General features: G+C 44.8%; 4 protein-coding genes across 5 annotated transcripts; 2 read left to right on the forward strand and 2 right to left on the reverse strand.

Moving 5' to 3' along the window:
- Nucleotides 1-283: 283 nt before the first annotated feature.
- Nucleotides 284-24,277, forward strand: FADS1 (fatty acid desaturase 1). Its single transcript, XM_040410717.1, has 12 exons — nt 284-753; nt 4,816-4,926; nt 5,012-5,209; nt 12,189-12,290; nt 14,138-14,266; nt 15,599-15,659; nt 15,743-15,819; nt 16,693-16,790; nt 17,997-18,093; nt 22,452-22,531; nt 22,621-22,746; nt 24,076-24,277. Exons 1-12 carry the CDS (start codon nt 496-498, stop codon nt 24,125-24,127), a joined length of 1,389 nt encoding a protein of 462 aa, XP_040266651.1. The 5' UTR covers nt 284-495; the 3' UTR covers nt 24,128-24,277.
- A 9,186-nt stretch (nt 24,278-33,463) lies between these two features.
- FEN1 (flap structure-specific endonuclease 1) lies at nt 33,464-38,000 on the reverse strand. Its single transcript, XM_040410342.1, has 2 exons — nt 37,890-38,000; nt 33,464-34,766 (listed from the first exon to the last, which is right to left on the reverse strand). The coding sequence occupies exon 2, from the start codon at nt 34,724-34,726 to the stop codon at nt 33,578-33,580; it is 1,149 nt and encodes a 382-aa protein (XP_040266276.1). The 5' UTR covers nt 34,727-34,766; nt 37,890-38,000; the 3' UTR covers nt 33,464-33,577.
- Nucleotides 38,001-38,131: 131 nt separating this feature from the next.
- Nucleotides 38,132-49,826, forward strand: TMEM258 (transmembrane protein 258). The gene is made up of 4 exons (XM_040409393.1): nt 38,132-38,249; nt 43,538-43,647; nt 44,565-44,699; nt 49,641-49,826. The coding sequence occupies exons 1-3, from the start codon at nt 38,247-38,249 to the stop codon at nt 44,689-44,691; spliced, it is 240 nt and encodes a 79-aa protein (XP_040265327.1). The 5' UTR covers nt 38,132-38,246; the 3' UTR covers nt 44,692-44,699; nt 49,641-49,826.
- A 1,026-nt stretch (nt 49,827-50,852) lies between these two features.
- On the reverse strand, nt 50,853-213,548 carry MYRF (myelin regulatory factor). Of its 2 annotated transcripts, none has more exons than XM_040409392.1 (26): nt 213,097-213,548; nt 119,250-119,334; nt 112,495-112,818; nt 104,205-104,266; nt 99,974-100,253; nt 97,449-97,543; nt 93,418-93,541; nt 91,744-91,939; nt 90,255-90,331; nt 90,058-90,168; nt 81,550-81,640; nt 81,111-81,311; nt 78,352-78,460; nt 78,102-78,211; nt 75,776-75,921; nt 75,585-75,657; nt 74,006-74,094; nt 73,422-73,490; nt 71,410-71,483; nt 71,169-71,321; nt 62,848-63,075; nt 60,037-60,124; nt 57,960-58,034; nt 57,770-57,872; nt 55,094-55,198; nt 50,853-51,079 (listed from the first exon to the last, which is right to left on the reverse strand). In XM_040409392.1, exons 1-26 carry the CDS (start codon nt 213,140-213,142, stop codon nt 50,996-50,998), a joined length of 3,198 nt encoding a protein of 1,065 aa, XP_040265326.1. In that variant the 5' UTR covers nt 213,143-213,548; the 3' UTR covers nt 50,853-50,995. The 2 variants fall into 2 exon arrangements, with proteins under 2 accessions (XP_040265326.1, XP_040265325.1); XM_040409391.1 differs by having other exon boundaries at nt 90,058-90,201.
- Nucleotides 213,549-271,198: the final 57,650 nt, after the last annotated feature.

A 271,198-nucleotide genomic window follows, 5' to 3' on the forward strand; every position in this document is an offset into this window, starting at 1 on the left:
GTTTTATACATAACGGGTTTTTCATCAATAAGGGGAAGGGGGGGCTTTTCAAGCGCCTTCTCCAACACTGATTGGTGGATGCAGTATCATCGTCACTCCCTATCCAGCCAATCGTAGAGAGCGGGAGGGTGTTAGGAAAAAGAGGGAGTTTGATAGGCTAATACGGGAACCAATAGAGGGAGTTTGATAGGCTAATACGGGAACCAATAGGCGCCGAGGTGGGTGTGTCATGCCGCCGCAGTCCAAGAACTGCTGGTGCTGAAGCTCAGAGCGTTATAGCCGGGCACTGGGTCGGAGGAGTCGGTGTACAGGCAGCTGTAGGGACAGGCGGTGGCGCGTATACCGGGGTAATTACGGTATATATAGAGGGACTGGGGATTTATAGGGAGGGGAACATCTGTCCAAGCAGTGCGGACAATGGGGATGGAATGACGCGTATGGGGGTCTTGGAGGGTCGGTGTTAGTGACTTGTAGACAGTGCAGTATAGACTATGAATGAGCAGAGTGAATGCACCTGTAGTTAGGTCCGATCATCACACAGTCAGGAGGTGCATAGAGGTAGCCATGGCAGATAAAGGGACAGGTTCCTGCGGAGAGCTGCCATACTTTACATGGGAGGATGTCCAGAAGCGCTGCACACGCGAGGAGCGATGGCTGGTGATAAAGCGGAAGGTGTACGACATTACAAGGTTCTGTTACAAACACCCCGGCGGATCCAGAGTCATCAGCCACTACGCCGGCCAGGACGCCACGGTGAGTGCTGCCGTACCCGGTGCCTACATCCTGTCAGGTCTGACAACCGCTTAACCGTCCTTGGGTCCGCCACAGAATAAAAGGTTTAGGCAGGGGGCGCAGAGGTAGGAATCACACCTGGGCCCTGGCGTCTGAGGGGACCCTAAAAGCCCCTCCGCCGCATAAGGAGACACCAATGGATGGTGGGGGCCCAGCTACAGACTGTACATTGCAGTCCAGGAGATTGAAGCTACGCCCCTGAGGATGCCAGCAGAGATCGGGGGTAGACAGGGCTGCGCCCATACACGTGAGGCGGTTGGATCCTGTTCACACTGACCAGAAAAAGTATTTCTCACCTATCCATGGTATGTTCGCTGGGGCTCCTGCACCGGGACCCTCACTGCTCGTGAGAACGGGGGCCCCAAACTAGCCCTTCTAGAGGAGTGTGGAGGAATGGTCACATGTCCAACCACCTGCTCCATTCAGAACGTATAGGACTGGCGGTCCCAGCGGTCGGGCCTCAGCGATCATACATTTATCATCTGTCCTATCCATCTATCTATCTGTCTGTCTATCCATCTATCTATCCATCTATCTGTCTGTCTGTCTATCTATCTGTCTGTCTCGCTATTATTCATCTGTACATATGATGTAAATGCGATATTTCACTATCTCATGGCTGGTAGCAGATGAATGGTGTGCACTTAGATCAGAATGTCTGCAGATGTAATGGTTGAGGTGGTGATTGTACCTCTTATTACTGGAGCCGCACGTCTTTTGGGTTGTGTCCGTGCACAATGTATGGACATGAGGTCAGGACGCTGGGCCTGCCGGTAACAATGTGCTGACATCAGTCTTATCCCATCCCCCCCTGACGCCACTTTCCCGGCAAACCCAGTGTTTGCTCATTTTTAAATGCCACTTGCAACATATTCTGTCTACGTCGCCCTCGACATGTTACCAAAAAGTGGGCTTGACTAGCGGGCCCGGCGCATTTATCTTCATTTATGCCAGTTTTCAGAAATTTCTGTTTAGAAACAGCGCCTCCTCATAAATTAGGCGCATCCTCTGGCAGCAAAGGGGAGATCATAGATCGGATTGCCCCCCCCAGTGTGTGCCCCTGGCAACAGACCCACTTGCGCTGTGTAGTGCACTCGCCTGCGCGGTCTCTGTGTTGTCTGTGCCTTGTGAGTACCCTGCATATCACAATGAATCATCCATACCTCCGTGAAAATCGCAGCATGCTCTATATTCAGCGTTTTTCACGCAACGCAGGCCCCATAGAAATGAATGGGGCTGCGCGAAAATCGCAAGCAAGTGCGGATGTGGTGCAATTTTCACGCATGGTTGCTAAGTGATAATGTAAGTAAATATGGATGAGCAACCCCGGACCCCATTAAAGTCAATTCACGGTATTATTTTCGCTTATAACACGGTTATAAGGTAAAATAATGGCATTCTTAATACAGAATGCTAAGTATAATGTCCATTGAGGGGTTAAAAAATAAAAAAATTAACTCACCTCATCCACTTGATCGCGCAGCCGGTATCGTCTTCTTCCTGCAGGACCTGCAAAAGGACCTTCGCTCTGACGTCACCACGTGGTGAGCGCGATGACGCCATCGAAGGTCCTTTTGCAGGTCCCGCAGGAAGAAGAAAGAAGACGATCCTGGCTGCGCGATCAAGTGGATGAGGTGAGTTTACTTTTTTTATTTTTTAACCCCTCAATGGACAGTTTACTAAGCATTCTGTATTCAGAATGCTATTATTTTACCTTATAACCATGTTAGAAGGGAAAATAATAAAATCTACAGAACACCGATCCCAAGCCCGAACTTCAGTGAAGAAGTCCGAGTTCGGGTCTGGGTACCACAGTCAGTTTTTTTATCACGCGCGTGCAAAACGCATTGCACTCGCGCGGAAAAAACTGACTGAAATTGCGCAGGTTTGCCGCACCCGGACAAAATCCGTGACGCCCGTGTGAAAGAGGCCTTAATATAATATCTTTCAGAAGAATGCTTGGTACTAGAAGGTTTCCTCAGGCCTGTCGTTCTTCCGCTTCCTCCTGCCCCCAGCCCTCACGCCGCGCAGATTGTGCGTACACTGGGGTTTTACAATCTGTCAGGTGCTATCCTCCTCACAACACCGGTTGTAATACTCATTCACAGGATTGGTGCAGCCCTGTGGTCCCACCATGTGCCCGGCCCACTCCCTCCCTCCACTCACATATCCTCTGTATCCCCCAGAGGTGGGGCCTGTGGCGGCTGAGAGCACGGCATCCTGCACAGATTAACCCCCCGTGTGCCTGAGGAGAAGAGAACCAGACGAGAAATACCTTCTCTATTATTACTAAGCTCATCATATTGTATATATTCCTCGTTTCCAATCATGGCGTAAGGATATTTCCTCCTAAAGGCTCATGCGTGCTGCAGTATTATAGCCCTAGGATCTATGGAGCGGTATCACAGTACCCATAGAAATCCGTGGTGCCCTGCTGCACCTATCAGGAACAAAAAAGATGGTCATCAAGGTGCTTCTAAAGGAGACTTTGCCTTTAATATGTAGAAATACACAAGGGCAGGCGCTGCAGCTACTACCACCCATAGGACCCTCTGCCACGTAGGAAGACACCAGTATTATAAATGGCACATGATAGGTGGGGGTCTTATTTCAGATTTAAAGGATAACCGTCACATTTTCACTCAAAATTCACTTTTCATATATGTTGTTGCTGCTGTGGTAATAATCCCTAATCACTAATTATTGTGTTCACGTAACACTTGTTTAATAAGATTCCGTCCATAGCAACCGCTCCTCACAAGACTTCTTTCTGACTATCTTCTCAAGATGGCCGCCGATGCCCTTACCCTGAGGCTGAGACCTCCCTCCCTAACTACCCAGAATTAATTTTGCTCATCTCGGGAACGCGCAGCCTCGTCCCAACCAATCGGCTTTCTCCAGACTTAAACACGCGCTCTTCCTCCTGAGTAGTTGATCGCGAATTTTTATCGCAAATTTTTATTGCGAATATCGCCACTATCTCGGTCCGACAGGAGCGCGCACGCAGCGTTCTGGACTGCCCACTACTACATCCTCCGTCTTCTGTATGTAGAAGATAGGAGACGGAGGACACCTAGGAACCCTGTTTTAGCCGCACCACTGAAATGCCTGGGGGAGGAAAGAACATGCTGCAATTACCAAGTAATTCAATACCTATACAAAAGTATTAACTACGGAACTAAGGTAAACTTCGTCAGACCAACCCAATTACATAAAAAAAAAAAAAAAAAAGACAGTTATCCTTTAAGCTATAAATGTGCATTGTGGCCCCAAGAGGGGACGTCACCTGGTGTACATGAGCAAGACAAGTGCAGGGGGTGAATTGCAGCACAACTAGGCAGATTTATTATTCAGGACTGTAGGAAAGTGGAGTGACAACCCCTGTAGTCCTACAGTAGCTGCCCCCAGTAGGTCTCGAGTGGGAGACCTCCATCTATGATGTTCATACGCAGGGATTGTTGTTATAGTAGTGTTAATAGGGTCTGGCGTAAAGGGGCCCGTGAACGCTCATTCAGCCGTCAACTCTTCTTCCCTACCCACCCATACACATGCATGCAGTTGGGAAAGAAGAGTAAGCAGCTGCAGATACCTCTGGTGGTCTGGCTTAGAAGGGTGCTGGAATTTAACATGCAGGATGCTTCTTTCCTCTGACATCACCAGTCGGGAGAGAGTTGGTACACCCCCATACACGTACGGGTAGTTCATGGTTCCTGCCAAAATGGGCGGGTTCAGATGGCTTTAGTGGTATGTATATGGACACCTTTACTCTGGAGTTTCTATTAGTTAGACCTCATGCCCATGACCGTAAAAACCGCGCATCCGCAAAATACCGATACAGTCCCATGTGCAGTCCGCATTTTATTTTGCGGATCAGTTCTAACCTTTTGTGGAATAGACATACAAATGCCTGCATCTGTATGTCCGTTCCGCAAAAAGATAGAAGATGTTCCATACCTGTCTGCAAAATGTGACCCATTTAAAGGGGTTTTCCGCCGATCTTACTGTTGCACTGTCTATACGCAGGATCCATTCACTGCATTCCACATAGATAAGGAGCTGGTGCAGAAGCACATGAAATGTCTTTTGATCGGAGAGCTGGCGCCTGGACAGCCATCTGTGGAGCCCAGCAAGAATGTAAGTTTTCCATGTGACAGAGGGTCTGCACCCTGTCATTTGTCCGTCTTTGCCCATAATTGCTGGTTTCTTCTCTCTTTCATAGGCCATTATGGTGGAAGATTTCCGTGCCCTGCGTTCCACGGTGGAGCAGATGGGTCTCCTCAAACCCAATAAATTATTTTTCCTTGGTGTGCTCCTGCACATCCTGCTGATAGATGCACTGGCCTGGATGACTCTTCATTATTTCGGGACCTCTCTTATTCCGTTTCTCATCACAGCTTTACTTCTCGGCACCGTCCAGGTAGGTGAACTGCAAGAAAGAGGCTGATACTAGTGTGTACTACTCGAAGTACATGTCTGTATGGTGGGAATACCCCTGTGGTGGGAATACCCCTTCCCATCTTAGTCAGATATCTCTATATCTAAATGGCCACCTTGGACACTCGCCCTAATATTGAATGATTAGGACATCTATCGTATTAAAGATAAATTCTATATCTGTAAATGTCTTAAAGGGATATATCCGTATATGATCACTGGGGGTCCGACACCGGGCACTGCCACAGTCCAGTTGGTTCAAGAGGCTGAGCGCTGTACATTATATAGTGACAGTGCTTGGTATCCCCTGTTTGATGGAGTGGTGGTAAAGCATGCACCCTTCCACTCAATTCATTCTCTGCGGCAGTGGTTCTCGACCTTTTCTCGTCAAGTACCCCCTATTGACAAGAAGTCCAAACCGAGTACCCCAAGGAAGCGAACAGTGATAAATGTTAACTAAATGAGACCATTGTCACATTGCTGTTATAGGCCCTCTTCTATACCTCTGTCAGAAGTCCCTTCAGATTTGACAGAAAGAAGCGGAGCATAGAGCACTCTTCCAGTCAAAATGACAGACACCGCATTAGGACCCATGATAGATAACGATTACATTCTGCACTACCAAACATACAGGAGACTACAGCACTACATACCTCTTACATCCAGTGGCGTGTCCTCTGATATAGATGTTCTCTTTCCTCATCTTCTCCATTCAGACCAGACCGCCATGATGACTTTTTTCAGTCATCTCTTGTCTCTACAGAGTTTGCCACACAGACATCAGGTTCCTACTTTTCCTTCATTCTCCCCATCTTCTGAACACTCAATTCTGTCACTCCCAATACTGTTCCTGGTGTGTTCCCTAATACTATACTGCAGAAACAGACTGTCCCCCTGAAAATACTAGTACCAGACAGTGCCTCATTCAATAATAAATGACACCCACTGCCCTAAAAAATAATTGTGGCCTGCAAATAGTGACTATGACAGTAATAGTGCCGTAAACGGTGTCTCCGAAAAATAATTGTGCTAAGCTGATACTGTGCCCGGGTGACCTCCACAGTAATAGTGCTCCCAAAAGTCCCACAGATGGTAATAACTCTCTCTCAGATTGCTATCACTAGTAATAGTGCCACAAATAGCAATAATGTCCCCCATAGTGCCCATAGTAGTAATCATGTTCCCCATAGTCCCCCAGTAATAAAGCCCACCATAATGCCTCCTTTAGTAATAATGCACCCACAGTGCCCCCAGAAATAATAATGCTCACCTATAGTGCCTCCAGTATTACTAATGCCCCTATAGTGCCCCCAGTAGTAATAAAACCCACCACAGTGCCCTTTGGTAGTTATAAAGCCCACTATAATGCTCCCAGTAGAATTAAAGCTCCCAGTGTGCCCCAGTAGTAAATATGTCCCCTTATAGTGCCCCAATAGTATTAAAGGGGTTTTACCATCACACACATTGGGGGCATATCGCTAGGATATGCCCCCATTGTTTGATTGGTGCGGGTCCCACCTCTGGGACCCGCACCTACAATGAGAACAGAGCAGGTAAATGAACAGAGGGCGCACTGCGCATTCATTTCTATGGGGCCGCCGAAAATAGCAGAGCGCTGGCTCGGGCTATTTCCGTCTGCCCCATAGAAATAAATGGGAGCAGGGGCAGCGTGTGCCCGGTGTGCTCCTATTCACTTCTATGGGAGCAGCGCTTGGTGGTGGACAGACCCGGGAAATCTGGGGTCCTCCAGCCACAGCTCTCCCCGCTCCGTTCTTGTTGTAGGTGCGGATCCCAGAGGTGGGACCCGCACCTATCAGACAATGTGATGGGAATACCCCTTTAATGCCCCTAAAGAGCCCCCCAGTAGTAAGAAACCCACCATAGGACGGTGATACAGTGGAATGTCCAGAGGCCCTAGCAACCAGCAATGAAACATTTCTGGTTGCTAGGGAAGTCCCATGTACCCCCTCACCCTGCGGCACGCACCCCTTGGGGCACTAGTACCGCAGGTTGTGAACCGCTGCTCTCCGGGACTGCTGGAGAAGACAAAGCGCTGCACCTATTGTAAGAAGGACAAGGAATCATCGTGGATGATAGGTACGTGTCACCAAGGTTCCTGGCCTCGGTGGAGTAAGAGTCGTTTTTTTTTGTGTCAGCAGCAGTTGCTTTTTGGCACCTTGATACTTAGTATGGCTGTACTAGCTAATCCGGGACGGCTCTTACTGGGAGTAGTCAAAGTGCTGAGTGGGTGACTACTCCCCATGTTCCAGGCCGCGTTTTGCCAGGCATAAAAACCAGCCAGCACTGCCAGGTGAGAAGGATTACCTCCATCTGACAGTGGAGCTCATTAGGTCTGTGTGCTGTGATCTGAGGGCTGTGTTGGGATCCGCGGCTTGAGCCAGGCTGTGAGGGTGAACAGGCCGCCTAACGCCTGCCTGTGGACTTGACAAAGCAGAACTTCCAACAGGGTGTGAAGTAACACCCAGGAGAAAAGGTGACTGTTTTGAATATGAACTTTTCATGTGTTTGAACGATCACCAAGCAACTTGCGTTTTTGTTTTTGCTTTCACGTGTGAATAAACACTGATGTTTTGAACCAAGAACTGTGTACTTTGCCTCTGTGCTGCACCCGCTAATCCTAACTACCAGAGCGAATCTCCACATTTGGTGGAGGATGCGGGCAAGCGCAGTGAGACTGGCGTGAACGTCAATATATTTTTTTGGTTTGCATTTTTGGGCACGGTTGTATGTCGTACATCAAACCAGCTGTATTACAACCCATACCCCATGACAAAATGGAGGCTGTTGTGAAGTCCCTCGTGGAAGCTAATCTACAGCAGCGAGAGACCAACCTGCACCAATGGGAGGCTACAACACGTGATAGCTTTTCAGATAGCAGGAGCAACCCCAAGCGTCCACGATGCCAGGAAAGCAGTCCGTGCAGCGATCCCTAAGATGACACCCGCAGACGACATCGAATCCTACCTGACGATGTACGAGAAAGTGGCCACCAGGGAAAAGCTTCCCCAAGACCAGTGGACTGAGGTCATCGCTCCTTTCCTGGCATCAGAGTCCCAGTGCGTATATATCGACTTGCCGGACGATCAAGCGGCCGTCTACCCATGTGTAAAGGGTGAGATTTTGGCAAGACTGGTGGTAAATGTGTTGGTCCGGGCCCAGCGGGTACATCAGTGGGGGTTTAAGCCGCTGAGTCCATGAGACCCCAGTATTATGACTTACTCCACCTTTTGCAAAAATGGCTACAGCCTGATGTGCTGAGTCCCACGGCTATGCTGGATAGACTATTGGCTGACATATTCTGGAAGGCGCTGCCACCCCCTCTCCAGCTCTGGATCGGCCAGGTGTCTCCTGGAAATGCCCTGGAAATGGTGGACCTGGTGGAGCACTACGAGGCTACTAAGAATCTTAAGGGGCGTTCTTTCAGGAGAGGGGCAGGTAAACCCCAGGCCCAACGGTATGAGCCGTGAAACCCACCTGGGAGGTTCCCACTATGGGCCGGACCCAGGTAATCTGCTGGCGGTGTCAGGAACCTGGCCATATAAGGGCTGAGTGTCCTCATCGGGTTGAGCCCATGGACACTAATTGTGGTTACCGTCAGTCACTGTATGCTATGAAACTGTGCCACAGGTACCCCGGAGGCTCTAGACCACTTGTGCCAGGTAGAAGTGGGACACACTGAAGCTGAGGCGCTGCTGGACTAGTAAGGGCTACCCTACTGCGGTCCGCTGAGTATACTGGCCGGAAAGTTGGGGTGATGTACATTCACAGAGACTTAAAAGACTACCCCACAGCGCTGGTGACTCTAACCACGGTAGCCGGCAGGTGGACCCACGAAGTGGCAGTCGCCGCAAACCTGCACTACAAACTCATAATAGAAACATGGAATGTATCGGCAGATAAGAACCATTTGGCCCATCTAGTCTGCCCAATATACTGAATACTATGGATAGCCCCTGGCCCTATCTTATATGAAGGATGGCCTTATGCCTATCCCATGCATGCTTAAACTCCTTCACTGTATTTGCAGCTACCACTTCTGCAGGAAGGCTATTCCATGCATCCACTACTCTCTCAGTAAAGTAATACTTCCTGATATTACTTTTGAACCTTTGCCCCTCTAATTTAAAACTGTGTCCTCTTGTAGCAGTTTTTCTTCTTTTAAATATTTTCTCCCCTTTTACCTTGTTGATTCCCTTTATGTATTTAAAAGTTTCTATCATATCCCCTCGGTCTCGTCTTTCTTCCAAGCTCTACATATTATGGTCCTTTAATCTTTCCTGGTAAGTTTTATCCTGCAATCCATGTACTAGTTTAGTAGCTCTTCTCTGAACTCTCTCTAGAGTATCAATATCCTTCTGGAGATATGGTCTCCAGTACTGCGCACAATACTCCAAATGAGGTCTCACTAGTGCTCTGTAGAGCGGCATGAGCACCTCCCTCTTTCTACTGGTAATGCCTCTCCCTATACACCCAAGCATTCTGCTAGTATTTCCTGCTGCTCTATGACATTGTCTGCCTACCTTTAAGTCTTCTGAAATAATGACCCCTAAATCCCTTTCCTCAGATACTGAGGTTAGGACTGTATCACTGATTTTATATTCTGCTCTTGGGTTTTTACGCCCCAGGTGCATTATCTTGCACTTATCAACATTAAATTTTAGTTGCCAGATTTTTGACCATTCCTCTAGTTTTCCTAAATCCTTTTCCATTTGGTGTATCCCTCCAGGAACATCAACCCTGTTACAAATCTTTGTCATCAGTAAAAAGACACACCTTACCATCGAGGCCTTCTGCAATTTCGCTGATAAAGATATTAAACAATATGGGAGGGAGAGACTTTCCCGGTTTTCCGGCCCTATGGCCGGTTGTGAGAGTGACTGGTACCCCTGAGTCAGGGGTGAGCCCAGGAGATTGGCCTTGTTCAGGAGGATGGCCAGAACCCTGGGAACCTGAGGCCGAAGGGCCAACAGTAGGGGTGACTGCCACCTTGGTGGAAGAGGAGGAGACAACCCTGCGTAGGGTAATGGTGGGAGACGTGGGGGAATTGCCACCGGGACCTGAGTTGGCAGACCTCAACATCTCCGGGGAGAATTTCGGTACAGCCCAAAGCTGAGACCCAACCCTATCCCGGGCTTGGGAGAATGTGGTAATAGTTGATGGGGTCGATGTTTCCCCGTTTTGTGTTCAACCAGAATATGCTCTATCGGGTAAACCAGCTGCGGGGTGAACCCATTGAACAGTTGGTGGTGCCTCGGGCTTATCGAAAACTCGTGTTAGAGTTAGCCCTCTTCGGGGGTCATCTGGGACTGCAGAAAACACAGGACCGGATACTACAACGGTTTTACTGGCCCAGTGTGTTTCGAGAGGTGGATGACTTTTGTAAGTCTTGCCCAACCTGCCAAACAACTAGCCCCCAGCACCTGTTACGCACTCCCTTAGTGCCTCTCCCGATTATCGAGACTCCATTTGAAAGAATCGCTATGGATCTCGTAGGCCCAGTACCGAAGTCCGCTAGAGGGCACCGACATATCTTGGTATTCCTAGACTACGCCACTCGGTACCCGGTAGCAGTGCCACTGCGACATAAATTGGCCAAACTCATACAGTAGCAAAGGAGTTAATGGAGATTTTCTCCAGAGTGGGGCTACTTAAAGAGGTTCTGACTGACCAGGGGACCCCTTTTATGTCCAAGGTCATGCGGGAACTCTGTAAGTTGCTGAACATCAAGCAGATATGGACGTCCGTCTATCACCCACAAACTGAAGGCCTAGTAGAAAGGTTTAATAAAACGTTAAAACCCATGTTAAAACGAGTAGTGTCTAAGGATGGGAAGGACTGGGACCTCCTTTTGCCCTATCTTATGTTTGCAGTGTGAGAAGTGCCCCAGTCCTCTACTGGGTTCTCGCCCTTCGAATACATGAGAGAAATGCCCGAGTCACCAGGTGGTTCCTGTCCTTACAAAACCTTAAGTTCTCCGTAGACCACAGGGCAGGCTGGTTGCAGGGAAATGTGGATGCCCTGTCCCGAGTATACTGTATGGCATGTGTTGACCCCCTCAGGGTTGAACAAAGGGGGGAGTTATGTAAGAAGGTACAAGAAATCATCATGGATGATAGGTACGTGTCACCGAGGTTTCTGGCCTCGGTGGAGTAAGAGCCGTTTTTTATATGTCAGCAGCAGTTGCTGTTTGACACCTTGATACTTTTAGTATGGCTGTAATAGCTGATCCGGGACGGCTCTTACTGAGAGTAGTTAAAGTGCTGGGTGGGTGACGACTCCCCATGAACTTGTACTTTGCCTCTGTGCTGCACCCGCTAATCCTAACTATCAGAGCGAATGCCCACACTATACAGAATTAATGGAGTGGCTGCATGTGTGACTGTTGCTTCATTTAAATAGGGGACCTCCATTCTCGTGATCAGTGGTAAACTCAGCGATCAAACACCCATCGCTCCATTAAAGGGATTATCCCATGAATAATGTAAAAAATTAAAATCAGATATCATATAGTACATGGCAACCTCTTTCTAACAAAACTACAACCAGCCCTGTACATGGATCCAGAGATCTCCTCATTCATTGCTCTGCTAGATTTATATCAAAATGGCAGCTCAGGGGGCGTGTCTTTTCTGCTGAAGCTCAGGGGGGCGTGTCTCAGCTCTCCCTATCACAGCTCAGGAGTCAGCTGAAGGATGAAACTGAGCATGTGCGGCCATCTCAGTGAGCAGGACAAAGAAATAAGAAAAAGAACAAACAGGAGGTGGCGCTATACAGATACATTTTCTTGAATAACTCAGTGGCTATGCAAAATATTTAATTACAAGCAATTACAAAAGTATTCAGATCCAGGGGCTGGTTTTAGAACTGTAGAATATTTTTTGTGGGACAACCGCTTTAAAGTCTTCCATGAAGTCACCATATATTCTTGTTTTTTGTCTTAGGCACAAGCAGGGTGGTTGCAGCATGACTTTGGCCACTTATCAGTTTTTAGTAAATCAAAATGGAATCACCTGCTTCATAAATTTGTGATTGGACAATTAAAGGTAAGAACTAGCTAAATCCAAGCTACAACGTTGTGAAGATCTGACTTTTTATTCTTTATTATGACAATCTATAGGAGGTGTCAGCAACCTTCGGCACTCCGGCTGCTATGAAACTACAACTCCCAGCATGCACAGTTGCACAGCTGTTCTTGTAACTCCTGTTTAAGTGAATGAAGCATTCTGGGAGTTGTAGTTTCAGAACATCTGGAGTGCTGAAGGTTGCTGATCCCTGATCTGTAGGATGAATGTTTTTTCTATAACTTTCTTAGTCATCTTGCTCAAGGGTGTTGTACTAGGTTACCATACAACTTGATGCTGGTAAATAGCCATAATACACCCTGTTGGGGTCTGTATGTGAACAGGGGTTGGCAATGAGAGATTTCACAGGATTTCAGCGGTTTAAAAAGTCCAACACGGCTTATTTTTTTGTCCAAAACAAGATAATGGCATCCAAGTTATATGTTCACTTGTATCACTCCACGGCAAAATAAACCAAAAACAGCCACATAAAGTGCTTGTCCGCCTGGACGCTAACTAAACAGAATCGTCACCTCACCTAGGTATTTGGTAAAAACATGATCAGGCTCTACTCAGCCAGCAGGTCATGCAGCTTCCAGTCACCGACTCTGAATTAGCATTTCACGCAGTAATTAGCTCAGCAGCCACCCCTGGGTTTGCCTCGGGCTAGGCAGTGATGGCTAATCTCCGACACTCCAGTTGTGGTGTCTCCCAGCGTGCTCCATTCATTTCTATTGAGTTCTGAGAACCGCCAAGCAAGTGTGCATCTTGGGAGTTGTAGTTTTACCACAGCTGGAGCGCCGGAGGTTAGCCATCACAGGGCTAGGGGAACGTGGTATACTGGAGTGGGGGAGGGAATAGCTGGCCCCTCTACCAATACTTACCCACAATCCATAAAAATATAGGATCATTAAATAAAAGTTGTCCTGAATTCTTTTACTTCACCCATCTGAGCATTCCGGGTGAGATATACCCCTCCCTCCAGTACTTTACCAGCCATCATGTTACAACCCATAAACATAAACCATTATGCTCAGAATGGAAAAAGAGTCCTATCTACACACCTGACAATCCAAATGATAAAGCTGGCAATACACCTTAGATAAATGTCAGCTGAACCCACCAATTTTGCTGGCTCCAGCTGACTATCTAACGTGTATGGGTGCCCAATTACTCTTCCTGACGACATATGAGGGATTGAGCTATTGGTGTCTGCCAGCGTATTTCTTCCCTCTACTCATTTAGGGTACATGCATGTTTGGCCAGCCTGAGTTTCCACATCTATGGAAGAGTCAGGGGAGATAGCTGTCAGCCAAATGAGCATCTGTCTTCAGTAGGGTGTAGATAAAGATGGAGTATTAGCTTCAATAAGGGATGAGGTTACGGCTACTGCAGATGGAAGTCTTTGAGGAGGAGGAGGGAGCAACTGCAGAGAGGGAAGCAGAAACACAGAGACACTGCTGCTGGCTCTCGTAAGGGTTTACTGTCTCACCCCAGTGCTGGATTCATGGCAACACTGCTCATTACTGCTGTATGTTCTCCCTGCTGCTACTGCTTCTGTAATCACAATGGATCAATTATCACTAGATATGGTTGTTGTGTGTACCAACAAGGATGACCGTTTCCCTTGAGCTATCTGTTGTATGTAGGAATAATAACGGGATGATCAAAGTTTTCGTATCTTATGATGAGCATTATATCTATATATGGTCCTGTGAATCGTCATCTCTATATCGTCTTCTGGGAGTTGTTATATAGCCTCCTGCAAATTACTATCTGCTGTCCTCTTGGGATTACTTTATTTACGTGCCATCTGTTTGCACACTCAGGGTGCTCCTGCCAGCTGGTGGAATCACTTGCACTTCCAGCATCATGCCAAACCCAACTGCTTCCGCAAGGACCCTGACATTAACATGCACCCTCTTTTCTTTGCACTGGGCAAAAAGCTGTCAGTGGAGGTAAGTGCATGTTTTATGGTCATTTATGACAGATGTCACAGATAACAATACCCCCAGTAACGTCGGTGCACAGGAATTATGGGGCATATTTATTCAGACCGGCGTTTTAGACACCGCTCTTAATAAAGGTCCATAGCTGGGGGTGGCTCCGCCGAAGTTATGAAGAGGCGCAGGAGCTGTCTAACATTTAGACGATTTTCCACGCCCAAAACAGGCATGCCAAATGATGAATGAGACGGGCCTGCCCATGCCAAGCCCACAGTTTTAGACCTGGTGTGAGCAGGGAGAAGTCGGAAGATAGCGGTGCGCCGCCGTCTGCGCCTGAAATACGCCTAATTTATCCGTATTTCAGATTAGTAAATGATATTCCCATGCAGAGAGAGATTTTTGTAAGGGCCCATTCACACGACCGTATATTTGAGTCCGCATCCGTTCTGCAATTATATGGAACAGATACAGACCCATTCATTTCAGTGGGGCCGCAAAAGATGCGGACAACACACCGTATGCTGTCCGCATCCGAACTTGTGTTCCGTGGCCCTGCAAAAAAGATAGAACATGTCCTATCAAGAATAGGCATTTCTGTCTTAGGGCCGGCAGTTCTGTAACATGCAGAATGCACACGTCCGGTATCCGTGTTTTGCGGATCCGCAATTTGCTGAACGCAAAACCCATACGGTCGTCTAAAATGAGCCGTTATGCAATTCAGTGTTTAATGTGCCAAACAAGTGTCCATAAACACAAAATGCGAATGAAATAATCCAGCATGCTGTATGCAGTGTAAAAAAGAATTGGGGAGATATCGCTACCCACAGCACCTCGATTATTTTGGAGTGCACGATCCTTTCTTTATATGTACAGTGCTGTCACAGTATAGAAATGATGGACGCAGTGATGTCATAGGGCAGGAATAAAATAAACTGCAATGTCAGAAAACAGGGCAAATGCACACAGTGATGCGAAAGTGCTAGGATCAGGCACACTGTGATGTCACCGTTCAGAGAAAAGGCAAACAGTAATGTCACAGTGATGTTACGATATCAGCATACTGTAAAGCAGGGATGCTCAACCTGCGGCCCTTCAGCTGTTGTAAAACTACAACTCCCACCATGCCTTGCTGTAGGCTGATAGCTGTAGGCTGTCCGGGAATGCTGGAAGTTGTCGTTTTGCAACAGCTGGAGGACCGCAGGTTGAGCATGCCTGCTGTAAAGCAATGGCGGAAAAAAGTTCTCCATCTCTTCCTAAGGAACAGCAAGTAGGAAATGTTATATGTCAGTAGCCCAGATTTTCCTTTAATTGACCCATAATCGCCTTGTCTGTCATTTTCTCCAGCTTGGAATTAAAAAGAAGAAACACATGCCATATAATCACCAGCACAAGTACTTCTTCCTGAGTAAGTATCTAACCCTGCAGAACAGATGACGTCGTCCTTGTCCTGACCTTGCCCGGGTTCATTTCCATCTGTTTCCTCTGTAGTTGGCCCTCCAGCTCTTCTCCCGCTCTATTTCCAGTGGTACATCTTCTACTTTGCTGTACAACGCAGGCAGTGGTGGGTGAGTAGGTTTCCATTGTGGCTAGTAGGTCATCATGTATAAGCCACCTTCAGACGTATCTAGGGTGTCTTAAAGGGTCCATGTGCTCTATTAGGGGCCGTGTTCACATGTCCATGAGAAAGTCAGTCAGTGTTTCAGCCGTGAAGCTGGGGATTAAGACTAGCGTATAAATCGCCAGTCTTAAAGGGAACCTGTCACCGGGATTTTGGGTATAGAGCTGAGGACATGGGCTGCTAGATGGCCGCTAGCACATCCGCAATACCCAGTCCCCATAGCTCTGTGTGCTTTTATTGTGTAAAAAAACCCGATTTGAGACATATGCAAATTACCCTGAGATGAGTCCTGTCCCCGACTCATCTCACGTACAGGACTCATCTCAGGTTAATTTGCATATGTATTAAATTGTTTTTTTTTACACAATAAAAGCACACAGAGCTATGGGGACTGGATATTGCGGATGTGCTAGCGGCCATCTAGCAACCCATGTCCTCAGCTCTATACACAAAATCCCGGTGACAGGTTCCCTTTAAGACTGGCGATTTATACGCTGGTCTTAATCTCCATGCGCTGGCCGCGGATGCGCCAAAGTTATGTAAAAGCTCAGGCCGCTACATAACTTAGGCGCTTGGTGCCGCCGGCCACGCGGCATGCTTTAAACTACGCCAGCTCCCTTGTGGCGCGTATTTATTAATAAATGACCGCCTAAGTCTTTTGTTTGTGAAAATGGCACAACCAATTTCCACAAGACAGGTATCATTCTGATCAGCAGGGTCAACCTTACCAGGCAATATGACCTGCATAATAGGGTTGGTCCTGCTGCGAGGTGCTTTTTAAGGATCATTGAGAACTTCGCTGTTTCAATTTTCTCCACAGGATCTGGCCTGGATGATTTCATTCTACGTGAGATTTGGTTGGACATATATACCTCTGATTGGGATTGGTGGCACCATCAGTCTATTCATGTTAGTCAGGTAAGTGCACGCTGCCATATCCATACTATTTTTTTTTCACAGAAGCTGGTCCCTAGGTTCCTCTCTATTCTTTTCGTACCTCTGCCATACATAGCTATGACCTAAGACTCCAGATTTTAGTTAGTTCTGATGACTGGCATCAACTTTGAGTTTGGACAGAGTCTTTCTGTGTTGGCTGTGCCTTAAAGGGCTTGTCTGAGTTATTCCAAAATGTTCCCCATACTAGAAAATAAAATATCCTATACCCACTTGTTTCTTCCCTGCCGTTCTGGCTGCAGCGATGATGTAGAGGTATATGGCACGTGACTGCTGCAGCCAATCACTGTCCTCAGTGGTCTTATACCATATAACGCTGATGCCTGTGATTGTATACATGGCTGCAGCGATGAGGTATATAACACGTGACTGCTGCAGCCAATCACTGGCCTCACTGGTCTCATGCCATATACCGCTTAGGCCCGTGATTGTATACATGGCTGCAGTGGTGATGTAGAGGTATATGGTATGTGACTACTGCAGCCAATCACTGGCCTCAGTGGTCTCATGCCATATACCGCAGAGGCCCGTGATTGTATACATGGCTGCAGTGGTGATGTAGAGGTATATGGTATGTGACTACTGCAGCCAATCACTGGCCTCAGTGGTCTTATGCCATATACCGCTGAGGCCCGTGATTGTATACATGGCTGCAGAGGTGATGTAGAAGCATATGGTATGTGACTGCTGCAGCCAATTAGTGCCCTCAGTGGTCTCATGCCATATACCGCTGATGCTCGTGATTGTATAGATGGCTGCAGCGATGAGGTATATGACACGTGACTGCTACAGCCAATCACTGGCCTCAGTGGTCTTATACCATATACGACTGAGGCCCGTGATTGTATACATGGCTGCAGTGGTGATATAGAGATATACAGCACATAACCACTGCAGCCGAGCACCGGGCGGGGAAAAGTAAGTATATGATGATTTTTATTTTATTTTATAGCATTCACTGGCATGGGATACATTTTGAAATTACTCAAACAACCCCTTTAAAGATTATGAGGGCACATCCTTGCATTCCCTAGATGTCCCAGCTCTTATGATGTGCTGTCATATTACTAATGTAGCTGAATCCAGAGCAGCACCAGGTCTATGTCAAGTTCCAGAAGAAATTGAAGAATGCGCTCATGTGACCCTTCTTGTCATCTCACTTTGGTTTAGATTCCTGGAGAGTAACTGGTTTGTTTGGGTGACACAAATGAACCATATTCCAATGCACATAGACTATGATGATAACAAAGAATGGCTGTCTGGGCAGGTAAGCATTCTTATGTACTTCCTACCACTCGTTATATGCACTCACTGACCAAAAACTTAACGCACCCGAATAGAAATTTTGGATTGCTGCAAAACTCGACATGCAGTTTTGTCTCAGACAGATATGTACAGTATATAATTACAGGCCTGATTATACACAGGATCTTGCCACATGAAAGAAAAAAAAGTGCCTCCCCCACTATAAAAAAGTGCTTTCAGGGGCCACTTTTGAGTAGTGTACTGCTTGAGATCATGTGCCTTTACCACACACTCTAAGGATTTTTTTCCAGTTGACAGAGAGCGGGCGGTGTGTGTCATTGGACTGAGAGAAGCAGGATGGTCGTTACAACTCATTGACGTAGCTGACAGACCACCAGCAGAGAGGATCACTTGAGCTTCCAACAAGCATGAGCAGCTCCCACAGTTTCATTGTCCATCCAGACCCAGGTGGCCCCTTTATTACACAGCCCAGTACATGTCCTGCCATTGACAGCCAGCCACCCTCACCATCGTTTGTAGTGGTGTTGTGAACTAGAAACCTGGACTCCTACGGACTGGAACCGTATAGTCTTTAGCGACTAATCCAGGTTCAGGTTTGGGATCCAATGGTCGGTTTTGAGTATAGAGGCCTTTTGGTGCTTCAACCTTGCTTTTTCCGGATACAGTGATGCCTGGCAGGCTTTTCCCCCGCCGGAAACCAGAATAATTTCCTCTAAAATTATATATCAATCTGCTCAGCTCCTCCTCCTCCATAACGTGCTGCAGACTAACTCACAATTTAATCATGACGGGTTCCCTTTAAGAGGTGTCACAGTTGCAGGATCAACCATGTCCTTTCCGCATCCGTATGTCTGTTACACAAAAGGTAGAACATGTTCTATTCTTGGCCACAAAATGTGGACCGCAGACCCATTGAATTGAATAGGGCTGCAAGAAAAACGGACGCAACACAAACGACACATGGAAGTCTTCCGTATTTTGCAGATCCGCATTGTGTGGTCCACAAAATGCAAACAGTCGTGTGCACGAGGCCTAACAAAGCTTTAACCAGCCATGTACCTCACATGGGTCCAAAGATCTCACCATTCATTGTAGCCATGTACCTCACATGGGTCCAGAGATATCACCATTCATTGTAGCCATGTACCTCACATGGTTCCAGAGATCTCACCATTCATTGTAGCCATGTACCTCACATGGGTCCAGAGATCTCACCACTCATTGTAGCCATGTACCTCACATGGGTCCAGAGATCTCACCATTCATTGAAGCCATGTACCTCACATCGGTCCAGAGATCTCACCATTCATTGTAGCCATGTACCTCACATGAGTCCAGAGATCTCACCATTCATTGACGCTATGTACCTCACATGGGTCCAGAGATCTCGCCATTCATTGTAGACATGTACCTCACATGGGTCAATAGATCTCACCATTTATTGTAGCCATGTACCTCACATGAGTCCAGAGATCTCACCATTCATTGAAGCCATGTACCTCACATCGGTCCAGAGATCTCACCATTCGATGTAGCCATGTACCTCACATCGGTCCAGAGATCTCACCATTCATTGTAGACATGTACCTCACATGGGTCAATAGATCTCACCATTCATTGTAGCCATGTACCTCACAAGGGTCCAGAGATCTCACCATTCATTGTAGCCATGTACCTCACATGGGTCCAGAGATCTCACCATTCGATGTAGCCATGTACCTCACATGGGTCCAGAGATCTCACCATTCATTGTAGCCATGTACCTCACATGGGTCCAGAGATCTCACCACTTATTTTAGCCATGTACCTCACATGGGTCCAGAAATCTCACCATTCATTGTAGCCATGTACCTCACATGAGTCCAGAGATCTCACCACTTATTGTAGCCATGTACCTTACATGGGTCCAGAGATCTCACCATTCATTGTAGCCATGTACCTCACGAGGGTCCAGAGATCTCACCACTTATTGTAGCCATGTACCTCACATGGGTCCAGAGATCTCACCATTCATTGAAGCCATGTACCTCACATCGGTCCAGAGATCTCACCATTCGATGTAGCCATGTACCTCACATGGGTCCAGAGATCTCACCACTTATTGTAGCCATGTACCTCACATGGGTCAATAGATCTCACCATTCATTGTAGCCATGTACCTCACATGAGTCCAGAGATCTCACCATTCATGGTAGCCATGTACCTTACATCGGTCCAGAGATCTCACCATTCATTGTAGCCATGTACCTCACATGAGTCCAGAGATCTCACCATTCATTAAAGCCATGTACCTCACATCGGTCCAGAGATCTCACCATTCATTGTAGCCATGTACCTCACATCGGTCCAGAGATCTCACCATTCATTGTAGCCATGTACCTCACATGGGTCCAGAGATCTCACCATTCATTGTAGCCATGTACCTCACATGGGTCCAGAGATCTCACCACTTATTGTAGCCATGTACCTCACATGGGTCCAGAGATCTCACCATTCATTGTAGCCATGTACCTCACATGGGTCCAGAGATCTCACCATTCATTGTAGCCATGTACCTCACATGGGTCCAGAGATCTCACCACTTATTGTAGCCATGTACCTTACATGGGTCCAGAGATCTCACCATTCATTGTAGCCATGTACCTCACGAGGGTCCAGAGATCTCACCATTCATTGCAGCCATGTACCTCACATGGGTCCAGAGATCTCACCATTCATTGTAGCCATGTACCTCACATGGGTCCAGAGATCTCACCACTTATTGTAGCCATGTACCTCACGAGGGTCCAGAGATCTCACCATTCATTGCAGCCATGTACCTCACATGAGTCCAGAGATCTCACCATTCATTGTAGACATGTACCCCACATGGGTCCAGAGATCTCACCACTTATTGTAGCCATGTACCTCACATGGGTCCAGAGATCTCACCATTCATTGAAGCCATGTACCTCACATGGGTCCAGAGATCTCACCATTCATTGTAGACATGTACCTCACATGGGTCAATAGATCTCACCATTCATTGTAGCCATGTACCTCACGAGGGTCCAGAGATTTCACCATTCATTGTAGCCATGTACCTCACATGAGTCCAGAGATCTCACCATTCATTGAAGCCATGTACCTCACATGGGTCCAGAGATCTCACCATTCATTGTAGCCATGTACCTCACATGGGTCCAGAGATCTCACCATTCATTGTAGCCATGTACCTCACGAGGGTCCAGAGATCTCACCATTCATTGTAGCCATGTACCTCACATGGGTCCAGAGATCTCACTATTCATTGTAGGACATGTACCTCACATGGGTCCAGAGATCTCACCATTCATTGTAGCCATGTACCTCACATGAGTCCAGAGATCTCACCATTCATGGTAGCCATGTACCTTACATCGGTCCAGAGATCTCACCATTCATGGTAGCCATGTACCTTACATCGGTCCAGAGATCTCACCATTCATGGTAGCCATGTACCTTACATGGGTCCAGAGATCTCACCATTCATTGTAGCCATGTACCTCACATGGTTCCAGAGATCTCACCATTCATTGTAGCCATGTACCTCACATGGGTCCAGAGATCTCATCACTCATTGTAGCCATGTACCTCACATGGGTCCAGAGATCTCACCATTCATTGAAGCCATGTACCTCACATGAGTCCAGAGATCTCACCATTCATTGTAGACATGTACCTCACATGGGTCCAGAGATCTCACCATTCATTGTAGCAATGTACCTCACATAGGTCCAGAGATCTCACCATTCATTGTAGCCATGTACCTTACATGGGTCCAGAGATCTCACCATTCATTGTAGCCATGTACCTCACGAGGGTGGGTCCAGAGATCTCACCACTTATTGTAGCCATGTACCTCACATGGGTCCAGAGATCTCACCATTCATTGCTCCAAAGTAAAGAGAATATCTCACAACTGAAGCATTTTTGTAATAGAAAGTAAATTACAAAAGTATCTTGTTTTTCATGCTGAATTATATCCCAATAACATTTAGTAGTGGCACAACCCTTTCAAGACAGCTTCTGCTAGGGCATAGGAACATCATAGAGGAGGGACCCAAGAGCAGAGGTTCACTGAGGCTGCTGTGTAATACCTCATGTCTCCTGCAGCGGCCGCTAGCAGCTTTCAGGTGATAGCAGACGGTCAGGTATGTCAGACCCACGACAATCAAGTGATCGCCAGTGTTCCCTCCTTTAGAGGTGGTATTATACAGATAAGGAGCCCCCTTTTAACATTTTTATAGTGGAAGGGAAGTGACTCAAAGGAACACAAAGGACTACGTCTTATAACTGCATGATGTTTGATGATTATATACTCCTTTCTGTCTCACACAGCTGCAAGCCACTTGTAACGTAGACCAGTCTTTCTTTAATGATTGGTTTAGCGGACATCTAAATTTTCAGATCGAGCATCAGTGAGTAAACCACTCGGGGTACTGGAAATAAGCTAATATGTAAATCATTTATAGCTTGATATTTCACCATGTTCATTTTCTGTCTCCAGTTTATTCCCCACAATGCCACGACACAACTACTCAAAAGTCGCTCCTTTAGTCCGCTCACTCTGCAAGAAGTACGGTGTGGATTACCAGTCCAAACCTCTGTTTACTGCATTTGCTGACATAGTCCAGTAAGTTACTTTATTCAGGTTCCTACCACTGTCATTTCTTAACCCTGAGATTTCTTATACACAGTCGAGTCCCAGTATTATGACCATCAGCTATTCGGAGTAACCACCGTGTGCAGCACGGACAGCAGCTAGGTGGGCCGGGAGCGACTTAATAAGGTCCTGGTAGGTTGTCACAGGTATCTGGAGCCATGCTGACTGCAGTGCATGTGGGGGGATCCATAGAGCGAACATGACGGTGGTCCCCTAGATGCTCAATTTGGTTCATGTCTGGGAAATTAGGGGGCCAGGGATGGGGCGTGGGGGAGGATCCAGAGAGCAAACACGACGATACAGGTGGTCCCACAGATGGTCCATTGGGTTCATGGCAGGGGAATTAGGGGGCCAGGGTAGTACTTGGAAGTCTTGGTCATGCTCTTCCAACCAACGTCGGACATTTCTAGCCGTGTGAGATGTTTTGAAGATCCCATCCTCCCCAGGGAAGACAAGCAGCATTTATGGGTGTATGTGATCTGCTGGGATGGATTCATACCCAAATCGGTTCAGCGTACCTTCCACATGGATGAGTAGGCCCATAGAATGCTACAAAAACATTCCCCCAGGCCATAATACCTCCACCATCAGCTTGCGTTCTTCCAGCAATGGTTGCAGGGTGTCTGTTCTCTGATGTTTCTCGTCTGGCAAGCCAAAGTCCATCTGTTCGATGAAGCAGAAAACAGACAACCCTTTCCAATCAGTGGAGGTCCAATTCCAATACCACCACGAAAATTTAAGCCTTTTCTGCCAATGCAACTTTGTTAGCAGAGGTGCAGTGACCATCCGTCTGCTCTGGAGCCCCATACGCAGTAGGGTTTTTTGTTTTAGACCAGGGATGCCCAAACTGCTGCTGCCCCCCAGCTGTTGCAAAACTACAACTCTCAGCATGCTTGGACAGTCTACACCTATCAGGACATGCTGGGAGTTGTAGTTTGGCAACAGCTGGAGGGCTGCAGGTTGAGCATCCCTTTTTTAGACACACATCTGGTAGCCCTTGATTCATTTTGGCAGTGAGCTGCTCCACTGTAGTGTCCTTCCACCCTCGGGCACCTTCGTAGCTGATGTTCCCCTCTCACATCAGTGGCAGTTTCCACGTCTCTTGTTCACAATGCTGCCATTTGTCCACTCACAATACACTTCCACCACAGCAGTGCAAGGAGAGATCACACCACACGAGACTTCCTTCTTCAGCTATGCACTGCCGACGTCAAGAGTAGGAAGCGGTCATAGTAACGCGACTCGACGGTATATATTCCTTAATATATATAGAACATTTAGAGTCTTTGTTTTCTGCAGCTCCCTGAAAGAGTCTGGTGAACTCTGGTTGGATGCGTACCTCCACAAGTAAGAAGAGCGCCGTCTGCCTGATCCTGCAGGATCTACTACTACTATGAGAGCTAAAGTAGAATGGAGGTTGGATACTGCTGCCGTTGTCGTTCTGAACATTCCTCCAGTATCTGATCTGCAGTGTGACAGAAGCCCTTCAGGACTGAAGATGGATAAAAAAGTTCATGAAAACCATGACAATTGATTCTGCCGTAGACACTAACAATTTTGTATCCTGCATTTGTTTCACTTGGGCTCCATAAAGTTAAGAGTGGAAGCAGTGTGTTTTATAACGTGTGTGGTGGAAGTGGAGCTAAACGCAGTCTTACTAGAAATCCCCTAAAGATTAGGACGGCGGCATCCCTCTACGTCTACAGTACCTCGGAGGTTTCATGTTAAGATTCTTTTTTTCTTCTGGTTTGGTATGGATGACAAACTCCCTCACAAAATATATTATGGAAATATTCTTTGTTCAAAGCATAGTTTCTAGGGGAGAATGTCGCGCTGTATGATGAAGGTGCTAGAGGAGGTAGACAGACGGCCTACAGGTCTGTGATGCCTGCAGGAAGTCTCAGCAACACATGGACGTGGTGACGAGGAACCAAACTGTGCTCTTCAGAGAAGTATTAGGCTAAATGCACACGATCAGGATTGCGTGCAAATTTTCTGCGTGGACTTGGGTGCGGAAAATCCACACCATAGGTCTCGTATATTGTATTCTACAAGAATTTGAAATTCTCATGCACACGATCATGCAGATTTTTTCAGTGCGGATTTTAAAGTCCGCAGCATGTCAATTTATTTGATTTTTCCTGACCAGATTTTCACCATTCACGTCAATGGGGAGAGGAAAATCCGCACCTATTGACCGCACAGATTTCCCTGCGAACACCTGCGGATTTCAGTTCCGCACCTAAATCCTGACCATGTGCATTTACCCATAAGGGTGCCTTCACCAGCTGCGGATTTTATTGCAGAAATTTCCCGACTGAAAATGACTTCCGTTCGAATGGGGCTGAAAGTGCATGGATTTCCGCACAGCGCCATTCAGGGGAATGCAACTGATTTTCAATCACGTAAATTTCTGCAGCAAAATCTGCACCCTGTACAGGTGCCCCATACTATAGCAAAGTTTGCAGTGGATCTTAAAAGTGGGGGTGGGGTGACCAAGAACTAGTAAGAAGTCTTATAAGTGGCTATCAAACGCCAGTGATGGTGTTGAGCGAATCGCGCTTCGGATCATAGATCCGAAGTTGATTCATTCTAACACTTTGCTGTCTGAGACCCGTCTCCATACAGCATTAGGCTACATGCACACGAACGTTGTTTGTTTCCGTGTCCGTTCCGTTTTTTGTTTTTTTTTTGCGGATAGGATGCGGACCCATTCATTTCAATGGGTCCGCAAAAAACACAGACAGCACACCGTGTGCTGTCCCCATCAGTATGTCCGTTCCGTTGCCTCGCAAAAAAAATAGTTTGCGGACAAGGATAGGCATTATTACAATGTATACGCAAAAAAAAAAAAAAACTGATCCTTAAAAAAAACAAATGCCATATGGAACATCATCCGTTTTTTTGCAGACCGCAAAATACATACAGTCGTGTGCATGTAGCCTTAAAATGTATTGCCCCCGTGGAGGCAAAATTAGTTTCACCCAAAGTCGCACAAGACTTCGGTATTAATTTCTACCTCTTTAAAAACATTTCAAATTAGCAATCCGAAGTCGGGTTTGGGACTGAGGTACCGGCCGCTACCAAACCTGACTTTGGATTCCAAATTTTAAATGTTTTTAAAGATGCAGAAATAAATACTGAATTCATTCACTGAAGTCTCGCACGACTTCGGGTGAAACTAATTTTGCCTCCACAGAGGCAATACATTTTAATGCTGTGCGGAGACAGGCACAGCATTAAAGCAAAGTGTTAGAATGAATCAAATTCGGATATATATGATACGAAGCTCGATTCGCTCAAGCCTAACCGGTGACTTAACAGAAAAGGGTTCTACAAGTATATAATTCATGTAGTTAGAGGGTTCATGTGTAGACACTCTCCCATGTGGGTATGCAGATTGAAACCAGGCAGCGTGAGCCTGAGGTTTGCTTGTGTCTAACCAGGGGGGCTTAAGGTGCCGTACGCATAAGTAAGTTATCCGGCAGCCGATAGCTTTTTCAGCGCTGTTAGGGTAAGTTCACACAAGTGTCTGAGACTTCTGAAGGGATATAAACTGGATTTAGTAAAACTCCATTTACATGCTACAGAAACAAGCCCATTTATATCAGCTGCGTGTGAATATTTGTATAGTGATGTCACCATTGTCCACATATCAGTGCAGCAGTCTGCGATTAGCCGGACAGTATATGACATGTCACCCTACAGGAGTGTAAACAGATGGGACCCAAACGGCGATAGTAAGGGAACAAAACGGTGAAGAATTCCAAAGGGCAGTAAATTAGGTATGTTTTAGATTTTTTACTCATGGGGGGGGGGGGGGGGGGGGGAGAGAAAAAACTTTTCACTGTAGTGTTATGATACTGACATCTGGTGGCTTAGTTTTGTATTGCATCCTGCTCGATTAGCTGCTAAAAAAAAGTTATAGCAGCTTAGGCTACTTTCACACTTGCGTTCGGGGCTCCGCTTGTGAGTTCCGTTTGAAGGCTCTCACAAGCGGCCCCGAACGGATCCGTCCAGCCCTAATGCATTCTGAATGGATGCGGATCCGCTCAGAATGCATCAGTCTGGCTCCGTTTGGCCTCTGTTCCGCTCAGCAGGCGGACACCTGAACGCAGCTTGCAGCGTTCAGGTGTCCGCCTGGCCGTGCGGAGGCAAACGGATCCGTCCAGAATTACAATGTAAGTCAATGGGGACGGATCCGTTTGAAGTTGACACAGTATGGCTCAATTTTCAAACGGATCCGTCTCCCATTGACTTTCAATGTAAAGTCAAAACGGATCCGTTTGCATTATCATGAACAAAAAAAAAAAAAAAAATTTTTTTTTTGTTCATGGTAATGCAAACGGATCCGTTCTGAACGGATCTAAGCGTTTGCATTATAGGTGCGGATCCGACCTAAACGCAGGTGTGAAAGTAGCCTTAGAGAACATTAGTTTTAAGAAAACATAGGATTTCATTAACATGCCGATGCCCCGCCATCAGGGCCATTTCCAGACCATTCTAAAAATAATCAGGTCAGTGCTCCAATGCAAAATCTGTACCGAGGCCCTGTACCATCACCAATCATTTCTAGTACCTGACTCCCAATTATGTGACAGAGGGACCGAGGCCACCAGAGCCAGCATGGTTACTCCCTGTGCTGGTAACCTGAGGGGCACAATGACTCCGACTGAGATGAATAGAAATTAGGTGACCCTCAAAAACCCTGGGTGTTAGGCAGCGTGTCGATAGCAACGTGCCTGTCAGACATTTCTCTCCAACTTAAAACGGAGCCGCCACTAGGTTGTGTCCGGTTTTGCAGATCAGCTCCATCTGAAATGCTGTGGATTTGCAGCAGACAACAGCAAAGTGAATTAGACTTTAGAATCCGCAGTAACAGATCTTTAGCGAAATATTTTAGTCGTTTACAAGAGAAAACCACCGCCAAATGCCTTCTAATAAAAACGTGATCCCGCTAGTCCCATTGTATTAGTGAGATTTTTAAGCTTTAGCAGGACTCGGTGCACATTTTACAGTTTTATACCAATAAAGTCTTGTGCCGCGGCTCTTTTGTATTGTGAACATTGATGAGAAGTCAGGTGTGATAACTTTGTACACATATAGATTGCTGGGTGATTCTAAAGTTTGTATTCTTAGACGTGTTCCCGCTGCCACATGGAAGTAATAAAAGTCGCTACATTACTTAACGTGTCCGTATGCAACGCGTTTCTAGTTTTTTTTTTGTTCCACTAGGATTTTGATAAGTCTTGTCAATGTTATTTCATTATCCGTTGAGCCTGCCTTCCCAATGCAGAATGGGATTTAGCTCTGTTGAGCGCTGTCATGTTAGGCTCTGTTCACATTTGCGTTAGGTGCAATGGACACCTGCCCAACTGAATTGTTGCACCAAGCTTTCCATTGCCTGCAGTGCTATTTCTCCCACACAAAAAACAACAGCAATCTGTCATGGATGCTCCTAAAGAGCTACCCCTGCAAATGTGACCATCTGGACCTTGCTGCTTCCATTCTGACCATAAGAAGCATCAATGCGGTATTCTACCCGAGCATAAAGCACAATAGGCGACACACAATGATTCGCTGTGGGAAGTACAGTAGGTGTAGGTTTACGTTGAGAGATCAGATATAGATACAAGGCTGCTCTGAAGCTGGCCATATACGCCCAGCTTGTTCAGCTCTCTCTCAAGAGCTCCCCCATACACATGCATGCTTAGATGAGCATGCATGTGGTCTGAATGGGGAGAAGGGAATAAGCCCGTTTTCATACAATGGTAATTTGAGAATCTAGCTGGGCTGAGCTACAAGGTATAGGTAAGAGGCTAAGCCAAGCCACCCAGTGCAGAACTACCAGCTTCACCTACTATTCACTTCATACAGGTTAGGAACAAACCAGGGGACTCCTCAACCAAGGGGGGGGGGGGGGGCTGGCACAACTTAAATGGGTAAGAAGGGAGGAACCCACGATCGAACTCAGGTTGACTGAGCACCCACCAGCCTTGTCGGTTCTATGGACCACTAGGAGATGTCTGCCAGAAGGTGCTAGCCAGGCTACCCAGTAACTAGAAGGAGAGGGGGGGTGCAGCAATGCCAAACCACAGGAGCCATGAGGCGGCATGCCAAAGAACATGCTTGAGAAAGGAGCAGTGACTCCAGAACCATTGCAGATTGAGTGCACTGTGCTCCACCAATACTCTTCCTGAGCTCAACCCTAAACCACTGTTGTCGTGGATTCAATATCACTGGATCTATGCTTTTGGACACGTGAAGAAATGTTTTTAGATCTCTGGATTGTGGAATTTTGCATATGTTAAGTACAATAACCAATCTAAATGATATTTCCATAAGGGAGGTTCCTTTGTGCATTTTTACATGGAACGCCAGGCACCATGCAGCATTTAACCAAGAGCTAAACTCAACCTAAAATAAATACCAACAACTAGTCCTGAGAGTAACAGGTGAGAGCAATACCTCCTAAACCACAAATTAGTGGAGCAGGTTTAGAAATATACATACTACCCATGATAAATAACCTAAGTCAGACATAACTAAGAAAGGTTGCTAGGCTTGTGTAATATTTAAAGGGCTTCTGTCACCCCACTAAACTTTTTTTTTTTTTTGGGGTACTTATAATTCCTATACTGCGATATATCTATACATTATGTTATTAATCATTTTCGTTCTGTAGATAAGGCAAAAAACATACTTTTATAATATGCTAATTACCTGTCTACCAGCAAGTAGGGCGTCTACTTGCTGGTAGCAGCCGCAAAAAACGGCAGAACGAAAATGATTAATAACATAATGTATAGATATATCGCAGTATAGGGATAAGTACCCCCCCCAAAAAAAAAAAAAAGGTTTAGTGGGGTGACAGAAGCCCTTTAAGTCTGCCACTGTCACGACCGCTACCCCAGCAGCAGTCGTGTCGCACCAGACGGAGGGGAACCCTTATCTACGGATAGGAATCGTATGGCCACCCCTGACTAAACCTAAGCTGGCACATGTCTGCCCTGATACCCTAGACGGGGTGTGAACCCGTGCGGCGAGCAGGATGCCTAAACCCTCAGTCACCCTAAAGCCTAGAGTGGGGAAAGGCCGATGGGAGCACTAGTCACCATCACTCATGTCTAGGAGAACAGCAGGGGAAGACAGAAACAAACAAACTATATCAGAGATAGACTTATCCAGTCACGAGCAGAGAAGGCGATCCCAATCACGACCGTCCACGCCGGACAAGAGCTCCACAGCAACACCATCAAACGATCTCCTTCAGAGGTCAGAATAGAACTGGAAGTAAGGACTATATCTGGCAATGACTGCAAGTGAAAGTGAAACTAATATAGTAGCTGGGAGTGGCAGACAGGACTCACCTGAGAAGGATGCCTACAAACTCCCAGTCAGGACAAAAAGGTTCACAAGGCAAAACCCAGATGACATACCCTGAACCACGGAGCAAACTCACAAGCTATCGCGAGTAGCAAGTCGCTGCGACCTTCTCCTCCCAGACCTGTCTGGGTCAGTCACAGTCATGACAGCCACCTTGTCAAATTGACTGCAGCGTGAAAATTTATCTCCTGAGCCACTCAATTAGGGTTCATACACAGACAGATCCCTAATTAATTCATACAAAGCAAACAGGTTGCTTGCCTAGAAAAACTATTAGCTCTGCATTTGAGAAAACCAGATTGCTGGCTATTTCTTAATAAAAATAGACACAGATCGTATATATCAACAAAGAGAGGAGTTCTCACAAAAGAATAGAATTCTTGAGGTAATCAGGCTGGCTAATTACATGCATGGTTACATTAACCTGAAAGATTTCCTGCATGGTTTGCTTACCAATTTTAGTATACAGTCAGGTCCATAAATATTTGGACATCGACACAATTCTAACATTTTTAGCTCTATACACCACCACAATGGATTTGAAATGAAACAAACAAGATGTGCTTTACCTGCAGACTGTCAGCTATAATTTGAGGTTACCCACTTCATCAGGGGAAAGCTAGTCTCTTTACTTGGTGAGAGGAGATGACTGGAGCCCAAAACCCAGCTTAGGAATACAGTTCTCAGTATCCAGACTGAGCCCAAACCCAGCTTAGGGATATGGCCATCAGTATCCAGGAACAGCTACATGCAGCTGTCAAATAAAGGTAACCGTGGGGTCTGGAAATTAGGCTAGTGGACTTCACCTTGAGAGGTATTAGCCCAGTCAGGTTGTCAACCTGTAGCCTTGAATCCTCGATTGCCTGATCCACAGAAAGAGTCCTCTCTGCATCTCTCCGCCGTAGGGACAGGAAGCACACTGCAAGGTGGAGGGGTCCTTTTAACCTCCGTTTCCTGTCCCAAGAAGGTCAGGATGGAAGAAGTGGAAATAAAAGCTACATTTTAGAGGATATTTAGTGCCTTCTTGCACACAGAGAGAGAGAAGCCCCCTCAACTCCATAACTATCAGTGTTCTTCATTTCCAGTACTTTATAAAGCCTTTCTCTTCAACATTCAGCTGATTGTGCTAGAGCTCTCCAGTTTCCTTTACGGAGTGTAAGTTACCATTGTGCCCAATAGGGTACAGATCCAGTTCCTACAAGCATGCTCCTAACGTCATACTTGCCATTCCTCTCCTACACAATAAATCCGTGCCCAGGCTGCTGCAATCACAGGATTTTATTAGTTAGCAAGACAGCCAAATATCTAGTAATTCTCTGGGCAAGACCGAGTACAGTATCTCAGTCTGCTCCTGACATCAACAGGGAGGAGTAATTCACGTCTCCTTCTGCTCTCTCCCATACTTACATGAATAAAGTATACAACCTGCAAGTTAACAAGGCTACCAATCATGATGAAGCACTCATTTTAATAAAGGATTACTCATTCAAATTTACACACTGGGAGGGCATACCCTTAAGGTCCTTATGTGGATTACTGGTGGTACCCGTTAATAAACGGAGGCTGAACCATTGGTGCAGTGTTTTAACACATGTACAGGGCTTAGGGTACTTTCACACTTGCGTTTTTCTTTTCCGGCACAGAGTTCCGTCCTAGGGGCTCAATACCGGAAAAGAACTGATCAGTTTTATCCCCATGCATTCTGAATGCAGAGCAATCCGTTCAGGATGTCTTCAGTTCAGGACGCAGATAATACCGCAGCATGCTACGGTTTTATCTCCGGCCCAAAAAACTGAAGAAGACTTACCTGAATGCCAGATCCGGATTTTTTTCCCCCACAGGAATGTATTATCCGGCATTCAAAATTCGCTTACATGCGCAGACCGGAAAAAAAAGTGAAAAAAATAAATGCCTGATCCGTTTTTCCAGATGACACCGGCATTTCAATGCATTTTTCTGACTGATCAGTATCCTGATCAGTCTTAGGGCTCTTTCACACTTGCGTTCTTGTCTTCCGTCGTCGGGGCTCTATGCCGGAAGAATCCTGATCAGGATTATCCTAATGCATTCTGAATGGAGAGAAATCCGTTCAGGATGCATCAGGATGTCTTCAGTTCCGGAACGGAACGTTTTTTGGCCGGAGAAAATACCGCAGCATGCTGCGCTTTTTGCTCCGGCCAAAAATCCGGAACACTTGCCGCAAGGCCGGATCCGGAATTAATGCCCATTGAAAGGCATTGATCCGGATCCGGCCTTAAGCTAAACGTCGTTTCGGCGCATTGCCGGAGCCGACATTTAGCTTTTTCAGAGTGGTTACCATGGCTGCCGGGACGCTAAAGTCCTGGCAGCCATGGTAAAGTGTAGCGGGGAGCGGGGGAGCAGTATACTTACCGTCCGTGCGGCTCCCCGGGCGCTCCAGAGTGACGTCAGGGCGCCCCAAGCGCATGGATCATGTGATCACATGGATCACGTCATCCATGCGCATGGGGCGCTCTGACGTCATTCTGGAGCGCCCCGGGAGCCGCACGGACTGTAAGTATACCGCTCCCCCGCTCCCCGCTCCCACTATGGCAACCAGGACTTTAATAGCGTCCTGGGTGCCATAGTAACACTGAACGCATTTGGAAGACGGTTCCGTCTTCAAATGCTTTCAGTACACTTGCGTTTTTCCGGATCCGGCGTGTAATTCCGGCAAGTGGAGTGCACGCCGGATCCGGACAACGCAAGTGTGAAAGAGGCCTTACAAATGCCATCAGTTGGCATACGTTTCGCCGGACTGAACTGCTTGCCGGATCACTCTGCCGCAAGTGTGAAAGTAGCCTTATCAGTCTATGAAGAAGCAAACCTGGAACAGAATATTCTTGAGGGTTATCCCATTATTAATGTAAAAAAATGAAAATCAGACATTACACAGTACATGACAATCTCCTAACAAAGCCAGAACCAGCCCTGTACCTCGGATACAGAGATCTCCCCATACATTGCTCTACTAGATTTATTTCAAGCTGCCGACTCAGGGAGTGTTCCCTTTCTCAGGGGGTCATGTTCTGTCTGCTGCGGCTGAAGGATGGAGCTTAGCATGTACGTCCGTCTCAGTGAGATGGACAAAGAAACCACAAGAGCAAACAGCAGGTGGCGCTATACAGATAGACGATATTGAATAACTCAGTGGCTATGCTAAATGTTTATTTACATGCACTTACAAAAGTATTCAGGTTCAGGAGCTAGTTTGAAAAATGCACAATATTTTTCATGGGACGGCCTATAAAACTGACCGGTGCCATCAGAAATGCTAAAAACCTCAAACATATTTTTCTCTTTATTTTTACGGACAGAACATACAAAGGCATTTACACACATATTACTACTTAAGAAACGGTCCCACTCCGCTCTGTAATCAGTCCACATGCGCTCATCACTTGCCCTTCTTAAACTTCCTAGATGGTGTGCTTGCGGTTTTTGCCTTTTTCTTGGCAGATCCTTTAGCGTCATTTTCCTTCCTTTTAGTTGAACTAATGGATCCAGTCACCTTAAAGAAGTCATCTAGTCGGCCCTGTGTACTGCCATGACGGTTCTTAGTCAGCTTCTTGGCTCCATTGCGTATACGGTCTTCACTGAACTGCTTTTCTCCACACATAAAGGCCACCAGAGCCTCCTCCTCTGGATCGGTCCACTTCAGCTCCACACCATTTACATCAATCACCTCAGGCTCTAAGAAGAGCTGGCGAGCCTCTTTGTGCAGCCAATTTTCAGGCACGGGGTATTTCTTTAGGTCAATGTTATCCATGATCTCCTCTATACTTTTATGCTGCCGGATGAGATCGATAGCCCTTTTTGGACCAATACCACGAATGGTCTCACAGTAGTCACTGCCCAGCAGTATACAGAGGTCAATAAACTGGTCTTGGGTCATACCTACGTCCTCGAGAATCCGGTTCAGATGAAACTCCTGGATCGGCAGCTTTTTGGCCTCACTAGTGGTGAGGTGACGCAGAAGCAGAGGAGTACCAAAGGTCAAGGCATCCATATCTTCAGTGGCTGCAGCGTACACTTTTCCAGCTTTCACCAAAGCAGCACACGTGGCCTCGGCCTCACAAGGCGCATCTACGTGGGGGATTCCCATTAACGAAAGCAGTTTTTTGCACTCGTCGTTGTGTTGCTTTGTCACCTTCACAAGCCTCTTATTGAATTTCTCAATGTTCTCCACTTCACCCGCTTCTTGGGCGGCCTCCAGCTGTTTCTCGGCTTCTGCCCTCCTTTCACTCCGCTTCGCCAGTTCACCCGACTTCAGCTGCGGTGGCTTCCCATCAAATACGTAAACGGGCTTGATGCCGTGCTCCACCATACGTATAGTGCGATAGAACATACCCATTAGGTGACTGGTGGTTTCACCGTCCTCGTTCTGAAGCATGTTACCATCCTGCCGCACGGCTATAAGAAACTGGTAGATGCACATGGACGCGTCCACCGCCACTTTACGTCCAAAGTAACTCTTTATGTCGTTCTCTTTTATGGCTCCGGGAGCCACGTCGGCGATCAGTTTAGCCAGGCCTTGAATTCCCATTGCAGAGTAGTGAAGAAGTGAAAGTCAGTAAAACGTCAATCTGAAAAACAGAGACATAAATATAGTAATATATCGGAGGAATACAGAGCAGTACACATCACATGCAATTATTATTCACTATATTACTTTTTTATTGTATTATGCATAGGGGTGCACCGAAATGAAAATTGTGGTCCGAAACCGAAAATTCAGGATGCCCTTGACCGAAAACCGAAACCGCCTTTTTGCCCAAATACTTTTAAAATACTTTTTTTTTTAATGATTTTATTAATAATTCTTTTTCATGAATGAAATTCATCTGTGGGTGGCGCGGTTATGGAGGGGGGGGATATGTGGGTGGCGCTGTTATGGAGAGGGGGATATGTGCACTGTTATGGGCATAACAGTGCACAGATCCCTTTCCCCATAACAGTGCACAGATCCCTTTCCCCATAACAGTGCACAGATCCCTTTCCCCATAACAGTGCACAGATCCCTTTCCCCATAACAGTGCACAGATCCCTTTCCCCATAACAGTGCACAGATCCCTTTCCCCATAACAGTGCACAGATCCCTTTCCCCATAACAGTGCACAGATCCCTTTCCCCATAACAGTGCACAGATCCCTTTCCCCATAACAGTGCACAGATCCCTTTCCCCATAACAGTGCACAGATCCCTTTCCCCATAACAGTGCACAGATCCCTTTCCCCATAACAGTGCACAGATCCCTTTCCCCATAACAGTGCACAGATCCCTTTCCCCATAACAGTGCACAGATCCCTTTCCCCATAACAGTGCACAGATCCCTTTCCCCATAACAGTGCACAGATCCCTTTCCCCATAACAGTGCACAGATCCCTTTCCCCATAACAGTGCACAGATCCCTTTCCCCATAACAGTGCACAGATCCCTTTCCCCATAACAGTGCACAGATCCCTTTCCCCATAACAGTGCACAGATCCCTTTCCCCATAACAGTGCACAGATCCCTTTCCCCATAACCGTGCACAGATCCCTTTCCCCATAACCGTGCACAGATCCCTTTCCCCATAACCGTGCACAGATCCCTTTCCCCATAACCGTGCACAGATCCCTTTCCCCATAACCGTGCACAGATCCCTTTCCCCATAACAGTGCACAGATCCCTTTCCCCATAACCGTGCACAGATCCCTTTCCCCATAACAGTGCACAGATCCCTTTCCCCATAACAGTGCACAGATCCCTTTCCCCATAACAGTGCACAGATCCCTTTCCCCATAACAGTGCACAGATCCCCCCCTCCCCATAGCAGTGCCATAGACCGATCCCCCTACCCATAACAGCCCCGGCCCTGCTGCTCACAGCAGACTAATCACTCACTGCATCTTTATTTTACCTTACAATCGTGACGCTCCAGTAACAACTCTGCAGGCAGAGAGGAGGGCGGCGTAACGTCACTTACTCACGTGACGCACCTGCTCCGCCCACTTTATGAATGAAGGAGGCGGAGCAGGCGCGTCACGTGAGTAAGTGACGTTACGCCGCCCTCCGCTCTGCCTGCAGAGTTGTTACTGGAGCGTCACGATTGTAAGGTAAAATAAAGATGCAGTGACTTAAAGTAAACCGCCCACCCGCGGGTGACATCCCACAAATCCCAAACCCCATATTTTCTGCCGATATGTACCAATATCGGCCGAAATGGATTAGGCCCATTTTCGGCCGCCGGAATTTCGGTGCACCCCTAATATAAATCATAAAAGTTAGGTTCCAAATTAATGTAGAATAGGGTCTCTGGTAGTCACCTCCACAGCAGGACCCCCACCTACTCCCCAGCAGTTATAGAAAGGCTCTGTATGCTCACACGGCTACAGCAAGGTTTTGTCTAGATAGCTGGTTAAAGGGAACCTGTCACCGGGATTGTGTGTATAGAGCTGAGGACATGGGCTGCTAAATGGCCGCTAGCACATCCGCAATACCCAGCCCCCATAGCTCTGTGTGCTTTTATGGTGTCAAAAAAACAATTTGATACATATGCAAATTAACCTGAGATGAGTCCTGTCCCTGACTCATCTCACATACAGGACTCATCTCAGGTTAATTTGCATATGTATCAAATTGTTTTTTTGACACCATAAAAGCACACAGAGCTATGGGGACTGGGTATTGCGGATGTGCTAGCGGCCATCTAGCAACCCATGTCCTCAGCTCTATACACAAAATCCTGGTGACAGGTTCCCTTTAAAACGGAAAAATAAAATAAAATTGTAGCTCTGGGAAGACAGGGAGAGGGAAAATGCAAAAATCCTTGCAAGGTCCTCTAAGGGTTAACTTAAAGGACCTTGCAAGGATTTTTGCATTTTCACTCTCCCTGTCCTCCCAGAGCTACATTTTTTTTTATATTTTTCCGTTCACTCAGCCTTATGAGGGCTTATTTGTTGCAGGACCTAATGGCACTATTTTATATTGCATAGGATGGCGCAGGGAGCTGGAATTGAAAAAAATATATAAAAATTTGCCACAGTTTTGTGTTTTGTTTTTTTACAGTGTTTCCTATGCGGTAAGATTGACCTGTTGCCTTCAATCTCCGGGTCTTTAGATTTACGACACCGCACTTGTATCGTTTTTGTTGCTTTTTAATACCGAAATAATCCCATATTCTGGGGGTGAGCAGTTGGCTGTTTCTTCAGCAATCTCATGGATTTCTGCAGGTCCAAACCATGGGACAGTGGCAGGAGTTTCTGTAAGGACCTGCCACGTGTCTGTGTAGCCAGTAAGTGCTTCTTGTAGGGAGATGTGGAGTCTTCTCACACAGTTGGACCAGAATATGGATATTCAGATGCGGCCTATCCCTATGCTGGACCAACCCGAGCCGCCATCATAAATCCCATCCAGTCTGGCTGTGTGCGCCGCCCTAGGTTATCCCCTGAGACAACAGCCGTGCTGGGAGAAGCAGACAGCCTGCATTGTAGAACATGGGCTTGTCACGTGTCAGATGTAGCAGAGTTCGGTGGTTCCTACCAATGAAGGCCTCACACAACTGATTCTAGGCGGCGGTCACACACTGGCTACAAGCAGGTAATGTGCGCTACCTGAGGACAACACAGGCTCCCTGAGGCCTCGTCAATACACAACCTATTACACATGAAAATACTGTGAGGTAACCAGGCAGCCATTAGTCCCCTCACAGCTGCGCTCGCACTTACCGGCCTCCTCCAGGTTTTCGCGGGTTACTCTGTGACATCAAATTCCCGCCGTTCTGACGCTCGCCCACCAGCACTTGGGGGTGACGAGCGCTCTGATTGGTGGACCCGAGCAAAGCCGCGTTCTAATTGGTTAGTAGAACGCCCACACTTGTGGGTGACATAGTGTGGTTGGCAAGATGACAGTACACGCCTCTCAGTGTTTGGCGGCTCGCGGCAGGGGCCAGCGCGATTGGTTTATCATGCCACGTGTTCTTATACTGACGTGTTTCCGCTCCCAGCATTCCCTGCTGTGCCCTCTGACCCCGTTTGGACTCTGAGAGACGTGGCGGAACCGGGAGCGCTGTCACCACCGAAGCAATGGTGAGAATGTGCCTCTAACGGCAGTAGTGTCGGTCTACCGGGAATCACTGTGTGTCTGTACTCGGGCTGGTACGTCTTGTGTCCGCCAGGAGTTCAGACCCTTATAATGTATGGGACCTGCCTAATCCTTGTACACTGAAGGGTTATGTAGTTTTATCATGTACTCTGCTTGCAGTCAGTGAATGGAATCGTCCTTTATTTTAGATCTAGTTCTGCTCACGCAGCCGCGGTTTGTTACAGGGTGTCAGTGCAGGCAGAACACAGACTGCTGACTGCCTAAACTGATCCATTGTAACAAGATCCAGCTGTGTGAGTGGCAGGATCGTTCATTGCCCAGTACTGCTCCCCTCGGGCTTCACTTGCACAGAACCATATTTTGCATCAGCATTTTTTGCGGATTGCACACGGACCCCGTTCATTTCTATGGATCTGCAGAAAAAACGGACAGCGCGCGGCTATGTCATCCATTTGCTGTCCGCATCCGTATGTCTGTCCCGGAATTATAGATCATGTCCAGTTCTGGTCCGTTATGCAGACAGGGATGGTCCTTTCAAGTGACAGGGACCGCGGTTTGCAGACCGCAGATACTGTTGTGAATGAGCCACATCCTTATGGCGGTCTCCAGTCCGCATTACTAGAAAGTGCTATTCTTGTCTGTAACACAGATAGAATAGGGCATGTTCTATCATTTACGGATGCGGACAACACGTGGATGACATCTGTGCTCTGTCCGTTTTTTTGTTTTTGCAGACCCATAGAAATGAATGGGTCCGCGTGCTATCCGCAAAAAAATGTGATTCGTGCACAGGAACAAAATAGGATCGCCTAAAGCAAATTTTTATTTCACACAAGTGAGTTTTGCGTCCGGATGCGTTCCATTTGGCGAAAGGTCAGCATCCTGGCTTCACTCTGACCCCCTTCATTTCCATGGGTATAGGCACACAGTCATTGTCTTTCACTGACCATCCACCCACTCAAGGAAATAAAATCGCAGCATGTTCTATCTTCATCCGTTTTTCACGTGGGACTGGTGCTCTCAAGCCATTGAAAAAAAAAAAAAAACCTGAAGCGCACGGATGACATCTGGATGCAATACGGTTTTCGCAGAAGGTTGCTTGGAGATGCTGAGTAGTGTTCAGCTTTTATTCCTGCACGTGAAAAACGGATGAGATCTGGACGAAAAAACTGAAGCACTGAATGCAGTTCCAGACAAAACTGATTCAACTTGCATGAAAAACTGTTAGGCCTCTTTCACACGGGCGTTGCGGGGAAAGGTGCGGGTGCGTTGCGGGAACATGCGCGATTTTTCCACGCGAGTGCAAAACATTGTAATGCGTTTTGCACTCGCATGAGAAAAATCGCGCATGTTTGGTACCCAAACTCGAACTTCTTCACAGAAGTTCGGGCTTGGGTTAGGTGCTGGGTAGATTGTATTGTTTTCCCTTATAACATAGTTATAAGGGGAAATAATAGCATTCTGAATACAGAATGCATAGTACAATAGCGCTGGAGGGGGTTAAAAATTTTTTTTTTAACTCACCTTAATCCACTTGATCGTGCAGCCCGGCTTCTCTTCTGTCTCCTTCTTTGCTGATTGTAGGAACAGGACCTGTGGTGACGTCACTCCGGTCATCACATGATCCATCACCATGGTAAAAGATCATGTGATGACCGGAGTGACATCACCACAGGTCCTTTTCCTGCACACAGCTAAGATGAAGACAGAAGAGATGCCGGGCTGCGCGATCAAGTGGATTAAGGTGAGTTAAATTATTTTTTATTTATTTTTAACCCCTCCAGCGCTATTGTACTATGCATTCTGTATTCAGAATGCTATTATTTTCCCTTATAACCATGTTATAAGGGAAAATAATAATGATCGTGTCCCGATCGTCTCCTAGCAACCGTGCGTGAAAATCGCACCGCATCTGCACTTGCTTGCGATTTTCACGCAACCCCATTCATTTCTATGGGGCCTGCGTTAAGTGAAAAACGCACAAAGAGGAGCATGCTGCGATTTTCACGCAACGCACAAGTGATGCGTGAAAATCACAGCTCGTGTGCACAGCCCCATAGAAATTAACGGGTCGGTATTCAGTGCGGGTGCAATGGGTTCAACTCACGCATCGCATCCGCGCGGAATACTCGCCCGTGTGAAAGGGGCCTTAGTTTTTTTCTTTACTGACCCTGACTCATTCCATATCGCTGGTGAAAGAGGCCTAAGGGCTAACCAAGGGGAATTCCAGCAGCCAGATTAGTCCTAACATGATGATTGCTGGAGGTCCGACCTCCTGGATGCTGAGGGCAGAGGAACTGGTCTTTTATTCAGCTTAGGGTCCATTCACACGTCCGTAGTGTATTGCGGATCCACAATACACCCAGCCGCCACCCCCATAGAACTGCCTATTGCAGACAAGAATAGGACATGTTCTATGTTTTGCGGAGCCGCTGCCCGGAAATTTGGATGCGGACAGCACACTGTGTGCTGTCCGCATCTTTTCTGTCCCCATAGAGAATGAATGGGTCCGCAACTGTTCTGCAAAATTGCGGAACAGATGCGGACCCATTTGCGGACGTGTGAATGGAGCCTTATTCACCGCACAGTGGCTCCTCTGACACAAGGATCTGCAGCACAACCGCATGATTAGTACCAAGGCTTAGGGTACTTTCACACTAGCGTTTTTCTTTTCCGGAAAAAAAACTAATCAGTTTTATCCTAATGCATCATGGAGAGAAATCTGTTCAGGATGTCTTCAGTTCAGTCACTGAACGGCGTTTTGGACGGAGGAAATACCGCAGCATGCTTCAGTATTATCTCCATCCAAAATTTCGGATCAGTTGCCGGCATTCATTTACATTTAAATCAATAATGGCCGATTATTGATTCCGCTACCACGGACCACAACGGAATTCGGAATCCATATCGGGATTCTCCGCTAACCGGAAGCCGAACTTTAGACGCCGAACTTAAAACAGAAGTTCGCTCAACACTACTGTTGACCTATTCAGAGGATAGGTCATCGGTATTTAAGCCTCAGAAAACCTCTTTAAAGCAACATACTATTGAGGGAAAAATGTAATTTTTTATGGTTCAGTGTTAAAGTGTACGAAACACCTGCGGGGTAAAAACCATCACCACTCCCCTAGATTAAATCCTTGGGATGTGGTTTCCAAAATTCTGTAATTTCTCGGATGTTTGGACTGTCCTGGCTCAGCAGGGGCATTTCAAATGTGACATAGAATCCAAAAACCATTCCAGCAAAATCTATACTTCAAAAGCAAAATGGCGCTCCTTCCCTTCTGAGCCCTGCTATTTGCCCAAACAGCACTTCATCACCACGTATGGGGCATTGCTGTACAAAGTATGTGCTGCCTTTTCTCCTTGTGCCTCTTATGAAGATGAAACATTTGGAGCGAAAACAATGTACTACTGGAAGAAATGTAGTTTTTCATCTTCACGCCCAATAAATTCTATGACTCGCTTGTGGGGTGAACATGTTTGCTACACCCCTGGATGACTTTTTTGAGGGGTGTAGTATCCAAAATGAAGTCTTTGGTTAGTTGTTTCTTTTTGTTTTTGGCACCTCAGAAGATCTCAATCTCCATCACGTTCTCCTCATTTCTGAGGCCTGTGTTTGGATCCGTTACAATTCTAATCAGAATGAAAAAATACTGGCCCAGATTTACTAATCCTATAGATCAGGAATGCCCAACCTGCGGCCCTTCAGCTGTTGCAAAACTACAACTCCCAGCATGCCTGGACAGCCTACAGCTATTAGGGCATGCTGGGAGTTGTAGTTTTGCAACGGCTGGAGGGCCGCAGGTTGAGCATCCCTACTATAGATGGTGTATGCTTAGACTGGCTTTTTAGACTTACACCAGATTTATCACAGGGGCTCCGGCTGGAGGATAGATGTGGTCCTGGTCCAGGAATAGGCACCTTTCTCTGACTCTATACCAATTATTGGTTGGCAGAATTGCAGAAAAAAGTGCATCCTAGCCCCTATCCCTTTCTGTGAAGCACCACTTACCTTCCACTAAGCCCCTCCCCCTTTTTTTCAAGCATGTCGTTAACAAAGCGTAGAAACCCTAGAAGCGCTATTTTCCTCCACTTTTTTTTTTTCAGATTTGTGTTGCAGATACATTAGTAAATCTGGGCCATTGATTTTTGTTTCTTAGTCATAGGGCTATTCCGTTTTTTTTTTTAAAATTGATGAACTATCCTCAGGAAGAGATTTCGACGCTAGAGCGAGAGCTACGTTCTCCTTAAAGGGGTATTCCCATCATAATGATCACTGTTAAATCTGTTAATGATTTGACAGTGATAATTTTTGTAAATATAATTGATTAACCCATTCCCACCGTTTACGAGAAAATTCATCCCCACTTATCCCCGTCAATCTGATATTGATGACCTGTGCTGTGGATAGATTATCAATATCACAAAACCAGACAACCCCCTTAACACCAGAAATAATGGAATATATATATTTTAGATTATATTAAAGCGTTTTTTAATGCGTTTTGCATGCACGTGAGAAACATCGGTTTGGTACCCGAACCCGGACTTCTTCGGTGTTGTGTAGATTTTATTATTTTCCCTTATAACATGGTTATAAGGGAAAATAATAGTATTCTTAATACAGATTGCTTAGTAAAATAGGGATGGAGGGGTTAAAAAAAAAATGCCCACGTGAAAGAGGCCATACAGATTATACTTACCCCGATCCTGGGCACCTGCGCTCGTCCTGCTCCCTGCACAGCCGCCGCCGCTGTATCTCTCGGCACGCGGATCAAGACATCCGGTGACGGGAGGCAGGGGGAGCTTGGTCGGGCTGGCGGCGGGGGTGCTGGTCGTAGCAGCTAATAGGCCGCGAGAGGGACGAGCATGCTAAGTATAATCTGTATGAGAGGCCCGGGCATTGGGGGTGATGTTATATAGTTTGGGTAACCCCTTTAAAAAAATAAAATATCAGGTTCAAACATTGTTCTCAAATATCCAGCCTTAGTAGTGAGGGCACAAATCGGGTGCCGCCAGGTCCTCCTCACTGTTACCAGGATGGTAAAGATGTCTCACACCTAATGGGAGAACTCGTGAAAACGCACTGGAAAGTTTGCTAGAAGAACGATTGAAACAGTAATTTTACCAGTTGCAGGTCGTCCCCACTGGGTGGTCACACGGGTAAGACACCTGTTGGTATTTCAGCACTGGACAGGGAATGATTGTGATGATTTGTACCGTTTGTGTTCCCTCTGGTCTCATCACTGACCTTTCTTTTTATCCGCAGGAGCTAGAAGCAATGAGCAGATATACCAGCCCGGTCAATCCGGCTGTGTTTCCGCACCTCACAGTTGTACTCCTGGCAATCGGCATGTTTTTCACAGCTTGGTTCTTCGTGTATCCTTTTTAATGGTAACAGAAATGGTCGTACACGATGATGGGCAGTGTTCTTATATTAGAAAGGGAAGCCAACCGCCTAGGCTCAGGGCCGGAAAATGGCCTTATACACACGGCATTGAGTAAAGTATTGTTATATTGCTATGAAATGTAATTTAAACATTTTTCTTTTACCTTTTTTTTATTTTTATTTTTTTTAATTTAATTTTGGTTTTTTTTATGCAGTGCTACCTGGAAACTTTCAGTAAGATGTTGACAAATTTTTTCTTTTTCTTATGTGCTCAGTGTGTTTTCCCCTCTTTACGCACTCGTACGCCTCAAACGTCCATTGTGTAGGGTTCCACCTCTTGGGAGAATCCTCCTAATAGGATCCCAGAGATGTGAACCCTTGGTTGTAGTGATGAGTGAATCAGTTCATTCTTCGTAATCAGTTGTTCACCTGCGAGGGGCTGTGTCCCCTACGGACGAAGCTCCCCCACTTGATTGACAGGGCGGCTGAACATCTCCCGGCCCTGATATTCTCGCGCCTCTGCCCCTGTACCATAGCATCAACTGTGCATGCGCTGCTACACTTCTGGTTCGTGGCACATGAGCAGTCACTCCTCCAGAAGCAGAGCCTTGGCTCAGCTGCGAGATTTATCCATTCCTGTCAATCATGATCAGCGGGGACAGCCCCTCCCAGGTGAAAAACTCATTATGATTAATGAGTCGATTCGCTCATCTCTACTTGGTTGTTACGTTTTTTTTTTTTTGTTGTTTTTTTTAGCGGGGGGGGGGGGGGGGGGGGGGGGGGTGGGGAGAATAGCTCTCCAGTGCAGCATAATCCTCTTGACTCGGGAATCCAGTGCCAATTGTATTTGCACAGTATAATCTTCACAGATTGCCCAGTTCTGTTCTTCCTTAATGCACCCTTAAAGCTATGAGGTGACGTCCACAAAATACACAAGGGACATATACAAGGAGCTCCTTATTTCATTGGTGGCCTCGCTCTTCATGGGTTTCGGGGTATTGTTTCTTCTCTTGTGGGTCGGGATCTATGTGTGACCATGGTGGTAAGTAGACAACAGTGACACCGATATTATTGCTAATCATTTGGATAAAATCGTAGTAATTGCCTGTACCCTTGTAATGATGACATCACTGCTCAGTAGGGTGACATCATAATTACGCATTGGTGGACCAGGCTGTCTCTAAGATGCTCTCACGTTAGAAGTGCAGCTAATTGTGGCCATTTAAAGGAACATTAAACACAGAAAATGCCCCCCCCCCCCCCCCCCCCCCCCCAAAAAAAAGTGCCAGTGTGTGGCTGTCTCCTGTAGTCCTATAGAGAATAAGTGAAGCCACTTCATTCAGAGGGGAGTGGGGCACCCGTTCTCGGTATCAGGGTTGGTCCCTTTTGGGTGGAGTTGGCCATCCCCTGTCCTGTGGATTGAGGATAACTTTTAAACTTGATACAAACCCCTATGTTCTCTGCAGGATTTTTACAAGACTGTGCCAGGGCCCTGCAGACTGACAGTGAGGGCAACTTCCTTGTGTACTTTTAGGATTCATTTCTAGGTTTACTGTTCCTTTAAATGTTCTCCGTAGCGTATCGCCTCTTGTAACGATCATTCACAATGTTTCACCCACCCACGACTGGCACATTGTGTTTGCACTGTTAAGCTGCCTGAGCAATGTATTCAATAAATACCTTCCTTTCTTGCATTCGTATCCTCTTAGAGGAGGAGAGGTGGCAGATCAGCGGTGGCTTTAACCCACGGTCATTTCTCAAAATTTCCCTGTGCTTTGCCCCAAATTTGCAAAATCAGTTTGGATTCCAGGTGGATTTGGCTGCCCAATTTCCCACAGGTTGCACCCATTGCATTTTGAAAAAACGGCAACACTTTTGCAAGATAGAGTATACTGTGGGTTTGAAAACCACTAGTCATGGCCTGAAATCCACACAGAGCGGCCCACGTTTTCTAAGGCTACTTTCACACTAGCGTTTTTTCTGGATCCGGCAGAGTTCAGTAAAAACGCTTCTGTTAAAGATAATACAACCGTCTGCATCCGTTATGAACGGATCCGGCTGTATTATCTTTAACATTGCCAAGACGGATCCGTCATAAACTCCATTGAAAGTCAATGGGGGACGGTTCAGTTTTCGGTTGTGTCAGAGAAAACGGATCTGTCCCCATTGACTTGCATTGTGGGTCATGCTCCGCATGCTGCGGTTTGCTCTCCGGTATGAGAACGGAACAGAATGCATTTTGGAGCATTCCGTTCTGTTCAGTTACGTTTTATCCCCATTGACAATGAATGAGGACAAAACGGAACCGTTTTTTTTCCAGTATTGAGCCCCTATGACGGAACGCAATACCGGAATATGTTGCCTAAAGTGATTGTGCCTTGAGCTTGTCATAAAATGTTTAGTTGAAGGGTTTCCCGCTAGTACAATAATGATGACCTATCCTCAGGATAGGTCATCAATACCAATTAATGGCACTCCCACCGATAAGCTATAACGTGATGTCATGTTCATTGGTCCCATGAACTGCAATACCAAGCACAGCCACTGTACGGCGCTGTGCTTTGTAAGCTGTGAGGAGGCCACGGCACTCAGTGAAGCACCACTGCCTCTTCAGACAGCTGATCGGCGGTGGTCCAACTCCCAGCACACCCACCGATCTGAGACTGATCCTGACGATAGGCCATCAACACTGTTCTCCCGAAAAAACCCTTGTATGTGTAAGCTATTTTTGGGTATATACCACTGGATTTATGAAAACTAGTGTTAGGCCTCTTTCACACTTGCGTTGTCCGGATCCGGCGTGCACTCCACTTGCCGGAATTACACTCCGGATCCGGAAAAACGCAAGTGTACTGAAAGCATTTGAAGACAGATCAGTCTTCAAAATGCTTTCAGTGTTACTATGGCACCCAGCACGCTATTAAAGTCCTGGTTGCCATAGTAGGAGCGGGGAGCGGGGGAGCGGTATACTTACAGTCCGTGCGGCTCCCGGGGCGCTCCAGAGTGACGTCAGAGCGCCCCATGCGCATGGATGACGTGTCCAATGCGATCACATGATCCATGCGCTTGGGGCGCCCTGACGTCACTCTGGAGCGCCCTGGGAGCCGCACGGACGGTAAGTATACTGCTCCCCCGCTCCCCACTACACTTTACCATGGCTGCCAGGACTTTAGCGTCCTTGCAGCCATGGTAACCACTCTGAAAAAGCTAAATGTCGGCTCCGGCAATGCGCCGAAACGACGTTTAGCTTAAGGCCGGATCCGATCAATGCCTTCAATGGGCATTAATTCCGGATCCGGCCTTGCGGCAAGTGTTCCGGATTTTTGGCCGGAGCAAAAAGCGCAGCATGCTGCGGTATTTTCTCCGGCCAAAAAACGTTCCGTTCCGGAACTGAAGACATCCTGATGCATCCTGAACGGATTACTCTCCATTCAGAATGCATTGGGATAATCCTGATCAGGATTCTTCTGGCATAGAGCCCCGACGACGGAACTCTATGCCGGAAGACAATAACGCAGGTGTGAAAGAGCCCTAATACTGGATCATACATAGTTGTTGTGTTTTTTTTTTTTGCCAAACCCAGGAGAAGATCTAAAGGCAGGAAAAGAATAATGGACGGATATTTGTTCTCTCAGTTGTCTTCAATCCCACATTTGGCTCATAAAACTGCATATGATATTCAAGCCTCGAAAAAGTGGAGGCATTGCTTATAGATGCGTTGTCTGCTTTGGACAGAGGGTTCCTTATTAAAGGGGTTGTCCACTTTCTGGCCACTTGTGACCATTGTATAGGTGAGATGACTACATAGCCTTTGTTGATATTCTTGCAATATTTCATAAGCCATTTCTCCTTGTTAAGCAAGTCATCAGTGATGGTCAGCTCACAGTGTTCACCAGCGACCACATGCAGGCTGCCATCTTGACTCACCCGTCCGGCGATGCACAGGTAAGCCCTTACCTGTGCCGGGAGCCGGTCTGAAATCAAATGCGGTCACCGGGAGCAGGCAGTTTCGGGGGCCTTCATCGGGCTGTTCTCTGAACTGCCTGCTCTCGGTGACCGCATTTGATTTCAGACCGGCTCCCGGCACAGGTAAGGGCTTACCTGTGCATCGCCTGACGGGTGAGTCAAGATGGCAGCCCGCATGTGGTCGCTGGTGAAAAATGCGAACTGACCATCACTGCAAGTCATCTGCACTTGAAATCATGAAATATAGAAAATGGTGCAGAATATCAACAAAGGATATATTAGTAAGTGTCATAACCATCTTACATACACATTGGTCAACAGTAACCAGAATGTCGCCAATCTCATCACAGGGTGCCCTACATAGTAACATGGTTTGTAAGGCTGAAAAAAGTAATATGTCCATCTAGAAGCCATTTTCCTTATTTTAGGGAGAAAAATTCCTTCCCGACTCCAATCAGGCAATCAGAATAACTCCCTGGATCAACGACCCCTCTCTAGTAGCTATAGCCTGTAATATTATTACACTCCAGAAATACATCCAGGTCCCTCTTGAATTCCTTTATTGTACTCACCATCACCACCTCCTCAGGCAGAGAGTTCCATAGTCTCACTGCTCTTACCGTAAAGAATCCTCTTCTGTGTTTGTGTACAAACCTTCTTTCCTCCAGACGCAGAGGATGTCCCCTCGTCACAGTCACAGTCCTGGGGATAAATAGATGATGGGAGAGATCTCTGTACTGACCCCTGATATATTTATACATAGTAATTAGATCTCCCCTCAGTCGTCTTTTTTTCTAAAGTGAATAACCCTAATGTTGATAATCTTTCAGGGTACTGTAGCCCACCTATTCCAGTTATTACTTTAGTTGCCCTCCTCTGGACCCTCTCCAGCTCTGTTATGTCTGCCTTGTTCACAGGAGCCCAGAACTGTACACAGTCCTCCATGTCTGGTCTGACTAATGATTTGTAAAGTGGTAGGACTATGTTCTTATCACGGGCATCTATGCCCCTTCTGATGCAACCCATTATCTTATTGGCCTTGGCAGCAGCTGCCTGACACTGGTTTCTGCAGCTTAGTTTGCTGTTCACTAAAATTCCTAGATCCTTTTCCATGTCAGTGTTACCGAGTGTTTTACCATTTAGTATGTACGGGTGACTTGCATTATTCCTTCCCATGTGCATAACCTTACATTTGTCAGTGTTAAACCTCATCTGCCTCCAGTCTATCCAGATCCCTCTGTAGCAGTATACTGTCCTCTTCAGTGTTAATTACTTTACACAGTTTAGTGTCATCTACAAAAATCGATACTTTACTGTGCAAGATCATTAATAAATATATTGAAGAGAATAGGGCCCAATACTGACCCCTGAGGTACCCCACTAGTGACAGTGACCCAATCTAAGTGTGTACCGTTAAGGCTACTTTCACACTGGCGTTTTGGTTTCCGTTTGTGAGATCCGTTCAGGGCTCTCGCACGCGGTCCAAAACGGATCCGTTTTGCCCTTAAGACATTCTGAATGGAAAAGGATCCGCTCAGAATGCATCAGTTTGCCTCCGTTCCGTCTCCATTCCGCTTTAGAGGCGGACACCAAAACGCTGCTTGCAGCGTTTTAGTGTCCGTCTGCCGAAACTGAGCCAAACGTTCTGACACACAATGTAAGTCATTGGGGACGGATCCGTTTTCACTGACACAATCTGGCACAATAGAAAACGGATCCGTCCTCCATTTAACTTTCAATGGTGTTCAAGACGGATCCATCTTAGCTATGTTGAAGATAATACAAATGGATCCGTTCTGAACGGATGAATGCGGTTGTATTATCTGAACGGATCCGTCTGTGCAGATCCATGACTGATCCGCACAAAACACGAGTGTGAAAGTAGCCTAAAAGATATGCAGGGTGGTCCTCTTTCCCCTCGCTCCCCATTCTGGCCAATAGATGGGTTCTAAACCAGCACGGCCCCCCACACTTTCTAAGAATTCAAAATTCAACTTTTTTTTTTTTTTTTTTGCAGGTTCTGGAGGAATAGATGTTTTTCCCCTTTTTATTTTTTATTTTTCCATCGCTCTGTCTTGGGACCAGTACTGGCCGTGGGTGGCGGCGTCCGCCCAGTCGTTGCACTGTCATTTCTGCAGTGGAGATTTTGTCTTCTCACGGTGACGCGCTCCCCAGTTACAATAAAACACTTTATTATTACATATGAACGCATCTGCCTCTTAATTTCTACAGTCACACAACACCAGTCGGAGTACAAAGCATTATCCATATATTTATATTGTGGCATTTATACGTAGACAGGAGATTTTTTTTTTTTTTAGACCCCTAGAATAGGGCAGAGGAGTGGGGAGAACAGTGCTGTCATAGGAAGAGACATATAAATACAAATCAGACATTAAAAAAAATAATATTAAAAATGCTTTGAGCTCATAGGCAAAGAGATCCCATTTTACCCCTTCCAGTACTTTCAGTGGGTACGTTGCCGTGTAATGAAAGGGTTAAAATGCTACCATGTGATTAGTGTCTTAATTTTTGTAAAGGGGGGGGAAAAAAAGTATTTACAGGATTTTAATATTAAGAGCAGAAAACTTTTTTTTTTTCCTTTTTGGGTTTAGGGGGGGGGGGTGTCCAGTTTCTAGGTCCTTTTTTTTTATTTTTAAAGTCACGGATCCATCTCTTTGGAGAGCATACACACGCTGGGTGCTCATAAAGTCTTTGGTGTGCTGCCTCACCCTCAGGCGTTATTGGTTGCCCCTTTTTAAAGGGCAAGATTTTGGTCCTCAAATGCCATGTTCAGATTAAGTGCACTTCTGTGGTTAGGGAATTAAATACAAAAACGCAAACGAGGAAAAAAAAAAAAAGCTTCACATAAAATACAATAAAACACAAAACCTGTTCCAGTATTCAGTAACTTTGCAGTGGCTTCTGCAGCCCTCGGCCCCGTGGCGGCTTCTAACAGTTCAGAATTCTCCGACACCGAGGACTGCAGGACTGATGACGCCGTCCCGGCAACTCTGCTTCAGCATTGGGATGGTCAAGAAGAGGTGGAAGGGTTGTAACAGAATGATAACATTAAAGATACAGAAAATCGTTAGGATGGAGAAGAATCTGCACCATCTTCATCCATGAGAGAAAGCCCATGTTTCTTGCTTGGGGATAATTCCCTGTGTCTCCAGTGTGAATGTCTTCTGATTTCCAGTTGGTCCCAATAGGATCCAGTGTTGCACATCCAGTGACGGGTGGGATTACCCCGTGGCTGCCTGCAGTCTGGGGAGAGGATGGGGGGCAAGGGAGGACACACGAACTGTGTCTGGATCAAAGAGGGAGGGGGGGGGGGGTCGAATTGGGGTTTTTCCAGCTGATTGATGAGTATCAATTGCAGAGTCGGTAAAAATGGAAATAATAGTCTGTAACTTCTGAAGAATCCACAGCAATGTCATAACAGCCTGACGCACCCTAGGAGAGAAAGAGACGATCAGTCAAGGAGCGATCTGCAGACACACGTCTTGAAAGAATTCTTAAACAGCCATTAAATACAATCTGCAGGGGTGAGGGGAGTTCTTCTAATAACCATCATCAATGTTGTTGATGCTTTCAGAAGCCCCTAACCCCATAATACTACATGAAGGGCTCTTCCAATTATTATGTGGTACTAAATGGAAGCTATTAAGATAAATGTAATACCTGGAAGGCTCAGGTCTGCCTGAACAGAACAGCTCAGGGCCCCCAGTCTAGGGACCCCTCTCTCTGATGTCCAAATGCCCTGACGGGGCATATGGACAAGGGTTGTTGTCCTCATGAGACAATCTCTTTAACACGGCATGTCGTTTTTAGGTACAGCGTTCTGCATTAATAAATGTCTCAAAGGGGTTAGACATACCTCCCAGAGTGGGGCTCAGTATAGGACGGTCCCGGCCTGCCTCTTCCTCTCACTGCCGCGCCGAAATCAACACGTTACCAGTTGTGACGTAAAGATGTTTTTTTTTTCCCCAGAGTGGCAGGGAGAGGAAAGGCGCCTCTGGAGCGCCAGACATCAAAACAAGCAGGGGTGACCAGGTAAGTATGATCTCCTCCGTGGGTCAGCCACTCTAGGAGGTCTGTCTTGCCCTTTAATATATCTGTATCAGTCATCACAGACATTAAAGGGGTTTTCCAGGACTGTAATAATGAGAACCTATCCTTATAAGGGTCAGGGATGGCCAACCTGAGGCTCTCCAGCTGTTGCAAAACTACAACTCCCAGACTGCCTAACCAGGGCATGGTGGGAGTTGTAGTTTCACAACAGCTGGAGAGCCGCAGGTTGGCCATCCCTGCCCTAGGTAATTTCAGATCAAACTCCTTACACCCCCACCTAGCAGCTGAATGGGTTGCCGTGCTCCGGAACAGCACAGATCCCTGCACTGGGTAGTGGGAGGAACTGGTTCTGCAGAACTGTTCCCATTCACGGCTGCCCATGTAAACAGCTAATGGGTGGAGGTGCTGGGAGTTGGACCCCCACTAATCTGAAATTGAGGTCTTGCTCTAAGGGTCTATTCACACGTCCGCATCTGTTCTGCAATTTTGCTGAACAGGTGTGGACCCATTCATCTTCAATGGGGCTGGAATGTGCTGTCTGCATCTGCATTTGCAGATCCGCACTTCCGTTCCGCAAAAAAATAGAACATGTCCTATTCTTGTCCACAATTGCGGACAAGAAAAGGCATTTTCTATGAGGGTGCCGACGATGTGCGGTCCGCACATCGCCGGTGTCCGTGTTTTGCGGATCCACAAAACACATACAGACGTGTGAAAAGACTCTAAAGGATAGGTCATCAGTATTAGGCCTAGTTCACACGAACGTATGGCTTTTATAGTTTTTTGCGGTCCGTTTTTCACGGATCCGTTGTTCAGTTTTTTGTTTCCGTTTCTGTTCCGTTTTTCTGTATGGCATATACAGTAATTATATAGATAAAATTGGGCTGGGCATAACATTTTTAATAGATGGTTCTGCAAAAAAACGAAACGGAAGACATACGGATGCATTTCCGTATGTGTTCCGTTTTTTTTGCGGACCCATTGACTTGAATAGAGCCACGGAACGTGATTTGCGGGCAATAATAGGACATGTTCTATCTTTCAACGGAACGGAAACTGAATGCATACGGAGTACATTCCGTTTTTTTTTTCAGAACCATTAAAATGAATGGTTCCGTATACGGACCATATATACGGAACACAAAAAAACGGGCTGTACACTCGCAAAAAAAATGTTCGTGTGAACTAGGCCTTACAGTTCTGGAAAGTGCCTTAAAATGATTGGATTTTATCTGCCTGCTGCCACCACTAGAGGGAGATAAAAAGCTTACTGCATACAGTTAATGTATACAATTTATATAAGTAGTATATGCAGTAAGCTCCCCATAATAGCAGCTTTGAGAATAAAAGGGTTGTGTTAAGTTATCCCCTATCCACAGGACCCCCAACTGATTTAGAGAATGGGGGTCCTGATGGAGAGCAGACCAATCGTGTGCCCTACCGCTCTATTCATTCTCTATGTTTCTTCTGGAGATAGCAGAGTATAGTGCTCGGCTATTTCTGGGCAGCCCCATAGGGAGTGAACAGCGCGGTAGGCACCTGCTTGGCCTGCCTGCTCATCAGGACAGGCACATGGCATAGGAGCCATGATGGCTAACCTCCAGCTGTGATGAAACTGTGACTCCCAGCATGCTCGAGAACAGCCAAGCAAGTGTATATCTTGGGAGTTATACACTGCGTGCAGAATTATTAGGCAAATGAGTATTTTGACCACATTATCCTCTTTATGCATGTTGTCTTACTCCAAGCTGTATAGGCTCGAAAGCCTACTACCAATTAAGCATATTAGGTGATGTGCATCTCTGTAATGAGAAGGGGTGTGGTCTAATGACATCAACACCCTATATTAGGTGTGCATAATTATTAGGCAACTTCCTTTCCTTTGGCAAAATGGGTCAAAAGAAGGACTTGACAGGCTCAGAAAAGTCAAAAATAGTGAGATATCTTGCAGAGGGATGCAGCACTCTTAAAATTGCAAAGCTTCTGAAGCGTGATCATCGAACAATCAAGCGTTTCATTCAAAATAGTCAACAGGGTCGCAAGAAGCGTGTGGAAAAACCAAGGCACAAAATAACTGCCCATGAACTGAGAAAAGTCAAGCGTGCAGCTGCCAAGATGCCACTTGCCACCAGTTTGGCCATATTTCAGAGCTGCAACATCACTGGAGTGCCCAAAAGCACAAGGTGTGCAATACTCAGAGACATGGCCAAGGTAAGAAAGGCTGAAAGACGACCACCACTGAACAAGACACACAAGCTGAAACGTCAAGACTGGGCCAAGAAATATCTCAAGACTGATTTTTCTAAGGTTTTATGGACTGATGAAATGAGAGTGAGTCTTGATGGGCCAGATGGATGGGCCCGTGGCTGGATTGGTAAAGGGCAGAGAGCTCCAGTCCGACTCAGACGCCAGCAAGGTGGAGGTGGAGTACTGGTTTGGGCTGGTATCATCAAAGATGAGCTTGTGGGGCCTTTTCGGGTTGAGGATGGAGTCAAGCTCAACTCCCAGTCCTACTGCCAGTTTCTGGAGGACACCTTCTTCAAGCAGTGGTACAGGAAGAAGTCTGCATCCTTCAAGAAAAACATGATTTTCATGCAGGACAATGCTCCATCACACGCGTCCAAGTACTCCACAGCGTGGCTGGCAAGAAAGGGTATAAAAAAAGAAAATCTAATGACATGGCCTCCTTGTTCACCCGATCTGAACCCCATTGAGAACCTGTGGTCCATCATCAAATGTTAGATTTACAAGGAGGGAAAACAGTACACCTCTCTGAACAGTGTCTGGGAGGCTGTGGTTGCTGCTGCACGCAATGTTGATGGTGAACAGATCAAAACACTGACAGAATCCATGGATGGCAGGCTTTTGAGTGTCCTTGCAAAGAAAGGTGGCTATATTGGTCACTGATTTGTTTTTGTTTTGTTTTTGAATGTCAGAAATGTATATTTGTGAATGTTGAGATGTTATATTGGTTTCACTGGTAAAAATAAATAATTGAAATGGGTATATATTTGTTTTTTGTTAAGTTGCCTAATAATTATGCACAGTAATAGTCACCTGCACACACAGATATCCCCCTAAAATAGCTAAAACTAAAAACTACTTCCAAAAATATTCAGCTTTGATATTAATGAGTTTTTTCGGTTCATTACGAACATGGTTGTTGTTCAATAATAAAATTAATCCTCAAAAATACAACTTGCCTAATAATTCTGCACTCCCTGTAGTCTTACCATAGCTGGCGTGCTGGAGGTTAGACATCACAGGGATAGGGGATAACGTTATTACTTGGCACGGCCACTTTAAGAATGTAGGTTATTTTATGTATCATATGAAAACCTGAACAAACTATGGGAATTATTAATGCCCACTGATTCGGGGCAGTGGATTGCTCACCAGAGGAGACACTCGCAGGTGGAATGAGAAATCCTGGGTGGGAAGCAGCTGTAGAGACCACAAGTGATATATTGATGGGGCTGGGGTGGCACAGACTCCTGAGACCTGGTGTAGAGAGACCATTAGTAAGAAATTATAATACACACTAGACGTGACGTGTAGATGTTGGTTTTGATACAAAGTTTATCATCTCCTTTAGTATATTGCTACTTTATTACATTCAATGATAAAACATATTTCCCTTCAAATTAGTTGAGTCTTTTTTGCAGAAAAAAACATTTTTAATTCACTCTATAATTTCTATACAATGCATCTTCCCGGGTTCTTCTGTGACCCGTCCAGAGGAACCCAGAAAGATGAAATTGACCAAATTGAAAGAGGTTTTCACGCAGTGGACAGTTATCACCTATCTCCATGACTGATCGCTAGGAGGCCCACCATTTACTAGAACAGGGGCCCCAAGCCCCCTCGTCACTGTACTGCCACAGCAAGAAGGAGAATGAATGGAGTGGCGTTAACAGACAAAGGCTTTAAATGGAGCGGCATCGCACATTCTCGACCACCGAGCATGTGCGATCCCCTTTTTGCAAGACGAGGGATAACTATTAGGTGGGGGTTCTACCACTGAGACCCCACTGATCACGGTGCCCCTCAGAATCCCCACGAAATGATAATAGCGGCAGGTCGAGCATGCCCACTGCCTTTCCATTCACCTCTATGGGAGTTCCAGAGACGGGCGAGTACAACACTCTTCTATATCCCATAGAGATAAACGGAGTGGCAGTTCGCATGTCTGACCTGTTGCTCAGGGTGCTCCGAAAGGGTACAGGGTCTCCAATCTCGTGACTGTTGGCGCACCAGTGGTAGGACCTCCACAAATCGAATTGTTACAAGTTACCTTAGAGAAAAGATAACTATCGGTCCTTTTACAAGGACCGATATTTCAGGCAATTATTGGGAAAGAACGTAACGTTCCCAATAATTGCCTGATCATTTACTTGCAGCAATCATCTCCGCTGTATGAGTAGAAGCGATCTTTTGCCCACATAGAAGACCATTGGTACTGAGTAGCAGATCCCTGTTTCTACAGGCCAATCTGCTGCACAGAAAAAAATATTTTTGGTGCCAACTGAAAGACACAATCACCCAGGGAATGAGTTAGTTCATCGGGTGCTCGCCGTTCTCTTTTACACGAGCTAATTATCAGGAACGTGAGTTTCTACAAACACTCATCCCCCATTATTGGCCTGATTATCGGTGTAAAAAAAACATTACTCTGGTTGTGCAGTGAGAAGGAACCAGAGGCTTGGGAACCCTGTTCTAGGGATGACTGTGACCCCCAGTGATCAGAGGATAAATATCTATTGTGGGAAAACCCCTTTAACCCCCCCCCCCCCCCCCCTTCCTACTTTTTTCTCCTTCTTTATCCTTCTATGTAATCTCAGCAATGGCACCACTACTGCTCCGCACTAATGAATTCTTCACTCTTTTTCACCATTCTGCAGCAATCTGTCTATCCATCATTTTCGGATTAACTTTTTTGTGCTGTTAGTAGAGACTAGAATAAATGTACCGCATGGATCTAAGTTATTTTTTTTTTTATCTATAGCGTCTCACTGATGGTTCTGGAAGTGTGAGATTAATAGGTTGTGTCCTATCTGCCAGACTGAACAGAACAGCGTTCCTGGATGCTTGCTGCCCACACTCTTCATGCTTTACATTCATATTGGGGGTCATCGATAATGGGGATCTGATCTGAGGTCTGCTTGGGGGTCATTCACATTGGGAGTCTGAATGGGGGGTCTTATTCACATTGGGTGTCAGCGTTCACCTCGTGCTGCCAATACACCAGCCGTGCTGACATAAGGTTTTTGACCAACAACCTAAAAACCTCCGACTTGATAAAGGGGTCAGAAGTACCCCGAAACGTGTTGTCTACCAATAAACCTGAAAAATACAAATCATCCAGTTCTGATAGTGCGCCTCCTACTGTCCATACGTTCGACCGAAACAGTCAAGCGTCCTTTCTTCTTGTTCCCACTGTCTAACCCGAGTGGTGGGGTGGCTCCCACCCAAGGGATTTGGAGAGATCTGGGCTGCACCAACTGTGAACCGTCTACAAACAACCGTCACTGGGGTTGCACCCAATTAGGTGCAACCACAAAAGGTGAGCAATCAAAACCTTTTTTTTGTGGATTTTCCACTTATTGAACATACTCACGCTATGAGCGCCTTTCTCTACCCTCTGGCCATCATTTGCTTATTCACATTGGGGCTGTGATCTGAGGTCTGATTGGGGGTCTTATGAACACTAGTGGTCTAAGCTGAAGTCTGATTGGGGGTCTTATTAACACTTGGGGTCTTAGATGATGAGGTCTGATTAACATTGGGGGTCTGATTGGGGCTCTAAGCTGAGGTCTGATAAAAAAAATATTTTTTTCTTATTTTCCTCCTCTAAAACCTAGGTGCGTCTTATAGGGCGAAAAATACGGTATATAGGTTTAGCTGCATTTTTCCTAGTACCTGAAAGTAGCCCTCTGAGGGGTTCCCGAGAGATTCATTGCACAGTGTTGCAATGGACACAGTCTCCCTTTTAACGATCCTGCATTTGCCCCCCCAGGGTTTCAACATAGATCAGTACAACAGGGAAAAGGCAAATAAACCACTTGCACCTACCATAGAGCAGTTCTGATATTCGGAAGAACTTCTGGTTACAGACGTCTGACAGTTTTTTCCGGCTGTTGTTTCGCACAAATTCACCGACACAGGAGTGGAGGAGCTAGACAGGTAGACATTGGATTAGCGCATCATAAAAAAGCGTAATGACAGAAGGCAGCCATTCTGAGGATGGGTTTGGGGCACTCACTTGAACTCCAGGGTAATCGGGCCTGTTAACGAGCTGTACTTTTTCAGTGGGAGTAAATACGTGTAATTCCCTGCACTGTGAAGATAGAAAAATGTATTACACATGATTTCTCTGAGTTCTAATGAAACAACCTATGGTTTTCTGTGCCATAAATGACCATTCGGGTGAATTCACGTGTCTCATTCATCAGAATGGCAACTACAGAAATCCATGTTCTTGACACCACAAGAGCCCCATTCAGATGAATGGGACTGATTTTAAGTTGCAAATCTGCCAAATATGAATATATTCTTAGATCCCAAGCCCTGGAAAAATAATGAGTGTTTGTAGTTGGGTCCAAATTGATGGAAGGCAGGGCCAGCAATACCGTATTGTGGCACATTATACCGCCCCAACAGAGCCAAATATCACAATCCTTCACAAAATACATCCGCCAAAACTTCCACTGGCAGGCCGTGAGGAGGGCTCAGACGGCCCCCTGAGCATCGGCCCAGAAGAAAATTTCCCTGTAAGGTCTATGGCCAATCCACGCCTGCCCCAAGCACAGGACTGTATCCATTTTGCAATACATAAATCATGGATCCGCAAAACATGGATAGCGTGTGTAACGCATTTGCCTGTTCCGTATGTTTATCTGTATGTTAAAAATGTCTTTTGTTGTCACACAAAGAACATGTCCTATTCTTGTCTTGTCTTTTTTGCAGGATGGACATACGGATGCAGACAGCACACTGTGTACTGTCAGCAATTTTTTGTGGCCTCAGTGAAATGAATGGGTCCGCATCCAATCCACAAAAAATGTGGATCAGACGCAGGCCAAAAATACGGTCATGTGAATGAGGCCTTAGGGTGAGACCAGTGTCCACTTGGCAATTGACCACACTGTCTGATCTCATTTGGAGGGTACGGCCCATGGTGTAGCCATCCTGTGGTTGGCACACGGCCACTGTGTGGCTATGTACTGTGTGGTCATGCAAGCCATAGGCCCCTTTCACACGGGCGAGAATTTTGTGCGTGAGGTGAACGCATTGCACCCGCACTGAATCAGGACCCATTCACTTCAATTGGGCTGTGCACATGAGCGGTGCTTTTCACGCATCACTTGTGCGTTGCGTGAAAATCGCAGCATGCATAGAAGTGAATGGGGCTGCGTGAAAATCGCAAGCAAGTGCGGATGCGGTGCGATTTTCACGCACGGTTGCTAGGTGACGATCGGGATGGGGACCCGATCTGTATTATTTACCCTTATAACATGGTTATAAGGGAAAATAATAGCATTCTTAATACAGAATGCATAGTAAATCAGGGATGGAGGGGATAAAAAAATAAAATAAAAATTAAACTCACCTCATCCACTTGTTCGCGCAGCCCGGCTTGTCTTCTTTCTTCTTCTTTGATGACCTGAGAGGAAAAGGACCTTTGGTGACGTCACTGCGCTCATCACATGGTCCTTTTCCTCCCAGGTCTTCAAAGAAGAAGAAAGAAGACAAGCTGGGCTGCGCGAACAAGTGGATGAGGTGAGTTTAATTATTATTTTTATTTCTTTAACCCCTCCATCCCTAATTTACTTAGCATTCTGTATTAATACTAGGGAAAATAATAAAATGTACACAGCACCAATCCCAAACCCGAACTTCTGTGAAGAAGTCCGGGTTCAGGTCTGGGTACCAAACATGCCGATTTTTTTCATGCGCGTGCAAAACGCATTAAAACGCTTTGCACTCGCGCGGAAAAATCGCGCATGTTCCCAAAACGTACCCGCATCTTTTCCCCGCAACGCACGTGTAAAAGAGGCCATAGGGCGTTCATATTAACTGATTAGAACAGAAGTGTTTTTTCAGTGTTCACTGTTAAATGTCGTGCGTTAACCCCCAAAATCATGCGGCCATTATCAAGGAGCAAAGAATAAACAATTCAGATCTAATCAGTTAATATGATCCCGCTGCCGATTGCATGGCTACGTGGTGCTCCGCTGCAGGGTGGCCACATCCCAACGGCAGCACGGCCACGTCATGTGGCCATTCCCATAGAGATGATTCTTCACTAAAGCTACACAAGAGATATAAATATGAATCACCTGCAGGTGTCTTGGGAGGCGCATAACTGATCTGTAATGAGGGTGTCAGTCTCTAGGAGCCGAATGGAAGAAACAGAAGCACGAGATCCTGCAAAAGAGGTTACATTATCTGAATCATAACTAAGAAAGGTGGAGGAATGGAATGTCATACATAATGTACACATGTCTGAAGAACCCCGATGGCTAAGAGGAAGGGGTAGAATTTATCAAGCCCTCCACTCCAGAATTCTAGATTCAAAAAGTTGCAAAATAGGGTTTTCAAATGGCTGCAAAATTTGTCCTAGTCTTACACCAGGTGATGTAAAAAGTGGAGTAACATTTCAAGACCAAAATAGTAAGGTGTACCTAACCTTTCAACAAATTTTGCATCATCAATAGTACAGAGTGTGTTCATGAGGAATAACACTATTTCTTGCCATTGTATCACTTGTTTCTGGCATTTTTTTTTAGCAGTTTTCCTCTGTGTTTGCAGTTCTTCAGACATTGTGGGTGAAAATGAGCTTCCCTCTTCTGCACACAGAAAGTAGAGGAGAATCTCCTTCCTACCCATCTTACACTCAGAAGCAGCCCCAGAATCATGGAGGACATTATAAAGATGTACTGACCTGTATGATTGTAAAAAAAAAAAAAGCACTTAGGAAAAGTATATCGCAGCCCATGTAGCTGTACCAGTACTGTATGCTTGTCTGTGTGCGTCTCATTTAGGCTAGTTTTACATCTGCGGCATGGATCCCGGCAGGATGTTCTGGCAGATCTGGCACTAAGGCCTATTTCACACGGGCGTCATGTTTTTTGCCCGGATAAGATGCGGGTGCATTGCAGGAAAATGCGCGATTTTTCCGCGTGAGTGCAAAACATTGTAATGCGTTTTGCACGCGCGTGAGAAAAATCTGCATGTTTGGTACCCAAACCTGAACTTCTTCACAGAAGTTCGGGTTTGGGTTAGGTGTTCTGTAGATTTTATTATTTTCCCTTATAACATGGTTATAAGGGAAAATAATAGCATTCTTAATACAGAATGCAAAGTACAATAAGGCTGGAGGGGTTAAAAAAAAATTAACTCACCTTAATCCACTTGATCGCACAGCCCGGCTTCTCTTCTGTCTTCTTCTTTGCTGTGCACAGGAATAGGACCTTTGATGACGTCACTGTGCTCATCACATGGTCCAATCACATGGTTCATCACCACGGTGAGGGACCATGTGATTGGATCATGTGATGTGATGTCACCACAGGTCCTTAGCCGGCAGCTCAACATTACAGAAGAAGACAGAGATCCGCAACTAAGCGATCAAGTGGACTCGGTGAGTTAATTTTTTTTTTATTTTTAAACCCTCCATCACTAATTTTACTTTGCATTCTGTATTCAAAGCCCGATCGTCTCCTAGCAACCATGCGTGAAAATCGCACCGCATCCGCACTTGCTTGCGGATGCTTGCGATTTTCACGCGGCCCCATTCACTTCTATGGGGCCTGTGTTGCGCGGAAAACGCAGAATATAGAGCATGCTGCGATTTTCACGCAACGCACAAGTGATGCGTGAAAATCAACGCTCGTGTGCACAGCCCCATAGAAATGAATGGGTCAGGATTCAGTGCGGGTGCAATGCGTTCAACTCACGCATCGCACCCGCGCGGAATACTCGCCCGCGTGAAAGGGGCCTAAGGCTACTTTCACATCTGCAACACTGTGAAATGGCCACAATCCAGAAAATATAGATTGCAGTGCCACAGCTGTGAAAGTAGTCTTCGTCCCTCCTCCGTTCCTCTTCACTCCTTCTCCTCCATAGACTTGCATTGACATGTATAATATGATCCTTCTGTGTAGATGCTCCTGTCGTTTAAGAAGCAATTAGCAAAGGAAGGGGGGGGAATAAATAGCTTATAACATGAGAACAAGACATTTCCCACTGATGAGACTTTTGTGGTCGCTTATACTATTGATTTATGCAAAGTTGTGTTAAAAGTTGTGTCTTTAATGGCAATAAGCTACAATACTCAACACAGCCCATGGACAGAAGTGGCACTGTTTCTGGAAAAAAAAGCAGACCCTTTTAGCTAGTCCTGGGCCATGAAGGCCAAAAAGCTGAACAGGGCCGGTACAAGGCAGGGGCCGAAGGAGCGGGTGCCCTGGGCGCTACCATTTGCGGACAGGAGGGGGGCGCAGGTGAAGTGCCAGCAGTGTACAGCTTCACTGTACCACATTAGCCAAGCGCCACTTGCTGTGCTTGCTGTGCTGAGTGCGCTCCTGCACCCGCCTACACCGTCCACACCAGCCATGTCAGCGCTGCTCCTTCTCTCCCCCTATGAATTTTGTGCCGACTGCGCTCCTGGCTCGGGCTCCCTTTCCTCCTCTGCGTTTCCTCGCCCCCCCCCCCCCCCCCCCCATGGAGGATTCATTTGGTTGATACCACCGGCGTGCGCCGTGTGACGTCACGCGGCTCACGCCGGAGGCGAGGTGTGAGGTGAGAGAGGGAGGACTTGCGCAGCCTACAGGGAGCTGTGTCGGCGCGTGAAGAACAAGCCACGAGGAGCCTGCCTTCACTAGCTGCTACTCACACACAGACTGTAAAAAGTAAGAAAATAATGTAATACAAATAACAAACTAATTTTTTTATTAAAAAAATTATGGTCATCTCAGTCCAATCCCCCCCCGGGGGGGGGGGGATTGGACTGAGATGATCATTCGCCCTGGGCACCAAATGGCCTTGTCCCAGCCCTGAAGCTGAACTCCATCCAACTAGAACGTGCACATGACTGTATGGATATTTTACACATTTCTGTAAATGGTAAATCTTTTGGTATAACTTACCATTCCCATAGGTCACATCAGAGACCGTGGTTGATATTGTTTCTTCCTCCTTCACGCTTCTCCTGTTACGTACGTCCTGCCCTGGTAGACTGTTGGGGCTGTGTTTGGTTTTTCCCTGGGTATATTGAGGTGGAGGGCTGACAGGACGTGCTGGTGCTTGGAGATGGTTCCGACTCTTGTCCAGGAATCTTGATTTAGCTTTTCTGACAGTTGTAGCTGAAGCGTTGTCTGTGGTGGTGGTGATGTGTATATTAATCAATCAAGTAGACAATTAGGTAGAAAAAAAATGAGGATAGGGAAACCGTAACTAATTAGGGCGAGATTAGTTATCACTGTGGATGATGGAAAGGGACATGCAAAACGGGGCCTTAGTTTCAGTTTTCTATTGAGCGTCATTGTTGTTTCCCCTGTTGTGTTAGATATTCCTTTTCTGCCACATTAATATATGCATTATGCCTGTACTGTACATCACTGTGTGCATTACACCTGTGCATCATTTTAATGTGGTGAGGTCAGTGTCCATAGTGACATTTTTGCAATATTCCTGTGCTATGATAATACTGTACACATTATTCCTGCACTATGACATCACAGTGCACTTTTTTCATGTACTATGACATCACTGTGCACATTTTTCATGTACTATGACATCACTGTGCACATTTTTCATGTACTATGACATCACTGTGCACATTTTTTATGTACTATGACATCACTGTGCACATTTTTCATGTACTATGACATCACTGTGCACATTTTTTATGTACTATGACATCACTGTGCACATTTTTCATGTACTATGACATCAATGTGCACATTATTCGTGTACTGTGACAACACAGTGCACATTATTCGTGTACTATGACATCACTGTGCACATTATTCATGTACTTGGAACACATTGCTAGAAGAGCAGTAAAAAAACTGAGCGCTGCACCAAGGAACCTCCAATAAAACATTTAAAAAAAAATAAAGTTTTTATTGGAAGGTCCTTCACGCAGCGCACAGTTTTTTTTACTGTTGTTCCAACAACTTGTTCCACCTGTATCTTCCAGCGTCCCTGAAGGTCCAATCGGCATACAAGCGCAGCAGTATGGCATGTCTCCCTTCACCCTAGAGTTGTGCCTAGCCTGCACAACTCCATTTGGTAAGGTACAATTTTACATTACACCTAAGTAATCGATTCTAAGGGTATTCTAAGGCACCCCCTTCTATCTTCTTTGTTTATTTTTTGTGTACTGTGACCTCTCTGTGCACATAGTTTCCCACTATTGTGACATTAATGTTCACATCATCCAACTAGTGTGACATCACAGTGCAAAGTATATCACTACTGTGACATCACTATGCACATTATCCCACTATTGTGACATCCCTGCACACATTATCCCAGTATTGTGACATCACTGCGCACATAATCCCTGTACTATGCCATAACTGTGTGCATTATCCCTCTATTGTGACATCACTGTGCACATTATACCACTATTGTGACATCACTGTGCACATTATCCTACTATTGTGACATCACTGTATGCAGTATCCCACTAGTGTGACATCACTGTGCACATTATCCCTAATGTTACATTGGAATCCTGTGCTGTACCTACTGTGACACAGTGAGGGGTTTTGTCTGGGAAGGCAGGTATTTTCCTCCCAACATGTGTGGCTGGGCTGTAGTGATAGACGAACATCGGCTGGGACGATTCGCGATTGCGCAAACGCGATCAAATGTTCGCGAACCGCAAGTTCGTGGCGGGCCCCATTCACTTTAATGGCAGGCGAACCTGAAAAACCTTCAGGTCATATTTTCAGCCAACAAATACTTACAAGAAGTGCACAAATCGTCCCACAACATGGACAGTGACATACCAGAGGGGGGTCAATGGCAAAAATTTCCCCAAAAAATATGTATTTTAATCAGGGGCCATTTTTATGCGCCTTAAAGGGAAATTCTCAGAAATGTGCTCTGCTGGAGCCTAGAAAAAAATTATTTTAGGCCACGGGAGTACAGGCCCTAAAAATTAGGCATTCACCGGACAGAAAACATCAAGTGATTATGTGGCTGGAGGTATATTAGATTGGATATCAATTTTACTGCAGGCCAGTACAAATAGATGTCAAATACATATGTTTAAAAGAACAAAAAATATAAAATTGGATTAAAAACATGGCTAACGAAAGCCCCCTTCTTGAAAACCCCCCAAATGATAATAGTTGAAATTCAATAGCACATGGTCGTCAACAGGTGTTGAATTCCTCCGAGGTCCCAAACATTAGGCATTTACCGGACAGAAAAGAACAAGTAATTATGTGGCTGGAGGTATATTAGAAGGTCATTCAATATCAATTTTACTGCAGGCCAGTGTAGTACAGGCCCCAAACGTTAGGCATTCACCAGACAGAAAAGAACAATTGATAATGTAGCTGGAGATACATTAGGCGGTCACTGTATAACAATTTTACTGTTGGCCAGTTAGATTACAGGCCCCAAAAATTATGCATTCACCGTACATAAATGATCAAGTAATTGTGTGGCTGGAGGTATATTAGACGGTCATTAGATATCAATTTTACTGCATACACGTACAAATACGTGTACAGTAAACATACATATGTTTAAAAGAACAAAAATATAAAATTGGATTAAAAACATGGCTAAAGAAATCCCCCCTCTTGAAAAAAAAAACAAATGATAATAGTTGAAATTCGATAACACGTGGTCGTCACAGGTGTTGAATTCCTCCGAGGTCGCAAACATTAGGCATTCACCGGACAGAAAAGGCCTTTTATGCCTCTGTATTTACCTAAGACAGGGACCATTATTTGTTCTGGGTGGTGGCAGATATTTGTGGGCTGTCATGAGGAAATTCAATTAAATGTGGTCGTCACAGGTGTTGAATTCCTCCGAGATCCATGCCTCATTCATTTTTAGAAATGTGAGGTAGTCCACACTGTCATGAGCTAGGCGAGTGCGCTTATCAGTCAAGCCTGCACACCCAGTAGTCAAGTGGTTCCTCGCTTCTCAGAGCGTCCACATCGGCCATTAACCCGATGTAGTCGGACACCTGTCGGTCTAGGCGTTCCCTGAGGCTGGATCCGGAGGGCAGATGTCGATGGGTTGGCTGCAAGAATGATCTCTTATCCGAAGTAACAAACACATCTTCAAACCGCGCTCTTCTTGCATGCGCTGTAGAATTGGTACCCGCAACTGTTTCTCTGTGGATGGAAATTCCTCTGCCAGCGCCCGCAACAGCAGAATGCATTATCTCTCAGAAGGTTCACCCAGTGGGCAGTAAAAGTTATGTACCTTCCCTGCCCGTGTTTGCTAGACCACGTGTCTGTGGTCAGATGTATCTTGGCACCGACACTATGTGCCAGAGATATATTAACTTGGCGCTGAACGTGGACATATAGTTCAGGGATGACCTTCTGGGAGAAATAGCATCTTCCGGGGACCTTCCATTGTGGTGTGCCAATGGCCACAAATTTTATAAAGGTCTCCGAGTCAACCAATTTATATAGCAGTAGTTGGCGGGCTAGCAGTTCCAACAAGCCAGCAGTCAGCCGTTGGGCAAGAGGATTATCCGGCGCCATCATTTTTTTATCCTCGAACATTTGGGCCACGAAGCCTGCCTTGTGCCAGATGAACGCGACGACGGCACGGTGGAAGGTGGAGCGGAGGACAAATGGGAGGAGAAGGAGAAGAGGCAGGACGTGGAGCGCCAGGAGTGTGGCTTTGTGGGTTCTGACGGCATTTCTCCCACTGGGCTCGGTCATGGGAGGCCAGGTGCCTTCTAAAGGCGGTCGTCCTTAGGTAAGTGTTGGGCTTACGACTTACGCGTTGACAGCACAGGCTGCAGATGGCAACACTATTATCAGCAGCTGACACGTTAAAAAAAAGCCCACACTGCGGAGCCATGTGCCAGCATCCTGGGAGCGCAAGTGTAACACCCCAGAGTTGTGTTACTACACTCCTCTACTCCACTACTGCCCTTTAAGAGCTTTTATACTGTCATCTGATATAATTTGTATTCTGTCTCCACAAATGTGCATTTAAAACCATGTTAAATGTAATTGTTTCCTGTCATTTTCCTTGTATACCAGCAGGTGGCAGCATCATTGGTAGAGATAGTCCTAATGTTATGGCCATTCAGAGTGGAACAATCCTGTTCTATTCTGCCCCCCTGCTGAAGAGAAGTGGAGGTTTCCGGCTTCCTGCAGCAAGGGAGGAAAAAATCATTTAGAACCAGTTCTAGTTTCCTTGCATAGTTCTGAGACTTGATCAAATTCCCAGTCAGAAAAGAAAGCAGAACGTTACAGACAACCTCCAGTTCCAGGAAGAAAGCATCCCCTGAGAATATATCTGTGAGTCAAGTCCAGAGACCTAGGAGAAGCCATTCCTCCTCAGCTAGTCTGTCCCCACAAAGCAGAAGGTACAGTTCAAAGCAGAAGCATTTATCCCTGCCAATTATTACCAAAACCTGCTGGGACCAAAGACCAAAGCTGTATACTGTTTGGATACAAGTTATTTTCAGTAAAGAAAAGTTTGAACTTCATCTAAAGGTCTGGACATCATTTCTGCTGCAAAATTCCTCTATTACTCCTCCTATCACTAAATTTTAATTTATTGCAAGTGAGCCAGGAGCCAGGAGTCCAGCCGTACCCAGGGAGGAGACACTGTTGACACAATTATCACCACCCTATAGAGATATTATAAGCCATTACCCCACTCTGGCATTCCTAATCTGGGACGTGCTTTATAACACCTTGGGAGGACCCTGTGATAGTACCCTGCGCACGCTGCAATTGGCGTCACGACAAATACAGAACATTAAACAACCCGTACCTGGCCACTGCACAAGATGTGACCGTGCATGGTGGATGGCTCGCTCCAGATACATTTGCAGTCTGCTTTTTGTCTCCTGTGCACGGCAGAGTTCTGCCTGCTTTTCCTCCCTATCTGTTGCTCCGTCTCTCCCTCTAAACTCCCCTCCTCTTCCTCTCTTGTGGGCACCCACGTGATGTCCATCGACACGTCATCATCGTCACCTTCACCACCACTGACATTAGAGATCTCGGAGTAGGCAGCAACAGTGGGGACCACCCTTTTTGGGCTGATCAGGGTGCTGTCGTCAGACCGCTGGGTGGCGGCCGTTGCTACCTCTTCCTCATTCGATGCCAAGAATGTCTGCGCATCGGTAAGGTCTGGGAATTAATGGGAAAATAATTCCTCTGACTCGAGTGGAGGGGCTATGGCGGTGGTGGTGTCTTTGGGGGTGCACACACCAGAGAGTGAGGAGGGTGCAGATACAGAGGATGAGGAGGGTGCAGAAGCAGAAGGCTGAGTGAGCCACTCAACCAACTCTGGTGTGCGTCCTTTGGCGTAATCGCACGCACCTTCTCCAACTTCCCACTTAGGCTCCGGCCTGGTGCACCTGCCCGATCCCTACCACCCCTGAATGGCCTGCCTCTTCCTCTGCCTGTCATTTTTAAAATGACCCTCTGCCAAAGTCCCTATAGAAGAGCAGTATTTGTGGAAGCAGGTATATAGAACCCCTTAATCCGTTTTTTGGGGGGGCAACTAGTATATCACACCAGTTGTAATTAGTTGTTCCAATGGCATTTGTATGTCTGTATAGCTGCGGTATCTCAGCAGAACCGCACACAAATGCTGCACAATACAAATGCACTATATGGAAATGATATTCTAGGTACCGTATATCACACCCCTGCCTGAATCAGATTTTTGGGGGGGCAACTGGTATATCACATTAGTTGCAATTAGTTGTTCCAATATTGTTTGTCCCTCTGTATAGCTGCGGTATCTCAGCAGAACCACACACAAATGCTGCACAATACAAATGCACTATATAAAAATTATATTATAGGTGTTTCACACCCCTGCCTCAATCAGATTTTTTGGGGGGCAACTGGTATATCACATTAGTTGAAATTAGCTGTTCCAATAGCGTTTGTCCCTCTGTATAGCTGCAGTATCAAAGAAGAACCGCACACAACTGCTGCACAATACAAATGCACTATAATAAACTTTCTATGTTAGAAAGTATATTATAAGTATATCGCACCCCTCAGTATGTCACACCTATCGATAGCACACCTATACCAGTCCTTAAAAGGACTTTTATGGCCCTCTTAGCTAGCGTTTGGTGTATCTATACTCTCTAACAGTCTGTCCCTACTCCACACAGCAACCTCTCCCTACACTGGCAAAAAACTGAATGTAAAATGGCGGCCAGATCGGGTTTATTTATAGGATAGGGGGTGTGTTCATGTGCTGAAATGTCTTAATTGGCTGTCCTGTTCCACCTGATGGATGTGTGATGGGTCAAAGTTCTGCACAATGCAAAGAATATGGCGCCGGCGGATATCGCCATATGTTCGCCTGTTAAGCGAACAGTGAACGAGCAAATTTCGCCGCGAAACGAACGCCAGGCGAACTGCAAGGCCATCTCTACTGGGTTGGTTTCCAGCCAGGTAAGGTCAAATACAGGACCGGAGTTTAAGTGCCGGTCCGGGTTTTGGCAGCACCTGGCTGTCCTTAAATAGGCAGCTGGGCTCAGCAGCTGAGTCTCTGTGTTGGGATCTGAGGTTTTGTGCCGGACTGGAGGTCTGAGACCCATGTGCAGGGGGAACAGGCCCCCTAAAGCCTGCTGTGGACTACTGGAGGCAGAACTGCCAACAAGGTGACTTGCGCAATATGAACTTTCCATTGTGTGTGAATTAACACCAAAGACTGCAAAGTGAAATGTTGTTCTGTGCAAACTGAACTTTCCATTTGTGTGTGAATGAACACCAAAGACTGCAAAGTGACATGTTGTTTTGTGCAACTGCCGCAAGTGTGAATAAACACTGAAGGGCTAAGAACTTGTATTTTGCCTCTGTACTGCGTCCTCTTACCCTATCTACCAGAGCGAAACCCCACAATTGGTGGAGGATGCGTGCAAGCGCAGTGAAGCTGGCGTGAAGGCCGAAATATTTTAGGTTTTTTTCTGGGCACGGTTGTATGTCTCACATCAAACCAGTGAGATTACAACCGTGTCCCTCGACAAAATGGAAGCTGTCGTGAAAGCCCTCGTGGAGGCTGACTTGCAGCAGCGGGAGGCTAATAAGCAGCAGCAAGAAACAAACCAGCTGCTGTTACAACATGTGATAGCTTTACAGGCGGCAGGAGCATCCCAGAGCATCCACGATGCCCGGAAAGTGGTCCGTGCGGCGATCCCCAAGATGACCCCCTCGGATGACGTCGAAACCTATCTGGCGGTGTTCGAAAAGGTGGCCGTGAGGGAGGAGCTACCCCGAGATCAATGGGCTGAGATCGTCGCTCCGTTCCTTGCATCTGGACCCCAGCAGGTGTATTTCGACTTGCCGGACGATCAAGCGTCCGATTACCCGACAGTAAAGGGTGAGATTCTGGCAAGACTGGGGTTGAATGTGTTAGTCCGGGCCCAGCGGGTGGGAGTTTAACCCAGCTGAACCCGCGCGACCTCAGTATTATGATCTATTACACCTGTTGCAAAAATGGCTGCAGCCTGACATGCTGAGTTCCACTGCTATGCTGGACCGTCTGTTAGCTGATATGTTCTGGAGGGCTTTGCCATACCCTCTCCAGCACTGGATCGGCCAGGTCTCTCCTGGTAATGCCCTTGAGATGGTGGACCTGGTGGAACACTATGAGGCTACTAGGAATCTACAAGGGGGTTCTTTTGGGAGGGGGGCAGTCAAACCCCGGAAATCTCCACCCCAGACCCGGTGACTTGTGCCAACAAAACCCACCCGAGATGTACCCCCTACGGACCCGGGTCGTGCCAGGAGCCAGGCCACGTTAAGGGCTGACTGTCCCCGTCGGGGTGGGCCCATGGACACTAACTATGGCTACCGCCATTCATTCAATGCCAGGAAACTTGTGCCAGGTGGAAGTGGAAAAGACTGCAAAGTGACGTGTTGTTTTGTACAACTGCCGCAAGTGTGAATAAACACTGAAGTTTGAGTTAAGAACTTGTATTTTGCCTCTGTAATGCGTCCGCTTACCCTATCTACCAGAGCGAATCCCCACACATGTGACATCATGAGTATTATCTATTTGTTGTGACATCATATGTGCATTATCCTTTATGAAAAGACACACAACTAATAATTTTGATGTTCTGAACAGTTTTGCTATGGGGCCCCATAGTGGTTGCACCCCACAGCTATAAAAGTACAGCATGACTGTTTACAGGGTCTATATGAAGTGACACGGGGTTGCCCTTGTAATCAGCAGGGAGTGTAGTTCTTAATCTTTTACCATGAATTCTCACCTGTTATTGAAGTTTCTACACGAGAAGCTGTCTTCTCTAATGTAACTGCCGGAGAAGTGAAGGAGCTTTGAGGAGTAGAGCAACAGAAAGCACTGCATGGAGGATTCAAGCACAGGTCTATTACAATGGAAGGATTTGGGTTATGCAACCAATCTGTAGAAGCAGAGACACGTAGATGTTAGTCGTATAATACGGATGGAATAGCGGCATGTAAAACCATATTTGAGACCAAAGGGTTCACCTGTGCCCTCTGTGGTCTGTAGTGGAGGAGTTGTGGAGCTCCTCAACTGTGTGGTATCAAAGTTCTGACTTGACCTAAAGAAGAAAAAACGTGGGAGAGAAATGTAAGCCGGGTGAATGGCACCTGATGGCAGAAAATATGATGGTTGGCAAAGGCTTGCAAGCGAGAGACGTACCGTGTGCAAAGAGAAAAAGGAAGAGTGAGACGAATCTGCCTGAAGAAAGTCAGAGTGCAGGCACCAGATGAAGAGAGAGAACTGCCAGCAACAGAGAGCAAGCAAAGGAGACAGTAGACATAAGAAGTCAATGCTAGACAAGATCCAACAGCTCAGCCTCAAGGTGCTCAGTCACAAAACTAGCAGCTACAGGCCTTTTTTCTATCAACTTTTTATTTTTATGGCGGGAGCTTTCTGGACCTACATGTCCACAGGGCTCCATTCGTCAGACAGAGGCCAGAGAGCGTCTTTTTGGTTTCCATCTGGCTGGTATACTGCAAAGAAAAGGTATGGACTAGCCTGTACTAAGCTATTCCATATTGCGGAGTACAGTAAAAAATATGTATAAATTAAGGGTCCATTCAGACATCCGTAAGTGTTTTGCGGTCCTCAAATTGCGGATCTGCAAAATACGGATACCAGCCGTGTGCATTCCGCATTTTGCGAACCTATGATAGAAGTTACTATTCTTGTACGTGGACAAGAATAGAACATGCTCTATCTTTTTTGCGGGGCCGCGGAACGAAACTACGGATGCGGACAGCTCGCGGTGTACTGTCTGCATCTTTTGAAATGAATGGGTCCATACCCGTTCCGCAAAACTGCGGAACGGATGCAGAGCCAAAATTACGGATGTGTGAATGGATCCTAAACATATACTTAAATGTATACGTTAAATGGAGACAAAAAACATAATATGAACAGGGCCTTAAAGGGGTTGTATCACTTCCGTAAATGGCATTTATTATGTAGAGAAAGTTAATGCAAGGCACTTACTAATGTATTGTTATTGTCCATATTGCTTCCTTTGCTGGCTTGATTCATTTTTCCAATACATTATACACTTGCTCGTTTTCAGAGGTTATGACCACCCTGCAATCCAGCAGTGGTGGACATGCTTGCACACTATAGGAAAAGGGGCCGGCCTCTCTGGTGGCAGGGACCGTGGGAGCTCACAGGCATGCATGCACAGCCGCTTCCGTCCCAGATACCTCATACCTGCTCTGCAGCGGTGGTCATAATCCCTGGAAACGAGCAGTGTATAATGTGATGGAAAAATGAATCCAGCCAGCAAAGGAGGCAATATGGAGAATCACAATACATTAGTAAACTGCCTTGTATTATGTCACAGCCAGTTCTGTGAGAAGGTCTGGCAGACGTTCTTCTCTACCTCTTGCATGAGGTTCTTTGTTTTGGTTTCACTTTGTCATCTCCTTTCCTTCTCCCAGCTGTCACCTATTTACACTAATTGTCTCCCTTTATATTCCCTCCCATACTGCCTCACTTTGCGGTTTATACTTCTTCCTGGATGAGTTGTTCACTGTTGGAGGCTGCTACTGCTGATTCCTCAGGTAAGTCCTTTTCCTTTATTTGTGTTTCCTTGGTGGCTTGATTCTAGGTGACCCTGACTCCGTCCGTATTAAGTGCAGGGAGCCGGTGGTCGTGTCCCCTCACTATTATAGGGTTTTCAGGTGTCACATAGTATAAGGTACGTGGGCATGCAATCGTTTACCATAAAGACCTTTGCATGGGCATAGCAGTCAGGGAGAGCTCTAAGGGTTTTATAGGGCTCACCCATATGCTCCTTAGTTTGTGATCAAGCCAGTCGGATGTTTATTTATAAGTTCCAGCTTTCTGCAACACCATCCGTGACATATTAACTTTCTCTACATGATAAATGCCATTTGCTGAAATGAGACAACCCCTTTAAGGGTTGATGAATTGGGGGCTTGGGTGCTGTAGATCAAAATGTTCCTAACTGAGCTCATTCTAAGGGAGACATGAACATTGTATTTACCCATCCATGTCTAGTAGATCATCTTCACTGCGCAAATTCAACACGTAAAGAGTCGTCATGGAGATAACACTGCAATGGATGAAAGAGTTGATTAATGAATTACAATTCACTAAGCGATTATTGATGCCAATAATTTTAGCACTGAGTGTAATTTTTAGCATTGTGTACTGAGATTTCCTTTTTGTCCCCACTCAGGGTCTCACAACACGATGAAACCTGGGCACTAAACCTCAACATTGCAATGTACTCAAGTGCACGGTATACAAACAGCGGTTATCATTAATCATGAAATGTTCTAAAGTAGTGATAATGGAGGTAAAGTAGATATTTTTAACCATATAGTGTCCGCAGAGTGCACTTTTCCTCTTCGGTGTTCTCATACTAGTTTGGCTGCAGACTCACTTTCCATGGTGGAAGAAAAAGGGAGCTCCCACCCAGCAGTAGTGCCTTGACAGGGCAAACTGAAGTCTGAGTGGCTGAACTACACAAGATTTCATCTAATTTTTTATATTACTGTGTTCTTGTCACATTAGTATGATACATTTTCTATAACGTTACACTGGTAAGTTTTCTGTACAACATACCTGAAAGCCATGATAATTACTAGAGCAATGATGGTTGCTTGAAGGAAACGTTGACTGACACAGCTCTGGTCAGATGGAGATGGAGTCGTCTTCAAAAACAAATATAATTAGATTCTTATGATATAACTCAAGATCAACACCAAAGGAAACTTAACAAGATGATACACTAATGGATATAACATCTGTAGCTGGAGCTTTACCCCTGCCAAGGGCCTACACCAATAGGTGCAAAAGGGTTCTATTCGACCATGGTGGAGGATCCCCCTCCATGGGCAGGCGTTTGGGTGACACAACCCCTTTATCATTTCAGGCCCCTGTCATCTTCTCTATGTAGTAGTTCACACCGTACCTCATCTCTAATAGGCTTTTAATGGAGGAGGCCGAGAACCTCACCTGATGGACTCCTTCACCACTAAGTCTGCAACCCTGGTAGTTATACCCCTCATCAGTTGTACAGTGTCCTAAACTTTATAGTGAAAATCTTTTATTACGGGATCTTCAAAAGGAAAACATTTGGACATTTTACGATGTTATGATATATTTTTGCACTTTACAGCAATATTTGAAAAGACTGTATGCAACTTTTGGTATCCTTTTGCAGGGGTTATCCCATGATTTAATCTATAGTATACGTCAAGCTCTCTCTAACCAAGCTAGAACCACCTTCAGAGATCTCCCCATTCATTGCTCCAGTTTTATTTCAAATCTCTCTCTATCCGAGCTCAGGGTGTGTGTCCATTCTCAGGAGGCATGTCCCTTCTGCAGCAGCTCTCAACCTGTAAATGTCACAGCCTCTAATAGTAAATGTGGCTGGTAGTAGTTGAAGGATGGACCTGACCTTGTACGGCCACCTCAGTGAGGTGGACAGAGAAATAAGGAACAAGCAAGTGGTGCTATACAGATAGATTTTATTGACTAACTCTGTGGCTATACTAAATGGCATTTGTGGGACAACCCCTTCAATATTTTATAGTTGTATCATATTAACATTTCCCCTGTAGCCTGGATTTTCTGACCTAAGTTGCCTTTCTTTTTTTCCCAAGAAAATATTGAAGAGCCCCCTTCACAGTGTTTTACCCAGTGATCTCCATAGACCTTAAAGAGCATCTGTCAGCAGATTTGTACCTATGACACTGGCTGACCTGTTACATGTGCACTTGGCAGCTGAAGACATCTGTGTTGGTCCCATGTTCCTATGTGCCCGCATTGCTGAGAAAAATGATGTTTTAATATATGCAAATGAACCTCTAGGAGCAACGGGGGCGTTACCATTACACCTAGAGGCTCTGCTCTCTGCTCATAGAAGCTCATTTGCATATATATTAAAACATCATTTTTCTCAGCAATGCGGGCACATATGAACATGGGACCAACACAGATGTCTTCAGCTGCCAAGTGCACATGTAACAGGTCAGCCAGTGTCATAGGGACAAATCTGCTGACAGATGTCCTTTAATAAAGCCTAAAGCTTTGTCTGCTTGGATTTCATGTATTTGTGTAAATGCTTTTGAAAATGTACATCTACTTCTTGAATAATTAATTGCCAAAAAACACATATATATGTTGTATATGCACCTACCTTGCCAATGACTTTGGAAGGACGTTGCTTATAAGGGATACTCCCTGCACGACTGAATTGACTTCCAGTCTGACTAAAGGGTTAAAATGGAAAATATTTGCAAATTAAATAAATAATAGTGTGTCATTTATAGAAACTGGCAAGGAAATCCTTAAAGAATACTGGGGGAAAAAAATCTAAGAAATCTTAACCTGTTGCTGCTTTTCATGCTGTCGAGCCTCCTGAATTTGGCCAGCTTCCGACTCCACCTTTCCAGTTCATCGATCCGAGTCTCTAAGTTGTCTGTCAGCTTGCAGAGCTCTTTCACCGCCCCGACATTCTCCATAAATATCCTTTCCTGTTATTTGAAAAAAAAATTAAGAATGTCTTTTTACTTAAGGAGACATTAAAGGGGTATTCCCATCTGAGACAATGGGGGCATATCGCTTTATCGAGAATGGAGCGGGGAAAGTGGTGGCTGGAGGACCTTTTATCAAGATTTAGCCCCCAAAGTACCACCAAGCTGTTATCCGTTATAGTAATAGGTTTAGGCCTCATGCACACGTCTGTCTCCGTTTTGTGGACCACAGATTTGCTGGCCGTGTGCATGCCACTATCTTTTTTCAAACTTCTGTAAAAATGTCCTATCCTCGTCTGCAAAATGGACAAGGATAGGACATGTTGTATCTTTTTTGTGGGGCCGCGGAACGGACATACAGATGTGGACAGCGCATGGCGTGCTGTCCGCGTCTTTTGCAGCCCCATTGCAATGAATGGGTCCACATCCAAGCCGTAAAAAATGCAGATCGGATGCGGACTGAAAATACGGTCGTGTGCATGAGGCCTTACAGTGATGATTTTCTATCTTCTGGCTGTATCTGCATAAGGAAGATGAAAAACTTTGATGCACGTAGATGCCAATAAAGAGCCATGGGGAGGAGCTGAGACCATCACTAGTACAAAGTTGACAAGGAAACCCAAAAATAGACTGATATCGGAGCTGCTATCCAAATGGAGTCCAGATACTTTTATACACTGACAATAAGTGGATTAACCCTGCCCTCAAAGTATCTTGATTCTATTGGGATAGCACCTCGGATATCAGTCTATTTTTGTGTTCTCCTCGTCGATTTTGTACTCTGGACCTCCTCTCTGGCTGGACTACAAGGTAGCAGCTTCCCACCCATAGTTTTTCCGGCCTTTTGGAATGTTGTTTAGTAATAACTGAGTGTCTCAAAAGTTAAAATATAACTTTTATTTAGGTAAATTTCTAAAATTAATTGGGTAAGGTAATAACTAAAAACGCAAGATGGGATTGAATAGCCAGGTCTCCTTCTTTTGCTTCAGGCGGGGGTCAATATAACTGACGGCTCTCATAAATCATTCCAGCCTATAGCTGCTTTCCCTATCAGTCCCTAGTCTCAGGTTAGGGAAACCTAGCATGGCTGTATGTCGGAGCACTCGCCCTGAAAAGAGCGACCCCCAGCCTCAGGATACCTCGGGCCTGGTCTAAATCACAATCCTCACTTTCTCTTTGCTAAAGTATTTCTTGCTGGATTGCTTCTGCTAGATTGCTTCTACACGTTTCGCCTATCATATAGGACTCCTCAGGAAGCGATGTGTCTAGTCCCAGCATAATGGAATGTTGTGCCCTTACCACAACTAGATAAGGTGAGTGCTACCATCTCATAGGTTTTCACCCATTATATGAGGTATTGCTCTATGCGTGCTTTTTGGGTATTTTCCACTAGACACTAATTGAAGACATCATTAGCACCAAGTCAGGACCTGTTTTTATCACTGAACACTACTGTTTGCCATTGATGGCTGAGTTCTCAAGAGGGCTGGAGAGCACCTACTGCCATCAAGCCGTGTCATGGTGTCATGGTGTTGGGTGCCATTAGCTACCATGGACGTTCCTGTCTGGTATTTGTGAAGGGAACATTGATCATGCTTTGGTATGTCCAGGACATTGTAGAACCAATGCCTATTTTTATTCAGTTAGGAAATGTGGTGTTCCAACAAGATAACACTCGCCCACCTACTGCCCACACTAAACAATGTGCTCTTCAGGGTATCCAGCAGCTCCCCTGATCAGCTTGATCTCCATATCTCTGCTCTTTTAAGAATATCTGGGACTGGATGGAACGATAGATCTCCCAAGCACAGCAGCCAACAACCACCTTGGCTGAACTATGGGTCCAAGTTGAAAGAGCTTGCAATGACCACAGGAGGACATCCAGCATCTGTATGACCATCACTATGCCAGAGTGGGAGCCTGTATCACAACAAGGGGAGATGCCACCCAGTATTAATGTGACCCTGCCTCATCATGTACCCTGCTGCAGAACCCAAATAAAAGGTCTATCACCTTGGTTGTGTGATCATTGACCAAGCACCACTAACAGTTTATACCTTGTCAGTCACAGCTCAACCACATTACGTTTTCCAGCGTTCTTTTGTAGTTTTGAATATATCCAGTAACATAAATTCTGAAGAACTCAAATATTTTGCTCTTTCCTAAATTTAAGACCATACCTTATTTACAACTAAGAAATTCTCTATAGTTTCTCCGTTGGAGCACACCACATCCCCAGTCTCTTTTACTGCTTCGGGAAGAATCTCCTGAACTTCCTGAGCAATGACTCCTACAAGAAAAATAATATTAAGCCAAAATAACATTCATGGCATTCAACTGAGAATGAGATAACACAGGGAGACTGTTTAATTTATTAAATACTTTCTTCATTCATTCATTCATAGTTCCACATATGTCTATTTAACATACCTGTTTCTGCGGTGTCGTCCAGGCCTACCGTGCTGGCAAACTCAGGCTTGTAATGATACTGAACAAGGCGCATCTGAGAGATCCGTTTCAACTGCTCGGTGGTGTCAACCTGAGATAAGAGACACATTATATCAGAGGAATTATACCAGAGTGGTGAAAAAGTCTATGCATTTAGTGGTCTAAAAACCTTACATCTAAATACGCAAGTAGGATTCTTTCATAGCAATGCATCTGTTAGACTGGGAGAAAATCTTTGACTTTGCGTACATAAGTGAGATATCTGCCAATCCCAACGCTGGCAGTAGATAAGGGGCTTCAACTACACCCATTTCAATCAGAATTATTTAGAGTATGTCCACAGGAGACAAATATGCTGCGCATGTGCTGCTGCGGGTTTGTGAACGTCATATCCTGCAGCGTTTTACAGTACCAGCATAACGGATGAGATTTTAAGAAACATCATCCACATACTGCAAAAAAGAATCTATGGTATTTCACTTTATCACGTGGATTTCCATTGCAGATTGCACTCTTTGCAAGGCAGAGGGTGAAATACACGGCAAGTTTGCAGACAATTCTGCAATAAATCCAAAATCCATGTGGCTGTACCCTAAGGCTCAAGTAGACTATATGACCAAAAGTATGTGGACAACTGACAACCCATAACATAGGCATTTATATTGAGTTGGGCCCCTTTTGTGGATATAAGAGGCTCCATCTTCTGGAAAGGCTTTCCACAAAACTGTGTCCATTCAGCTAAAAGAGCATTTGTGATGTCAGACAATGATGCTGGATGAGAAGGTCTGGCTCGGGAAGATGTCACTCATGTGTGCAGGCCACTCAAGCTGCTGCACATGAAACTTGTTTTAAGCTTGTGAGCAGCTACTTGTCTGTGGGAAAACATTTCATAAGGTTTCAACACGCATTTCTTGTGCTGGTGTCACTTCCAGAAGCAGTTTACAAATGTATTTGCCACCCTCTAGAATGGTTGCCATACCTTTATGTTGCACAATATGTTATGCAACATGCACATTGTATGTTTGCGACTGGGGATAATTGGGACTCTGTAAAAGGTAGTGGTTTAATGGTTACAAGGACCCATGAAGGCACAGAGCAATTCCCATACTAAGTGACTGTGCAGCTGTATTTTCATGTAACATACACATTTCATATATTTCTGCTGACTAAGGAGTTAATAGGCTGTATCAACATCCACCACTAGATGGGGCTGTTGTCACCCTGTGTATATAGATAGGAGGGGTTAGAACACATCAGTCAGTGAAGTGGATAGACAGAGTCTAGACATTGATGAGTGAGAGAACCTCCACACAAACCGAGCACCCCTCAACCAGTACGCTGTGCCGCCTGACTTCATTACACAGTATTGACAGTAAAGCCAGTCCTAGCTTAGGTACCAGCCAGGGAAAGGCAAAATAAAAAGAACTTGATATACTTGAAAAGCATTCCAGTGTTATGGAAAGGTGCGAGTGGAAGCCCTGCGGAGATAATTAGTCTGAAAGGACTTTATAGGCTCTGTAGAAACATTGTTTAAAACTGTAAAGGCTTCTGGCCCTGGAAAAGCTTACAAAAGGCAGAATCCAGATATGCCCACCATATTGCAAAGCATAGTTTAACATTGAGGTCTGCCATGTCGTTGAATCGTACAAGGAAAAGTGTTGCACCCTATTTCTGGATTCCTATGCTTAACAGGGTTTCAAAGCTGAACCCAGACATATCGACATTTCCAGCCAGGCAGCCAGATCCGGTGTTGTACTGGGCTCTCCATGGGTAAAGCTAGGGTGAGGCTTCCGCATAGCAGTGAGCCTGTGACGTCACCGACACTAGTGGGCAGGCTTTAGCGCTGCCCTAGCCTGTAAAACGGCTAGGGTAGTGCTAAATCTTGCTCATTAGTGCCGGTAACGTCACCGGCAACACTGCTAGGCGGAAGCCTCCACCTAGCAGAGAATGTAAACTAACAGACCTTGCCCTGCATAGTACAGCGCAGGGGGCAAGGGAGTGCATGCAAGGGAGAGATGCTCATATCAGAGGACCTGCCTGGGTAAAAATGGGGATATGTCCGGGTTTAGCTCTGAACCCAAACAACCCCTTTACGTGTGAGACTCAGAAGTGCAGTGTAAGGAATATTTGCTTTAAAGAAACCTCTTGACCTATTAACTACTACCTGAATTTCAGTCTTTAGTAAAAAATTGTTCTACTGCAAAGTTGCCTCATCATTGCCTCCTCTGCTTCAGGGGATCCTGTTATGAACATCACACAATTCTTCACCATCGAGGGCAGCCAAACCATCATCAGGCAGGAGACGCCAAGACCAGGGTGTGCCCAGAAGGGAACAAAGGTGTCCCCTTCCCATCACTGCATGGCCCAGGAGAGCATTAGAGTGAGTACTGACTACAATCACAATACTAACTACTATCACTCCTGTCCTCGCTTCTGCTCTCCTCTCCTAGGATTGATGCAACTGCTGCAAGTTGAGTATGGGAAAAGCAGGCTGCTTCAGGGACTCATAGAGGCAAGGTAGGACAGGCTGAGAGCCTACAGTCACTTTAGTGCATGCAAACGAGACCTCTGGAGGAGATCAAGATCCACAACCCTGGTTTAATGATCACTTCAGAAGGTTGTGCCATTGTTCAATAAAAATACAAGTTCATTTGCAATGTCGTTGTCATTATAGGGAGCCCCTCTTACAAATGCAGCAGAATGTCCTCAGCTCTAAGTTCCACTATTCCTTAACGACTCACCTCCTCAATGTCCTCCTTGGCTCTGATGTCAGAAGGATGCAAAAGTGAGCCCATGATCTTGACATTCCCATGAACCACCAAAGCTTCATCTGGCCGCTCTGTGTTGATGCCAATACGTCCATGGTGGAAAACAGTGTCTGGAAGTTGACCACGTTGCCAAAGCACTTCACTGTCGCTCTCAAACTGGCCAGGATTTGAGGCCTGTGAAGAAAGGGAAGCAGAAACCTAACATTGTAAAATTGCCCATCCTATCATCTGAAGAGGACTGGGCATTTATCAGAACCACTCAATAGATTATATCTTCTTAGGCATGGGCTTCAGATTGTGACAGATGCTGGATTATAATTTACCGTAATACTATTTAAGTCTATCACTTGCTTTCAGATTACTAGACACCAGATTAAAGGAATTTTATAGTTTCTTATTCCAGTATACTTACCCGGACAATGATGCGTTCAGATCCCTGCGCTGCAACAAGGTATGTCTGATTCTGTGCCTGAACTTGGAGCGCCACCACTAGGAGAAAATACCTGCAAAAAGCACAAAAATGGAGCAAATGAATGTGATGAGGTGGGTGGTCAAGTCAAGGAACAGGTCGGAGACAATATAATGGCAGGAGGTGATATGCAGGGGTTAACGGATGGCCCTGTATAAAATTGTCTTTTTTCTACTTTCATAGAGAGGCATACAGAAATGTTTTTGCTGTACATCTGACGGACAAAAAAGTGGCAAGCTCCTTCAGATGCTGTATTATAATAGTGTACTCTGCTGAAAACATTTCTTCTATGTAAGAATATCTCCCTAAGGCCTCATGCACACAACAGTATTTTTTTGCGGTCCGCAAAAAGCTGTTCCGTGATCCCTTTTCCGTTTTTGTTTCCTTGTGTCTTCCTTGATTTTTGGAGGACCACCAGACATGAAAAGTGAAAAAAAAAAATTGAAGTCAAGTTTTCCTTGCAAATGATAGGAAAAAAGCGGACGCAGATGACAATCTTGTGTGCCTCCGTGTTTTTTCACGGACCCATTGACTTGAATGGGTCCGCGAACCGTTGTCCGTGGAAAAAATAGGACAGGTCATATTTTTTTGATGGACTGGAAACACGGATTACGGACGCGGATTTCAAACGGTGCATTATCCGAGTTTTCAACGGACCCATTGAAAGTCAATGGGTCCGCAGAAAATCACGGAAAACGGAACAACGGACACGGAACACAACAACAGTCGTGTGCATGAGGCCTAATACAGCGCAGTATGGAAACACCATAAACTGGAACACAGTGTGCTTATGGTAGAGAAACCACCGGGAGTCCATGTACCGCCATATATGCTGTGTGCAAATGTTATTGCTATATTTATTCAGAGGTTTGATATTTAACCCATGTCCACACAGCTTCCACGATACAGCAGTACGAAATGATTAAATGCTCACAAAGTTCTCTATGGACTTTACCCATATAGATGGATGGATGCATCTGAAACATCCCCTTCAAACATTGTTTGCATTGCACTATATATGCTGTTCGGCTCGAGCATCGCTATGCTCGGCACATAGGAGTGCTCAGCCGAATACTGCGGGTGCTCGAGTATAATTTAATACAATGAAGGTCAACGGGAGACACGAGCATCAAACCAGGCACCCCCTGCTCTGAAGAAGAGAGGGTGTCTGGTTCACAAAAAAAGGTTAGAAATTGATGGAAACCCCATCAAAATGGTTTGGAACCAGCATTAAGAGGATGGCTGGATTTGTCTTGGACTCCTATTATCTGCAACATACAATAGACAATCACACAAAGGCTATATGCCAAAAGCCAGGTATATGCAAGCCATCAATCTATCCAGGAGACAGATACAGTCAGCATACCTTACAATGGCAGCCTTGTGCACTATGAGACATTCCAAACCAGCTCTCATCTGACTGAGAACCAGTAAGCCTTAAAGTTACTTCAGATCTGTTTGATGGCTTGGGTGGACCTGCACACCTAGATCAATATCATTAGGGAGACAAAACGTTTTCTGATTGTCCTAACATAATATTCAATCACCTTTCTATACAGTTTTGTCATGTAAAAACTCATTTGCAAAAACATGGGCATATGGGAAAGACATGCAAATGAGCAGAATCTGCCTTGTTTTTCAGCTGAAAAACCATTTGCATGGAAAATTTGCGATCTACACTACTCATGAACAGCGCCATCTATTGGTTTCACTAATAGTCTTGTCATAAGACTTTTTCTATTTTATATATATATATATATATATATATATATATATATATAATGTCGCTGTTCGATTACAACACTTCCCTGGGCTGCCCGGCATTACTACTCCTGAGCCCTTCTTCTGTCTGTATATGCAATAGCCATGTCATCTGATGCCTTTTTTTACAGGTCCTCCAAGTAGTGTGCATTTCCTCTTATGCATTTGTTATTGTTCATATGATAACCTGGTTCACCAGCAGGTGGCAGCAAACTTGGCAGTGCTAGGTAGCAAAGTCTGGAATCCTTTTTCCAGCTCTCTGACTCTCCTCTAAGGAGAGAGAACTAGCTAGTTAGAACCAGTTAGTTAGTTCCTGTACTCCATGCTGTAAGGAGAAAAGCAAGCGCTCGTCCCTGTGGGACTGAGCTATCCCTAAAAGCCAAGCTAAGTAAGCTTCAAGCCAGAAAGAAGTTCCTAGGATTACAGTAAAGAGACTACAAAGAGTAAGAAGTTGTAGCATAAAGCAAGCTAAAGGAAAGGATTTATATTTTATATTTCTGACATAGCAGAGCTGAGACAGTACAGATTCAGCAGAGAGAAATTTGTTGCAGAAGTTGTTGCCTGCCATTTTCATGCTAAAATTTGCTGAGAATCAGGACCAAGCCTGGAAACTGTTTACCGTTTATTCAAGTTAAGCTGCATTTAAACTTCATACCAAGTCTGGACTTAATCTCTTCACCAACCCAGTTAATCACCCCTTTTTCTGCTAAGGACGACCACGCCTGGGGTTCCAGGATATCCAGGTAGGAGCACTGTGACAAGTGCAAAAGCCACACCTAAGGACACTATAGGCAACCCTTATACCACTATGGCATTCCTACACCTGGGTTCCACCATCACCTTCTACATAGGGGGACTTAGTCTCCCATTGCTGAAATGCAACTGGCGTCACGAAAAACGCTTTCACTTTAAGGGACCTCTGGTAGTACCCCGTCCGCTGCAGATACCATACAGAACCTGTATGTCTCCATGCCCAACCGTATCTCATCCTGTATCAAAGCTAGAGGCCGTATCTCAACCTGTATCAAAGCTAGAGGCCGTATCTCAACCTGTATCAAAGCTAGAGGCTGTATCTTATCTTGTATCCAAACTAGAGACCGTATCTCATCTTGTATCCAAGCTAGAGAGACCATATCTCATCTTGTATCCAGGCTAAAGCCCATATCTCATCTTGTTTTAAGGCTAGAGGCGTCCAACAGGGTCATAGAGCTTCCTTTCAACTTAATCTCTTACATATATCATTATTACACTTACGCATAGAAAGCTTCATTCCAATTCCAACAACTTCTTCTTTTTTTCTTACTATATATATATATATATATATATATATATATATATAGATAGATAGATAGATATAGATATAGTGACACAGTGAACAGTATGGTCTGGGAGGATAGATATTTTCCTCCCCATGTGTGCTGCTGTGCTTGACCCCGGACTGGATTTTAAGTGCCGGCCCAGGTTTTGACAACACCTAGCTGTCCTTAAAAGACAGCTGGGCTCAGCAGCAAAGGGTCTCTGTTTTGGCATCTGAGGCATGGTGCCGTGCTAAAGGGCTGAGTGCCGCACGCTGGGAAACAGGCCCTCTAAAGCCTGCTGTGGACCGCTGGGGATAAAACTGCCAACAAGCTGATATTTTTGTTCTGTGGACTTTGCATTGTGTGAACTAACACCAAGACTGTACAGAGTTATTTTACTTTTGCCTTATGTGTGAATAAACACTGAAGTTTTGCTTTACAAACTTGTTTTCACTTCTGTACTGCATCTGCTTACCCTGCCTACCAGAGCAAATCCCCACAATTGGTGGAGGATGCGTGCACACGCAGTGAGGCTGGCGTTAACGACGAAATATTTTCGTTTTCGCGTACGGCTGGATGTCCTGGATTAAACCAGCTAAATTCAAACCTGTGTCATGTGACAAAATGGAGGCTGTAATGAAAGCTCTCGTGGAGGCTAACCAACACCAGCAAGAAACAAACCAGCTGCTGTTACAACACGTGATGGCTTTACAGACGGCAGGAGCGTCCCAGAGAGTCCATGATGTCCGGAAAGTGGTCCGTGCGGCGATCCCCAAGATAACACCATCAGATGACGTCGAAACTTATCTGGCCATGTATGAGAAGGTGGCCACAAGGGAGAATCTACCCCGAGATCAGTGGGCTGAGGTCGTCCCTCCGTTCCTGACATCCGATTCCCAGCGGGTGTATTTGGGCTTGCCGGATGATCAAGCGGCCGACTACCAGAAAGTCAAGGGTAAGATTCTGGCAAGACTGGTGGTGAATGTGTTGGTCCGGGCCCAGCGGGTGCATCAGTGGGGGTTCAACTTGCTTCACCTCTTGCAAAAGTGGCTACAGCCTGATGTGGTGAGCCCCACTGCTATGCTGGACCGTCTGTTAGCTGATATGTTCTGGAGGACTTTACCACCCCCTCTCCAGCACTGGATCCGCCAGGTGTCTCCTGGCAATGGCCTTGAGATGGTGGACCTGGTGGAACGCTATGAGGCTACCAGGAATCTAAAGGGGGGTTCTTTCGGGAGAGGGCCAGTCATACCCCAGAAATCTCCACCCTAGGCCCGGAGGTTTGAGCCTATAAAACCCGCTCAGGATGTAGCCACTGTGGACCTGGCTCCGATAGTCTGCTGGCGGTGTCAGGAGCCTGGCCATGTAAGGGCTGACTGTCCCCATCGGGTTGAGCCCATGGACACTAACTATGGCTACTGTCAGTCGCTATATGCCAGGAAGCTGTGTGCAACAGGTACCCCAGGGACTCTAGATCACGTGCCAGGTGGAAGTGGGAGACACTCCAGCAGAGGCCCTGCTGGACTCAGGCAGTCTGGTGACCCTAGTAAGGGCTCCCATGGTACGGTCCGCTGAGTATACTGGCCGGAAAGTCGGGGTAATGTGCATTCATGGGGACTTGAAAGACTATCCCAGCACCCTGGTGTCTCTAACCACAGGGGCCGGTAGTTGCCACAAACTTACACTACAAACTTATAATCGGGAGAGACTTCCTGGGTTTCCTGGCACTGTGGCCTGCTACGAGATTGACTGTTGCCCATGAGACAGGAGTAAACCCAGCAGAGTGGCCTTTCTCCGGAGGGAGACCAGAACCCTGGGAACCTGAGGCCGAAGGGCCAGCAGTAGGGGTGACCGCCACTTCGGTGGAAGAGGGGGAGACAACCCCACTGAGTGTAATGGTGGGAGATGTGGAGGACTTGCCGCCGGGGCCTGAGCTGGCAGACCTCAATGTCTCCGGGGATAATTTTGGTACTGCACAACACCGGGACCCAACCTTATCCCGAGCCTGGGAAAATGTATTAATAATAGATGGTGAACCACATCAACCGGGAACCGAGTCTATGTTCCCCAATTTTGTGGTTCAACAGGAGATTCTGTAACAGGTAAATCAACGACGGGGTGAACATATTGAACAGTCGTGTTGGAGTTAGTCCACCAACATGTTCTTGGGGGACACCTGGGCCAGCAGAAAGCGCAGGACCAAATTCTACAGCGGTTTTACTGGCCCAGTGTGTTCAGAGAGGTAGAAGAGTATTGCAAGTCTTGCCCAACCTGCCAGATAACCAGCCCCCAGCCACATTTCCGTTGTCCCCTGGTCCCTCTTCCGATTATTGAGGTTCCATTCGAGCGGATCGCTATGGATCTCATAGGCCCAGTACCGAAGTCCGCTAGAGGGCACCAACACATCTTGGTAGTCCTGGACTATGCCACTCGGTAGCCGGAGGCGGTGCCGCTGCGACATACCTCCGCCAAACTCATAGCCAAAGAGTTAATGGAGATGTTTTCCCAAGTGAGCCTACCTAAAGAGATTCTGACCGAGCAGGGGACCCCTTTTATGTCAAAAGTCATGAGGGAACTCAGTAAACTACTACAGATAAAACAGTTACGGACGTCCGTCTATCACCCGCAATTGGACGGCCTGATAGAGAGGTTTAATCAAACCTTGAAATACATGTTAAAGCGGGTGGTGTCTAAGGATGGGAGGGACTGGGACCTTCTTCTGCCCTATCTCATGTTCGCAGTGCGAGAGGTGCGCCAGGCCTCTACTGGGTTCTCGCCCTTCGAACTGCTGTATGGCCGACATCCGCGTGGTCTGTTGGACATAGCCAAAGAGGCGTGGGAACAACAACCCACACCCTATGAAAGTGTGATTGAGTACTGTATGTCACTCAGATGAAAGAGCGGATGGAGACAGTGTTGCCGCTGGTTAAGGAACATATGGAGGCAGCTCAGCGAGCCCAGAGTAGAGTCTATAATTGCCAGGCTCGGGTTCGGAATTTTAACCCGGGTGATCGGGTTTTGGTTCTGGTACCGACCCTGGACAGTAAGTTCCTGGCCAGGTGGTAGGGGCCCTACAAGGTACTTGAGAAAGCTGGAGAGGTAAATTACAAGGTACACCAGCCAGGCTCGGGTTCGGAATTTTAACCCGGGTGATCGGGTTTTGGTTCTGGTACCGACCCTGGACAGTAAGTTCCTGGCCAGGTGGTAGGGGCCCTACAAGGTACTTGAGAAAGCTGGAGAGGTAAATTACAAGGTACACCAGCCAGGGAGACGAAAGCCGGAGCAGGTTTACCATGTTAATTTACTTAAAACCTTGGCAAGATAGGGAGACCTGTACTGAAGACAGCCCGCGGCCGGGTTTTCTAGCGGAAGAGGTTCCGGCCCCTCTGTCTGATGCAAGGGAAGCGGTTACCACAGTAGAAATTGCTGACAGCCTCTCCTCTAAACAGACTCAGGAGGCCAGGGAGTTGATTAGTCGGAACACGTATGTGTTCTCGGACCTCCCTGGACGCACTTCCGCAATCCGGCATGACATTGTCACTGAACCTCAGGCAAAAGTCTGGTTAAAGCCATACCGGGTACCCGAGGCTCGGCGACAAGCCATCTCAGAGGAAGTGCAGCTAATGCTGCGGCTAGACGTCATCGAGGAGTCAAAAAGAGAATGGGCCAGTCCTATAGTCTTAATACCCAAGCCGGACGGGACGTTACGGTTTTGTAACGATTTTCGTAAGCTGAACGAAATATCGAAATTCGATGCGTATGCCATGCCCCGGGTGGATGAGCTAATCGAGAAGTTAGGACAAGCACTGTATTTTTCTGTTTTGGACCTCACGAAAGGGTACTGGCAGGTGCCCTTAACAGAGGCTGCCAAAGAGAAAACTGCCTTCATCACGCCTGAGGAGCTGTATCAATATAAGGTCTTACCCTTTGGTCTGCATGGTGCCCCCGCCACTTTTAAGCGTCTAATGGATATTGTGTTTCTTCCACATCGGCGGTACGCCTCGGCTTACCTGGATGATATTGACATACACAGTACCGACTGGGAAAGTTACCTGCCCAAAGTACAGGCCGTAGTGGACTCCCTTCAGAAGGCTGGACTAACAGCTAACCCAAAGAAATGTGCGATAGGGTTAGAGGAGACTAAATACCTTGGGTATGTCATTGGGCGTGGAGTGATCAAACCCCAAGTAAAGAAAATAGAGGCGATACGGAATTGGCCCTGACCTGTTACTACTAGGCAAGTAAAGTCGTTCCTGGGGATGGTGGGCTATTACATGAGGTTCATCCCCCACTTTGCTACGAAAGCAGCGCCAATGACTGGACTCTTGAAGGGACATAAGTCAGTGATGGTTCGCTGGGATGATCAGGCGGAAGAGGCGTTCTTTGAAGTCGGCGTTGTGTGGGTCCCTGGTTTTGGCGACCCCTAACTTTAAGCGGCAATTTATAGTACAGACGAATGCCTCCGAAGTAGGCCTCGGTGCTGTACTGTCCCAGGAAGTCAACAGGGAGGAGCATCCCGTTGTCTTCCTCAGCCGTAAGCTCACCCCAGCCGAGACCAGGTACAGTATAGTCGAGAGAGAGTGCCTGGCTATCAAGTGGGCACTAGAATCTCTCTGCTATTATTTGTTGGGGAGAAAATTCCGCTTGGTGACCGACCACTCCCCTCTCAAGTGGATGAGCCAGGCCAAGGACAGAAATGCCCGGGTCACCCGATGGTTCCTTTCCCTACAGAACCTTAAATTTGCAGTGGAACACAGGGCAGGCCGGTTACAGGGAAACGCGGATGCCCTATCCCGAGTACATTTTTCTCGGGCGAATATTCACCCCCTCAGGGTTGAACAAAGGGGGGGGGGATGTGACACAGTGAAGGGTATGGTCTGGGAGGACAGGTATTTTTCCTCCCCGTGTGTGTTGCTGGGCTAATTTGCAGCCAGGTGAGGTGAAACACCGGACTGGATTTTAAGTGCCGATCCGGGTTTTGACAACACCTAGCTGTCCTTAAAAGACAGCTGGGCTCAGCAGCAAAGGGTCTCTGTTTTGGAATCTGAGACATGGTGCCGTGCTAAAGGGCTGAGAGCCGCACGCTGGGAAACAGGCCCCCTAAAGCCTGCTGTGGACCGCTGAGGATAAAACGGGCAAAAAGGTGATATTTTTGTTCTGTGGACTTAGCATTGTGTGAACTAACACCAAGACTGTACAGAGTCATTTAACTTTTGCTTTATGTGTGAAAAAACACTGAAGTTTTGCTTTACAAACTTGTTTTCGCCTCTGTACTGCGTCCGCTTACCCTGCCTACCAGAGCAAATCCCCACAATATATATATATATATTTTCATACCACCATATTATCATATGATCGACTAAAGTCTGTGTGTCCAGACCGCTGTACTCACCTCTGATCTGGATTGGGTTTTCCTTTCTTTCTCATGTTGTTTGCTGTAGTTTCACTAAAATGGAGCCTCCCAACTGTGACTTTAGTGACCTGTTCTGGTGGAAGAGACATCCTGAGACGGCCAGAGAGAAAGAGAGGTAGAGTACTATTACATATCGCACATATTGCATTTTTATTATTGAGCTGCCATTTACTTACGTTACTGGATGAAAGGGGCGTTTGCTGCGATCGGACTGTGACTGCTCAATACTGATGCTTTGATTGATGGCCTCCAGCTGAAAAGGTGCAAGCATAAGGAAGGACGGGTTTGAATTGTATAAGCTAATATGGATTCCTCAAATTATATAAAATTTATATATTTAATTAGATTTTAGATATTATCTTCGTCGGTCTACCTACCAAAATAACACACATGGCCAAATGATCATGATATTAAAGAATCAGAGTCGATAACTTTATCCTCTCATGTCTGTGATCTCTGGTATGCTAGGACTATACAGCATATTTAATATAACAACAAAAAATAAATGGGCAAATAACAATACAACTTTCCCGAACTAGGCCAAAAAATAAAAAACACCAAAAATCAACAGCCGGGAATACAGTAAAACAATGAATCTTTATTACATAATTACAATAAAAGCACATGATTAAAACATAATATCTGTGGTGGTGCCAGAAATACATAAGGCACACAGCCAAAACAGGGAATCCCTATGGACGGCACATGTTTACTACCATAAAGAGATAAGACCCATCCTGGTCACTTATATATATATATATATATATATATATACATATAAGACAGAAATTGGACTGCACTCCAGAGGACTTTTCAATAAGTCAATGTGTTTTATTCACCCATCAAGTGGCACAGAGCGACGTTTCGGCTCATACATGAGCCTTTCTCAAGCTTGAGAAAGGCTCATGTATGAGCCGAAACGTCGCTCTGTGCCACTTGATGGGTGAATAAAACACATTGACTCATTGAAAAGTCCTCTGGAGTGCAGTCCAATTTCTGTCTTATACAAGTGGGTGAGCACCTATTGCCATACTTGCGCCTTGCACCCTCCTTTTTTCCTCTTGGATGGTGCTGCTGGTGGTTTTTTCTTTTTATATATATATATATATATATATATATATATATATATATATATATATATAAAATGTAGAGAAATAAGTAATAAAGTGCAAGTGCAAGCAAAAAACATATACAATTCAGTGACTAAGGGCTAAGTACAAAATGCCCAGAAGACAATCGGACAAGTAAATCATAAATGTACCATACTAACCAAAAGGGACCCTGCGCGCCGACGCGCGTTTCGCTCAAAGCTTCATTACGGGCCCCTGATGACCCCCTGAAAGAGCCAGGACCCAGCAGCGGGGAGCAGGTCTGACCAGTAATGGGGTTTGTCAAGAGATGGCCAACCACTTTAACTTTGCAGCACAAGCTATTCAGAATAGATCTTGCCATATTATGTCATATGACGATCATAATGTGGGGCCCCAACATTCCCGGCCCTTCCCTACAGCTAAAAAGAGAGATACTGCGAACAACATATGTTTCTTTGGAGGACTCACTGTGATTATGTATTCATGTCAATTGCTGCCATGTAATACTACCTCATTATCCCAACATTGTAATTTACAATTAATGTAATAAGTGAGATCTTTGCTCGATTCTCACCTTCACACCATTTAGTTTTAAGTAGAAGCACTCAATAGGTAGGATGCCCTCTGGGGTTTTGACATATTTAGGCTCTCCGATCATGCCGATGTAGACCGTCACTTGAAAATGGTTCTTCTTCTGGCACACAAAAGCATCATCTCCCACTGAGAAGTTAAATCCTTTGTCTGCGTCGACCTTGTAAGTAGGCATTGGGCTGCATGAAACAAGATCATTCAAGGGTCAAATATCATGAGTCTCAATACCATCCCATTAAATTCAAACTGAATGTACACTGAGTGGCCACTTTATTAGAGACACCTGCCCTTTCATGGAAATTAGACTCATGAATCCGGAGTGCGATATAAAAGTGAAGACATTTTTCTGTGGATCAGTTTCAGGGTGAATCCACATTAGAATGGGAAAATCGTGCAATCTGAGCAACTTCGAATGACGCATGGTCATCGGTGCTAAACTAGTTAGTAGTGTTGAGTGAAGCCGGTTCAGACTGTTCTGTCTGTACTGGATACGTTCCTAAACTTTGTTCACAATATGCGCTCCGTATGGCATTACAATGTATGGGCTCCGCTGAGGCAATCTAATTATCACCACCAGTAATGTGAGACTTGTTTAGTCTCGTGCCTGTGCGGTTAGAGTTAATTGACTTAGTGTCCATTCAGAAGTCCGTAGTGTTTTGCGGTCCGCGAGTTGCGGACTGCAAAACACTGACACCGCACATGGCCGGCACTATATAGAGGACTCCTATTCTTATCCGCAGCTGTGGACAAGAATAGGACATGCTCTATTTTTTTGCACAGCCGCGGACCGGAAGTTCGGGGCCGCCGACCAGAAATGTGGATGCGGACAGCACACTGTGTGCTGTCCTCATCTTTTCCGGCCGCGTTGAAAATGAACGGATCCGGACCATTCATACGGACATGTGAATGGACCCTTACTAGGATGGAAGATTAGTGCGGCCATTTTACCACCCATCCCCTTTTCACATTAACAAACACACGGAGACCTCATTTTGGTGTAAAAGGCCATAGCGGCCCATTTAGTAACAGATTTCCCATAATAACATTTTCTTTACATAACTTGCATATATCTGAACAATGTTCCATCTTCATAACCACCTGATCATGAGGGATCCTGGAAGGCAACCCCATATTTTTTATCCTCCAGTTGAAGTTTCACCTTACCCTTGGCCGGACTCACTGACCCAAGGGCACCAAACATAAACATCATGCCCCAAACAGGAGCCCCATCCTTCAACTCACCAAACCTCCTAAGATGCACGCCCCAAAGAGTCATGCAACTATTCCAAATCATTTAGTCATGTTACTGGTTCCAGGAAAATAATAATGAATTTTCTTGCTCCCCTGGCCTTCACAGTCCCCCCCTCTCCCCCCAGACCTAAATCCTATAGGGGATCCCTGGGTAGAATGGGCTGTTCATAGCATGTCAGTACTTCTGTCTAATCTGTTGCAACAGTTCTGGACCAATATTCCTACAGAACTATTTCAACACCTAGTGGAATCTATACCAGGATGAACTGCTGCAGTCCTGAAGGCCAAAGGAGGTCCAACGCGCTACTAGATGGGTGTCTCTAATAAGGTAGCCATTCTATGAATACTCCAGCCAATCAGTCCAGATATTGCTCTGCTTACATTATATCGTATGACTTTTACTTACAGTTCCTTGTAGTTGCTGTCATACAAGGTGACCCACTTATTCTGTAGGTGCGGCTGCCATTTTATAGACTGATAATTCGGGTCCAGGTAGGAGCCATTCAGACTGTCATTATCTTGCATAAGACCTGTAGTCAAAATCGGAAAAAGTCAATTAAACTATGAGGATAACTGTTGTACCCATAAGCCAACCCCAAAGACCACCCTTGTCATTGAATGTTATGTAATTACTGTGGTAGTAACATGTACCTCTTTAGCATGCTTGCCAACTTTTGACAAAGGATTTCAAAGACGGGAGCGGGCACCTGTGCACGGTGCCAAATTTTTTCTTATGCCCCATCTATTTATATGAGACACGCTCCCAACCTGTGGCATTTACACAACTCATACCTATTCGACATAACCCATAATGAATACACACCATACAGCAAATAGAGATATAGATCCCAGCATATCAAAGCCCCCCTGTATACAGATTCCAGGCCAGATGAGCCCTGTACCCTCACCCCAGGCTAGGCTTTCCCTGTACACAGACTCCATATACATCATGCATACTAGATGGGCAGTTGTGGCAGACATATGTGAAACACCTGTAGAATATAGACTTGAAGTACTGAAGTACTTCCCATGACAGGAGCAGCACAATCATGTTGGCCAGTGGTGGCCACGGTTCATTTGTTATGGATGACTACAGGGTGCATTGCTCCTTTAACTGGGTCCATTTGATGTTATAGATGGACTGGCCAGGGAACTTGTTCCTGGCAGCCTGTGTAACGCCCCAGTGGTGCATTACCACCTTTTACACCTCTCCACTATCTCCTATGGTTGATTTAATGTCATCATGTATATTTATTTTATAGGTTCAAACACTGTGCATTTCCTATTTTGCAACTATTATGTGTAAGTGTTATGTGCCTGGTTCACCAGCAGATGGCGGCATCTATGGCAGAGCTGTTTTGCCTCGAATGGAGCCCTTCTTTCCATTCTAGCCCTATCTAGAGAGGAAGGAGTTTTAGTTAGTGAAGGTCAGTTTAGAGTACCCAGTTTGGGGAAGGAAGCAGGCTCTCGTCCTTGCTGGACAGGCCCTGCCAAAATCAGAATAGAGTACCCCCTGCAAGGGGAAGGCTGTGTCTCAGCCAGCAGAGCACCTTCAGCTATGATGGATTAAGAGGCCACACCAAAGAGCCTCCAAAGCCAGGAAGAGAGTCCCTTGGACAAAGACAAAGCTACAGACCAGACCACAGAAAGTTAAGTACAGCAGAAAGGAAAAGATTCCATTTAATTCTGTTAGCACAGCAGAGCCAGAGAGCAACAGATGGAGCAGGGCGTGTTTGCCTGTCAGTTTTAAAGCAAAAGCCTGCTGGTGACCAAGGCAAAGTTGGAAGATTGTTTCCTGATTAACGTTTATGCAAGTAAAGCTGTTATCAACTTCAACACAAGGTCTGGACTCAATTTATTTCATCCGCTTCATCAACGATCCCTTGCTCTGCTTCGCAGGACAATGCCTGGGGTTCCAGCGTATCCAGGTAGGAGCACCGTGACACGTGCACAAGTACAAATAAAGGGACATGTAGCCCACCCTACAGCACTCCGGCATTCCTACACTGGGTACCACCACCTACAATATTACTAAAGGGGGCCCTGTGCCCTTGTTGCTTCATTGCAACTGGCGTCACGACAAAACCATTGACTTTATTTTCCCTCTTAAAGGGATCCCCATGGACATTGGCCCCCGTGCGCTGCACCTGCTCTTGCTCAGCTTGCCAGAGCTCCAGCAAGTGATTGCTCCGAGGCTTGGGTCCCTACAGCCACGTTCTGCCAGGCGCTGTTACCCCCAAAGCTGTTTAAGGGCATCTGTCAGCAGATTTGTCCCTATGACACTGGCTGACCTGTTACATGTGCACTTGGCAGCTGAAGACATCTGTGTTGGTCCCATGTTCATATGTGCCCGCATTGCTGAGAAAAATGAAGTTTTAATATATGCAAATGAGTCTCTAGGAGCAATGGGGGCATTGCCCTTACACCTAGAGGCTCTGCTCTCGCTGCAACTACCACCCCTATCCAGGCAGTTTAAATGTGATCATGCCTGTCCCTGACTTCTCCTAAAGTCAATCAAAGTGCAGGGAGTACAGCAGTTGCAGAGAGAGCAGAGCCTCTAGGTGTAATGGCAACGCCCCCGTTGCTCCTAAAGGCTCGTTTGCACATAATAAAACATCATTTTTCTCAGCAATGCGGGCACATATGAACATGGGACCAACACAGATGTCTTCAGCTGCCAAGTGCACATGTAACAGGTCAGCCAGTGTCATAGGTACAAATCTGCATTGCTCTTCTTGGATTCTGTAAGATATCTCCCCTTTTGGAGTCTCCGGGGCAAATAAGTGTCAATAGTCCTTAATTTGCAGGAACTGTCCCTAATTTTCAGAGACAGTCCCTGCAAATTTGGGCTGTCCTGTTCCAAAAAGGGCGTGGCTTGTGTAAGCCCCACCCATAAGCGAGCAGGCCTGTCCAGTTTGAGGGCATTCCTGGGGTAGGGGTCTACTTGTCCCTAATTTACCAATCGCAATGTTGGTAATTATGCGGACGTTCCAGGAGAGTTGGCAAGTATGCTCTTTTAGTGAGCGCTATCTATGTTAGTTGTCCATGTATTAGTCTATTTATGAAACTAAATATGGGCGCTGTTTGCAAAAAATATATTGTATAGTGCTAAAAATGGGGCAGAATTATGTAAAACTGTCTAACGTAAAAATTCTTATTGTTGCCCATAGCAACCAATTAGCGTGCAGCTTTTATTTCTTAAACTGTTCTGGTAAGATGAAAGCTGCACTGTGATTGGTTGCTATGGGTAACAAAGACTGGATTTTCTTTTAGACAGTTTTAATAAAGCTAACCCATTTGGTCAGCACAAAATAGACAAATCTCCTATAACAAACCTTGAATTAAAAAAAAAAAACAGAGGGGGAGATTGATCAAAACTGGTGGAATGGAAAACTGGCCTAGTTGCCCATAGCAACCAATCAGATTCTACCTTTCATTTTCCAAAGGAGCTCTGAAAAATGAAAGGTTGAATCTGATTGGTTGCTATGGGCAACTAACCCAATTTTCCTGTCTGGGTAATCATTAGTTTGTATTTCACAGGTAGTAAGCAATGAATGCATTTACACATGTTCACAAACAGTCCCATTTATGGAAACTGTCTAAAAGAAGAGTTGTCTTTGTTGCCCATCGCAACCAATCACAGAGCACCTTTCATTTTTCAAGAGCAGAAAACAAAATGAAAGCAGTGCAGTAATTGGTTGCTATGGGCAACAGTCAGTTTTCCTTTTGGACAGTTTTATAAACCTCCCTATCACAAAGGGAGAGATTTATCAAAACTGATGTAAAGGAAAAGTGTCTGAGTCGCCCATAGCAACAAATCAAATTAAGGATACATTCACGCAACCGTGTTTTGCGGTGTGCAAATTGCATATCCGCCAAACACGGATACCGGACCTCATTTTGCGGACCGCACATGGCCGGCGCTATATAGAAAATGCCTATTCTTGTCCGTGATTGCGGACAAGAATAGGACACGCTCTATATTTTTGTGGGGCCGCGGAACAGGATTACGGATGCAGACAGCACAGGGTGTGCTGTCTGCATCTTTTGCAGCCCTATTGAAATGAATGGGTCTGCACCTGTTCCGCTAAATTGTGGAACGGACGCAGACCCATTCATACGGTCGTGCGAATGGACCCTAATCCTTTTATTTTCCAAAAGAGCTCTAAAAAAATGAAAGGTGGAATCTGATTGGTTGCAATGGGCGACTAAATGAGTTTTCCTTTACACCCGTTTTGATAAATCTCCCCCACTGTGCTTTCTGTCCCTCAGTAATCATATGGTCATGGCCGCAGTCAGTGCCCTGGTGAGGCCTATGTGTATGTATGCTCCACCATGCCCTCAGCCAGTAGCTATGTTGAGGTGCATTGCCAGTGGACCTTCTTTTCATGTGCCTGCTCTACGCGTATATGTGGGTCTATGTCAGTGTGTCAGTACCCGTCTCCTGTTTCACCATGCCTCCACTGGGTACTTGATCCCTCAGATTAGGAGAATCTGAGTGTTTCCTCTTCTTTGCAGGGTGCGCGGGGAGCCTGCAATAAAGAAAGAAAAAAAAAAAATCAGATCTTTGACTCTTAATGAGACTTAGAATTAAAATATATGTCAACATTTTCTTATCTGTGGAGTTATTATGATGGTGTCACACACAGGTCCTTCCTTTATATTTCCCATACAACTAAAAAAAACTGGCTCAAAAACCTGTGCTTGACATCACATTAGGCCTCTTGCACACAAACGTTTTTTTTTCCCCGTTTTTGCGGATTCCGTATGCAGAACCATTCATTTCAATGGTTCTGCAAAAAAAACTGAATGTACTCCGTACGCATTCCGTTTCTGTATTTCTGTTCCGCTGAAAGATAGAACTTGTCCTAATATTGCCCGCAAATAGCGATCCGTGGCTCCATTCAAGTCAATGGGTCCTCCAAAAATACGGAATGCGTAAGTTTTTTGCGGATCCATGCCCACTTTGCCCATGTGTATACTGTTAAAATACATTACTGTACATTAAAAATTGAATGTTTCCATTTGCGATCCGCAAACAATGGATCGCATACGGAAACCATACAGAGATTTTTTTCGCAAATACGGAACGGAAACAAAAAACGGAGCAACGGATCCGTGAAAAATGGACCGCAAAATACAGAAAAAGCCATACGGTCGTGTGCAAGAGGCCTTAGGGTGGGTTCACACTAGCGCTAGGGAGTCCGTTATGGCTTTCCGTTATAACATGGTTATAACAGAAAATAACAGAATCCATAAGACTGAAGGACGGATCCGTTCTTCTGCCCATAGACTTGTATTATGACGGAATGCAAAACAGAAGCCTTTAAAAAGCATTCCGTTTGCTTTCCGTCCTAATAGAAGTCTATGCAATTCAAAACGGATCCGTCTGGGTCCCGTTCCCGTTATGCACTTTGTTTTCCGTCTTGCATAACGGGACCCAGACGGATCCATTATGCTTTCCCATAGACTTCTATTAGGATGGAAAACAAACGGAATGCCTTTTAAAGGCTTCCGCTTTGCATTCTGTCTGGGCATTCCGTTATTTTCCGTTATAACCATGTTATAATGAAAAGCCATAACGGAATCCCTAACGCTGGTGTGAACCCACCTTCGGGGTAAAGCCCTGTTCACATTAGCATCTTAACGCTCGTTACTTATGGGGCTTTCCAACCTAAAAGCCAACAATCCCAATGGTCCTAAACAGTGCCCCTTTTAAAAACAAAGCACCTGTACGCAGTCCCGCCATGCCAATGCCTTTGCCCTGTTCCTAGCCATTTCCAGTCCCCACAGGACCAGGCAGTTCCTTGGGCAGTTTTTTGAGCCTTCCTTTATATTTCTCAATATCTTTCAACCCACTTCTGGCTTTGGCTCAAAACACTGCATCAAAAACTGCCACAATAAGCTGTGTGTGACATCACCCTTAGAAACAAGACCCTGTTTACATTAGTATCCTCACACCCCTTATTAAAGAGTTTTTTCAGCCCAAAAGCTGTCAACCCCAATGGTCCTAAACTGTGCCCCCCGTGGTTTCACTATGCCTGTGATAAAACCACTTCCTGGTCCTGCAAGGACTGGAAGCAGCCGGGAATGGAGCAGGATCGTGGGCTCGGCAGGACCTGAGAAAGGTTAGTTTAGGACCATTGGAGTTGTCAGCTCCTAGGCCGGATAACCTTTTTAACAAAGTCATAGCAGCTTTCATAAAGGTCCATTTCAAAAGCGACCCATGAAAGCTGAGGCACCTACAGACTATAGGATCGGTCAGATTTCTGTTAGCGTGGTGTCACACAGTTTTCTACAGTAGTTTTTGGTGCAGTTTTTTGAGCCGACTCCTCACTCCTTCTCCTCCAGGCCTGGGCTGCTCTGCTGGGCTTCCTCCAGTTTGACATCTCTGCAGCCAATCACTTGCCTGGGCAGTTAGTGGCACAGCTTACATCATGACAAATGGTCACAGGACGCAAGGGGATCCAGTCTTGGCTGCGGCTATGTCAAACAGGATGCTGACATAGAGGGAGACCAGCAGAGCACCGCTGACCGGGAGAAGAACGAGTCGGGAGCCAGCGCCGGGAATCAGATAAGTTAACTTCCCTTTACAAGTCCAGTAAAGTGAGGGGGTTTGCCAAAACCCCCCTCATTCTTGAACAACCCCTTTAAAGCAAGAATAATGCAGCATTTATTCTTTCCATCAAAAAGCAACAGAAATCTAATGGAATGGAGTCCAACACTAATGTGAATAGAGTCTAAATGTACAATAAAAAAAAGCCCCCTTTTCACATTTTTAGCACTAAAAAAAGTCTTAAATGGGTTCCCCTTTCTACGACATTAATGACATTTTTTTAAGGGGTTGAGTTGTATAAAAGTCAGTCTCCTCAATAAGAATTGTCATCATGCGATTCATTACAAGGTTGAACGTCAGAGGTGAAGGCACCATAACCATATCCTATGACTCTAGTGGTACCTACTCTGATCCATGTTGCTGCTGGAGAAGCTGGTGAAGCATCTGAGATTGCTGTGCGTGATGGAGGACTGTGGGAGGCATACCAGGTCCAAGTGGCGGGTACGGGGGCATCAAGGACTCCACTTTCAGGTACAAATCCCGTTGCATGTTAGGGTAGTGCTGCTGGTGTGCAGGATGTGGCGGAGGTGGGCCTTGAAGGTGAGACGGTGGTGGGTGCTCCAGGCGAGAAGGTGGGGTGATGTGACAAATATTTTCTGGGGTCATAGTGCGAAGCAGGTGAGGATCTATAGAATATGCAAAAATATATTGGTACAAATTAAACATGGCAGCTAGTCAAACAACCAGCATTAACACTTTACTAAAGGTATGGTCATCCACTATAGCAACTCATGCAAGAATGTGAATGTGGTCTACAAAGGGGGAGAAGAAGACATTTGCTGTGCTGGGAGATAACTAGAAGTAAGAGGCGCACAGCATTGGCGCTCCAGTGAAATACAGAATATAAGGGGTTAACAAGTGAAATGCTCTAGGTGATTACTCTAGGTATATCGTTATATTATTATTATTATTTATTATTAAAGCGCCATTCATTCCATAGCGCTGTACATATATATGGGATAGCCTCCCTCTACCACCTCCATATGTCCATTAGGGCGTAGGGAACATGGCAGTGCCAAGAGCCAACATCTTATCTTTACTGGAAATGATCATTACCCAGTTTAGAAGTCAAAAAAAATTCTGAGATAAAAAGTCAGATTTTTTTTTACTTTTGATCTCAGAATTTAAGTTAATAAGTGGGAAAACGGATGTATGTTTTGTATATTAGATTTAAGGAGAAATCTTGCTGGGGACCTGTTAAATGAGGACCGGGCCAATTATCGGGAACTAACATTCATACAAATGCTTATTCCCAGTAATTGGCCCATGTAAAGATGCCACCAGTCACCTAATAAATGAGCAAAAATGCTTGTTTGTTGGGTTATTGCATCTCTTGTTCATCACCAAAAATTCTCCTTTGTTGGCAGCACATCGCCCTGTGTAAACCAGAGACGTGCTGATGACAATATGCAAAGTGAATGGGGGATGAATGACTGTAATAACAATCAATTGTACCCCTTTTACTTTGTATCGGGCCATCGACTATCACTTGTTATAGGCCCAATAGATAGACAGACAGATATTAGATAGATGGAATAAAAAAGAAAGAAAGAAAAAAATATTTTTTTTGCGTTTTCGTTTTGCGCTCCCTGCTTTCCCAGAGCCATAACTTTTTTATTGACCTGTTCACATAGCCATATGAGGGCTTGTTTTTTGCGGGACAAGTTGTACTTTCCAACGCCACCATTCAATATTGCATATGATGTAGTGGGAAGCGGGAAAAAATTCCACTACAGTTTTACCTTTATTTATTTTTTACAACATTCGATGTGCGTTAAAACTGACCAGTTACTTTTATTCTACAGGTCAGTACGAATCTGGCGATACCTTATATGTATAGTTTTTCTTGCATATTGATAGGGATAAAAAAAAAATGTAAATGTGGGGGGGGGGAATCAGTTTTATTTTTTTGTCGCCATATTTTGACCCCTATAACTTTTTTGTAATTATGTGTACGGAGCTGTATGGGGGCTAATTATTTGCGGGGCGATCTGAACTTTTCATCGATTCCATTCTGGGGTGTGTTACTGTGTATGACTTTTTGATCACTTTTTATTACATTTTTTTGTAGGAAATGAAGCGACCAAAAACGGAGAATCGGCCATTTGGCTGCTTTTTTCCGTTTTGCCATATGGGGAATATATTTTTATACTATGAGTGTTTTCGCACATCGCAACACACATGATGTGTTTTTTTTTTTGTTCTTTTATTTTGGGAAAAGGGGGGTGATTAGAATTTTTATGTTTATTTAATTTTTAATTTTTTTTATAGTTCCTATAGGGAACTATAACAATCAATCATCTGATTGCTACTATCATAGACTCCAATGCACTAGCATTGGAATCTATGATGATTTTACTACTTTCCTATGGAGCCCTATTACAGGCAAGGGTTCCATAGGAAATACTATGCAGCAGCCTCCTGTCATTCATAAGCCTCCTGCATACACGCTCCGGCTCCTCCGATCGCCACACGGGGGAGCCGGAGCATAACTGAAAGTGCGCACTTTCGGTTTCTGCGCGCTCAGATGCCGTGGTCAGGATTGACCACGGCATCCTAGGGGTTAAATGTCAGCGATCGGCATCGGTTGCGGACATGAGCTGCAGGTGTCTGCTAAAAGAAGCAGGGCGGCCACCCGCGGCTATGGCGCCCGCAGCCGGCAGGAGCGAGCACCACCTTTAAACACATGTACGGCACTGGGCGTGAAGGGGTTAGTCTGGTGTCGCACTGTGACATGCGATATGCTGCGACACAATAGTCACACAGAAATCCATCTTGGATGGGTTTTTTTTTTGCGACTGTCGTGTCGCAGTATGTTGCATGTTGCAGTGCGACACCATAGACTATCATTATAATAAATGTCGCACAACACATTTCACAATGTAGTTACACCCTTTTTGTTGCGTGACACGTCGCCTAGCCTAATTGTATTTCCTTCAGTTTGTGGTTCTGTGGGGTCAAACGCACACAGTTTTGATGTCTTAGCCTGAGAGAAGTACTGTTTTCTTGGTAAAGGAGATTAGATCTAGGGTGACCACCAGCACTCCAGCGGGAGCGCCCCACCTCACTGTCCACCTTGTCTAGGTTCCTATAGGTAAATTATAGACTTTCCAATTAAAGCGTAACAAAGACATAAACCTGAATCGGGCACAAAACCACAGCATCACCTATAACTGTAAGGCCTCTTTCACACGAGCGTGACGGATCAGCTCCGGATGCGTTCAGGATGCGTTCAGTGAAACTCGCACCACTTTGCAAGCAAGTTCAGTCAGTTTTGTCTGCGATTGCGTTCAGTTCTTCAGTTTTTTCCGCGCGGTGCGGTGCGATGGGTTTTTCACGCGCGTGATAAAAAACTGAAGGTTTACAAACAACATCTCTTAGCAACCATCAGTGAAAAACGCATCGCACCCGCACTTGCTTGCGGATGCAATGCGTTTTTCACGCAGCCCCATTCACTTCTATGGGGCCAGGGCTGCGTGAAAAACGCAGACTATAGAACATGCTGCGATTTTCACGCAACGCAGAACTGATGCGTGAAAAACAACGCTCATGTGCACAGACACATTGAAATGAATGGGTCAGGATTCAGTGCAGGTGCTATGCGTTCACATCACGCATTGCACCCGCGCGGAAAACTCGCTCGTGTGAAAGGGGCCTAAGGCACGCTAATACTGCAGTAGTCAGAAAACATTCAACAGAGGGAATGTGTGTGGGGCCAGACCGTTTCTCCTGATAAATTTAGGGAGGGGCAGGAAAAGAATTCCAGACATTTCTCTGCTCTGATAAACAAAGATTCGAGTTTGCACACACTGGACTGACTTCACAGAGGCATCAACCCAAACACTGTCACCTGTCGCGCTGCGGGCCAAAATCCAACACTCTACACCTCTTGAGACACCTGCTCTAGGACACTCCCAGACCTTTCATACGGAGAGTGTCCTTAGGGAATGAACCTTGAGAACCTCCTATGAGACATCTCTTCCCATTTCTCTACCGGCAACCGACACAGACAACTTGACCGTCTCAAGGATGTCTTACCTCTCGTCAGTCACCTGTCCGCTCCTTCATTCCTCACGATGTAGGGTCTTCCCAAGTGGCTTGGAGTGCGTTAATGATAATTCCACAGAAGTAATTCAAAGGTGAAATTCTCCTTAGAGTACCCTTTTAACTCTTTCCTATCCAAAGTTCACAACTTAGAGGGTAGATTCGTCTTCAGTGTTGCGGTTTCCTTTTTTTTGCAATCCAAACATTCTACTTATCACTTTTACCGTCACCCCACCCCCTACACAGCTCACCTCTTCAGACCCTCCTTGCACTTAGTTTACACAAACTCTATCCTGAAATTTCCAACCCCTTCAGCTTCTTTCAGGCAACAGCACTCTCCATATTAATCTTCCTCTTCCGAGAGTCCTTCATCGGACGCAGTCTCCCCACTCTCGGTTCTCTCTCGTTTGCAGGCACAACAGTATAGCGGGTATATTTACACATTTGATATGTTCCTTACCTTCTCTCTTCCCTGACCGTTTACACCAGCTGGATAAAAGCACTAAGGAAGGAGGGGAAAATCCTGCACTTACCATTCAGCTGCTGGGGGGAGTACGCCTCTGATCCGGAGTCCGGGGGAGAGTCAGGTAAAGTGCTGACGAAGAGGAAGATGGAGAAAATGCTTTACAGTCATCTCATGTATTGTTCATATATTCCTACTAGTTATCAGAATATAAAGCTTTACGACCACTTTAACCAAAAGGAAGATATCTTGATCTTAGGGTTGGAGACATTTCAAGGGTATGTCCACACGTAACTAAAAATACGGCTAATAAAACTGTGACAAGAACCGCATGTATTACCGCAAATCCACAGCTGATGAGTCACGTGTGGACCCAGCCTAAGTAGGTAGCCGCAGGAAAGATGTACGTGATATATTAACAATTCCGAATTTTTAAAGGCCAGAACTGTTCTAACTCCCTTTCCGTACAGATAAAAAAAAAAGGGATTATGAGATCTCCAAGCCTTGTGGGACATCTGACCAGGCTTGGAGATGCTGGATTTGGTGCTTCGAGCTGGTCTCCCTTTCATGTGTACTTAAAGGAAACCTCCATGGTTCCATCAGGAGTACAGCTACTTTTCTGCTTGACCTTTCCATTGTTTCTATGAAAATCACAACTCAAGAATTCCCAAATTCCCAGTCGGAGGAGCATACGTTTACACTACAAGGTGTACTTAACAAACTTTTTAGGTAGAGATGTTGCCAGCGGAGCTCATTTTGCATAGTTTCTATGCCCTATGAAAAGTAGGCTGTGAGGGCATGTTAGGTTTGTACCATAGAGGCATTAATTAAAATGCAATTCTTGCAATTTTTTGTTTTTGTTAAGTTAAATTTTTTTGCAAGATGAGCCCACTGCAAGACGCAAATATGGCAGCAGTTATGCTAGAACTTACGCCCCTTTTACATGGGCGAGTTTTCCGTGCGGGTGCAATGCGTGACGTGAACGCATTGCACCCGCACTGAATCCTGACCCATTCATTTCTATGGACATGAGCGATGTTTTTCACGCATCACTTGTGCGCTGTGCGAAAATCGCAGCATGTTCTATATTCAGCATTTTTCACGCAACGCAGGCCCCATAGAAGTGAATGGGGCTGCGTGAAAATCGCAAGCAAGTGCGGATGCTATGCGATTTTCACGGATGGTTGCTAAGGAGATGATGTTATTAAATAGGGATGAGGTCTATTCACTTTATTATTTTCCATTATAACATGGCTATAAGGGAAATTAATAGCATTCTGAATACAGAATGCTAAGCAAAATGTCCCTTGAGGGTTAAAAGGACCTGCGCTGACGTCATCGCGCTCACCACGCAATGACGTTAGCGCAGGTCCTTTTGCAGGTCCTGCAAGAAGAAGAAAGAAGACGATAACGGCTGCGCGATCAAGTGGATGAGGTGAGTCATTTTTTTATCATTTTTTTAACCTGAATTAAAGAATGCTATTATTTTTCCTTATAACCATGTTATAATGGAAAATAATAAAATCTACAGCACACCGAACCCAAGTCCGGGTTCGGGTCTGGGCACCACATTCATTTTTTTATCACGCGAGTGCAAAACGCATTAAAACGCTTTGCACTCGCGCTGAAAACACTGAACAACGCATTCGCAGACAAAACTGACCGAAATTGCGTGCGCACTCGTGCAGGTTTCCCACAATGCACCCGCAAAGCATCCTGACCAAATCCGCGACGCCGTGTGCAAGGGGCCTTAGGCCTCTTTCACACGAGCGTGATGGATTAGGTCTGGATGCGTTCAGGGTGCGTTCAGTAAAACTCGCACCATTTTGCAAGCAAGTTCAGTCCGTTTTGTCTGCAATTGCGTTCAGTTGTTCAGTTTTTTCCGCGCGAGTGCAATGCGTTTTGATGCGTTTTTCACGCGCGTGATAAAGAACTGAAGGTTTACAAACATCTCCTAGCAACCATCAGTGAAAAACGCATCGCATCCGCACTTGCTTCCGCATACAATGCTTTTTTCACTGAAGCCCCATTCACTTCTGTGGGGCCAGGGCTGCGTGAAAAAAACGCAGAATATAGAACATGCTGCGTTTTTCACGCAATGCAGAACTGATGCGGGTGATATGTGTTCTCTTCACACATCGCACCCGCGCGGGAAAACTCGCTCGTGTGAAAGAGGCCTTTATGACTTTTATCTTTCCTGGACATACGTGTACACAACAACTTATTGTAGTTACGGTGTAAAAAGCTTACATGACTGATGACCAGATTATCTCTCCATTTTGTATGTGACAACATAGGGCTAAGTGTATGAGGTCTTTTCTGTGCCTCCGTATGCCTCCGATTTCACATAGAGGCTATTCTATACAGATCCAACAGAATAAAGAACTGCAGCATGCTCCATCAGACTCTGTGGGGGTCTAACAGGAAAATGGTCAAAGTCGCCCATAGTAACCAATCAGAGCTCACCTTTCATTTCTTAAAAGTATTCTAAAAAAAGAAAGGTGGGCTCTGATTGGTTGCCATGGGCTTTGTTAGATAGTTTGGGAAGTCCACAGTATGATCAAAGGTATAGGGGGAGATATATCACACTGGTGTAAAGTAGAACTGGCTTAGTTGCCCATAGCAACCAATCAGATTCCACCTTTCATGTTCCAAAGGAGCTCTGAAAAATGAAAGGTGGAATCTGATTGGTTGCTATGGGCAACTAAGACAGTTTTCCTTTACACCAGTTTTATAAATCTCTCCATGTGTTCTTCATAGTTTAAGCAGCTATAAAAGGTGGCAGGGGTTGGCGACATCCTGGAACCAGGACACCACCATGAGTAACATCCCTAAAGGGCGCATTCACACAACCGTATGGATTTTACGGTCCAGATGACGCCTGTATTGCATCTGTTTTTTTTGCAGATCCATTGTAACAATGCCTATTCTTGTCCACAAAATGGACAAGAATAGAACATGTTCCATCTTTTTTGTGGGACTACAGAACGGACAGCACAAGGAGCGTGGTCCGCATTTTTTGTGGACCCATTGATACGAATGGGTCCACAACCAATCCGCAAAAAATGCCGGATGGATGCAGACCAAAAATACAGTCTTGTCAATGGGGCCTAAAGGGGATTACCATGCAATGAATCGGGCATTTAAAAGGAAGTATTATAGCAATATACATGTGTAACGCCTCAGAGTGGCATTACCACTTCTTCACCCCGTTACTGTCTCTAATGGGCTAATATAATGTCATCTTACGTATTTATTTCAGGTCCACTACACTGTGCATTCCTATCTCTAATGTAACTGTTATGTTCAAATGTAATGTGCCTGGTTCACCAGCAGGTGGCAGCCAGAACGGCAGAGCTACAGTAAGGTCGAATGGAGCTTTCCATTCCATTCTAACCCCCCTCTGTGGAGGAGTGGGCGAGTCCCACTTCCTGCAGGAAGGGTGGGGATCAGTTTTAGTTAGTCTAGCTTACCCCCTGCTAGGGGAAGGAGGGTGTGCTGGGCATGTCTCTGCTGGATGTATCCAGGCCAAGCCAAGCCAAGCCATCCAGAGCACCTTCAGCTCTGCTGGAGATGGAGGCCACAGCTTAAAGCCTCAGGAGCCAGGAGGAGAGTTCCCCGGCATAATTAATAGACAGACTACAAAGAGAGAAGTTGCAGCATAAAGAAGAAGCTAAGTTATACAGCAAGCCTGTCAGCACAGCAGAGAGCCAGAGAGCAACAGATGTAGCAGAGTTGAGTTTGCCTGCCAGAGTTTTAATGCCAAAGCCTGCTGGGACCAAGACAAAGCTGGAAGATTGTGTCTGATGAATGTTTATCAAAGTAAAGCTGCTATTCAACTTCATCACAAGGTCTGGACGCCTGGGGTCCAACTGTATCCAGGTAGGAGCACCGTGTCACTCAATTACATTAGAAGGGACATTTTAGGCCACCCTATACCACTCGGCCATTCCTACACCTGGGTTACCAACCCTCTAATAGGGCCCCAGGGGGGCGGCCCGTTGCACATGCAATAAACATATGGTAAGGTTTTTTATGCGCATTACATTTACCTCTCTGGTAGCGCCCCCTGCTGTTTATGCTTCTGGTCCACCTTCTCCTGCATTCAGAGGTGGACGGACATGCTCAGTAGCTTCCCTGCTCCCTTCCCCTCCACTCCGTGCCCACAAAGTGATATTAAAGCAGTTGACGTGGTCCAGACACCGTTCTTTCCTTTCTCCCTACTTCACCAAAATATGTAGCTATAGCTCTGTCTAGACAGTGGCCTAGTTGCCAGGGGCTGTCCCTGATTTTTAAAAATGGGGGTGGCTATATGCCTGCAATAAGCCTGCCCATAAGGCCTCTTTCAAACTACCATTTTTTTTTTTCCGTTTTGCGGGCCGTTTTTTGCGTTCCGTATACGGAACCATTCATTTCAATGGTTCCGCAAAAAAAACTGAATGTACTCCGTATGCATTCCGTTTCCGTATTTCCGTTCCGTTGAAAGATAGAACATGTCCTATTATTGCCCGCAAATCACGTTCCGTGGCTCCATTCAAGTCAATGGGTCTGCTAAAAAAACCGGAACACACACATCCGTATGTCTTCCATATCCGTTCCGTTTTTGCGGAACCATCTATTGAAAATGTTATGCCCAGCCCAATTTTTTCTATGTAATTACTGTATATGCCATACGGAAAAACGGAACCGAAACGGAAACACAACTGAAACAAAAAAACGGAACAACGGATCTGTCAAAAACGGACTGCAAAATACTGAAATAGCCATACGGTAGTGTGAAAGAGGCCTAAGGCTCCATTCACTCGTCCGCAAATGGGTCCGCATCCGTTCCGCAATTTTGCGGTACGGGTGCGGACCCATTCATTTTCTATGGGGACGGAATGGATGCGGACAGCACACAGTGTGCTGTCAGCATCCGCATTTGCGAAAACGCGGCACCGATCTTCTTCAGGTCCGCAGCTCCGCAAAAGATAGAACATGTCCTATTCTTGTCCGCAGCTTGCAGACAAGAATAAGCATTCCTATAGGGGTGTCGGGGGCGGGTGTGTTGTGGATCCGCAATTTGCGGGTCCGCAACACACCACGGACGTGTGAATGGAGCCTAAGTATGTAGTTCCTGGCAAGGTTGGGGGGGTTCCCAGGGGTAATGTTTTGGATCCCCTAATTTTAGCAACCTAAACTTTGGTAAGTATGCAGTGGAGAAACTGCAGGGGCATTACATGCCATATGTATCTCTGGGGACTATTTTTTATGTAGGGGAGCAAGGGGTTAATAGGAGCTAATTGCAATGCAGCCTGGGAGGTGCAGGTGCTTGACTGTCTCCTGGGACACAGGTCCTTCAGATAATGAGGGGAATTGAAAGGTAATAGAGAAATTTCACTGGACAAGGAATGTTTTTGCATTCATATAGTTACAGTTTGTATTACTCCAGATATTTACATTTTTTATTACATTCGTTGGATACATTAACCCATTAAATATATTGTGTAGTGTTGAGTGAACCTGTGTTTTCAAGTTCAGCGTTCGGTTCGGTTCATCTAAGAATTCCGTTATGGATTCCATTACCACAGACCATAACGGAATTCTATGGCGGCAGGCAACACGGAAGCAATAAGAGGCATTCCGTCATAATAGAAGTCTGCGCTGGCCATAGACTTCTATTACGACGGAATGCCTTTTATAGGCTTCCGTGGTGCGTGCAGTCATAGGCCCCTTTCTTTTTCCGCGCGGGTGCAATGCGTGACGTGAACGCATAGCACCCGCACTGAATCTTGACCCATTCATTTCAATGGGTCTGTGTACATGAGCGTTGTTTTTCACGCATCAGTTCTGCGTTGCGGGAAAATTGCAGCATATTCTATATTCTGCGTTTTTCACGCAGCCCTGGCTCCATAGAAGTGAATGGGGCAAGCAAGTGCGGATGCGATGCGTTTTTCACTGATGGTTGCTAAGAGATGTTGTTTGTAAACCTTCAGTTTTTTATCACGCGCGTGAAAAACGCATCAAAACGCATTGCACCCGCGCGGAAAAAACTGAACAACTGAACGCAATCTCAGACAAAACTGACTGAACTTGCTTGCAAAATGATGTGAGTTTCACTGAACGCACCCTGGACGCATCCGGACCTAATCCGTCACGCTCGTGTGAAAGAGGCCTTCACACGAGTGAGTTTTCCGCGCGGGTGCAATGCGTGACGTGAACGCATAGCACCCGCACTGAATCCTGACCCATTCATTTCAATGGGTCTGTGCACATGAGCTTTTTTTTCACACATCGGTTCTGCGTTGCGTGAAAAACGCAGCATGTTCTATATTCAGCGTTTTTCATGCAGCTCTCGTTTTTCACTGATTGTTGCTATGAGATGTTGTTTGTAAACCTTCAGTTTTTTTATCACGCTCTTGAAAAATGCATCAAAACGCATCGCACCCGCGCTGAAAAAACTGAACAACTGAACGCAATCGCAGACAAAACTGACTGAACTTGCTTGCAAAATGGTGCGAGTTTCACTGAACGCACCCTGAACGCATCCGGACCTCATGTGAAAGAGGCCATAGAATTCCATTATGGTCCGTGGTAACAGAATCCATAACGGAATTCTTAGGCCCCTTGCAGACGAGCGTGTCCGGATTAGGTCAGGATGCGTCCCGGTGCATTGCGGCAAACCCGCGCGAGTAGGAACGCAATTGCAGTCAGTTTTGACTGCGATTGCGTTTCGATGTTCAGTTTTTATCGCGCGGGTGCAATGTGTTTTGCACGCGCGTGATAAAAAACTGACTGTGGTACCCAGACCCGAACTTCTTCACAGAAATTCAGGTTTGGGTTAGTTGTAGTGTAGATTGTATTATTTCCCCTTATAACATGGTTATAAGGGAAAATAATAGCATTCTGAATACAGAATGCATTGTACAATAGGGCTGGAGGGGTTAAAAAAAATAAAAAATAATAATAATAATTTAACTCGCCTTAATCCACCTTAATCTTGTTCTGTGAGGAATAGGACCTTTGATGACGTCACTACGCTCATCACATGGTCCGTCACATGATTAATCACTATGGTGATGGGTCATGTGACGGACCATGTGATGAACGTACTGACGTCATCAAAGGTCCTATTCTTCAGAAAAGAAGACAGAAGAGATGCCGGCTGCGCGAACAAGTGGATTAAGGTGAGTTAAATTATTTATTTATTTTTTAACCCCTCCAGCCCTATTGCACTATGCATTCTGTATTCAGAATGCTATTATTTTCCCTTATAACCATGTTATAAGGGAAAATAATAATGATCGGGTCCCCATCCCGATCGTCTCCTAGCAACCGTGCGTGAAAATCGCACCACATCCGCACTTGCTTGCGATTTTCACGCAACCCCATTCATTTCTTTGGGGCCTGCGTTACGGGAAAAACGCACAAAGAGGAGCATGCTGCGATTTTCACGCAACGCACAAGTGATGCGTGAAAATCACCGCTCATGTGCACAGCCCCATAGAAATGAATGGGTCAGGATTCAGTGCGGGTGCAATGCGTTCACCTCACGCATTGCACCCGCGCGGAATACTCGCCCTTTTGAAAAAAGGGGCCTTAGATAACCCGAACCTTGTACGCTGAACTTGAAAACACAGGTTCACTCAACACGAACATTCAGTCTTTGTTGCCCGTTTTACTAGTGTGACTTTATGTACTGCCACTACTCTGATTGGGCTGAAATGTATTAGAGCACATGCATGTAGCTTAGATTGTGCCATGATTTATTTACCCTTTATGGTTATATATAAACACACACAGTATTTCGCCCCACAGCATTAGTGTCATTTGGATATACGGTCTACTCTACATACGGTATATATATTATGGGTATCTGTAACTATTCCACTGTGTTATACTGATATACTGTATTGATATATTTTTCTCCTCTTAGTGATGTTACTTTTTGCATTTTCGTTGTTAATCTTTTTGTATGTTTAAGATCGTATATGTTTTGTAAATCGTCATTTTGTGTGCATTTGGCTCCCTTTTTGCAGGTTTATGTCTTTCACCACATACTATAAGATTGGTGGTCATGTTTTGTATGCCCTGGTGATATGCAGGGGTACATATGCGGCACCTTGCGAGTCACGTTGCGACCCCATTGCGTTTCATGGCTGCACTTTGAATGTGCGAGGGGTGTTGTGGCCAAAATCACTGTGTAGCCCAGACCCAGGTACGACACATAAGAAGACATCAGTAATATAAATATCACATATACATTAGGAGTTTCCAGTTATTCCTCTATTGACACTGCCTTCTCGTTTTGAGGGTTCAGCATCTCATATCATTGACTTTCCAGTCCCACTTTATCCCTTCAACCTTTTGCTAGCACTTACCCGGCTGCATAGCTGGTTTTAGGTTCCGCTTTGATAGGAAGCTCAGGTCCGCTCATGCACATTGGAGGCCCCTGGTATCCTTTGGGATTGACCATGGCATTGTTGTTATTGCAGTTGAGGTGTGATTGGAACGGAGGCCCCCCACATGAGCCACTCATACCAGGCCGCACTGGCATTTGCTGACCCATGTGGAAGACCCCACCTGAGTTGGCTGGTCCACCATGGCCTAAATTTGAGATGACCCCAGGTCCGTGGATTCCAGTGGAGGTACAAGGTTGACCAGGGTTTGCATAGCTGGAGGAAGGGGGGATGTCCGGGAAACAGCTGCATGGGAAACAGAAAAATCTGTATTTCAGTATACAGAAAATACATTCACACTGCTCATGTATAAGTTACTCAGTGAGTGGCAGAAGAACAGAGACGCGTCCAACGTAAACTGTATCATGTTGCGTATGAAGAATGTTTATTCGAATGTCCGAATAGAGACCGAAAAATTCAGGGGCACATTTATTAAGACCTGCGTTTTAGACGCCAGTCTTAGTAAAGCCCCATAGCTGGTGGTGGATCTTCCAGGCCTCTCTATAACGTTGGCGCATCCAGCACCAGTTCTAGATGTAAGACAGCTTCCGATAAAACCGGTATGGATAAGGGTCCATTCACACATCCGCAAAACACGGACATCGGCGGAGCGCGCATGCCAGGCACTTTAATAGAAATGCCTTTTCTTGTCCGTGTCTGCGGACAAGAATAGGACATGTTCTATTTTTTTGCGGAACGGTAGCGCGGATGCGGACAGCACACTGTGTGCTGTCCTCATCGAAAATGAATGTGTCCGCACACGTTCCGCAACATTGCGGAACGGATGCGGACCCATTCATGCGGGTGTGTGAATGGACCCTAAAACCGATATATAATATTGCACATTCACAGCTGCCATGATGATCCTGATGGATTCTTCAATATCTTGGTGCAAACAATCAGTTGAGCACATGGAGACCTTTTTCTATAAAAATCGCCAGATGACTATTCACAATGGAGACATGTTTTATGGAGGATGAGTGATTAGAAGACCCTGTGAGTCACGTAACCTTCAGTTCAGTAGTGAAGCCACTGAGGCATGAGATTCTTCTGGGGAAATTGACTAAGCTTTGTTAATAGCAACCACTAAACAGTGGAGATCTCCACACTGCATGGCTGGACGTGGACAAGCCCTTCCATAACCATGGACATTGTCAATTTGGTTCCTTAATTTTAAGACTTTTCACATTTTCTATTATGACAAAATGCTGGCATTCATTGAGATCAGATATTTTTATGGACCTTGGCTTGGTGCATGGGATTCCAGGAATGCTGAAGCAGGAAAGGGTCTTGCCTAAATGTTGACCCAGGTTTTGAAGTTCTCAACCCTGTAGACTCTCATAGTAAACAGTTGCACTAGAGCAAGATGGTTCCAACCAAACTATAAAAGACCAGAGTTGTGCATGAAAGGGGTTGTCCCATCCAGGACACTGACAGCATATCGAAAGGATGTGCCATAAATGTGAAAAAGGAGCTGGTCCTACTCCTATCTCCATAACAGGGCCCCCAAAGTGTAGGAGACCACACCATACTTTCTCACCATTCACTGCTTTGGGAGTTCCAAAAATAGCCAAGAGAGCACACTTGGCTATTTTCCTAATTCCCATAGCAGTGAATGGAGAGAAAGTCACGCAAGCGCTGCCACCCCTCCATTCACCACTATGGACAGTGGCGTACCTGCAATAGAGGCCCAGGGTGAGGGCTAGCTCGGCATGGAACTTGTTCTTCCCTTCCCTGATTAAAAACACATCATTTTCATGCAGATGTCACTAGGGGGAGCTCAATTTTAAAAAGATTATTGCAGCTTCCATTGTAGTTGTATTTATACCTATTCACTGAGCTCCCCCTAGTGGTGGCAGCAGGCAGCCAGGTAGCTTTGTAATAGAAAGAAGCAGATTTATCAATGTATTTTTACCAGTTTTCTGGTGTAAATAAATTGAGAAATATGGTTTTCAGAATGAACTCCATATATTTGAAGCACCTGATTCACTTTTGCCAACATAAAAGTCGGATAAAGTGGGAGTCCAAAGACAACTTTTTTAAATTACAATTTGTAAAAATTTGTCAGAATCTGGGGCGTTGCACTTGTTCAGCATTGCCTGAGAGTGATTGATGCATGTACGCTGGGAAACTAGGTGTGGAGGGCCCATACTAAGTTCTGCTGTGGGACCCTATGAGATCAGTATATGCCATAGTCTATGGGACATCTGAAAATAGCCGATAGGAGCGGATCATGTCCCACAGGTGGGACCGACACCTATCGGACATTTATGGCATATCCTAGTGATACCTAACAGTCTATTGAGGCTGGGTCCAATCTCTGGAAGACCTGGCCCCTCCATTAAAGGGCATGGCCCCTAACATCCACGGGTTAGGGGATAAAATGTCTGATTGGCGGGTGTCCGACCATTGGGTGCAACCAGTGCTCCCACCCGCGTGGGTGCAATGCGTATTTATGCGTTTTTCACGCGCGTGATAAAAAACGGAAGGTTTACAAACAACATCTCCTAGCAACCATCAGTGAAAAATGCATCACATCCGCACTTGCTTCCGGTTGCAACGTGTTTTTCACTGAAGCCCCATTCACTTCTGTGGGGCCAGGGTTGTGTGAAAAACGCAGAATATAGAACATGCTGCATTTTTCATGCAACGCAGAACTGATGCGTGAAAAAAAAACGCTAATGTACACAGACCTATTGAAATAAATGGGTCGGGATTCATTCACGGGTGCTATGCGTTCACGTCACACATTGCACCCGCGCAGAAAACTCGCTCGTGTGAAAGGGGCCATATCACCAACCTGAAAATAAAAGCTGGAATCTGATGAGTTGTTATAGTATAGGCAAACCTACCAAACTTTTTTTTTTTTCTGCATTAGCTTTTTTTTTTCTGCATTAGCTTTTTTTTTCTGCATTAGCTTTTTTTTTAATGACAAATGCAGAATCCACTTTGTCCACTAGAGGTCGTCTGTGCAGTACAAAACTGTGTGGTGCAGATCTCCGAATGGCAGCCAGTGAGATGATCTCTCTGTTCCTTTCATGAGTTTACAGAAGAGCCCACACAGCAAAACCAAAGTCCAGCAAGTCTGTGTTGCAATGCTTTAGTTAAAAAGGAGTTATTTCTAATTTAGAGCACGTTTAACTCTTTCATAGCTGTGCTTCTGTGCTTTCTTAGCAATGTTTGCATGTGTTGGTTAAATGATTTTGTTCCTTATTTCTGTTCTGTCTATATCTATTATCTATCTATCTATTATCTATGTATCTGTCTATATCTATCTATGTATCTATCTGTCTATATCTATCTGTCTATCTATGTAATTGAGGGATTCTTTTTTCTTTTCTTTTTACCAAATACTTATATTTTTTGGGCTGACAGAGACAGTAGAAATATAGTTCTCTATTCTATCTATCTATCTATCTATCTATCTATCTATCTATCTATCTATTAGAGAGATACTTATTTTCTTTTTACCAAATAGCAAATGCTTTTATTTTTGGGCAAATAGACAGTAGAAAAACAAAACAAAACATATATATATATATTATTTTTAATTATGCACTCAAACCTCTAAAAATATTATTTTTTCCTGGGGTGGGAGTGGGGGTTGTTTAGATAAATTTTTATTATTTATTACTTTGTTTTAAATATTTTATGTTATACAGTATTTTTATGACATCTCCCTCCGAAAGGGTCAGAAAATATATATATATATTTTTTCCCACATTTTTTGTGCCTACCATAGGAGCAGCAGTTACCGTACATTGGGAGGACGGCGCCGATCATGTGACGAATGGATCTAGATAAAGCCAGCAGCTGGACCAGTCTGCAGCCCCCATGTGTGTACACAGCAGTCATGATGGTGAAGGAGTAATGTCAAGATCATGGTTGCACAAACTTCTGTGTGTGATGGTTATTAAGGGGTTAAGAAGTTCCGAAATAACGTGTTCTCAATCCAGTTTAAAAGGGACATGCCAAGTCACTGGCACACATCAGAAGACTGCATTGGTCTATATCACAAATGTAGAGACTGAAAGGTTGGCTCTATGACTCGTAACTCTGTGGAAAGGGTTAATAACATATCAGGGAATTCTTATTCATGCGATTCTCAAAGTAGTCTTTTTATTACGGCTCCGGGATAAAACTTCTCCTTTTATAACTGTGCATTGATAAAGGAGTTCTGATGCAATTACATGGGCCGAATGTCCTATTGACTAGTGCAGCTAATAGGCTCCTTTATTATATTATTATTATTATACTCACATCTACAAAATGATAATGGATGTCCTCTAGTGACCTTTAAAGCGGACTTCTCACCTCTCCTGACATAAGGTTTTTTTAGTTACTACTTGCATTCCCCATGTATTAACAGTTCTGGAGCATCTACGGTATTCTCATGGCTCTGTGTCGTGCCATTCCTTTATTATTCCTGTTAGAAATTATGAATGAATTACTAGCAGTCTGCAATGAAGGTCCAGGTGGGCTTTTACCAGTTGGGGACGTGTCCTTGCACAATCTCAGAAAATAGAATGCAGATCCTCTTTTGTTTAACCCTTTCAGGACCATGTCATTTTTCACCTTTCTGCCCAGGCCATTTTTTAGCAAATCAGACATGTGTCACTTTATGTGGTAATAAAATTAAAACGCTTTTACTTATCCAGGCCATTCTAAGACTGTTTTCTCGTCACATATTGTACTTCATGACACTGGTAAAATTGAGTAAAAAAATTTCATTTTTATTTATGAAAAAATACCAAGTTTTCCAAAAGTTTGGAAAAATTAGCAAATTTCCAAATTTCAATTTCTCTACTTTTCTAATAGATAGTAATGACTCCAAAAATAGTTATTACTTTACAGTCCCCATACGTCTACTTCAGGTTTGGGTTAACAGCCAAACAAAACTCAATATTTATTGCCCTGATTCTGTAGTTTACAGAAACAGCCCATATGTGGTCGTAAACTGCTGTACGGGCACACGGCAGGGCGCAGAAGGAAAGGAACGCCCCTCAAGGTATTCAAAACTGATTTTACAAACTTCGTTAACCCTTTAGGTGTTCCACAAGAATTAATGAAAAAATGGAGATTAAATTTCCGAATTTGACTTTTTTGGCAGATTTTCCATTTTAATCCATTTTTTCCAGTAAAGGTGGGTTCACACTAACGTTAGGTATTCCGTTATGGCTTTCTGTTATAACATGGTTATAACGGAATCCATAAGACGGAAGGACGGGTACATTCTTCTGCCCATAGACTTGTATTATGACGGAATGCAAAACGGAAGCCTTTAAAAGGCATTCCGTTTGCTCGCCGTCCTAATAGAAGTCTATGTAAATCAAAACAGATCGGTCTGGGTCCCGTTATGCAAGACTGAAAACAAACATACGCCTTTTTGATCGCTTGGTGTTGACCTTTTCGTGATGTAAGGTTTTTATTTTATTTTAGTTTTTATTTTAGTTTTTTTGACGGTGTTCACCTGAGGAGTTAGGTCATGTGATATTTTTTTATAGAGCCGGTCGATAAGGACGCGGCAATACCTAATATGTCACTATTTTTTTCAATTTTTTTCAAACTTTATATTGGGAAAAGGTTTTTTTTTTTTTACTTGAAACTTAATTTTTTGTAAAACTGAATTTTTTTAACTTCTTTTTTTCACTTTATTTTTTGTCCCACTCTGGGACTTCAACTTTTGGGGGTCTGATCCCCTTTACAATGCTTCTGTATTGTAAAGCATTGGCTGTAAGTGTATTGCTGAATGTAATACAGTTACAGCTTCCTGCCTGTGAGATCCAGGGGGCTGGATCTGACAGGCTGTCACGGAAGGCAGCCACCATGCCTGAGGCTGGGTTCACACCTGAGCGTTTTACAGCGCGTTTCTACGCGCTGTAAAACGCTCAACAGGCAAGAACCAATGTTTCCCTATGGGAATGGTTCTCACCTGAGCGTTTTACAGCGCGTACGATCGCGCTGTAAAACGCCCGACGCCCCCAAGAAGTACAGGAGCTTCTTTGGGGGGTCTTGTCGCGCGTTCCCGTACATAGACTTCCGGGAACGCGCTACAATGGGCGTTCGCTTGTTCCGGAGCCGCGTCTGTAAACGCGCATACAGAGCGCTCCATCCCGTACGCTCAGGTCTGAACGCAGCGTAAGGAAGGCATCAGGCTGCCATCGGGTCCCCATCACAGCAGCACAGGGACCCGATGCCTGCTCAGATCCCCACAGGGACATCGCATGTGCCACGGTCAGCGCTGACCGCGGCACATCAAGGGTTAATGCGCCGGCATCAGTGTTTTCACCGATGTCGGCGCATACAGCAGGGGTCTGGCTATAAGTGACTGCCGGACCCCTGCTGCAACTCCACTATTGCACCAAAGGCTTATTTTGCATATCAGGAGAAAGTGTCATAGTTTGGGAACGGAGCCTCACATCAACAAAAGAAAAACAGCATTTTTAATCAGGTGAAGCACAGCTACTGTATGTGTCTATGCAAACATATAAAATGCATAAAATAAATAAATAAAAATAAATAAACAAACAGCTGGATAGGCAGGTCACTGGTGGCAGATTCCCTTTAAGCTCTGTCCGGTGGATCCTCCAGAATGTATGGCAGCCTGTATTCTGTCAGTGGAGCAGTGTCCATTGCCAGATAACAGAACGTGTAAGGATGCGGAACGAGAGACTCACATTTCTGAAGAATCCTCTTTACTGATGTATTCCTCTAGGATACTGGTGTCAATTGATGGTTCCAGAGCGCCATTGATATCATGTCCTGAAATACAGAATATGAGAATAGATTTAGGCTCAGGTGAGAGCTGTACTTCCTCGTACTAAGATCCATCTAATCCACAGCCCTGCTGGTATGACACCAATCTTTACAGGACAATAAGCAATAGCTGTAAATCAAGCAGGTAGAAGAAGAAACAAAATGAAGAAGCAATTTATAGACCTAGTAATGTCCACACCGATGACTGTGAGTAAACCCGTACAATGCAGTCGATTGTTAGGGCTCATGCACACAACCGTATGCATTATGTGGTCCGCAAAACACGGATCTGTAAAAGATACAGATGATGTCCGCGTGACGTCCGTATTTGTTTTGCAGATCCATTGTAACCATGCCTATCCTTGTCCGCATAATGGACAGGAATAGGACATGTTCTATCTTTTTTGAAGAACGGACATGTGGACATACAGAAACGGAATGCACATGGAGTCATTTCCGTTTTTTGCGGGCCCATTGACGTGAATGGTTCCACATATGGGCCACAAAAAAAAACAGAATGGTCACGGAAAAAAAAATAACTTTGTGTGCACGAGCCATTTGTAGGACATCTTGCAAATGCATTGAAAATTGAGGGGTGTTAAGCAGATGCCGATGTCCTTAAGGCTCAGTTTACACCTGAGCGTTTTACAGCGCGTTCCTACGCGCTGTAAAACGCCCGACGCTCAAACAAGTACAGGAGCGTTTTTTTTGGGCGCTTGTCGCGCGTTCCCGTACATAGACTTTCGGGAACGCGCGACACTGTGTGTACACTTGTCTCTGCGCGATTGTAAACGCCCGTACAATCGTGCATACAGAGCGCTCCTTTCAGAACGCTCAGGTCTGAACTGAGCCTTAAAGATATAATATAGGGCTGTGATGGCTAACCTCCGGCACTCCAGCTGTGGTAAAGCTACAAATCCCAAGATGCGCACTTGCTTGGCTGTTCTCAAAGCTCTATAAAAATTAATGGAGCATGTTGGGAGTCGTAGTTTCACCACAGCTGGAGTGTCGCAGGTTAGCCATCACCAACCAGCCCTGTACCTCACATGGATCCAGAGATCTCCACATTCATTGCTCCAATTGCTCTGCTAGATTATCTCCAGCCTGGCAGCTCAGGGGTGTGTCCTTTCTGCTGTAGCTATCTCCCTGTAAGGCCACTTGCACACAACCTTATGTATTTTGTGATCCGCAAAAAATATGGATGACATCAGTGTGCATTCCGTATTTTGCGGAACAGCTGGCCCTTCATAGAACAGTACTATCCTTGTCCGTAATGTGGATAATAATAGGACATGTTTTTTTGCGGAACAGAACTACAAATATATGGAATGCACACAGAGTACCTTCCGGTTTTTTTTGCGGACCCATTGAAATAAATGGTTCCCTATACGGTCCACCAAAAAAAACGAAACGGACACGGAAAGAAAATACGTTCGTGTGCAAGAGGCCTAACTGCCACCAGCCATATGTTCTTTTAGAAGCTATGGCACTTAGGCCTCTTGAACACAAATGTATTTTCTTTCCGTGTCCGTTCTGTTTTTTTGGCGGACCGTATAGGGAACCATTCATTTCAATGGATCCGCAAAAAAACGGAAGGTACTCCGTGTGCATTCCGTATGTCCGTATTTTCGTTCCGCAAAAATTGAAACAGAGCACATTTAGCCAGCTCGGTGAGACGGACAACAAATATAAGGAAAAGAGCAAACAGCAGGTGGCGCTATACAGACACATTTTAGTGAATAACTCAGTGGCTATGCTAAATTTCTAATTACATGTAATTACAAAAGGAATCAGATCCTGGTGCTGGTTTGAAAATTGTAGAATATTTTTTGTGACACAACTTCTCTAAGTATGTTCATATGCTGAATGAAGTATGGACATCAGCATAACCTAATAATACCGCCTGAGCTGTTTTTTCTGAGAGCTCAGGTTTAGGCCTCATGCACACAAATATATTTTGTTTCCGTGTCCGTTTCGTTTTGCGGCCCTTATGCGGAACCATTCACTTCAATGGGGCCGCAAAAAAATAGAACACATCCTATTATTGTCTGCATTACAGAAAAGGTTAGGACTGTTCTATTAGGGGCCAGCTGTTCTGTCCCACAAAATGGGAACGCACATGGACGTCACCCGTATTTTTTGGGGGTCTGTGTTTTGCGGACCGCAAAATGCATACATATGGTCGTGTGCATGAGCCCAGGTTTATATTCATCGTATAAGTGGCTAGCATACTGAACTACATAGGACCTACACAAGCAGTAAATCTGAGGTTGCATCCCAGAGTGATAGTAGTAATCATGTCCGTCACCTGAAGCACAGATTTACTGCCCTATATCCAAATACACTGGTCATGGCAGAATGGTTTATTGGCACCTTTACAGAGCCCACTGAGCGAATCTTCAGCTCTACTTAGGCCTCATGCACACGACCGTATGTGTTTTGAGGTCTGCAAATTGCAGATCCGCAAAAAAAAAAACGGATGACGTTCCGTATGGCATCCGTTTTTTTTTTTGCGGATCCATTGTAATAATGCCTATCCTTGTCCGCAAACTAGAAAAAAATAGGACATGCACAATTTTAGGACATGCACGGTGTGCTGTCCGCGTTTTTTGCGGATCCATTGAAATGAATGGGTCCGCATCCTATCCGCAAAAAAAACAGAGCGGACACGGAAACAAAATACGGTCGTGTGCATGAGGCCTTAAAGACATGAAGCGTGCATAAGGCTACTTTCACACTGCCGTTTCTGGGTCCGCTTGTGAGATCCGCTCAGGGCTCTCACAAGCGGCCCAAAACGGACCAGTTCAGCCCCAATGCATTCTGAATGGATAAGGATCTGTTCAGAATGCATCAGTTTGGCTGCGTTTGGTCTCCGTTCTGCTTTTGAGGCGGACACCAAAACCCAGCTTGCAGCATTTTGGTGTCCGCCTGACGATGCGGAGCCAAACAGATCCGTCCTGACTTACAATGTAAGTCAATGGGGACGGATCCGTTTTTACTGACACAATATGGTGCAATTGAAAACGGATCCGTCCCCCATCGACTTTCAATGTAAGTCAAGACGGATCCATTTCAGGAGTAAACCACATGACCCTCGGGATCTGCCTGCAGGGAAGAACTGGTAAGTACTAACCTGACAGATCCTGCCGGTTCTCCTGGCCTGGACTCTATTTACCTGACTGCAGCGGTGACATCAGGTCGACAACATGTGACCACTGCAGCCAATCACTGGCTTCAGCTGTGTATCCGACAATGCCAGGGACTGCCTGCAGCGGTCATGTGTTGTTCAATGTGATGTCACTGCTGTAGTCAACTAGAGCCTGGCTGGGAGAACTGGAGCAGCTGCATGGGATCTGTCAGGTAAGTACTTACCATTTCTTCACCAAAGGTGAACCTCAGGGTTATATGGTTTCTGGCTGAGACCGGACAATCCCTTTAAAAGGGGTTGTGCTATGATTAATGTAAAAAAATGTAAATCAGACATCATATAGGACATGACAATCTCTTTCTAACAAAGCTAGAACCAGCCCTGTACCTCACATGGAACCAGAGATCTCCTCATTCACTGCTTTCATTTATCTGCTGGATTATTTTCAGCCTAGCAGCTTTTTATTTATTTATTTATTTATTTATTGGGGGGGGGGGGGGCCCTTTCTGCTGCTGATCTCTCCCTGCAACTTCCATAGCTTCTAACAGAACATATGTTTGATGCCAGTTAAACTGAGCACGCTCGACCACCTCAGTGAGACAGACAAAAAAATAAGGAAAAGAACAAACAGCAGGTGGCGCTATACAGATAAGTTTTATTGAATAACTCGGTAGCTATAATACATTTTAAATTACATGCAATCACAAAAGTATTCAGATCCAGGTGCTGGTTTGAAAAATGTAGAATAAGTTTTGCGACTTAACCCCTTTAAGCGAAACCATGCGCCAGAATTTTTGTTACGTGCTGAAAGCAGACAGGAGGATTGGCTACACCCTTTATGGTAAAATTTATGGTTTATAGAACTGCACTTTGAAATGTTTTCTGGCCGTGCCTGATATGTGATGCTTGCCCAATAATGCACACGCTATGCTCATAAAACCAAGACCCCACAGGCAAACAACAAAAGCCAAAGCACTTGCTCTACCCACAGCAAACAGTGTGGTTCGATTCTCCATATTAGTACAAAATCATCACGTTTAACCTTTTCATCACCAGACTTCATGGCTAGAGGTAGGTGCCTGCCCGATGACTACTCCTTAGACGTGCTCTAGATAACAGGGATGGCCCTCCAGCTGTTGCTAAACTACAACTCCCAGCATGCCCTAATAGCTGTAGGCTGTCCAGGCATACAGGGAGTTGTAGTTTTGCAACAGCTGGAGGGCCGCAGGTTGAGCATCCCTGGAACAAATCTCTTCTCTACTGTGTTTTCTTCTCTGTTGTTGATACAATGTGCCCTGTTTTATCAGCCTCCCGTGTGTGGGGTGCTTACATCCTCGCAGGGCGTGTGCCAACCCTGGATGCTTCTCCATTACCAGAGAGCATGGCTTGCCTCCCCCACAAGAGCAATGGGAAGTGTCCCAGCGCTCAACACAAAGAGGGAGCCAATAGCCAAGGAGCTGTGGATATGGAGGTACACGTAAGCTAAAAGTAAGGCCTCTTTCACACAACAACCGTATAGCTATTTCAGTGTTTTGCCGTCCGTTTTTTCACTGATCCGTTGTTCCGTTTTTTGTTCCCGTTCCGTTTTTCCGTTCCATTTTTCCGTATGGCATATACAGTACACAGTAATTACATATATAAAATTGGGCTGGGCATAACATTTTCAATAGATGGTTCTGCAAAAAACTGAACGGAAACGGAAGACATACGGATGCATTTCCGTATGTGTTCTGTTTTTTTGCGGACCCATTGACTTGAATGGAGCCACTGAACGTGATTTGCGGGCAATAATAGGACATGTTCTATCTTTAAAATGGAATGGAAAAACGGAAATACGGAAACGGAATGCATACGGAGTACATTCCGTTTTTTTTGCGGAACCATTGAAATGAATGGTTCCGTATACGGACCGTATACGGAACGCAAAAAACGGGCAGTAAACGGGCAAAAAAAACGGCCGTGTGCAGGAGGCCTTTAATGGAGCCACGGAACGTGATTTGCGGCCAAATATAGGACATGTTCTATCTTTGCACGGAACGGAGATACGGAAACATGGAAACGGAATGCATACGGAGTACATTCCATTTTTTTTGCCGACCCATTGAAATTGATGGTTCCGTATACGGACCGCAAAAAATGGCCCGCAAAACGGAAAAAAAAAACGGTAGTGTGAAAGAGGCCTAAGAAAGGAAAAAAAAAAGTACGTAAGTGAAAAGTAAAAAGAAAAGGGGGGGAAATAAAATGAATACATTATGACTCCAGGGTATCCCGAAAATCTTCAAGTTATGCTGAAGGAGACGGCATTTGTGAGACAACTGCCCCCCCCCCCCCCCCCCATTCTATACATGACCCCCACTTATGCTATCTCCTGACATGTCTCAATGAAGACCTAGACGTAAAGAGGATTCTGGGTTCATTTTCCATTTAGTGGAGCATGAATCTTGTTTCTAGGGTTCGGCACTCCAGCTGCTGTGCAACTACAACTCCCAGCATGCAAACATGCTCGGCTGTTCTTCTAACTCCCACAGAAGTGAATAAAGCATTCTAGGAGTTGTAGTCTCTGAACAGCTGGAGTGCCGAAGGTTGCTGATCCCTGGTTTGCACCATTGGGATCCTATTTCGGGAATTTATTGGACATTTGTCAAAAATGATCATTTTGTCGCTAGAAAATCGTTACATGTGCAATCTCTTTAAGAATGGCCATGCTTTATATACTATGCATATTCTGCCTGTAGGTGTGATCTTCTATAATGTCAAAGGTGTTTGAGAAATTAAAGGGTTTTTCTGGGCTATAGATATTCATGAGCTATTGCACTGTCCCAGGGGACTACTGCAAAGGGTTAATTATTGCTAAAAGAGTTAATTTAATGTTGGCAAGTTAACTGCTGCGATTTGTTGTTAAAGCAATCACCTCTTTACGCACTGTGTGCAACATATGGGCAATAGACAGTCAATATTAGAGGACTGTTAGGTTACTAGGGTGATGAACCAGTTCTGCCCCCTGGATAGTTAGTGAGTCAAGATTAGCAGACTACAGGAAGGACGTGTGTTTGACAGTTCCCGCAGACCAGGCCCAAGTCCAGAGAACCTCTGTCTCTGAGACTACAGCTGCCAAAGGAGCAACCCTACTACCAGAGCGCCCCTGAAAGAAAACAACCAGACATCTTAGAAGATCCAGAACCATCCAGGCCGTGCAGGATTCAGACAGCAAGGTATTTGCTCGTTTGTGGCATCACAGACTTTGCTGCAGCGGAAAGGATTACTGCCTTCGGCACCTACCACACTTTGAGACGGACTGGCTATCTGGATCTATATTCTGCAGCACCCAGCCCAGAAATTAGAGAAAGGGTTAATAAGAACAGAATAGCATGCATGTCGTTACTTGGAGAGACTGCAAAGTGTCCTTAGAGAGAGAGAGACAGTGAGTACTACTACTACCATCATTATTGGTGCCCATGAACAGCTATTAGGAGTAGACAATACCACAATCTACTTTGGAACTGTGCCTTTTGCTGCTATATGTACTACTACTCCTATCGTCAATCCAGTAAAGAAAGATTTTATTTATTGCAACCAATTGTCCTAGTTATTGACTCCGCCATCCACCTGTCAGCCTCTGCACTCCTGCCTTGTGGGCACCCCAACTACCATCAGACAGGAGCCCCTACACCAGCGTGCACCCTCCAGTCACTGCACGACCCTAGGGAATGCCAGGGTGGAGCACTACTACCAGCATCAGCATGAACTCATGCCGAAAACCATCCAGACCTCTGCTGGATCCGCTGATAGTCGATGGGATCCGATGGTGAACAGCAGTATCCAGCTATAGGTACTTTCACACTAGCGTTATTCTATTCCAGCGCTGAGTTCCGTCCTATGGGCTCTATACCGGAAAAGAACTGATCAGTTTTATCCTAATGCATTCTGAATGGAGAGCAATCCGTTCAGGATGCATCAGGATGTCTTCAGTTCAGTCTTTTTGACTTTTCAGGACGGAGATAATACCGCTTCGCACCGCACCTTCCAGATTGCGGACCCATTCAAGTAAATGGGTCCGCCTCCGTGATGGGTTGCACACGTGGCCGGTGCCCATTTTTTGCGGACCTGCTGTTTGCGGGCCGCAATATGGGCCCAGCCGGCACACATTTGTGTGCATGAGCCCTAAACAACAGGTCAACCACAAAAAGTTGACTGATGCAGATTGTGAATGGTGACATAAATGATTCAAACTCAGGGGCGGACTGGGAACTTAAAGTGGCCCTAAAAAAAAAATACTAGAAGTGGGCCTGTTTTGTAGTTGGGTGCAAATTGATGGAAGGCAGGGCCAGCGATACCATATTGTGGCACATTATACCGCCCCAACAGAGCCAAATACCACAGTCTTTCACAAAATACTGCCCCAAACACTTCCACTGGCCGGCCATGAGGTGGGCTCAGGCGGCCCCCTGGGCATTGGCCCACCAGGAGAATTCCCTGTAAGGTCTATGGCCAATCCTCCCCTGTTCAAACTAAACACCACCTTGGTGATAAGTCTGGACTCTGCCAAAAGGAGATCGGTTTCGCCTTAAAAAGTCACAAAGAAAAATGGACCCCAATGACTTCTGTACGGAGATTTGTTATTACGCAGTGATGGACATTACATGATGGATGGTGCACACATGCCATGTAGACTACAAGTGATAACATCCCCATCAAGTACAAATATACCGCGGCAGGTTCAACAGGTTTATGGTAACGTTCTGTATATAAAGTCACTTGTATATAAAGTTACCTTCTGTGACAAGTCGTTAACACCCCAGAGTGGTGTCACCGCTTCTGCACCTTGCTACTGTCTTTATTGGTCTAACCTCATGTCATCTTATGCATTTATTCCAGGTCCTCCACACTGTGCATTTCTAATGTTATGTAACTGTTCATGCAATGTGCCTGGTTCACCAGCAGGTGGCAGTAAACACGGCAGAGCTGTACTTAGAATGGAACCTTCTATTCCATTCTAACCCCCTCTGGAGAGAAGTAGGCGAGCCCTACTTCATGCAGGAAGGGTGGGGACCAGTTAGTTCCAGTCTAGTTTACCCCCAGCTAGGGGAAAGGTGTTCAGGGGCACATCTCTGCTGGATGTGCCCACGCCAGCCAGAGCACCCTAAGCTCTGCTGGCCATCAAGGCCAAAGCTTGAAGCCTCAGGAGCCAGGAGGAAAGTTTCCTGGCATAACCAAGAGTCAGACTACAAAATGAAGTACAGCATACAGAAGAAGCTGAGTTATACAGCCAGCCTGTCAGTACAGCAGAGTCAGAGAGAAACAGATATAGCAGAGTGGAGTTTGCCTGTCAGTTTCATGCTAAAGCCTGCTGGAACCAAGATAAAGCCTGAAATCTGTTTTGGAGAACATTTATGCAAAGTAAAGCTGCCATTGAACTTCGTCTCAAGGTCTGGACTCAAGTTATTCTTTTATTCCTCAATTATTTCCCTTATTTATTGCTTCGGAGCCAAGTTCTGGGGTCCAGCGGTATCCAGGTAGGAGCACCCTGACACACATAAAGAGACATTTGGGCCGCACCATTACACCACTCTGCATTTCCTACACCTGGGACGCGTTATATAGAGGGCCCTAGTGGGAGGCCGCCCATTGCAAGTCCATGATTAAGGCACTTTGCACTATGTGTACTTTGCTCTTAGGCCTCTTTCACGCGAGCGAGGTTTCTGCGCAGGTGCAATACGTGACGTGAACGCATAGCACCCGCACTGAATCCTGGCCCATTCATTTCAATGGGTCTGTGCACATGAGCATTTTTTTCACTCATCAGTTCTGCGTTGCTTGAAAAACGCAGCATGTTCTATATTCTGCGATTTTCACCCAGCCCTGGCCCCATAGAAGTGAGGCTACTTTCACACTAGCGTTAATATTTTCCGGTATTGAAATCCGTCATAGGATCTCAATACCAGAAAAAAACGCTTCCGTTTTGTCCCCATTCATTGTCAATGGGGACAAAACGTAACTGAACAGAACGGAATCCTCCAAAATACATTCCGTTCCGTTCTCATACTGGAGAGCAGCAAGCTGTGGTTTTCTTTCCGTCATAGGATGCAGAGCAAGACGGATCTTTCATGACCCACAATGCAAGTCAATGGGGACGGATCCGTTTTTTTTTTTGACACAATAGAAAACTGATCCGTCCCCCATTGACTTTCAATGGAGTTTATGACGGATCTGTCTTGTGTATGTTAAAGATAATACAACCGGATACGTTCATAACCGATGCAGATGGTTGTATTATCAGTAACGGACGCGTTTTTGCTGAGCCCTGCCGGATCCAGCAAAAACGCTAGTGTGAAAGTAGCCTTAATGGGGCTTCAGTTAAAAACACATTGCATCCGGAAGCAAGTGCTATGCAAAAGTTTTTCACTGATGGTTACTAAGAGATGTTGTTTGTAAACCTTCCGTGAAAAACGCATAAAAACGCATTGCACCCGCGTGAAAAAACTGAACGCAATAGCAGACAAAACTGACTGAACTCGCTTGCAGAATGGTCCGAGTTTCTCTGAACGCATCCTGACACAATTCGTTTGGTTCGTGTAAAATAGGCCTTAGGCTTCACAAAAATATAGGGCCATCAAGAGCGCCAGAACTGCCTTACTACCGTATCAAATACGCAGAAAACATATTATAATTTAGGACAGCTATTCCCATAGAAAATCACTTCCATTACATTGTATTTTAAATTTACTTGCAACTAACACTTCGTCCTTATATTATACCACACAAAAGTTCAAAAACTGCCCATGTGAACTTGCTCCAAAAGGGAAATATATGCTATAATTCACACCTTACTACTTCAAAGGGTGTAGACTACTGATGACTTATCCTCGTGAAAGGTCATCAATATCTGATCGATGGGGGTCCAACTTCCAGCACTCCACCAATCAGCTGTTTGAAGTGGCCACAGCGCTTCGATGAGCACGGCCACCTCCTCCTAGGCCAGTGACGTCACATTCGTTGGTCATATGGCCTATGTGCAGCTCAATTCCATTCAAATGCACGAGGCTAAGCTGCAATACCAAGCACACCTGCCATACAATACACTGGGCTATGTTTGGTATGCTGTGAGGAAGATGCAGTGCTCACTGGACCACCAGGCCTCTTCAAACAGCTGATCGGTGGGGGTGCCAGGTGTTGGCTCCCGACCGATCAGATATTTATGACCTAAACCATACACTTGCAACTATAGAGTCCCAGTGTAAAAAAACATATGTCTATAATATCCTTTTTTTCCCCCCACTGGATAGAGTTGTATGGAATAGCGTAGTCTACTCCCTACTGATGTATACTCACCAGATGAAGGCCAGAAAGACACTATTTAGGCTTCTGTCAGCAGCTTTTCCGGTGTGCACGCTAAACGCACACCTCAAACGTGATGGGAACCCAGACTATGAAAGGTCTCCCAACTGGACAACCAGTCTGGGTCTGGCTTCTCTAACCGCCTGACTGTTATTGCCATGGGAAGCTGAGCGCAGCCTCTTAGCATGAGAACATGAGGTTCTCCACCTCTGAAGCCACATTAGCAATTAAATGATACACTGGCCTTTCAATCAATTAGGTGACAGAAGTAATGATCAATGAGTCGCTGAACGCAAGGTATTGGAATTTATAGTGAAGATGGACTGTACTTCCAAAGACAGAAAGTGAGATAAATTTCCTTGGATACTGTGGGAAATATCACACCTTCCATGGTAAAAAAAAAATGGTTAAAAAGTATTTGTATAAACACTTGTTCCTGATAATTGGCCTGAGTAAAAGGTGCCGATGAGCAGAGGCTCGTTCATTGGGTGATCTTGTCGTTCTACAGGCACCAAAAATCATAGTTCCTATGCAGCAGATTGTGCGTCCCTCAGGTCATTGAGGTTCTGGCGTACAGAGTTACGAGCCTCTACACGGCGACTCAGCTGATCCCATAGGTTTTCAATGGGATTCATGTCTGGAGAAAATGCAGGCCACTCCATTTAAGATACCCCAGTCTCCAGCAGCCGTTCCCTAATGATGTGACCTCGATGAGCTGGCGCATTGTCGTTCAGGAAGATGAAATTAGGCCTGTGATTAATTGTTAGGTGTCGTCTTGGTCTCATGATGTCAAAATGTGAACAGCATGAGGAGGAGGAAGAATGTTTAAATACCAATTCTAATTGAACCAGAAAATTTATTGGACGATTCATGGATCAAACACCTGTTGTGAATTTTGCTGTTAAGCTCCTTGTTAGAGAACAGCAAGTTGTGCATAAAAGTACTGAAATACTGAACAGCTGAACATGTGCATTCAAAACTTTACAGAAAGTCAACTGTAAAGGTTAGATTGTATTTTAGGGTAATCCTGAAATTCCACCCACAAGCCAAATATCCCTAACTTTGAGTAGTGTAAACGCAGCCCTCATCTCCGCTGACAGGTAATTATCGTGAATGTTTATTTAGTTCCTAATAATCAGCCAGACTATTGGTCCATATAAATGGACCATTAGGTTCCCCAACTCTCAAGAACATCAAGAATACTGCAGCCCTTGCTGGCATGGTGGTAGAACCTTTACGAAGGGTCTAAGGAATGGTGGACCAAGAGCAGAAGGCAGTAAAAAACAGAAGATTTTTTTTAAAACTTTATGATAACTAGGTTTCGAATGACTGGTTTCGAATGTGGAATTTCTGCTACTCCTGAGGCAGGCGGGCCAACAAAAAGAAACGCATTTATGATAAGGTTATTGGAGCATCTGTAAGACTTGTTTGCAGTATATTTTCCAGCCGTGTCATGGCTGGTGGAAGCAGTCTACAAATTTCTGTCCTTGATACTTGTTCCTGAGACTTGTTTGTGAGGAATGCGGGAACTGTGCACATCGCCAGACGTAGCCTTCCCTCTCGCCTAAAGCCAGCTTACCATGATTAGAGGCTAATACATCGCTTGATGGTCACGGGACTCAGCCAGGGGATTAGGAGAAAAACAAAAACTTAAGAGCAGCTATAGAAGCCACAGACGGAGGGAGTCACATTACAAGACCACCAAGTATAGGTCACATTGGGGGACGACCAAGATTAGGTCGCACAGCAGGGCTAACAAGATAACTTTACTCAGTAGGACCACCAAGACTGGCCTCCAACTGTCCTACAGCTACAGAGCAAGTGCAAATTTCAATAGTTTTAATGTTGATTCCGCACTGGACTTCTAACTTATTACATCCAAGGGCATAGATACTATAGAGCTCCACATGTAGTGCCCTTAATGTCAATTAGCAGGGGACCCATCCCTCTCTATAACCACAGAAATATAAATGTAAACCAAGAGATGTGGGGTCAGCAAGAGGGTCAAGTTCCCTTCTTACCTGAGAGATATGGGAAGAAGGTGGATGAAAGCAATGGTGGTATGGGACCCTGTCAGCTCTTTGTATTTCTTTGATTATGTAGTGTCCCACTAGGTAAATGTGGGCACTACACAAGGGTCAATTGGGTCACGTTTGTTCTCCACCTCCTGCGGAACATGGTCATTGTATTTTATATGGTATTTTAATGTATATTGTCATGTTATTTAATGCTATCTCCGGTGTACCAGGCCTGTAGGGGTGTAGTTCCTCCTCCTAGACAGTAGAGGGAGCTAGGGAACCCCCTAGTATAAATAGCCAGGTCCAGAGCAGAGAGATAGGTCAGTGTGTACAGAAGTCAAGAGTCACCTTAGCAGACAGTAACTGAGGTGCAGCTTCTGACATGCAGCTAGATAGCCCAGGCTTCTAGCTTGCCACCAGGAGAAGAGCCTGCCTCCTGAGAAACTCAGTTCCCACAAGAGTACAGTGCAGAGCCAAGGTGTTTCCAGCCAAATAGAGAGCTGAAGGGCAGAAGGATTTATTCAAAGCAAGGAGTCATATACGAGAGGAAGTTTTCCCTAACCAAGGATAAAGCCAGCAATAGGGAATACGGGCCTTGGGATAAAGACAGACAGGATTCTGAGGAAAAGTGCAGCCTGATCTGTAAGTGTTTTAACCCTCTGAGTATCTTGCAAGAACATTGTGCCTGCCATTTGATGTAAAGCCTGCCTGTCACAACTTTTGACACGTGGAACTGACCAAAAGACTGTAAATAGTTACCTTGTTCAGTAAAGAGAAGTTTTGGTTCACTGCAACTTGTGTTCCTCACTTATTACTGCAAGAAATCGGTGTGCCACCGTTACCGGCACTGGCGTCACAAACTTAAAGGGATCTTGCCACCGGCACATTAAACCTGCAACACCCAGGGCACCTCACCTACCATCGGCCTGGTCCCTATACACAGAGTGTCCCAGAGGACCCCTGTGCCAGCCTCTCCATCACTGCTGTACGCCTGCCCAGGGTATACAAAAACTGTGAGTACCAAGAGCAACCCTGGTTTTGCCTATTAACCGTGACCTCACAATCGCTCACCCTGCAGGGCTGCGTACTGCAATTATGTCAAAGTTAATTCACATTTCTTCTGCCTGTTACAGGCATTTTCTCAATACATTCTATTCGAGTGGGGTGGCTTCTGCAGTATGTAAAGTATTTTTGAAGGCCTCTTGTAGATAAATGAGACATGTATGCATAAACTCTGGTACATGTGAACATGAGATCAGTCCCTCTCCTCGATGGGGCTCTCACGAACTGGGGCCAATTCCATAGTAAGTCAATTAAGCTATGAGCATGTTTTTGCAGAGTGGGAGGAAACCAGGGCACCAAGAGGAAGCCCACAGCAACACGGGGAGAACATACAAACTCCATGCAGTCCAGGACCCCAGCATTGCAAGGCACCAGCACTAACCACAGATATGGCAATGGCTGATTCTAATGGTCACCCTGGATTACTATATGTCATATATGCAGGAGCCGTTGGTCATGTGGTGATGACACAGGTACAAATCTCATCACAGTCATAGTGTGTCCATCATGTGGCGGGTAATTTTTTAATCCCTTGTAAGTAGAGGTCTTGGAAGCCATGATATATTAATACACACACAAGTTGATTGGAAAATATAATAACTATTTATTATACAATGCATAATCTTCACCTGTTGAAACCGGAACAGGGGTTGTCTCAAATCCGTAAATGACATTTATCATGTAGAGAAAGTTAATACAAGGTACTTACTATGTATTGTGATTGTCCACATTGCCTCCTTTGCTGGCTTCCCTCACATTATACACTGGTCATATCCAGGGGTTACGACCACCCTGCAATCCAGCACTGGTGGTCGTGCTTGCACACTAGAGGAAAAAGCACCAGCCTATGTGCACTCCTGCGGTGTCGGCCACCAGAAAGGCCGGTATCTTTTCCTGTAGTATGTAAGCGTGGCCATCAAAAGAGGCAATATGGACAGCTCCTCCTGCTCTATAATATGCTGCCTGCCTCTCAGACACCATGTTCAACCTGAAAGATTCCCTTTAAGAGGTGAAAAAATTGTGCCAAAATTTTGACACAAAGTAAACCAAAAAATAGGTGGCCAAGCTTAGACTAGACAGGCTAAAGAAGCACCAGCATAAGCCACTGTGATAAATCTGGTGCATCTTTAGACTGTCAAGCTACACTTACACTGTCTGAATATGACAGGATTAGTAAATCTACCGCATTGGTGCATTTTAGGTCACACCCTTTCCCGCTAGGCGATATTCCCTTGTTGAATGATGTGCAACAAAGTATCTAAAACACATAATAAATCTGCTACAAGACATGCACACCAGTTCTTCGGTGCAAATTAAGGCCGAATTCTGGTGCATTTAGCTTAGTGAATCTCCGCCAATGCCTGCCAGGGGAAAGGTTGCATGTGAGTTAATGGGACCTGTCTGCCAGGTCTCCAGTCATCATCTGTTTTCATGAAGACGGGCAGGTCTGTTTCTTTTTACTGTCAGCCATTCATTTCATGTACACAATCTTTCAGAGCTCTTTACGGGCTGCCAGCTATGTACAGGATTACTAAAAACAAACCTATTTTATTGACCCATCTATAACATGTTACTGGAATGAGGCATGGCATCTGGTACCTCTCACCAAAGCCTGCAATGATGCCAGATGCGGTCATCAGGGTCGTAAATGTTCCAAAATTCCAATATTTCATTAATTTTCATTAGGGTATCCACAGAGGAGCCCCTTCTTTGTGTTCTGTGCAGTCTCCCTTCTTGCAATCTATAACAGCAGGCAGACTGGGTAGCACCATGCAGACTGTCACCTGTGCCCTCCAAGCAATGGCATTCCCATATCTCTTAATCATGACTAATCCCCGTGCAGTCACCCCTCAGTCAAAACTCATCCCACCCTGGAACCCCTTTAACGAGAAGCAGATGTGTAAATGCGAGAGGGGAGCAGGGTCAAGCATTTTAATGAGCTGAGGAGTAGTGGTGAGAAGGAGCCTCCTGCCTCTCCTGACAAGGATTTTTAGGATTCTTTTGTTCCCAAGGAGTGAGACATCAGACAAGAAGTAGACTTCTAACAAAAATGAGACATTCTATAGGAATGAGAGATAGGATTCAGGATGAACGGTGAATCAAATATTCCAGTTCCAGAGCAGTTGTTATCAGGAGCCACCGCATAGAATCAATCTGATTAGTTCAGTATATTTCATACGGGACAGAAGTTGACTAATGGTTCTTGACTTGCAGATAAGATATATCAGCAGTAAAGCCTTTGTCCACAGCAGCTGATCATTAAAATGGTAGTTCTATGTCGTAGTTTTATTCCGGCTGCCTCTCTGCATGTTTGGAACTCCAGCCCGCCCCCATCATAGTCAATGGCTCCGGCGGCACACGTGCACTAGCGGCAGCACGGATCCGGCAGGCTGTTCAGGAAGAAGAAGGCTGCCGCTAGTGTGAAAGTAGCCTTACTTTGCGCCAATTTTAAAAGTTATCTCCTTTTGACTTTTTCTTGTTTTATAGACGCAAACCAGCTATGGAATACATTGAGAGGACTCGTCAGCGTGCATAAATAATAGGGAGGACTCAGGGAGGACTCAATGCATTCCATAGCTGGTTGGTGGGAACCGCGACAAGTATCCACATCCAAATCATTGTCTCGGTGTCTGCAGCAGCATATCAGGATGCTGATCATTAAAATGGTAGTTTAATAATAATAATAATAATCTTTATTTGTATAGCACCGACATATGACGCAGCGTTTTACAACCAGGGGGTTCATGTACGAACAGAGTCATAAATAACATAGAAACAAACAAATAAAATACATAGGAAAATAAAAACGGAGAGCGGTCCACCTCCAAAACATGTCGCTTTTTTTTTAATGCATTTTATTTATTAAACTACCATTTTAAGGATTAGCGCCCTAAAACCATTTTTATTTGCCATGTCTCCGTTTTTGGCATCCCGAGTGATGGGAGCAGTGGTCACATTCATATGTCTACTCCAGAGTTGCGCCTGAGTTAGCGCAACGCAATGCTGCGTTTATGTGAATACCTACACAGTGCTTCACTAGGAAGCGCCCAGGTACTCTGTTCTTTTTGTCCACAGGATAGGGGATAACTGATTGCCGGGGACCCCCACCGACCCAGAGAACGGCATCCCATTTCCCCTGATCTGATGGAGGGGCAGGTTGTGCACACACAATGCCGCTCCATTCATTTTCTATGGCATGAGTCGAAAATAGTGGAGCGCTGTTGTCCGTGGTCCCTTAGAAAATGAATGGAGTAGGCAGACAGGTGCGTGCTCGACCTGCCACACCATCAGATCGGGGGAATCGTTGGGACTCCCAGTGGTCGGACGCCCACAGCAATCATTTAGTTGTGGATCGGGGATAACCTGTGGACTTGGCTCAACCCCCTTAATGTAGGTAGTATGTTTTATCAAATGCGAAAGCCTCCATTTTAAACATAGAAAAATCTTCCAGAAGAATCAAGTCGTCTGTCAGATCACCATTTACACACACCTCTAGGGGTCCGTACATTAGACGAGGATTGTGCCAATTATTGGAAATGACTGCTTGTTCCCGATGATGCCACCGATCCACGATCATTTGCCGGGTAATCGCATCTTTCATGCCCCACATAAAATCATTGTTTGCCGGCAGCACTTTGCCCTATGTCAACAGGGAATAGACTACCAACAATATGCAAAATGAAAGGGGGCTGAATGATCGTAATAACGATTATTCATCCTCCATTCACTTTGCATCAGGTGAAAGCCTATCTGAACAAGTGGTGATTGACTCGTAGATTTGCGCTCATTAACATATATCAGATAAAATGATTGTGGGACAGATTTCCATCAGATCAATTGTCCATTTACTGATTTCAGATCGATATCTGTCATAATGGAGGTCAGTAACTGACGCCCATCGCATTCCGTATAGGACATATGATGACTATTGATATTTATAACTATTATTTCAGCATTTTCACGTCATTCCTTTGCATGGAGGTCCCTATTGCGTTTCTGAAGACACATCAGATGCTTTGTGCATCGTCTCCAGGGTCGATGCTGCAGGACCTGGCACATTATGTTGACCAGTGTGTTGCCTGAGTATTGCCGGCTGGCCCAGGGTTCCCATGGATATGACATTCTGCTTAAAAATGCTACATCTGCACATTCCAGTGTCGCCCTGTCCCCCAAACCCCCACCCCCCCGACCCCTTCCCTAATCTCATCCCTTACTCCCCGTTCACTTAATGTGTTTATGTTACACTCTGTGCCCATTGGTTCAGAAACTCTAGACCAGAAATTTTAAGAAGGTACAGAGAGATTTTTATCCAAACACTTGGTAAGCTTCTGGCCTAGAGGGGGGGGGGGTATCCGAGCAAAGATTCCCTGATGAGGATTTTCCCCAAATAGACAAAGTTTCCATTCACTGCACTTTCCAGGTCCTTTACGGGCAGAGCAGCACATGTCCTGCTGTCACCCTGCGCCAATGCCCGTGCGCCAAATACACGGACCCTCATTATCGGAGATTTGTAAGAGACTCCATTTAGGAACACAACAGATATAATAGTTACATAAACTGGGAAATGAGAAATAAGACCCTCTCTCTGACACTCTCACCAAAATCATGCTCCCTCCCTGACCTATCAGGCTGCGTTCACATCACGATTGAGTCCCACGTTTAACGTATACATTAAACGGATGCATCTGTCTACATAGAGCTGGGATGAAACAACTGAGTTAGCATTATATGTCCAGGGGAAAAAATTGTCGGAGTGCTTCTTTAGGTATTCTATTATTTATTTATTTTATGCACTTATATAGCGCTACTATATTCCGCAGCGCTTTACAGACATTAGCATCCAACTGTCCCCTATGGGGCTCACAATCTAAGGTCCCTATCAGTATGTCTTTGGAGTGTGTGGGGAAACCGAAGAACCTGGAGGAAACCCACGCAAACACGGGGAGAACATACAAACTCCATGCAGATGTTGCCCTTGGTCGGATTCGAACCTGCAAGGCACCAGTGTTAACCACTGAGCCACCGTGCTGCCCGTTTTAGCAATATTTGTCAAAAAGTATACTGTAGGTGCAACATAAAAAAAAATCCCTAATATATTGTCATTAATAGAATGTATTCCAAAAATAAATCAAGGAGTTTGGAGAATTTCACATTTTCAATCTATGGCCGAGTACTTCTCGGCAAGATATACACTATAGCAGGGATCAGCACTCCAGGTGTTGTGAAACTACATCTCCCATCGTTACGCACTTGCTTGGCTGTTCTCTGAACTCCCACAGAAGTGAAAGGAGGATACTGGGTGTTGTAGTTTCACAACATCTGGAGTGCCGAAGGTTGCTGATCCCTGCCCTATAGTATACGGCAGGCTAGAGTTTACCCTGCTCCACTTCTGCAAGAGGCTTTGGGCAATGAGGTGCCATGCCAAAGGTAGTATAGCTCATATCCAGGTATTATTTCAGTCCACCAGTGACTCTGCTGTCCCGTCCACAACATTGCATTAAGGCCTCATGCACACGTCTGCAGTCCGCAATGCAGTCCATGTGCTGTCTACATTCTTTTTTTGCGGATCCGCTGAATTCAACGGGTCCATGGTCCACAGTTTGCGGACATATTCCACATCTTTTTGCGGAATGGCCATACAGATTTATTTATTTTTTATATTTATTAGACTTCTATAGCGGCGACCTATTCCGCAGTGCTTTGCAGACATTATCACTCGCTGTCTCCTAAAGGGCTCCCAATCTAAGGTCCTTATCAGGATGTCTTTGGAGTGTGGAAGGAAACCGGAGAACCCAGGGAGAGAACATAAAAACTCCATGCAGATGTTGCCCTTGGTCGGATTCGAACCCAGTGCTAACCACTGAGCCATGTTTGATGTCCGTTCTGCAAAATGATAGAACATGTCCTATACTTGGCCACAAAATGCAGACTGAGGATGTAGTGAAGTCAATGGGCCCACAAAAAGTGCAGAAGCCCCACGAATAGTATCCGTATTTTGCAGATCAGCAATTTGCGCACCTCAAAATACATACGATCGTGTGCATGAGGCCTAAAGCAATCTTCCCACAAGACTTTCAATGCAGGACTACCTGACAAGTACTGACCGCTCACTAACATCCTACAGGATAGATAATTTTGAAAACCTATTTGACCCATGTTCCAGTTTTCCAGGTTCTATTCTTCTGCTGCCAAAGATGCTCTTACAGTATATATTTCTTGGAGTCAAGGGCACATCTACCCAGCTTAGCATTCCAGCTTAATTAGCCTCTTTATTATCTGCTGGTAACAAAGACCAGTTGCTCTCAGACAAGACATATACATACCTCAGACCTCTACGTTAGGAATGACATAACCCCCGCACCAGTCCTCTAGCAGACCCCAGCAGACAGAGAAACCCCCAGGGATAACTCCCCTCTCAACGTACTACATTCAGGAAGGTTAATGGGAAACAAAACAGTTTAGTGTAATATAGCTAGTCCATTACTGAGAAGGTCCATAGAGACCTAGATAATATGCATATTATAGGGCCTGTGGGAAGGCAATAAAGTCATGTGTGACGGGATCATGATTATGTAAGTTGGCATCGCACAATCCATTTTATAATAGCCTTGTCCATGGAGCAATCATGACAAAAGACAGTCCATATCTGATTGGTAGAGGTCCAACTCCTGGTACTCCCCACCGGCTGTGGCCTTCTCACAGCATGCCGAACACAGTGCCATACATTGTGTAGTATAAAATGTAGATCATCCCTCGGCGCAAGGAACCAGATGAAGAGCTTGTTACATCAAACGCGTTAAATTGTGCATAGGAGGGTCTTCCAGATTTATTTATAGAAAAACAATAACAACGCGTTTCAGGGATTTACTACCCCTTCATCAGGTTTTACAGGGCTGGATACACCGTGTAGTGGCTGTGCTTGGTATTGCAGCCGGACCTTTTCACTTGAGGGGGGGGGGGGTATACTATGTAGTATACTGTACTTGTGGGGCCCAAGAAGATCAATGAACAGCCCAGGTCCTTGGGGCCACTTAATCCCAGCCTTAGCCAAAGTCTAGATGCAAAACAACGAGGGCAGTGTCGTAAAATGTATCGCGATGGATTTGTGTCTTTTTTCCAACCGTATTAACTATGTGACTATCCCACGGTGGAGCTTTGTGTGGGCAGTAATGTTATCTTGATTAGACACTACAGTGATGTCAATGTATATAGGGTACATCAAGGGTGTATGTCCGCTCTACAGTACGGTATGCTGGAATGTGGAGTTACAGCAGGAACAGACGTCTTCTGTAAAGAGACATGACCTATCTGTCCATCTTATAAACACCTCATCTTGTATTCACATCAACGTGTCTAGGGGGATCCCTGCTGGTATTGGACAGCGAGCGCCCCTCTTTCTCGTACATGTTGGTGAATGGTAAAACATCAGCTTGCTAATGGGCTTCAGGTACAGAGATGTCAACTTCGAGTGAGATGCAACATCTGACAAAGGCTTGCTTGCTTGCCTATGTAACTACCGTAAATATGCTACCTGGTATGACTCCAAAATTTGACATAAACAACCTACAAAACGCTGAGCCAACATACCACAATTGTCCAAAAATATGAAAATCTTTATTGAATTGATATTATAATTTAAAAAATCACAGTACGTAAAATAAGGATGAGAAGCAGGATAAGGCGTCATCACTGGAAAGCACATGCCATGCGTGGTAGTACCATTATTAATACCACACCACATACGGGGGTCCCAAGAAAATTGGAACAGGAGCCTCCAAATATAAGGAAAATTGAGCAGAAAAAAAGTGTATATGTAGATGCCAAAAATGGTGGTGCTATATAAGCCCTAGTAGTCTTACCCATAGTGTGTGATGCCAGCACCATTTCGTACCTTCATCTGTGTGGATCATATTATTTCAGTCCATACCAATAACGAAAAAAATCTAGTTCACCTGAGCGAAAACGGCATCATGTTCACAGCACATCACGACTCTTCCGGTCACAGCCTCATTTTATGTACTGTGATTTATTTATTTATTTATTATAATATCAATTCAATAAAGATTTTTATATTTTTGGACAATTATGGAATGTTGGCTCAGTGTTTTGTAGGTTTTTCACATCCACAGAAAGTCTAAGGCTACTTTCCCACTAGCGTTTTTGCTGGATCCGGCAGGGTTCAGCAAAAAAACGCTTCCGTTACTGATAATACAACCGCCTGCATCCGTTATGAACGGATCTTGTTGTATTATTTGTAACATACCCAAGACGGATCCGTCATGAACACCATTGAAAGCCAATAGGGGACGGATCCGTTTTCTATTGTGCCAGTGAAACCGTCACCATTGACTTGCATTGTGGGTCATGACGGATCCGTCTTGCTCCGCATCCCAGGACGGAAAGCAAACTGCAGCATGTTGCGGTTTGCTCTCCAGTATGAGAACGGAACAGAATGTATTTTGGAGCACTCCGTTCTGTTCAGTTACGTTATTTCCCCTATTGACAATGAATGGGGACAAAACGGAAGCGGTTTTTTTTTCTGGTATTGAGATCCTATGACGGATCTCAATACCGGAAAATATTAATGCTAGTGTGAAAGTAGCCTAAATTATTAGATAAATCCTATACACACTTGACTGTGGTGGTGGGGGGTCAGTGCTAAAAAAAAATCCTGGATGTAGTGTCCTCCTGACACTGTAGAGAAATGCCGGATGACAGGATGGATTCCATAGTTTTCTAGGGGATTCAGTTTTAAAGGGTTATGATACTGATGACCTATTCTACGGATAGGTAATCGGTGTCAGATAGGTGGGGGTCTGACACCAGGCATCAGCTGTTTTCGGCATCCACTGGTGCTGGAAACTAAACAGTAGACAGAGCCAAAAGCAGAAGGCTCACCTGAAAGGGAGCGGGATATTGGCCCGGTCACTAGACAGTGGATGGAGCCCTCTGCTCCGTCTACTTTGTTCATTCCATGTGCTGGAAACAGCTGATCAGTAGGAGTGCAAGGCATTGATATTGATGATCTATTCGAAGAACTGGTCATTAATATCAAAAAGCTGGAATACCCCTTCATTAGATGACTCCTTGCTATATACGTTGTGGAAGAGAGGTAACCCTATTTCATGGGACATCCCACCTTGCTCTAACGCTGGGCACGTTGATCTCTTACAAACGTCTCTCCACCTGCTTCGTTACCACCTGGCGCCACATCCCCAATCCAGCTGTGCGGGTTGGCACGGTTCTGCCGCAGTGAATGGCTTGGTCAGCCTGCAGTGTGTTCAGCAGAAGAGACAACACTGAGCCTTGTTTGTGAACTGTGCCCAAACGAAGCTCTGTCAATGAGAAGCCTCTTAGTATGGGACCATAATGTGCCATTATCATCGGTTTTCAAAAAAATGACAGCGTCCTTTTTGCCGGCCATGAAAGAAGGCACTGTAAGCAGAGGTTGGGGTTGGGGACCCTGTTGACAAACATCACTGCAATGTCTGACAAGCGCCGTAATGCTGAAAAGTGAGGATTATTTATAAATAACGTGGAGGAAAAAAGAAATCGCCCAAAATGCATAAAATGGAAACTTAGGTTCAGCTTAGGACAAGACCAAGAAGAGGCTAGCAAAGAAAAGGAGAAGACGTCCGTAGAAAGACTGGTTTGTTGAATAAACTTGGAATGATTTCCATACAAATATATCACAAAAAGCTTTTTTGGGAAAGGACAGGGTCTCGGGTAGAAATGTGAAATGTTAGAAAATGTTGACTGATTATTAGTTGGGACTATGGATGAGCAAATCGACTCTGCTTTACTCCAAAACAATACTTTCACACTGGCGTTTTGGCTTTCCGTTTGCGAGATCCGTTCAGGGCTCTCACAAGCGGTCCAAAACGGATCAGTTTGCATTCCATGTTTGACTCAGATCTTTCCTTTGTTCCCCACATCCAATCACTTGTTCAGCTGTTCTGAGTAGTGGCGCAAGCGCAGGGGCTCCGTTTCTGCTGCCGGAGCAGCAACTGTGCATGCGCCACTACACCTCCAAGTAGCAGCACATGAACAGTCGCTGCTCTACGTGAAAAATTGCACGTAATCCGCAATGTGTGCAGGTAGTTTTGAGTTTGCAGCTTGTGAATGTAAGAAAGTGCTCATTCACAGGCAGCAAACCGTTTTTTTTTGGCAAGGATTTGAAAGAAGGTATATTACTGTTTCAATAGTTTTTTATTGGTTTAACATCAATAAAAGATAATAGAGGACAATAAAATGCAGTTCCACCTGCTAAACATTGTAGGTGGAGGAAATGATGTGTTTGTCAGCCGAATAAGTATTAATATCATGGTAAAGACACGTTATCAAAATTGCTGACCATTCCTCAAGTATACAGTGTTCTAGTCCAGGTAGTTGGTTATGAATGAAGGATGGTAGAAATCCCATAAAAAACAAGAGATACAGTAAATAAAAATATAAACATAAAAAGAGCAGTGTTAAAGTTCCACCTATATCCAACGTATATTACAATGTTGTAGAATTTTTCTAATTAACATAGAGGTTAAGCATAAACGTTGCTGCCACGTACAGTTTTGTGTTGTGCATTTTTTTGGCTTTTTCTTTTTAATAATACATCTTTTTTATTATAGGAATGAATGTACCCCCTGTAATGTCACTATAGAGTTATGTAGGGAAATACATTGTTACAATAAATGTGATGCAAGAATGTCATAAAAAAACACCAGCCTACATTACACACATAAAAAAAAAATCAATGGCTGTTTTAGGGAGGAAAAACTCGAGGCAATGAGAGGAAACATCACAAGATGCAATAAAAAAAAAGCCTATATATTCCGTGTTTTCCATAGACTTTCATGCAACATCTAAAACTGGCGTTTTTTTTGCTTCATGCAAGGAAAAAAATAGAAACTGCACCAAAGAACGCGAAACAAAACGTGCGCTGCACCAGCCTAAAACAAGAGATTAGAGGTGGGGTCATTTTCTGCTTGAAGGGGTTGTCCCATCATAGACAATGGGGGCATATCGCTAGGATATGCCCCCATTGTCTTATAGGTGGGGGTCCCACCGCAGGGACCCACACCTATATCGGGCAGGGAGCCCCGCAAGGTGGTGGCTGGAGGACTCCGGTCTGGCCACCACCAAGCTGGCCCCCCATAGAAGTGAATGGGAGCGTACCGCGCATGCGCGGCCCCCGCTCCCATTCATTTCTATGGGTCCAATGGAAATAGGCTCGGCTATTTTCACCGGCCCCATAGAAAATGAATGCAGGGCGGCTGCGCATGCGCAGTGTGCCCTCCTTCACTTACGGGGCTCTGTTCTCGATATAGGTGCGGGTGGGACCTATGGGACCCGCACCTATAAGACAATAGGGGCATATCCTAGCAAATTGCAGATCCACTAAACACGGATACCGGCCATGTGCATTCCGTATTTTGTGGAACAGAACACCTGGCCCCTAATAGAACAGTCCTATCCTTGTCAGTAAAGCGGACAATAATAGGACATGTTCTATTTTTTGTGGAACGGCCATGTGGGCATACGGAAATGGAATGCACACGGAATAAATGGATCCACTTACACGCAGCAACAAAAAAAAAAGGCACGGAAACAAAATACGTTCCCTATTGGTGGCCATTAAAAAAGATTTCGGGCTATGATGGTAATTGTTAGAGTGAAAGTACACAGTAGTGCAGAATACTATTATTCCTCATAGTAAACGTGTCCGTACAGTCTTTGAGACATGGTATCAGCCCACTATGACCACATCCTAATGGGAAGGAAGGGCTCTTAAAGGAATATGCATATGTTACAATTGTGAGCATTGTACAAATAGTGCAAGGTTATCCATAAACCATGAAATTCTGCTCATTACCCAAAAAGGGAGGATTTCCACACTGTAGCTACTGTTTTCTCAGTGACTGAGAAGATAAAGGGTATCAATTCTCCTTCATGAACAGGAATGTTTAGTATTTTTGTTCCTACTGCGCAGCGCTTCCCCCAGCGCCTCAGGAATATAATGGTTTTATATACAATAAATCAAATCCCATCCCTGTACTGAAATCTAGACTCATTGAACACGTGGGCCATGTTTGTTACAGACTTTACCTGTATTGTCTATTAAAGGGGTTTTCCAGGATTTAGGCCTTCCTTAATTAGCCCCAGTAACATGTGGCACCTAATGAACACATTATACTCGCCTGCTCTTTTTGAAAGTCTTCCCGTCTCCAAATTGTTTGCTTCCAGGTGGGGTATGGAAGGGCAGGGCTGTATTTATAGCTGGTACTCCACTAGGCACCGAGTCTGAATACTTATCAGGGTCAGGATAGGGAGTAATGCCCCCTATAGTGCCACATATAAAAAAAATGCCACCTCTGTGCCCTGTATTAAAAAATATCCCTATTAATGCCCGTTATAGTGCCCCAGTATTAAAATGTTCCTAGTGCCTCTAGTTATGCCCCCCTATAGCGTCCCCTGTATTAAAACTGCCATCAGTGATGCCCCTTATAGTGCCGCAGTATTAAAAATCCCCAATACTTTCAATAATACCCTTTATACCGTTCCCAGTATTAAAAACTCCACTATAGTGGCCCAAGTAATGCCCTTATAGTACATATAAATATATAATGCCCCACAGTGTCCCCCCAGTAGTTAAGTCCCCCACAGTGTCCTTCCAGTAGTAACGTCCCCCAGTGCCCCTCCCAGGAGTAATTTCCCACAGGCTGCAGGCATCTTGCGGCTTATGGCCTAGAATGCTGAGGCGCAGGCGGGCAGTCGCGCTGACGTCATCGTCCTGGTGCAGACAGGTGTGATTGTCATCATGCCCGCCTGCGCCGGGATTTACTGCCTCATAGGCCTCAGGTCTAATCAGGCCTACTTAGCCTGAGGCCTATTAGAGTGAACAGCGGGTTAGGAAATCATCAGCACCTGTGTCCCGCTGTAGTACGCAACTGCATTCCTGTCCTGAGGATGCTGATATAGTTGAATTTAAGAGGGAGACTTGTGGCCACCGCTGGGTATACAGGTAGCATAAAAAATGCTGGGAGTGCCATATGGTTATATATCCAGTTGGTTGCCGTACTTAGTAGATTGTCGCACTCCAACTTGCTGGAGCCGTAGGCACGTGCCCCCCAGGTGCCTAATTGTAAATACGACTCTGTGGATGGGATCATGTGTGCCAATGCAGCCAACGATTGGCTTTAGTGGTGATTTGTCCCCAAGTGGCACATGACTCAGTAGTGATATGCTGCTTGGGGAGACATTACAGTTGGTTTAAAACCATAGATACAGACTTTAGAAATTGGGTTGGGAGTGAGAGCTGCAGGTTTATGCAGCCCTCCCTGGGACCCATTTCTAATGGCTGTATCTCTAGACAGCTAACATCATGATACTGGCCTTGGTTTAATACAGTACTTGTCAGCATTAAAAAACAACCAAGATTGCAGCTCTCGCCTAAATGGAGCCTAAGAAACAGCCTTGAAAAGTGACCCCCCTTTCTCCCCTGCCCTGCGGCCACACGGCAAACAGACGGTTAAGGCAAAACTGTAGTGTCTTTTCCTGGCTGTCCGATCAGTGTTCAGGCAAATGAGTCTAGGGGTTAAATCAAGTTTTATGTTAAATATATATATTTTTTTTTTTTTTTTTTTTTGGTGATATATATATATATATATATATATATATATATATATATATATATTTTACATTTCCATATAACTATCTATATTTAAAAGAGAATGCTTAAATCTTGCAAGTTTTGCACTGGCCTCAAAGCCAAATTTTTTTTCAAGATTTCTTGTTCTGTAGAGATCAGTTTTCAGTAGCCATCTCCGTATCATTACAGACAGGATTACAATGAAAGATTTTATATATATATATATATATATATATATATACTTGTGTGTGTGTGTGTGTGTGTGTGTGTATATATATATATATATACACAGAGAGAGAGAGAACAAACGATCCACTATTCACAGCAGTTAATATCAATCACAGCTTATCTACTCCCCCTCCCTGCACAGGTCACAGGGCATGCCTAGAAAACTCTCCTACTGAGGTCAATAAACATATCCAGTCTATTGGGTCTCAGGCCCATGTTGGCTGCTGTGAGTATATCTCTAAATCAGGGATGCTCAGCTGTTGCAAAACTACAATTCCCAGCATGCCCAGATAGTCTACAGCTATCAGCCTACAGCAGGGCATGGTGGGAGTTGTAGTTTTACAACAGCTGGAGGGCCGCAGGTTGAGCATCCATGTTCTAAATGATTTTAACAGCTCAGGCAAGATGGCCGCCTCCATAATCATGTACAGAAGGCAGAATTAAAAACAAAAATCTGCAATCAGAAAGTAAAAACACATTTGAAAAAAAATAATGACGTTCACACAATATGACGTGCATGTCCATCATATGTGCGTGTGGTATGTATGGAGCGGGCTCAGCAGCTGAGCCTGCCCCATACTGGGCGGGTGCCTGAAGAGTTATACAACTGACACAAACCCACAGCAGCTGGAATCTACAATAGGGAGACCCATAGACTGCAGCAGTCTCAAACGATCTCCGCAGATCGCATGTTCAGGTCCCCTGGGGAGACTAACAATAAAAGTAAGGCCTTGTTCACATCTCAGTCAGTTACTTCACCATTGACTGCAATGAGGTCTGGCGCTGATAAGGCCAATTTCCGGTATAAATGCTGGGTTTCAGCCAGATGAAAACTGTTGCATGCAACACTTTTCTCTCCTGCCAAAACGGAGATGTAAATGAAGCCTAAATTTTTTTTTTTTTGTATTACATTTTTTAGTATTTAATAGAGAAAACAACAACTCAGCTATCACAATTCAAAATATAAAAATTAATAAACAAAAAAAAATTGGAATCGCTGTTTTGTCACCTTGCCCCCTAAAAAACTGAAAAAAAAGTGATCAAACACAAAGAAAAAAAAACAAGCTCTCAAACAGTTTGTAGATGGATTTATAAAAAAAATAACTTACGGCTTTCATAATAGGGAGATGCAAAGAAACATTTTTAAAGGGTTTTGTTTTTTAAAGCAGTAAAAAAATGATAAAAACCGTGTAACTTTGGTATGTAATCGTACAGGTCCACAGAATAATGTATTTTCTTTCCGTGTCTGTTTTTTTTTTTTTTTGCGGACCGTATGTGGAACCATTCATTTCAATGGGCCCGCAAAAAAAACAGAATTTACTCCGTGTGCATTCCGTTTCCGTATGTCCGTATTTCTGTTCCGCAAAAAATATAGAATACGTCCTATTATTGTCCGCATAACAGACAAGGATAAGACTGTTCAAATTAGGGGCCAGCTGTTCCGTTCCGCAAAATACGGAATGCACATGGACCGCAAAATACATACGGTCGTGTGCATGAGGCCTTAGGTTGTTACTTTTAGGCCCCTTTCACACGGGCGAGTATTCCGCGCAGGTGCAATGCGTGATGTAAATGCATTGCACCCGCACTGAATCCGGACCCATTCATTTCTATGGGGCTGTGCACATGAGCTGTGATTTTCACGCATCACTTGTGCGTTGCGTGAAAATTGCAGCATGCTCTATATTCTGCATTTTTCACGCAACGCAGGCCCCATAGAAGTGAATGGGGCCGCGTGAAAAGCAAGTGCGGAGGCGGTGCGATTTTCACGCATGGTTGCTAGGTAACCATCGTGCTGTGGACCCGATCTGTATTATTTTCCCTTATAACATAGTTATAAGGGAAAATAATAGCATTCTGAATATAGAATGGAAAGTAAAATAGTGATGGAGGGGTTAAAAATAAAAAAAATTAACTCACCGAGTCCACTTGATCGCGTAGTTGCGGATCTCTGTCTTCTTCTGTAATGTTGAGCTGCCGGCTAAGGACCTGTGGTGACGTCACATCACATGGTCCAATCACATGGTCCCTCACCATGGTGATGAACAATGTGATTGGACCATGTGATGAGCACAGTGACATCACCACAGGTCTTTTGCCAGGTCCTGAAGATAGAACAGAGACCGGCAGCTATGGAGCAGGTAAGTTAACTTTTTTTTTTTTTTTAACCCCTCCATCCTAATTTACTTTGCATTCTGTATTAAGAATGCTATTATTTTCCCTTATAACCATGTTAGAAGGGAAAATAATAAAATCTACACAAACCCGAACTTCAGTGATGAAGTCCAGGTTTGGGTCTGGGTACCAAACATGGCGATTTTTCTCACGCGCGTGCAAAACGCATTAAAATGCTTTGCACTCGCGCAAAAAAATCACGCATTTTACCGCAACGCACTCGCATCTTATCGGGCTCTCACATGCCACGCTCGTGTGAAAGATGCCTTAATGTGGAGTGAACACCACAAAACCCCCCAAAAATTACAGAATTGTGTTTTTTTATTTCAACTCACAATCTGAACAGAAAGTAAAAAAAAGTTCTGGGTCTTGGAAGGTGGCGAGGAAAACAAAAACACAAAAACTGGGCTGGAGTTAAAGTAATATTTGGCTGTATAAAAAAAAAAAAAAAGGAGGGGGGGGACAAAAACTGTGCCAAAAAAAAACTCTGAAACCAGCTTTCTGCTGGTAATTGTAGTTCTAGAACATTTTCACAACGGCGGAACACAGACCATTTTAATAACATTCCACTATTACAACAGCAGGGGGTTGGGTGACATGACAAATATCTGTAACCTTTGATGAGAATTGTGCTATGAGGTAAAAGCAAGTGCAAAAATTCCACCTGGGACTTAATCCTCCCTAAGGATAAACACATGTAGATATATGGGAACACGGCCCATGTTTACATCTACAGAAATGTTTAACTTATTCAGCTCCATTAATGGTTCTAATGGACTTTAAGAGGGCTGACTGCGCAACAGATCGATTCACTCACTCACAGATAGAAAAAGTCTTAAAGGGACAATTCCGTCACACAGGAGTATTTCTTTTAAAAACTCAATGTTCAGAGAAAACTATTTTTATAGCATTTTGGGCTGTTTTTCTTTTTTCACTTTGACACTCCTGTGCCATTCAAAATGAGATTCGAAATATTGTCACTCTGTAGCAGTCAGCACAAATGAGAAGACCTTCTATAGGGATAGATAATCCATTTTCAGTTTACTGCTGCCGTGTGGGGAGGATGTTATCTGGATGATCATCCTCGTGATCATAGTAGGTGTAGAGTTAGGATAACGGCATGACAGCTCTATTGTTCTCTTGATAGGACTGCATCAAGATGTCCACAGAAGAGCACGGCACTGATTAGTGTCATGTGGGATGCTCTAACTGAGTCCCTACAGGGGTGGCTGTCTCTGGTCGCAGTGATGGTCTGACTGAGAGAGTTAAGCGACACTGTCGGCCATGCTAAAAGTCTAAGCAAAGGAAGTAAGATCCGAGATAGGAAGTAAATTACATGAAGCGACTTCGAACAACTTAAATCCAGAAAACTCCCTGGATCAACGACCCTTCCATATTTCTAGTAACTGTGTCCACCTGTTTTCTATTTTTAAAAAATGACATAGAATATTTACATATAGGGTGTTAATATGTGGACATTTTTTTTGCTTTTTACTCTTTTTCAGCCCAAGCTAGTAACCTGCAAGTCTACCAATACAGTACATCGGTAACATATATGTTGATAAGGCATCATCGGCATTTAATTTACAGTTGTCCATGATTAAAAAAAATTACATTTCTCAAAAAACTGTCTCTCTGGCAATAACTAGAAGATGCAATACCAGACACATCCTGTGGAAAAGAGTAGCGCTATTTCTAGGGGACAAAAATTTACTCATTTTCTGATCCCAAATTATCCCCTTGTACTCCACCCCGTGGCAGAATTAGACCGGTGAAGATGGACTCCAATTATGGAAAGGAAGTAAATTCAAATTGTTTAGCCATACTTTATACTGCAAAAAATCACTTGAGCCAAATTCGTAAAAAATAATTTGGCCTCTTACTGGTTGACATAAAAGTCTAGAAACAAATCCATAATTTTACAGAAGTGTTTTCAAGTATTCAGCCAGCCTAGTCTGTAGGGCAGCTATACACAGTCCTATCAGACTAAAGATGAAGTATTCAGCAGGAACTATCTCACAGAAAGAGCACACGAGATCATTGATCCTATGTTCTGGAAGTTTCACAGTGTGGCATAATCAGGGCTATGACCTTATGACTCTCTGATTTGGGAATTTCCAACAAGTAAATAAAAGGAGAATCCGAAAATCCCTGCTAGAAATAGCCAGAAACAGGGATGGACTGGGACAATAAAGTGGCCCTGGACTTCAGCCAGACCGGCCCACTTTATTTTTCCCAAACACACTCAAAAAAGGGGTTATGTCTCTTCAGCAAGTGGCATTTATCTTGTAGAGAAAGTTAATACAAGGCACTTACTAATGTATTGTGATTGTCCATATTGCTTCCTTTGCTGGCGGGAGTCATTTTTCCATCACATTATGCACTGCTCGTTTCCATGGTTTTGACCACCCTGTAATCCAGCAGCGGTGGTCATGCTTGCACACTATAGGAGTAGCCGGGATTGTGGGAGTGCACATAGTTTGGTGCTTTTTTCGACCACCAATGCTGGATTACAGGGAGGTCGTAACCATGATGACGAGCCATGTATAATGTGCTGGGAGACATTTTGTCTCTATGGCACTATCTGCCCTAATAGTGATACAGTGCCCACATAGAGCACGATAGTGCCCTCCTATTCACAGAAAAATAGCGCATTTGTACCCATATAGTACCTACCTAGGTGCATAGAAAGTGCCATACTTTGGCTCTATGTCGGCACTGTATGACTGTGGCCAAAGTACTGTAGGTTTTCACTTTAGGTAGGTACTGTATGGCACCATAAGCAAGAAATACACCATTTATCTGTGCATAACATGGCGCTATCTGAGCACTGTATGACCGTGGGAAGACCTGGGCATACTATGCTCAGATAAGTTGTGTATTTAGTGTCTACAGTGCCCACAAAGTGCCATATCATACCTACCTAGAGCTAAAACGTGGGCAGAAAGTGCCATACTTTGCCTATAATTATACTCTGTCTACACAAGTATGGCGCTTTCCGAGTATGGGTTCTATATGGCACTATGTGGGCACGACAGGCACTAAATGCGCCATTTATCTGTGGATAGTATGGCACTATCTGCCCACAATCATACAGTGCCCACATAGAACCAAATATCGCCGTACCGTACCCACACTATTATATGGCAGTGCCCAGAGCGCCATATGTTGACTATGTGGGCAGATAGTGCCCTACTATGCCCAGATAAATAGTGCCCTTAGTGACTGCAGTGCCACACTGTACCCACCTAGAGCCAATCTGTGCACAGAAAGTGCCATACTTTGTCCACAGTGACAAAGTGCCCTTTCTGTGCACAGTCTGGCACTGGCTCCAGGTAGGTATTCTACTACACGTGGGGGCACAGCGCTCATCTCTTTAGTAAAGAAAAGAGTCTTTACTACCTTACATATTCAGCTCCCGCCTCCAGCCTCCAGTAACAAGTGCGGGCGGCAGCGCTCACTCACTGACGTCACGCGCCTGCGCCGCCTAGTGGGAGGAGCAGGCGTGTGACGTCAGTGAGCGAGCGCCGCCCCCACACTGCCTGCTGTTACTGGAGCTTTACCCCCCTGATGCCTGGCGGCCCTGGCCGGCCCATAATTCGATCGGCCCACCGGGATTCTCCCGGTACTCCCGATGGCCAGTCCATCGCTGGCCAGAAATGTCATAATGATGGAGTTATGTATAAAAAAAAAACTGGTTTTGTTGACTAGAAAAAGACTTGTGATACAGTGGCCCAAACTTACTAATGTGGCTGCGCCAAAACTCTTGGCTCAAAGAGTGGTGCAAATTAGAGAAACATGTGCATCAAAGGCTTCTACACTTTTTCTCTGACATGTTTGACCTAGGCCTCATGCACACGACAGTTGTTTTTTGCGTCCGCAAATTGTGCGTCCGCCAAAAAACCGGATGCGGCATCCGTTTTTTTTAGGATCCATTTTTTCCCACAGATCCCTTGTAATAAATGCCTAGCCTTGTCCGCAAATGTGAAAAAAGTAGGACATGCACTATTTTTTTTGCTGAAGGGAAACACGGACAACGGACACAGAACACAAACGGATGAACTATCAGCATTTTTTTGCTGACCCATTGAAATGAATGGGTCCCCATCCTATCCGCAAAAAAAAACGGAACGGAGGCCGAGAAAAACAACGTGTGCATGAGACCTTAGAGCAGGGGTGCACAACCCGCGGCCCGCGGGCCGCATGCGGCCCGCACAGCCAGTTTTTGCGGCCCCCGTACTCCTGCACAGAGACACAGCTGATCGTCTGCCTCTGCGATCAGCGCGTCCCTGTGAAAAATAAAGCCGGCTCTGAAGGCCCCGCCCCCTGCAGCTGCTTTCACTTGATTCGGCTCCAGCCCGGAGCGCTCGGAATGCCCCGCCCCCTGAAGCTGCGCTCACTACTCACCGCCTCCCAGAGCCAACACACAGGTCCCCCACCTCCCCCTGACGTCTCACTGACTGGGCGCTCCCTCGTGTGCCTGCACCGCATCACATACTGGGCCAATCAGCATTAGCAGTGTGCAAATACCTGCTGCTGATTGGCCCAGTGTATTGCTGGCAGGCAGCAGGCGCGCATCCTCCAGGCTGGAAGAAGTTATTGATTTGTTCTGCCCGCACACCTCACCAGTGCCACCCAAAACATTAATACCACAGCCATTCTGGACCTGTGCCACTGCCAGCCCGTCCACACAGTAAGACACCGCCCCAGCCACAATCTTTACATACAACCAGGGATTCTATTAAAAAAAACTTAAAGGGGTATTCCTATCATGGACAATGGGGGCATATCGCTAGGATATGCCCCCATTGTCTTATAGGTGCGGGTCCCACCACTGGGACCAGCACCTATATTGAGAATGGAGCGGGGAGCGCTGTGTCTGGAGGACCCCAGATTTCCCGGGGTCCGTCCACCACCAAGCGCTTCTCCCCGCCTCTCCCATAGAAGTGAATGGGAGAGTACCGCGCATGCGCGGCCCATGCTCCCATTCATTTTTATGAGGCCGACGGAAATAGCTGAGCCAGCACTCGGTTATTTTCGGCGGCCCCATAGAAATGAATGGAGGGAGGCTGCGCATGCGCAGTGTGCCCGCCTTCACTTTTGGGGCTCCATTCTCTATATAGGTGCGGGTTCCAGCGGTGGGACCAGCACCTATAAGACAATGGGGGCATATGCTGCTAGCGATATGCCCCCATTGTCCATGATGGGAATACCCCAAGTCATTAAAAAACCTTACCCCACGTGACTTCCAAGGGTGTGCGCCTCCGCGCAAATGCAGTACCAGGGCATGGGTAAGCTAAAATTACAGTGAGCATTGACTCATGGATGCGCCCACGGACACCGCGCATGCGCTCTCAGGGGTAAGGAGATCTGACAGTCTTTTTTCTTGTAAAATCTCCTTACCCTCACTACACAGCGCGCTTCAGATTCATTACCGGCTGGCTTCGATCAGGATCAGGTCGGTCTCTATGTGCAGTGAGGGTAAGGAGATTTTACAATCCGCGCGTGCGCAGTGTGAGGGTAAGGAGAATTAACAAGACAAAAGACCGTCAGATCTCCTTACCCCTGAGAGCGCATGTGCGGTGTCCGTGGGCGCATCCATGAGTCAATGCTCACTGTAATTTTAGCTTACCCATGCCCTGGTACTGCACTTGCGCAGAGGCGCACACCCGCGGAAGTCACGTGGGGTTGTGTTTTTTAACAACGTAAGATTTTTTGATAGATCACTGGATCATTAATGGAAAAAAAATCTGTACTAATAACAGTCTCTCTTAGCACTTGCATAATAAAAAAATTTTGAATGGACCCCTCAGCTGTCTGGCACCTCTGACCAGCAGAGACACTTGACTTCTTCCATAATACAGTCCAAATTCCAATTATTGTCCATAGACAAGTCATGAATATATATGTACATTGTACATATGAATGGAAATTTAAGTTATGGCTATTGTAAAGTGGCGAGAAAAAATTCCAAAATGAAAATGGGCTGGTACTTAAAGGGGCTATCCAGGAAAAGATATTAATGAATTATCCTCAGGATGGGTCATCAGTATTAGATCTGTAGGGGTGCGACACCACAGACCCCCGCCTATCAGCTGTTAGAAAAGGCATTTAAAGGGGTTTTGCCATCTCAGACAATGGGGGCATATTGCTAGGATATGCCCCATTGTCTGATGGGTGAGGGTCCCACCTCTAAAACCTGCATCTACAATGAGACCGGAGCGGGTAAATGAACGGAGGGAGCACTGCGCATCTGCAGCCGCCCTCCATTCATTTCTATGGGGCCACCAAAAATAGCCGAGCACTGGCTCGGCTATTTCCGTCTGCCCCATAGAAATGAATAGGAACAGGGGCCGCGCGTGCACGGTACGTTCCCATTCACTTCTATGGGAGCAGCGGAGAGCAGCACTTGGTGGTGGATGGACCCGGGAAATCTGGGGTCCTCTAGCCATAGCTCTCCCCGCTCCGTTCTCGTTGTAGGTGCGGGTCCCAATGGTGGGACCCACACCTATCAGACAATGGCATTGTATGTAATGGGAATACCCCTTTTAAGCGCCACAGCCTCTTCCTAGGTAATGTGACATCACTGTACATCAGTCGCATGGATTAGTAGCGTATCAATAAAGGCTGAGCTGCAATACCAAGTACTGCCACTATAAGATTTTACAGGTTTTAGAAGAGGGGAAAAAAATCAAATAAAATATATTTTTAATTAGACTGCAGATCAGACCCGTATATCAAAGACCCCCCATGTCAGACCTCAGCTCAGACCCCCATACCAGATCAGACCTCCGATCAGAACCCCCATATCAGAGGCCCATCAGAAATAAAATAAATAAATTCACTTACCTCTCCTCCTCCGCTGCTACTCTCCAGGGCCAGCGATCTCTCCGCTGCTACTCTCCAGGTCCAGCGATCTCTCCGCTGCTACTCTCCAGGTCCAGCGATCTCTCCGCTGCTACTCTCCAGGTCCAGCGATCTCTCCGCTGCTACTCTCCAGGGCCAGCGATCTCTCCGCTGCTACTCTCCAGGTCCAGCGATCTCTCCGCTGCTACTCTCCAGGTCCAGTGATCTCTCCGCTGCTACTCTCCAGGTCCAGCGATCTCTCCGCTGCTACTCTCCAGGTCCAGCGATCTCTCCGCTGCTACTCTCCAGGTCCAGCGATCTCTCCGCTGCTACTCTCCAGGTCCAGCGATCTCTCCGCTGCTACTCTCCAGGTCCAGTGATTTCTCCTGCAGTCACACTCCCTGATCTTCTCTGGGCTCATGCCGCATGCAGCCTCAGGTCATAGCGCGCACACTACTTTCTGGCGATGTACGCAGTCAGGACACAGCAGCGCAGCCCAGAAAAGACCAAGTAGGAGGGGGAGTACAGCGCTTCACTGACTGCTCCCCTCGACTCCTGCATACTAGTGAGCTCTTCTATAATGAAGCACTCACTAGTATTCGCTTTATAAGATGCACATACATTTTCACTGACAAGTTGGGTGAAAAAAGTGCATCTGATAAAGCAGAAAATATGCTATAAATTTGGTATCGCCAAGATTGTACTGATCCGAGTAAGGCCTCCTGCACACGACCGTTGTGTGCACCCATGGCCGTTGTGCCGTTTTCCGTTTTTTTTTCGCGGACCCATTGACTTTCAATGGGTCCGTGGAAAAATCGGAAAATGCACCGTTTTGCAGCCGCATCCGTGATCCGTGTTTCCTGGCCGTGAAAAAAATATGACCTGTCCTATTTTTTTCACGGCCAACGGCTCACGGACCCATTCAAGTCAATGGGTCCGTGAAAGAACACGGATGCACACAAGATTGGCATCCGTGTCCGTGATCCGTGTCCGTAGGTTACTTTTTATACAGACGGATCCGAAGATCCGTCTGCATAAAAGCTTTTTCATAGCTGAGTTTTCACTTTGTGAAAACTCAGAACCGACAGTATATTCTAACACAGAGGCGTCCCCATGGTAATGGGGACGCTTCAGGTTAGAATATACTAAAAGAACTGTGTACATGACTGCCCCCTGCTGCCTGGCAGGTGCTGCCAGGCAGCAGGGGGCAACCCCCCCCCCTGTAGTTAACACATTGGTGGCCAGTGGGCCCCCCGTAGTTAACACATTGGTGGCCAGTGCGGCCGCCCCCCCCCCCCTCCCTCCCTTGTAGTTAACTCGTTGGTGGCCAGTGGGCCCCCCTCCCTCCCCTGTAGTTAACTCGTTGGTGGCCAGTGGGCCCTCTCCCCTCCCTCCCCCTCCTAATTAAAATCTCCCCCCCTATCATTGGTGGCAGCGGAGAGTACCGATCGGAGTCCCAGTTTAATCGCTGGGGCTCCGATCGGTAACCATGGCAACCAGGACGCTACTGCTGTCCCGGTTGCCATGGTTACTTAGCAATTTGTAGAACCATTATACTTACCTGCGAGCTGCGATCTCTGCGTCCGGCCGGGAGCTCCTCCTACTGGTAAGTGACATGACCTGTCACTTACCAGTAGGAGGAGCTCCCGGCCGGACGCAGAGATTGCAGCTCGCAGGTAAGTATAATGGTTCTACAAATTGCTAAGTAACCATGGCAACCGGGACAGCAGTAGCGTCCTGGTTGCCATGGTTACCGATCGGAGCCCCAGCGATTAAACTGGGACTCCGATCGGTACTCTCCGCTGCCACCAATGATAGGGGGGGAGATTTTAATTAGGAGGGGGAGGGAGGGGAGAGGGCCCACTGGCCACCAACGAGTTAACTACAGGGGAGGGAGGGGGGGGGGGCGGCCGCACTGGCCACCAATGTGTTAACTAGGGGGGGGGGCACTGGCCACCAATGAGTTAACTACAAGAGAGCGAGGGGGGGGGCGGCCGCACTGGCCACCAATGTGTTAACTACAGGGGGGGGGGCTGCCCCCTGCTGCCTGGCAGCACCTGCCAGGCAGCAGGGGGCAGTCATGTACACAGTTCTTTTAGTATATTCTAACCTGAAGCGTCCCCATCACCATGGGAACGCCTCTGTGTTAGAATATACTGTCGGATTTGAGTTTCACGATGTAACTCAAATCCGACGGTATATTCTAACATAGAGGCGTTCCCATGGTAATGGGGACGCTTCAAGTTAAAATATACCATCGGATTGGAGAAAACTCCGATCCTATGGTATATTAACTCCTGACTTTACATTGAAAGTCAATGGGGGACGGATCCGTTTGCAATTGCACCATATTGTGTCAACGTCAAACGGATCCGTCCCCATTGACTTGCATTGTAATTCAGGACGGATCCGTTTGGCTCCGCACGGCCAGTCGGACACCAAAACTACTTTTTTTTCATGTCCGTGGATCCTCCAAAAATCAAGGAAGACCCACGGACGAAAAAACGGTCACGGATCACGGAAAAACAGGACCCGTTTTTGCGGACCGCAAAAAAATACGGTCGTGTGCAGGAGGCCTAAGGTTACTTTCACACCAGCATTTTTGCTGGATCCGTCATGGATCAGTAAAAACACTTGTCATGATAATACAACCATCTGCATCTGTTATGAACGGATCCAGTTGTATTATCTTTAAAATAGCCAAGACGGATCCGTCATGAACTTCATTGAAAGTAAATGGGGGACGGATCAATTTTCTATTGTCTCTGAGAAAACAGATCCATACTTATTGACTTACATCCGTCTTGCTTTGCATCTCAAGACGCACTCAAAAATGCTGCTTGCTGAACGCAATGAAACAGAACGGAATGCATTCTGGTGCACTCAAATCCCTTCAATTCAGTTTTGTCCCCATTAACAATGAATGGGGACAAAACTGAAGTGTTTTCCTCCGGTATTGAGATGTGCGAAAGTAGGCTATTAAAGCCACCTAGTGGCATATTAAACTATTAACATAGCAATGTTCAATAAACTACCTTCATTCCAGCAAGGGTCTTCTTTGTTTTATTCAAGTTGTCATTTTGATAAAAAAGCTATTTTCCAGATATGCTAATTAACCTTCAAGGTGCCCAGAGGGGCGTTATTTCTCTCCTCTAGTGCACAGTAACGCCCCCTGCAGTGCCCACCCCGCCTTTATTTCAAGCCCAGCATGCCTCCTTATAAATAAATGTACTTCCACATCTGAGCCGAACAGTGCCGCCCCCTCCGCTACGTCATGTAATTTATTCACCCCACGATCCTTGCATCCTCCTTCCATGCCCATGAAATCTCGCGCAGCTGCAGTATCGCCGACTGCCTGGACCTGTCCGTGAGGGCAACAGCCTCAATAGTGTCACTGGGCATGCGCAGAGCCCAGTGACCTAATCAGAGCGCTGTTGCCTCTGCGGCTGCGCGAGATTTCATGGGCATGGAAGGAGGACGCAAGGATCGTGGGGTGAATAAATTACATGACGTTGTGGAGGGGGCAGCGCCGTTCGGCTCAGATGTACATTTATTTATGAGGAGGTGTGCAGGGCTTGAAATAAAGGTGGGCTGGGCACTGCAGGGGGGCTTACTGGGCACTAGAGGAGAGGAAAATAGCCCCTCTGGGCACCTTGAAGGTTAATTAGCATATCTGAAAAATCGCTTTTTTTTATCAAAATGACAACTTGAATAAAAGAAAAGACCCTTGCTGGAATGAAGGTAGTTTATTGAACATTGCTATGTTAACAGTTTAATATGCTCAAACTAGGTGACAGATTCCCTAGTTAAAGGTTATCATGTCATTAATTAGTGCACAGTTAAACCTTATTTGAAAGTTTAAAATGTAACTGTCATTTTATTTTTGTAATGTATCGGGGCAGTGATACTGACCATTTTTGTAATATAATTTAAATTGTACATTTCTATTAGAAAATTAGCTCTAAAGTGGCCCTTTCTCAGCCTTATCAGCGCTCCTCTGTCTTCTGCTTACATAACACAGTCAGTGTTGAGCGCGTCTCCACAGTTATATAAACAGAAGACAGAGGAGCGCTGCTAAGGCTCAAAATGGGCCACTTTAGAGCTATTTTTCTAATAGACAATTTCAGTAATTAAAGTATATTATAAAAATGGTCAATATAACTGCCCTGATACATTACAAAAAAAAATAAAAAATGACAGTTACATTATAAATTTTCCTGTTCCTCAACCTATATGTGATATGTTTTTCACAGATCTGAGACAGCTAAGGGTCTTTGCTGCACATACCTAAAATGGATGCTGCAGGCAGTGCAAAGAAGAGAAAAATTACAGATGAGAACAGGAAATTTAATGAGACCTGGACAGAAAAGTTCTTCTTTATTGAAGAAAGAGGAAAGCTAGTTTGCTTAATTTGCAAAAGTGTAGTTGCAGTGCCGAAGGAATTCAATGTTAAGCGGCACTACGAAACCAAACATTCCAATTTTGAGCAATTTAAGGGAGAATTGCGCAAACAGAAGATCTTATCTTTACAGCGCAGCTTAACTGTACAGCAGACTATGTTCACCAAGATATCTAAAGAAAGTGAAATGGCTATGGAAGTTAGTTATGAAATATCAGAATTAATTGCAAAGTCTTCCAGACCATTCACAGATGGTGACTTTGTAAAAAAGTGCCTCGTTGTTTCTTCACAGAAACTATGCCCAGAGTCTGTTAAAAAATTTGAATCTATTAGCCTAAGTCGTATGACTGTTCAACGCAGGATTGCTGATATGGCTGCAGATGTTTCAGGACAGACAGAAGAAAAGGCAAAAAAATTTCTTTTCTTTTCTCTGGCAGCAGATGAGTCAACAGATATCAGTTCCACTGCTCAACTACTGGTTTTTATTCGGGGGATCACCACAGATTTTCATATTTTTGAGGGATTACTTGGAATGATCTCATTTCAAGGGCAAACAAAGGGAAGTGATTTGTTAAGCGGTATATTGGAATTATGTGCCAAGATGGATCTAGATTTAAGTAAGCTAGTTGGAATTGTTACTGATGGAGCTCCAGCCATGATAGGCTCCAAAAGTGGTATGGTTTCTTTGTTAAGGCAACACCTCGGAGAGCACAAGCACCATCTGATTCAGTTTCATTGCATCATCCACCAACAATCCCTGTGTGGAAAAGAGCTTGGATTTGAAAATGTAATGAAAGTTGTTGTCAGTGTTGTCAACTTCATAAAATCGCGAGGACTTAACCATCGGCAGTTTAAATCTTTTCTAGAAGAGATTGATGCTGAATATCAGGACCTAGTTTTTTATACAGAAGTAAGGTGGATGAGCCGGGGGAAAACCTTGCAACGTTTTTTTGAATTGTTGGAAGAAATAAAATTATTTCTTGTTCGGAAGGATAAAATAGTTGAAGAACTACAAGATGACAAGTGGCTGTGTGACCTTGCTTTCTTGGTAGACATCACACAACATCTGAATGCACTGAATGCAAAACTACAAGGGAAAAATCAGTTTGTTAGTAATCTTTGTAACTATATCTTTGCATTTCAATCCAAACTAAAATTGTTCCAATCTCACCTTGAAAATGGCAATCTTGTGCATTTCCCAGCATGCAGACAAAAATGTGTCAGTGGCGCAAACATGTCTGAGTATGTCGCAAAACTTGCACATCTCCAGTCCATATTTGAGCACCGCTTCACTGATTTTAAAAATGAGAAAAAGGGTTTTGAAATGTTTGCAGACCCATTTTCAGTTATTCCTGATGAAGCACCCCCAGAATTCCAACTGGAACTCATTGATCTTCAGTCATGTGACAGTCTACGAAACAAGTTTAAGGAAGGGGATTTACTTAACTTCTATAAATGTGTGCCAGGAGATGAATATCCCAAATTGTGTGAAAGAGCAGCTATTTATGCCTGCCTGTTTGGGTCAACATACTCTTGCGAGCAGGCATTTTCTATTATGAACATTAGCAAATCAAAATTTAGGAGTAGACTTACTAATGAGAATCTTCAGTCAATTCTGCAACTAGCCACAACTGAACTGAGACCTAACATCCAAAAACTTGCGAAAAATATGCAACCCCAGAAATCACACTAACTCCTCTTTCACAAACTAAAATTTGGTGAAATCAACACCCAGTTGCTTTTATATTTGCAGTTCTAAAGTTTATTTTACTAATCTCTAATTAACATTTAATTAGTACTGTACTGTGCAGTATATGTTATTTAACTGTTACTGGTATGTAAACCTTGTTCTGTTTATTGTGAGCAGGATACATAAATAAACTGCATAACACAGCATATATTTGTACTCCCAATCCTGTTATGAGGAATTTTCTCATATTTTTCATGGCTTTTTAGTAGGCCTCTGTGCCATTCAAAACATGCAGTGGTGCATGAAAATTGTAGTATGAATTAATTGGCAATCCAATGGCGGGTTTACACAGCCTGATTGTAGGTTATCAGGTACGAATGTTACTATGAATGCTTGTTCCTGATAATCGGCCTATGTAAGTGTGCTGCCGATTGGGTGAATTGATCTGTCATGCAGCACATTAAATCTGTGAACAAAGCTCTGCTGTCCAGAAACAATGAATCTGTATGAGGATGAGAGATGGTAGTAGCAATGTAAATGAAGCTTTTCACCTCAACTGATGAGCAGGCAGTTATTGGGAAGGAACCGTTCATAATCAACTGCTCCATCTGCTCCTGTGTGGTATTGCTATATGAATGCATCAATGTATACTAAATATTAATGATGCAAAACAAGTTATAGTTTTCATGCAGTAAACTTTTACAGTTTAAGCAGCTCAATTTTTTTTTGTGGCCCCAGGAGACAGAACAATGCGACAATGCGGCCCTCAGACCAAAATAGGTTGTGCACCCCTGCCTTAGAGGAATTAAGTGTGGCCTGATATGCACCATTTTGTGCCAAAATTGCACCAGAATTCTGGCGTAAAAATCTGTCTCGAAGTAAGCCAACCAATAATGGGTATAGAGTCAGAGAAAAGTGTCTCTCCCTGCACCACATTTATCCTCCAGACTGAGCCCCTGTGAGAAATCTGCTGCAGGTCTAGACAGCCTGTCTAAGCTTACACCATCTTTACAATTAGTAAATTTGGGACAGTACTTGCATTCCAGGTAAATAAGGCAGTGGGTAATTTACTCAAATTAAAGGGGTTGTCCCACGAAAAATATTTTAGTTTTCAAACCAGCACCTGCGTCTGAATACTTTTGTAATTGCATATAATTAAAAATTTTGCATTGCCACTGAGTTATTTAATAAAATGTATCTGTATGGCGCCACCTGCTGTTTGTTTTTTCCTTATTTCTTTGTCCTGCACACTGAGATGGCCGCACATGCTCAGTTTCATCCTTCAACTGCCTTCTGAGCTGTGATTGGGAGAACTGAGACACGCCCCCTTAACGGCAGCAGAAAAGACACCTGAGCGGTCAGCTTGATATAAATCTAACAGAGCAAAGAATGGGGAGATCTCTGGACCCATGTGAGGTACAGGGCTTGTTCTAGCTTTGTTAGAAAAAGGTTGTCATGTACTATATGATGTCTGATTTTAATTTTTTACATTAGTCATGGGATAACCCCTTTAAGGCAAAATGTAATTAGAATTTTGAGTTTCCCTTTAAATATACTGTCAAACTAGAAGTCAAAACATTGATATAAATAATTTACGCCCTAATCATGTCCATTATACAGGGGTGCACCACCAATGAGGCAAGGTGAGGCGATTGCCTCAGGCACACCAGGTAGGGGCAAGAGGGGGGCAGCGGAAGGGGGATTATCTGTTTCTGCAGTATAGTATTGGGAAGCACAGTGGGCACAGTGTGTGGTGCTTTAGCTCTGTATGTAATGTTTTCCAAGTATGTCTTTAACAGTAGGGCTGGAGGGAAGGGGTTAGGTTAAGAAAATGGCATCGGGGGGGTTGGGGCGCTGTTTCAGTTTTTGCCTCTGGCAGCAGAAAGGCTAGATGCACCCCTGCCATTATATATAGCACGCAACCAAATACGTTTTGCCTCATCTCAAAGCAAAAAGGGGTTTCTTTGCATATTCTGAGACCTTATGATTCCTCGATTTGGAGCCCATTGATATTTTTGGGTTAGCTTGCACAAGTGAATTGCTTCAGGTCCATTCAACTGAGCTAAGTCAACCAATGTCAAACGTTTTTCCGCTTCAGCCATCCTGTTGTAGATTTGCCTGAGTGCTCAAGGGCATTGCTCAATATGAACCAAATTCTTTCAGGTCAGCTCATACCAGAATCCCCGGCCCCTCGTCTAATTTTAAGTTTTCTGTTTAATCGATGACTACTAAAGCCGGCCATACCCTTTAGAAAGCAACCAATCCCCTATAACATGTACACACTTGGCCAACCATGCATGTGTTCTCAATATGGAGAGGACAAGAAGGAGTTGCCAGACACCTCAACAAAGAATCTGTCTTGTTGAAAGTTAACATGCTCAACCCTTCTTTCCCCTGACATCTGCCTCAAGACAACTTCATATAAAGTAGATGGTCAGTCAGTTCGGCCAAAATTGACATTCATCTAATATGATTGACCATCATAACTCTTCAGGACTTGGTAATGTGAAGCAAATAATGAAACTCTTAATAGAACGCCATGAGCAAGACCTGAAGATTGGATTACTCTTGGAGGATCCCACCATTGATGTAAGAATCTGGCAATCTGATGTCTACATAAGGTCCACCATTTTGAATTTCCTCTAGAATGATATATCTCGTAGAAGGTATTTTACCAATCCTATCTCTATAGGCATTTCTCATGCCCCACTCTGACGATGTGCGGAGGTCAGCCAGGATTGCAGCACGAGTTTAGTTTTTGTTTTGATGCCGTGCTGGATCCGCCTCGCATCAGGTGCACTGGGTGGAGTCATTAGTTTAAATGGTCTCCAGCTAAGTGCTCTGAGCGGATTATACTGTTCATTTTGGTCTGGGAAGTTTGGAGGGAAGGTTGGCTGTCAGTTCCTGCTCTCAGCAGATAAGTATCATTTCTTGTTTGGTTGTTTATGTCATCTATCCCATCCAGGTTCTGTGCGAGCAGGCTGCTCCTTTCTCCCCACTTCACCATCTCAGGGAGTTCAGGGTTTTGTCAGTCCAGGCTGGAGGACACAGAAAACCTACCTTTAAGGTCTGTCTGTGGGCTGAGCAGTGCAGGGAAAGAGGTCAGGGATAAACTAGGAGGTGACCCTTCCCCTGTCTCTCGTCCAGAGCCTGGTTGGTGTGTTATCTGTTATACTGTGCACGTCCACCGTGACAGCATTATTGCCATCAATAAGCCACCATAAATGTATTATGGGGGAACTGGAGCAGTTAATGGTTGACTGAACTAATCCTATATCTATGATCAGTTCATACACTAATCCCTTGTTAAAACATATACTAGTATCATAGTCTTGTCGATGATACAGGTGGTCTAGGGTAAATTTAAGACAGTTGGCAAAGTTCTACATTAGGAAGTTTCCGCTTGTAAAGGGATTTTCCCACAAAAAAACACTTACGGTATTCACTATCAACAGGATAGGAGTGTCTGATAGCTGGGAGTCCATTTGCTTGGACCCCAAGAGATCACGAGAATGGAGGTCCTCTAGCCTCCTTTATGAATGAATCATTAGTGCCCATGCGTGGCCACTGCTCCGCTCACTTCTATTGGGACTGTTAGAGATGGGCATTTAGGCACATATCTGTAGATAGGGGATAATAACTTTTTATGGGGAAGAAACCTCCAAATGGATCAACAAGTCCGGAAAACAGGTTCACTATAGTGATAATAAACCACAACGCTGATACCCCTTCTGGATGATGGTTGCTCTGTACTATACACACCAAAAAATTGCTTACATGTTCTACCTATAAGGATTTAAGGACTTAAAGACCTCTATGTATTACCTAAGAGGGCACCAGTATTATACATGTCACAAGGTAGCTGTGGGGCCTGTTATAGATTTTGTCTGGGATTTTGATACTGACTACCATCAACTTCTCATTGGTGGGGATTCGACTCCCGAAACCCCCATCGATCAACTCTTTTCAGGGGCTGTGGTGCTCCGTTGAGTGCTGCTTCCTCTTCTTAGGCCAGTGACGACACATTCAATGATCACAGGGCCTAGGCGCAGTTCAGTCCCATTCAAATGAATGGGCCTGGACTGCAATACCAAGCTCAGCCACTATAGAATGCATAGCGCTGTGAGGAGGCTGCAGCACTCACTAGAGGGAGGCAGATATCAAAATAATGGACAGCCCCTTTAACGTTATATCTCTGGTTCCAGTCATACTCTCACGGGCAGTGGACAATGTCCATGCTCTGTTGCTGAATATTAGAAGACTTCGACAGCTAATATCGTTAGTGGCAAAGATCATCGTAACCAGCAATGTATTTATCAAGGCAGAAAGGTTTCATCACCGGTATTAATAGCATTTAGGTACAAAGTTCTTAGGATAGGATTAGGAACACTGAAACGAACCGTAGGTGGCGCTATTAACAATTCCAAAGAACTGAAAAGGCATAAGACTTGTTGCTTTCCGAATACCCAGCATCCTCTATTTTTTGAGACTATGCTTACAAAGAGGCGGGGGTACAGACACACAGTTTTTCCGTGTTCTCATGCACACCCCAAGCGTGGTTAATCATTTTCTAACTTTGTAATACTCCCTGGGCGCCTGTTATCAGAACGGTGCAAAGTCCAAGGGCGAGGCGGTTTCAGGAAGTGCGCCGGTTAGCTAGGCCAGTATTACCCAGCACGCAGGGTATTGCATACACTAGGATTTCCACAAATTAACAAAAAAAAGGGAAGAAATTATGTCATCGCGTCCTTTAAAAATAAAATGTTGAGACCTTCCTCATTGTCAGAAATACCTACAAGCTAAAGTAGTATCGAAATGGCATCAATGATTACTGATAATCCAGCAAATATTAAAGGTCAGGCCTCAGACGTGATAAAAGCACAAGTACATCAAAGCTCGTTGAGATAAGACCACTGCAGACAATGGAAAATGTTTGTAATATTGCCTTATAAGAATTCCAGATGCCAACAGCTTGATAGCCACCAAGAACTGTAAAGGTGCCCATATACCGTCGGCTGAACACTGGTTCGGTTGATAGCTATCTCTCCTGACTCCCGCACATACAAGTGTCAACATGTCAAGTGTGTTTTCAATGGGGGGAGAACCGCTGCCAGACACCTAAGGCGGCGGCTTATCTCCCGGGAAAACAAAAGGATCGGGGGTCAAAATTCTAAGCACCTTCTTTACCTCAAAAGATGATGTCACAGAAGAGTTCAGAACTCCCAATACACACCTAATGTGGAGTGTAGTCTTAAAGGGCATCTGTCAGCAGACTTGTACCTAGGACACTGGCTGACCTGTTACATGTGCGGTTGGCAGCTGAAGACATCTGTGTTGGTCCCATGTTCATATGTGCCCTCATTGCTGAGAAAAATGATGTCTTAATATATGTAAATGAGCCTCTAGGAGCAACGGGGGCGTTACCATTACACCTAGAGGCTCTGCTCTCTCTGCAACTGCCGCACCCTCTCCACTTTGATTGACAGGGCCAGGCAGTGAAAACGTCATCACACCTGGCCCTGTCGATCAAAGTGCAGAGGGTGTAAAAGTTGCAGAGAGAGAGCAGAATCTCTAAGTGTAATGTCAACGCCCCCGTTGCTCCTAGAGGCTCATTTGCATATATTAAAACATAATTTTTCTCAGCAATGCGGCCACATATGAACATAGGACCAACACAGATGTCTTCAGCTGCCAAGCGCACATGTAGCAGGTCAGACAGTGTCATAGGGACAAATCTGCTGACAGATACCCTTTAAGTTATGGGTATAATTGCAATACCTAGCTAGAGTGCTCCCTCGTACAGCATAAATAAATGTCCTATTGCTATCTGGAACTCATCTAAAAAAATCTGATGTAAGCAGATCTGATATTATGTGTCTAATTTCGTACTTGTAATGGTTTCCTTGAAGTTGGGCTGATTTGGCCTAAATCAACCGAGCTCAGACACCTTCAGAGATGGCGCCACTCTTGCCCACGGCCTGTATCAATTATTGCAGCTCATCCCGACTTAAGTGAAAGGGGCTGAGATGCAATACCAAATTCAGCTATGGACTAGAGCGGTGCCGTTTCGGGCAGTAGGTAGTCATGTTTTTATAAATCTCATAAACACAGTATAAGGCCTCATGCACATGACCATGTCCGTTTTGCGGTCCGCAAACTACGGATCTACAAAACACAGATGCCGGCCGTGTACGTTCCACATTTTGCGTAACGGAACCTCCGGTCCTCAATAGAGCAGTCATATCCTTGTCCGTGATACGGACAAGAATAGGGCATGTTCTATTTTTTTTTTGCGGGCCAGTGGAATGGACATGCGGATGGGACAGCACATGGAGTGTAGGATAGGTGATCAGTTTTTGATTGTTGGGGGTCCGACACCCAGGACCCCTGACGATCAGCTGCTTTAGAAGGCACCGGCACTCCTGTGAGCGGCGCGCCCTTCTACATGATTACCAAGCACAGCGGCGTACATTATATAGCAGCTGTGCTTGGTATCGCACTCAGCCCCATTGAGGTGATCTTCGACACGAAGCACAACCGCTATACGGCGCTGTGCTTGGTAAGCTGCGAGAAGGCTGCGGCGCTCACAGGAGCACCGTTGCCTTCTCAAACAGCTGATCGATGGGGGTCCCAGGTGTCAGACCCCCCCTCCGATCAGATATTGATGACCTATCCTGAGGAAAAGTAATCAGTATCAAAATCTCGGAAACCCCCTTTAATACTGGAGGCAATGTCATGCATCGATATGCTCATCCTTTGAATAGTCATATGAGCTGTAGTGTTTATACCATAACCAACTTAAGATCCGTCAACAGCAATAGGGCTGCTTGTGGATTCTGTCCAGAAACAGGTTGTGTTCCTATAAGTCACAGAGAAAAAACTAACTTGCAAAAACAGAGACAAAAACGGATTATTCACGTGTGTCCCCAGTTATCACCGGTATGTTATCTCTACAAGGACACGATCTTCTTAGAGGAGATAAAAAATCACTTATTAGCACTGGGCTGAGATAAACATTGCTAACTGTAGTATTTGGAGAGCGATCCTGCACAAAATAAAAATAAAAATAAATAAATTTGTATTTAAGTTGACCGGCTATAATAATGTAAAAAAAAAATGTTTTATTGTAATTGGGAATGTAATATACCCCCAAGTAACTATAGTTTGATGTATCACACATAATGTTATAGGTATATCAATATACCACAATAATAATCATAATGTAATACTTTTTTTTTTAACCTAAAACGAATATGATCGTGGTCCAATCAGCTGCCAGTGTGGCGCCCACACTCTTTATGGCTTCTGAAATACTGCTAAAATAGGTTAAAAGCAGGGCTATAGCTAATTCATAGCTGATATAGTACAATATATCAACTCCAGTCTAATAAATAGTAGATCACACACATATATAAATGGCCCCATATCAATCCAATACTGATGGCAAATTGGATAACATTGGATTGATATTGGCCCATTTGTGTATGTGGATTGCGAATATGCTCACAATGTGGGACTAATACTAAATGGATTGCAATTATAATTATATAGAGATGACACTACACAGTAAGAGAAAAAGTGCAATCTGCTACTGTTATTGGATGAAATATTCATTACAGTAGATATATTTTACTATGTTAGTTACGAATTACCTGTAGCCCTGCTTTTAATTTAGTTTTGCAGTATTTCAGCAGCCATAAAGTGTTTAGGCGCCTGGCAGCTGATGGGGCTGGGATCACATTCGTCTTAGGTTCCTTCCACATCTGCGTCGGAAGGAGCTTCCATCACAGGGTTCAGGGTTTCCATCATGGAAATTGTCAAAAATAGCGGAGAGAAAAGTCCCCCGTAGTGTTGAGCGAACTTCTGTTTTCAAGTTCGGCGTACAAGGTTCGGGTTATCTAAGAATTCCGTTATGGATTCCGCTACCACAGACCATAAGGTCCGTAGTAACGGAATCCATAACAGAATTCTTAGATAACCCGAACCTGAACCTGGTACCTCGAACTTGAAAACAGAACTCTGCTCATCCCTAGTCCTCCATGCTAAAAAAACGTTCTCCCGAATGGAGACCGAACAAATCCCATTATAGTCATTGGGATATGTTAGGCTCTGTTCCTGCCAGTCATGCGCCAAATCCAGCATTATCATTTATTTCAAATGCAAAGCACTGATGTGAAAGCAGCCAAAGGTTCTATTTTGTTATTTTATGTTTTTTATTATATGATGATTAATATTGTGATATATTGATATACCTATTACGGTATATTATTTGTGATACATCAACCAATGGTTACTTGAGGGTATATTAGATTTCCAATACAATAAAAAATTTTTTTACATTATTACATGTAGAGCCGGTCAATTTAAATACATTTTTATTTTATTTTTGCTGTGGGTATACAGTAGACTGAGCTCTGGTGAGAAGTGTCTCAACTGTGAACCGATTTATTTGGATTTTAAAAAAAAGTGTTCTTTTCTTGAATCTAAAAATAATCTACATAATACCAAAAAGATAATATAGAAAGGTATAATAAAATATTTGATGAATACTGTTTTTAAGAGACGAAAGCTAGCTATACGCAAGAGAAGAATCGTCCAGAATACGGCTGATCGGTTATCAGTGGGATCGTTCGTACAGATTATCCCACCAGTAACATAGCAGAGTGGCTGGCTGATCCCACCAGTAACATAGCAGAGTGGCTGGCTGATCCCACCAGTAACATAGCAGAGTGGCTGGCTGATCCCACCAGTAACATAGCAGAGTGGCTGGCTGATCCCACCAGTAACATAGCAGAGTGGCTGGCTGATCCCACCAGTAACATACCAAAAAACACACTATAAAAATACTATGTGTGAAAGAAGGTTAAGAATCTGCCTTTGTTTCATGAACTTAAATAAGGGCTCATGCACACAACTGTTGCCTGTTTTGCAGTCCACAAATTGCGGATCTGCAAAACACGGGTATTGGCTGTGTGCATTCCGCATTTTGCTGAACGGAACATCCTGCCCATAATAGAACTGTCCTATCCTTGTCCATTATATGGACAATAATAGGACATGTTCTATTTTTTTTTTTTTTGGGGGGGGGGCTATGCAGACATATGGAAACAGAATGCACACAGAGTAAATTCAGTTTTTTATGCAGACCCATTGAAGTTAATGGATCCGCATACAAGCCCCCCACAAAATGGCACGGAAATGGAATAAAAATAAGTTTGTGTACATGAGTCCTAATGACAGTAAAATCTGGCATTTTTTAGTAGGACTGCATCAGTCCCATGACCCACAGGTTTTTTAGAGTACATGTACATTAAAGATACCCCTGAGCTCTATACCAGTCTAATAAAATCTACCCCAAAAAGTTACATATATGATAAGTTGCACATGCACAAAATTGAGCAGTTGGCCACAGCAACCAATCCAGTCTAACCTCTTAGGAAAAATTAGAACATAATTGGGTTCTTCACTTTGGACAAGACCTGCTTGCTAGATGGGTAACTATCCGCTGATCGAAAAGTGTACCCTTATAGGGACCCCCAGCAATGAGTTGTAATCTTGGAATACCTGGCAGTAACTGTTCCAAGTGTCCTACAGTGCCACTACAGAGGAATTGAAGTATTTGTAATGTAGAAAAGGACAGGCCCTCCAGAACTAGAGACACTCTTGATAACCAATCTTCACATGAGGATCCAGAACAGGGCACTTCATCTCTCTAATGGGGTATTGGAAAATGTTCTGTTTTCTAAACTACACCCCTTTACCTTTGGTAGGCTGCAATCGGTAGTTGCTCAAATTTTTGCATATGCGGCTTTGCTTTACTCATGAGGTTTGGTTTCCCTAATATGTCCTCAAAGACAACCTACACTACTCACAAAAAGTTAGGGATATTTGTCTTGTGGGTGAACTTTTAGGATGAACCTAAAATACACTCTATCCTTTACAGGTGAACTTAATGTGACCTTCTGTAAACTTGCACGTGTCCAACTGTTCAACATTTCAGTACTTTTTGCACAACTTGCTGTTCTCTAACAAGGAGCCTAACGACAAAATTCACAACAGGTGTTTGATCCATGAATTGCCCAATAAATTTCCTGGTTCAATTAGAATGGTCTTTTAAACAGTCCTCCTCATCATTCTGTTCACATTTTGACATCATGAGACCAAGACGACACCTAACAACTGATCAACAGGCTTCAAACAGGATGTTCTCAGGTGGAAGTGGCAACTGAGATTAGAGTGTCACAGAGTGTCATCAGGAGGTTGCAACAGAGATACAGAGAGAGACTAGAAGAGTCATCGAAAGGCATAGAAGTGGACGTCCTTTGGCCACATCCCACACTGATGACTGCTTCATTGTGAACAATGCCCTGTGGAACCGAATGATGAATGCCACACAACTCCAGATACATTTAATGGAGGTGCGAGGCACCCAAGTGTCACGTCAGACCATACAAAACTGTTTACATCAGCGTGGTCTGTGTGCTAGACGACCTACAAGGGTACCTGACCACTCCACCAGGCACAGGCATCATCATCTTGCATTGGCCAGGGAGAATCTACGCTGGACGAGGGACCAGTGGGCCTCAGTGCTGTTCACTGATGAAAGTCGATTCACGCTGAGCAGAAATGATGTCCGCCGATAATGTTAGAGATGTCAAGGAGAGCACTATGCATCAGCCACTGTTGTCACCAGACGAGCCATTGGTGGTGGTGGTGGTGGTGTTACAGTGTGGGCAGGTGTGTCTAGTCAATACAGAACCGCCCTACACTTTGTGAATGGTACAGTGTCAAGCCCATACTACTTGAAGAACATCAATAATCCAGTCATTATACCTCTACATGAACAACACAGGCCTAATTTCACCTTCATGGACGACAATGCGCCAGCTCATCGAGGTCACATCATTAGAGAACGGCTGCTCAAATAGAGTGGCCTGCACGTTCTTCAGACGTGAATCCCATTGAAAACCTATGGGATTCCCTAAGTCGCTGTGTAGAGGCTTGTAACACTGTACCCCAGAACCTCAATGAAATGAGAGCCACCCTTCAAACAGAGTGGGATGCCATGCCTCAGCAGACAATAAGTCGACTTGTAAACAGCATTAGAAGTCGTTGTCAAGCTGTAACTGATGCTCAAAGCCGCGTGACCAGTTTTTGAGACACTGACATTTTTTGTGGGCGTATACCCAGCACTGGTGTTGGGTTTTGTTTCAATAAATAGTTTGAGATGAGGAAATCACCATTGCTGCTTCTTTCATGATATAATATCACTGGAGCGTGAACTTTTTATGTTTTCCATAAATTTCACCCGAAAGCCAAATATCCCTAACTTTATGTGAGTAGTGTATGTCAGTAAGAAGTGTGAGCGAAAAATAAAATGGTAGAAGGAAACCCATCAACTAAAGGAGAACATTCAAACTCCACAAAAATGATACCTTGGTTGAACTCAACTCAACCCAGTGTAAGTGCTGCAAGTTAAGAGGGTCAACCAATGTTCCACCACAATGTGGTAACCTTGGGATTTCATATATAAAACACGTCTTGGAGAAAGCTGAAAAGCTGGAAACCTGTCTGCTTTGGAAATGTGTTGTCCCTTTTCTTTCTTGTACAGTAGACTATGTCAACATACTTACCTTCCTTATCTCTTGATCAAAGCAGTGATAACTATCAGGGAAAGTGGAAACGTATCACCTTGATGATGTGCAATTCGTGATACTTCCATTGGGCTTACCATTACTTTTTTCGGTGCTGTAAACAAGATTTTGATGACAGATAAGATCTGATTATGGAAAATGTTCAAAAATCCCACGCAGTGAAATATGCTATATGGATTCTAGGAATCTAGGTTACATTAGGTTAAACGGCAAATAACACAGTCTCCTGTGTGGTTAGTCCATGAGGTCAAACCTAATAGTCCCACTAAAGGATCAACTAAGATTTTACTCTGATGACCTATTCTCTGGATAGGTTATCAGGAGCATTGCTGCCTTTTCAAAACAGTTGATCGGCGAGGTCCCGAGTGTCGGTCCCCCACCAATCAGATAATGAAAACCTATTCAAAGGATAGGTCATCAGTATAAAAATCCTGGACATTTTTTAACCAATATGCACTAAGACACTCTTTTCTAAAGCTGGCCATGCATTAGAAATTTCAGACAGTGGTTTTCTGAATGACTTCTTGAGTATGGTTGACCTGGGAAGTTTGTCAGTTAGGTTAACAAAGCCATAAGTTAAGATGTTAAATTGCAAATTGATCTCTGTTGTGGTCCATGACCTAGTCTGGACCTGGCTTCGCATGATGCTAGTACCTGGTTTAAGCACCGGTTTTCATCTTTGACCTGCTAGCTATTAGCACATTGCCAATTTGCCCAGTGAAATATTAAAAAGCTTTGTACTGGTTTTATGCAACTGAAACATTAAGAAGCCACGAGGAGCACAAACACTGAGTCATACTATATGAATGCAGTTATAGAGCAAATATATACGAAAATATGAAAGAATACATAAAAGTAAGCAAAAGCAGAGCGATAACGTAGCAAATAAAATACTAAGTACAACATGTTGTGTGCAAGGGTCACGTACACACTCACTAGATTGCTCACACTATATGTGGTTTCATTACCAACCTAAAGGGAAATTCTCGTGAAAAACAAAATTCTGGTAAAAAACTAATCTGTGCTTGCTAAACAATTAGGCAGTCAGCAGTCGGTGACACCCCTTGATCTCCACACTCTGGAGATGTAGTTTTGTCACAGAATAACGCAGAAGGAACGGTGATGATACATTTTTTTAATACTGGATCTGGGTGGATGGAGGAAGGAAAAGGAGGACAAAATTTTTGAAACTGTCCTGTCCAAAAAATAATCTGTCTATCTCATCCACAACAACCAATCATTTGCTATGGTACTCTTGAAATATGGAAGCTGTCCTGTGACTGGTTACTAGAGGCAACAACAACAGTTTTTCTATTAGAGAGTTTTCATAAATCTGCCCGATTGTGGGAGATTAATCCAGATTAGCATAGAGGAACACTTGCCCATATCAACCAATCAGGCTGCAGCTTTTGGTTTCTAAAGTTTCAGTTTTATGACTCTATGTGGTGCCATTCCTTTATTATTTCCACTAGAAGTTTATGAATGAATTGCTAGCAGTCTGTAGTAAAGGTACAGATGGATGTTACCAGTTGGGGGTGGTGTCCCTGTACAGTCTGACTTTATCCAATCAGTGCTGCCATCATCAAAACGTGCAGGGGCACACCTCCAGCTGGTAACACCCATCTGTACTCTTAATGCAGGCTTCTGGAAATTCATTAATAAACTTCTAGCAGGAATAATACAGAAATGGCACAAGATAGAGTCATTGGCATAGATGCCCTAGAATTGTTATTACAGATATGCCAGGAGTTTATCGTATCAAGCATAGGCGGAAACAGACAGAACACTGCCAGGCCCCATTGACAATAATGGGCTCCGACAGGATTCCACCCTGTTTCCGGCATTACCTGAAAACAGTTTTTTCTCTGGCCGAATCCTGGCACTCATCTGGGAAACAGGTCGGATCCCCGCTGGGTCCCATTACAGTCAATGGGCTCCGACAGGGAAAAGCAGTATCCAGCTATGCTAGATACGATGAAATCCGGCAGGCTGTTCCTCTGCCAGAACAGCCTTCTGGATAGTTTTAATGCTTGTGTAAAACTAACCCTAAACGGAAAGCAGGATTTAATTTTACATTACTAATCAAAATTATCTACCGTATTTTTTGGCCCTATAAGATGCACTTTTTCCCCCCCAAAAGTGAGGGGGGAATATCAGTGCGTCTTATAGGGTAAATACTAATGATCATCATTAGTACAGTAGAACCGGGAGCGGTGAATACAGCGCTCCCTGTACTGGCTCTGTACTCACCGCTCCCTGGTCTTCTCCTGCAGGCACCGCACGCTGTGCTGCGACCTGCTCACAGTGTGAGGATGTAGGTGCACTCTGTGACCTCAAGCTGTGTGATGTCAGGTCACAGCGCAGCAGGAAGAGCGCAGAATTTTCGGAGCGGCGGTGGCGCCTGGAGCAGGAGAGGTGAGTTGATTTACTTTTTTTAATCTGAGGACTGATTAACTTTAGGGGTCTGATTTGGGGTCTTATTACCATTGGAGGTCCGCTCTGAGGTCTGATTGGGGGTCTGAGTTGAGGTCTAATTGACATAGGGGCTCTGAGCTGAGGTCTGATTTAATATTGGGAGTGATTGGGGCTCTGAGCTATTTTTTTCTTATTTTCCTCTTCTAAAACCTAGGTGCGTCTTATAGGGTGAAAAACACTGGTGTATTTTCAATCAGTGCATCGTTTCATTATAATGTTTTTATATTTATGTTCTACTGTGAGCCATGTTATGCCACAGGAGTGTCGGGGTTAATTATACCGGTGCTCTTAATTATCTACATATGACCAACTCCTCCTCTGGTCTACCTAAGTAACATGGAGTTTGTTTGCCGTTATGTTACGACCAAGAGTGTGTTGCACACTCGAAACGCGTCAGAAGCTTCACTGCTTGTGCATTGTGTGTCCTGCACCTAAGGATCCGAATAAGAATCAATAAAAGAGTCTGTGTTTTTATCCAGTGGCTGAAACTTGTATTCCTTGCTGTTCTTCTGGTGTTCCTCACCACTCCCAGGCCCTGGATTACCCACTAGAGCTGACCATTACTTGTTTGATTGCTACGGGCAATGGATATCCACGTTTAGCTTGCACTAGTTCTGCTGAATCTGTCTGCTCATGTCCAGTGTCTTTCTGTTGCAGGTTCAGACAAGTGATAAGACATGTCCACCAGATCCGAGCACAATGGAACTTTCACTCATCCCAAGAACTAAAGTTTCCACCGAGTTCTTTCATTGAGGTGTAAATTACTATCGTGAGGGAAAGGACTACTTATGCTCAAGGAATCAGTTGCTTCCCATCTCCTAGAGCCGGAGATCACGCTTTTTATGATATGTCTGCATCTGCACAATATATCATAATATGATTATCGTTCCTAATAGTAAAACATCTAAACCTGGCACATAAACGGCAAAAAGAATCTAAAGTGTTTCTAAAACAACATAACATAGCGGAGGCTGCAGAATTAGACCTTTATAGTACACATCATCAAATCAACAGAATGGCATCAAATAAGCAAAATATAAAATGCAGCAGTACAAAGAAATTATTCTATAAAAGGTCTCTGTCAATAGCACATAGTACAACCAGCCGTGGAGTCAACGTAGAAGAGCATGATCTGCAATTCGGCACCACTTATTGTGATGTAAAACTATCACTATGCACAAAAAGAAAATGTCATTGGACACAATTTACTGTAAGAACACGATGAGCTCGAGTGCAGTAGGTAAACCTAGGACATTACATCAGCTAAAAGGGTGAGCACGATGCACAAATCCAGCTCTTACATGTCCTATGAGCCAAGGATGCAAAATAAGCCACATCATTAGACAGAAAAAAAGTCAATAAAGTCTAAACTTGGGTAAAACACAAGGTCTGCTCTGCTGCTCATGCATGAACCCAATCAAGGGCAACCGTTCAAGAGCCACTGCCTTATAAAACAACACACACAGATCATAGTAATGGAAATAAACAATCCCATAAAAATTCCTGTCCGCAGGGTCGTTGACCCCCGTTACCTGCTCTGATCCAAAGCATCCTGGCCTACACATCAGGTTCTCTGACCTCTCTCCCACACCTGCTCTCAGCTCTATCATCCAGGCCCCCTCCAGAGGGTAGTGCTGCTACTGCTGCCGCCACTTGTTCCTGGGAGAGGATTGGAGTTTGGGAGGGGATTACATTATGGGCAGTCATGTGTTAGAGCTGTACCAGGACGCCCAGGTTCCCTCTGTCACCAGCTCACGCCGAGAGTACGACTTCTCAAACAAGCTTCTTAGGGACAGAGCAAGACCTTACTTTACTAAGAAGAAGCCTTAGGTGACCATGCCAACTGCAGAACACTGCGGTGGAAGAAAGCTATGATATTGGGAAGACCCCACTACTTTTCCTTCTTGTAAACTATGCATTTAGAAAAATACAGTTTTCTCCTTAGATTGAATACTTTAAGGCCATGAATGCAAAACATATAAAAATAAATTCTAATGAAAAGACATAATAAATATCTGTAAGACTGCAAACATTGCGTGCTAAAAAATAGGAAAAACAAGAAGCAAAAGCAACAGGAAAGGGATGAAATCAGTGGACCATCTGTGTAATGTAAAAGAGGGAGAGAATATCCAGCAGGTGCAGGATAATGTATAACTTTACACAAATTTCCCAGAGGGAAAAAATAAAATAAAAAATGCTATCAAGGGCGGACTGGATATTTAAAGTAGCCGGGAAAAAAAAATCAAAAACTTAAAAGTGGCCCCATGCTGTAGCTGGGTCCAAATTGACATAAAATACTGCCCCAGCAGAGCCAAAACCCACAGTGCAGCATAAAATATTGCCGTATTTTATTGTATGACTGTTCTATGGATGGCGATACGGTTGCAGATAGGAAAGCACCTGCAGCTGCCAGTACCTGTTGCTGCTCGCACTGATTAATGCTGAGGGTATTGGATCATTATGTACCCGGCCATGAGGAGCGCTTGGGCAGGCCCGTGGGGCATTGGTCCACCAGGCAATTTTCCTGTAGGCTCTAGGCCAGTCCTGGCCATTAAAGGGAACCTGTCACCGGGATTTTGTGTATAGAGCTGAGGACATGGGTTGCTAGATGGCCACTAGCACATCCACAATACCCAGTCCCCATAGCTCTGTGTGCTTTTATTGTGTAAAGAAAACGATTTGGTACATATGCAAATTAACCTGAGATAAGTCCTGTCCCCGACTCCTCTCACGTACAGGACTCATCTCAGGTTAATTTGCATATGTACCAAATCGTTTTTTCCCCACAATAAAAGCACACAGAGCTATGGGGACTGGGTATTGCGGATGTGCTAGTGGCCATCTAGAAACCCATGTCCTCAGCTCTATACACAAAATCCCGGTGACAGGTTCCCTTTAAGATTGATTGATTGATTAAGTCATCAATACCTGATCGGTGGGGGTCCGAGACCCAACAACCTCACTGATCAGCAGTTTGAAGAGGCGCGCCGTGGCTTCCTCTCGGCTTAAAAGCACAACCACGTCCATTGGATAGCGGCCATGCTTCATATTGCAGCTCAGTTGAATGGGGCTAAGCTGCCATCATCGGCCTAGGAAGTGACTGCGGCGCTTGCTTCTAACAGCTGATCGTTGGGGTGCTCGGAAGTCGGACCCTCACCGATCTGATATTGATGCTCAATCCCGAGGATAGTTCATCCATTTTAAACACTCGGAAAACCCCTTTAATGGTGGTTATTCTCTCCATGTATTCTGCTGTATATTGTTTCTTATCAAGACTGTTAGAGAACGCTGTGTCATTACTCACACAGCACTATTGTACCTTAATCCAAATCTACGTACAACGTCGGTGTGATAAGATTTATTTCTCATGTAACCGCAGCAATACTGTGTGTTTTATTTTCATGTAGCACTGCAGCATTCCGTTACTATGTGTAAGATCAGCTCCGGCTAGATTATAGGTTTAGAAACCCCTATTGTCTATGATACCGAGGGTGCTGAATCTCCTTAGGGTAAATGCACACAATCAGGATTTATGTGCAGAGAAACTGCACTGAAATCTGCAGGGAAATCCGTGCGGACAATCCACATCAATTGGTGCGGGTTTTACTCTCCCCATTGAAGTGAATGGAGAAAATCCAGTCAGGAAAAATAAATGGACATGCCACGGATTTTAAAATCCGCGCCGCAGGTCAAAATCCGCAAGGAAAAATTCTGCATCGTGTACATGAAAATTAAAAAATTCTCATAGAATACAATGTGCATGACCTATGGTGCAGATTTTCTGCATGCAAATCCTGTTTGTGTGCATTTACCCTCAAAGAGACCAGTCCTGTATGGAGACTTATTGGCCATGCTCCATGGGAAACAAATGTGCCAAGAGGCATCTCCCAGGAAGAGAACCATCTCGCCAGTGCCACCTAAACTGCGTTGACGGCATTGTAGCCAGCCAGCCAGAATCCTACTCAGTATTGACGAGGGTTAAGCACCCCGAAACAACTGTCTATGGATGGATATCTGGCTTGGCTATATTCCCTTGTCAAATCCCCAAATTTTTGGGGAAAGTCATATTTTGACTCATAAGGAGCCACTTCCAAGAGCTGGTGCTGGCCAGATGGTTCTCTCTCCTTGGGAGATAAGACTTGGCACATGCCTAGCTATTGAAAGGGATATGCTTCCTATTCTAGACTCACTGAGTGGATATGTCATAGAGAGTGAGACATATCAAAAGTTCTGACCGGTGGGGGTCTGAGTGCACCCGCTCTGGCACTTAGCTTGGTGATTACAGTCTCTACTGGGCACAAAGCTTGATAGCTGTAGTCTCTGATGGGTACAGCTCAGTGGTTGCAATTTCTAACAAGCAAAGACCTTGGCAATTATAAGTGAGGGCACAAAGTGGGTGGTTACTGTCTCTAATAGGCGTACAACCTGGCAGCATAGTCTCCACCACGTTCACAGGGCAACTCAGGGTACAAGTTCATATACAGCCTCCACGGCCTGGCGGTTACTCAGTCTCTGGTTACCCTCTCAGGCTGGGGTGGGCATGGCTACCACCTCTGTACATAAATGCAGAATATACATGGCCTTCTCCACTGGTCTTGGGGTGCTCTCACCGATGGGCCCGGTAGGATTAAGGTAGTTGAAGCAGCCTGCTTCAGGATTCTCAGGACTTTTTAGGATACAAACAGAATTTCCAACGATTTTCATGTGGATTTCTCAAATCTGCAGCAAAATCCATGTGTTAATTGCTGTTTTTTTTTTTGCAGATTTGCTATAGATCTAACCCTTTGAGTGGCACAAAGAATCTGCACATTTGGCATGACATCTCTGTGCATACATCTGTATGCAGATCAGATGTAGACCAAAAATAAGCTCATGTGCATGAGGCCTCGGCATTGCATGCCCTTTGCGGTCTTCCGGCACATTCACGTTGTTCTGTTCAAGTGACTGGGACAGTGCCGCGGCTGGCCGGGAGTTATGGTGTGCAGGGTACAAAATTTAAAGGCAAATCATGTTGTCAAATCATACAAAACTTTAAAAAAAAATAATTTTTTTTACCATTCACTCTTTAGCCTGTATCGCTTGTTAGCGATCATCTGGCAGTGTAATACTGCCGCCGATTACCCGATGAACAAGCAATGCTCGTTCATCTGGCAATCCACATCTTTTGACAGGTTTAAAAATTATTGTTTATAGGCGGCAGATTGTGGTGTCTAATCACGATCTGCTGCCGGAAAACAATGATTCCGTATAGGAAAGAGCGATGGTATAACGATCACTCCGCCCTATACCGTGGAAGAGATTGCTGCATGTAAATGCAGTGGTTGCCTCCGCTAGTGAGCAGGCGATTGCCAGGAAGGAACGTTTCCTTCTCGATAATTGCCGGCAGAATCTGGCTGTGTAATACAGCCTTTAGCCAGCATTTAGTGCATTATCAATCATGCTACAGATACTCACTTCGTAGCCCCTGGGTTTCTTGTTATCACCAGGCTGCTGTATCATCCACTAAACACAGATAATCTGGCAGATATGACCCTCCTGAGTAATATTCTGCATACAACCTCATCAAGGCCTCCTTTACACACATACTATTTTTTCAACGTTTGTAAACAGTTGTAAAACATTTGTCACATTTGTAGCATTTGTTTCTTTTCGGAAATTTTTGGAGTCCTTAAGAGAAGCCTATGTTAAAGAACATACACTGAACAAAAATATAAACGCAACACTTTCGGTTTTGCTCCCATTTTGCATGAGCTGAACTCAAAGATCGGAAACATTTTCTACCTACACAAAAGACTCATTACTCTCAAATATTGTTCACAAATCTGTCTAAATCTGTGTTAGTGAGCACTTCTCCTTTGCCGAGATAATCCATCCCACCTCACAGGTGTGGCATATAAAGGTGCTGATTAGACAGCATGAATATTGCACAGGTGCGCCTTAGACTGCCCACAATAGAAGGCCACTCTGAAATGTGCACAGATTTGCCTTACTGGGGGGGGGGGGGGGGGGGGGGGCAAAAAACCAGTCAGTATCTGGTGCTGCCACCATTTGTCTCACGTAGTGCAACACATCTCCGTCGCATAGAGTTGATCAGGTTGTTGATTGTGGCCTGTGGATTGTTGGTCCACTCCTCTACAATAGCTGTGTGAAGTTGCAGAATATTGGCAGGAACTGGAACACGCTGTCGTATACGCCGATCCAGAGCATCCCAAACATGCTCAATGGGTGACCTGTCCGGTGAGTATGCTGGCCATGCAGGAACTGGGATGGTTTCAGCTTTCAGGAATTGTGTACAGATCCTTGCAATATGGGGCTGTGCATTATCATTCTGCAACATGAAGTGATGGTCGTGGATGAATGGCACAACAGTGGGCCTCAGGATCTCGTCACGGTATCTGTGTATTCAAAATGCCATCAATAAAATGCACCTGTGTTCGTTGTCCATAACATACGCCTGCCCATACCATAACCCCACCGCCACCATGGGCCACTCAATCCACGACATTGACATCAGCAAACCGCTCACCCACACGACGCCACGCACTGTCTGCCATCTGCCCTGAACAGTGAAAACCAGGACTCATCCGTGAACAGAACGCCTCTCCACCGTGCCAGGCGCCATCGAATGTGAGCATTTTCCCACTCAAGTCAGTTACAACGATGAACTGCAGTCAGGTCCAGACCCCGATGAGGACGACGAGCATGCAGATGAGCTTCCCTGAGACGGTTCCCGAATAGTTTGTGCAGAAATTCTTTGGTTATTCAAACCGACTGTTGCTGCAGCTGTCCGGGTGGCTGGTCTCAGACGATCATGGAGGTGAACATGCTGGATGTGGAGGTCCTGGGCTGGTGTGGTTACACGTGGTCTGCGATTGTGAGGCCGGTTGGATGTACTGCCAAATTCTCTGAAACACCTTTGGAGACGGCTTATGGTAGAGAAATGAACATTCATTGCACGGGCAACAGCTCTGGTAGACATTCCTGCAGTCAGCATGTCAATTGCACGCTCCCTCAAACGTTGCAACATCTTTGGCATTGTGCTGTGTGGTCAAACTGCACATTTCAGAGTGGACTTTTATTGTGGGCTGTCTAAGGCAAACCTGTGCAATATTCATGCTGTCTAATCAGCACCTTGATATGCCACACCTGTGAGGTGAGATGGATTATCTCGGCAAAGGAGAAGTGCTCACTAACACAGATTTAGACAGATTTGTGAACAATATTTGAGAGTAATGGGTCTTTTGTGTATGTAGAAAATGTTTCAGATCTTTGAGTTCAGCTCATGCAAAATGGGAGCAAAACCAAAAGTGTTGCATTTATATTTTTGTTCAGGGTAGAAAAAACAAAAACAAAACCAGAGCATAATGTGTTCTAAAATTAATGGCATAAACCCTAAAAATGTCATCAAAACATTGCAAAAGAGAATCACTTTTTAATACTTTGCTGTACACTACAACATAGCATCTGGCCATTTTAACACACTTAAAAACGGCAATGAAAACCGTCATGACAAATGTGTGAAAGCAGCCTTGGGTTTCATCCAGGATTTTTGTGAAAAAGGCACATTTTTTCTTTGTATTTTAATGGCATTTTTATCAGATTTTTTTTTTTTTTCTGTGCAGCAAAATGTTTAAGTTTATTGTGAAATACTAAATACACCACGAACAAAGCATTTTTGGTTGTGGTGGTCGGCATTTTGTTAAAAAGAAATATGTATTTATATATATACTTTGTGTGTGTATATACAGTTGCAAGAAAAAGTATGTGAACCCTTTGGAATGATATGGATTTCTGCACAAATTAGTCATAAAATGTGATCTGATCTTCATCTAAGTCACAACAATAGACAATCACAGTCTGCTTAAACTAATAACACACAAAGAATTAAATGTTACCATGTTTTTATTGAACACACCATGTAAACATTCACAGCACCTCCACCAGCCTATGTTCATATAAAAAACTTGTTAGATTATTTATTATATTTGAACGTATCTGTATGGTGGGCCCCCAAAATAAATTTTACTGGTGGGCCCTAGGTCCCCCAGTCCGACTCTGGTTCTGAATAATAAATCTGCCTAGTTGTGCTGCAGTTCATCCCCTGCGCTTGTGCTGCTCATGTAAACTAGGTGACGCTCCCTCTCGTAGCCACGATACTCAGCTGTAACTTAAAGGGGTATTCTCATCTCAGAAATTGATGGTACCAGATAGGTGCATGTCCCACCTTTGATACCTGTTCCTATCTCCACAATGGCCCCCGAAGTGAAGGACAGCGCACTGTACAAGCACGGCCACCCTCCATTCACTGCTGTGAGAGTGCCGAAAATAGCCAAGTGCTGGCTCGGCTATTTATGGAGAGGTGGCTGTGCATGTGCGGTGCGCTCTCCATTCACTTCAGGGGCTCCGTTCCGGAGACAGGATTGGGTCCCAGAGTTAGGACCCGTACCTCTCGGATATTGATGGCCTATCCTCCTAGCAATAAGCCATCAATGTCTGAGGTGAGACAACCCCTTTACGCCTTGCCAGGAGGCAGTGAACTGCAAAGGATTTCTGGGAAAATACTCATGGATGATACTGTCCTAAGAATTCTACAGTCAGAAGCTGAAGAATGTGTGAAATGAAAACAGGACCCGGAGCCACTCAACTAAAACCTAAACAGCTGAGCAGTTTACTGAGAAAATATCCCCTGATCCCCCCCCAGCGACCCGAGTGCTCGCAAAGAAAACAGAGCAACGACCTGAAGTCTTCTTATAATTTACACTTTTCAATGCGTGCACATGTAAGTAAGGCCTCTATCACATGGTCCGTATTGGGCCAGTATTTTGCATCAGTATTCGATCAGTATTTGTAAGCCAAGACCAAGAAACCTGGAACCTAAAGAGATAACATGTAATGGAAATATCTGCATCTCCTCCTGGTTTTGGCTTACTAAGGGCTCATGCACACGACCGTTGTTGGTTTGCGTTCCGTTTTTCACAGATCCTTTGTTCCGTATCTGAGTTTATTTTTTTTTCTGATTTAAGTCCCCTTCCGTTCTGTTATTCCACAAAACATATCCGTATGGTTTCCACATGCGATCCGTTTTTTGCGGATCGGAAACAGTAACTTAATATTCACCAAACACATGAGCAATATGAGCTGGGCATAGCATTTCTACAGTACGGATCCGCAAAATACGGATGACATACGGATGTGTTCCGTGTGCGTTCCGTATTTTTTGCGGACCCATTGACTTGAATGGGGCCTCGGACCGTGATCTGCGGACGATAATAGGACATGCACTACTTTTTTGCGTAACGTAAATACAGAAACGGAATGCACACAGAGTACCTTCTGTTGTTTTTGTGGACCCATTGAAGTGAAAGGTTCAGCATACGGTCCGCAAAAAAAATGGAATGGAAGCGGACCGTATGTGCATGAGCCCTAATACTGATGCAAAATACTGACCAAATACTGACCGTGTGAAAGAGACCTAACCAAGATAAAAACTTGGAAATGATTAACAGATTAAAGGGCATCTGTCAGCAGTTTTGTACCTATGACACCGGATGACCTGTTACATGTGCACTTGGCAGCTGAAGGCATCTGTGTTGGTCCCATGTTCATATGTGCCCACATTGCTGAGAAAAATGACCTTTTAATATATGCAAATGAGCCTCTAGGAGCAACGGGGGCGTTACCGTTACACCTAGAGGCTCTGCTTTCTCTGCAATTGCCACGTCCTCTGCACTTTGATGATGTCATCACACCAGGCCCTGTCAATAAAAGTGCAGAGGGCACGGCAGTTGCAGAGAAAGCACAGCCTCTAGGTGTAATGGTAACGCCCCCGTTGCTCCTAGAGGCTCATTTGCATATATTAAAAGGTCATTTTTCTCGGCAATGAGGACACATATGAACATGGCACTAACACAGATGTCTTCAGCTGCCAAGTGCACATGTAACAGGTCAGCCATGGTCATAGGGACAAAACTGCTGACAGATGCCCTTTAAGAAAGGATCTCACAGGGTGACTACTGACAACATATTTTTGGCTGCGCTTCATTTAAATACAATATACATCGACAGCTTCCGGGGGAAGGACTGTGACATTTTTTGTAACAATAGGCATGGTATTCCGATCTGCCATTCTACAACTTTCTAATACACTACATGTTTCAGCACCTTAGTTGCTATCAGTGAATGGGAGCATTTTTGGGAGTACATATCGAATCCAGATCATTGCCTAAACTAGATACAACTGTATCCATGTCTCCGCTGGGAGCAAGTCTACCTATACACAGGATGGCATCCACTGAAAGTAAATGATAGTGTTCCCATTCACCGACAGCAAACCAATAGGGGAGGAAATGACAAACTGGGAAACCGCTTTGAGGTTGGGTATGTGGTCATCTTACAAGGGGAAGGTTGCCCCGAGCTCAGGGTTATCAGGATTATTGACGCTGAACATCTTGATTTCATTCTTCTTATTAACATCGCAGTGCACCAAATCACTGGTAAAACAACGTAGTACTTGTAGGATCTAGGATCCTCCACTGGGTCCAGATTTGGCAGCTGACTTTGGAACTTATCATTTACCATCGGGGTCTGGTTCTTAAAGCTTGATTTATCCTAAAGGGGTATTCCCATCCGGGACAATGGTGATGGCATATCACTAGGATATGCCAACTATGTCAAATAGATGTGGGTTTCACCAGTGGGACCAGCTCCTATCTCTAGAATGGGGCCCAGAAGTTAGAAGAGAGCACACTGCGCATGCGCGCTCAACCTTCGTTCGCATCTATGGGAATTCCAAAAACAGCCAAACGCTGGCTCAGCTATTTCCGGCAGTCCCATACCGGTGAATGGAGAGGTGGCCAGTCTTGTGCGGCTTGCTCTCCATTCACGGCTATGGGACTTCCAAAGGCAGCCAAGAGCACTCAGTAGGCTATTTTGGGAGTCCCATAGCAGTGAATGGAGAGAATACAGCACTGTCCTTCACTTTGGGGGCCGTGTTCTGGACACAGGTGTAGGTCCCAGAAGTGGGATCCACACCTATATGACATTTGTGACATATCCTAGGCAGCCTAGCAATGGCCACCAAGTCTGGCGTGTACGTACAGTATTCCTATTAGGCCCTGCCAGAGAGGATGCCTGTATCACACTGACGGGCATAATACCCTGCAATACAGAAGTATTGCAGTGTGCTATAACAGTGATCAAGTCCCACTGAAAAATGAACTTAAAAGAAGTTTAAGGGTGCATCCACACGGGACTGAAATAGCGTGGACTTGCCAACTCGGATATGCATGTAAGAAAATTCCATCCATCAGTTGCAAATTAAAAAATCTGCAGCATAAATTGGCCTGTGGTGTGGATTTTGAATCCATATCATGTAAATTTTTGTTAAAGGGAACCTGTCACCGGGATTTTGCCCGTTTCCGTGTTGCGGACCGCATTTGCGGATCCGCAATACACGGGCACTGTTCCGTGGCCATTCCGCATCATGGATGCGGACCCATTCATTTCAATGGGTCCGCAAATCCAGAGATGAGGAACGCTGCGGAAGGGTAGAACGGAACACTACGGAGTGCTTTCTGGGGTTCCGTTCCGTGCTTCCGCACCACAAAAAGATAGAACTTGCTCTATCTTTTTGCGGAACGGAAGGATCGCGGACCCATTCAAGTGAATTCATGCGCCATTCATGCGCCTGCCCCACGGACGGTTCACGTGCATTGCGGACCGCAATTTGCAGGTCCACAGCACTGGCACGGGCTTCACACGTTCGTGTGAACGAGCCCTTATAGTAAGATTTTAAATAAAAATACCGTAGGCAACGCAACGTTGAGTCCCGTCAAAGGAAAGACAGCGAGCGCACTGGAATGAGTTTGTATCCCCAAAAATCTTTCGCTTTTTATTTACAGCGAGGTTTACAATTTCATATTTAAGATGCATAGAAATACAGCAATTGTGTCTATCTGTGTTGACCTAATTATCAGGAAAAAAATCTCAAATACAATATATGGAAGATGAAACCGACCAAATGTTTTCTGCTTTGTAGAACGCGTTTCGAGCCGGGCACCTTTTGCAGGTTTTCAAAACAGTGTTTACATCACAGGAGACTTCCATGACACAAAGGAATGTGCGAGGAATCCAGACCCTCAAAGTAATAGCCTGTCAGCAGCGTCTTCAATCATGTCTCTGTATACACTCACTATTTCATAAGACATTGACATCAAACAAAGCCACCTGGAGTATGTTACAGAAGTAAGGAATCCCAGCCCCGTCTGTCCACCGCTGGCAGCCCAGCCACCACTGGCACCAGTACCTGTGACGAAGATAATACTCATCATGACTGTACTGCGGATGGTACAGTCACTGCTCACAGATTGCTATGTTTCATGTGAGTTGTCTTCTACTAGATGGACCATTTCATAGACCAGCCATCGTTCACCGCCTTTAAATGAGCAGCATTCTAAGGCCACCTGCACAATTGCGGAATATGCGCGTGTAGTAAAAACCGCAGTGTAGTACAGAACCAGCAAATCTCATGCACACTTTGCAGATTTTTTTCTGGGCGGAAATTGACCTCCATTACGGATTTCAACTGTGTTTGCGGATTTCAACCTTTTCAATGGAAGGGTGAGATCTGCTGCCATACCGCATCTAATCCGCACCGAAATCCATTGTGGATATGCTGTAGAAACACACAAAAATCTGCGCTGATCCTATGCGTGTTCACCCGCACCCGTGTGCAGGTGGCATAAGATGCAGCATGCCGATCAATGCTCATTTAATAAATTTAAATGGGTTGTCCAGCTTTGGCAGTTTTAGGTATATTATATGCAAATGAACCTCTAGGAGCAACGGGGGCGTTGCCATTACACCTAGACTCTGCTCTCTCTGCAACTGCTGCGCCCTCTGCACTTTGATTGACAGGGCCGGGCAGTGTAAACGTGATCACACCAGGCTGTCAATCAAAATGCAGGGGTTGCTGCAGGTGCAGAGAGAGCAGAGCCTCTAGGTGTAATGGTAACGCCCCCGTTGCTCCAAGAGGCTCATTTGAATATAATAAAACATTATTTTTCTCAGCAATGTGGGCACATATTAACATGAGACATCAGCTGCCAAGCGCACATGTAACAGGTCAGCCAGTGTCATAGGGACAAAACTGCTGACAGATGCCCTTTAACAAGCAGGGAGCGAAGCGCCAAGACTGCAGCAGTAGACCCGAGGAGCCGGAACCCAGCAGCAGGTAAGTATGCTTCCCACTGCAGGTCTGGTGAGGTGAAGGGGAGAGCAGGCATAAAGGCTGCCAAAGCTGGAAACCCTTTTAGAAATAAAGCAATAATTGTACTGTATAGGAAGGAATGATCATTAGTAACATCGTTGGTTCCCATACAATTTGCAGACTAATATTGGTTTCTTCTTATATTTGGCTCTAGGTGCGACTTCTGTCTCTACGTCACTATAGCTGTGCCCCTGGTATAGTTCAGTCTACTCGAGTTCATTGGGTAGAATTTATCAACCCCTGTGTGGCATTAGGTGGCGTCAAATTAGCAAGTTTTTGTGGGGAAAAAAAATGCAGCTTTTTGAGGGTATACACTGTACTCACCAGAGGGTGGGCATGGGCAGGGCCTATCGGGAGGGAGGGTCTCCTGTGTCCTGGCAAATTTATTATAAATTAAACCAGAAGCTTAAATTATAGCTTAATTCTACGCCCCCTCATAGCTGGTGTAGATTTGACTTTCTAATTTATTAAGAAGCCAGCTCCCCTTAATACTGTACAATAGATGCATCTCAGGGGATAACTTATAACAACGGGAATGCCCCTTTAAGGGCTCATGCACACGACCGTTGTTGTTTTGGGGTCCGTTTTTTCACGGATCTGTTGTTCCGTATTTTTTTTCTCTGATTTAAGTCCTCTTCCATTCCATTATTCCACAAAAAAATATCCATACGGTTTCCGTATGGGATCCGTTTTTTGCGGATCGGAAACGGAAACGGAAACAGTCACTTATTAATCACCAAACACATGAGCAATATGGGCTGGGCAAAGCATTTCTACAGTATGGATCCGAAAAATACGGATGACATACGGATGTGTTCCGTGTGCGTTCCGTATTTTTTGCGGACCCATTGACTTGAACTGGGCCTCGGACCGTGATTTGCGGACAATAATACTTTTTTGCGGAACGGAAATACGGAAACGGAATGCACACAGAGTATCTTCCGTTGCTTTTGCAGACCTATTGAAGTGAATGGGTCCGTAAAAAAATGGAACGGAAGCGGAAAGAAAATACGTTTGTGGGCATGAGCCCTTAATCAAATTTGTTATGAGTATACCGAAGAGATACTACTTCTAAGCAGGGGCGGATTGGCCATAGACCTTACAGAGAAATTTCCCGGTGGGCCGATGCCAGGGGGCTGCCTGAGCCCTCCTCACGGCCGACCAGTGGGCGTTTTTGGGGATGTATTTTGCGCTGCTGGCAGGATTTTGTAATGGACTGTGGTATTTGGCTTTGTTGGCGTGGTATAATGTGCCACAATATGGTATTGCTGGCCCTGCCTTCCATCAACTTGGACCCACTTTAAGGTTCCCAGTCCGCCTCAGTTCTCTTAGAACCGCACAGAATCTGACGGAAATACATTTCATATGAAATTGAAGGTATACAGAAATACTGTAGAAGCCTCATGGGCCTCAGTACAAAACGACTGTGCGTATAAGCCCCCTAAAAGAGTGTAAAAAATTTCCAGGATTTTTAAACTGATGACCTATCTTCAGGATAGGTCATCAGTATCTGATCGGTGTGGGTCAGATACCCAAGACCACCGCCGATCAGCTGTTTGAGAAGGCAATCACAGCTCGCCAAGTACAGCGCCGTACATTGCATAGTGACCGTCCTTGGTATCACGCTCAGCCCTATTCACTTCAGCGGCAAGCGACTGTTACTTCTCAAACGGCTAAACATTGTACTGAGTGAGCACCAATACAGTCTAAGGGCTCATGCACACGACAGTATTTTGCGTTCAGTATACTGGCCGTTTTTGTAGTTCAGTATGCGGAACATATACTGAACCATTCATTTCAATGGTTCAGCAAAAAATACTGAAGTGTCTCCGTGTGCATTCCGTTTCAGTATTTCTGTATTTCCGTACCGTGAAAAGATAGAACATGTCCTATTCTTGTCCGCAAATCACGGTGCTTGGCTCCATTCAAGTCAATGGGTCCGCAAAAAAAATACGTATACATATGGAATGTACTCCGTATGTCTTCTGTATCCGTTCCGTTTTTGCGGAACCATCTATTGAAAATGTAATGCCCAGCCCAATTTTTTCTATGTAATTACTGTGTACTGTATATGCCATACGGAAAAACGGAATGGAAAAACGGAATGGAACCGGAAACACTACTGAAACAAAAAAAGGAAAAAACGGATCCGTTAAAAATGGGCCGCAAAACACTGAAAACGCCATACGGTCGTGTGCATGAGCCCGTAATCTCAGAAAACTCCTTTAACTACTTAAAAAATTACGCTAGGTTCACGTTGATTTAAATTCTGGTCTTCTATTCCGGCATAGGAACAGAGTACTGGAATTGCCGGATCAGGACACCCCGCCAGCATAAATACAGACTGAGAAAATACCGCTGCATGCATTCCTAAATGGGATCCGTCAGGCACCAGCAGTGTCTGGCATGTGCCAAATCTGTCAATTCTGGTCATTTGTTCCTACGCCGGAACAGAATACCGGAATTTAAAACACTGATGTGAACCTAACCTAATGGGGAACATACCAGTGTGATAGATGGTGGCTCAGCCACTGAATACCTGGCCTAACAGAGTAAAGGCCCATTGACACCACCGTATTTTTCTTTCCGCATCCATTACTCAGATGCAGACCCATTCATTTCTACGGGACCGCACACCGCGTGCTATCTGTTTCCGTATGTCCGTTCCATATGTCAGCATAAAACACAGAATATGTCTTATACTTGTCCACAAAATGCGGTCCGTGTCCCCGTTGAAATCTATGGTACCACAAAAATGCGGATTGCACACAGAATGTGTTCCATATGCAATTTACATTTTGCGGATCTGTGCCTGGAAACTTTAACGCCCATGTCACCTTTGAATCTTTATTAAAAACCATACTTTCCTTTTTTTTGGCGGATCCGCCAAAAAAAAAAAACAGAAGACACACGGAAACATACCTTCTGTATTTTGCGGACATGAGGAACGGATGCAGAAGTATCACCCAATAGACTTTAGAGATTTGTGTGGAACAACGGATCCGCATTTTGCGGACGGCAAACAACATGCGGTCGGTTGAATGGGCCCTGACTGACAGATCACTAGTGTCTACAGATTACTAGTATCCAGGTCTGTAAAGCCCAACCTCTGTTATTCCAGAATGTTAGTTTATGGCTTCGCTATAGCGCTCTGTTTCTCTAGCTAAGAAAACACAATAAAATGAACAAACAGAGCGACATTTGTTCGGCTCAAGTCACAAAACACGAGCAAATGATTCTGCAAATGTCCATTAACTTATCACACCTGCCATCTGCAGAGTGCCATACGGCAGATAACCGAAATCCCTCAACACTGCCCTGTCTTGTATGGAGTATGTGTAATGTGTGCTTAACCTAAAAGGGCAAAATGTGTTCTCAGAGAGGCAGATTTCATACGACTGGGACAGTCTGCAAGGTTAACCCGGCCATATATAATACTGATGATCCTTCCTCAGGATATGTAATCAATATCGAATTGGTGGAGGTCCAACTCCGGCCCCCCATACCGATCTGCAGTATGAAGTGCCCGTAGGGCTAAAGTCAGCACCACAGCCTTTTCCTAGGCCAGTAATGTCATATTCATCAGTCACAAGGCCCAGACCAGTGGTGGTGAACCTATGGCACGGGTTCCAGAGGCGGCACTCGGAGCCCTCTCTGTGGACACCCACGCCCTGGAAAAAGTCTAAGGTGTACCAATGTGCCTTAGGCTTTTCTTGCCATTCATCAGCGCAGGGCGCGCTATGAACAGCACAGGCAGCGCACTGAATGCAGGGGTGCACCACCAATGAGGCCAGGTGAGGCAACCGCCTTAGCCAGCACAAGGAAGGGGCAAGAAGGGGGGCAGCGGAAGGGCCATGGGCAATGAGCGCTTTAATTGTGGCAAAGGGGTTAGGTTAAGAAATTGGCATGGAGGGGGTGCCGTTTCAGTTTTCGACTCAGGCAGCAGAAAGGCTAGGTGCACCCCAGATGAATATAGGCAGGCTATTGTAGCTAAATGATAAAGTACATAGAAGATATACTATACTGGACTGTAGTATTCAGGGTAAATTTGCATGTTGGCACTTTGCAATAAATAAGTGGGTTTTGGGTTGCAAGTTTGGGCACTCGGCCTCTAAATGGTTAGCCACCAATGGCCTAGACGCAGCTCAGACCCATTCAAGTGAACGGGCCTGAGCTGCAATACCAACAATAGCCACTATACAAAATACGGTGCTGTGTTTGGTATGCTGTAAAAAGGCTGCGGCGCTCATCTTAGTTGATCGGCAGGGGTGCTGGGAGTTGGACTCCCCTCAATCTGATATAGATTACCTTCATGACTGTCAGACAATCATCAGCACTCAATTGTCTTGGTGCTTCAGGAATGAATATGGAGGGACAGTTCCTTCTATTGACATCCTCTTTATGGTGCATCTTCTATATAACCGTATCAAAATTCCAGAATGATACAGTACCCAAATAAAAGTGCCGTAAAGTTGTATAAATAACACTGCCCAATCAACGAACTACGAAATTTAGCTATATCGTGTACATTGTAGACATATGAAAACTTTGGATGGTGGTGGTCTGACTGCTGAGACCCCCACCACCACCACCAATTCCTAGAGCGAGGACGGAGAAGAGCTCTTATATGTGGGTCTCTCTCCTCACTGCAGAGGATGGAATTGGGACGGTCCATAGACTTCTATGGAGCTCATCCCCTGCCGTCTGGATAGAGAATGCGCTATGTGATCTCTTCTCTTGACTCATTCTAGTGATCGGTGGGGGTCTGTGCTTGATATGGTGTGAGGAGGGCGCGGCGCTCAGACAGTCTTCAAACTGCTGATTGTCTGGGATTCTAGGAGTTGGACCTCCACCGTTCAGATATTAATGACCTATCTTGTGGACAGGTCATCAATATTGTATTCCCAGAAAACCCCTTTAATTTAAAATACACAAGCATATTTTTGACAAGTGAGGATAATATCATGATAACGGACTGTTCCTATGTTTTGGTTATTACTGTCACTGGATGAGTTGTATGAAGCGATAATACGGTACCTATAGAAGTCTAGGGGACCCTTCTGTAACTCCATACATATCCAATTTCATACGGTGGCAATGGCACAGCAAGGTTTCTCCTGCTGGCTTCCATATAAATCTGACAGAAAATCATTCCATGTTCCTTTAGATGCCGTATTACAATTTTTCTTCTCTAGAAGTATGCAAAGCGGTATCTCCTAAGAAAGAGAACCATCTCCCCACCTCGTCAGTCGGATCTTGACTCATAGGGACCCACTTCCAATAGATGGCTTTGGCAAAATGGTTCTCTTTCTTTGGAGATACCTCGTTCCATATTTGTTCCCATGGAGCATTGCCAATAAGTCTCCATACCATGGAATGCTTCCAGGAACTCTCCATATGGGACTGGTCCCTTTAGGGCGTATTCACACGGATCTGCAAAACACTGATACCGGCCGCGTGCATTCCGTATTTTGCGAACTGCATTTTGCGAACCGCACGTGGTCGGCCCTATAATAGAAATGCCTTTTGTCGTGCGCGATTGCGGGCAAGAATAGGACATCCTCTATGTTTTTGTGGGGCCGCAGAATGGAACTACAGATGCGGACACCACGTGGTGTGCTGTCCACATCTTTTGCGGCCCTATTGAAATGAATGGGTCCGCACCTGTTCCGCAAAATTGTGAATTGGATGTGGACCCAGAACTATGGATGTGTGAACGGAACCTTAAGGAGATCCAGCACCCTGTCTAAGTCTGCTCTAGAAACACAACTTTCACGTACAGTCAGGTCCATAAATATTGGGACATCGACACAATTGTAAAATTTTTGGCTCTATACACCACCACAATGGATTTGAAATGAAACGAATAAAATGTGCTTTAACTGCAGACTGTCAGCTTTAATTTGAGGATATTTACTTCCAAATCAGGTGAACGGTGTAGGAATTACAAGAGCATATTTTGCTACCACTTGTTAAGGAACCAAAAGTAATGGGACAATTGGCTTCTCAGCTGTTCCATGGCCAGGTGTGTGTTATTCCCTCATTATCCCAATTACAATGAGCAGATAAAAGGTCCAGAGTTAATTTCCAGTGTGCTATTTGCATTTGGAATCTGTTGCTGTCAACTTTCAAGATGAGATCCAAAGAGCTGTCACTATCAGTGAAGCAAGCCATCATTAGGCTGAAAAAACAAAACAAACCCATCAGAGAGATAGCAAAAACATTAGGCGTGGCCAAAACAACTGTTTGGAACATTCTTAAAAAGAAGGAACGCAACGGTGAGCTCAGCAACACCAAAAGACCTGGAAAACCACAGTAAACAACTGTGGTGGATGACTGAAGAATTCTTTCCTTGGGGAAGAAAACACCCTTCACAACAGTTAGCCAGATCAAGAACACTCTTCAGGAGGTAGGTTTATGTGTGTCAAAGTCAACAATCAAGAGAAGACTTCACCAGAGTGAATACAGAGGGTTCACCACAAGATGTAAACCATTGGTGAGCCTCAAAAACAGGAAGGCCAGATTAGAGTTTGCCAAACGACATCTAAAAAAGCCTTCACAGTTCTGGAACAACATCCTATGGACAGATGAGACCAAGATCAACTTGTACCAGAGTGATGGGAAGAGAAGAGTATGGAGAAGGAAAGGAACTGCTCATGATCCTAAGCATACCACCTTATCAGTGAAGCATGGTGGTGGTAGTGTCATGGCGTGGGCATGTATGGCTGCCAATGGAACTGATTCTCTTGTATTTATTGATGATGTGACTGCTGACAAAAGCAGCAGGATGAATTCTGAAGTGTTTCGGGCAATATTATCTGCTCATATTCAGCCAAATGCTTCAGAACTCATTGGACGGCGCTTCACAGTGCAGATAGACAATGACCCAAATCATACTGCAAAAGCAACCAAAGAGTTTTTTTAAGGGAAAGAAGTGGAATGTTATGCAATGGCCAAGTCAATCACCTGACCTGAATCCGATTCAGCATGCATTTCACTTGCTGAAGACAAAACTGAAGGGAAAATGCCCCAAGAACAAGCAGGAACTGAAGACAGTTGCAGTAGAGGCCTGGCAGAGCATCACCAGGGATGAAACCCAGCGTCTGGTGATGTCTATGCGTTCCAGACTTCAGGCTTTAATTGACTGCAGAGGATTTGCAACGAAGTATTAAAAAGTGAAAGTTTGATTTATGATTATTATTCTGTCCCATTACTTTTGGTTCCTTAACAAGTGGGAGGCACATATGCAAACTGTTGTAATTGCTGCACCGTTCACCTGATTTGGATGTTAATACCCTCAAATTACAGCTGACAGTCTGCAGTTAAAGCACATCTTGTTCGTTTTATTTCAGATCCATTGTGGTGGTGTATAGAGCCAAAAATGTTACAATTGTGTTGATGTCCCAATATTTATGAACCTGACTGTTTACATGAGGCTTTGCACTGACTTACACATATCGGGGTAGATAAAAAAAAAAATTTGTAACCCCATAATAGTTCTATATCTACTGTAAATCCAATATAATAACCAAGAATAACCCCTAGTAAAGTGCCCATTTTTTGACATGTTTGCCTACATTTATTGTTCTAAAACCAGCAACTTTTTCCTTTTGATCAATGATTTTTTTCTTTTACATTACACAGGCTTTCATGTACAGAACAATGAGGAACAACATTGTAAATATCAGTCTTTGTAACGCGTTATCCAATGGTTAATATTTGCTTCGTACTTTACTACAAAATCAATATAATCGCTTAACCCAACAGGAAAAAAGTGTAAAATGTGGTGGGTTAGTGTATGTAATGGACATCCATTTTGATCCAAGGTGTATTTATAGCAAATGGTATTTGCTGTTTGTTTTTTCCCTTATTTTTTGTCCATCTCACTGAGGTGATTGAGCATGCTCAGTTTAACCCATTAGGGACCGGGCTTATTTTCACCTTAAGGACCAGGCCATTTTTTGCAAATCTGACCAGTGTCACTTTATGTGGTGATAACTTTAAAACGCTTTGGCTTATCCAGGCCATTCGAAGATTGTTTTTTCGTCACATATTGTACTTCATGACACTGGTAAAATGAAGTAAAAAAAAAAATCATTTTTATTTATAAAAAAAATACCAAATTTGCCCAAAATTTGGAAAAATTAGCAAATTTCCAAGTTTTAATTTCTCTACTTCTATAATACATAGTAATACCTACAAAAATAGTTATTACTTTACATTCCCCATATGTCTACTTCATGTTTGGATCATTTTGGGAATGACATTTAATTTTTTGGGGATGTTATAAGGCTTAGAAGTTTAGAAGCAAATCTTCAAATTCAAAAACCCACTTTTTAAGGATCAGTTCAGGTCTGAAGTCACTTTGCGAGGCTTACATAATCGAAACCACCCAAAAATGACCCCATTCTAGAAACTACATCCCTCAAGGTATTCAAAACAGATTTTGCAAACTTTGTTAACCCTTTAGGTGTTCCACAAGAATTAATGGAAAATAGAGATACAATTTCAAAATTTTACTTTTTTGGCAGATTTTCCATTTTAATAATTTTTTCCAGGTACAAAGCAAGGGTTAACAGCCAAACAAAACTCAATATTTATGGCCCTGATTCTGTAGTTTACAGAAACACCCCATATGTGGTTGTAAACTGCTGTACAGGCACACGGCAGGGCGCAGAAGGAAAGGAATGCCATACGGTTTTTGGGAGGCAGATTTTGCTGGACTGTTTTTTTGACCCAATGTCCAATTTGAAGCCCCCCTGATGCACCCCTAGAGTAGAAACTCCAAATAAATGACCCCATTTTTGAAACTACGAGATAAGGTGGCAGTTTTGTTGGTACTATGATCTTGGCACTGTTTTTATTTTTTGTTATTTACAACGTTCATCTGAAAAAAACGTTCTAACCTGATCATGTGGTATTTTTATAGAGCAGGTTATTACGGACGTGACAATACCAAATATGAAATTTTTTCAGATGAACGTTGTAAATAACGTTGGGCGACTGTCTTGTGTATGGGCTCATTTTTTCGGGATGAGATGACAGTTTGATTGGTACTATTTTAGGGTGTATATGACTTTTTGATTGCTTGCTATTACACTTTTTGTGATGTAAGGTGACAAAAAATGGCTTTTTTGACACCGTTTTTATTTTATTTTTTTACGGTGTTCACTTGCCATATTTTTTTTTATTTTCTGGGCGATTGTCTTAGTTAGGGTATCACTTATTGGGGAATGAGGTGACTGTTAGATTAGTACCATTTTGGGGCCATACGCCTTTTTGATTGCTTGGTGTTGCACTTTAAGTGATGTAAGGTGAATTTTTTTTTTTTGTGGGATGAGGACGGTTTTATTGGCATTATTTTGGGGTGCATATGATTTTTTGATCGCTTGCTATTACACTTTTTGTGATGTAAGGGGACAAAAATTGGCTTTTTTGACACTTTTTAAAAAAAAATTATGGTGTTCAGCTGAGGGGTTAGGTGATGTGGTATTTTTATAGAACAGGTTGTTACGGATGCGGCAATACCTAATATGTATACTTTTTTAATATACTTAAGTTGTACACAATAACAGCATTTTTTAAACCAAAAAAAAGTAAACAGTGAGAAGGCCGCGGCGCTGCTGGAGCGCCGCTGCCTTCTCAAACAGCTGATCGGCGGGGGTCCCTGGTGTCGGACTCCCGCCGATCAGAAGCTGATGATCTATCCAGAGGATAGATCATCAGTTAAATGAAAGTGCAGAATCCCTTTAAGCCTGTACAGGTCTCTGAATGTAAAAAACAAAACAAAAAACTGTAAATTCATTGTACATATTTAACTATATAATTGAGAGATATAGGGATCTTGAAATTAATCAGAAATTGGAACAAAATAATACAAAGTTGTAAAACTTTCCATTGCACAATAAATACTTTAAATTTACATAAAACAAAATCTCCTGTTATATTTTTAGTCAAGGCTTAGTTACAACCTAGTCTCCGGCAATGAGATCTTCGAGGTCCTTTTGGGCTGATTTCTCCAGATGATGTCAACCTGGTGGATTACACAACGGTGTATCATGCCTATCATTTGAGGTAAGTCATAACAATAATATATGCAGCAGGGGCGTCGCTAGGTCAAAACATTCGGGGCTGGAGCCCCGGATGTTTTGTCCAGTGCCCCGAATGTTTATGCTGGTAGGATTTTTTATTTTTATTAGGCTATTCCTAGCCATCTGGGCAATCCCACAGATCATCCCCCAACCCCCCTTGTACTTGTTCCGCTACTTGCAGGCTGGGCTGGCATGAGTTCAGAACTTCAGTCACTTCGGTCCGCAATTCTGTTCTGCGAAGCGTGATCCCGCGAGACCCGCCGCGGGAGGTCAAGGGTTTCGCGGGATCATGCGCCACAGAACAGAATTGCGGACCGAAGTGACTGAAGTTCTGAACTCATGCCCGACAGCCTGCAAATAGCGGAACAAGTACAAGGGTGGTTGGGGGATGATCTGTGGGATTGCCCAGATGGCTAGGAATAGCCTAATAAAATAAAAAAAATCCTACCAGCATAAACATTCGGGGCACTGGACAAAACATCCGGGGCTCCACCTCTGGTATCTGCACCTGTCTTAAGAACAGGGGTCCCCCATCCCTGTCTTGTGACTGCTAGAAATGGAGAGGTGGTTGTGCATGAACTTCTTTCTCTCCATTCACCTCTATGGGAGTTTCAAAAGTAGTCAAGATAGTTTTGGGCCTGAAGAGAGATGGAACCAGCACCTATCAGACATTTCAGGCATAGCATTGAGAACAGAGGAATATGTGAAGTGCACATAGAATAAAAGAGAATACAGAAAAAAGAGAGACCCTGACGTTGCCACCAGCACCAAGGAGAAGAATTAGGAGCAGCTGCAGGGACGGTGTAGAGTCCCTAATAATGTCATAACGTATTCAGCAAATATTAAATCAGCAAATTGTAGAACAATGAAAGCCGACAAAGGGAAAAGGTGCAGCTTCAAAGCAACTTCTACCCTTATCTAGGATTACACCAAGATTGTAGGGGCATATGGTGGACATTGTCAATTCCCAATATTGTCATCCAGCTGCTTTTAAAAGGGAAGTTGCATCTTTTTTTTCCCTATGATTAACTTCCTGCTGTGAGAAAGTAGTGAGGGCCTCGTATGAAGATGGTCACTGGAATAGCACGAAGGTCTCATTGGTATGATACAATTTGGTCATCAGATCTTGCGGTTGCTGTGAAGGGAATGTGCTTCTTTCCAGAAATCTTGCTTGGATAACGAAGAATATGGCGGTAATGTGATCCGGGGACTAGCCCTTGTGATGTCCGAAATTAAAGTTTTCCTCCTTGTATTGGAGGTTTTTGCTTTGGATGTAATAGCTTACATCCATGAGATGTAAGTGCCATAAATGTCATGACCATGAAGTTAATTAAAACGTTCCCTCCCACCATCAACCATGATACATGGGATCCGTGCTTAAAGGGTTTCTCCGGGAATAATTTAAAATGGCCGCCAACAACCTGTCCTAGAATGTTAGCAGGACTGGTTGCCTCTACTTTCAGAGCTGCCTAGGCAGGGGAAGGGATGGGACCTCACTACAAACTACGTTGTGGGTATTACCTTTCCACTCCCCCACTGCTCTGCTGCTGAAGCTTTTCCGGCCCCCCTCCGGTTACTGTTCCTACTGCACTGGTAATGGATGTGTGACCACTGCAGCAGTGACCTCCGTGGGTCGACATAATTAACGCAAGTAATTGGCGGCAGCGGTTACATGTCATGTTGAAACATCATTGCTGGAGCAGAAAGACAGAGACTGGCAGGGGACCGGGTCGCACAGAAATGGTAAGGTATTACTCCTTTGGCAATTTTACACCATTGTGAACTGTTTTTTAAAAAAGGAATGGGGATGGACATCCTCTTTGAGGGGCCCGGTATTGGAGGGGTCATTATAGGGGTTGGATAACCCCTTTAATCCATACTGTTTTATTATTGAGGTCAACAAATCAAAAGTCACCAAATAAGGTTGATTTTTCTGGGCTTATTTGCACAAAAACTTTTTAACTTTCTGCATTTTTACATCACTCACTCCAGTTTGAAAAGAGGGTAGGAAAGTGGATGTGATTTAAGCTGCAGAGCTTTTTTAAGCCAGATTTATCAATTGGGACTTTTCATAAAGTTGTAAAAATTGGCACACTCTTACTAAAGTAATAGGGTGGTGTAACATCTCAAGGCAGGAGTGTTAACATTAAAGATGCACCAAATTGATCAAACATTAACATTCGATAAATTTGGTGCAAATTACTACAATGCACACTAAGTTTAAAAATATCCCTCAAGCTAATTTTATCTCTTCCTATGTCTATGCAGGGGATACTGAGCTCTCTATCATAAAAGAGCACTCCATCCATTATACAGATATATTAAAGGGGTTGTCAGCTTTTACTAAGTGATGGCCTATTCTCAGGAATGGCCATTACTAGCGGATCAGAGGGGGACCAACAGCCCTCAATCTCGCCAATCAGATTTTTGGGTGTAGCTTCATTGCTGGAAGTTAGCACCATCAGTCTTGTAGTGGAGGGAGCTTGTTACCACAGCACTGCTCCCACGGACTTCAAAGGGAACAGCGCTGTAGTAACGAGCTTCCTCCACTACATGGCTGATAAAGCAACACCTAATAAGCTGATTGGCCGGAGTATGTGGTGTTGGACCCCCGCCAATCAGCTAGTGGTGACCTATCCTAAGAATAGGCCATCACTTAGTATAGGCTGGACAGCCCCTTCAAGGAATTAATCAGCACAGAATGTTGGGTTGAAAAAAAAAAAACGAATTCACTGTAAAAACAAAGTTATAATATTAAATTACAGCATTTCTAGCATTAATTTATTTGAAATATATTTGTGTATTTATGAGATCCAGTTTTAGCCAAGTGCCTCAAGTTTGATGTCCTTCATCAGTCTCATAGATCTATCTATGATCCTCAACATGTCTGCAGCAAAACAAAGACTATTATAATAGCAATTATCAACATGGCCACTTAAAGGAATTGTCCCAGAATAGGTATCTACGACTCTCATTAATTTCCACAGAGAATGAGCGGACACATGCAGCCTCCTAGGTTGAGACTGGGTGATGGTCCCAGCTGAAAACCTTATATCATAAATCATATTTTTATGATGTGTCTTGGACTTTTTATAAAGGTCTATTTCGGGGCAAAGACAATCAAAATACTCTGTAAATTGTCGGAATTTGGAGATATTTTTACACTCCAAAGTTTAAATCTCTTGAGAATTTCCTTAAATCTGACAAATCCCCTTTAAAGGACCCTCTAGCTTTTGTTCTATAAACAACATATGATTTACGTGGTTTATATAAGCAGGCGGGCATTGAGGAATCCATTAATCTGGGCTGATTCCATGTTGTTATTTTATAGAGTCCAAACTTGGAGATTTTCAAACAGCTGAAAGAGGGAAAAATAAGGCGTCTTAGAGCTAGGGCCGGACTGAAGGGGTTACACTTTGTACACATGGCCTCTCCTGGAAGATCCAAGCTGTACACCTCCCCCAACTTTTCTCTTTTTCTCTAAACATTTTTTCCAATACCCATTTTTTTTTACAACCTCTTATCTCATAAATTAGCTGAGAGCTGGGGGTGCCACATATTTGCAGACTGCTGTAACTCTTCCCCTCCAGAGGGCCCAGTTTCTATTGAAATGCCAGCCAAGGGTCATCCAAGCTCACCTCGAGCTTCTCCAACAATATGATGCAGCCGGTGAGGTACTATAAACAGTCACAAACAACCTGAATTCCCAAAAAACACCTGAACTCTGTCAGTTTCGGACAGCCCTTCTGCAGTTATAGGAACACCCCCCCCCCCCCTCCCCAACCCCCATCCTCAGGATGTGAATCACAGGAGAGAATTTACAGAAAATGCAAAATGTTCCTGTAATTTATCAATTCATTTTCCTAATGGGATAGAAAACATCTACCTGGTCCCTGGAGCAGCCTTATATGACATATGCAAAAATGGCGGTTAGGGCCCCATAGTGAGGATTAAACTGAGCTCCCTTCATAGTCATGGGTTTTGCCAAACAGGACTGGTGGTTTTCTCTCCCTCCACTGCCTTTGCATGACCCTAACTGGAGATGGGAGTCCTGAACAGGTTCTTACCACATAATAGTGAAGTAGATGGGACTAACCAAGACTTGGACCTTTTCTCCCAGGGCCCCATAGCAGTTACATGGATAGCCTCTGTGGTATGTACATCCTTGAATTCCTTGGTGATGAGGTCCTACACAGTTTCTCACTGCCTAGTAGTAAAGTAGATGGAACAAACCAAGACTTGGACTCTTTCTCCAAGGGCCCGATAGCAGCCACATAGGTTGGCTCTGTGGTATGTATATCCTTGAGTCTCCCTGAAATTCCCCTGGAGATAATGGCTTGCACAGGTTCTCACCGCCTACTAGTAAAGTAGATGGGACCAACCAAGACTTGGCCCCCTTTCTCCAAGGGCTCATAGCAGCCACATGGGTGGCCTCTATGGTATGTACATCCTTGAGTTTAAGTTTCTCTAGAGATAAGATCCTGCATAGGTTCTCACCACCTAATTGTAAAGAAGATGGGAATAACCAAGACTTGGTCCCAGGGATGGACTAGAAACTTAAAGTGGCCCTGGAAAAAAAGCTTTAAGTTGTAGGGGAGTTTGAATTGAAAGAAGGCAGTGCAACACAAGTAGGCATGGCCAACACAAGCCGAAAGTAGGCAAGGACAACACGATTAAACGTGGCCAGCAATACCATAGTGCAGCACAAAATACCTCCCCAGCTAAAACAAATACCACAGTGCAGCATAAAATACTGCCATGTTACAAAGTTTAATTTCTTGAGGGCACTTGCGGCAGCTGGCCAGGTGCATAAGTACCTGATGCTCCTAGCATTAATTAATGCTGAGAGTATCAGATCGTTATGTTCCTGGCCAGCGGCCGTGAGGAGGGCTTGGGCGCACCCCTAGGCATCCGCCCACAGGGAAATTTCTCTGTAGGATATATGGCCAGTCCCAACCCTGCTTGATCCCCTTTCTCCAAGTGACCTATAGAAGCCACATGGGTTGGCTCTGTGGTACATACATCCTTGAGTTCCTTGACATTCCTCTGGAGATGGGAGTCCCGCACAGGTTCTAACCACCACTAGTAGATGGGAATAACCAAGAATTGGTCCCCTTACTCCAAGGAACCCATAGTAGCCACATGGATTGCCTCTGTGGTATGTGAATCCTTGGGGTTTTTTATGGTGCTTATATGTGGCTCACCTGAAATTGCTCTCAAAGCTCTTTTCACACTGTGCCTGCCATTGGGAGGATTTCCCAACAGAAACTTTGAGTGAAGTGAATTTAATGGACGCTACTAAGTGGCATCCTTCACCCAAAGACACTCCTGTTAAAAAGCATATACCGCCCAGTGTACAATTCATTGTTTTTATTTTTTTTACTGGTTACTTCCATAGGTAATAGAGAATTCTGCCGTGCTATTCCATGCAGTACAAAGATTAGAAAGCCCATCGGATACCACCAAACGAACGCTCTCTTAGTCTCTGTCACTATAATAGAGGGCCTTTCTTAAAGGGATTTTTAAGAACTAATTTAACATTAACTACAGTCTTCCCACGCTGACACCAAAACAATTGCATCCAAACGGGCTATAACTACATACTTCCTACATACAGTAGATGTCTATAAGGAACCAAAGCTCTTAGTCAAGGTAGAAGATGTGTCCTACAAGGAACTACTTCTGAATTTATTTACAGTGCAGATACTATTTGGTAAAAGCCTATAACCTCAGATTTCTGGTTTTCTGATGATTACCTATGGCATACAGTTTAAGTAAGTCTGAGTTTCTTTCTAATGTGTTACTCAGCTGTCAATTTTTGCTTCATGACTCGTGATTAATACAACAGCTTTGACTGACACGAAGATCAGGAAAACCTTTGAAGATCTGTCATCTCACATCAATAAGATATCTGTACCTTCAAATCCATACAAGACTCTGATTTCACCTGAGACAAAAACAAATCGGCTGGCAAGGCACAGTCTGTCCTCCTCTAGTCCAATGCTGTTGGTTAGAGGAGGTCCACCTCTTGACATCATCGTGCACAGTTTACGTACTGGATTTCTAGTAGATAAGGTGCGGTGCAGGAAGCATACCATGCAGAAACAAAGAAGTCATGCGCTTCCATCTACAGCCATATTTATAAGCTTTGAGGAAGTATCCACCTGTCGCCTAACACCCTAGGGCCCCTTGCTACGGAGCGGTAAACTTGCCACATGTTACCGTATGGTGCTTCCACGCGGAATCCGTTCCTTATTCTCTGCATGGCATCTGAAGGAACATGGCATTACTTTTCCATATGAGTTCAACAGAAGAACCCACCATGTCCCTTTATATAAAACCTTATTCATATCCACCATTGGGCCTCACTTTTATGTCTGCCGTATTACAGTGGTGTGTATGAGCCCTTACAAAAACATTAGGAATGTCCAAATTATAGGTTACATTTTATTCCCTTTCCCATATCATTACTGTTACGGCATTATTGTTCGGCTGCCGGGGTTATACTATGAAGTATGAAGAACTGCTGTAATGCCATTCCTTGGCAACTCCACCAGTTGGGCCAAAGAGCCTAGATGCGGGTAAACTAGAAGGAAGGTTAGACCTTTTTTGACCAAAGTAAAAAAAAAAAAAGTGTCTATTTTCCCTATATAAATATGAAAGAGAGAGGTGGAACAAGGGATCCTACTGTCAAATGCCGGAGTCAAACTTCTCCACTAATGAAAGGAATCCCTCAAATTACAAAACTGAAGAAACCGTTTAATGAGGACCTGTTACTCCTGACATGTCTGTTTTAGTGACCACTTGCATTCCCCAAGTAATAACAATTCTGGAGCATCTATTCTTATGACTCTATGCTGTGCCGATCCTCTATCATTCCAACAAGAAGTTGGAATTCTAATTGGAATAACAGAGGAACGGCACAACATAGAGTCATGAGATGAAATGCTCCAGAATTGTCATTCCATGTGGAATACAATTATTTTCTAAAACAGGCATGTCAGGCATGGTGACAGGTCCTGTTTAAGATTTGGTCTTAAGTTGGGGCCAGGAAACATAGACGGCACTAACGAGATGGTTCTCTTTTTCTGAGAGATACCTCTTTGCAGGAGTACTCCGGAAGCAAAGATACCCGATTAACTCAGTCCTACAATGCTGGGTTTTCATAGACGTTCCACTGTAGGGAATATAGGCACATACAGAGTTTACTCCAGACATAACGTTATATCCTGTGCATAAATGCTTAAAGAGGTTTTCCAGGCTTTTAGGGGTCCGACACCCGGCACCCCCACCGATCAGCTGTATAAAGAAAAGGCACGTGCCGTCTCCTGTCTATCTTCCTGCTCACTGCTATGTCTATGGCGAGCAGGAACAGAGACAGGAGACGTCATGAGCACACGGCACGTGCCTTCTCTTCATACAGCTGATCGGTGGGGGCGCCGGTTGTCGGATCCCCGACAATCTGATATTGATGACCTATCCTGAGGATAGGTAATCAATATTAAAAACCTGGAAAAGCCCTTTAAAGAGGATCTGTCCCCTCTCCTCACATGTATGTTTTAGTAACTACTTGCATTCCCCATGTAATATGAGATCTGGTGCATCTCTTCTTATGACTCTGACATGCCATTCCTTTATTATTCCTGCTAGAAGTTTACAAAGTGCCAGAAGTCTGCAGTAAAGGTCTAATAGAAAGTCATGGTTTCCCGTTCTGTACAGGTAAGGCTACTTTCACATTAGCGTTGTTTGAATCCGGCGTTCAATTCCGACACCGGAACTGCCCGCCGGATCTGGAAAAACGTGTGAAAACGGATTACATTTGAATCTTGATCAGGATTTTCATCACAATGAAAAAATGCATTTGAAAAAACGGATCCGCCATTTATGGACTTTTTTTTCACATTTTTAGGGTTTAACATGCAAAAGCCTGATCCGGTTTGACGGAACACACGGCGCCGGATCCGGCGTTAATGCAAGTCAATGGGAAAAAGGCCTGATCCGGCGTTCAGTCAAAGTGTTCAGGATTTTTGGCCGGAGGTAAAAATACAACATGCTACGGTTTTCTGAAAAGCCTGATCAGTCAAAAAGACTGAACTGAAGACATCCAATGCATCCTGAACGGATTACTCTCCATTCAGAATGCATTAGGATAAAACTGATCAGTTCTTTTCCGGATTTGAGCCCCTAGGACGGAACTCAGCGCCGGAAAAGAAAAACGCTAGTGTGAAAGTACCCTAACTTTTCAGTAGTCATTATCAGCACAGACAGAATTACAATGACAAGTAACACCTTTGTATAGAAACACAGGATCCACCATTCACAATAGGTGATATCACAGCTTATCTACTTCCCCCTGACCTCTGCACAGATCACAGAGCATGCCTAGATAACTCTCCCATAGAAGTCATTGGGGGTCCGCTCCTGACCATTGTGTCTATGGCCCATGAAGCTGCTCTGAAAAACTAGTGAAATATTAAAGGCACTACAAACAATAGGCATGGATTTTTTTCAGCAGTTTTCCCATAGTCTTCTCTCTAGTTTCCCACAGACTTCGATGCAACACCTGGAGCTGGTGTTCACTAAGGGTACAACCACACTCGCAGTTGAGACGCGGCCGCGCTGCGGTTGGGTACCGTGCAGCCTTACAGGCCACAGCTGACTCTTGTTAAACCAAGGAGACCACACTCTTTAGTCAGTTTGCATTGTTAAAGGGTTTGTCTTATCTTGGACACTGGGGGCATATTGCTATCCTTAAAAACGGAGGGTGCACCGTGCATGCTCGACCATCCTCCATTCATTTCTATAGGAGTGGCGAAAGTAGCCGAAGTTCCATTGAAATTATTGGGAAGTGCACTGCGTAAGCGCAGCCACCGCTTCATTCACTTCTATGGGGTTTACGGAAATAACCAAGCCAGCGCTCAGCTATTTTCAGCACTCCCACCCACCGGCACCCTCCGGCACGAGCTCGGTTCTAAGGATAGGTGCGAGTCCCAGAGGTGGGACCCACACCTATCAGACATTCGAAGTACATCCCAGTGATATGCCCCCAATGTCCAAGATGAGACAACCCCTTTAGTGGCTGCGAAGCACCTTCAATAACGCACACCCATTAACAATGCATACTGCGCGTGGTACTCGGCCGCGGTGTGGCTGCGTCGTAACGGTGAAACGACCGTGCCATATGGTCCTAATCTTAAAAATGTTGCACAAAATGCTTGTGAAATGCCTTAAAAAATGTGTTATACCAGCCAACCGTGGAAAGGGATGGAGCTAATAACTCCATGTAACTAGGATCCATTCAGATTTCCATTATCCATTTTACAGATTTACTTCCTCTGAATGCAGTTCTAGATATAAGGAGCAAGGTGACTCCATTATACCGAACATCACTGTTCTTTTACTTTAATTTCAAATGGAATTAAGAGTCCAAAACGCGCAGGTCTCATGGTGTTACAATCGTGAGGGCCAGCCTTACACTAGATGGTGCCCTGTACTCTACCATCTGTTGGTGCATACCTATCCCCATATCGGGCACTGTCCAAGGCTAAATCACAGTTTTTGCCTTTTTTATGCTTTTTTGGTACCTTGTTTTACATGCCTTTTTTGGGTTGTTTTCTTGTGGGAAAAGAGACAACTTTACGTGTCAGCTAAAAATCTATGGGACTATAAAACACAAGACACCCATGCAATTTTTTACTATTGGAATTTTTTCAATATAGGTGGGTTTTTTTTATGTCCGCTGATTTTTTAAAATTTTTTTTTTATTTTAAAGCAGCATTATTTCAGGTGTTTTTCCATCCTTCTGTATAGAGAAAAAGATATCTGAAAAAAGCAGTGCAAGCAATTCTGAAGAGAAAAACGCCACTAAAAAGGGTCATAAAAATGCATCTGATGTACATGTGTGCAGAAGTGATGGTCACCCCTGGACCCTGGTGCCTCAGTGGGCCCACAGCGCCCTTTGCCATGTAAGAATGCATCGGTATTACAACTGGTACATGATAGGGTGGTAAGAGATTTGCACTGGGGCCTAGGGGCTTCAAATAATGCCTCCGTTCAAGGGGAACTGCTACGGATTTTGTCAGCATGTGTTTTACACCCATTAACCAATGAGAAATAGCTATAAAAAAAACTATCCCATGGTATCTAATCAGATTGCTTCTTTCATTGTAAAAATGGCCTCTGGAAAATAAGAACTGTGTTCTGATTGGTTGCCATGGGCAACTGTTCTACTTTTCTTTGGTGGCAGCTTGGATAACTCTCACCCAATGGAGGAGGTTTATTAAAACTAGTGTAAAGGGAATGTTCAGATGTTTCACATAGCAACCAATGAAGTTTAATGTCCTTGGAATATAAAAAGCAATGACCGGTTGCTATGGAAACCTCCTTTGTGCTAGGTTTGTAAGCGTCCCAATGTGTTTTCATATCTAGGGGTGAGGCGCACATAACTTTCTCCAGAGGAACTTTCCAAGTCAAATTTCACCTGTACAGATAAAGCACTACACAGATAAATACAGTACAATTCATTTAAACCTGGACCTGATGGTCCAGAATCTCTACTAGTATATATAATACTAGCATTTGGGTCTGTCTCTCTGGAAGTCCTCTTCCCTTAAAGGGGTTGTGCAGGCAGTATATAGTGAGGACCTGTCCTTAGGATAGGTCATCAATATCTGATCTGCGGGGGTCCGACACCCAACACCCCTGACGATCAGGCGGCAGCCCATGCGAGCGATACTTCCTTTTCATTATACTGCCGCTGCAAGGAAGAGGACACGTAATAAAGAGGCAGTATCGCTCGCATGGAGCGCCGCCTCTTCAAACAGCTGATCGGCAGGGGTCCCGGGTGTCGAACCCCCACCAATTAGGTATCGATGACCTATCCTCAATATAAAACCCCTGCACAACCCCTTTAAGTGTATGTCCACAGGTGACTGGAATTACAGCGGAAAAATTTGCTGCCGTTTTTTGCTGTGATTCAGCACCAAAAACAGCAAGTATCACATGAAGTTTTTTCCGCAGAAGATGACTGTGGATTTCACTCTCTCGATTGCAAAGGATGAAATCCTCGGTGGAGATCCGCAGCATAAATTGACATGCCGCAGATTTCACATATATAGGACAATTTGCGCACCGTTTTTTTTAACGCAGTGTGTGGATGAGGTTTCCTAACTGTTCTTTACATGCTGTACAATGCTGCGGGTTTGCCGTGCGAAAATAAGGATGGGTTCACATCGCATCATCCTCACGTCATCTAAGGATACAAAAACGCAGCACACCACGTTCTTGTATCCTGCACAATCCAGTAAAAAACAGTATATGTTTTTATTTTTTAAGTGGAACTCTACTCGACTGTATGGCATCAGTCTGAGGCATCCATTTTACGTACCCTATACGTTAAAAGGATGGGAACAATCTGCAACGTTTCAGTCACATGTGCACATAGCCTAAAAGTAATCTGAAACTATATGATAATCCAGAACACTGAGCCCCGTTAAATTCAGATTATTATTTGGAATATCTAGAAGCACATTTACTAAAAATGTTTAAAAATGTCGAAAAATGGACTTAAATCCGTGAAAAGCTTTCAGCTCAGATTTCTAGAATATTCCTACAACACATAGCCCATTCAAGTGAAGACAATGGAACTTGCGCATTGAGCCACATCTATAGATCCTTCATGTATACACAGCGAGGGCGTTGAGTCAGTACTGGCGGCGGCGCTTTTACAAAATGGCGCACTCTTCACCTGCCATATTCCATGCAATGCCTCTTGATTCAGCGCCCCGCTACAATAGTCTCATAGACATGATGATGTCAACTATAGCCTGTCATTCCTATGGGCCAGTCAATACATAGCTAATCACTCTGATAAATACACTGGCATTTAATGAGGCTAGACAATGTTAAAAAAAAAAAAAGGCGCCACCAGCAGGTGCCCGATATGGTGAACACATCAAGCAAAATTTTTTCATGGTACGTTTTCGTTTTTAAGAGTGCAAAGTGTTCATAGAGATGTATTGTATATAACAAAGCAAGTTGTGTGCTGTGTTATAAGACAGGTGCATACAGGTGGCCCATACCCAAATAACAAACCCATTATCATATATATATATATATATATATATATATTATATATATAAAAATATATATCAAGATATCATTATATTTTTGACACCATTTTTATTAGATTGAAAAATTCTATTTACATATTATTTAGAAATTTCTATATATTCTTTGTAATTTTTTAGTTATAATTTTATTGTTTAGGAAATAAAATGTATTTATACTGTATATGTGTGTATAAATATACCGTACATTTATATATGCTGTTTATATGTATGTATATATATCATATTTTTTTTCAGATATTTAGTTATAATTTATTTATATTAATAACAATAATTTATTATTATAAATAATATTATTGACTGTTTAATTCTAGATTTTTTTTTTTCAAGAGAAACCCCCTCCCCCCCAAAAAAACAACAAAAAATTTTAAAAAAAATCGCCCTGTTTTCATGATGAAGTGCAAAATGAACAGTAATGTGAGTACAAATTACATTTCAAAATTGCAGTGATTTTGCACACATGCATTTATTATAAGCAACAACATATTCTTGCCAATAACAAATTTTCTCCAGATTTAAAAAAAAATAACATTTAAAAAAATTCCCATATGAGTACACTTAGCACTGGGTTTATTCGCTTTCATTGCTGAGAAAACGGAATTTTCCAAGAACGTACATTATGGAATCGAATACAAATCCACCTTGCAATCTGGGAAGACTGGAAAAACAAAGGTGAGATCCTACCACATGTTTTCTTTTGAAGTGGTGGCCATTTTTTTTTTTTATCTAATGAAATCGACAAAGCAGCAGATGAACCTTTTTAATACATAACTTAGCCATAATAACAGTCTAAAAGCATATACTATAGGTAAGAAACCATGAAAAAGGAAAAGTTACATAAAAAAATTATATCTTGAGTAGATATATCGATCTTAAGACTAATCTGCTCTAAAGAATGTCACTACTTCCATTATGAATTTAAACTTTTAAAAGGAAGCCATATAAAATTGGTTGTTCCTCACATTCCTTCGAACTATTATGCGGAACAGAATTGACATAAGATTTTCACCATCATTCGCTCTTGTGAGAGTAATCTCAGTCATGTACGGTTGGTCATGGCGAATATCATAAAAGGCGGCTGTGTATGTTAGGTGTGATATATGTATTATTATCTGAGTCGCTGTGCTTGTCCTTCGAGAGCATGACCACAAATGTCCCCAGGTGTATTGCGTTACACTGAACTATGACCATGTGAGAAAGATAAAGATATGTCCTTGAAGAACAAATTACATTACGTGGCCATAGGTGTGATTTGCCACTTGGATTGATGATCTTTAGGACGAACGGAAATGTGTTTCATCGGTACAAAAGTTTACCATAAATTAGTTCTTGGGGACTACTACTGACATAGACCAAGACTTTTGCCTGTTGGTCATTCTGTAGGACAATATCTCTCCATAAATTGTTCTACCAGGCACATGGTCTGATGTTTTAGGCATTTTTAATCGTTTGTGTCCTTATGCTTATCTATAAAGTGAAGACGCTTGTATCTCATGAGAGGAACCTGAAGAAGGTGTCTCCACTATAACATTTAAGCTCATTGTGAGCAGTCACCATGTTTAGGTCTACAGATTTTATCCACAGACACTCAATGCCATTGTCCTTACCTTCAAAGAAGCGTTGTAAAGCCTCTGTCTCATCCACAACTTCCATGGCTCTGTCCTAGAGGTTATCCCACAGTCCTAGGAGTGTACAGTCCAAACTGCCATGAAGCTACAGCTCATTAGCCTTGCCCAGAACCAGGCAGCAGATATTTTCAGGAAAGGTGTGAGACTGCTGACAGTAGGTTACACAGGTCACACTAGACCACGCTACAGAAAAGGATCAATGCAAGGATCTCAGCTGTCCACTGACACTCTTCTCCCAGGGATGGGACCCTCTGCTTCCAGGGAAGGACTTCTCCTCTTACTCCAAACTTTTTGTCCTCAAAACACACACTGGAAAATGTCCATGCAGGACACTGAGCATGACTCTCTCTTCCTCTGCTTTCTCTAGGACCTTGAGAACTATTCTTTCTCTCCTTTCTTTGGGCAGTGTCAGGGTTAGTGTAGTAACTTGTCTCCCTACTGCTCCTTCCCAAGGGAGGATGCTTCCAGCAAGATGTTTTTTTGTCTCCCTCTAGTGGATACTCTGCAATATAGTCTAAAGCTCACATAGAAATGTTATCAGATCTGCATTGGGTAAGTATCTAACTTTTAAACGCTGTGTTATGTCCTTATGAGTCATTGGGGAGACATGTGAATAGGCCTAATAGAAAAACTTGTAAAAAATATTTAAACAGGATAAAATCATAGTATCACTCACAATGTCTTAAAGGGGTTCTCCGGGAATTAAGAAAATGAAAATACTTAAATATTACTTTATTATAAATATATTCTCAAATAACTTTCATTATTTAGGCTACATTCACACGACCTTATGTGTTTTGCGGTCCGCAAATTGCGGATCCGCAAAAAAAACTGATGACGTCCATATGGCATCCGTTTTTTTTTGCGGATCCTTTGTAACAATGCCTATCCTTGCCGCAAAACGAACAAGAATAGGACGTTATATTTTTTTTGCGGGGCTACGGAACGGACATAGGGATGCGGATAGCACACTTTGTGTTGTCCGCATTTTTTGAGGACCCATTGAAATGAATGGGTCAGCATCCTATCTGCAAAAAAAACCCGGAATGGACACGGAAACAAAATACGTTCATGTGCATGAGGCCTTATAATGGCTCGTTTTGTCTGGGGAGCAATCATCAGGGGAAACAAAATGGCCGCTGTCCCATTAGTTCACACAGAACCTGTCCTGATCACACATGAGGACAAGTTACTTTACAACACTGAGGTAAAGAGCTGCCTCATCCTCCTCTCTGCTCTGCTTGTCAAGGATTATGATCCTGAATACAGATGATAAGAACTTTAGCTTAATCTCTGGAGAATTTAGTTCATGAGGAGACATGAAGTACAGAGATGATGGACAGGACAGACTGTGGTAATGTGTTGCTGTGGTAATGGAGACTGTAAACAAGTGCTACTGCTCATTAGCCACATCTCACCCTCCTCTCATGTCTCATCATCTCCATTCCTACAGAGATTCACCTGTATTCAGGATCATGATTCCTGACAAGCAGAGCAGAGAGGAGGATGAGGCAGCACTATGGATCAGGCCTCATGCACACGACCGTTGTTGTGTTCGGTGTCCGTTGTTCCGTTTTCCGTGATTTTCTGCGGACCCATTGACTTTCAATGGGTCCGTTGAAAACTCGGATAATGCACCATTTGTCATCCGCGTCCGTGATCCGTGTTTCCAGTCCGTGAAAAAAATATGACCTGTCCTATTTTTTTCACGGACAACGATTCGCGGATCCATTCAAGTCAATAGGTCCGTGAAAAAACACGGAGGCACACAAGATTGTCATCCGCGTCCGTGATCCGTGTCCGTTTTTTTCCTATCATTTTCAAGCCAAACTTGACTTAGATTTTTTTTTCACTTTTCATGTCTGGTGATCCTCCAAAAATCAAGTAAGACACACGGAAACAAAAACGGAAACGGATCACGGAACAACGGAACCCCGTTTTGCGGACCGTGAAATAATACTGTCGTGTGCATGAGGCCTCATTGTGGTGAAGTAACTTGTCCTCCTGTGTGATTAGGACAGGTTTTGTGTGTACTGATAGCACGGTGGCCATTTTATTTCTCCTAATGATTGCTCTCTAGACAAAACAAGCCATTCTGAGTAATGAAAGGTATTTGTGAATATATTTAATATAAAATAATATAATATTTAACTATTTTCATTTTTTTAATTCCTGAAGAACCCCTTTAAACCACATCCATATGGAATTGCAGGCTTTACGAGTAGGAGGTTCCAAATCCACAAAAGTAGTAGTATAAAATCCTGCGTCCAACTTCGGTTTGCTAAAGAAGTAAAAGCTGTATAGGGTTTTCCCATAAGATTTTCCATAGGACATCATACTGCCACCACACTGCTCAAGGTAACAGTTAATGCTGCAGCTTGAGTAGATTTAGATGTTTCCTGACACGCAAAGAAAACAAATACGGTAATAGATTTCTTAGTCTATAAAAAAAAATTATTTGCCTTTTTTTGTTCTGTACTAGCCAGTATAAGTAACATTTTTATTTTATACCCATCTTATTATTACGATTTTACTAAGTATGTCTATTTTTTATACCCTTATTCAATAAAAAAAAACTAAAAAATAAATACATTTTCTTTCTCTTCAGTAATTTTGTCCCACAGCACTGTACGAGCCCCAAAGGGTCTTATAATCTAATTCACTCTAAAGGGGGGAGTGGGGGCGTCAGGGCAATTTTGTAGTAACCTATCAGTATGTTTTTTGAAGTGTGGAAGGAAACCCACAAAAACATGCACTCAGCTCAGTAGGTGGACATTCACATTGTTATTTACTTTGAACACCAGGTGGCGCCATACTATGTAAGCAAATTCACTGGATAATTTTTTAACAGCATGTATACTTATCATGATGCAAAAAGTAAAATTCAGAACATTTAGGCCCTGCCCCTCAGATCACCCAAGAATGCCCCCAAATCGCCCTGAGATGCCCACAAAATGCCCACCCCCTCTTTTTTGTCCCAGTTCCTGGAATTTTTCCTGGCAAATATGAGCATGTAGGTCAATTCACTGGATACAGGAAATGGTAAACATTGTAATTTTTCTTATGATCTACACAATGAATTTTTAATTGGTGGGGACAACCCCTTTAAAAGAAGCTTCAAAATACCTACCTATAAGAATGTCTTTACACAGCTAACTCGCACCGCGATAACAACTAGATAGTGAAGCCTTGTTAAGTGGACTGAACACGTGCTAACTCAGAAGCATGCTCAGCTTTATCTGCCCTTGAATGGATTAGAGAATGAACAGACCAGATATCAAAGGGGTTGCCCTATCAGTGCATACTGACACCACAGAGGGGATTCCCCCACTCTGCACATACTGTCTATTGCTACATCCCCATCAAAACCATTTCAGGAGTTGTCACGGTGCAGATACTGTGTGGCGGTAACAGATCATTTGAATAGGTAGAGCAATTCATAACTACAAAGTACTAAGCAGTTGTATGGTTAGATTGTAAGCTCTTGCGAGCAGGGCCCTCATTCCTCTTGTTTTAATTGTAGACTAGTTTGTTGCTATGTACACTACTCACAAAAAGTAAGGGATATTTGGCTTTCAGGTAAAATTTATGGAAAACATAAAAAGTTCACGCTACAGTGATATTATATCATGAAAGTAGGACATTTAAGTAGAAGCAGCAATGGTGATTTCCTCATCTCAAACTATTTATTGAAACAAAAGCCAACACCGGTGCTGGGTATACCGCCACAAAAAAGTCAATGTCTCAACTTGTCATGTGGCCTTGAGCATCAATTAAAGCTTGACTACAACGTCTCCTGCTGTTCACAAGTCAACTTATTGTCTGCTGAGGCATGGCACCCACTCTTCTTGAAGGGCGGCCCTCAGGTCAATGAGGTTCTGGGGTGCAGAGTTACGAGCCTCCACTTAAGCTCGGGTTGGAGTTCCTCCCAAAAGTGGGACCTGTAATTAATGCTCACCACAGGTCCTGTTCAGCAAAGGAGACAGAAGGAGATGCCGGCCTACGCGATCAAGTGGATTAAGGTGAGTTGTATTCAGAATGATATTATTTTCCCTTATAACCATGTTATAAAGGAAAATAATAATGATCGGGTCTCCATCCCGATCGTCTCCTAGCAACCGTGCGTGAAAATCGCACTGCATCCTCACTTGCTTGCGGATGATTGCGATTTTCACGCAACCCCATTCACTTCTATGGGGCCTGCGTTGCGTGAAAAATGCAGAATATAGAGCATGCTGCGATTTTCACACAACGCACAAGTGATGCGTGAAAATCACCGCTCATCTGAACAGCCCCATTGAAAGGAATGGGTCGGGATTCAGTGCGGGTGCAATACGTTCACCTACCGCATTGCACCCGCGCGGAAATCTCGCCCGTGTGAACGCAGCCTTAGAGAGGTGAAAAAGAAATCCAAGGATCACCAAGGCCATTCTGGTGAATCTGGGCTCTGCTGGTGGCAATGTCTCAAGGCAGCCAATCCTACAAACACTGCACACTGCTGGGTTCCACGGATGCAGACCAAGGAGGATGCAGATAAGGCACACAAAAGCTTGCTTGGCCTTTGCAAAAGCTCATCTGGACAAAGAAGAAGACTTCTGTTCTTCTGTATTATGGTCAGATGAAACAAAAATTTAATTGTTTGGTCACAATGATGTTTCCTTCATTTGGTGTAAAAAAGGAGAAGCCTTCAACCCAAAGAACACCATCCCCATTATCAAACATGGTGGTGGAAACCTAATGCTTTGGGGGTGTTTTTCAGCCAATGAACCTAATCACAGTAAACGGCACCATGAAAAAAGAGCAATACATGAGGATTCTCAACGACAACATCAGGCAGTCTGCAGAGAAACTTGGCCTTGGGTAGTGATGGGCGAACATCTGCCGGGACGGTTCGCGAACGCGATCAAATGTTCGCAAACCGCAAGTTCGCGGCGGGTCCCATTCATTTTAATGGCAGGCGAACCTGAAAAACCTTCAGCTCATATTTGCAGCCAAGAAATAAATACTAAAAGTGCACAAATAGTCCCACAACATGGACAGTAACATACCAGATGTATTATTCGAATTTGCGATCTCCATAAAAAAAAAATTTCAATGCAAAATATCGGCAATATAATTTTCGCATACGCGCATGCGCAAATGCACTATAAAGAAAGTATATTGGTATATAACACCCCGCTTCAATCAGTTTTTTTGGGGGACGACTGGTATATCACACCAGTAGAAATTGTTTGTTCCAATAGCGTTTGTCCCTCTGTATACCTGCAGTATCGCAGCAGAACTGCACACAACTGCCGCACAATACAAATGCACTATAATATACTTTATAACATTGTACAAGGAAGGCAATCCATTAGAATATACATGAAGATAAAACGTAACCTTTAATAATGTTACTATGAGGGTCCATTCACACGTCCGTAAGTGTTTTGCGGATCCGCAAAACACGGACACCGCAATGTGCATTCCACAATTTGTGGACCGCACATCGCCGACACTATAATAGAAAATGCCTTATCTTGTCTGCAATCCGGACAAGCATAGGACATGTTCTATTTTTTTGCGGAAACAGAAGCACAGATGCGGAAGTGCGGATCCGCAAATGCAGATGTGGATCCACATTGCGGATGTGGATCTGCAAATGCGGATGCGGACAGCACATTCCGGCCCCATTAAAAAATAAATGGGTCTGCACCTGTTCCGCAAAATAATATGTTGGAGGGGGGTGAAGGTGGGGATTTAAAGGGAACCTTTCATGTGGATATTTGATTATAATCTAACTAATTACACTGCTCAAAAAAATAAAGGGAACACTTAAACAACACAATGTAACTCCAAGTCAATCACACTTCTGTGAAATCAAACTGTCCACTTAGGAAGCAACACTGAGTGACAATCAATTTCACATGCTGTTGTGCAAATGGGATAGACAACAGGTGGAAATTATAGGCAATTAGCAAGACACCCCCAATAAAGGAGTGGTTCTGCAGGTGGTAACCACAGACCACTTCTCAGTTCCTATGCTTCCTGGCTGATGTTTTGGTCACTTTTGAATGCTTGCGGTGCTTTCACTCTAGTGGTAGCATGAGACGGAGTCTACAACCCACACAAGTGGCTCAGGTAGTGCAGCTTATCCAGGATGGCACATCAATGCGAGCTGTGGCAAGAAGGTTTGCTGTGTCTGTCAGCGTAGTGTCCAGAGCATGGAGGCGCTACCAGGAGACAGGCCAGTACATCAGGAGACATGGAGGAGGCCGTAGGAGGGCAACAACCCAGCAGCAGGACCGCTACCTCCGCCTTTGTGCAAGGAGGAACAGGAGGAGCACTGCCAGAGCCCTGCAAAATGACCTCCAGCAGGCCACAAATGTGCATGTGTCTGCTCAAACGGTCAGAAACAGACTCCATGAGGGTGATATGAGGGCCCGACGTCCACAGGTGGGGGTTGTGCTTACAGCCCAACACCGTGCAGGACGTTTGGCATTTGCCAGAGAACACCAAGATTGGCAAATTCACCACTGGCGCCCTGTGCTCTTCACAGATGAAAGCAGGTTCACACTGAGCACATGTGACAGACGTGACAGAGTCTGGAGACGCCGTGGAGAATGTTCTGCTGCCTGCAACATCCTCCAGCATGACCGGTTTGGCATTGGATCAGTAATGGTGTGGGGTGGCATTTCTTTGGAGGGCCGCACAGCCCTCCATGTGCTCGCCAGAGGTAGCCTGACTGCCATTAGGTACTGAGATGAGATCCTCAGACCCCTTGTGAGACCATATGCTGGTGCGGTTGGCCCTGGGTTCCTCCTAATGCAAGACAATGCTAGACCTCATGTGGCTGGAGTGTGTCAGCAGTTCCTGCAAGACGAAGGCATTGATGCTATGGACTGGCCCGTCCGTTCCCCAGACCTGAATCCAATTGAGCACATCTGGGACATCATGTCTCGCTCTATCCACCAACGTCACGTTGCACCACAGACTGTCCAGGAGTTGGCAGATGCTTTAGTCCAGGTCTGGGAGGAGATCCCTCAGGAGACCGTCCGCCACCTCATCAGGAGCATGCACAGGCGTTGTAGGGAGGTCATACAGGCATGTGGAGGCCACACACACTACTGAGCCTCATTTTGACTTGTTTTAAGGACATTACATCAAAGTTGGATCAGCCTGTAGTGTGTTTTTCCACTTTAATTTTGAGTGTGACTCCAAATCCAGACCTCCATGGGTTGAAAAATTTTGATTTCCATTTTTTTATTTTTGTGTGATTTTGTTGTCAGCACATTCAACTATGTAAAGAACAAAGTATTTCAGAAGAATATTTAATTAACTCAGATCTAGGATGTGTTATTTTTGTGTTCCCTTTATTTTTTTGAGCAGTATATATACAATCATTAACTACTAAAAAGTACCTTAGATGTATTCACTAACTGGTGTGACAGATGGTTACCTCATAATATACACACAAAGATGCCGCATGCTAATGAGCTGATTGGAGTCCAGCGTGATGTCAGTGAGTTCAGCGTATATTTAATTCAGAGCTATAGCCACTCCCCTGCCCACCTGCTGCTGATTCCTATGGAAACAAACTGTCAATCAGCAGCAGGTAGGCGGGGAGAGTCAGGAACTCATGAATATTCAGGACTCATCATTATCAGCTGGAGCTTTTCAATACAAGATGTTGGCAGATTGACTGGGTCAATTAAAGAAAGTGACCCAGCATTTTGTTAAGAGAATCGGTCACTTATTTATGTTGCCCTTAGTTAGGACACCATAAAACTGGTGACAGGTTCCCTTTAAGTTATTTACATGGGACTGTATGTTATAGAGAACTGTAAGGAAGAGAAGTTATTTACATGGGACTGTAGGGAGAGGACTGGTGTTATTTACTTGGGACTGCATGGTATAGAAGACTGAAGGGAGAGGAGTGAAGTTATTTACATGGGACTGCATGGTATAGAAGACTGTAAGGAAGATAGGTTATTTTCATGGGACTGCATCATATAGAAGACTAGTGGGAGACGACTGGTGTTATTCACATGGGACTGCATGGTATAGAAGACTGGAGGGAGAGGACGGGCATTATAATTTATGGGGGCACTACAGAGATGATTATAACTCCTGGGGTTACGGCAGGAGGTATTATAATTACAAGGGCCACTGCAGGGAACATTATAAATACTGTGGGCAGTGGTGGAGGGCATTACTACTACTGAGGGCTCTATAGAAGTGCCTTATAGGTTATAAAAGGTGCCCTATATGGAGTCCTTATTGGTACTGAGGGCACTGTAGGGAGCCTTATTACCACTGGGGATACTATTTGGGGGTGGCTTCCGCCTGGCAGTGAGCCCGGTGATGTCACTGGCACTAATGGACATGCTTTAGCGCTGCCTTAGCCTGTAAAATGGCTAGGGCAGCGCTAAAGCCACCCATCAGTGCCGGTCTGTGCTGGGCCCATGTTTATATATGCCTGCATGTTTTTAGAGAAAAAAATAATTTTTGAATATATGCAAATGACCCTCTAGGAGCAATGGGGGCGTTACTATTACACCTAGAGGCTCTGCTGTCTCTCCAACTGCCGCTCCTTGTCTACTTTGACAGGGCCTGGCAGTGAAAATGTCATCCCACTGGGCCATGTTAAAGTGCAGAGGGCGCGGCAGTTACAGAGAGAGCGGAGCCTCTAGGTGTAATGGTAACGCCCCCGTTTGTATATAATAAAACATCATTTTTGTCAGCAATGTGGGCACATAAGAACATGGTACCAACACAGATGCCTTTAGCTGCCAAGCGCACACGTAACAGGTCAGTCCTTTAATTGTCCAAGTGTATGAGGGAGTCCTGAGGGATAGCTGAAGTCCTAGGGAGCATTTTACCATCAGCTATGGACTTCATTGGGGGGGAGGAAGCTGGCACTAAAGGGCCTGGGGCAGCATCAAATCTAAATATGGCCCTGGCTCCACAGCAGTAGCAGGATGTAGTGTCACCCATCACACTGCTGGTCTGTGTAGGAGGAGCAGCGGTGCGGCCGGGAATCTGCTGTGCTCCTCCTCCTACACAGACCAGCAGAGCAATGTGTGACACTACATCCTGCTACTGCTGTGGAGCGCCAGCGGCTGAACTGTGATCATGAGGAACTAGGTGAGTATATTTTTTAAACTTCCTGTGAAGGGGACACATATCTGACCATTGCTACTGTGAAGGGGCACATATCTGACCATTACTAATGTGAGGGGGCACATATCTGACCATGACTACTGTAAGGGGCACATATCTGACCATTACTACTGTGAAGGGGCACATATCTGACCATTACTACTGTGAAGGGGCACATATCTGACCATTACTACTGTGAAGGGGCACATATCTGACCATTACTACTGTGAAGGGGCACATATCTGACCATTACTACTGTGAAGGGGCACATATCTGACCATTACTACTGTAAGGGGCACATATCTGACCATTACTACTGTGAGGGGGCACATATCTGACCATTACTACTGTAAGGGGCACATATCTGACCATTACTACTGTGAGGGGCACCTATCTGACCATTACTACTGTGAGGGGGCACATATCTGACCATTACTACTGTAAGGGGCACATATCTGACCATTACTACTGTAAGGGGCACATATCTGACCATTACTACTGTGAAGGGGGCACATATCTGACCATTACTACTGTGAAGGGGCACATATCTGACCATTACTACTGTGAAGGGGCTCATATCTGACCATTACTACTGTGAGGGGGCACATATCTGACCATTACTACTGTGAGGGGGCACATATCTGACCATTACTACTGTGAAGGGGCTCATATCTGACCATTACTACTGTGAAGGGGGCTCATATCTGACCATTACTACTGTGAGGGGCACATATCTGGCCATCACTACTGTGTGTGAGGGGGCACATTTCTGGGCATAAGTACTGTGAGGGGGCACAATGTGAGCATAACTACTGTGAGGGGGCAGATAAGTTGTCATAACTACTGTGAAGGGGCACAATATGGGCATAACTACTGTCAGGGGGCACATATTTTGTCATAACTACTGTGAAGGGAGCACAATGTGGGCATAACTACTGTGAAGGGCACATATCTGGCATAACTACTGTGTGGTGGCATAAATGAGGGATTATTACTATGTGGGGGGCACATATCTGGACATAACTACTATGTAGTGGCACAAAGGGGGAATAATTACTATGTGGGGGCATTATGAGGACTGGGTGTGTATAGTTATGCTTTGGGCAGAGTTAGAGACTTGACCTAGTATGAAAAGAATATATACATACTGTAAATATATTCACAAGATGTTTTTTATTTGCACATATATGTTTATATTTGTATGTGTGGTTTGGGGGGGGGTGGCCCAGGTACATCCTTTGCACAGGGGCCCTTTGCTGCCTGTGTCCGCCCCTGATGGCCACCACTGCAGTGCGGATACCATGTGGCCGGGATGCGCGCCGATGTGAGCTCCCATAGTCCCGGCCACCAGAGAGGCCAGAGCTTTTTCCTATAGCGTGCAAGCACGACCACCGGTGCTGGAATCAGGCAGAATTTCCAGTGTCCTGTCTATATTTCGATATTTTCCCATCAGGACACATATGATTTTATTTGACTGGCTGCCTTGGAAGTTTATGTTATCTGTATATTGAGAGCAAATGTAATATTTGTCGATCAGTCGGCCATTGTATACTGCATACATGAGTTTATGGAGAAGCAGAACATATCATTAATTGTAGTATATTATATCATCACTGCAATTGGTAGAAAAGATGAGCGATTCGATTCTAACAATTCGATTCACAAATTTTCCAACAAGTTCAGATTCTAACAAACTTTTTGTGATTCACTGAGAGAAAGGGGAGACTACTATGCTATTCTGGGTTTCTGGGCAATATATATGCATTGTCTGGGGGTACTCGCTGTCATTACGGAGAGCACCTAGTATGTGTAGTATGTGTGCAGAGTATTGTAAGTCAAGGCAACGCTCCTCTGGGTTTCTGGAAAAGATATTCAAATTAACTTTCCTATGCCGGCAAATGCAAAATCTGCTAAATGGGTTTTCTGAGATTTTTATACTGATGATCTATCCTCAGTATAAAAATCGCAGATCCGCAAAACACGGATGGCATCTGTGCGCATTCCGCAATTTGCGTAACGGCACGGACAGCCTTTACATATAACTGCCTATTCTTGTCCGCAAGGCGCGGACAAGAATAGGACATGTTATATTTTTTTTTGCGGGGCCATGGAACGGAGCAACGGATGCGGACAGCACACGGAGTGAATTGAAGTGAATGGGTCCGCATCCGAGCCGCCAAAATGGCGGCTCGGATGCGGACCAAAACAACGGCCGTGTGCATGAGGCCATATTCTGTGTCACATTATTTTGAGTCACCAAATAAGAGTCTTTGTCACAAAAATAACAAAATGTAATGAAACGAATAATTAACCACCATAAATAATACATTTAAATAACCCATATTGATGACACAATTCTGTAAAAATAATGCTATAAATGAGAGATTTCTTGAGTCCGATTTTGCAAATTTTGGAAAAAAATTGATTTGGGTACAAATCAAATATGACCTCAGATTTGGTTTATAACACTCTCTGGTCTTTTTTCCTCTGGAAATACTCTAGTATATGAGAGAAAGAGAGAGAGAGAGTATTTGCATACTAGGCCTAGTATGTGTAGTATGTGTGCGTAGTACTGTGAGCACCGCTACCTTCTCAAAACAGCTGATCGGCGGGGGTCCCGGGTGTCAAACCCCCACTGATCAGATACTGATAACTTGTCCAGAGGATAGATCATCAGTAAAAAAAAAAATAATAATCAGAAAAACCTTTTAATTTTCATACATTTGTCCCAGAAACCCAGAGGAGCATTGACTGGATTACAGTACTACACACATGCATACTGTATATATTGCCCACAGACCCAGAGCAGCAAACTAGTCTCTCTCATCCTTGAGTATTTCGAGTGGGAAAAAAAAGACTAGAGAGTGTTATATACCAACTCTGAGGTCATACAGTATTTGATTTGTATCCAAATCAAATTTTTTCAAAAATTCGCCGAATCGGACTCAAGAAATTTGCAGCATTATTTTTACAGCAGAATCGTGTTCATTTATTCAATATGGGTTATTTAAATGTCTTATTTTTGGCAGGTAAAGTAATTATTCATTTCATTACAATTTGTTTTGGTGAGGGCTCACAAAAAATCTGAACACACACATATAATATTAATTCATTCTTTATTGTTTAAAAAATATAAATACATAATATTAGACAAAATACATATAATGGCAGCAATGCAGGACAATACTACGACAAGAAAGAATCCCCCCTAAACTGCCGCTATCAATTTTACAACGTCTGAGAAATCTGTGCAAAATCTATGCATCATCATTGTACAAGACCAGTGTAAAAAAAAGTGCAAATTGCACACTGTATATTATGCCATTGAAACAGTGGTTATCTCACTATTATAATATAAGTGCTGAGATTGTTGACATGTACTGGGAGTCTCACTAAGAAATTCTCCCATGTACACATACAGTATAATCACCAGCATAAAAAATAAATGTGACACAGAATATCACATCTTTATTACAAACACGTTTTGGAACAGAATATCCATTTGTGACATATGATATTACTTTTTAACATCTGTCCTGCCTGGAGCCTAGAAAATTTTTATTTTAGGCCATGGGAGTGGAGGCCCCAAACATTAGGCATTCACCGGACAGAAAACATCAAGTGATTTATGTGGCTGGAGGTATATTAGACGGTCATTGGATATCTATTTTACGGCAGGCCAGTACAAATAAATGGCAAATACATATGTTTAAAAGAACTAAAAATATAAAATTGGATTAAAATCATGGCTAACAAAATCCCCCCTCTTGAAAAAAACCCAAATGATAATAGGTTGCATTTGATAACAAGTGGTCATCACAGGTGTTCAATTCCTCCGAGGCCCCAACAATTAGGCATTCACCGTACAGACAGGGCCGGCTCTATCATAAGGCAGCCCAATCGGCTGCTTGAGGGCGCAGAGAAAGGGGGGGCGGCGCCGGGGCAGAAAACATTTAACTTGCTAACTTACACTTTCCCCGCTGAGCCTGTGTGCCAGAAATGGACATGAATCATGAGGGGCAGAAATGTGAAATGATAATGTGGCTGGAGGTACTTTAGGCGTTCACCAAATAACAATTTTACTGTTGGCCAGTTAGATTACAGGCCCCAAAAATTATGCATTCACCGTACATAAAAGATCAAGTGATTATGTGGCCGGAGATATATTAGACGGTCAATGGATATCAATTTTACTGCAGGCCAGTGGACTACAGGCCTCAAAATTGATTCGTTCACCGTACAGAAAAGAACAATTGATAATGTGGCTGGAGGTACATTAGGCGTTCACCGTATAACAATTTTACTGTTGGCCACTTAGATTACAGGAAATCACAGAAAAAATGCACCAAACGGATATGCCACTGACTATACTGGCTAGTCATAAATGCAGATATTAAAAGCTGAGACTTTCGCCAATATATTCCTGTCAGGAAAATATCGGAGCCCATCATTGCACCACGTCACGGTCACTCAGCATGGCAAAGGGTCCTACCACTACGCTACCTATGGTGTGAACACGGTCTGAAGGCGATGTAATCCAGCTCGCAGCCAGGCTTCCACACAAACGCCTAGCAGGACAACTAGTGCAATGTGAACAAAGCCAAGACTGCAAGCCACGCCCATATCAGACCCTGTGATGGAGGTCACCAGGTGCAAAAGAGTGTTTGAATGCCAGGTAACGGCACATACACTACATATAAAACAAGACAAAAACACAGAAATATAGTGGCAATACTGGAGGAGCGGCTCAACCCCTAACACTGTAGCGTGTTTTACATTGGGGGAGCAGCCCCACCGCATGTGGACCGCAGCAAACGACTATCCCCAGCAAAAAATGCATACGGTGGAGGATGTCGGCGCGGTCCACATGCACCACAAGAGCATCCTACACAAAACGGAGCATTGTGCGGATGTAAATACAATCATATAAATCACAGAAAAAATGCACCAAACGGATATGCCACTGACTATACTGGCTAGTCATAAATGCAGATATTAAAAGCTGAGACTTTCGCCAATATATTCCTGTCAGGAAAATATCGGAGCCCATCATTGCACCACGTCACGGTCACTCAGCATGGCAAAGGGTCCTACCACTACGCTACCTATGGTGTGAACACGGTCTGAAGGCGATGTAATCCAGCTCGCAGCCAGGCTTCCACACAAACGCCTAGCAGGACAACTAGTGCAATGTGAACAAAGCCAAGACTGCAAGCCACGCCCATATCAGACCCTGTGATGGAGGTCACCAGGTGCAAAAGAGTGTTTGAATGCCAGGTAACGGCACATACACTACATATAAAACAAGACAAAAACACAGAAATATAGTGGCAATACTGGAGGAGCGGCTCAACCCCTAACACTGTAGCGTGTTTTACATTGGGGGAGCAGCCCCACCGCATGTGGACCGCAGCAAACGACTATCCCCAGCAAAAAATGCATACGGTGGAGGATGTCGGCGCGGTCCACATGCACCACAAGAGCATCCTACACAAAACGGAGCATTGTGCGGATGTAAATACAATCATATAAATCACAGAAAAAATGCACCAAACGGATATGCCACTGACTATACTGGCTAGTCATAAATGCAGATATTAAAAGCTGAGACTTTCGCCAATATATTCCTGTCAGGAAAATATCGGAGCCCATCATTGCACCACGTCACGGTCACTCAGCATGGCAAAGGGTCCTACCACTACGCTACCTATGGTGTGAACACGGTCTGAAGGCGATGTAATCCAGCTCGCAGCCAGGCTTCCACACAAACGCCTAGCAGGACAACTAGTGCAATGTGAACAAAGCCAAGACTGCAAGCCACGCCCATATCAGACCCTGTGATGGAGGTCACCAGGTGCAAAAGAGTGTTTGAATGCCAGGTAACGGCACATACACTACATATAAAACAAGACAAAAACACAGAAATATAGTGGCAATACTGGAGGAGCGGCTCAACCCCTAACACTGTAGCGTGTTTTACATTGGGGGAGCAGCCCCACCGCATGTGGACCGCAGCAAACGACTATCCCCAGCAAAAAATGCATACGGTGGAGGATGTCGGCGCGGTCCACATGCACCACAAGAGCATCCTACACAAAACGGAGCATTGTGCGGATGTAAATACAATCATATAAATCACAGAAAAAATGCACCAAACGGATATGCCACTGACTATACTGGCTAGTCATAAATGCAGATATTAAAAGCTGAGACTTTCGCCAATATATTCCTGTCAGGAAAATATCGGAGCCCATCATTGCACCACGTCACGGTCACTCAGCATGGCAAAGGGTCCTACCACTACGCTACCTATGGTGTGAACACGGTCTGAAGGCGATGTAATCCAGCTCGCAGCCAGGCTTCCACACAAACGCCTAGCAGGACAACTAGTGCAATGTGAACAAAGCCAAGACTGCAAGCCACGCCCATATCAGACCCTGTGATGGAGGTCACCAGGTGCAAAAGAGTGTTTGAATGCCAGGTAACGGCACATACACTACATATAAAACATCCTCCACCGTATGCATTTTTTGCTGGGGATAGTCGTTTGCTGCGGTCCACATGCGGTGGGGCTGCTCCCCCAATGTAAAACACGCTACAGTGTTAGGGGTTGAGCCGCTCCTCCAGTATTGCCACTATATTTCTGTGTTTTTGTCTTGTTTTATATGTAGTGTATGTGCCGTTACCTGGCATTCAAACACTCTTTTGCACCTGGTGACCTCCATCACAGGGTCTGATATGGGCGTGGCTTGCAGTCTTGGCTTTGTTCACATTGCACTAGTTGTCCTGCTAGGCGTTTGTGTGGAAGCCTGGCTGCGAGCTGGATTACATCGCCTTCAGACCGTGTTCACACCATAGGTAGCGTAGTGGTAGGACCCTTTGCCATGCTGAGTGACCGTGACGTGGTGCAATGATGGGCTCCGATATTTTCCTGACAGGAATATATTGGCGAAAGTCTCAGCTTTTAATATCTGCATTTATGACTAGCCAGTATAGTCAGTGGCATATCCGTTTGGTGCATTTTTTCTGTGATTTATATGATTGTATTTACATCCGCACAATGCTCCGTTTTGTGTAGGATGCTCTTGTGGTGCATGTGGACCGCGCCGACATCCTCCACCGTATGCATTTTTTGCTGGGGATAGTCGTTTGCTGCGGTCCACATGCGGTGGGGCTGCTCCCCCAATGTAAAACACGCTACAGTGTTAGGGGTTGAGCCGCTCCTCCAGTATTGCCACTATATTTCTGTGTTTTCCACTTAGATTACAGGCCCCAAAATTATGCATTCACCGTACATAAAAGATCAAGTGATTATGTGGCCGGAGGTATATTAGACGGTCAATGGATATCAATTTTACTGCAGGCCAGTGGACTACAGACCTCAAAATTGATTCGTTCACCGTACAGAAAAGAACAATTGATAATGTGGCTGGAGGGACATTAGGCGTTCACCGTATAACAATTTTACTGTTGGCCACTTAGATTACAGGCCCCAAAATTATGCATTCACCGTACATAAAAGATCAAGTGATTATGTGGCCGGAGGTATATTAGACGGTCAATGGATATCAATTTTACTGCAGGCCAGTGGACTACAGACCTCAAAAATTATTAATTCACCGGACAGAAAAGATCAAGTGATTATGTGGCTGGAGGTATATTAGATATACATAGGCAAAAATGATATACCAGCATATACCAGCAATCTGTATATGCTGGTATATCATTTTTCCCTATGTCTTGGCTACTCAGTGGACCTGTATGTGCTGGTTACACATTTATTGCATACCGCACTTTGCTCTAATTGTATACAATTTTTTAATGTGTCTGTTGGTGTGTCTAATAAACTTTATATATTTTTGATACGGATTTATTGTCGGATGTGCATTTATAAGGTGGTTCTAGCGGCTCTCTCTTGGGTCAATACTGTTTAATGTTCCCTTTCACCGCCTTTTGCACTCCGTTTATTATGTGGTGTGCCCCCTGACTTGGTTATTCGATAAAACAGAGACCATTATATGTTCTGGGTGGTGGCGGATATGTGTGGGCTGGCATGAGGAAATTCAATTAAACGTGGTCGTCACAAGTGTTGAATTCCTCCAAGATCCATGCCTCATTCATTTTTATAAATGTGAGGTAGTCCACATTGTCGTGAGCTAGGTGAGTGCTCTTATCAGTCACGATCCCCCTGCTGCGCTGAACGTCCTTTCGGACAGGACACTCAACGAGGGGCAATCCAAGAGTTCCATGGCAAATTGTGCCAGCTCTGGCCACAGGTCAAGCCTGCACACCCAGTAGTCAAGGGGTTCCTTGCTTCTCAGAGCATCCACGTCGGCCGTTAACCCGATGTAATCGGACACCTGTCGGTCGAGGCATTCCCTGAGGTTGGATCTGGAGGGTGGCTGTTGATGGGTTGGCTGCAAGAATTATCTCATATCCGAAGTGACCATCACATCTTCAAACCGCCCTCTTCTTGCATGAGCTGTAGGATCAACTGTTTCTCTGTGGGTGGAAATTCCTCTGCCAGCACCCGCAACAGCAGAATGCAGCATCTCTCAAAGCAAGGCCTGAAAATGCTGCATTCTGACAGCCCTCTGTGATGCTGGTAACATGTCCGCCATTTTGTGTTTGTACCGGGGGTCTAAGTACGTTGCCACCCAGTACTGGTCCTTGCCCTTTATGCTTTTTATACGGGGGTCCCTCTTCAAACACTGGAGCATGAAGGCCCCCATTTGCACTAAATTGGAAGCGGTGGAGCGGCCTGGCTCCTGCTCATCGTCCAAAAGAATGTCGTGCTCTGTCTCCTCCCCCATCCACGGACAACACCAGGGATCCCAGAAAAATTTAAAGCATGCTCTTCTTGCTCCTCCTCCTCCTCCCCCCAGGCACCATCCTCCTCTGACTCCTCTTTAGACTCCTGCTGACTTGTCTCAGATGGAGTAGCCCCCCTGGGAATTCATTCAGCATTGCGACTTCCTCATCTTCCAGCTCCTGCTCCTAGATGGCTTGATCAATGACACGACGCAATGCATGCTCCAGAAAGAAGGCTCAAGGTACGATGTCACTGATGGTGCCCTGGCTGCAACTGACCAGTTTGGTGATCTCATCAAATGGCCGCAGAAGTCTGCATTAGAGTTGAGCGAACACCTGGATGTTCGGGTTCGAGAAGTTCGGCCGAACTTCCCGGAAATGTTCGGGTTCGGGATCTGAACCCGACCCGAACTTCGTCACGAACCCGAACCCCATTGAAGTCAATGGGGACCCAAACTTTTCGGCACTAAAAAGGCTGTAAAACAGCCCAGGAAAGAGCTAGAGGACTGCAAAAGGCAGCAACATGTAGGTAAATCCCCTGCAAACAAATGTGGATAGGGAAATGAATAAAAATAAAAATAAAATATATAAAAATAAACCAATATCAATTGGAGAGAGGTCCCATAGCAGAGAATCTGGCTTCACGTCAGCAGAGAATCAGTCTTCATGCAATAGCAGAGAATCTGGCTTCACGTCACCCACCACTGGAACAGTCCATTGTCATATATTTAGGCCACGGCACCCAGGCAGAGGAGAGAGGTCCCGTAACAGAGAATCTGGCTTCATGTCAGCAGAGAATCAGTCTGCATGTCATAGCAGAGAATCAGGCTTTACGTCACCCAACACTGGAACAGTCCATTGTCAGATATTTAGGCCCAGGCACCCAGGCAGAGGAGAGAGGTCCCGTAACAGAGAATCTGGCTTCATGTCAGCACAGAATCAGTCTTCATGTCATAGCAGATAATCAGGCTTCACGTCACCCACCACTGGAACAGGCCACTGTCACATATTTAGGCCCAGGCACCCAGGCAGAGGAGAGAGGTCCCATAACAGAGATTCAGGCTTCATGTCAGCAGAGAATCAGTCTTCATGTCATAGCAGAGAATCAGGCTTCATGTCACCCACCACTGGAACAGGCCACTGTCACATATTTAGGCCCAGGCACCCAGACAGAGGAGAGAGGTCCCGTAACAGAGAATCTGGCTTCATGTCAGCACAGAATCAGTCTTCATGTCATAGCAGAGAATCAGGCTTCACGTCACCCACCACTGGAACAGGCCACTGTCACATATTTAGGCCCCGGCACCCAGACAGAGGAGAGAGGTCCCGTAACAGAGAATCTGGCTTCATGTCAGCACAGAATAAGTCTTCATGTCATAGCAGAGAATCAGGCTTCACGTCACCCACCACTGGAACAGGCCACTGTCACATATTTAGGCCCAGGCACCCAGGCAGAGGAGAGAGGTCCCATAACAGAGATTCAGGCTTCATGTCAGCAGAGAATCAGTCTTCATGTCATAACAGAGAATCAGGCTTCACGTCACCCACCACTGGAACAGGCCACTGTCACATATTTAGGCCCAGGCACCCAGGCAGAGGAGAGAGGTCCCATAACAGAGATTCAGGCTTCATGTCAGCAGAGAATCAGTCTTCATGTCATAGCAGAGAATCAGGCTTCACGTCACCCACCACTGGAACAGGCCACTGTCACATATTTAGGCCCAGGCACCCAGACAGAGGAGAGAGGTCCCGTAACAGAGAATCTGGCTTCATGTCAGCACAGAATCAGTCTTCATGTCATAGCAGAGAATCAGGCTTCACGTCACCCACCACTGGAACAGGCCACTGTCACATATTTAGGCCCCGGCACCCAGACAGAGGAGAGAGGTCCCGTAACAGAGAATCTGGCTTCATGTCAGCACAGAATAAGTCTTCATGTCATAGCAGAGAATCAGGCTTCACGTCACCCACCACTGGAACAGGCCACTGTCACATATTTAGGCCCAGGCACCCAGGCAGAGGAGAGAGGTCCCATAACAGAGATTCAGGCTTCATGTCAGCAGAGAATCAGTCTTCATGTCTTAGCAGAGAATCAGGCTTTACTTCACCCACCACTGGAACAGGCCACTGTCACATATTTAGGCCCCGGCACCCAGACAGAGGAGAGAGGTCCCGTAACAGAGAATCTGGCTTCATGTCAGCACAGAATCAGTCTTCATGTCATAGCAGAGAATCAGGCTTCACGTCACCCACCACTGGAACAGGCCACTGTCACATATTTAGGCCCAGGCACCCAGGCAGAGGAGAGAGGTCCCATAGCAGAGATCCTCATCCTCCTCTACCTCCTCGTCCTCCTCGTCCTCCAGTAGTGGGCCCTGTCTGGCCACATTTGTACCTGGCCTCTGGTGTTGCAAAAAACCTCCCTCTGAATCACTTCGAAGAGACTGGCCTGAAAGTGCTAAAAATGACCCCTCTTCCTCCTGGGCCACCTCCTCTTCCATCATCGCCCTAAGTGTTTTCTCAAGGAGACATAGAAGTGGTATTGTAACGCTGATAACGGCGTCATCGCCACTGGCCATGTTGGTGGAGTACTCGAAACAGCGCAACAGGGCACACAGGTCTCGCATGGAGGCCCAGTCATTGGTGGTGAAGTGGTGCTGTTCCGCAGTGCGACTGACCCGTGCGTGCTGCCGCTGAAACTCCACTATGGCCTGCTGCTGCTCGCACAGTCTGTCCTGCCACAGAGTTCGTACAGGTAGTCGTTAACGGCACGTTTCTGCTGGAGCAGCCTATCAAGCATTTACAAGGTGGAGTTCCAGCGAGTCGGGCAGTCACAAATCAGACATCTAACGGGCAAGTGGTGTCGTCGCTGAACGTCAGCAAGGTGAGCCATGGCCGTGTAAGATCTTCTAAAATGGCCAGAGATTTTCCTGGCCTGCCGCAAGACGTCCTGGACCCGGGGTATTTGGCAATGAATCACTGCACGGCTAAGTTCAGGACTAGTGGCATGTTTCAGCGCTCTCAGCAGATTGGCACCATTGTCGCACACCATTTAGATTGGCACCGTTGTCGCACACCATTTTACCAACTGTCAAATTGAGAGTGGTTAGATACTGATCGGCCTGTGACCACAGAGCTGAAAGGAGTGCAGGAGCGGTGTGGCTCTTAGCTTCCAGGCACAACAGCTGCAGAACAGTATGGCAACGTCTCACCTGGCATGTCGAATAGGTTCTGGGGAGCTTGGGGGTGCAGCGGAAGAGGCGGAAGCAGTGGAAAAGGAGGAGTCAGCCGAGGAGGAAACAGAGGATGGAGTAAGAGGAGGAGAAGAAGAGGCAGGCCTACATGCAATCCGTGGCGGTAACACCAAATCCACAGGGGTGCCACGGGTTACATGCTTGACAGCCATCAGAAGGTTCACCCAGTGGGCAGTAAAAGTTATGTACCTTCCCTGCCTGTGTTTGCTAGACCACGTGTCTGTGGTCAGATGTATCTTGGCACCGACACTGTGTGCCAGAGATACATTCACTTGCCGCTGAACATGGCCATATAGCTCAGGGATGCCCTTCTGGGAGAAATATTTCCTTCGGGGGACCTTCCATTGGGGTGTGCCAATGGCCACAAATTTTCTAAAGGCCTCTGAGTCCACCAGTTTATATGGCAGTAGTTGGCGGGCTAACAGTTCCGACAAGCCGGCGGTCAGCCATTGGGCAAGAGGGTTATCCGGCGTCATCAACTTTTTAAGTTTGAACATTTGGGCCACGGAAGCCTGCCTTTTGCCAGATGAATGCGACGATGGCACGGTGGAAGGTGGAGTAAAGGACAAATGGGAGGAGAGAGGAGAAGGAGAAGTAGAAGAGGCAGGACCTGGAGCGCCGGAAGTGTGGATTTGTGGGTTCTGACGGCGTTGCTTCCACTGGGCTCAGTGATGGGAGACCAGGTGCCTTCTTAAGGCGGTCGTCCCTAGGTGAGTGTTGGGCTTAACACGACTTATGCGTTGACAGCACAGGCTGCAGATGGCAACAATATTGTCAGAGGCTGACACGTTAAAAAAAGCCCACACTGCAGAGCCATGTGCCGGCGTCCTGGGAGCGCCAGATGTGACCATCCATGGTGGATGGCTCGCTCCAGATACATTTGCAGTCTGCTTTTTGTCTCCTGTGCACTGCGAGTTCTGCCTGCTTCTCCTCCCTATCTGTTGCTCCGTCTCTCCCTCTGAACTCCCCTCCTCTTTTGTGGGAACCCACGTGACGTCCATCGACGCTTTATCATCGTCACCTTCACCACCACTGACATTAGAGATCTTGGAGTAGGCAGCAACAGCGGGGACCACCCTCCTTGGGCTGATGTCAGACCGCTGGCTGGCGGCTATTGCTACCTCCTCTTCCTCATCCGATGCGAAGAATGGCTGTGCATCGGTAAGGTCTGGAAATTAATGGGAAAATAATTCCTCTGACTCGAGTGGAGGGGCTATGGTGGTGGTGTCTTTGGGGGTGCACACAGCAGAGAGTGAGGAGGGTGCTGATACAGAGGATGAGGAGGGTGCAGAAGCGGAAGGCTCAACCAACTCTGGTGCGTCCTTTGACGTAATCACACGCACCTTCTTCAACTTCCCACTTAGACTCTGGCCTGGTGCACCTGCCCGACCCCTACCACCCCTGTGGAATGGCCTGCCTCTTCCTCTGCCTGTCATTTTCAAAATGACCCTGTGACAAAGTCTCTATTGAAGAGCAGTATTTGTGGAAACAGGTATATAGAACCCCTTAATGAGTATTTGCTGGAAGCAGGTATATCAAACCCCTTTAATCAGTTTATTTTGGGGCAACAACAAGGATTATCACACCAGTTGCAATTAGTTGTTCCAATAGCGTTTGTCCCTCTGTATAGCTGCGGTATCTCAGCAGAACCGCACACAAATACTGCACATGCACTATATATAAATTATATTATAGTTCTCCAAAAAAGAGGCTGCACTCCGATGTAAAGGTAAAATGACCCGCTTTTATTCCCCTCTGCAACGTTTCAACTGCTCAATACAGTCTTTATCAAGCATACAAACTGGTGTCTAGGTATCCACATTTATACCCACAAGCCTTGTGGGTCAATTGGTGAGTTAATTAGTGACAATTACATAATCAAATATACAAAATATTACAAATACATGATCCAGTGTAACAAAAAAGTACAAAAGATTACAAAATATATAATAGATCAATAGTGTACATATCTCGTGAAGCCATGGTTATGGATCTTCAAACATCGCATACATCAATACATATTTTCATAAGTGCCATGTGTATCAATCAGAGTGATCACCTGTGTGCGTTAAATAGCGGTCAATAGGCCGCATAGGTTATACAGAAAATAACTTACACAGCGGTGTACTATGATGGCGTCTATCTCGGCATCCCCTGGCCGTCATTGCGCATGCCCGGTTGCCTGGAAACCAGTACACACAGATCCCGTGACACGCCACCTGATGCGTGACGTCAGTCACGAGACGTGCCCCGGCAACCAGGCTCCTCCCCTGCAGTGTGATGAGCCAGAAGGTTACGTCCCAGCAGCCAGGCCACAGGATCACGTGAACAAATCACATGAGCCGTAGCTCGGCAACCGGAAAGCGTCCCAAGACCGGCACATCACTACCACCCAGGGCAGGACAGGGCACCGCAAATTCAAACCAAAACTGGGAACGAAAGTCTCATGTAGGGCATAATCAGGTTGCGTAACACTAGTAAATCAGGATGTCAAGTCGTAAATCTCAGAAGCTGATTGGGTCATAAGTCCCTTAATTATATTATAGGTATATCACACCCCTGCCTCAATCAGGTTTTGTTGGGGTCAACTGGTATATCACACCAGTTGAAATTAGTTCCAGTAGCGTTTGTCCCTCTATCTAGCTGCGGTATCGCAGCAGAACCACACACAACTGCTGCACAATACAAATGCACTATAATATACACTGCTCAAAAAAATAAAGGGAACACTTAAACAACACAATGTAACTCCAAGTCAATCACACTTCTGTGAAATCAAACTGTCCACTTAGGAAGCAACACTGAGTGACAATCAATTTCACATGCTGTTGTGCAAATGGGATAGACAACAGGTGGAAATTATAGGCAATTAGCAAGACACCCCCAATAAAGGAGTGGTTCTGCAGGTGGTGATCACAGACCACTTCTCAGTTCCTATGCTTCCTGGCTGATGTTTTGGTCACTTTTGAATGCTGCCGGTGCTTTCACTCTAGTGGTAGCATGAGACGGAGTCTACAACCCACACAAGATGCTCAGGTAGTGCAGCTTATCCAGGATGGCACATCAATGCGAGCTGTGGCAAGAAGCTTTGCTGTGTCTGTCAGCGTAGTGTCCAGAGCATGGAGGCGCTACCAGGAGACAGGCCAGTACATCAGGAGACGTGGAGGAGGCCGTAGGAGGGCAACAACCCAGCAGCAGGACCGCTACATCCGCCTTTGTGCAAGGAGGAACAGGAGGAGCACTGCCAGAGCCCTGCAAAATGACCTCCAGCAGGCCACAAATGTGCCTGTGTCTGCTCAAATGGTCAGAAACAGACTCCATGAGGGTGATATGAGGACCCGACGTCCACAGGTGGGGGTTGAGCTTACAGACCAACACCATGCAGGACGTTTGGCATTTGCCAGAAAACACCAAGATTGGCAAATTCGCCACTGGCGCCCTGTGCTCTTCACAGATGAAAGCAGGTTCACACTGAGCACATGTGACAGACGTGACAGTCTGGAGACGCCGTGGAGAACGTTCTGCTGCCTGCAACATCCTCCAGCATGACCGGTTTGGCATTGGGTCAGTAATGGTGTGGGGTGGCATTTCTTTGGAGGGCCGCACAGCCCTCCATGTGCTCGCCAGAGGTAGCCTGACTGCCATTAGGTACCGAGATGAGATCCTCAGACCCCTTGTGAGACCATATGCTGGTGCGGTTGGCCCTGGGTTCCTCCTAATGCAAGACAATGCTAGACCTCATGTGGCTGGAGTGTGTCAGCAGTTCCTGCAAGACTAAGGCATTGATGCTATGGACTGGCCTGCCCGTTCCCCAGACCTGAATCCAATTGAGCACATCTGGGACATCATGTCTCGCTCTATCCACCAACGTCACGTTGCACCACAGACTGTCCAGGAGTTGGCAGATGCTTTAGTCCAGGTCTGGGAGGAGATCCCTCAGGAGACCGTCCGCCACCGAATCAGGAGCATGCACAGGCGTTGTAGGGAGGTCATACAGGCACGTGGAGGCCACACACACTACTAAGCCTCATTTTGACTTGTTTTAAGGACATTACATCAAAGTTGGATCAGCCTGTAGTGTGTTTTTCCACTTTAATTTTGAGTGTGACTCCAAATCCAGACCTCCATGGGTTAAAAAATTTGATTTCCATTTTTTTTTTTTTGTGTGATTTTGTTGTCAGCACAATTAACTATGTAAAGAACAAAGTATTTCAGAAGAATATTTAATTAATTCAGATCTAGGATGTGTTATTTTTGTGTTCCCTTTATTTTTTTGAGCAGTGTACTTTCTATGTTAGAAAGTATATATAAGTATATCACACCCCTCAGTATGTCACACCTATCGATAGCACACCTATACCAGTCCTTAAAAGGTCTTTTGTGGCCCTATTAGCTAGCATTTGGTGTCTCTAACAGTCTGTCCCTGCTCCACAAAGCAACCTCTCTCTACACTGGCAAAAGACTGAATGTAAAACGGTGGCCAGATCGGGTTCTGTTATAGGGTGGGGGTGTGTCCATGTGCTGAAACATCTCAATTGGCTGTCCTGTACCACCTGATGGATGTCATGGGTCAAAGTTCAGCACAATGCAAAAGAATATTGCGCCGGCGGACATCGCCATATGTTCGCCTGTTCAGCGAACCGTGAACGAGCAAAGTTTGTTGCGAAACGACCGTCTCTAGTCATCAGTATATGGCCGGTGGGGGTCCGAGTCCTGGCACCCCACTGTTTAGCTGTTCAATGAGGCCGTAGTGCTCCCTGAGCTCCTAGACCTCTTCCTACGCCAGTGACATAATGTTCATCGGTCACGTGACCTAGGCGCAGCTTAGTCTATTTCAAGTGACTGAGGCTGAGTTGTGATACAAAGCACAACCACTATCTAATGGACGGCAGTCTGCTCGGTAAGTCTACTTTCACACTCGCGTTTTGGCTTTCCGTTTGTAAGATCTGTTCAGGGCTCTCTCACAAGCGGTCCAAAACGGATCAGTTTGCATTCTAATGCATTCTGAATGGAAAAGGATCTGCTCAGAATGCATCAGTTTGCATCAGTTCAGTCTCCACTCCGCTTCGGAGACGGGGGCACTTGCTTAAAAATCTTAATTACCGGGAAAACCCTTTAAGGCTTTGTTCACATTCTGTTTGAGCTTCTAATCGGAGGAATACTGTACATATGTCTGGAGTATTTTCCAACGTATACCTCTGATAGAAGGCTTTATGGGTATAATGTGGCACTGTATATCCCAGCTATAGGCACCTGTTTTTTTACTGTATTGCTCTGTATGGAGTTGCGTAGTCCACTACGTTATGCTATACAGGATGCCGATGCATACTGGCATTTGCCAGAAGGAAAACTTGTTTGGCACCTGCCGCCAGGTGAATTTGGCCCTGTGGATTTGTTCACGGTGCACACACTGAAAATAATTTGCAAACATAAAAAGTGAAGTCTTGGTTGAGCGTTCAAATGAAGGGATCATGTTGACCTGCAACAGATAACTCGCACAAATGTCTAAAATCATGAAATATGACCTAATTTATAGAAGTACTAATAAGGGAGGTTCTCAGCTGAACTAGACATTAGTTTAGACCCATTCTAAGAAGTATGGTAGAGGTACGCAGTTACTGAAAACACCTTTATCACTATGTAAACCGGAAGCTCGCACGTACAGTATGGCGGAGAACCAAACGTTAGATATAAACTATTTACAAATAAAAGCAATTACAAGTATGGTAATTTGTAAATTGTTTAAAAATAAAAAAAGGGAAAGGAGGAGTAATGTTACCTGTTGTCAAACTGAGAATTTACAGCAGCAGTTATCCAAGATTTTCATATTGATGTCCTATCCTCAGGACGGGTCATCAATATGTGATTGGTGGGGGTCCAACTCCCGACACTTCCACCAGTCGGCTGTTTGAAGAGATTGCAGTGCTCCGGTAAGTGATGCAGTTATTTGCTATGCCATTGACGTCACGTTCACCGGTCACACAGCCAAGGAGGTGCCCCAAGGTGGTCTCCAATCATTCCGGATTGGCACTACCTTTCTTGTAGTGGTAGCAGGCAAATTGTAGAAGCATTGGGGAACGTAAATGTAGTGGTCTCAAATACAACGCGTTTCAAGGCATAGGGCCCCGTGAGACGTAACATAAGGTAGCGCCAGTCCTGGATTCTTCTCGGCCTATCTTCTGTGAATACTGGAAGGCAATGATGAGACTACGGAAGGAAGGGTAGACACTGCCATGACTATTGGGAGAGACAAAAACGTTCCTGAAACCACTGGGGAAAAGGGTTGCCCCTACTGGATAAAGTTGCTGGTGTGGAGAGGGGGTAGGGCTGGGCATGGCTGTTAGTATTTGGGAAGGATAGAGGGAAGTCGCTGTATTAATTTAGAGATATGGGGTCAATGGAGTGATCACTGTTCAGGGGACCCTATATTAACAATTCTTTTACTATTGGACGGGTGACGGGACTGTGGTATTTGGCTGTTGGGGTGGGACAATGTGCCACAATATGGTATTGTTGGCGCTGCCTTCCATCAATTTGGACCCAACTACAAAATGGGGCCACTTTTAGTATTTTTTCCAGGGCCACTTTAAGTTTCCAGCCCGCCCCTGAGCACAGCCATAAGAATTAGAGAAGACGGACTCTGTTGTGAATCACTAAAGTCTGCTTAGATCCCTTTCCACCAAATGGCTGATGGACCTAATTATATAGGAGACTTGTACCATGTGCCATGTGAAACCACTCCTGATTGGCCGGTCAATCTTTCTTCGTGTCATAAGCGTGAACTAAAATGTCATCTAGTAAGTATTCTCAGGTTTTCTGTACATTCGACACCTTCAACTGAAGGCACTTTATTATGGTGTTGACCGTCCCCGGGTTTTGTGGTCCCTGTGAAATCTTTGTTTCGCTGCCTGACGACATGAAAGGAGTGCCCTATTTGTCTTATTGATTAGGGATATAATGGGAAAGTCAGTACACAAAGCTATAGGGGTGGAAGGTGCATTCCTGTACGAAGCATGAGACCGTCTGTAAAGGGACGGTAACGATTTTCTCTGAATGAATCATGAGTTCAGACAATCCCAACCTCTGCTGCAGAGACAGGTCTGCACTTTATTACTATCAGGATGACTAATCCTGCAGACGGTATTATCTTGATTATTTTTCACATCTTGTTGAGAAATATTTCTAAACCGTGTTGTAAGATGGAAATTTTGCAGCTTAAAGGGGTTTTTCCTGGAGTTGGATATTGATGACCTGTCCTTGCGATAAGTCATCAATATCAGATCGCGGGGTTTCGACTCCCGGCATCCCCTCCTGCGGTGCTTCTGTGAGTGCCGAGCAGTCTACTGGATAGCGGCTGTGCTTGGTATTGCAGCTCAGACTAACTCACTTGAATGGGACTGAGCTGTGTCTAGGCCACGAGACCTATGAAAGTGATGTCACAAGCCTAGGAGGAGGCCACGGCACTCACTGGAGGACCATGGATGTCACAAGCCTAGGAGGAGGCCACGGCACTCACTGGAGGACCATGGTGCGTTTTCATTTTTCTTCCCTGTCTTCCCGAGTCATAACTTTTTTATTTTTTTGTTCACCAAGCCGTATGAGAGCTTGTTTTCTTGCGGGACAAGATGTACTTTCTAATGTCACCATTTAATATGCCATACAATGTAGTGGGAAGCAAGACAAAAATTCCAAATGGAGTGGAATTGGAAAAAAAAACGCAATTTCGCCACAGTTTTATGGGTTTTGTTCCTACGGCGTTCTCTATGTGAAAAAAAAACTGACCTGTGGCCTTCGCTCTCTGGGTCAGTATGATTACAATGATATCACATATGTGTAGGGTTTTTTGTGTTTTAATACTGAAAATATTATAAAAACTTACCAATATTTTTTTTTACATTGCCATATTCTGACACCCATAACTTTTTTATAGTTAGGTCTACTGAGCTATTTAGACGCTCATTTTTTTTTTTTTTGCGGGATGACCTGTAGCTTTTATTGATACCATTTTGGAGTGTGTGTGTGGATGTGACTTTTTGATCATATTTTATTCTTTTTATGGGGTAAGAGAAGCGATGAAAAAATGTGTGATCACGTTTACACTGCCTGGCCCTGTCAATGAAAGTGGAGAGGGCGCAGCAGTTGCAGAGAGAGTAGAGTCTCTAGGTGTAATGGCAACGCCCCCGTTGCTCCTAGAGGCTCATTTGCATATAATAAAACATAATCAGCAGTGTAGGCACATATGAACATGGGACCAACACAGATGTCTTCAGCTATACATGTAACAGGTCAGACAGTGTCATAGGTTCAAATCTGCTGACAGATGCCCTTTAATAGGATAAGGCCTCATGCACACGACCGTTGTTGTGTTCTGTTCCGCAAAATGGGGTTCCGTTGTTCCGTGACCCGTTTCAGTTTTTGTTTCCGTGTGTCTTCCTTTATTTTTGGAGGATCACCAGACATGAAGGAAAGTAAAAAAAAAGTCTAAGTCAAGTTTGCCATGCAAATGATAGGAAAAAAACTGACGCGGACGACAATCTTGTGTGCCTCCGCGTTTTTTCACCGTCCCATTGACTTGGATGGGTCCGCGAACCGTTTTCCGTGAAAAAAATAGGACAGGTTATATTTTTTTGATGGACTGGAACCCACGGATCACGGATGCGGATGACAAACGGTGCATCAGCCGAGTTTTCAAGGGACCCATTGAAAGTCAATGGGTCCGCAGAAAAATCACGAAAAACGGAACAGTGGACACGGAATAAAACAACGTGTGGTGCATGAGGCCTAAAGGAGGTGAGGAGTGGGAGCAATAATCCCTCCTGTCCTAGGAAAAAGGGGGTATTAATAGTCTAGAACCAGTATGGGACCCTCATTTTTAATTACTTCTATGGACCCCCTCTCCTCTCTATATGCCCCTGAGTATAACATGCAGCGTATAGTCTTCCGGACTTGGCATTCTTGTCAATAAGACAAAGGAAGAGCAGTTTATACAAGACCCTTTTTGTCGTGCTGGTCCAACGCAGTGGTGGGGGGGGGGCACGGAGGACAGAAACACAATAGTCTGCAGAGAATAACAGAGTGCCATCTAAAAGAATAGACCCATTACTACCCCGAATAACTCCTCCCTGCACAGCTGTGAGAGGGGCACAGATCTATAAATATATATATATATTTCTGTCCAGAGGACACGAGCGCTTTGGGCCCTGGACAAAACCTCATTGTTTCTTTTTCATCTGTAGGGAATAGAATAGCTGCACAGAGTAAAACTCTCACCCTCCCTTCCCCTGGCGGGGGGGGGGGGGGGGGGGGGGTAGTATCTTCAGTAGATATTACAGGGGCTGTTATCCTTTATGAATCACCCTCTGCATCTGGCCGGGAAGAGCTGAGAGTCTGTGACTCGTCCCAGTGTCCTGCCGCTTAGACAGATGCAAGAATACTGCAAGGCTGTTAACTCTGGCGCTGCCTGTCAGAAGGATGGATTGCCGGTCCAGCGTCCAATTCACAAAGCTAAGGCTCGTGGCAACAATATGGCAAGAGAAACGCTCGGAGCCACAACACCGGTTGTGTTCTCAAACCCGGCAAGATTTTAAAATGTTTCCTGTATTATTCCTGCTAGAAGTTCTGAATGAATTACTACTACTTCATAATGAAGGTCCAGGTGGGTGCTTCCAGTTGGGGGTATGTTCCTGCACAGTCAGATTGTGCAGGGATAAACTGAATACACCCATCTGGAACTTCATTTCAAAGTGCTAGTAATTCATTCATAACTTCTAGAAAGAATAATAAAGGAATGGCGCATCATAGTGTCATTGGAATAGATGCACTTGGCAGATCAGCTGCAGCCCCCTCGCACTTTACCAAGCACAGCGCTGTCCATTAGATAGTGGTAGTGTTTGGTATTGCAGCTCAGCTCCATTCACTTAAAGGGGATTGAGCTACCCCCAGGCCATGTGACCGATGAATGTGATATATCACTGACCTAGGAAGAGGCCACAGCACTTAGGCCTCAGGAGTCGGACCCCCATCTATCAGGTATGTAAACCCCTTTAAATGTTTCTAGCAGGCGAACCATACACATTAGCTAAAAAGGTAAGTGAGATGAAAGACTTCCAACTTTTCCCTGATCGGCCATGCTGGATTTCCAGATGGCCAAAATTTTGGATGCACCGCACAGACCTGTCACTTACCAGTAGGAGGAGCACCGGCCGGCCACAGACAGCGCATGTAAGTATAAGCTAAGTAACCATGGCAGCCAGGACTGCAGTAGCGTCCTGGCTGCCATGGTAACCGATCGGAGCCCCAGCGATTAAACTGGGACTCTGATCGGAAATGCAGCTACGCTGCCACCAATGATGGGGGGGGGGGGAGGGGGGTTGTTAGCCTGTGGCCACTGCCACCAATGCTTTTAATACTGGGGACGGAGGGGGGGGGGGGGGGGGCCCGCACTGGCCACCAATGCTTTTAATACTGGGGTTCTGCACTGGCCACCAATGCTTTTAATACTGGAGAGGGAGGGAGGGAGCCGCACTGGCCACCAATGGTTTTAATACTGGGGAAGGAGGGGGTCTGGCCCCTGCTGCCTGGCAGCACCCATTCAGGGGGCTGAGATCCGCACAATTAACCCCTCAGGTGCGGCACCTGAGGGGTTAATTGTGCAGATCACAGCCCCCTGTAAGAGATCGGGTGCTGCCAGGCAGCAGTTATGTACACAGTTCTTAGTATATTCTAACTTGAAGCGTCCCCATCACCATGGGAACGCCTCTGTGTTAGAATATACTGTCGGATCTGAGTTTTCACGATCGTGAAAACTCAGATCTGAAAATGCTGTTATGCAGACGGATCCACACTGAACGGATACCATCGTTTGCATTTATAGGTGCGGATCCGCCTGTGCAGATACCAGACGGATCCGTCCCTAGACCAGGTGTCAAAGTAGCCTTAGCCTTACCCCTTACTATATAAGAACCTCCCCAGCAGCCATTTTCTGCAGTTTTTTGCAGTTCTGAGAGAGAGAGAGAGAGAGAGAGAGAGAGAGATAGAGAGCAGTGTCATTGCTGTGCTCTGTGCTTTCATCTGGATCCTATTCCTTATCCAATCACATTAGATAGTTAGTTAGCTCATATATATATAATACAGATAGTGGGAGATAGTCAGTGTAGGTTAGATAGTGATATATAGTGTAGCTGATAGGTTCCAGTGCAGGGTGTTAGGTAGTGTCATAGGAATTAATGTTTCTCTGCTGTCCATACATACATGCTACAGACAGTGCATAATACTTAGTGCACCAATCAGTAATATCTACTCAGACCTGATAAAATGTGAAGTTGCATGTATTGCGCAACAAAATGCGCATCATTAGTGCCGATTTGCGCAAATCGCGAAAATAATGACTGGAGATTATGAATTCTAGAATTCACAAATTTATTGCGAATATTATGCAAAAAATTTGCAAAATATCACGAAAACTAATATTGCCTATGCCGCTCATCACTAGTTGCTGGTTTGAAGAATTGCTGTGGGTATCTGATGGACACAGTACAGCCATTTAAACCCCCAATGAAGGTGTTTAAGCCCACATCAAAATGAGTATACCAAAGAAATAAAGTTATATTTCCTTTATTAAATTCAATTAAAACATGATCACATTAAAATAAGAGAGAAGAGAGAACAGGTTAAAACAACCAAACTAGTAGGGGACTAACATGCAGACCAGGGCAAATTTATATGTAAACATACAAAAGAAAGATATTACAATGGCATCAAATCCAAGTGAAATCTGCCTAAGCGTCCAGACACCTGAAGTATATCGGCATCACAAACCATAAAGTGGTGGATACTAGAAAGAAATACATCAAAGACCTGATGTCTGCATGAAGGTCCCCCACTTACTCAATGCGTTTTGCCAACGGCTTCATCAGGGGAAAAAGTGAATAAAAGAAATAGTAACATCCACCTATATATACCTGTGCCGCACTAATTATTCCAATTGGTCAATATCACACGAGTATCCAAAATGGCTCCGCAAATCCCGCGAAACCAAAAGGACACATAGGACCATACAAACATCGCGAGAGAGAAAGCAGGCACTTGATCCCCAATCAAGAGGGGAACCACGATACAACAGATCACCAAAAATATGACTATACCTAAACTCTCGCGGGAGATCACAGAGCCGAAAATCTCCAATTAGAAAACCAAATAGCCGCACAGGTATACATATCATAACTATAAGGACACGAGCAACTCAACCTCATATACAGTCATGTGAAAAAATTAGGACACCCTTTGAAAGCATGTGGTTTTTTGTAACATTTTTAATAAATGGTTATTTCATCTCCGTTTCAACAATACAGAGAGATTAAAGTAATCCAACTAAACAAAGAAAACTGAAGAAAAGTCTTTTCAAGATCTTCTGTAAATGTCATTCTACAAAAATGCCTATTCTAACTGAGGAAAAAGATAGGACACCCTCACATGTATTCCCTCTTAAATTGGCTCAGATCTCACACAGGTATATCACACCAGGTGCACATAATTAGTAGATCGTTACTCTGCATGTTGAATGAGGCTTGCCCTATTTAAACCTCAGACATTTAGTTTGGTGTGCTCCTGACTGTTGAAGTGAGAGTGAGCACCATGGTGAGAGCAAAAGAGCTGTCAGAGGACTTCAGAAAAAAGATTGTAGCAGCCTATGAGTCTGGGAAGGGATTTAAAAAGATCTCAAAAGATTTTGAAATCAGCCATTCCACTGTCCGGAAGATAGTCTACAAGTGGAGGGCTTTCAAAACAACTGCCAACATGCCCAGGACTGGTCGCCCCAGCAAGTTCACCCCAAGAGCAGACCGCAAGATGCTAAAAGAGGTATCCAAAAACCCTAAAGTGTCATCTCGAGAACTACAGCAGGCTCTGGCTACTGTTGATGTAGAAGTACATGCCTCTACAATCAGAAAGAGACTGTACAAGTTTAACTTGCATGGGAGGTGTGCAAGGAGGAAACCTTTGCTTTCCAAGAGAAACATCGAGGCCAGACTGACATTTGCCAGCGATAAAGTTGACAAAGACCAGGACTTCTGGAATAATGTTCTTTGGACAGATGAGTCCAAAATTGAATTATTTGGACACAACAGCAGAGGACATGTTTGGCGTAAACCAAACACAGCATTCCAAGAAAAGAACCTCATACCAACTGTGAAGCATGGAGGTGGAAGTGTCATGGTTTGGGGCTGCTTTGCTGCAGCAGGACCTGGTCAGCTCACCATCATAGAATCCACGATGAATTCTACTGTGTATCAGAAGGTGCTTGAAGAACATGTGAGACCATCAGTTAGAAAATTAAAGCTGAAGCGGAACTGGACCATGCAACATGACAATGAACCAAAACATACTAGTAAATCAACCAAAGATTGGCTGAAAAAGAAGAAATGGAGAGTCCTGGAATGGCCAAGTCAAAGTCCAGATTTGAATCCCATTGAGATGCTGTGGGGTGACTTGAAAAGGGCTGTACGTGCAAGAAACCCCTCAAACATCTCACAGCTGAAAAAGTTCTGCATTGAGGAGTGGGGTAAAATTTCCTCAGACCGATGTCGAAGACTGGTAGATGGCTACAAGAACCGTCTCACTGCAGTTATTTCAGCCAAAGGAGGTAACACTCGCTATTAGGGGCAAGGGTGTCCTATCTTTTTCCTCAGTTAGAATAGGCATTTTTGTAGAATGACATTTACAGAAGATCTTGAAAAGACTTTTCTTCAGTTTTCTTTGTTTAGTCGGATTACTTTAATCTCTCTGTATTGTTGAAACGGAGATGAAATAACCATTTATTAAAAATGTTACAAAAAACCACATGCTTTCAAAGGGTGTCCTAATTTTTTCACATGACTGTATGCACACAGTATATCAAACAAATAAATACATAATTAATAAATACCATCTGATGTATACAATTTTCTATATTAAAAGGATAATATCAAATCCATGTCCCAAAATTCATAAACTATATCATTCTGAAAAATATTATAACTATATATAAATATAAATATATATATAGCATTAATTGCATAATAATATTCTTAATAAAGTGAACAACATAAATTGTAAAATAAGTGCGAAAAATACATTCTAATAAAATACTAAAGTGCTCATTGTGCAAAAGTGCAAATAGTGCAAACTTGCAGTGACTTAGTGAGATATTTCAAAAATAAATGTCAAAACACACATATAATTAATTACGAAAAAAACAAGACTGACCACACAATCGTGCATTATTAGTGTAAAAGGAAGAAGAGCAGATTGTGCAAGGGCACCCTGCGCCCAGATGTCCCCACACAACTCCCCACTCCATTAATAAGGACAAAACAATAAAAACAATTTGAATGTGTAGATATAGAGACTAAAACCAATATCCAAATATTTATCAAAAACTGTACAATTGATATGAATCAGAGTCAACAACAACACAATTGATATATACAGTATATAAAAATGATAAATTAATAATATGAATCGAATCAATGAAATAACAAATTGATAAATACATCAATAGTATACATCAAATCCAAGGAGTATCCCGGGACAAGTCGATATTATCCATTGCAAATAAAACCATCAAAACGGGTATCCTTCACTCAGTGTCATCCAGAGAATACAATAAAGTGGAACCTAAAAAGATAATAATAGAAATAAGAATAAAAGTAAATATAAAAATCCTCAAAAGTAGAAACACCACATCCGGCATCAAATGGGGCCACCCAAACTATTCAAAAATAAGGGGGAACCAAGAAAATAAAAAGAATCTCAATTCCACCGATTTTTTGTTCATTTCACAGGGAGTTAGACTCAGACAAGGAGGTATTCCCATCAGAGGAATGGGGCAAAACTATTATATTTATTAAGACCCCTAGGGGATAGCGTACACAGTTTATGAATCCATCAGGTTTCTCTGTGCTAACCGTCGTTTCCAGTCACCTCTTCGAATGTCTGAGGGGATCTGGTGGATTTTGGTAAAAGAGTAGAAGGGTACTCACCCCTTTTGTGTTCCTCTTGTTCCTCCAAAAGCTCCCCCAAGACCCGAAGAGCTTCCCGTTCTTGAAATGATTCCAATCCCATTCAGATGGGATTACAGCAGTGGCTCGTACGGTGCAGATGAGCAGTCTAGATTCAAAACTCGGTGAGTTTATTTGTCGAGCATTGGAGTTTGCCTTAACACATAAACTTGTTTGTGTTTAAGGAGAGTTTTTACCTTCAATTACAGGGTATGGCCTTTGCGCCGTCGTATGCAAATTTATTTTTGGGCCAATGGGAACGTGAGATTTTTATGTACAATCCGGTATAATCAATTGATAGGGTCCAATTTTGGCCATAACTACTTTGAGGGGGCACCTATCTGGCCATAACTACTGTGAAGGGGCACATATTTGAGCATAACTACTGTGAGGGGGCATATAACTGGGCATAACTAATGTGAGGGGGCACATATATGTACATGACTACTCTGAGGGGGGCACATATCTGGGCATAAGTACTGTGAGGGGGCACAATGTGGGCATAACTACTGTGAGGGGGCAGATAAGTTGTCATAACTACTGTGAAGGGGCACAATATGGGCATAACTACTGTCAGGGGGCACATATCTTGTCATAACTACTGTGAAGGGAGCACAATGTGGGCATAACTACTGTGAAGGGCACATATCTGGCATAACTACAGTGTGGTGGCATAAATGAGGGATTATTACTATGTGGGGGGCATTTAGGGGACTGGGTGGGATTAGGTGTTCAGTTATGTTTTGGGTGGAATTAGAGACGTGGCCTAGTGCTGAAAAAATTTGTGACTATCTACTTTTCAAAAGTTGGTAGGTATGCTATTGGACACTTCTGACCTCCATACAGGTTAATGGGGTTCCTTACTGATGACCTATCCTCTGGGGGTCTGACACCTGGGACCCCTGCTGTTCTGCTATTCTGCTATTTGAGAAGGCAGCGGCGCTTGCAGTAGTGCCGCGGCCTTCTCCAGATTTTTCTAGGTCATGTGGCCTAGTTGCAGCTCAGCCCCATTGAAGTGAATGGGGTTGAGCTGCGATACCGAGCATGGCCACTATACAATGTACACTCCTGAGAGCACCAATGACTTCTGAAATAGCTGATCGGCAGGGGTCCTGGGTGTCGGACCCACTACCAATCGGATACGGATGACCTGTCTAGAGAATAGGTCAACAGTTAGAAAATCTCGGAAAACCCTTTTAAACTCTCCCTCCTGTGGCATGGGCTTCTGGTCACTCACCATAGGGTCAGCGCTCTCTGCTCCTTCCTGAACAGTGTGCTGACCTCATGAACAGGAGACTATTGATCTTCATAGGTCTGTGCTCTGGAAACCTCCTCACCGCGTCAACAGACATCACCGTGTAATGGAATCATAAATATCTAAGGTCATTGGAAGTACGTGGGAAAGTAACACAAAATAAATGAGACAGGTGTAATACTAGACAGCCTATAGACAAGAGACAAGCTTAGAAGACTGCTGGGGTAGCTGTTTCAGTTTGGGCAGGAAGAAGCCAGGCAGCGTGCTTCTGGAGGAGAGGTGCGAGTCCTGTACACAGGAGCTTTAGAAGGAGTGTCTGCAGAGTAAGACTAGTTTCACACTATGGTGTATTCTCTGGATCCACCATAGCTGGATAGTGCCGCCATCCCGCCGGACCCTATTGACTGGATTGGGATGGGGCTGGGATTTGGCTGGACAAAGACCGTTGCGTGCAGCAAGGCTGATATGTCGGGGAGCAGATGGATCCCTCACACAACCCATTATAGTCAACGCGGTCCGGTGGGCGTGTGGCACTCTCAATCATTGCCATGTAATGCAGAATGCAAAGTACAACAGCCAATATTTCTTACGAATTTACATTTTTTTATTAAGCGGACTTCTTTTATTAAGCAGCGTTTTTTGCTGTTAAAGTGGAACGGGTGCTTCATAAATACGGCAATTGCTCTGACCATTATATTTCTCAATGTTTTCACACCTGTCATAAATACATTAATAAATCTCCTGCTTCCCCTCTATTACAAAGCAGGCAGCCTGTAGCCACCACTAGGGGGAGCTCAGTGTTTAGGAATTTATGCAGTTACGATTGACTGAAATGACAGCTGTAATAATCTGTTTGCGCTCAGCTCTCTGTAGTGGTGCCTGCATGAAAATACAGTGTTTTCCCATTGGCAAGAGAAGTTCAGCACCAGGCTGTATCAGTCGTGTGGTCTGACTCCATTGAAGGTACCCCTTTTCTATACACTACCGGAGAATGAAAAAAAGAACACCTGGAAAACAATGCAATTGAGCTGAAATTGCCGAAGTATAAACTGCTAGTGGTGCTTGGTCAATGATCACACACCCAAAGTGGTGCCCCCTTTATTTTGGGTTCTGCTGCAGGTTATATGATGAGGCTGGGACACATTAATACAGGGTAGCATCTTCTGAGGTACAGCCTGCCACTCTGGCATAGTGACGGTCATACACATGCTGGATATCCTCATGTGGTACATCATTCCACCTGTAGTTCAGCCATGGTGGTTGTTGGCTGTCGTACATGGGAGATTAGTTGCCTCACCCAGTCCCGGACATGGGGGAGAGATCTGGTGGTGGAGCTTACCAGAATCGCTGCTGAAAACCCTGAAGAATACATTGTGTAGCGCGGGCAGTGAGTGGACAGGCATTATGTTGTTGGAACACCATGTCTCTTGAGTCAAAAAAGGCAGTAAGACTGGTTCCCCAATGTCCTGGGCATACCAAAGGATGATCAATGTTCCCTCTGCAAATACCAGACTGGAAAGGCCATGGTAGCTTTATTATTATTATTTTTTAATACTTTATATTAATATTTTCAACAAAAAATAAATACATACTGTCAGGGCTAGCCTTAGGGGTGTGTGACCACACAGGCTGAACTCCCCTGCACTCCTGAAGGAGGCGCAGGTAGTCCTCTTTTCCAGGCACCCAGTCACCGGAATGATTTGCCCAGTTTCCGGGGCGCCCCTGCATTTAACAGATCTGCATCCAGGGGATGCAGATACAGTTGAATGCCATGGTGAAGCAGGGAGCTGTCAGCTCCCTGCTTCACCATAAACTCAAACTAGCCTGCGCTCTTGCAGTGGCTGGGTTTGGGGTGGCCCCCAACGCTATGCTTGGTCCCCCGTACACCGTCGAGGTGTCACCTCGTGTTGCTGCTCTCCAGAAGGGATGGTAAGGCGTGGTGCACCCCAATGGGAAATAAGTCCAGAGAGTTAGGGTCTGCAGTTAACCAGTGTACTTCTTTACTGGAGAAACTCAAGTGCAAAATAATCCAGGCGAGGCTCAGGGCTGGCTTCTCCAGTCTCATCCCTGGCAGAAGAAGGGTTTGATGCTGAGGAAAGGCCTAAGCTAGCTGTCCCTCTCTCTCAGAAGGCTGGTACCCTGGTCAAAGGCTGGAGGCTCAATAGTACTGGTGGCTCCTTGGTCACAGGGCTGGTGACCCATGGTCTGTGGCTCAGCATCCCCATCTCAGCCTCTTCTTCTGGTCACTCATGCAGACTGGCAGGTGCTTTGACTGCTCTCCTTATATACAGCTTCTAGCTAAACTAGAACATTCTAGTGGGAGGAGTGGAGAAACTCAGCACAAACAGATACATTGTTACACTTTCCGTCTCTCATAGACTTACATTAGAGTTTCAGTGATACTCAATGGCAATAACACAGCAGTTTTTCCAGACAAAAATAAGTTTCCAGACATAACAACTAAACCAGACATTCAAAAGGTCAGTCTGTCTGGTTCTGGTGGTAAACAAGTCTGGCTTTTTCCCTCCAAAACATGCTCATCTTTAAACCTTATGGTAGCTGTGGAAAATTACCAGCTTTGAGTCCCAAAAGTCTCTCAGTATTCATTAACTATTTCCACAGAGCCTCACAAATACAGTGCAAATGAACAGGATATACACTCACCTAAAGAATTATTAGGAACACCTGTTCTATTTCTCATTAATGCAATTATCTAGTCAACCAATCACATGGCAGTGGCTTCAATGCATTTAGGGGGGTGGTCCTGGTCAAGACAATCTCCTGAACTCCAAACTGAATGTCAGAATGGGAAAGAAAGGTGATTTAAGCAATTTTGAGCGTGGCATGGTTGTTGGTGCCAGACGGGCCGGTCTGAGTATTTCACAATCTGCTCAGTTACTGGGATTTTCACGCACAACCATTTCTAGGGTTTACAAAGAATGGTGTGAAAAGGGAAAAACATCCAGTATGCGGCAGTCCTGTGGGCGAAAATGCCTTGTGGATGCTAGAGGTCAGAGGAGAATGGGCCGACTGATTCAAGCTGATAGAAGAGCAACGTTGACTGAAATAACCACTCGTTACAACCGAGGTATGCAGCAAAGCATTTGTGAAGCCACAACATGCACAACCTTGAGGCGGATGGGCTACAACAGCAGAAGACCCCACCGGGTACCACTCATCTCCACTACAAATAGGAAAAAGAGGCTACAATTTGCACGAGCTCACCAAAATTGGACTGTTGAAGACTGGAAAAACGTTGCTTGGTCTGATGAGTCTCGATTTCTGTTGAGACATTCAAATGGTAGAGTCCAAATTTGGCGTAAACAGAATGAGAACATGTATCCATCCTCTGATGGCTACTTCCAGCAGGATAATGCACCATGTCACAAAGCTCGAATCATTTCAAATTGGTTTCTTGAACATGACAATGAGTTTACAGTACTAAAATGGCCCCCACAGTCACCAGATCTCAACCCAATAGAGCATCTTTGTGATGTGGTGGAACGGGAGCTTCGTGCCCTGGATGTGCATCCCTCAAATCTCCATCAACTGCAAGATGCTATCCTATCAATATGGGCCAACATTTCTAAAGAATGCTATCAGCACCTTGTGGAATCAATGCCACGTAGAATTAAGGCAGCTCTGAAGGCAAAAGGGGGTCCAACACCGTATTAGTATGGTGTTCCTAATAATTCTTTAGGTGAGTGTATATCACAACATACATATAAAATGCAGTTACACAGTATTAAAAAGTGCAAGTTAACCCTTTCAAGTGGAATAAAGTAAAATGTTTAAAACTTTGCAATGGGGAAACAGGGGCAAATGTCCACAAATGTGCAGACTTCATAGTACCCCTGCTCCAGGGCACTACACACTCCAGCAGCAGGCACAATAAATGTATTGCTTTGTTTTCAGGGGGCATAGTATGTGACATGGGGCACAGTGTATGCTGATATTATAGATGATTTTATGTTAGTATGTAGGCGGCTGATGCGTTGGTGAAGCTGAAGACATTTGGGCAGAAAACTCTGCAGAAACAAGTCACGGCAGGGAGAAGTCTTAAAGGGAACCTGTTACCTTCCAAAACCATCCCAAGCCGCCGTATGTTTCTGATGTTGCCTTCCCTGCCCCTTCGCTTTGACTGACAGCGCTTATGCAGAGAGTTCGGCTGTCAGTCACGGCGAAGGGGCAGGGAAGGGGGCACGGTTACCGTGACTTGAAGCAAGGAGGCCGCTGCCTCTGTGACTTAAAGCATGTGTGGAGAAGCGCGCCGGGGCAGGGGATAAAACAACGTTTTCAGTACTTTTGCTGAATGTGACTTAAGGAAGAAAGGCATCATCAGAAACACACTGCTGGCGGCTTGGGATGTGACAGGTTCCCTTTAACATTGTATAAACCAGACGGGGGGAAAAAGGAAGAGGGGAACTCCGGAGGGGACGTCACCTGTAAGTCACTAAATGTAAATGTTTATTCTGCCACCGACTGTGTCTGATCAGTGCTGTAGTCATTTGTATGGTGTACAGCGTAATGATAGGTGGTAGCATTCTCTTTTGTGAAACTACCACTCCCAGCATAACTTTACATCTGTTCAGGCCATTTTGGGAGTTGTAATTTCCCACTTTACATACTTATATGTGAAGGGCTAACTTGAATATGCAAATTATATATATGTACTGATCTGTCTTTGAGCTGGTGCTGTATATATGTCGTGTATTGGTTCTGGTGCTGTATTTATTTACCACACTTTGTTTTAGTGCTGCAATTATGACATGAGCTCAGTTCTGTATTTATTATGTTCCTTACTTGGTTCAGGTGTTTTATATATGTACCGTACTTGAATCTGGTGCTGTATTTATGTACCGTACTTGGTTCTGGTGTTGTATATATGTACTGCACTTGGTTTTGGTGCTGAATTTATGTGACAAGCTGGATTCTGGTGTTTTATATATGTACCGTACTTTGTTCTGGTGCTGTATATATGTACCGTACTTGGTTCTGGTGTTTTATATATGTACCGTACTTGGTTCTGGTGTTTTATATATGTACCGTACTTGGTTCTGGTACTGTATTTATTTACCATACTTGGTTCTGGTGTTTTATATATGTAATGGAAAAATAACTAGGTGGGGCGATATCGTTTTGGAGTCCAAATATTCCCCATTTGCCAGAGCAAACACTGACTTCACAACCATATATGACAACACGGCTATGATATTGCCTTATATATGTATTATACTTGGTTCTGCTGCTGTATTTATGTACTGTATTTGGTTCTGGTGTTTTATATATGTATCATACTTGGTTCTGCTGCTGTATTTATCTACTGTACTTGGTTCTGGGGCTGTTTTTATGTATAATGCTTGGTTCTTGTGTTGTATCTATGTAATGAGCTTGGTATGGCACCACTACCACTGTGCATGCACCGCGTCCTCTCCATTCACTGCTATGGAACTTCCCATAGTGGTTAATTGAGGGGTGGTCGCACGTGGCTGTGAGGTATGTGTTGGTGCCTGAAAGACTTCTCTCACAGGGTGCCATGTAACCTAAGTCCAACCTTGCATACTGTACATGTAATTCTCACTTATCATGGAAAATTACTATTGCCTAAAATAGTGCCCATCCCACCTATCCCCACCCTAGGTTCAAAAGAGAAAGGAGAGTAAAAAAATAAATAATATGAATATATATAATAAAATATTGCTCCATTAAAATCTTATACCTATCCTGTCCTAATCTGTGGGCAGGAGATAAGTGTTTGTCGTGGGACAACCCCTTCAAGGCCCAGAATAATCCATTCTTTACAGAGTTAAACTTTATCAAAGTTTTTCATGTTCTTTATTCTGTGCCAAAATAATCAGTGCAAAAGGCATTGAACTTCCAAATGAATCCTAGGTGCTTATTAGAGGTCACTGAACTTGTAAATGGCTTTTATTTCCAAATACAATAACATTGCCAATTTAGATTTAAAGGGATCACAAGTTGATCGGAGGGGGTCCGACACCCGCACCCCTGCCCAACAGCTGTCAATAGCAATAGGCTCTGGGAGCAGACCGCTCCATCCACCTTGTAGTGGATCACTGTGGCGCTGCCCCTATTCAGGGTATGGTGCAGGCTCAGGTGCCAGCTGGTTTTTACAGCCGACAATTGCCTAAAGGGATCAATCCCTGACATTTAACCCCTGAAATGCTGCAGTCAATAGCAATGGCAAGTGAAAGAGATAAAAATACATGCCACAGTTGTATAGTGTGTACAGGAAAGATATTCCCCAAAGCTGGCCAAATGCGCAGCTCTAGTGAACGTTTGGTCAAATTTGGAGTCTTGTTGGCCGCACCTTAGGATAGATCATCAATATCCTTTAAGGCCTCTTTCACACGGGCGTCCCGGATTTGCTCCGGATGCGTCGCGTGTGCATTGCGGGAAACCCGCGCAAGTAGGCACGCAATTGCAGTCAGTTTTGACTGCGATTGCGTTCCGATGTTCAGTTTTTTCAGCACGAGTGCAATGCGTTATGCACGCGCGTGATCAAAAACTGAATGTGGTAACCAGACCCAAACCCGGACTTCTTTGCTTAAGTTCAGGTTTGGGTTTCTATTCATTTTATTATTATTTTCCCTTATAAGGGAGGGGTTGAAAAAGGGGTTAAAAAAAAGAAATAAATAATAAAAAAAAAAAAATTTTATTCATCCAATTGATCGCGCGGGTGTCTTCTTTCTTCTTCTCTCAGGACCTGCAAAAGGACCTTTGATGACGTAATCGCCCTCTCCACGTGGTGATCGCGGTGACGTCAGCGCAGGTCCTGCTGAATGAAGATAGAAGATCCTTCTATCTTCATTCAGCAGGACCTACGCTGACGTGGTGAGCGCGATTACGTCATCAAAGGTCCTTTTGCAGGTCCTGAAAGAAGACGATGCCGGCTGCGCGAACAAGAGGATGAGGCGAGTTAATTAATTAATTTTTTTTAACCCCTCAAGCCACATTTTAGTAAGCATTCTGTGTTAAGAATGCTATTATTTTCCCTCATAACCATGTTATAAGGGAAAATAATACAGTGATTAGACTTTAATGGGGTTGCTCATCCCTATCTCCTAGCAACCATGCGTGAAAATCGCACCGCATCCGCACTTGCTTGTGATTTTCACGCAGACCCATTCATTTCTATTGGGCCTGCGTTGCGTGAAAAACGCAGAATATAGAGCATGCTGCGATTTTCACGCAACGCACAAGTGATGTGTGAAAATCACCGCTCATCTGAACAGCCCCATTGAAGTGAATGGGTGCGGGTGCAATGCGTTCACCTCACGCATTGCACCCGCGCGGAATTCTCGCCCGGGTGAAAGGGGCCTAATACCAAACGGCATCTGATTGGTTAGACAAAGGGAGGGAGTATCATGCTCAGCGTTAGGGTCCATTCACATTGCAAATTGCGGATCCGCAAAACACAGACACCGGCCATGTGCGTTCCGCATTTTGCTGACCACACCTGGCCGCCACTATAATGGAAATGCCTTTTCTTGTCCGTGGTTTTGGACAAGAATAGGACATGTTCTATTTTTTTTTTACAGGGCCATGGAACGGAAGTGCTGATGCGGACAGCACACAGTGTGCTGTCCGCATCTTTTGCTGCCCCATTGAAATTATATGTGTCCGCACCCGTTCTGCAAAATTACGGAACAGATGCGAACCCATTTTGCGGACGTGTGATTGGACCCTTATTCATTGCAGACTGCTGATGGATGGGTTTGGTCACGTGCCCCTACATCAGTGGCCATGTTCGGACTGGACTTTAGAGAATACAGGGGAACAGACCGTAATAAACAAGGGGGTGATGCTGCTGAGCGGGGAACATCGGGGCTGAAGCTGTAATAAATCTATACTGTGCTCAAGCGCAAAAGTTGAGTTAATGTGGCCAAACCCTTTACGTTTTTCAGAGTGCTGCATCATAAAACAGTTAAAGTTATACTACAGCAAAGGCATTTTTTTTTTTTTATAATTAAAAGTTAGGCCGACCATATGCATTAAATAGCTGTCAGCTAAATGTTCGTTCGGCTGAAATCTATTACCCGAACACCCCCCTTGCCATACACATGCCTGCTGGGTTTGGCTAAGTGCAAGTGTCTTGAAAGGTGAAAAAGCCTCAGCCACCGCTGGTAGCATATTATGTGCCCAACAAGAAAAGATTTCAACTACCTGATCCTCAGTAGATGGTTAGGCGGTCTGTTTGGCCTGCGTATATCTAGGGTGTATGGCCAGTAGGGCTGCAGTAAACGATTATTTTAGAAATCGAGTAGTCTATCGATTATTTTTTAAGATTAATCAAGTAATCTAATAAGCAAAAATGAATTAATAGACTGTTTTCCTTTATAAAAACTCATCAGACCCCAACACCCTTTATTCCCCCCCCGTACGATCAGCCCAAGTGCATCAGTTCCCCCCCGGTGCCATCAGCTCTCCCCCACCCCAGTGCCATCAGCTCCACTCCCCCAGTGCCATCAGCTCTCCACTCCCCCAGTGCCATCAGCTCTCCCCCACCCCAGTGCCTTCAGCTCCACTCCCCCAGTGCCATCAGCTCTCCACTCCCCCCAGTGCCTTCAGCTCTCCCCCACCCCAGTGCCTTCAGCTCCACTCCCCCAGTGCCATCAGCTCTCCCCCACCCCAGTGCCTTCAGCTCCACTCCCCCCAGTGCCTTCAGCTCCACTCCCCCCAGTGCCTTCAGCTCCACTCCCCCCAGTGCCTTCAGCTCTCCCCCACCCCAGTGCCTTCAGCTCCACTCCCCCCAGTGCCATCAGCTCTCCCCCACCCCAGTGCCATCAGCTCTCCCCACCCCAGTGCCTTCAGCTCTCCCCCACCCCAGTGCCTTCAGCTCTCCCCCACCCCAGTGCCTTCAGCTCTCCCCCACCCCAGTGCCTTCAGCTCTCCCCCACCCCAGTGCCTTCAGCTCTCCCCCACCCCAGTGCCTTCAGCTCTCCCCCACCCCAGTGCCATCAGCTCTCCCCCACCCCAGTGCCATCAGCTCTCCCCCACCCCAGTGCCTTCAGCTCTCCCCCACCCCAGTGCCATCAGCTCCACTCCCCCAGTGCCTTCAGCTCTCCCCCACCCCAGTGCCATCAGCTCTCCCCCACCCCAGTGCCATCAGCTCTCCCCCACCCCAGTGCCTTCAGCTCTCCCCCACCCCAGTGCCTTCAGCTCTCCCCCACCCCAGTGCCTTCAGCTCTCCCCCACCCCAGTGCCTTCAGCTCTCCCCCACCCCAGTGCCTTCAGCTCTCCCCCACCCCAGTGCCTTCAGCTCTCCCCCACCCCAGTGCCTTCAGCTCTCCCCCACCCCAGTGCCTTCAGCTCTCCCCCACCCCAGTGCCTTCAGCTCTCCCCCACCCCAGTGCCTTCAGCTCTCCCCCACCCCAGTGCCTTCAGCTCTCCCCCACCCCAGTGCCTTCAGCTCTCCCCCACCCCAGTGCCTTCAGCTCTCCCCCACCCCAGTGCCTTCAGCTCTCCCCCACCCCAGTGCCAGCAGCACTATACCCCTGCTCCTCCTGACACCAAGAGTGCACAGTGTCATTGGTTGCTATGACGCTGTGCACTTCGGGCGCCCGGTCTTATTCGCACCAACTTACATTTCCAGCAGGGGCGCCTCCGAAAACTCCATCGTTCCGCGCTGCTCCATCGTTCGGCGTGCTTACGTCAGGAGGTCAGTGCAGCGCGGGACCATGGACGTGCTGTGGAGTGTCCGGAGGCCCCCTGCTGGAAAGGTGAGTATTCCGAGCGCAGCGGGAGACCACGGAGCGGGAGTAATAGCAAGTGCTTCACTCCCGCTCCGTGGTCACGTGACACGGATTACTTGATTTAGTCGAGTACTCGTTGCAGCCCTAATGGCTAGCTTCATGCAATTTTCTTTCAGCCATCTTTCTGTATCTGTTCCTGCGGTAGGACCGCTCCCTCTATTGTATCTGGAGATCATGTGAATTCCAGGCCTCCCCCCATGGCAAGGCAGTGCTAATGAGTATTAGCAGACCCACATCAGCATTACCAGTGACTGATATGATTACAGAGGGCTGTTTTCCCCTATAACTGAAGCTCCTATGGATGCCCCACATACTGGAAAACTACACAACCTTTTAGGACCTTACAGGGGATATATCATGCAAAAAATAACCAATAAATAATAAAATACGAATAAAGTAAAAAAAATGGAGGACCTCACAGGGATATAGCATGCGAAAAATCTTGATCACCTGCAACCGATACACATTATTTTTGTGTACATTTGCAAATAAAAAATAAAATAAAAAAAAGTTTAGAGCAAAATCGCGAAAATGTGGTCATTTAGGACCAAAACCGTCTGGTCGTTAAGGGATTAAGAATTGCTTATACACTAATGTCATCCAAAAGGGGCATGTTTGGAGCACCAAAAAGTGTTATTCTGTGGTGTCATTTAAGATAAATTATTCACAGTTTTTTTTAAAAGTACAAGAAATATTTAACAAAAAATTGCGGAGATTATCAAAAATTTTACGTCAAATCGTCTCCATCGAAGTATGTGGCCTTATAACATCTCTATATACAGTGGATATAAAAAGTCTACACACCCCTGTTAAAATGTCAGGTTTCTGTGATGTAAAAAAAAATGACAAAGATAAATAATTTCAGAACTTTTTCCACCTTTAATGTGACCTATAAACTGTACAACTCAATTGAAAAACAAAACTAAAAATCTTTTAGGTGGAGGGAAGAATAAAAATAAAAAAACGAAAATAATGTGGTTGCATAAGTGTGCACACCCTCTTATAACTGGGGATGTAGCTTTGTTCAGAATTAAGCAATCACATTCAGAATCCTGTTAAATAGGAGTCAGCATACACCTGCCATCATTTAAAGTGCCTCTGATTAACCCCAAATAAAGTTCAGCTGCTCTAGTTGGTCTTTCCTGAAATTTTCTTAGTCGCATCCCACAGCAAAAGCCATGGTCCACAGAGAGCTTCCAAAGCATCAGAGGGATCTCATTGTTAGAAGGTATCAGTCAGGAGAAGGGTACAAAAGAATTTCCAAGGCATTAGATATACCATGGAACACAGTGAAGACCGTCATCATCAAGTGGAGAAAATATGGCACAACAGTGACATTACCAAGAACTGGACGTCCCTCCAAAACTGATGAAAAGACGAGAAGAAAACTGGTCTGGGAGGCGACCAAGAGGCCTACAGCAACATTAAAGGAGCTGCAGGAATATGTGGCAAGTACTGGCTGTGTGGTACATGTGACAACAATCTCCCGTATTCTTCATATGTCTGGGCTATGGGGTAGAGTGGCAAGACAAAAGCCTTTTCTTATGAAGAAAAACATCCAAGTCAGGTTAAATTTTGCAAAAACACATCGGAAGTCTCCCAAAAGCATGTGGGAAAAGGTGTTATGGTCTGATGAAACCAAGGTTGAACTTTTTGGCCATAATTCCTAAAGATATGTTTGGCCCAAGAACAACACTGCCCATCACCAAAAGAACACCATACCCACAGTGAAGCATGGTGGTGGCAGCATTATGCTTTGGGGGTGTTTTTCTTCAGCTGGAACTGGGGCCTTAGTTAAGCTAGAGGGAATTATGAACAGTTCCAAATACCAGTCAATATTGGCACAAAACCTTCAGGCTTCTGCTAGAAAGCTGAACATGAAGGGGAACTTCACCTTTCAGCATGACAACGACCCAAAGTATACATCCAAATCAACAAAGGAATGGCTTCACCAGAAGATGATTAAAGTTTTGGAATGACCCAGCCAGAGCCCAGACCTGAATCCGATTGAAAATCTGTGGGGTGATCTGAAGAGGGCTGTGCCCAGGAGATGCCCTCGCAATCTTACAGATTTGGAGTGTTTCTGCAAAGAAGAGTGGGCAAATCTTGCCAAGTCAAAATGTGTCATGCTGATAGACTCATACCCAAAAAGACTGAGTGCTGTAATAAAATCAAAAGGTGCTTCAACAAAGTATTAGTTTAAGGGTGTGCACACTTATGCAACCATATTATTTTATTTGTATATTTTTTCTTCCCTCCACCTAAAAGATTTCAGTTTGTTTTTCCATTGAGTGGTACAGTTTATAGGTCACATTAAAGGTGGAAAAAGTTCTGAAATGATTTATCTTTGTCTTATTCTTTTACATCACAGAAACCTGACATTTTAACAGGGGTGTGTAGACTTTTTATATCCACTGTATGTTCCACTTTATGAGAACATAAGATTTTTTTTTCATCACATCTCTCCAATGATTACATGGCTCATACATGAGAAGACAGGGTGTGCGATGAAACCTGCCTTGTGTGAACATGATGGCATTTGGGGTACAGTAGAGGCCATGTGCACCTCTATGGAAGCCCTATTATGGCTCAGTCCCAAACTGAGCCGCAATATGGCCGTTTACATGTCATTGTCCTATATTTGAATCCCTGCAAAACATATTAATCTGATGCAAATACTGTACTCGTGAGCCATGCCGCGGTACTCCGGGGTCGTGTGACACAGATATGTAACTGGTTCCTTTTAAAAAACCTGGGGGGAGAGTGAAAGGGGGAAGTTGAAAGGTTTCAGAGGTGGAAAACTCCCAGACACTTTACTTTTGTTCGTTATCTCCTGTCTCCCAAGCAACAGCTCTGGTAAATATCTGCATTATTAATAATTAACCAGGAATATGACATTAGGTATGAAGAGGGACACGCGGCGCAGCTTAAATTCGTAGCCCGCAGTGGTATGGATTTCTCCATAAGTCACCTGTCATTGTGATCAGAGGAACAATAATGGAGATTTTCTTCTTCTTTCTCAGGCTACTTTCACACTGGCGTTTCTGGGTCCGCTTGTGAGATCCGCTCAAGGTTCTCACAAGCGGCCCAAAACGGATCAGTTCAGCGCCAATGCATTCTGAATGGACAAGGATCCGCTCAGAATGCATCAGTTTGGCTGCGCTTAGTCTCCGTTCCGCTTTTGAGGCGGACACCAAAACCCAGCTAGCGGCGTTTTGGTGTCCGCCTGACGATGCGGAGCCAAACAGATCCGTCCTGACTTACAATGTAAGTCAATGGGGACGGATCCGTTTTCACTGACACAATATGGTGCAATTGAAAACGGATCCGTCCCCCATTGACTTTGAATGTAAGTCAGGACGGATCCGTTTTGACTTAGGCTTTTTTTTTTTTATAGAATAATGCAAACGGATCCGTTCTGAACGGATACAAGCGTTTGCATTATCGGTGCGGATCAGTCTGTGCAGATACAAGACGGATCAGCACCGAATTCGCCTAATTTGCTTAGAGAATCAAAATAACTTGTCCCGGCCCTGTGTGCAGCCATCTGATTGGCCAGCAGAAGTTCAATGGGATGAAGCAAAGAAGATATGAAGCAGCAATATACTGATACCAAAGCAGGCTTCATTAATAAAAGGGGCTGTGGTCATGAAAGAACCCCTTTAAATTTGATCACCCACCACACAGTGGGCAGATTTACCAGTTAGGTGCAGTGGCTTTTTCTAAGACTACATGTGCCAAAAATGCTCCAAATTTTGGTGCAATATCCAACAAGATCTAGGTGCACTCACTTTAGTACCTGGACATTGAATGGGCACATTGGCACAGTTGGTGCCAAATGTGCACCAAATCCCAGAAATGTTGTATGATCTGTTGTTCCTTTATTATTCCTGCTAAAAGCTATGAATGAATTACTAGCAGTTTGCAATGAAGGTCCAGCTGGGGGTTACCAGTTGGGCGTGTGTCCCTACACTGTGATACTATCCAATCAGTGCTGTCAGCATCAGGGACACGCCTCCCCAACAGGTAAACACCCAGATGGATATTTATAGCAGATTGCTGGCGATTTATTCATAACTTCTAGCAGGAATAATAAAGGAAAGGCACAACAGTCAGGGGAGGTGAGAGGTCCTCCTTAATGGTTCCTCCTTCATGTTTTGGATCCACTTCTGGTTTTGGCTTACAAAAGCAGCATTGTAAAACTGCTCAAACCTGGGATAGACTGATGTTTTTTCCTTAAAAAAAAAAATTACACGTTTTATAAATTTGCACCATATCATACTACACCCCTAAGAAAAACTAATATCACAGCGGTGAGGGATCTTTACGTGAAGCAACGATGGTACAAACCTTTGTTCTGCCCAGTGATCAGACGATAAACGATCACACCCGATTGTCCTCGACCACGCGCTTTATCGTTTGTGGGCAGCGCCTTCCCCTCGTGTAAACAGGTGCTGTGAAGTCTATGGGGGTTAGGGGGAAAATGATCGATTGTACAAGTCGCTCACGATAAACGATCGCCCCTTCCATTTGCTCATTCTGCCCCACACGGGTCACGATTTGATTACAGGAGAACGTGAAGTTGCTAAACAGGAAATGAGCAATGAAAATAACATTAGGACTTTTTTATTCCCACTATAATGCTACAGATATAAAAGTGAATGCACATGACCGTCTAGCGCCACTTACTGGTCATGGTTAGAACAGAGGATACTGGCAGTGACCGAAAATATCTCTGTACATAGGAGTTCAGCTGAAAATACTCTAAATATCTCCAGATTAAATCGGAGGCATCCAGAGGTACAGCAGAGGACATCAGTAGTCCTAACAACCAGGTCTTCTACTGATAGGTGGGTTTAATGTGCTTCACACTAGGAAGTCAGACAGTCACTGTCCACTGCTGTACAAGCTCCATGGACATGGCTCTGCGGTGCACATGAGCTGATGATTTTAGAGGACCCAAAGAGTTACCTTTATTTCATAGGGTGTTTCCCCATGCAAGTTTTTCTGGACATTTTTAAATCCCAGCTGGAGCCTTTGGTGCTGTTATTTCTGGTCACCAGACCTTTGGTATCTCAAAGAGGTTCTGCGTCCACTACTGGAGCAGCAACTGCGCATGTGCTGCTACATTTCTGGGCAGCAGCGCATGAACAATCGCTTTATAGCTTGTGGAAGTGAAGCCTCTGCGCTTACACCACTACTTGGAGCAGCAGCGTAGGCGCAAAATTGTTAGGGCAGAGCTGAGATGTCCAGTCGTTTAAATCACGCAGCAGAACTCTTTTGAATCGATTTGCTCTACTTCTAACGTGTGTGTGTGTATATATATATATATATAAATAAAATACACATGAAGCTTGCTTAAAATGGACAGCTGTTTATGTGCATGCCCACCACATGCAATACCCCATTTCACCTTTAGTGGGCACTGCAGGGAAAAGGAGCAGCCACTTGTAATCTGCCCCAGCAAAACCAGCTTGTCAGGGCTTGGCCGTGATGAGACAACCACTTTAAGAATATCCTAAAGAGTTACTGTACTTTCACACAATTACATTTTATACAAAATGGTGTAACTAGCAAATTTCTAAATCACTTAATTAAAAAAATATGCCTGCATCTACCTGAAAAAAAGCTGCAAAATCATGGCCACTAGGGGTCTCACTTCCACCTAATTTGCAGTCCACTGCCTGTTTTCCGGCAAGATCCGTCCCTAGTAAAAGAGACTCAGAAAACAGCTGAGAGGAGATCGTGAGCCTGATAGAAAAACTGCTTCTACATTGCTTCTTATCTGTGAGCTGTGAGCTGAAAACAAACATTGCGGGAAGTAAGGCAAAGGATGTCACAGCAGTACAGTGCTGGCAGATTTCTGCTTATGAGAGAAATGCATCTAGCTGTGCAGCTGAAACAAGGAATAATATGGCTGAAAAGACATTGATTACAGAAGCCCCCAAAGACCTGTTCCTTCACAGTTATGATCACACAAGGAAGTGCAGCTATTATGCAACTTTTTTTTGAAAACTTTAAAAACTCAAACTGTATCACAGAAATAAACACAAGCAAATGAGTAAGTGTCATAATTTTTTAATTAATCTTCAGTGCCATTCCAAAATGCAAACTTTTTTTTTTTCTTTAGTGTTAACATAGTGAGTCAGGAATTGAGGGTAATACCCCTCCCTCCATCCCATAACTTGGCAGGCTCACCATGAAGGTTATAAAAATGATGGTCCATATTACAGGGATCACACGCAGGCATAGTGTTAAAAAGATCGCCACGGCGGCCTCGAATTAATATGCAGGCAGGAAGTCTTGTAATTAAGACTGCAGACAGATGAGGGAGCGGTGAGGAAATACCTTCATACTCCTCGGTGTGTGGCATTATAGCATTAGTATCAGCGACAGACTGCTTCGTAATGCATGACGACATAAATGATGCTGTGCAAATGACCATTTTTAAAAAGCAGTGTATAGGACGCACATTGCACCCTTCAATCTTCTTTTAAGACCGAACAATTGTACAACAAACTACGCAAATCCATTTGGAGCCAATGTGACAGACATAGATATATATTACTGGGTAGCAAGATAGATCACAATTTAAAGTGACTGTCCAGTCTGAACTTAAACAGGTCAGCACCTATAGGTGAGGACTGCCTAATATTTATTTTCCTCTGTGTTACTTGGCTGATTTTTTTTCTCCCTTTAGATCTATTAGGCCAGAGCTGTGACCAGTGACTACACTTTGCCTACAGGAGGAAGTCTGAGACACACCTCCCGTCTCATCATTGGTTAAGGCTGCAGCTCTGCCTTCTCTGATTGGCTGCTGTGTATAAACAGAAGTCTATGATAGGCTCACCAGTCAGAGCATGGAGAGTTGATATTCATATCAGCAAGGGCAGAATGATTATAAAGCACAGATTACTAAGGATTAATTATCTGGTCACATATAAATAAATGAAGCTTAGAAAGGAGAAGACTGGAAAGTCACTTTAAAGGAGTTGTCCAGCTTTGGTGGGTGTTTATGCCAGACCCCCCTACTTCGCTAGACTTGCTCCCCACTGCTGGCTTCCAGCTTCCTCAGTCCCTGCTGCCAGTGATGTACTCAGGTCCCCGCTCGTAAACTAGGGGGACATGTCAAAACTGTGGCCAGTCATTGGCTGCAGCAGCACACACGACCCCTATCAGACTGGAAGTTTACAAATGGGGACCAGAGGACATCAAGAGGTCCAGAGAGGTAGAGGTCTCCTCCAGAGGCCCCCAAAGCTAGACAATCCCTTTAAGGATTGCTACTGAGTGCCAATTTCTATTATTTATAAAGACAGGCATGTTATATATTCTCACCACAGTCTTCTCTAAGGACCATACCAATAATGGTGCAGAAGTAGTGAAGAAATAGCAATGCAGGATAAAAGGCTGTCCTGCAAGGAATGCTAACCACAGTGGCAGGACCTTTCTATAGGGTTTCCATTAAATACCTATATCTATACATAGCCATTTCAGAGTATATCGATTTTTTTTTCAAATAAACTATTTATATCAAATACCCACAGTGCCAGGTGGGGTACTACTGGCGACACTGGTGGTATGGAATTGAACCGAGGCCATCAAACGTAAATGGAGAGTACTGCAGTAAGTAGGACAACACTAAACTATAGAGAGTCATCCCCATCGCTCCAGTCCACGATGATTACGGACTGCTACCAATGTGCATGAATGCATGCAGCAGTGCCTCCTGGTGGGCTGGAGGGGAATGGAAACCACAGCAGAATGAAAGCCTGTCTACTGATTGCAGGCATCAGGCCCAGTAAAACCTAAGGGGGAGATTTATCAAACTGGTGTAAAGTAGAACTGGCTTAGTTGCCCATAGCAACCAGTCAGATTCCACCTTTCATTTTTCACAACTACTTTGGAAAATGAAAGGTGGAATCTAATTGGTTGCTATGGGCAACTAAGCCAGTTTGATAAATCTCCCCCTAAATCTGTTGCAGCCAGTACATATTGATGACCTATCCTCAGGATTGGTGGAGGTCTGACTCCTGGCCCCCCCGTCGATCAGCTGTTTGAAGAGGAGGTGGCGCTCCTATGAACACGGCTCCCTCTTTATTATACTACTCGCTGCCTCCGTTGCAGCGGTGGCGCAGTGTAATTACAAGTGCTTGTCCCATTCAAGTGAATAGAGCGAGTACTTAATAATAATATAATTACACTGCGCCGCTGAAACTTCAGAGATGACAGGCAGTGTAATCTTGAAAAAGGAAGTAGCGCCTGCACAAGCGTTGCCTCTTTTTAAACCAGCTGATCGGCGGGGGGGGGGGTGCCTGGAATCGGACCTCCAACGATCAGATATTGCCGAACTATCCTGAGGATAGGTCATCAATATCTTATCAGTGGACGTCTGACTCCTGGCACCCCCCCCCGCCGATCATTTTTTTTTTTTAAAGAGGAGGTGGCGCTCTTATGAACACGGCTTCTTTTTCATTACACTGCCTGTTGCCTCCCTTGCAGCGGTTTTTACAAGTGCTTGTCCCATTCAAGTGAATAGAGAGAGAGTACTTCAGAGATGACGTGCAGTGTAATCTTGAAGAGGAAGCAGCTCCTGCACAAGCGCTGCCTCCTCTTCAACGGTCAGATATTGCCGACCTATCCTGAGGATAGATCATCAATATGTACTGGCTGCACAACCCCTTTAAAGTAACCAGATGGCACAGATTTTGGCACAATCTTTGACATTAAGGGCATAGCCGCACGGTCAGGCGTCCTGAAGCAGCTTTGGAAGCCAAAATCAGGAGTGGATCATAAAAGTAGAGACGGTATAAAAGGACAGATACGAATTCTCCTCTTTTTTTTTTTTTATTGGCTTCCACAACTACCCCAGGTAACCTGACCGTGAGGCGGTACCCTAAAAGGAAAACATGTCTTGCCATCAAACGTATCCCTGACGGAGACGGTTTTAATGATACCGTCCCTGGTGTCTCCCTCATCTCTGCATTGAGGCCCCTTTTTGTGGTTCAATGATGCAATGAAATATATACAGCCTGGAATACAAGGGGGTGGATTGTACACCCTCCCTGGGCATGGAGCAGCCCTTCCCTTTTATACAGTCTGTAAAGAATATACAACAACATATGTATATATTTATATATTTATAGGATATGCTATATCTTTTTTATATGCTTTCTTTACAATATTAAGTTTTGTATTTTTACATAAACTACAAATGACGCTGGGCAATGGCACAAACACAGCAGCGGGTGGCGACTAGAACATGCACAATAGCTTGCCTCTTAGCAAGACGTCAGTCCCTCTGAGCCCTGCAGGATGGCAGTAGTCTATAAACAGTGACGAGAAGGCAAGGGCTTAGAGGAGGGAGCCGGGCCTAGAGGTCATCCAGAATTAAGGCATTCTTATTTGCACAGAAAAAATAAATAATTCAGCCAACTACTCGGAAATCAATAGCCCGTAAGGCACTCAGGCAGAGGGTTCAATAAAAATCCCCCATATTGTAAGAGACGTCCTGAGTGCCCACTGCCCCGGCAGTGATATAATGCGAGGGCGCCAGCTTCCCTATTAAAAGTACATACACATCTATGTTTACAAGATGACACAGCACGATGGTGCATGTCAAGCACATGGGTCCAAATGCCCTCGACGTTGGCCAAGTCAATACCTTTCGACGATCTTGGCAAAAAACTGAAGGCTTAAAGGGGTATTCAAGTAACAACAAGCTATGAATGGACCAGTGATCTCATTGGGACCGCCGTAAAGAGTCAAGGGCAGCATTCGGCTATCTCAGGTGGCCTCCTAGAGTTTGAATGGAGCGGTGGTGTGCACACTTGACTGCCACTCCATGAAAACACTATAGAGATCGGTTGGGGTCCCAATTTAGCAGTTAGGAGTTACTTTTTGTAACCGGAATAAGCCTTTAAAGGTCCCAAGGAGGCACTTGCCTAACCATAATTGAAATTGTACTCCTTACAAGAGAAGAAAAATTTTGAGGACCTCTCACCTCTTCTGACATGTCTGTTTTTGTAACTACTTGCAATTTCCCCGTGTAGTAAAAATTCAGGAGCATCTATTCTTATGACCTTATATCCTTTATTATTCCTGCTAGAATTTATGAATGAATTGCTAGCAGTTTGCATTAGTGTTATGTGTGCTGGCCGTTCCATCCATTGGGGACCATCCGTGTGGCTGCCGCAGACGGATCCAAACCCATTCAACTTGAACTGTTTGCGGGCCACGGGCACGGCCGTGTGCATGATCCCTTAGACTGGTAAAACCCATCAGGACCTTCAATGGAAACTGCTAACAATTTATTTGTAACTTCTAGCAGGAATAATAAAAGAATAGCACAACTCAGAGTCAAAGGAAGAGATGCTCCAGAATTGTTATTAGAGGAGGAATGCAAGGAGTTACTAAAAGAGACACGTCAGGGGAGAGGACGGGTCCTCTTTAAGCAGGGATCAGTGGCAAAAAACGTGCATTTGGAAACACCGTATACTGAGCAAAATCTAACACTCATGAAATAGCTACTGTGCAAAGGACACAAACTAACTCCAGTGTCAAGATGTCCCCGGCAGTGAAGATAACCCAAAGGAGGACCACACGACAAGGGCCGACGAACAGAAAACATGTATGTAACAGGGGAACAATAAATACACAATTAAAAAACCAAACAAAAAGGCAATAAAGTTCTAAAACACCACAGTAAAAGCTGTAAAACCAGTGATGGGGGGTTGGGACTTCAGTGCAACGTGTAGGCCGTTTCGGCCTTCCTAGGACGCCTCAGCCCCAAACGACTTTGACACATGAAGG

This window comes from Bufo bufo, chromosome 10, assembly GCF_905171765.1.
Source record: "Bufo bufo chromosome 10, aBufBuf1.1, whole genome shotgun sequence".
Taxonomy (NCBI): domain Eukaryota; kingdom Metazoa; phylum Chordata; class Amphibia; order Anura; family Bufonidae; genus Bufo; species Bufo bufo.

Coding starts and splice junctions, on each gene's coding strand:
- FADS1 (XM_040410717.1), top strand. CDS start 496: ATGAGCAGAGTGAATGCACCTGTAGTTAGGTCCGATCATCACACAGTC. Junction 15,820..16,692: donor TACAACGCAGGCAGTGGTGG/GTGAGTAGGTTT, acceptor TTTTCTCCACAG/GATCTGGCCTGGATGATTTC. Junction 18,094..22,451: donor AAGAATGGCTGTCTGGGCAG/GTAAGCATTCTT, acceptor TGTCTCACACAG/CTGCAAGCCACTTGTAACGT.
- FEN1 (XM_040410342.1), bottom strand. CDS start 34,726: ATGGGAATTCAAGGCCTGGCTAAACTGATCGCCGACGTGGCTCCCGGA.
- TMEM258 (XM_040409393.1), top strand. Junction 43,648..44,564: donor TTCACAGCTTGGTTCTTCGT/GTATCCTTTTTA, acceptor GCACCCTTAAAG/CTATGAGGTGACGTCCACAA.
- MYRF (XM_040409391.1), bottom strand. CDS start 213,142: ATGGAAGTTGTGGATGAGACAGAGGCTTTACAACGCTTCTTTGAAG. Junction 75,658..75,775: donor AGCATGAAAAGCAGCAACAG/GTTAAGATTTCT, acceptor TTAACCCTTTAG/TCAGACTGGAAGTCAATTCA. Junction 55,199..57,769: donor AATATCAGAACTGCTCTATG/GTAGGTGCAAGT, acceptor TCTCTACACCAG/GTCTCAGGAGTCTGTGCCAC.